At 39.3% G+C, this 288358-nt stretch overlaps 1 protein-coding gene, 1 long non-coding RNA gene and 2 pseudogenes across 3 annotated transcripts; 2 read left to right on the forward strand and 2 right to left on the reverse strand.

The window, feature by feature from the left end:
• Positions 1-9647: 9647 nt before the first annotated feature.
• NKD1 (NKD inhibitor of WNT signaling pathway 1) lies at positions 9648-131117 on the reverse strand. Its single transcript, XM_074211354.1, has 10 exons — positions 130866-131117; positions 130634-130666; positions 129788-129921; positions 54341-54398; positions 30100-30206; positions 25339-25434; positions 17578-17725; positions 16570-16654; positions 15218-15345; positions 9648-14282 (listed from the first exon to the last, which is right to left on the reverse strand). The coding sequence occupies exons 1-10, from the start codon at positions 130888-130890 to the stop codon at positions 13714-13716; spliced, it is 1383 nt and encodes a 460-aa protein (XP_074067455.1). The 5' UTR covers positions 130891-131117; the 3' UTR covers positions 9648-13713.
• On the forward strand, positions 40627-48374 carry LOC141505635 (small ribosomal subunit protein RACK1-like; annotated as a pseudogene).
• Positions 131118-138261: 7144 nt separating the features above from the next.
• On the reverse strand, positions 138262-157303 carry LOC141505486 (uncharacterized). Of its 2 annotated transcripts, none has more exons than XR_012473617.1 (3): positions 157145-157303; positions 143528-143631; positions 138262-138611 (listed from the first exon to the last, which is right to left on the reverse strand). It is a non-coding gene; the product is annotated as an uncharacterized LOC141505486 (long non-coding RNA). The 2 variants fall into 2 exon arrangements; XR_012473616.1 differs by having other exon boundaries at positions 138262-138614.
• Positions 157304-263729: 106426 nt separating this feature from the next.
• Positions 263730-264190, forward strand: LOC141517053 (large ribosomal subunit protein eL32 pseudogene; annotated as a pseudogene).
• Positions 264191-288358: the final 24168 nt, after the last annotated feature.

Raw genomic sequence — 288358 nt, forward strand, 5'->3', positions numbered from 1 at the left:
GGGCTTGCTTTTTTCATCTCTGAACCTCAGTTTCTTTATCTGTCACATAAGGATAATCATATCTGGTCTGCCAACTTCACAGGCTGTTGGGAGGATCAAATGAAAAAATGCTTAGGGAAGTAAAAAGCTCTTATGCAAATGTCAGGGATTATGATGATTATTATGAGATGGCACCAGCTGGTTGTGGTGCCGCTGGCAGCCTGGGGCCAGCTCCCCTCCCCCCAACCTCTTCTTCCTCCACCCCCTGAGGAGAGTTCCAGGGCACCACCTGACTGTCACCACCAGCCAGGGGCCGGCAAACCAGCCTTGGCCCTTGATAATTCCAGTCGGAAGAATAACAGGCCCCCCCTGGGCTGAGGCCTTTGATCTGCCCAGCCTCAGACTGGACCGATTTACCAACAGAGAATGGATGAGCAATCACAGTGCTGCACCCTCCCTCTGCCTGCAGCCAGGCCCAGAGCATCCACCTAGGAAGGACTCTCCTTAAAGGGACACTGTGGAAGCCAAGCTATGGGACTGAGGTCAAGTTCCAGATGGTCAAGTGCTATGAGGTTGTCTGGACCAGCCTAGGGGCTCTTGGAGACCCTCTTCCTTGCTCTAGCAAGCAAAAATCATGGAAAGTTTTGAGTTAGAAAAGTATTTGGAAATCATCTAATCAAGTGGTTCTGAAACTATTTTTGTTCATGACATAGCATTCTCCATCATAACTAAGAGAATTGAAAGATTTATGTGTATGAAGTCTCCTTTCAACTGGCAAAGCCATTTTTGTTGAGTTTAAGGTCCAATGTCTTCAAAAGTGTGTGTGTGTGTGTGTGTGTGTGTGTGTGTGTGTGTCTGAGAGAGTACCATGCTTATATATATGTATATGCATATATATATATGTATATATATATATATATATACTGGAAAAGTAAATTTCTAATATATTAAGCAAAATTATTTAGAAATTTTCTTTAATCTTCAGTATTGTGATAAACTGTTATGACACACCTAGAAAAACTCTTGGACCATCACATGCTTTTTGAAAATCACTGATCCATTTCCCTCATTCCACAAAGGGAAGTGACTTCCCAGGGACCTACAATTGTCAGGTGATCAAAGATGCATTACAAGGTCAAATGAAGCATCAGAGTTCATTGAAAAGGTTGATGGATTTGGAGTTAGAGGCTCTGTTTCCTGGGTTAAAAGGTTCTGACTACTGGTTGTGTGGTTTCCAACATGATAAAGTTGGGCAAGTCATTCAACCCTAGTAAGCCTCAGTTTCCTCATCTGTAAAATTAAAGGTTTTTGACTAAATGTCCTCTAATAATCTACAGCTATGATCTATTCCAGACTTTTCCCATATTTACATCTTTTGTTATAATTATTCTTATTTTTGTGGCTTTGTGATTTTGGAAACATCATATTTTAATTGACCTATAATGTTCAAGATGTACATTTTCACGGAATAAATAGTATGACAGATCTGGACAAAGAAGTGTGAAAAAGATAATAGTCTCAGAGGAATAGTCATCCCACTCAGCACAATTTGTTCCAGCTCCCTCAAAACCTCTTAGGGCAGTTGTGTTTTCATAGGACTTAGAGAACTCTCATTCCTTTATCCCCTCACCTACTTATCAGTAAAAATTAGGTTACATGCATGGTCTAGGAGAGGTGATAAAGGCTGCCTTCAGTAACCATAATTCATGGGACAACCTGCACATAGATCATTGTATCTGGGCCAATATCCCCCAAGAACATTGGTGAGAGCCTGCCTTGGAGCCAGCTGAACATCACTCTACAATGATCCTATGCTTGACCTTGATGGGGACTATAGCACGAGAGTGGGAAAGGAAAAGTGTAAAAACAACCAAGTTCATGCATTATATAATCACTAAATCTTCTCCTTTTCTAAAGAACATAAAAACAAAAGGACAGGAATTTTAAGGGCAAAAGATGATATTTAGGTTAGACCAAAGTAAGAGCTACCTATTAAGGGATGGGGGAAGGAGATAAATGACCTGAAGAGTAGCTTAAGATATTTGACTGTGAGTTAGCAGGCTTTAAGTCTAGACTGATAATTGAAATAAATTAAATCATTGACCCCTCTTTCCTCAATAACTCACCTGCTCTCCCTCTTCATGCCCGTCTTTAGAAGAGATGGTAATAAGGGATGGTATTGTGGACAGATTTTCCTCAGAGGACAATAATATTTTTTTTAGTTTTTTTTTTTTGTAAGGCAATGGGGTTAAGTAGCTTGCCCAAGGCCACACGGCTAGGTAATATTAAGTGTCTGAGACCAGATTTGAACCCAGGTACTCCTGACCCTGAACTCTGACTCCTGACCGCACTCCAGGGTCAGTGCTTTATCCACTGCACTACCTAGCCACCCTCCTCAGAGGACAATAGAATATTTGGTCAAGATCTTTTCCTAGGGAAGGAAAGGAACAATATTTGCCAGAGTTCCACTTAGACCCTCTGATGAGTGGCCTGAGTTCTAGTCTAGGGGTGTAGAGATACATTTAGGAAGTATAATGCACTCTACTTTCCCTGATCTTTTCATTTCTGCTTAGTTACTTTGTTAGCTTCCACATAAAGTCCATACTGACCAACTGAGGATGCAAAACTCTTTCCACAAACTGATTCCAACCTATCTATTTAGTCTCATAACCCACTTTTCCCCTGTACATATCATTCACAATATCAATCTCATTACTCATTATTCTTTAATAGAATCACAGTATTTCTCAACCAGAAGATAGCTCAGAAGGCATCTAGTCTAACCTAGTACTAAAAAAAGAATTCCCTCTAGAATGTTCCCAACTCATAGTCATCTAGCCTTTCTGTGAAAACTTTCTATGTGAGGAAAAACTATTACTTGCAGAGGGCAATAGTCTATTTCATTTTTGAATTGTTCTAATTAGATTATAACTCCTTGAAAGCAGGCCCTGTCTTTTGCCTCTTTTTTTTAACTCCAGTCCTTAGAATGGGCATATTCTAGAATAGGTGCTTAATAAATGTTGATTGATTAAATGTTTAATGATTAATGATGATAATTGGGCAGTTGGATGACATAGTAGATTGATTCTAGCATTAGAGTCAGAAAAACTTGAATTTAAATCCTAACTCAGATACTTAACTAGCTGTGTGACCCTGGGCAAGTCATTAACCTCTGTTTGACTCAGTTTCTTCATCTGTAAAACGAGGGTAATAATAGTACCTGTTTTCCAGGGTAGATGTGAGGATCAAATGAAATTTTATATGTATATATATATATATATATATATATATATATATACACACACACAAAACTTTGTAAGTTCTAAATATATAAATGTATATATTTTAGCTATCATTATGAAATTGACTATGCTTTGCCTGTATTCCCCTTGCCCTAAAATGTCATTTCTCCTTCCTCTTCTTCCATCTAATTCTGTCCATAGTTCAAGGGCTGTCTGAAAATTCCAACTCTTCCAGGAAATCTTATCACTAATCAGACACTTAGCATAAACCAAATTATGTTATTCAAACTCCCATAGGTACATATCCTGATTTACCATCTAGATAGCAAGATCCCTTCGGGAAAGGAATCATGTATTCCTAGTGCAGGCCTAACAAGGGCACCATGGTCCTTACCTAAGTGTTTGGTGGTCCTCTTCCCTTCTCCCCACTGTTACCCTAAAGAACCACATCTAATCTAAGGTCCATCTATTTGCAGCCAAGGGACAGGTTCATGTCAGATGTCTGACATGCTCTTCATCAATTCCTTATTTCATAAAAATCAATTTCTGTTACATTTTTGCACTGTACATAAAAAGACTGTGGCATCAATTAGCCTTCATTCTTTCTTGCCTCTCTTTCTCTCTCTCTTTTTTTTTCTTCATTGTCGTCTTTTTTGGAAACCTCTTTGTAGGGAAAAATCTCATATTTCAGCAATTTGCATTATCCACACAATCTGCTTTGAAGTTCTAAGTTATGGTAAGAAAAGGATCCACTTATCTGCCCATAAAAAATGTTCAAAGCTTATAAATTCCCTGAAACAGATGTACATTATCATTGGATTTGCCTTTCTTTTTGCTGGTGCATGGCTAATAGAGTTTCGGCTGCTCCTTCACACCCCCCTGGTTAGCATCTTTTCTCTCCAGAAGCCTGCGCCCCACCGGGCGTGTGCACACTTCAAAGATCCCGGCCTGTCTATTAGAAACAAAGCACAAACTGGGAACATAGGGGCCCTTTTAAATTCCCCACATTTAAGTCAATATCGTTTCTCTCTCTTTTTTCTCCTCCTTTGGCTGGGGGACATAAGAAGTTTTATTCCCTCCCTGCTTTGAGCTGCCAGCTTCCTTCACTGGCTTGTGCCAATTCAGCAGTGGCCCCACTCCATCAGACAGAGAAACAAAATTACTACCCCAGCCTCCTCCTACCCCCATTTGGTTTGTATTTCTTTCATATTTTCATTTTAATTCCTCAGCTTAGGAAGTAGTAAAGGGGTAAACTAACCTTGAATAGAGGCAGGTAAGTGGATTTCCAGGGCCCTGAAGAAAAGAATGAAGCTCAAATAATTGCCAATGCAATATATCCATTTATATGATAACAAACGTTTCCTGCAGGACTTTAGGCATTTACAAAGTTCTTTTCTCTCATTAGCTCTTTGAAGTAGATAATAAAATTGTTATTATACCCATTTTATAGAAGAGAAAACTGGGGCTGAGGGTTAAATGATTTGTCTCTGTTAGTAGGTATGTTGGCAGCCTAGATCAAAACCCAGGGTTCTAAGGGGACAGGAGACTTAGAGGAGGAGAGAGTGACAGGAATTCTGGGCAGTCAGCTTACTAAATGAGGCACTAAACATTTATGACAAGAGGCCAGGGGAAGGGTCATGATAAAGGAAGAAAAAAGAAGGACAATGGGGTGGGAAAAAATTGGCAGGGAACACTGAAGGCAAAATGGGAACTACTGGAATGGGTTAGGTAAGGAGGGAACTCAGTCCTCCAGACCTCTCATCAGAATCATAGAATTTCAGGGTAGGAGGGACAACTCTAGAGGGCATCTGAACCAATTTCTTAGAGCATCAATCCCACTTACAATGGTCCTGACAAAGCAGCAGCTTGGTACCCTAGAATGAAGCAAAGATTTGCAATCAAATGGCCTCAGTTCCAGTCCTTCTCTAATTATTTTACTCATTCCTATCATCCTTACTAACCTGTGTGACTTGGGGCAAGTTACAATCTCTGTGGGCTCCATTGGGCTCCTTTACCTGGAAAATGAAGGTATTAGGTTAATTGACCTTGGAATGTTCCTTCCAAATCTAAATGTGAACTGAACACTTCCTATCTACCCTATCCTCACCTTAGGGCAATCTACTCAATTTTGGTATTGTTCCTTTAGGAAATTAGAATATACTATTGTTTCTTTCCATTTCTGTGCCATATTTTAAGTCTCATTTTGGAATCAAATGTGAAAGGACTAGATTGAGAAGAAAGTAACCACCTCAAATGAGATATTAAACTTTCTTGTTTTTTTAGATTTTTTTTTTGCAAGGCAAATGGGGTTAAGTGGCTTGCCCAAGGCCACACAGCTAGGTAATTATTAAGTGTCTGAGGCCAGATTTGAACTCAGGTCCTCCTGACTCCAGGGCTGGTGCTCTATCCACTGTGCCACCTAGCCACTGGATAATAAACTTTCAATAATGTTCATTGGGTCTATAATTAGTATACTTCTATATAGCTTTCATTATAGAAATGGCATAGTGAATAAAGTTTTGGTCTTCGACCCAGGAAGATCAGAGTTCAAATACCACACTAACAAGCTGAAACCATGGCTAAATTTTTTAATCTCAAACTGTTCTCTGGGATTTATCTAATAAAGGGGTATTATTAGCATGCTTTGAGGAAGGGAGTGGCCACACTGGGAGTTCCTCATAATGACAAAAATCACAGATCATTTCTGAATTCACTTCCTACTATTTCACAGAGAAAGTTCCAAACCAGATCCCTGCATCAGATGACTTGGAATTCCACTGGAACTTGAGGGGCAAGAATGTGACTAGGTTCCTAAACCCTCTCTGTTCCTGCATGGATTCCATGAGCTTCACAATGACCCAGCTCTTCTGGGGTGTTCTGGGGTTACCATATGAATAAGCACCTAGAAAATTCCTAATGAATAGAATCAATCAATACATTCAGGGTTTTTTTTTTTAGGTTTTTGCAAGGCAAATGGGGTTAAGTGGCTTGCCCAAGGCCACACAGCTAGGTAATTATTAAGTGTCTGAGATCGGATTTGAACCCAGGTAGTACTGACTCCAGGGCCGGTGCTTTATCCACTGCACCACCTAGCCGCCCCCAATACATGCAGTTTTGCAGTAGAATGGAAACTCTTCCAGCTCGGGGACCCTTTTATTTTTTGTCTTTCTACCCTGAAGCCTCGCACAATGTCTCATATGCATTTTTAAAATCAGATCTGTGGTTTCATCAAAGTAGGGAGCTCCTCAGTGAAAAAACTCCTACACCAATATGTACCAGCAACTGCCTTGAAATGTAAAGTCTTAGGAAGTTGTCTAGTATACTGAGAGGTTAAGTGATTCGCCCAGGATCACATGTGTGAGAGAAGGTGATCCAGTTCATTTGGTGTCTGATGCCAGCTCTCAAGTCATGACGCCATTCTGCTTCTCCCAAGTGCCTGGGCATAAAGAGGACAATTAATAAATGTTTGTGAAATAAAATCATGTTCAAGACAGAGGTTCTGTTATGAGGACAATCTACATTATGGGTACTGTTTCCAGTAACTAGACTACTTCCCAAGTAAGAATGAATAGTTTCTCTGCATCCAATGAGGCATTTAAGGAGTTGGTATCTGCTTTCTGGAGTCTTCAGCTAACTCTCAAGGACTGAGTCGACATAGTTGGCATATTAACAAGTTGAAGTTGTTCTGAATTTGTCAATCAGCAGCTTGGCCCTTCCAACAAGGGAGCAGTGTTCACAGAACATCATGAGACCCTTGGCTGGAGACCAACACCTCATGTCCCTTGCCTGGTCCCAGAGACTGGGAATAGACCTCTCACAGAGGTCACAGAAACTAGTCCCAAGTCATTTTCCCCCATAAAATGTGGTATTTTTTTTAATGAAAATTACACTAGATCCTTTGGAAAGTGCTGGACTGAGAGTCAGGAGATGTGGGTTAAAAGCTTAGCTTTGCCAGTAATTCACTGGGTGATTTTCAGAAAATCATTCCTTAGTTGCTTCCTCAGGAAAATGAGGCCATAGACTGAAAGAGATGGCCTCCAAGGAGCCTTCCAGCTCTAAATTCCATGATCTTATGGAAATAGAATGTTAAGTCTTTAAATGGACTTTAGAACCTAATAAGTCAAAATTGGAAAGGGACTTTTATAGAAAAGACTTCACATGCCAAGTGGGCATCTTTGTGACTTTGGGCAAATTGTTTTCCCTCTATGGATTTCAGTTTCCTCATCTATATCACTCAATAATCTCCAATGTGCCTTCTAGCTATCATGTTCTCTAAATCTTTGGTTTGTTCCGATTTGGGGTTCATTGTTAAGTTTGTCTGATTTGTTCAGGACTGAGGCTCAGGTTGCTATGGCTCTCTCCTTGTCCAGCAAAGAGTTAATATAGTACAAGACACACTCCTCCCCACGAATCCAAATACTGTCCAGCCCCTCAGCTACAGTGTCAATTCCTTGGGGAAGACTTTTGTCTTCTGGTCTTTCTGCTCTACCTCCCATCCCTAGAATAAGGCCTGGTGATTAGCATTCATTTGTTGATAGATTGGTTGTTTTCTAAGAGGCTTCTTAATCTTTGTTTTGTTCAGTGGCACCCTTAAATTATTCAAATTCCCATGGCATCCTCAGAAACCAGATGATTGGAGGCAGAGCTATCCAGTTTGAGAGGAAAGGGGAAGTAGATCTTTGAAAAGAGTGCAATTAGGTGGATGAGGGAAATAAAAGTCATGTATATCCATAAATATTACCGGGAGAGCTCAGCTATGACGTGATGTGATGGTATCTATGAGTTTGGTAGAAGACTGATTTCCACCTTTCTTTTTTCTTCTTGTAAAATGACAATGTAATTTCCAAGGTTCTTCATATTTAAAATAGTTCATTGTTCTCCTCTTCTGGACTCAGTTTACTCATCCATAAAATAAAAATAATAATCATTCTACCTGCTGCCAAAGACTGGTCACAATTATAGAAATGGGAACTATTATTATTAATATTTTTATTATAATCACAAACTAGAGGCAAGCTATTCTACTTGACTTGAAAGGACAGAAATTAACAATAATTGGAATAATAGCTTTTATATAGCTCTTTAAGATTTATGAAGCACTTTATATTATCTCATTTTATCATCACATCAGCCCTGGGAGGTAGATGTTACTATTTTCCTCATTTCACAGTTGAGGAAAGTGAGGCAGCCAGTAGTTAAGTGACTTGCCCAGGGTCCATACAATCAGTAAGTGTCTAAGGGAGGATTTGAATTCAGGGCTTTCTGGTTTCAAGCCCAACATTATTCACTATGCCATTATTTTTCACATGTAATACCTAAGTGGAAGAGGAATTGGAGGTCAATTCATGTAAGTCTCTTTAAGTCTTAGTTCCTTGAAGAAAATTTCCTTCACAAAGTTGGAGGAAGAGAAGGTTGTCTTTCCTCCCCACTAACCTGTTTCTCTTGCTCTTGGTCAGGAGGTCTGTGGCTTGTGTTTACATGTTCCCTGATATTCCTTGTATCATTTCTCAATAGATGGTGTAAAGTTGTCTATGAGTTTCCATGGCTTTTCCCTTCTCTTTTAATAATGGCATCCTTTGATGTACTTCTTCTCAGGAAGGGGAATGCTACCAGCAGTTCATCCTTTTCCAATTTTTTTCCCCAGCTCATAATAATCCTAGATGGAAAGATAGATGCCATCTAGTGCAATATCAACATTTGACCAATGATGTCACTGAAGTCTAGAGACATGATTCATCTCAATGACTTGTCAAAAGTCATATAGCTGTTATTTAAGTTAACACTCCTTTCATCATATAATGATATAAACTCCATTTGAATTGACTTGGAGGTAATTGAGATAAATTTAGAGAACATACAGCACCTTCTGGTCAAGATTCACTCTTTCCATGTGCAACTTCAAGAGATTAGCCCTATGGGATATTCCCATTATTTATTGATATATATATATATATATATATATATATACATATATGTGTATATACATATATGTATATATATATATATATATATATATATATATGTAGGGCAGATTCTCAAGTCTCAGTTGTCTGAAAAAGAGAAGGCAATGGAGTTTCATTCTATTGTTTGAGAAATTTCTTTGGCTCCAAATTGCTTCTAGGATAAGAGACAATCTTCTCTGTTTTTTAAAGTCCTTTACAATCTGGTTCTAACCTATCTTTCCTTCATATGTACTCTTTGCTAGTTTTGCATAAATTTGCTTGCATGTTGTTCCTGCCATTGGACTGTAATCTAATGACCCTTGAGGGCAGGTTCCGTCTTTTGCTTCATTTTGTTTACTTAGCAGAGTGCCTGGCACATAGGAAACCATAAATAAATATTTATTGACTATTTCATTCTAACATTCCTAGAAGCATTCTATTGCCCTTTTCCCTGACCTGTGGAAAGGGAAGAATGTCAGGGATACAAATGAGCTAAATTCTGATCATACATGGACAAGGCCAGGAATCAGAAGTTCTGAGTTCTTTTTCCAACTCCATCAGGCTTCAGGCAGGTCATTTTATCTTCTCTTCCTCAATTTCCCCATTCATTCAATTGGAAGAATACCACCATCTGGTCACAGATAAAAAGATGTCATCACTGCAAATCAGGTTTGGGACTTTCCCACTTGACAGTTGCACCTATGGCGGGGTACGTAGGTTAGAAGTCCTGGAAATCAAAGGTCAATTTGTTCAGTCCTTTAGTCATGTCTGATACTTCATGACCTCTGGACTTAGACCACAATCCATGGTCTGGTTTGGGTTTGTTTTGTTTTGTTTTTGGTAAAGTTGCTAGAATGGGTTGCCATTAACTTCTCCATTGGATTAAGGTAAACAGAGGCTAATCGACTTGCTTAGGGTTCACATTGAATTACCTAACCCCAAGAGTCAGTGGGTGAGCTCTTTTGTCCTCTCAGGAGGGATTCCCTTGAGCCAGAGGACTGTGTCACAAAATAGGGGTGAAGAGGTCAAACTCAAGACTTGGGATTTATTCTGTGTGTATCCCATGGCTGACAGTGTCATATCATATCAGTAGGTGATTAAATAAATACTTACTGATTAACTGATTAGGCATTTCAAAATTCAAAGAAGAAAGTGGGAGAAACCAAGGCATCCAAAGGATGGATTTAACTGAATATTTTTAACAAAGTCTGTGGGGGAGGGACCCCAAAACCCCCACCACAACCAAGGAAGGAGCAAGACTTTCTGAACTAGTAAAACTTTAATTAAGGAGAATTCCTCTCAGCACATTTTTTTTGGCTATTAAATAAATAAAGCATTTAGTCAAAACCATCTCTAGTTACTATACAAAATACTGAAAAGCAAACATCAGGAAACAGATTGGTGGGAGGGGGCGATTAGGAAGGGGGTGGTGGCGTGGATAGAAAGTTCCAAACTAAAGCCCCCTGCCACAGGAGCTAAACCCCGTCCGTCTCGGCAAGCGGGGCTGTGACAGTATTAATATTCATGGGACCTTTCACATGATCGCCCCATGACAGAGCTTGTCTTTTGGATCTGGGGCTGGGGTGGGGGGCGAGGAGGCGAGGCAGGCAAATGAATTTCAAAGATGGGATGAAGCGAGAGCGCATCTTCCCGGAGTCCACTTTCATTAGCGGGAGCGCTGACAGGGGAGCGGGAGCCGGGAGGAGATGCGGGCGCCGCGGCGCGGGCGGGGAGCGGCTCTGACAGGCTGCTCTTCGGGGGGACTTCAAGCGGCGCCCCCGCCCCGGCTCCCCTCCCCGAAACACAGTCAAGGGAGGTTCTTGGCATTTTAAAAATTCCCCTCTCCCTTTGGCCCTGTAATGATTTGTGATTTAAAAAGGATATTTGAAAAGAAAGAAACAAGGAAGAAAGTAACAGCGGCAGCTCCTGTCTGCTCCCCTTTGCCAAAAACCCTAATTGGCAATCGTCTGTAGCTGGGGGAGCTCCCCGCGCCTCTCCGAGAACAATGGCATGACGCCGCTGACAGCTGGAATGTACATTCTGGTGTTTGCATGCTTCACAACACGAGTCACTTGAACACACCAGACTTCATTAACACGAGAATATAAATAAGCTTATTCCTTCTGCTCCACATGGAAACGCCTTTTCTCTTTCCAGTCCGTAATTATATATGTGTGTGTATGTGAGTGTGTGTACATATATAATAGGCATATTATGGATGCATTTGTGTGTAGGCACACAGCCACACACACAGAGAAAAGACAATATCAAGAGGGGTCTGAGGCTCTTCCTAGAACAATTCTGGGGGCAACAAACCGAACCACCATGTACGGATAATTCTGCCTTCTGGATAATTATGTGAGTTGGGGTATGTGTGTGGTGGGGTGGTGAGGGGAGATAGTTGTTTGGAAACTAGAAAATCCATCTAAACATCTGTAGACGAAGATGAGAAATCCCTAAATAAAATAGAATAGAGAACTGACAAGTTTGTAGATTTTTCACCCTCTTTTAAAACCTCCAATTATGGGGGGACAGTGAAGATCTTGACAGACATGCAGATTCAAGAGAAGGGACAAGAAAGGTAAGGAAGGGAGGCTGTATGATGTACACTTTTGGAGGTCTCCCTGGTTAGTCCCCAAAGCTGCCATTCTGATCCAAAATGAGTATGTGGAGAAAAGGTCACATGCAACTCCTCCAAAATAGATGAGAAAGAAAGGAGGGGATGCAAAAAGGAAATGCTCTCTAACTAACAAATCTCTGAAAATGTTCCTTTGGAAAAACCATTCCCATTCTCCAGGGATCCAGGAGAGTCACATATCCATATTCCATTCTCATAGTTGTAGGATGCTGGGGACTCACATGAAAAAGAAAAGCATTCCAAAACTAATCCTAGCATCCTCTAAAATATTCCACAGACCCCTCCCCATGACAACCTGAAGTCAAAAGCACTCTCGCTGGAGACAATATGAACAGGTAGGTGAAAAATCACAAATACACACATACACACGTGAAAGGTTTCTTTCTGCCCATGTCCCAGCCCTTATTATGCAGCCAGACTGCAATTCTTCCTTTGGAATGGCCAACCCGGCCCAACATTCAACTTTGCCCAATGCGACAGTGCTCTCTGAACCTATTTTCCTTATTCTGGCCTTCAGGTCTGCCTGATTCTATCCCTCTTAAAGAGAGAAACCAGGAAAGGAGAAAAACATGATAATCTTGGATGGAGGAGGAATCTCCTCATTTGCTTTAAAGAATAGAAACAGAGGCAGACCCCACCAGGGGGTAAAATTAAACCACATATCCCCAACCACAGCCACTTACACATGAAAACCCATCTCCTGGGACAATAATTATATTTCAGAGAATCAAATCACAGATTTCTACAACACAAAATAATGTTCCTGAGTGTGTATATTTATATAAATATATATAGAGACAAACCAGTATCTGTCTCTATAAATAGCTATATTTATATAATTATGTAGGTATGTACAATATATTTGCCAGCACTATAAGGGGAAAGGATTTTTTTTTAACATTCTCAGTCACAACAACAATTTCAGAAGGAAAAGCCAACACACAACAGTTGGGAACAGCCCCAATTTTGTTGAAGGCAGGACTTAAAAAAACAAAACAAAACACAACCCTGCACTCGTGTTCCTGTGGTCACTCCCTTTTCCAGTGGTTTTCCATAACAAGTGTGGTTTCAGAGACAGACTTTAGCTACATGTATGAACATATACTTCCCTTAAGAGCAAACAGGAGAAGAGAGAAGGGTGTTTCCTGATTTTTCCATCATGGAACAGTCAGGACAGCTTCAAAAATGAATCTGGGATTCAAATGAATAGATAGGTGTTAAGGGTAACTCCTTTGACAAATACAGCTAGCATTCCCAGGGATAGGAAAATATGACACCAAACAGGCCACATAACCAGAGTCCATCAAAATCCGCCCCCCCAACCCTACCACACACACACACACACACACACACACACACACACACACACAGTACATTACAATCAATTAAGGGACAAATAAAATCTATGTAATACTAAGAGGTAGCAACAGTTTGTTGTCTCAGCAATTCTAAAGGTCTCTGGAAGCAGGACCAGGTAGTAATGTTTCCCCGGGAAAGGCTAGAACTCAGGAGAGGAGGTGGAAACCAAGGATCCACTGGATCATGGTGATGGCCATCCACCCTCTCCAACCCTATGCTGGTCCCCAGAAGAGTATTGATGACCATCTGCAGGGAGAACCCAGTTCTGAAAGCCAGGGACTGCCTCTGCAATCCTCACAAGCCGCTACAAAAATTCACAAGTTGTTAATTAAGTAAGTTATACAGTTTCCACAATATATAAATTAAGTTTCTGTGTTTCCATATAATTTCTAAAATGGAGACTAGTTGAATATTAGTGAAGTAACAACAACAATAATAATAATTATGAATAAGAATAATAATGCCTTGGGAGTTGGACATCTTAGGAGAGGGTTTCCTTCATATTGTGGTGGGGTTGGGGGTTCTTTAATGTGAGAGTGGGGGGCGGGATACTCTATGTTTGATAGAAGTGGTGGTAATGGTGGTGATGTTCATGGTGATGGTGGTGTTCATGTCTCTGGACCATTTGCCCCACCTGGCCCTCATATAATACAACTGAGGGCAGGTCTCGCACATGTTCCTTCTCCACCACTGTGCTCCCAGGGGGCTGGAGGCTTTTGCACATCTGCTGACTTTCCTTGGCTCTCTGCTTGTGTTTCTTGTGCATTGATGGGGCTGGGCCAAGGAAGTAGGGCGGGACTGGGCGGGTCGTTGGGGAAGCCAAGGGGATGGCAGGTCCCAGAATCGATTTGCTTCTTGCTCCCCTCCCCAGGTGGGCTGACCCCACATTTTTGCTCTGGGATTTGGGGGACTTTACAAAGTGCTTGCTCAAATCCTGACCACCCCGGAGGCGTTGCTGGACTTCGGCAATCTTGGCATATGGAATGTCCATGAAGTGAAAGGGGCCAGGTTCTGCCCCCTGGGACTTCCTGTGGTGCACATGAATGGTTTCAGGTTCATGGGAACGAGATCTAGTCTGGATGGGCACTCTTGTAGGCAGCTCAGGCTTCTGTGAAGGAGAGCCTAGGAAAGCAACGAGCAAAGTCAGTTTCACTGAAATCTCTGGGCACAAATTCCCAGCCCTGGATAGGAACAGACTTGATGGAAAAAGAAGTTTTTCATTTCTTCAAGACTTCTCATAACCTGGAGCAATCCTAGAGCTGGAAGACCCTGCCTGTAATTGATCACATGACTGGCTTTCTCCCACCTCACAGGGTCATCTTTCTGGGACTCTCAGACATGAAGAGATGACTTCCCTGGCCCTTATACTAACAGTGGTTCTCTTTCTCATTCTCAAACTCAACTCCCTCACTCCCTTGTTGCCTACCAGCTCCAAAACAAATACATGTATCACTGATATCCACAAGGTAGGAGGCCACTCAAACCACTCTCCCAGTCTTATTTAATACTGTTCCTTCTGTATATTCTATGCATTAGCCAAACTGGACAATTCCTCTTTGTGAACATGCTCAACACTAACAGCCTTGGCTTGCACTGTCCTCTAAGCCTAGAATGCCTTTTCTTACTCCCTTACCCACCCAACATCTTTACCTACTATAAATGCTACTTTCTCCCTGAAGCCTTCTCCTTTGATTCCCCAGGTTAGTAAGAATCTTACCCTGAGACTCCCTTGTACTTTCCTTGGTAGCTTTTTGAAAGTGCTTCTCATGTAATATTGAGTGTTATAGCTCTCTATTTCAGTGTTACATCACTGACTAAACTCTGTCCATGAGGGCAGGACTTCATTATATCAAAACTTTGCTTTTCCCCTTTTACCTAGAACAATCCACTAAACACAGGAGGCAGGAGAGAAATGCCTGTTGAAATGGGTTTTAAATGATACCAGAGGCCAACACAAAGAAATCAGGTGGACTCCTTCAATCAGCACAGACATGCTCATTTGGATGAATTCATTAGGCATCCATCAAACTTGCCCCACCCTCAGGGGATTGTTTTACCTGGTCCAAACTTGGATGTGTAGTTTTCTATCCCTGCAAGATCTAAATAGTGGTTTCTTCTTTCAATGTTCTCATCAACACAATGGTGATAGCGCCCAGATTGCTCCAAGTGGGCATCTCCATGGTACCTGGAAAGAAATAGAGAACAACTATACAAATAGATAGACAGTAGGGGGTGGGGTGGGGTAACAGGAAATATCAAGGTGGAGTGCAATGGAAAGAACCTAGTATCAAGAATCAGGATATCTGCACTGTCCTGGCATAGACACTCTTGAGCTGTATAACTTTAGAAAGGTTACTTTATCTAACTGAGGATCAGTTTCTTTATTTGTAAAATGGGATTAATGGCACCTCCTCTGCTAATTCATAGAATTATTGTGAAGATTAAATTGTGCCTAGAGATGTACCAAAGAGAGATTGTCATTAAATTCCTTAAAGTGCAGTTTCAAAAACAATGCATCCTAGCCTCAGCATCAATCAAGGTGATCAAGGCAGAAAGATGGGTAAGTTTTCTCCACAGTGTGTGTAAATTCCTCTGGCTGACATTTTCAGTCCTCTTCAATCTAACTCCACTCTATCCAACCTCATTTTAGAGGAGGTAGAGTTGAAAGGAACCTAGAGATTATCTGGTGAACCATTTTATTTTACAGATTAAAGGAAACCAAGCCAAAAAGAGATAAAGTCAACTTGTCCAAGATCATACAAGTTACTAACAGAACTAGGATTTGAACCCAAGCTAAGTCTCCAATTTAGTCAGGCCAGGCTTCTTGTTGTTCCCCCAAAATACTATTCATATTCGCTACCTGCACCTTTGCTCATGCTCTCTGACTTGCTCCCTTATTCCCAGAATTCCCTCTCCCCATTCAAATCCCACTCCATCCTCACAGGTACTGCTTGTCCTGCCTTTTGCCTCATCAGGCCAGATTGTATCTATCTCTTCCTTCTCAGCTCCTATAACATATGCTTATGCAGTCTACTAATATTCTAAACTCTTTGTCTATGCACAGTTAGAGACTAATGAACAATTGCACAATTGCTGACTTTACCTTCCTAGGTCTCAGATTCTTTATCAAGGTTAAAAAAAAAAGAGGTAACTATTCTAAAAGATTTCTCCATCTACCTCCAGATGCTATGATCCCCTAGCTATTTCATGTGTTTTAGTTTGTTTCCATAAATAGATTGCAGACTCCTCAGTCAGGGACCAATTTTATTCCTTTACGAGTCTCCCCCCAGAATCAGGCATTCTCCAAATTCTTGACAATCAGCTGAAGTCTTTAGGGGTCCTTCCCCCATGAGGTCCTCTCAAAAGGGCAACCACTGTCTTTGCTAGTCCCCAGTGAGGATTTCCCTACCTGAGGGGAGCACGTTGCTTCTTCTCCAAGCTCCTCAGTTCTTCATTGGCCTTGCTCTCTGTTCTGCGCCTCAAGCTTGGTAGATCTGTCCCCCATGCCCGGGGAAAAACAGAAAACATTTCCCAATGAATGTCTTATTTTCATCTGACTTCATTTGATGTCATAGCACTTTGTTCTCTATTTGTGCCCTCACTGTATTTTATTTTCTATTACATTCATCTGTTTGTATATATCTTATCATTGTTTCCTAAAGCTAAGTCCCTGAAGAGCAGAGGGACATACTTAGCTTTGTTTTTCTCTCAATACCATTCTTTATACTCTGCAGATGTTTTTTAAGTGTTTATGTAATCTAAAGTCAGTCATCTATATTTTGGATCAGGGTTTTTTGCCCTAAGAGTCATTTTTAAATTTGTGAATCACTACTCCCCAAGAATAAGACTATGAAAAACAAATAAGATAGTATCTTAGAGGTGGGGTAAAATTATTGTGGTAAAAAAGGACTCTGGGAACTTCTCATCCTACATAATCTAAACACAAAATATTTGTGGTTTCTCTTATTTCCCCTCATTGATTCTTCCTCCTCCTCTTTGACTCCCCAGCCCAATATTCTAAAATCTAGTCCCAGAATATATCTCTTCTCTCCTTCCTGAGATAGACCCTATATTTCTTTCAGTACCAAAAAGTCTTATCCTTTCCTGCCTTTGTTATTGTCATTCTGCAATAAAAGTCTTCCTTTTTTCCACTCCATTGATCCAACTTCATCAGGGTCTAGTTTAATATCCTCAGGAAATCTTTGCCATTTAAACCTGAGGGTCAAGAATTTTTTTTCCCTTTCACATATAGCAATTGATTTCTGCAGTTCCCTATGAAGATATTCACCTGACATTCCTGCATCCAACCCTCTCTGCAGGGGTGAATCTCTCAAAAGAAAAAAGGGTTTAAATTATTTGTACTCTTGTTCTCTACCCTTCCACAGGTTACCACTGATTTGCCCTAAACAATTCTTACCGGCATGATTGAGCAAAATACTCTTCCTCTTCTGACTCCCATCTGGGGCCACTGTGAGTTTCACCCGCAGAGTCTTGCTAGATGTAGGGGAATGGTTGACGGAGGAATCAACTACCTCATAAATGGTATGGAGCAAGCTAGTGATGTCCTAGATGGGAAATACAAGAAAAAATTCCACACTTAGCCAAGGATTTTCATATAGACTAAGAAAGAAGTAGAGGCAAAATGAATAGCCTAGTACTGATTTAAGCAAAATGGAATCAGAAAGATTCAAATCTGTCCTCAGACACATACTAGCTATCTGACCCTGGGCAAGTCACTTAACCCTCTTTGCTTTCAGTTTCCTCATCTATAAAATGAGCTGGAGAAGGAAATGGCAAACTACTTCAGTATCTTTGCCAAGAAAATCTCAATGGGTCATAAAGAGTCATATACAACTGAAAAATGACTGAACCGTAACAATTAATCAATAGATTTCTAGAGGGCTTAGGTTCAAATCCTGATTTTTTTATACTTCCTAGCTCTGTGCTTTGGGCAAGTCATTTTTCCTCGCTGGTTTCTTCATCTGGAAATTACAAAGGTTGGACTAAATGACCTATAAGATTCCTTCTCCAGTTCCAGATCTATGATTCTGCGACCAATGGTCAGATTCTTGAACCTATCTCCAAAGTTACTGCCAAGCACTTTGGGGACATAATTAACAAAGTGGTAAGCCTCTTCTCTTGCCTCTTCTCCCATTTCCACTCTCCCTTCACCTCAGAATCAGGGTGAGTTCTTTTTTCATTTCTTTCACACCTGTTCCTGGGTCACTGAGGCTGGACCAGCTGCTCCAAAATATACACATTCTCAGGGATGTTCATGAGAGACAGCTTGTTTTGGGATGGGCTGCTTCTCTCTCCTAAAATTAGCCCTGCCAGTCAACTTGTCAAGATGAGATTTGGGAGTCGACTGGGCAACAAATGTTCCTCTTGCAGAAATAAATGGAAGGTCTTAGCTCAAGTGAAAAAAAAGAGAAGAGGCTATTTAATGCTGAACATCATCAACCAATTTCTGTAGGTATCTTGCTGTGCTGTATGGTTTACACTGTACCTCACATCTAGAATAGACTCCCTGATCCTATCTTTATGCTTCATAGAATCTCAAAATTAATAAGTACCTTTGGGTACTTAGTGGGTCCATTTAGTCCAATCTTACTTTTCAAAAAAGATGCTGTTGAGGCATTTTTCAGTCATGTATGATTCTTTGTGACCACATTTGGGGTTTTCTTGGCAAAGATATTGGAGTGGTTTGCAATTTCCTTCTTCAGATAAAAAGAAACTGAGACAAACAGCATTGAGGGACTTGTCCAGTTAGTAAATAGGAAAGGAGTCAAAAATATATCCCTTACAATATACACAATGGTCATAGCCTTTAGAGAACTCAAGTGAGGAGGAACCTACCATCTCTTAAGGCAATCTAGTAATCTTTAAGATTACTCTAATTGCTTAACATTTTCCCCTACACAAGGATTAATTTGTCTCTATCTTCCAAGACCAAGCAAAATAAATTTAATTTCTCTTATATAAAACAACCTTTTAAATACTAACAGACAAGTATCATAATCCTCATCTAAGAATTCTGGTTCCTTTCACCAATATTCACTTCCATGAATTTACAGTCCTTTATCATCCTAGCTACTCTCTTCTGAACCCACTCCTGATTATCACTTGTCTTTTCTAAACAGGATGACCTAAAATGTTCAGGTCCCTTTTAATCTTTCTTCAAAGTCCAGGTGTTACTACCTTCATGAAGCTTTCATTACTCTATCCAGAACAAAGTGATCTTTCACTTAAAACTTTTTCTTAGTGATATAGAAGTTAAAATAAATATATTTCTTTCCCTCTCCCATTAAACTCTAAACATTTTGACAGCAGAGGCTGTATAATATACATCTTTTTACTCCTAAGGCCCTTACCAAAAGCCTTGTACATAGTCGGTATTTATTGAAATTTACTGAATTTAATATCCCTAATGACTCCATCCATTGTGTGGATTGTATGGAATTCATGAAATTTTCAAAATGCTTTCACTTTGGCTATATCGCTTATCTCACATTTATTATATTTATGTTTCTTAAAATTATAAACTATATTAATATAGTACATGTGATTCTATTTCCACAATTTAATGAACAAAAATTGTCTACTTCTTAATTGCAGATAAATTCCTTAATTAATTATAACAATTCAACATTGCTGTATATTCACTTTCACTATCTCCTTTTGTTTCTCACTCTGCCTTTTCCTTAATGGAACTTTACCTTTTCAGTCTGTTCTTCTCTTCTCTTTTCTTTTTATGTATTTCAGTATTTCTCTCTTTTCTTTTTAATAAGTTCCTCTAAACTTTCCTTTGAGGACAAAGCTTACTTTCCCACAATTGAGGAATAAATTGAATACTCTTGGGAAGCAAATATTATTACTTGATTTAACAGATGAGGAAAATTAGCTACAATTAAGTAACTTTTTCAAGATTACACAGCACAGGAAGGGATGGTTAAAGTTTGAACTTAGTACCTAGACAATTTGTCTTGGGCCTTTTTCAAGAGAGAAGGCCACTGTTCATGAAAAGATCAGTATATCTGAAGTCTGAGAACCTGGACTCAAATGAAGGAGCTCTCTAGTTACTATCTGTGTGACCTTAGGCAAATCATTCCCCCCTTTTCCTAAAACCCATGTTCCTCATCTATAAAATAAGGTGGTCGACTAGAGTTAGAAACCTTCATTTCTAATTTTTTCCTCTAATACCATTTGTGTAATCTTGGATAAGTCAACTAATTCTCTGGACCTCAGTTTCCTTCATCTGTGAAATGAAGGGATGGGAGTAGAAGGCCTCTAAAGTCCCTTAAAGATCTAAATTCTATGATCACCACCTTGTTGGTGGGGAGAACTATTAAAGTCATATTTTGCACTACTGAATCAAACGCTTATTATATTTAACAAATAATGAGCCCATATAAAACTGTACATACCCTTTGATCTAGCAAAATCATTACTACATCTGTATCTAAAAGATATTAAGAAAGAAAAAAGGACTGTTTTGCATCAAAAAAGTTCTTTTTTTGTGGGGCAGAGAATTGGAAATTGAGAGGATTCCCACTGAAAATATCTTAAAGAGGGGCGGCTAGGTAGCGCAGTGGATAAAGCACTGGCCCTGGAGTCAGGAGTACCTGGGTTCAAATCCAGTCTCCGACACTTAATAATTACCTAGCTGTGTGGCCTTGGGCAAGCCACTTAACCCCATTTGCCTTGAAAAAAAAAAGAAAATGTCTTAAAGAGAGACATCAATTGGGGGGACTGGCTGAACAAGTTGTAGTATATATGACTGTAATGGAATACAATTTGCTGTAAGAAATGATGAGAGTAGGATGATTTCTGAAAAATCTGGAAAGTGTTATATAAACTGATGCAAGATGAAGTGAGCAGAACCAGAACTGTGAACATTGTTCAATGTAACATTGTACATCAATGTAACATCAATGATCTAAGACAATTATGAGACTGATGATGAAAAAATGTTCTTTACCTCCAGAGAAAGAAGTGATGGCATCTGAATTCAATTCCAAATATACTATTTTTCACTGTTTCTTTTTTTTGGTTTATGTCTTCTTTCATAACATTTCTAATATGAAAATATGTTTTGCAGGATCATTTAACTATCTCAGGGAGGGGAAAAGGAGCTAATTTGGAACTCAAAATTTTTAAAAATGAATGTTAAAATTATTTTACATGCAATGGGGGAAACAAAATATTATTACAAGAAAAAATAATAAATCCAGTAGAATATTTGATATTATTTATGCCAGGTGTCAGCAAACTATGACCTGCAGTTAGAGCCTACTTTTACATGATCTACAAGCTACCATTTTTAGCTTGCAGGCTGCCAGATTTGCCAGTGGGCAATAGTTTGCTATTCTACTATTTTATAATTTTCCATCAATTGAATGATTAGAAAAATGTGATCTCCTGTAGAATGTCATTTGCAAAAGCCTACCAATTCCCTTATGAAATTCATTGAAGATGGTCTTAATGCATAGATGTAGATTAGAGATGTCAAACACGACCTAATGCTGTCAGCTATGTTTCCAAATCAGATTAAAATGGGAAATATTTAACAAATTAAATAAAAATACAATAGGAAAAAAAGATAATGTTAATTTGTAGTATTCTAAGTCAACATTCCAAATCAATTCTAAGTCCCCAAGTATCCTTTATATGTAGTTTAGTAACTCCCATTTCCATTTGAGTATGAAACCCCTGGCTTAGACTATTCTCATTTTTAAAAATTTTATAGATTAAAAAGACTGATTTTATGTGAGTGAGAGTGACAAATTCAGTAATCCCAATTAGAGAAGGAAGTCTACATGATGGACCAAGAGGAAGAAGAGTCAGCCCTGACCAGAAGAAGGCTTGATTTGAGATTTGACCAAAGAAGAAAAGTGTGAGCCTTTCTCTTCCCGCTTAGAGGAATGCATGTGGGGACAGCCAAAAAGCATAGAGGGAAACTGTATATTTATAACCAGATTTGAGGAGTGGATTTTGGACTAAAAATAGATGAAGGGAAACGCCAGCCCCAGTTCTCCCCTGACACTAATCCTCCACCCTCTTTCTCTTCAGTAGAAAAAGGAAACAATCTTTCTCCAAGTCCACTCTGAAGGATGCTCCTTTTTTTAACCCTTTCTTTTTTTTGTATATCACTTAGAATATTTTAAAAACTTATAGTTAGAACTGGAAAGCAACATCAGTTGATAGGTTTCCCTAGGGTTTGCTCATAAAAGGAATAAAAAGAAAAATCTTCCAGTGCTGAAATGTTGAAAAGTGGGACTCTTCATTGTGGTTCTAAACCAGCAACAGAGAGAAAGATGAAGAAGAGAACGATAATCTTTGAGACAAAATGGACAGTGAGTGGGGGCTTGGGGTGGGGAGGAGGTATAAAATGCTCTTTAAGAAGCAGGGTCATTTTCTAAAACTTTGGCACAAACACTCAAGACACATCAGCTCAATTATCTGGAATTTAAAGTCCAACTACAAACTCCCTGTGAAGATAATTATGGCACAGCTGTCAGTTTTCAAAACAGGCTGTCAGAGAAAGTGGGTCCCTCTTTCTGTGAAATAATAATCCTTTATATTAGTAGTGTTTTATATTTTCAAAGTGTATTTACATCTATCATCCCATTTGCTTCTCATGACAACCCTCTGGGTAGGCAGGCAGGACAAGAACTATCATTCTTATTTTAAAGAAGAGAGAGGTTAAGTGACTTGTCAAGGTCATTTGCACCAAGATTTACAGGATCTTTGACTTCCTTGGCATGGGAACTCTACCTCCTCCAGGTCAAAATCTGTTCCTGACTTAGTAGATAGCCTTTATGAGTTACTATGGCTGAGAAGGAAAGTCCTAAGCTCTTCTTCCTATCTTAGTAGACAGACTTCACGAGTTGCTGCTGATGAATAAATTCATTGATCCTGTGGTGAACCTGGTGATGACCTTCTCTGAACCTAGCTAAGGGAGCACTTGGATGAATATTCTAAAAATTCATTGGATTAGGGATTTCATCAGATACCACTTTCAATAACAAAGATTGCAATTACATTTATGTCTGCTCTTGAGGATCATATCACTAGCAAATGGTGCAAATGAAACTAGTATCCAGATCTTTCTGCTTCCTAATCATTCTGCCTGTCTCTCTCTCTCTCTCTCTCTCTCTCTCTCTCTCTCTCTCTCTCTCTCTCTCTCTCCCTCTTTCCCTCTCATTAAATTGTGAACTTCTAAAGATCAAAAACTGGCTTTTGTCCTTCTAAGTATCCCTAGCAGAGTATTAGGCACAGAGTAGGCACTTGAAAAATGATAGCTGATTGATTGATTTAAGCACAAACCATTTATTCAGGTAGATAAGACAAAGGAAAATAATGAGACTATAAAGGCATTTTTAGACATTCTGAGTACTTTGTTTCAGGACAAATGAGCCCCATCCTCCAAAATGCCATGACAAAGCTAACTATTAAATTGTGAGTGGATAATCAACAAATCAAAATGGACTCAAAAAACTGGAAACAATATTAAATTTGGATGGCATTTGGAGTAACTTTGAAGATCTCAATTCTTCAATAAGTATGAGTTCCCAAGGTTACAAAACAAATTACTGTCTAAGATTGCACTCAAGCCAGTCTACAGACTCTGAAACCTGGATTTGCTCATCTCACTGAAGTGTGGAGTTTTCCTAAGAGGGTGTGGCTATTATGTAGCTATAAATATAGTCAAATTAAACACTTGGTAACCCACAAAGCCTCAAGTTGTACACTTATAATAGTCCATATATAGCTTTGTGTGTGTGTTTGTGCATATATAAATGGATACAGAGACCATATGGTTTCCGTGGTGCCTCAGGGGAAGCTCTCAGGGTTAAGAAGGGACTGGTTTCAGTCTATACTCAGAACAGCTTGGAAAAGGGCCCAGGGCTTTCTCTTCATGGCACTTCCAAGACTTGAGCTCTTGGATTTTGGCTATCATTCAAACACCTCCAAAGGACAAAGATGAGAACATACATGGAAAAAACACTGGGTCTAGAGTCAGAAGACTAGAGTTGAGATAAGCAGCTCTACTATTTACTTAGCACCTATATCACCTGGGGAAAATCACTAAAGCTCTTTGGACCTCAATTTCACTCTCTGAAAATTGAAGTGATTGGATTAGATGAACTTGAAGGTCCTTTCTAGCTCCAAATCTTATGATCTTTTGTGGAATAAGTTTGAAGTCATAGTAGTTTCTCTATATCCAGGTACATTAGAGATAGAAACAGACAACCAGTCAGAAATTCAGATATAATCATCACTACTTGACTCTAATCAGTATCTTATGTAATCTGGTATAATGGGAAAGGTTTTGGACTTGAATCAGGAGACTACTGTCTATGCAAGCACGTGTCCCTTTTTAAGTATGCAGAGAAGTCACAGAACTTCTCTTGGCTTTAGTTTTCCTCAACTGATAAACAATTACTGAACATTCACTATGAACTGCATTCATTCAAAAATGGTGAATTCTTGACTCTTGAATTCTTCTGGGTAGTAGGGTCAAGTTCCAAGCTTTTTGTAAGGATATTTGTGGGCTATATACTGCCCGAGTTTTAAACATTCATATTATCCATGTTTTGTTGTATTTTTCTTTTTTAAAAAATATTCTCATTTTAATCTATTTCAGGAAGCACATGAGTGTTGGGTACCACGTGTGGACTACAAGCTGCATGCTTGATACCTCTGCTCAAGAACATTAAGGTTGGGTTCTAACTGTAGTTAAATTCAGGGAGCCTTATTGCCAAAAGGTTGGCTGCCAAGAGACAAATATTTTGGCCACAACTCATAAAAATTGTCTGCTAAGGTAAAGAAAGGGCTGACATATGCATTAATGCAATATGAACCTGTAGTTTTTCTAGATCCTTAAAATATTAAAGAAACTAAGATTAACAGTTTTGACTCATGAGTAGTCTGGAAGGGTCACTGCTTCCAAGCCTTCCTAAGGTCCTATGAAAGCCCCTTTCTTCCACATACCCCTCCCTCTTCCTGTCAAAAGAATTGGAAATTCAGAACTTCTGGGAACAGAGACAAGCTATAGGAAGGACTAGCTCCATAGAAAGCATTGCTTTGATTCAAAGAGCAAGAGGCTATAGTTGTCTTGAGAGACAGAGGTGACATGGAAGATTTAGGAGAAGACAGTGTGTGAATTCCCTCTTACCTCTCGAGTGACTTTGCCATTATTATCAAAGTCATATAGTGTGAAGGTCCATTCTTGCCGGTTGTCTTCCTCTACTGAAACATCACACTGTAACTCCTAAGAGAAAGATAGAAAGTTGTTAGACAACCCTGTACCATCTAGGCTCCAAGGATAGAAGCTAGGATGTCAGGGACAGCAACATTAATTAGAACTTTGCCCATCGTCTCTGATACCACCAAACCCTTGGTTTCAACTTGCAAAAATCATTTTCAAAAGAAAAAAACAGAGTAACTTGACCAGAAACTGTGGATGATCAGTCTGGGTAATATTAATAATAAATAGCTTACATTTAAATGGTTGCTTTAAGGTTTACAAAGCAGTTGCATGCCTCAAGGTGAGATAGGACATAATGGGTACAGGCAACTAGTTTGAAAATGAAGAAGACCTAACACATTTTGACTGTATCACTCTGGGCATGTTACTTACTCTCTTGGGGCTCTAGGCAATTCATTAAACTATAAATTACAGAGAAAATGCTGATCTATCTGCATTGGTAAGAAAGTGTTTCCTCTCTCAGAACTTCTCTATTGCAAGAAATTACAAGTCCAATCCTTTTAAAATACCTAATCTCACTCAATTCTTACAACAATACTGTGAATTAGACCCATTTTACAGAGAGGAAATTGGAGTCAGAGAAGTTCAGTAATTTGTCATGGTCATCCAGCTCTTAAATGCCTGAGTTGGGATTTGAATCTAGATCTCCTCAAAAACAAGGACCATAAGATAATAGGAATCTGAGAGACAGTTGGGGGTATGGGGGAGGAGAGTAATAGGGGACAATAGAAATGGTGTCCCAAAAGTCATAGTGCACAGCAAGAGTTTTGAAATATCCTGTATCTAGAGCACATTCATCATTTTTAAAATGAAGAAACCATGATCTGTTTCTTCAAATTTCTGAGAAGTTACCATGTGGAAAAGAGATCCAACTTGTCCTGTTCAGCATCAGGGCAGAGCTAAAACCAGTGGGCTAAAGTTACAGAGAGAAAGATTTGGGCTCTGTAAGTAGAATGAAGAAATGTCTAAAAATGTAATGGATTATCTTGTCTTATGATGAGTTCCTCATTACTAGATGTTTTCATGTAGAAACTGAATCCTGCTAGGGATTTGTAGGAGGAGATCTCTATACTAGATGGGATGTTAGGCTAGATAATTCCAGAGGTCTCTTCTAGTTTTTTATCTTATAAAAATGAAAAATAAAAATAAAAAACAAAAAAAGCCCTGTGAGGACATGGATCATTCATTATTCATTTTTGTATATTCATAATACTAATGACAAGGTATGTTGAATGAATGAGTGAAATCATGAATGAAGGGCGACAGTTATATGAATGGAAACCTCTCTATGGATATCATCTGCTTTTTCCCATTGGCTTCCCTCCTCCACCCAAATGAAACCCCAAACCTTTGTCACCCCAGCTCTCTCCAAGCACAGCAGAGTCAACAGGCAATACCACCCAACAGAGGGTAAAATAAACAGCTTCAAACAGCTTCTGAGAGAATGAGCAAAAGAAAGCAGACTCTCCATTACCTGGCTTTTCCTGCTGACTTGAAACCAATTCCCTACAGCAGTTAGCGGTCCCCCCCATCCCATGCTGAGTTCAAAGGCAGCTTTCCCTCAGTTATAACAAGCCCATCTGATAACTGCCAAGTGTCCCAGCTCTGCTCCCAGATGCATCGTTTCATGTTACACAACACGCTCCATGCATACACACACCTCTAAAAGGGAACCCCACCCATTTCTCTCCCCCGCCCTCGCCTGCCCCAAACATACACACTTGCCATTTGCTTCTTCCTTTATACCTCATCATAAAGTGAATCCGTTTACCTGTTTTCCCAGCCCCTCTGAGCTTATGTGTTGAGGATGCTTTGATGTGAGGGAGCAGAAAGAAGGGATATGGGAGCAGAATATCTATTTATCTGTGCTTGATATCTCACCACATATAAAGAGCCAGCATGCCCCAGCCAGCTGAACAAGCCTTCCCTCTCTCAGTGACCTCGTGCTGTGCTTGCTGAATAATGTGGAGGTCTGCAATGGCTGGTCGGCTAATTTTGGGGTGAGTTACTGACTGCTTCTTGATAATAGACATAGTCCAATAAGCTCCAAAATAGACTGAGTCAAACGGGGTAGGGAAAGTAAGAGACTAAGCATTTATGTGGCTCCTACTCTGTAACAGACTCAATGAAATCCCTCTTTCCTATATCCCAATTAGCAACTCCTAAAATCTTTGTTCAAAGCACAATTGATTGGGGGTGGGAAAAGGGAAGGCAGTGAGGAAGACAGAGGAAGGGAGGATGTTGGGGATATAGGAAAGCTTAGAAGACACATCTAGTTCCTATGACACTTAGCCCCATCATCCTCACCCTCACTATCCAAACCAGAACTCAGGGCTCAAGGAGTAGCGTGGTGCAATAGAGTGTTAGATTTTCAGTCTGAGAGTTCAAATCTCGACTCTCTCACTTATTACCTATGGAAACTTGAACAAGTAATTTAATTGTTCAGTTTCCTCAATGAGAAATGAGAGGGTTGAACCAAATGACCTTGAAGTTTCCTTGTATCTCTATGAAGTTGTCACCTGGACAGCTACTAAAAAAATAAAGTGGGGTAATTTACTCTGGCATCCAGGGGAGATAAAGCACCAAGAATCCTACTTATAGTTGCCCTCCATTAAGTCTCACATTGTCCACAAACTCAAGGGAATTAGGTAATATTTATATCAGAGGAGTCATAAGAAGTGGAATTTGCATCAGTATCAAATTAACTGATGACAATGGAAAGGAAATAGTGTCCATTTTACTGGCAATAACCTATTTTCTTTTTCTTGCTGGAGTCAATCTGCCAAAATGATGAAAATTCATCTCCTCTTAAAATAAAATTAGTATAAAAATAAATAATTGATCTGTTTGAAAAGTCATGCTTTCCCCAAGAACTGTTTATCTCATTTCAAATATTTGCAGAATTTCTAAACTTAAAGAGATCTCAAAGATCATAAAATTCCATCCCCTCCTTTCTCAAATGAGAACAAAATGAAAGTTGGAAAGGGGCATTGATTTGCCCAATTTAACAGAACAGCACAACCTAATTTGAAGTCAAGTCCTTGGACTACAAATTAAGTATTCTTCCCATGGCATCATATGACTAGTAAATCTTTGTGATTTGCTGTGGACAAAAAACCTGATCACTTGTGACTACCCTCATAAAGAATCTGTCCAGGGGCGGCTAGGTGGCACAGAGCACCAGCTCTGGAGTCAGGAGGATCTGAGTTCAAATCTGACCTCAGACACTTAATAATTACCTAGCTGTGTGGCCTTGGGCAAGCCACAACCCCATTGCCTTGCAAAAACCTAAAAAAAAATAAAATAAAGAATCTGTCCAACCTCAGTCAGGCTGCTCATGGATCCAAACAAGAAAGCTTTCCAACTAAACCAAATTTGCAGTTACTGGGTTGTCAAAGCTCTTGAGAAATTAAGATGGTTTCTATGAGGTGATGAAGCATTGGAAAGCAAGAATGACCACCCCATTTTTGTGGAAGAGGAAACTGAGAACCAAAGAGATTACAGTGAACCAACAGAACAAATAAAGATTAGAACCTAGACCTCTTCAGTTGTTACCCTATCTTTTACTCACTATACCAAATAAATTAGTACCTCTATTTTGAGTTGGTCAGTAAAGAGGTTGTATTTTTTCCCTAGAAGAACTGGGAAGCTACTGAAGGTTCCTGAAAAGAGGAATGATACCATTAGACCTGTGCTTTAGGGAAGATGAATTTAGCAGCAGTACAGAAGATAGACTGGAAAGGAGGGAGTCATGGAACAGGGAGACCAATTATGAAACTAAAGAAAGAGACATGGTAAGAGTCTGAATGAAAAGAATGACCTTATAGGTAGAGAGAAAGAGAGAGATTAAAGAAATATGAAGGCAAAATAAACAAGAGTTGGCAACTGTTTGGATATGAGGGATTGGAATGAAGGGGAGGGAGGAACTGAAGATTATTTCAAGGTTCAAATCTTGGATAACTAGAAGAATAGTGGAACCCTCAACAGAAATATAATTTGGAGAAGTTAGAAAGTAGAATTCTGTTTTAGCAAGTTGAGTTCAAGATGTCTAAGACATATGGAGGTGGAGCTGTCCAGCACACAACTGACCATGTAGGAATGCAGTTCAGGAAAGGGATTTGGATTATTCTTAGAAATTTAGGAGTCACTTGTAAAAACACAAAAATAGTTACTGGTCCCCCATGTTCAGCAAAGGCTGGGTAACCATTTGTGGATGGATTGTAGAGATTCTTGTTCAGGTATAGGCTGGACCAAATGGATTCTGAGGTCCTTTCCAATGTTATGATTTTGTGTCTTCTGCATAATAGGATCCCCTCTAGTATTTATCTAAACAGGAAACACCTTAGGCAAAAATAGGTCCAATGGTGACTAGAGCCAAGAGTATGCAGTGTAAGAAGTTGGATTGTTTTTTTATTTGGATGATTTAAACCATATTAGAAAGCTGTCCCAAACTAAAGGCCTCTAGTAAATTGGCAGAGAAGAGAACTTTGAGGAACCAATTTAAAGGGATAATAAAAAAAGTAAAAACCTGGTTTCTTTAAAAACTTGGATTGGCAAGAGTTCCCCTCTTTCAAAAGCTTGTCAAAATATGAATAAGGATGGTTGTTTTTCCCTTGCTGGGGTCAGAACTTAAGCCTCAGTGCAATCCCCAAGGAAGAAGAAACTTACTTCAAATTTCAGTTGTTTCTTGGAGCTGGGGTAAGATTCACTGTCTTTCTCAGCCTTCTTTTCATCTCCACTCCCTGGCCCATCTGTCTTCTCAGGAGGCAAAGACACTGTAAAGGTATTGGTAAGAGAGAAAAGTTGACAAGGAGTCCCTCCAAAGATTTGTGTATACTTCAATAACCATACACTGACTGGTGACTAAGAGGGAAGCTGGATTCTGCAAATTCACAGTCCAGATACTGTATGCTGCTTCCTACCTAAATGGTGGGATCTTCTAGCTCTCTCATTTTCCTCCAAATTCATAAGATCACAGTATTTCTAGGTGAAAAGGACCTTAAAAATTCAGTTATTCCAACACTCTCATTTTACAAAAGAAAATGAAATAACTGGTGTAAGGCTACAGATCCAGGAACCCTGGCCTCCTTGCAGTTCTTCAAACAAGACACTCCATCTTCCAACTCTACATCTTGGGCTGTCCCCCAAGAGACTAGAGTGCTGGAATTTTCTCCCTCCTTATCTCCACCTCCTGAATTCCCTGGCTTTCTTCAAATCCCAGTTAAAATCACACCTTCTACAGGAAGCCTTTCCTGATCCCCCTTAATTCCAATGTTTTCCCTCTGTTAATTATTTCCAATTTATTCTATAAATAGTGTTTACAGAATTATTTGCATATTCTTTCCTCCATTTGATTATAAATTCCTCAAGGGATTGTCTTTTACCATTCTTTGTATCCCAGGACTTAGCATAGTGTTTTAATAAATGCTTATAGGTTTATTGACAGCTTCTAAGATGCAGAGCCAAATTCATAGCTTTTTATACTATGTCTTTGCATCTAAGCTTCAGGAAGCTCACCTCTACCTTAGTGAAGGTGAATTTATAAAAATGCTTCTGTCATTCCCATTTTGCTTAGAAAACTGATATCTCCCAGCATCCCTTCCAAAATAACAGCTTTTTCATAGCCTCATTCCTCATATTATTCCCAACTACCCTCTGGAGTTTCTTGACAGATATTTCTTAAGAGTTACCAGAAAACCTAGAATAGGAATGGACTTCTTAAATACAATAAGATTGCTGTTGTCCTTGGAGGACCATGGACATCAGGATGGTGATGTCTTGATTTCCAAGTAAATTGGATTTAAGTGAGGCAGGGCTCTGAGAAATCATCTGCCATGCTCTCTCCTCCAGAGTCATTGAAGTCCAGTGGTAAGACAAAAGTCAAAATGACTTGAGATGGTCCCAGATGCAGTGGGAAACCTTGGCCTTTTTTTAAGCTAAGGTCTTTACTAGGTCTCAGTTTATCTGAGCTAACACCCATTCAGGAAGAGTGGGAAATCAAAGGAGGGAGGAAAGGGACAGAGGGAGAGTAACCTTCATAGCCTAAGGCAACAGGAAATAGCCCACTTAAAACTGCCTAAAGTCTGCAAAAAGGAAGGGCTTTACAAAATACACTGTCTCTTCATGCAACTATGTATAATTCATGGCCATGGGAGAGGGCAGGGACTCAAAGAGTTCAACAGTGTTAGGGGAAAGTGTGGGTGTATATGAACACAGACACACACAACACACAATAGACGTCTTCAGTGAGCTGGAGGACTCCATGCCAGAAGAGCCTTCACCCAGGGCACTTTCTGTCCTTTCTACTAAAGACCATCCTTTTTCTCCATGCGTAGATAGTTCCTTTTAAGACCAAATGGGAGAAGGGCCAGATGACCTCATATTGATGTCACTATACATATGACCAGTCTAAATGAGGTCCCAGGAGGGCACCAAAGCTTTCTCTCACAATCACGTGGCTCAGACATCACACCATTCTTTTATCCTCTTTATACCAAAATCACAGCAATCCTATCAAGTTTTACTTTCTAACACATTTAAAATATTGCCCATTATAGCACAATGTGCCAAATATTTTTATTCCTGCTATCTGATTTCCCTTAATCTTTATGCTTTCCCTCTCAGACAAGTCTTAGAATATTTATTTTCATATTACCTTTCTCACTAGACTTTAAAAGCAAAAACTGTCTTTTGCCTTTTTTATCATCCCCAGCACTTAGCAAAATGTCTGGGTCATGGGAGAGAGACCCTTAATAATTGTTTGCTATGATATAATAATATTATTTATATTATAATACTATAACTCACTATCTGTCTTATTTAAAAACAGTAATGCTACATTACATTTGAAAAATACTTAATTTTTTTTCCAAAATGCCATTTAATTTTATCTTCACAATCTCAACCAAATTAAATCTCAAAGCATCATTATCCCCATTTTACAAATAAGGAAACTGAGTGCAGAGAAGTAGCAAGTGAACTATCATACAACAAGCTTGAAGCCACACCAGTATTAAAACTCAAGTCTTTTGATCCCGAGTCCTAGATCCCATGACATCCTTTTGTCTTTCTTGGTCAAGTTGATTCCTCTCATTGGGAGAAAGTTTGGGGTACTATAAAGAGTAATTTTGATGATGGTGATAGATGACAATGTCAGCTAACACATGAGAAGACATCCAAGACCCTCAGGAAATGAGGCAGTCTGACAAAAGGAAATCTAATAGCTTTACATTGGCTTTACTTCCACCTGAGTACTATAAACAAGGCTGAAAGCAGAGACCTTCAGAACACTGAACAATCAACTCAAACTTTCCTAAGATTGGGAGGCAGGGGTTTATCACCCCCATCAATGGGCACTACTCCTGAGTCTGAAGATGGATTCTTCAGCATGGAATGACACAGGTAGAAAAGAACATAGTTAAAATTTACAAAATCATTCCTAAAATAGAGTGAAGGCAGGCTTGCTCAACAAATCCAGAATCATTAGGAATGGGGGGGGGGCACTTTCTTGAGTTAATTTTGGGGCAAGTCAAATTAAGCAGAGAAATGACACAGATATCAAGAAACAAAAAAGTTTAAGAAAGATTTTGGTGAATTTTGAATCATGGGAATATAGTTTAGAGCTAGAAGGGACATTAGAGATAAATTAATGAAGAGATAAACTCTTCATGTATCAGATAGGGAAACTGAGGCTTTAAGTGTTGAGGTTCCTTTAAAAAGCCACATGGGATTGATCATATTCTAGTGATTTGCCAAAGATCACAAATGCATAACCCATCTCACAGGGAAGCTCAGTGAGTCTGGGGAACTAATCAGACTGTGTAGATTAGCCCCATAGGCATAATTTTTTCATGATGATGATGGTGGTGATAATTCATATCTTTTTCTTTTATTTTTAGTTTTTTGTAAGGTAAATGGAGTTAAGTGGCTTGCCCAAGGCCACACAGCTAGGTAATTATTAAGTGTCTGAGACTGGATTTGAACCCAAGTACTCCTGACTCCAAGGCCGTTGCTTTATCCACTACACCACCTAGCCGCCCCGACAACTCATATCTTGATAGAGCTTTTAGGTTAAAATTTGTTTTCCTCACAACATCCCCATGAGAAATAGAGAAGATACAGACACAGAAGGTAAAGTAACTCTCAAGGTCACAAAATTATGAAAATAAAACAGAATTTTAGACTCTGAAGGGATTTTATGTATCAGCTAATTCACCCCCTCATTTTATAGATTGGGAATTGAAGCCTAAGGAAGGGATATAACTTGCCCAAGATCACAGCAGGAGTCAGGGGCCAAACTTGCTGACTCTGTTCAGTGTCCTCTTTTTTATACCACTCTGCCCTCTTGGAACTTAATTGGTTTTTCTTCTATCCTGGTTTCCTCTCTCCCAAGACTAGTTCTCTTTTTATTATATACTTGAAGAATCTATAAAGACTGGGGCCAAACTGTTACCTCACAAGGCTACCCACAATGAATGGCATATTCACCTGGTTTTTCTTGACAAAATAGGAAAAGTGATATTTTCTATCAATGCTTGGTACACCAAGCATTCTTTAATCATACTTTGTACTACTTGATACTATGTAACAGGGACTGTGCTAAGTACTAAAAATACAAAGAAAGACCAACATAGTCCTTGCCCTCAAGTTGTTCAAACTCTAATGGGAGAGATATCATGCACAAAACTATGTACATGTAAGATTTTATATCTATCTATACATATATATAGAGGGGGAGAGAGTGAGAGAGAGAGAGAGAGAGAGAGAGAGAGAGAGAGGCATAAAGATAAGTGGAGAAAGAGAGAGAAAGTAAACTGAATTAACTAAGAGGAAAAGTGCTATCTGTGCAATGGAAAGAATGATGTCAACTCCTTTCATGGATTTCCATGCCAAATAGGGAACACTTTCTGTAGAAGGTATAGAGGATTTTAGAGGCACTATATCATTCAGAGATATTGAACAAGTCATATCATGAGAATGGTAGTAAATACATAGAATATCTCATTAATAGACTAGGGACATGATTGGAATACCCCATTTAGCTTTGGACTCAGGACAAAAACAGATCTAGATAGCTGATGTTAGTGTTCCATGTATCTGAGGCCAACTCAAAATAAGTAATGACATGAGAATGTGAAATGTAATGAATATGTATTGTCTGGAAATAAATCCTTAATTTTAGAGGTTGTGGGAAGAAACCATTTTCAGAGTACTTGGAATCAGAAGACCTAGGTTCAAATTCATTCTCAGACTCTTACTAGCTGTATGACCTAGGGCAAGTTACTTAACCTTTCTCTGCTTCAGTTTCCTAATCTATAGAATGAGAATATTATGTAATAGCACTTAAACTTCTCAGGGTGTTATGAGATTAAAATGAAATAATATTTGTAAAATGATAGTAGACACTTAAATCTTCTTTCCTTTCTTTTTGATGGAAAAAATATTGTCAGTTTTTCTGACAATTCAGTTTCTGAACATGGAGGAGAGTGCTATACAGAGAAACTAGCATAGATGCTCTTCCTTTCTTCTGGAAATTTAGAATCAATAGCAGATACTACCATAGACAAATAAGTAAAATGCTACAAATGAGAAAAATAAAAGTCATAGACCAATATAAAGGCACTTAAAATGTAAAATGTACAATAGCTACATTTCTTAAAAGCTACATGGAAAACAAATACTACTTAGGATGAAGAATCTTCAGCCTTTAACATAATTTAGTTTGTCCCACAAGACAAGTGTGAAGAGATGATTTCCCTGAATGGGCCAGTATAACTTCGTATTTTCATGGCAATAGCCTAAAAGACCACAAAAAGGGAATGTCCTCCATGGAAGTTTGTTCTTTGGGTCTGTTTCTGGCCATTTCTATGTATGCTATTCTATCTCCTTTCTTATTGCATAAGTGAAAGGAAAGTACTAATGTATCTTGTTTTCCTTCTGAATACCAATCTGCATGACTTTCTATATCTTTCATTATCTGTCTTTCTGTGTCTGATTCTCTCTCTCCTGTTCTCTTAACATTGGCATTCTTTCTCCATCTTAACAAAATACAAAGCTGAAGTATGTTTTCTGTGTAATAAAATGTTTTCTTTATTGGAAAATTTAAAAGTAGGTGAAAGGAAGTTTGCTTCTTTTCTTTCTTTTTGCTTCTTTTCTTAAAAAGCAAAGCTAAATCAAGTTACTTAGGTGACCAAGTAATTTTTTTTTTCTGTAAGTCAGTATTTTTTCATAGAAAAGAGAATTCCTCCTGTGGTTTAGAGAAATCCTTCAGTAAATCCACATTTTAATCCTATAATTAGTATGAATCTTGGGTTTGAGATTAGATTAATTTAAAGCTGAGTATACCTAAAGTAAGGAAGAGGTTGAATAACAGAAGGATGTCAGAGATGGTAGACAGACATTAGTCTACATACAAGTTCAGAAAGGTTGGGGACAGATCTGGTACCTTGATTCTTGACTGTTTTGGGCAACATGCAGGCACACAGGTACATTTAAAGTAGAGACATAATATTGTTAAATTGAATTGAAATATTTCAGTTCATCCAAAAGTAATATTATAATGGAGTAGAAGAGAAGGGGAAAAACAGGAGGAAGGCAGGTGTGACATAAAGCATCCTCTTCACCCTGGGGGAAGAGGCAGTTGGGAGTCTTATTTCTTTAGTGTTCAAAAGCAATAAATCCTTAAGACAGACCAAAGCAAGGCCCCAGCTGGAGATCATAATCCCAACTGCAAACCCAATTCTCCTTAAAAGCTTAATAGAAATTTATTGATTAAAATGACAAGTCTAAAAATGACTGGGGGAAGAAACTGTCACACTCTACCCACTAAATTTGAACCAGTTAGGCTTCATCATATTGAAGATGCAAGATACTTTAAGATGCAATGGGTAGGTTGTTGAGCTTATATATCAGTGCTCAACATTCATCTAATACTAATTACCTATCAGTAGGTAGAAAAACAGAATAAATAAGATCCAGTCCTTGCCTTCAGTAAAATTACATTCTGATAGATGAAAATGGCTAACTAATAGCTACAATGCTATACACATGCTAAAAACAGGGAGAGGCAGCATGGTATAATATAGAGAGCTGGCAGAGGAGTTAGAACAACATAGATTCAGATGGGTTCAAATAAGTTCAAAATGGGTTCAAAATGATGAGACTACCCCGAACAAAATTATAATCCCCAGGGAACTTCTTTTTGTTTTTTAGGGGTTTTTTTGCAAGGCAATGGGGCTAAGTGGCTTGCCCAAGACCACATAGCTAGGTAATTATTAAGTGTTTGAGGCTGGATTTGAACTCAGGTACTCCTGACTCTAGGGCCCGTGCTCTGTCCACTGTGCCACCTAGCTGCCCCCCCCCGGGAATTTCTAAGAAAATAAATTGCAGAGTAAGTCAACATACATTGGTAGAGAGAATTTCTTCATTAAGAATTTCCTATTTCCATTAAAGTCCAGACATCAAAAATGTGCCTAAGAAAAATGGTGAGTAAAGATTCATATGTATTTAAAAAAGGGAGGGAAGGGGTTGAGGAAGAACTACACTAATCACTGAGGAAAGAGAAGAATAGAATCAGAGATAACTTAATGAAGAAAATGATATAAAATGTTAACAATTCCATGAATTTCTATGTTATCTGAATCTTTTCAGAGGACCTGTCTCTTAATTGGATTCCCTAAACTGTAAAAGTATACCTTTCCCAGCCCTCACCCAATTAGCTTCATCTACTCCTCCATACAACACCCTACTCAGGAGTAAATATTTTCAGCAAAGCTGGACACCTGGGGAGGGATAGGTGTCATTTTTTTAAAAGAGGGCTGAGTAATTTAGTTATGACCTGGAACCAGTCAACATGATCTGTCTGAATAAGACTGCTTACTCTCTATATCATCTTGACTCCACCTTCCATATAGATAGAACTATAGAGATGCAGCCATCAAGAATTTGTCAGGGATGTGAGCTCAGACCTGACTGAAATCATAATTATCTCCCTAGGGTTCACTTCTAGTCATGGACTGAAGCACAAGCCACCCCCTAGAAAACCAGATTTTCTAAACTTGGGGTGAGTTCTGACAAACCTCACTGTTCACTAGCCACCCTTCAAATGTTCAAAAATGCTTATGTGTGCCCATTCCAGAAGCTGGCTGATCTCATAGTAAACTTTTAGTTTGCCTTCTGAATGCAAGGGAGGGAGGGAAAGGAAGTTTCTACATTTTTTAAAAAATGCCCTTAACTGAATATCACAAAGGGACACTGGCTTCATCTTGACAAGTAGCAAGTTTAAATGCAAACAAATTTTTTAGCTTCAAAGTTCCCTCCCTCAACAATTCCCATCCCTTAAAAAAAAAAAAAAAAAAAAAAAAAAAAAAAAAAGATGAGAGCTCAGTCTTCAAAGCACTCCGCTTAGCTTAACTCAGAAGAGGTCCTGGCTAGAGATGCAAGCCTCCCATGCTTATCTAAACCAAACCCAAAGTTCAAAAGAAAGTTATCAGCAAACTACCTTCAGGTTCAATATCTCCTTTCAACTTGTCTTTGATAAAGCCCAAAGAAAGAAACCCCTATCATTGCTCTTTCCTTACTCCCACTCTCCTCCTCTTCTCTTACGAGAGAGAGAGAGAGAGAGAGAGAGAGAGAGAGAGAGAGGAGACAAGATAATCCTGGTTCTCTTGGTTTCTTTCTTTTCACTTGGAGATGTGAAAAGTCCCTTCTGTCTGTTTCCATGCCTTAATTGATGACTAACCTGACCTGAATGGAATCCATTGAAGCAAACTGTTCACTTCCCCTAGGATACCATGGCAATCCCTATTGGGATGAGCGGTCTTGAGTTGGTACTAGCCAACAGAATACTCTTCACAACTCGGCCACCTGCTAGCTCACCAGTCTTCTTACTCCCCTCCAACATGATGTTGTTTGTCCCAGGGAGGTGATGTCATGACAAGCACATGAATTGGATTTGAGTGAGGGGGTGCTATGCTAAGTTACCAGCCCCACTTTCTCCTCTGGAATCAGCTGGGTCCAGGGGCCAGATATAAATCAGGATGACTGGAGATGGCCCTGGATATGAGGTAATCAAGGTTACGTGACTTGCCCAAGGTCTCACAGCTATTAAGTGGCAAATGTCTGAGGCTGGATTCGAAACTCTTGTCCTCCTGACTCCAAGGCCAGTACTCTATCCACTGATTTACCTACACTGACCTATGTAATCATCCTTATATACATTGACTATGCCCTCCTCTTCTCCCACCTCACCCTCACCTTGGTTTCCCATTGAGAAGACAGGTCAATGCTCTGGTCTAAAGGAGAAGCTGCTTGGTTGTTAGAGCCTTCCTCCTGAAGGCTACCTTCCATCTACTCTATGCTTAGCTGGCATATGCTTATTTAATTACACATTTATCTCCTCCACTGGATGCTAAACTCCTTGAGGGCAGGGGCTATTTTTGTCTCTCTTTGTATTCCAAACTCTCATTTCAGTGCTGGGAACTTACATAGTAAGACTTACATAGTAAGGCTAAATAAATGCTTGTTGATTGACTGAAAATGAAGAAACTGGTCCAATGACTCCCATTGACTAATGGAGACCAACTTGCTCCCCTTCCCACAGGGACCCCAACCCTGTCAGGGTCAAGAAGAGATGTCACCCTCTCACCCTGTCCTTTGGTAAGTTACATTGCTTAATTGTTACAGCTAACAGAAATGACACAAAAAACATCCTGAAACCATACCAGTCATTTATTTTGGTCCCTCTCAGGAAATGCTTATTAATTAAGATAACATTGTGATCTGGTTCAAAGTGGGCAGAGGTTTCAAAAAATATAGAAAAGATGTTTCCATGCTCCCACCTCCCCCTTACCCCCAAAAAATCCCAAACAAAAACAAAAGAAAAAATCCTTTACCAACACCACCCTCCTCACCCCCCCAAACCCCAACCTCTCCTGAAACAGAATTAATCTTGCTCCATCAGTCATAAGACAGCAATGCTGAGTGACAAGTCATCCATTAGACTGTTGGAAATTGCTAATTGGAGCTCACTGTGGTGCCAACAAGGTCAAATTATTTCCAAGGAACAATAACATTCAGATCCACAGTTTGGTGCCAGAGGAAGATCCAATTATCTGCCTGTTCCTTTCGTCCCCTGCCACATGTTCCCCTTCCCATGTCCCAGCCCCAGGAGGTCACATTTTGATGCAGCTATTTGGGATTTACTATAAACAGTGGATGTCATGGCAGTGTTTATTTATTTAATTCTTTAAAACACAGAGAGAGAGAGAGAGAGAGAGAGAGAGAGAGAGAGAGAGTGAAGGGTAGAATAATCAAGTTGGTTTGTTTGTTAAACCAAATGATAGGTATAAAAGGTGTTCTAGGAGAGAGGGAAGCTTCTCGCTATCTGTAAAGCTCTCTACCCCCACCCAAGCTCCATCTCTGAGCCTGCCCTTTGTCATTTTTCACACTCAAGTCATGAAGCAGGCAGGTCCCTGAGCACTGACTGGCCAGATTATGGGCTCTCTTTCCCATTAGCTCCCAATCTGGCTCCATTCCACTCCCAGCAACTGCCAGATTAAACGCATTACTTGACCATCTTCACCCAGAACACTTTGATGTTCCGTTCTCATGCTTCAGAATACCTTTTGGATGAAGATCAGACGGCATTAAACAGAATTACTAATTAATTAAGCAAAGTTAAATTTTAAACACTGTTTGTTGTGTTAGCCAAAAGCCTGAACAGAACAGACTTTTTTTTTCTTCAACAAGATCAAAGACAGTCTCTTCCCTCTCCCCTCCCCCAGTTCTTTCTTTAAAGGAAAAAGGAAGGAAGGAAAGAAAAAGGGGGAAAGGAAAAGTATAAGCTTCAGCTATGGAGAGTTAAAAGCAAATACCTGTAGTGGTGGGCTGTGACTCTGATCATCAGACATAACAGAAGGCACATTATAGGGATGCAATATGCTATCTGAGACATTATCACTTAATTCTGAAGAGAGTCCAATTTGAGTGTAAATTGTCACCTTCACATGGACCATTCACCCTGTCTAATAGCATTATCTGCCCTGGGAGTTTGAGACTAGGATGGCACAAAGCCCACCCAGGCCTCAAGCTGTTGACAGCTGGCGCCACCCAAACAGCACCAGAAGAAAAAGAGGTGAGTTGAAATAAAACAGACTCCTACACCCCTACCTCCTCCCCCTGCTCCAGATGGCTACCATGATCAACAGGGAACACTGCTACTCAAACACCCTCAATAGCCTTCCCCTCCACCGTGCTCCAGGAATACCCTTGGGAAAAGTAAATCCCATGGGGAAAATTACCTCCATGAACACCCACTACACATTTTGGGGGGGGGGTTCAGGTCTAGCTGGACCCTGATTCCTCAGGGATCCTGAAGGACATGGACCTCTCTATTTCTTAACTTCTAATAACACTTAAAATCTATACCACAAATTCTGGTTTTATTAGGTTCTCTTATAGTTCTTGATTATCACATCTTCCCAACTAGATTGTAAAGGGCTTCTCTTGAATATTTCCCACAGCAGGGTGCAGGGTACATTATAGATGGCCAATAAATTTATGGTTCTCTGAGAATGAAGAGGAATTTGGTACATTTTAAAATCAACTTGTTAATACTTGAATTTATTTGAACTTATTTCAACTTGATATACTTAAGTGTAAAGTCCCCAAACTGGCTAATATCAATATTAGTAAGCTAGCTAATCTCAATATTGTTAAATGGAGACTAGAAATTGATATCATTTTAGGAAGAATAGTCTACATTTTGATTTATTGCTAAATTAGCACTACTTATACACCACAAGAACTATATCTCAACTGCATCAGTCAATATTTACTTAGCACTTTTAACGTGCCAGACACTATGCTTTAAAGAGGTAAAATACAATCCCTGCCCACAGGGAATTTACAATCTATTGGGGAAGATAATATATAGACAAATATATACCAAACAATTTACATACAAGATAAATAGTAAATTACTAATAAAAGGAAGGCACTGGAATTAAGAGGAGCTGGGTAAGGACTGAAGGTAGGATTTTAGTTGGGACTTGAAGCCAGGACAGTCAGAGGATAGGCAATTCCTCTTCTCTGCTTAGATAATTAGCTAGCAAGTCCTTTGTAAGATTTAATATGGGTTAGGTTTTTTGGTCCAGTGTCTGGATGCCAGCCATCATATGCATAGAGCTTGTAGCTTATTATCATCTAAAAATGGTTTTAGTCCTAGGCTGACATGCCCCTTATATTCAGAACACTTCTGGATAACCACCTTCCATTATCGGCTGGCATAGTAAATAAAGACTAATTTTAACATTTGTCTGAGCCAAACATAATTAGGAAGGTAAGCCTCTTGCCAACAATGACTAAAAGCCTACTACACATGCCAAGCAGAACAGAATGGACTCTTGGATCATTCGCTACTCTGGACTGTTTCATCTTTGCTTTAACCTACTTTTCTAGATAATAAAGAGTTCACTATACTCAAAGTGAATCATAGAAGGTCAGAGCTGGGAGGGACTTGAAAGGTCATATATCAAAACGCATTTATTGTTAAAATGAGGAAACTGAGGCCTAAAGTAAGTAGTGATCTGAAACCTATCTGAAACCCCCCAAAGCAAGAAATTTTGCAGATGAACTGCCATATAACCCTGATGCATTATCTGTTACTAGCCAATTAACAAATGTAATCAAGTCAGGATATTCAGAATGGACAAGGCAGAAAAGGACATCACCCCTCACTCCCTCAGCTTCAATTTTGAACATAGTCTCAAGTAAAAGTAATTCCCAATGGGTTCAACATATTGAGGAGTCCATCTTCTGTTTGTTAACAGTAGGAACCCTTTCAAAATTGTGTTACCCTAGGGTGGCTAGGTGGCATAGTGGATAAAGCACAGGCCCTGGAGTCAGGAGTACCTGGGTTCAAATCTGGTCTCAGACATTTAATAATTACCTAGCTGTGTGGCCTTTGGCAAGCCACTTAACCCCATTTCCTTGTAAAAAAAAAATTGTGTTACCCAACAAGTTATATTATTTGCATGGTGCAGTCAGCTTTGTTTATTAATGAGGCATGGCCCTTTCTTTCAAAACTCTTTCAAAACAAAGAAAGAAATATCCTTGATTAGTATTCAGGGATGACAGAACTTGGTAGGGAAGAGATGAGACGCTGCCTCATACCTGGATTCCAGGAAGAAAAGATATGATTGCATCATGTGATTTCATTTATCCCCTAATTTAATTAAACAGGACTTCAAGACAAAGAGCTCTTGCCCTTGGCATGCTCTTTGATCCCCATGGAGTTGTACAGAAGAACAGATTTTCAGTCTCTCTCATTTGCTCACTACCCCTCTTTTCTTCCAAAGAATGCTAGAGAAGGTACTAAAATATTCCCTATACTAATATACCTGAACTTTTAGACAATAGACAAAAAAGTTATTTTTTTTTTGCTCTGGATGACCTTGCTAACACTAATACTATCCTCCAGATAAAGCCCCACCCAGAACTTGAATTCAGAATACCCCCCCCATGCTAATTGAGAATTAAGGTACTCAGCAGGCATGGCAGCTTATATACATACATACATACATACATACATATACATATATATGTATATGTAATCCTTGATCCTGGGAAGGCTAAGGCCAGTAAATGACTCAGTGTAGTTCTGAGCTGCGGTGGAGATAGATTGCCTTCTGTATTAATTCTAACACTAATATGGTGAGCCTCTACATTTGATGGACTACCAAACTATTTAAGGATGGGTCAACTGGCCAAGATCAAAAATCAGCAAGTCAAAGCTTCCCTGCTCTGTGAACCACAGATGAACACTGTTCTTCTAGCTTGGTTAAAGAAAAGGGTTGGGGGAGGGGGGAGAAAAAGAGAAAATGAAGAAGAGGAAGAGGAAGTAGGAGAAAAAGAAAAAGAGAAGTAACAGAGAGAAAAAGAGACAGCAGACACAGAGAGATACCTAGAGAAAAAGAATACAGGAGGCACTCCTAAGCATCATTTACCTCCCACAGAAAAATTAAAGTTTCCTACATCTTTTTTTTTTAGATTTTTTTGCAAGGCAAACGGGGTTAAGTGGCTTGCCCAAGGCCACACAGCTAGGTAATTATTAAGTGTCTGAGATCGGATTTGAATCCAGGTACTCCTGACTCCAGGGCCCGTGCTTTATCCACTACGCCACCTAGCCGCCCCCCCTACATCTTCTAAAACCAAAACAACCCAAAATTCTTCCTCTGTTTGGGAGCAAGATGCCCAGCTCTGGGCTCTCACTAAATAAAACTGCATTTCAAATTCTATTTCTTCCCTACCCAATTGTAATTTTCTCTCAACAGCTTTTTCTCAAAGACCAGGTGTGTGTGTGTGGGGGGGGAGGTGTAAAGTAAGGGGGAAAATATTCTTTAGACAAATAATTTTCAATCCTTTTTTTTCCTTCTTGAAAATACAGGGTTGATGACCATTCTCTGCTATGAGGCTTGGATAGGATTGAGATAAAACATCTGTTTGGGGAAGGGGAGTGGAAGGAAAGGAAGCAAAAGGGAAAAAAAAAATTGGAAAGAGAACCAAAAAAAAAAAAAAAAAGCTTTTTTTGGCTAAAAATATCATGTCTTTCCCCCCCCCAAAACTTAAAACATGTGATGAAATTCAACTTTTAAAATATAACCCCCGAGCTACTTGAAACTATAAAAGTCTCCTTAGTATCTGAGACAAGTCAGAATTTCCAATGTTCAAGCTGCGCTTTTATGAACAGCCGACTTTAGAGAAAAGGGCACTTGTTCTCTCTTCATTGCAGTAAAACTTTGGTTTTCTGTAGCTACTGTAACCACAGTGGAGTCAAAGCTGACAAAAGCTCTCTGAATGGAGGATAGCAAGCTGCCCAGAACAATGCCAACTTGGCTTGGCCTGTCCACCCCCCTACAGCACTCATGGCTGGCACCACAGAATCTCTCCTTCCACTAACTGATCCAAAGACAAAACTCATTTTCCTGCTAGTTGGGGAACCTTATAATATTGACCAAAGGCAGAAATCTAGTTAATGAATACTCAGGAAGTACCTCCTAAGGGTCTGGCTGAGGTATTGAATATTGGACTGGAAATCAAGAACTCAAAGTTTAATTTAACCAGCTCTAAACTGTGTGACCTTGGGTAAGTTACTTCATATTTATGAAAAAGTTTTTTCTTTGGGAAATTATAGGGGTCTAAACATGGTAACTATGTGTGTGCAGTGGAGAGAGCACTGGACTGGCCTTGGAGTCAGGAGGACCTTATATATTTAATTACCTACTATGTGACCTTGGGCAAGTCACTTAACCCCAGTGCCTTGCAAAAACAAAACAAAAAAAAAGAGTCTAACTAGATATTTTTAAGGTCTCCTTCTAGCAGTGTCTATGTTTTTTGAGTTCTATGTTTTGAGTCTATGTTTTGGGTTCTCCTAGCCAAGTACCTACTGAGGGAAAACTACCTTCAGTCATGGAAGTGAAAAAGTGGGGAAAGGAGGAAAAAAAGGGGGGGTTGACTTTATTTTCAGGTGGATTCTGCTTTAAGAAAAGTTGATACATGAGGCAGCTAGGTGGCATAGTAGAGAGAACAATGGCCCTAGAGTCAGGAGGATGAGTTCAAATTCAGCCTCACACACTTAATAATTACTTTCCTGTATAACCTTGGGCAAGTCACTTAACCCCATTGCCTTGCAAAAATAAAAAAAAAAGTTGATACATGAAAAGCAAATCTTTTTTAAAAAAACCTATTTGGCAAGAAAAGGATAATATTCCCATTTTGCTTTATTAAAGAGGAAACTCTCTTATTTACTGATAGACCACCTGACTGATTAAGAGAAGAGGAAAAGGAGTTAAGGAAGAGGAAGAGGAGAAGAGAAACCTAAAACTTGAAGAATTCAGAAACCTAGGCCACTGAAGATCGATCTGAATGGTAGATTAGTATTTGTGAAGTAACTAAGTAACAACAGGATTGAACTGACACAGACTTTCTCAGGACCACTTCTATTGCCTAAAGAATGGTCACACTTTTACTAAAATCCCGAGACTAGGGAAAGGAGGAAAAGGAAAAGGCTAGAAGCTCTAAGGCTAGAAGACTAATATAGAAAACAAAAAGCTAATAAAAATCTCCCAGATAATCCTGCTGGGCATTTTACAAACCAAATTTAGATCTTCCTGATCTCTGTATAGAAAATAATAATGAAATAATGTTATAAGCAGGGAAGAAGTGCATATAGGTCACGAAGTTCCATTTCCAGAAAGCTTTGCAAAAGCCTTCATAAATTCCAATATCTTCCTTCTATTAATGAATGCCCATTTGTCCTGTCTTTGTGTGTCCAAGGGTGTCCAGCCTTTTAGCTTTTCTAAGTCACATGACCCAAAAAACTTGTCAAGGGTTGCATACAAAATTTAATATTTATTCATGCCTGCAATATAACCCATATTACCTTTGAGTATAATAATAAATGTAATGATTTAGTAAAGTATAACAATAAAAATGAGTATAATAATAAAAAATCTACTTTTTTAACAAAAAAGTAAGAACATGCCATTTTTAATGTGAACACTGAGCCTAGTTTTTCCAGTACCAGTGTATTGATATCTGGTTCATCTGAGGTTGTAATAATGTGAAAAATATTTTCAAGATGATCAACTGAAATTTTCATTCCATTTTTACTTTTTGTATGCTTCATACAGGGATTTCCCATCAACTGGGAAATGACTGAACAAATTGTGGGAAATGAATGTGATGGAACATTATTGTTCTATAAGAAATCATAAGGGATGGGACTTCAGAATAGCCTGGAAAGCCTTGCATGAGCTGATGCTAAGTGAAGTGAACAGAACCAGAAAAATATTGTACACACTAATAGCAACATTGGGTAATGATCAACTATGATGGACGTGTTCATTTCAGTAGTACAATAATCAAAGACAATTCTAAAACATTTGTAGTGGAAAATAGCATCCATATCAAGAGAAGGAACCATGGACTAAGACTAAAACTAAGATGAAAACTTACTAGCTTCAATTTTTAAAAGTTAATCTTAGGTATTATGGTTTTTTTCTCTCTAATTTTTTTGTTCCCATTTCAATTTGATTCATCTTTCACAACATAATTAATAGGTATTTTGTTTAGTATGATTATATATGTATAGCTTATATAAGATTACTTACTGTCAGAGAGAGTGGAGAGGAAAGGGAGAGAGGGAGAAAAATGTTACACTCAAAATTTTGCAAAAAAAAAAAAAGGTACTTACAAATATTCATAGTCCCCAAAAAGAGACATGAGCAAATTTGTGAAATGTCAGATATTTTTCTTTTGGCAGGTAACTTACAAAAATCCAATAAAGATCATTGAATAAATTTTATTTTAAAATTACATATCTGATTTCAACTTTATACATTCTATTTGCAGGTTTGCAAGCAATATGTTGACATCAACAGAGAAGGGAGTAGCAATGATACTGAAATGCAGTTGATGTTTTCTAAAATCTTGAAATCTATTCTCAAAGTCAGTAACAAAATGGTAATTGATGCTACAAATAATAAAGGTGTCTGTTGCAACTGCAATGAGTCATATGAAAAATTTAAAATAAAGATCTTAATTCTTATAAGCGTATCTTTTATATTAAAAAAAAATTCCAGCAGTCTGTAAGACCAAACAATGTTAGTTATATGAAAAAGTCAAGCTATGTTGGTTAAGGGTTAAGCTGGTCTGTGATTTTGCAACATTAGTGAATGCATTCACCTATTCCTTCATTTTCCAGGTACCAGACTCAGGATGCATGCATGAGCTTTGAGGACTAAGGGTTGGACATACCTGCTATATATAGTTTGCTTTGTTATCTCCTCCATTAGATTGTAAGCTCCCTGAGGGCAAGGACTATCTTTGGCTTCTTTTTATATCCCCAGTGCTTAGCACAGTGTCTAGCACAAAATAGGTGATTAATAAATGTTGGCTGTTTAATTGATTGAGTCCGAACACCAAAGAAAGACTTGAATTACCTCAGAAATAACCCTAGCATATAGAAGTAGTGTCTATGCATCTCAGGGAAAGAACCCTAGGCTACTGGTGTGAAGAAGAGCTGGCTGGTCTCTCTCCAAGCAATCTAGATGCAACCTTTCCCCTGGAGCCCTAAGGTGACACCCCCAGATCACCCCAGTTCCTTAGTTTCCAGACATGATCTTGTCAGTCTCTCAGAGATAACATTATCATGGGGAAGTTCACCAGAGATGAAATAAACTACAGGATTCTCCAGCATGTTCTCATATTTTATTAGTGACGTGGTCATTTCCTCTGATGGCTAGTTGGCACTCTCAAGGCTCCTTGGATGACACACTATTGTGAGATTTCAAAATTCGCACTACCACCAGGTGATTTGTGGGTCACACCAAAGATGTGCTGAGTTTTGCCTTCTCTTCAGACCACCGAATTGTCTCTGGTTTCTGGGATAAAACTATCTGTAAAGACACTGTGCAACATGAGAGCCACTCAAGAGTGAGTGTCCTATGTCCTTTTTTCACCCTTCATTATTTTCTGTGTCTGGGACAAGCTGGTCAAGGTCTGAAATGTGGCCAACTGCAAACTAAAGACAAACCCCACTGACCACCTAAATACAGCAACAGTTTCTCCTGAAGATTTTGTCTGTGTCTATGGAGGTATGGATGGTCATGCTGTGGAACGTCAATGAGGGTTAAATGTCTCCATACTCTGGATGGTGGTGACATCATCAATGCCCTTTGCTTCAGGTCCAATTGCTACTGGCTTTGAACTGCCACTGGACCCAGCACCAAGATCTGGGACCTAGAGGTCAAAATCCTTGTGGATGAACTTAACCAAGATGTGATCAACACCAAAAGAAGGTTCAGCTTCCCCAGTGTACTTCTTTAGCCTGGTCTGCTGATGGCCAGACTCTGTTGGCTAGATACACAGACAATTTGGTATAGGTGATGCAAATGACCATTGGCTCTCAGTAAAGGGATCAACTATACTCAGATTTTGAAATAAAGATCTTAATTTCTTTTGATTAAAAAATAAACAAAAATTTAAGATTTGGGTTTGAATCTAACCTCTGTTACTACCTGAATATCTTAGGGCAAGTTACTTCCCCTCTCTGCTTAAATGTCTTCCTCTATATAATGAGGGAGTTACAATAGATCTAAAGTCCCTTCTGATCCTAAAATCCTGTGATGCTAAGATAGACATAAGGACAAGAAGTGATTTCATCGGCATGACGAATACCAAGGACACTACAAAACAAATTGGGACCTTCCCAACAACTTTAATCTTAAAAAACTTCGAAGCCTAGATCACTGAGAAGTGGATCAGATAGTAAATAGGTGTGAGATTCAGGATTGGAACCCAGGTCTTCCTGTTTCCAAGGCTAGCTCTCCTCCACCATGAAGGAAAGTTGAATATTTATTATAAGACCATAGAGCTTGAGCTGGAAGATATCCCTGAGACCTCCTAGACCATCAGCCCTCATTTTACAGATGAAGAAACTGAGGCTTAGGGAGATGAAGTGACTTGCTCTAGGTTCTACAGGCAAGCAGCAGCCAAGTTCCCTCACTCTAGAACCAGTTCTCTTTCCTCTTTACCATGATGCCCTCCTAAAACATTCAAATATACATTAAGACACTTTGACTAAGGGTTATGATCACTCTAAGTTTTGAAAATTTACACAAAGCAATGGGCAACATGAATTGTCCTCTGACCAGCACCAGTTTCAGTGTCTGAAGCTACTATCTTTTCTGTACCCTTGCCAAATACTTTTCAATGGCTAAATTGCATTAATTCATAGTTTGATGAAAGACAAGCCTCTGATTGGGAAGGCACTGGCATGGGGATTCTCTGTCCTTGAAGTATCCCCACCATATACATCACAACAGTCTGACAAAGTCAAGTCCTCCATTGATGAGGCCAGGACCTCCTACAAACCTGGAGGTGAGAGAAAGAGAGAATGAGAGAACCCAGATGGTCCTTCCAGAGCAGGCAGGTAGAATTAGTCATTTGATCAAAGAGGAATTTGCTTTTAAACTTGACTTCAGTGGACTGATGTGACTGTCAGACTTGAAAAGGGGAGTGTCAAAGACATAGCACTATATTAAAGACTCCCAAAGTTTCAGATACAGATACACAGGGAAAGCCAAAGCATGACAAAGTCAGACTCAGGAAGAGAAGAACACACAGACCTTAAAAGGGGAGACCAGGAGACAGCCAGACATAGACAATGAGAAAAAACATGGTAGAGTGGATGGAGAGCTGGCCCAGAAGAAGACATGGGCTTTTACTCTTTGCAAGAGTAAATAATGCGGGGGCAGCTAGGTGTCTTAGTAGATAAAGCACCGACCCTGGAGTCAGGAGTACCTGGGTTCAAATCCAGCCTCAGACACTTAATATTTACCTAGCTGGGTGGCCTTGGGCAAGCCACTTAACCCTGTTTGCCTTGCAAAAAAAACCTTTAAAAAAAGGGTAAATAATGCTTAATAATGACATTGGAAATTGTTTCTCTAGGTTCCAGTTTCTTCATCTGTAAAATGATGGGAGTGAGCTTAATGACCTCTAAAATCCCTTCCAACTCTAAATCTGTGGCCCTAAGATTTGCAAAGAACAGAGATTTTTACAAACAGGTTCTGTCCCTGTTTACAAACAGGGAATATACCAAGTTTCTGATTCCTTTCCTTTTGGTATCTGAAGGAAAGAGAGATGGGAAGACTCTCAAATGAAGTCTTAGCCAGAAATGGACCACATTGAACATTGGGTTTCCAGCCCATTTGGGGGGAAGGGTAACTGTCCATCGGGTTGCAGTGATGAAAGATCTCTCTAAAAACACAAATTGCTCTACAAATACAAATTATTATTGTTTTGATTGCTATGGTTGAAGGTATATGCCAATAAAAGCATCTAACTGCCTATTACAGATTGCTAGCTGCTGACTAGAAGGTAAAAAGTTGAAGGAAAGTCAATAGCTTTGAGAAAGGATTCCACATCTTTTCTTCACCCACTTTGCTTTCTGTGAACCCCAGGAGACCATGTAAGGAAGGCAGGTAGTCATAGAAAATTCAGGATATTTGAAGAAGCTCAGGCAGGTGACAAAAGTTCAGGTAAAGTTCTCTTCTCTTCTCTCTTCTCCTGTGGACAGGCCTGGCCAGGTCAGGATGCTGAGTAAATAAGAGTGGCTACTCTCCAAGCCTAACCTTTCATGAAGCAGGAACACTAAGTCAACAATCCGGCTCTCACGGCTCTAATGCTTTTGATGTTTACTTTGTTCTTTCTATAGTTCAAAAGGAAGCACTAATGCTCTAGCCCTCTTACCAAATACAATCTTAATCTTAGGATTTTGAGCTTTTGCAGTGGGCTAGTTAAGTCTGTTAAGAGGAGGGGATTTGATCCAGCTTTCCATAACAACACAGGAGTTAAATCCCACTTCTTTATGGATGGCTAGGAGACTTCTTTTTATCTTTACGCCTCAGATGGCCTTTTTTCCCCTTTAAACACCCCTCAAGCCCTCCAAAAGGCAATGAACTTGGCTAGGAGAAAAACCCAAAATGAAGAGTCAATTATTTCTTCCCCTAGCCCTTGTTGGCCAGTTCTTGTGTGGCTAAAAGCTTACTTGGTCCTTCCAAGGGAAACAACAGCAACAGCATGTTGGTCTCAAAGGAACTTCCTAAATGGTAATTTCCCATTGCTTTTTGCTGGCCATTCTAATCTAACTTAGGGTCTTTTTAGGCAGTAAAGTTTTATATTCTTGGAAGGACTAACTACATTGTAGCAAATAGAATTCTCATTATTAGCAGCATTGTTACTGTATGTGCAATTTCCTCTACTAGGAACAAAGCAGTCATGAAGATGAAGGAAATATCCCTTATAATGAAATAGAATTTAACTTTCCCTCAACTTACAATCATTTTGTCGTGAATAAGATGCATTTAAGATCAAATGACCTATTTTTGTTAAAAGTTCAATAGCAATGAAGACATTATATTTGTGACCCAAGGACTTCTTCTTTAGATCATGAATTTCTTGAGGATTCATCATTTCATTTATTTTTGTACCTTAGTATAGTGCCTGGTATATGATTGGTGCTTAACGTCTGTTGATTGATTGATACGAAGTATTTATTTTGACTGACTAACTGGCCTTCCTTTTTAATAAGGGTGTAATCCTAGAAGGTCTTAGATTGTAGATGTACTCTCAGAGGACAAGCAGAGTTAAGTTCTGAGTTCTTCACCAGGTTGACTCAAGATGAAGAATTTTTCTACCCTGGTCCTCTGTAACATCATCATCAATCTAGAAAATTGTAGAGGCACTAATAGAACGTATACCAACATCAACAAAAATCAGTGCTCCATAAAGTATAAATTAAGAAAAGCACTAGATTCAGAAACTGAAATGCCTGATCCTGGCACTGACATTTATTAGCTCTGTGACCTTGGGCAAGTCACTTCCCCATTGGGAGTCTTAGATTCTCTATATGCAAAACATTCATAACATGTTCCAATTCCTAATTCATAGGATTATTAATAGGAAAGTACTTTAGAAATCTTAAAGCATTATGTTAAGGTGAGCTATTATCATTGCTAATTATTAATAGCATTGAAATTTATGAAAAGTTTCCTATGTGAATGTGGATTCTTCACTCATGCCTGGTTTCCCCCTGATTTTCTGTCTACAAAACTTCAAGTGGGAAAAATCAAGTGAAAAAGGTGAATTTTACTGGTTGCCCCAAAACACTGCAAACAAGATGATTCCATTTGGTTTCAGTCCCTGCTCACTCTCCAAAGGCAGGATCTCCTAATGGAAAAGCCCACTTCATATCCAGAAATGCTGCAACTAATTGACATTGACAGGAGAGAGTTTGACAGGCTGAACAGAGTGATTCACAGTATTGTCATTCCTCATTCCGGACAGTCAGACTCAGCTCATCAGGCTTTCTCTGGGTACACGCTACATTGCCTCCATTCAGAAAGGAAACAGCAGTGGACTAAAAGTAGGGAAAGGTCCCAGGAAATAACATGGCCATCAGAGCCCCTGTTCATCCAGGCACAGCTTCCAACTCTTTGTATAAATACAGACAGTGGAGAAGAGGCAAAAGCAATTTTCATCCCTGAGTACATGATTTACTCTCACTAAGTATCTAGACCATGCCAGAAGCACAACAGAGTAATAAATACATGGGGGAAACAGTCAATAGAACACTGAGTCTCATCCACCATCTTTACTATAGGCTCACTATGTTCTTGAGTAAGTTAATTTATCACTCTGCCTCAGTTTTCTTATTTAACAAATAGAGGGACTCACCACATGCCAGGAATGACCTGCTTATAGTCAATCAATCCCTGGACAGAGAGAATATCCAGGGACTGAGGTCCCTGCTGCTCTCTTCTTGTCTCATCCCCTCCCACTAAGAAGAAAAGATTATCATCCAATTCACCTCCCTCTGGTCTCTAGTTATAGACCTACTTAATAGTTCTGTCCCCTCTTCACCCTGCCTTCTTCCAACAGTTATTTTTTCCAGTTAAAGTAGAATATTATTGTCCATTCACAAGATTATGATTTCTAGATTTCAGACACCATCTATTCCCAGAACATAAGCTCTGTTCAGATCCCAGAAAATGGTATCTCCAGAACATAAGCTCTGTTCAGATCCCAGAAAATGGTATCTCCATTCACCAAGTGAAGTGTCATCACCCCCAGTCTACCAATATGGCTCCTTTAATTCTAGAAGATTCAGTCTTAAAGTCTAGACTCTAAGAGATCAGAGCTGCTCCAGTTGACACATGACCCTTAAGTCCTCTCAAGATAAAAGATAAAATGGAATGACAGAAGGGCTGTGTCTCCAGTATACTTAATATGACTTTGGTCAATTTATTTAACTTCCCTGGGTCTAAAGTTTCTTCATCTATAAAATTGTGGAGAGGCAAGAAAGAGTAGAAGATAAATTGATTATAAGACTGCTAAGGTCCCTTCTAGCACTAAATCTTATGAACCTTTCAGGGATCAAAACAAGTTTTATTCTCCAAAAGATTCATCAAAGTTAGAACTTTCTTCATTCTCTTTCTCCTTTCTCCCTAAAATCACCATTCTCTCCATGACCATGGAAATAAAGTTGTATACTAGAGGTTTAAAAAAAAAGAGGTTTTTTTCCTAACAAGTTCAAGATCTTTCTCAACCAATGGATTGTGATGAGGATGATTGCATCCTAGGTTTCCTCAAGCCAATTCCCCAATTTTGTCATCAAAGCACAAAAGCTTTTGAAATTAGAATCAGGAAGTCCTAGGTTCAAATTCTGATTTAGATACTTAGTTATTTGGGCATGAGCAAGTCTTTTAAGCTCCCTGTGTTTTGGTTTCCTCATCTGTAATATGAGTAGGTAGGATTCAGAATTCCTAATTCCCAAGGAGGAACCAGGGGACTGGGTGTGGTTACAATTGGTTAGTGTGAATGGATAGAAGACAAGACTGATGGGTGCAAAGTCTCTAGAAATATATGAAGAAGCTGATGCTTAATGCAATGGAGTTACTTGACAAAAGTCACAGAGCTAGTAACAAAGTAGAACTAAAACTCAAGGTCATACAACTTGTAGGTCTCTGGGCTAGGATTCAAATTTAGATCTTCCTTACTCCATATCTAAGTTCTCTGCCAGCAAATTCCCTTTATCCCTCCTCCTCTTGCCCACCTCCCCCCGCCCTGCCTGCCACCATTCCCATGCCATCTCAGTGTCAACAGCCAGTTCCCAGGTGTGTCATGGACAAGCCAATCAGCAAACATGCTTCTAAATCACTATGTGTTAAGACTTTCTGAGAATCCTGCAGGGCTGACCCACCAGAGCTTCCCCTTCCCAGTCTTTGATTAAGGAAGCATTATTGTCCCCTCCCAGTCTCTGATTAAGGAAGAATTCTAGTTCAAGTACCTTCTAGACGAAAATGTTCCTCGCTGATTGTTTCTCTGTAAACTTCACCAGCTGGATCCTGCAGAGAGACAAAGCACAAACATGTCCACCTTAACCACTGTTCTTGCAGTAATTACAGAATATTGAAATGTTAATGAGACACATATTGAGCTGCCAAAGTTAATTATGAAAAGAGCTTTGGAAGGTTAAAGGTGTCCCAGAAAGTACTTAATCACTTTTGTTCCTAGATCCTCAGTCTGGTTAGTCACTTGAGGAGTGGGAGAAGGAAGGGGAGGCCAGAGGGAGGGAAGAACAGGGATCCCAACTCTTTTTGCCTTCAATTCCATGGAGACACAGGCACTTGTAAAGTTAACATGCAAATTCCTTTTGGGGAGTGCTTAACATTCATCCCTACCAAGAGGCCAATCCACCAAGAAAACTGCAGTCAGAGCAGACTTTTTCCTAGAAAAATCCCACTCCCTTCACATCATCATCTCACCATAGGCTCTGGAATTGAATGATAAAAAAAAATATTTCATAATACCTTCCCAATCTTATTTCCTCCTACTCCCCTTCACCTAACTCTGCTTCAGTTAAATAGCACTGCTCTCCGCTGTCTTCTCCTCCTCCTCTTCATCTGTTGAACACCCCTGCCCCCCAAAATTCTTCAAAACTTAAGAGAAAACCTATGCAAAGATTAAAGACCATGATTGGAACTAGAAAGACTTGGGTTGCCTTTCACATACACTGATTGTGTGACCCTGTCACTTAACTTCAAGCTCCTGGTAATTCTATAAGCTGCAGAGGTTCCCACCTGCATTGGCTGATCCCACCTCCATAAAATCTTCTCTGACACCTTCTACTAAAGATCACTCCCCTCATGGACTTCATCTAGCACTAGATTGTTTCTCTCTGATATACATATTATAACATATCACTGTATCTTAAATCCCTACTTTGTGTCATTGTATTTCAGATTTATAGTTGATTCAACATGCAGCCCACAACACTCCCCAGGGCTTCTCAAACCAGATTAAGATGGAATTGGGAAATTTCTAACAAAATAAATAAAAATACAATAGCATTATACTTTAAAACTGAATCCACATGCAATCTTCAGAGCTTATATGATCCAGTGGACCCCATTTCTATTTAATGTTGACCCCATTCTCATTTCAAAAATGAGGAAACTGAGTCCCATCCACAAAGTGAATTGTCCAAGATTACATGGATAGAAAGCATGAGATGTGGGAATATAAATTCAGATCTTCTCATTCAGGAAAAAAAGTGTTCATTCCATTGAATAAATACATAAACTTTACTCAGTCATTTCTTTGAATTCTATCAGGATACCTCAAACAGTAGAAACCTCAGTACTAATACTTCTCCTAAATATATTTTGGGATATGCCTGAGCTGAAAATTAACTTACAAATACACTATCCCTCCCCCCACTCATCTCCCCTTCCCCATTTGAGCAGCTAAATGGTATAATGGATAGAGTTCTGAATCTAAAGTCAGGAAAAAGTCAGAGAGGTAGATAAGTGGCAAAACAAGGATTCAAACTCAGGTCTCCTACTACAAGTTCACCATCCTTCCCACTATATCACTTGCCTCCTTTCCCCCTACCTTTTTGACTTCCATCCAGTCTTCAGTGAGGCCTAGCTTAGGCCTCCATATCCTCCCTATAGAATCTCCCAACCCTCAGCAATCTCACATTCTTTGGAACTTCTCTACCACAGACTAGCTCTACCCTATTCCCCTATGTCCTTGTTAATTGGCTAGTGTATGTGTTGTCTATTTATTATTCTGCATACTTTTTTTTTGCTTTTGTAAAGCAATAGGATTAAGTGACTTGCCCAAGGTCACACATCCAGGTAATTATTAAGTGTCTGAGACCACATTTGAATTCAGGTCTTCATGAGTCCAGGGCCAGTGATCTATCCACTGTGCCACCTAAATGCCCCCATTTTGTGTACTTTTGAGATTGGGAGCCATCTTACACCCTTCCTGTTGCTCAACAGGACATTTTCATGTTTGTTTCCTGATTAGCAAAGACTCAAGATGTCTATGATGTTTCTTGCTGTGTCTCATCCAACATTGCCCTTTTCTCTCAGTTTAGTAGGATGGATGACAGTTCCTTTGTTTGACTGAAGCAACAGATAAAGGATGTTCTTACACAATGGTCAAGTGTAAAAATATAAACTCATATAATGTCATCTTTGACACAGCCACACCTGACCACCAGAATCCAATGAACCTGATCTCAATTCCAGATGTGGTGATGCTAGGCATGATTTGTGTAAAGGTTTTTTCAGGAGGATGACTTCAGTGTTGTAATGACTCACTTGAGCCCCAGAACAGCTCTAGAGTCTGAATTTCTCAAACTAAATTGCTGTATTTCACGTTCAATGCATTAAGCGTCAGGCTGTTTCAAGTTGAAATGTTTTTCTTGAAAAGAAAAAAATTCACCCCCACAACCAAAGAAAAATCCAGAGCTAATATTGATTTTAAAAAACTATTGCTTTGTACCATTAACATTAACAATAGGATGGAACTAGGAAAAACCTTTTCTTTTCTTTTGAAGATAGTGAACATTTTATGAATTAAGTTCTCATTTTTTTTTAGGTTTTTGCAAGGTAAATGGGGTTAAGTGGCTTACCCAAGGCCACACAGCTAGGTAATTATTAAGTGTCTGAGACCGTATTTGAACCCAGGTACTCCTGACTTCAAGGCCGGTGCTTTATCCACTACACCACCTAGCCGCCCCCACTATGCCACCTAGCTGCCCCAGTTCTCATTTTTCTTTGTGATTTTTCTTTCTTTTTCTGAATCACTAAAGCAGTCATTATAAGTGTTTTCTTAAAGACTTTTGCAAGGTTTGATGCTTTGCCTTTTTTGTTTCCAATTACTTTAATATGATGATTGATTTTCAACTTGATTTCTTGTCAATAATGATTTTCATCCCTATCACTATCAATTATTATAATTCCCAATCACTTACTAGGAGTATTTGTTGCTAGCTCAAGGGTTGGTTATTTGTCTTTTTAAGTTATGAATAAGCATCAGATCTGGAGAGCCAATGACAGTGAATCTTCCTATACTGGTGACATAGTGAGACAGCTCGGATTCGTTAACTGACAATTAATGTCACTCTTTCATGCAGACATTTCTGAAAGAAATTCAATTCTTTCCTACAGGTATAGGCAACCTGAATAAATGAGAATAAATGTGCAGTGAATAGAACAATGGAATTGAAACCATAGGACTTAGTTTCAAATCCCAGGGCAGCTATTAACTAATTTTTATGACCTTGATCAAGGTATGTCCCACTCTGTGCCTCAAGTTTGCTAATACATGAAATGAGAGAATTGGACTACATGATCTCATTAAATTATGCAAGAAAAATTAGAGATAACCATTATTGAGACTCTATCCCAAGGAGATTACTGACAATAAAGAAAGAATCAAACCTTTCTGGAGAGCAATTTAGAATTACATCCAAAGGTCAACAAAAATGTGCATACCCTTTGATCCAGCAATATCATTACTGGGTCTATACCCTGAAGAGATTATGAAAAAGGGTAAAAACATCACTTGTACAAAAATATTCCAGCAGCCCTGTTTGTGGTAACAAAGAATTGGAAATTAAGTGAATGTCCTTCAATTGAGGAATGCCTTAACAAACTGTGGTATATGTATGTCATGTCATTGTTCTATTAGAAACCAGGAGGGATGGGAATTCAGAGAAGCATGGAAAGACTTGCATGAACTGATGCTGAGCGAGATGAGCAGAACCAGAAAAACATTGTACACCCTAACAGAAACATAGGGGTGATGGTCAACCTTGATGGACTCTCTCATTCCATCAGTGCAACAATCAGGAACAATTTTGGGCTGTCTGCAATGGAAAATACCATCTGTATCCAGAGAACGAACTGTGAAGTTGGAACCGACCAAAGACTATTACCTTCAATTTAGGGGAAAAAAATCTTATTATGTAATTTTTCTATCTCTTATACTATATTTTTCTTCCTTAAGGATATGATTTCTCTCTTATCACATTCATTTAGATCAATGTTTACCATGGAAACAATGTAAAGACTAACAGACTGCTTTCTGTGGGGGGTGGGGGGAGGGAAGCAAGAATAGGAAAAAATTGTAAAACAAAATAAATAAAATCTTTCTTTAAAAAAAGTAAAGGATAAAAAAATAATTAATTAATTAAATAACATTTCTCGTTTTAAAAAAAGAGAATCAAGTGCACAAAGATGTTCATAGCATTATTCATAACAGCAAAAAAGGTAGAAATGGGGCGGCTAGGTGGCACAGTGGATAAAGCACCGGCCCTGGAGTCAGGAGTACCTGGGTTCAAATCAGGTCTCAGACACTTAATAATTACCTAGCTGTATGGCCTTGGGCAAGCTACTCAACCCCATATGCCTTGCAAAACCCCCCAAAAAAAGGTAGAAATAAAATGTGTAGCCAACTGTAGAACAAATTATGGCACAGGAATGTAATTTAATATTGCCATGTCAAAGGAATAAAAATTTTAGAGAAGCATGGGAAGGCCATATGAGGGGATTCAGAGTGACAAAGGGAAACCACAAGAACAATATATGACAACAATGTAAATAAAAGTCAAAATGGCGGGCAGCTAGGTGGCACAGTGGATAGAGCACCAGCCTTGGAGTCAGGAGTACCTGGGTTCAAATCCAACCTCAGACACTTAATAATTACCTACTGTGTGGCCTTGGGCAAGCCACATAACCCCATTGCCTTGAACAATCTAGAAAAAAAGTCAAAATGAATTGCAACAGTTAGTGTTAATATCACTAACAACTTTTTCTCTGTTAACAATCAATGAATAATCCATTTCTTTTGACGAATGTCCTTTATAACGATATTTGTTGGAAGTCTCTGAAAGGTATCTGCTATGTCAAAACAAATTGAATACATTTTTTTAAGAAAACATATGAAAGGGGAGGCTAGGTGGAACAGTAGATACAGCACCAGCCCTGGAGTCAGGAGGACCTGAGTTCAAATCTGACCTCGGACACTTAATAATTACCTAGCTGTGTGGACTTGGGCAAGCCACTTAACCCCATTGCCTTGCAAAAAAAAAAAAAAGCAACCCACAAACATATTCAAGAAATCTACAATATTCCAAGATCTTCCTGTAGAGATAAAAATTAGGACTGTCCTACTGCTTGGCATCATTGCCTTACCCACTACTCTCAAATCGGTCATAGATGGTCCCACTACAATTAGGCAGAGAATAAGTATTCAAAAAATATACCAATATCCCCCTTGGACTAACTGGAAATATGTAAATGAGTTTCTCTAGAGCCCTTTCAGAAGGACTAGTGCAATGAAATGGGCAGAACTATTGCCAACAGATGTGAATATATGTGAATAAGACGTTATCACTTTGCTAAATTGGGGGGGGGGGGTCAGTTTTCCTTAATTCCATACAGGATCAAGAGCTGGAAGGAGCCTTAGAGATAATCCATTCTGATTCTTTCATTTTATAGATAAGAAAAAAAATGAATTTCCCAAAGTTATACAGGTATTAAGAAACAGCTGAAATTTTAATCTGACTCCATATGTAGTATTCTGTTTAATACATCATGCTGTGCTATCCTTAAAACATCTTTTCCCCTCTAGGCCATGTTTTCACTATAACTTGGCTTAAATAGAGAGAACACATTGGAGAAAAAGATTGAATGCCCTTCTCTCACCAGAACAGGAAAGTGACTTGCTCAATGTCACACAGATAGGAAGTATTGATGGGTAAAGCTAAAAAATTCTTAAATTCCAAATTTAAATTGGTTAAATTAGGATGTACTGGGTTGCATCTAAGTGGTGCAAATGGATAGAGCACTGTACCTGTAGTAAGAAAGGTCTAAATTCAAATCTACCTTCACTTACTAGCAGTGTGATACCAGGCAAATCACTTAACCTCTGTGTGCCTCACTTTCCTCATCTGTTAAATTGACTTTGACTTAGTTGCTTCCTTAGTAGTAGAGTTACTTGTAGTTTTCTTCCACTCTGCCCCCAGTAGGTTGCCATAGTGGACACCTTTAGACCCAAGGGGCTCATCTTCCAATCCTTCTGACATTTTAGTACTGTCCATGAGATTTTCTTGGCTAAAATGCTGGAGTGGTTTGGAATTTTCTTCTTTAGTGGATCACCTTCTTGTCAGAACTCTCCACAATGACCTGTCCATCTTGGATAATCCTGCACAGGATAACTGATAATTCCACTGAGCTAAGTAAGCCCTTCTGCTACAACAAGGCAGTGACCCAGAGAGGCAAATAGAAAATAAGGATAAGAATAGCACCTATTTCCTAGAGTTGTTGCAAGGATCAAATGAGATAATAATTGTACAACATTGGCCATAGTACCTGACATATATAAGTGCTTCTTGTTAGATATTACTATTATCATCTATTATTATCATGGTATTTAAAAAGCTCAAAGACATAATTTCTGAGTGATTTAATAATTTTATTAATAATATGTATATGTATATTATGAAACACTATTGTTCTATTAGAAACCAGGAGGGATGGGAATTCAGAGAAGCCTGGAATGATTTGAATGAACTGATGCTGAGTGAGGTGAGCAGAACCAGAAGAACATTGAACACCCTAACAGCAGCATGGGGGTGATGATCAACTTTAATGGACTTGCTAATTTCATCAGTGCAACAATCAGGGACAATTTTTGAGGGTATCTGCAATGGAGAATACTATCTGTATCCAAAGAAAGACTTGTGGAGTTTAACAAAGACCAAAGAATATTACCTTTGATTTTTTAAAAGTATTTTATTATGTAATTTTGCTCTTATATTTTATTTTTTCCTTAAGGATATGATTTCTCTCCCAACACATTCAATTTTGATCAATGTATAGCATGGAAACAATGCAAAGGCTATCAGACTGCCTTCTGTGAGGGGTGGGGGAGGGAAGCAAGATTGGGGGAAAATTGTACAATTCAAAAAATAAAAAATTGGTGGAAACTACTATTATATACAATTGGAAAACAAACAAAATATTTATATTTAAAAAATAATGTCAACATTTTTGTAAAAGGATGGTCATCTTTCTCTCTTAGACCAAAGACTATCATGGCATCAGACTCACAGCTTATATGCCCATAGGAATAAGGCTGTTCCTAAGAGTAGCAATAAATTCTGATTGGTTAACAAGAAAGTGAATATTACAATGAGGAGTTAAATCGATTCAAATGAACTTTGAGTATGTCATTTACTTCTAAGCTACCTCCAGTCTTGAGTAATCTATTCAAAATTTACTCCCTTCCAAACCTGAGTAGAGAACATTGGCTTCCTCATCCGGAGGAGTTTGAACAAGTTTGTTAAGAAAATTATTCCAATCTCATTATCAGCAATAACCTTCCAGAGATGGAATTTTTGGACATTAGCAAAAGGGGGAAACTCTGGATTTCCTCAAATCATTTGGTTATTAAAAATCATTTCTCTCACTGATTTATTATCATCATCATCAATATTACTATTATCATTATTAGTGATAATAGTAGTAGGAGTAGGAGTAATAGTAGTGATAGCAGTGGTAGTAGTAGTAGTTGCAACAGCAGAAGTACATAAATCATGCCAACTTGGTTCAAGTTAGATTTCTAGCATTAACTTGCTCTGAGACCCAAGATAAGTCTCAACTTCTTTGGATCTGTTTCCTCAGCTGCAGAATGAACTTATGATCTAAGGTCATGCCCAGTCCTAATCTTCTGATCCCAGTCTAATCTTATGAAGTTATGAGAAGTTAAAAAGGTTGCCTAGATCAACAGACATATATACAAGAGAACTGAAGTTCAAACTCAGATTTCTCTGATTCTGTGATACTGACATTTTAATGGAGCATCCTGGGGATGGAGATTTTGAGGTTTTTAAGAGGGAAAGACATTGTGGAGAAGGAAAGAGCAGAGGCCCTTTCATGAAGAAACCTTAAATCCTAAAAGAAAGCTTAGCTCCAGACTATTTAAGCAGCAAGGCAGGGCCAAGACAAGTTTGGTACCTGTGGTAAGGAGAAGACCCAGTTAACAAAGCAGAAAAGAGCAGAAGGAAAATGTCCCCCCCAGACAAACCACCTTATATGGTCTCCCAGGCCCACATCAAAGCACAGGAATTTGGGAGAGGGTTTGGAGAAAGGATGGTTGGTTTGGATTTTTTTTCCTTCTGTCTTTGAGACTTCATCCTCCCGAATTTAATATCTTTCCCTAGCCCTCCCCACCCGCTCTTTGTCAATCGTTTTGTTCTCTAAAAGCTAACAGATGTCAGTGCCATGGGGTTTCAGAGAAAACTTGTGGTGCCCACATAACTCATTAGAGTTAATGGATTCTAAGAATGCTCATAGCTCAGGACAGGCCAGGGTGAAAAACCAGAGGGGAGTAGAGAGGAGGGAGCCAGTGGCTGCTCTGTGTGTAACCTTTAGACAGAAACCAAATACTTCTTTTCAGGGCTGCCTGGGGAAAATTCTTCACTGCGTTCTTTCTTCCCAGAATACTGGGCAAAGTCAGCTAGGCCAAGCATTCCCAGAGGAAACAAGACAATTGTTGACAAGACCCATGAAGCAGGAGCCCCCGCTTCCTCAAGCACCCAATGGATTGAAAAGAACTCAGGATGTGGAGGCTGAAGATCTAGCCTGGTATTTGCTATGGAGCACTGCTACAGACCTCTTGTGTGGCCTTAGCAAATTTCCTTCCTTTCTCTGGGTTCAGTCACCATTGGTAAATGATGGCATTTGACTAGATTTCTCCCCCACACTGCACCTCCACTCTTTCTCCTCAGCTAACATCCTAGGATTCATCATGTGATGGCTCCCAAGTCTAAAGGATTCCAGAGTTTGAACCCTGACTCTGCCACTTAATACTTGAGTAACCCTAGACAAATTATGTGGCTTCTCTGGGTTTGATTCCTCATCTGTTAAATAAAGAGGTTGGAATTTACAGCCTCCTAGGTCCCTTTGCCTTCAGAGTTCACACTCCAGAAGAGAAAGAGCCCCCTTAGATTTGGAAGCAGAGGGCCTCAGTTAGAATCCCAACTTTGTGTGACCTTGGACAATGCACCCTGTCTCTAGAACCTCAGTTTCTTCATCTGGAGAACAAGTGAGTTGTAGTATGGCATCTGTAAATCCTACAATCCAATAAATGTTTGAAAAATGCATCCAAAAGAAATCTCTTGACTCAGGACTCCCAAATTGAATTGGGTCCATCAAGGACCTTTGAATTTCTTTCAGGGGCAGCTGATAGATATAATACTGGATCCTCTGGTCAGGAAGACCTGAGTTCAAATCTAACTTTAGACACTTATAAGCTGTTTGACTTTGAGGAAGTCACTTAACCTTCTTTGCCTGTTTCCACTACCATAAAATGGAGACAATAACAGCACCTACCTTGTAAGGTCATTTTGAGTATCAAACAAGATGGTATTTGTAAAACATGCTTAGCATCTTTTTCAAAATTTATTGCCTTCCCCTCTTCTCTGAGAAAATAAGCACTATGGGATTCTCTACACCCAGCAAGACAGCCTTGTTCACTTCTCCCTCACTTTTAGACAATAATGCCATTCCCTGGGGTCAGGGTTACTGGAAACATCCCATAGGTTGCCCGTAGACTTCACATCTAACAGTGGATGCTGTATTTTAGTAACTAAAAAGTTCTGGTCTTTGAGCTTGTTTTTTCCTTCAGAAAAAATCTTCCCCCAGAAGAGCTTATATTTAACATTCCCTGCTCTTTTCTACCCAATTCTTAATGTTCAGCCGTCAGACTTCCCATTTGAAACATTTTCCAGATTCAAGTCAAGTCAACAAATCTTTACTAAAGCACCTTCTATGTACTCAGTCTCATACTGTGGGGGTTATGAAAGAAGACAGCGAGGCCTCTTCCTGCAAGACACTTACAGAATGCTGGTGTGTGCACAAATTCACACAGACACATATACTTTCTCCTTTCTTCTCTTTCTCTTTCTCTCTCTCTCTCTCTCTCTCTCTCTCTCTCTCTCTCTCTCTCTCTCTCTCTCTCTCTCTCCCCCCCTCTATTTCTCCCCTCTTTCTACACTGTCTGTCTGTGTCTTTCTATCTCTCTTTCTCCTCTCTGTCTCTCTCTCCTCTCTTTCTCTGTGTCTCTTTCTACTCTCTGTCTTTCTTTTTCTTTTTTTTTTTTTAGTTTTTTTTCCTTGCAAGGTAAATGGAGTTAAGTGGCTTGCCCAAGGCCACACAGCTAGGTAATTATTAAGTGCCGGAGGCTGGTTTTGAACTCAGGTTCTCCTGACTGTGTACACTGTCTGTCTCTCTTCCTTTTTCCTGTAAAATTGGGGAGACAGTCTAGATGGTATCTAAGATCTCTAGAAGTATGATACTATAAAACTTTTTCCTTAAAAAATAAAGAAAAACATTTTGTACTGTTTGATAGATTTATGTGAATGAATCTGAGTATATATCTTCATTTATACTAAAGGGATGAAAGATACTGATTAGATCTATGAGTTTTTCCCCCTTCTGGTCATTAAAGCTATATATTCATGCATTCAAAAATACTAGTTTCTGGAACAAAAACATTATCTGACAAAAATTGCTGGGAAGACTGGAAAAGAGTATGGAAACTAAGGACAGACCAACATCTTATACTGTATACCAGGTAAGGTCAAAATGGGTACATGATTTAGACCTAAGGGATGATACAATAAGCAAATTAGGACAGCAAAAAATAGCTTACTTATCATAGCTATGACCAAACAAGCGATAACTCTATAACTGTTAAATGCATAATTTTAATTAAATTAAAAAGGGTTTACACAAATAAAGTCAATGCAACCAAGAATAGAAGGAAGGCAGAAAGCTGAGAAACATTTACAGCAAATATCTCTGATAAAGGTCTCATTTCTCAAATAACTGAGAGATGAGTCAAGTTTATAAGGATATGTCATTCCCCAATTGATAATTGATAAATTCCAAAGGATATGAACAAGCAGTTTTCAGATGAAGAAATAAAAGCTAGGCATTACCATAAAAATACTCTAAATCACTATTGATTACAGAACTGCAAATTAAAGCAACTCTGATATACCACCTCATTTCCATCAGATTGGCTAATATGACAGAAAAGGAAAATAATAAATTGTGGGAGAAGATTAGGAAAATTGGGACACTAATAGCACTGTTGGTGGAGTTGTGAGTTGATTCAACCATTCTGGGGAGTAATTTATAACTCACCCAAAGGGCTATAAAACTGTGCAACCTTTTTAATCCAGCATAGCAGCAGCAGCAGCAGCAGCAATAGCAATCAGTACTAGAGCTGTATCCCAAAGAGATCAAAAAAGAAGGGGGGCGGAGGGAAGGATCTATTTATACAAAAATATTTACAGCAGCTCTTCTTGTGGTGGCAAAGAACTGAAAATTATGGGGAATTGGGGAGTGGTTTAACAAGTTGTGGTATATGAAGTAATGGAATATTATCATGCTACAAGGAATGTTGAGTAGGATGCTTTCAGAAAAACCTGAACTTACACGAACTAAAGCTAAGTGAAGTGAGACGAACCAGGAGAACATTGTACATAGAACAACAAAATTATATGATGATCAACTACAAATGACTTAGTTATTCTCAGCAATATAATGAGCCAAGACATTTCCATAGATTTCATGTTGAATAATGCTATCTACTTCCAGAGAAAGAACTGATAGAGTCATATGCAGATTGAAAAATATAATTTTTTTACTTTTTTCACTTTTACGGTCTTTTTTTCTTTTGGTCTGTTTCTATATGGCTAATATGGAAATATGTTTTACATGATGGCACTCAATGAGTAAGGTGAAGCTCAAAACTTTTGAAAATTGAATGTTAAAATTGTCTTTACATGTTATTGGGAAAAAATAAAATAATATATATGTATAATATAAATATATATATATATACAAAACTTTTTCCTTAAGAAATAAACAAAAACATTTTGTACTGTTTCTTGGATTTATGCAAAATGAATCTGAGTATGCCTTCATTTCCACTAAAGGGATGAAAGATTCAGATTAGATCTATGAGCTTTGCTCCCTTCTAGTCATATTTTCTATCATATTATCCAATAATATATATGTATAAAAACATAGTTTTTAAAATCTATTCATTTTAATTACTCAGTTTATGGGTATTTTAATATTTTAACAACAGGCTGATGATGATGTTTGTCCTTCGTTCTCAAAGAAGACCACAAAATTAGGGAGGTAATGCCATGACAAGCAAGTGAATTGGATTTGAGTGAGGAGGTGCTGTGCTAAGTCACTTTCTCCTCTGGAGTCATCTGGATCCAGTGGCCAGGTAGGTTGGTGTCATTGAGCTCTGCACTATATCCTACCTAATAAAATGTATTATTAGTAATAATAATAGTCAACGTTTATATAATGCTTTAAGATTTGCAAAGCTCTGGATGTGTATTATGTTATCTCTTTAGATGATCTCATTTGATTTAGAGCTAAAGAGGAACTTAATAGACACATAATTCAGCTAGAAATTGAGAGTAAATGATACTAAAAGTCACCTAGGATTTCCTTAGCATTCAAATTGAATTCCAAACTTCTTTCTACCACATCTTGCTAGTGATGGTTCTTAAGTCTAACACTATGCCTAAGATGTGTGTCTTTGGGGCAAGTCACATGCCCTCTCTTCCATTATCTATAAAACATGAGATTTGTCTGAATCAAAGGTTCTTAATCTGAGGTCCATGGATGGTTTTCATGGGGTCTGTTAACTTGGATCGAAAAAAATTATGTCTTCATTTGAATATATTTGATTTCCTATGAAATTTATTTTTTGAATTTTAAAATCATTGTTTTAAGAAAGAGTCTATAGGATTTCTCAGACTGCCAAAGAGGTACAGGACACATAAAAGGTAAAGAGTCCTTGGTCTAGGTGATTCCAAAGATTCCCAAAGATTCTGTGATGATACAGCTCCAATAGATGGAATAACTGCAGAACAGCATCAGTACTCTACCACCCCTCTGCCATAAAACAGAAATGGAGAGGGGGGGGGAAAAACAGGGATGATGCAGAACAAATTTCTAAGCAAAATCTCCATTTCCCCCACCTGTCACTGTGTGGCCTACCATTTAATTATACTGCTGTTCTTATCATTACAGTGGAAGGAAGGTTCCCAAATTTGTAGCACTTGACAAAAGCAGGAATCAGTACTTTGACACTACATACGATGACTGGATTAGTACCTTGACCTCCCTGTACTGAGCCCAGTTTTCATCAAAGGCCAGGGATTCTGCAGTTAGGCACATAGGGAAAGGCAGATTTTTTGCTACCTGGAAATGCACTTAAAATGTGATTTGAAAGGTATTACTAAAGAGTTTCTTAAAGATACTTCTTTCCACCAAAAGGGCTTAAAAAATAAAGGGGATGGTTAATGATTGTGATGGAACACTTTTGTACTACATGAAATAAAGAGCAAGATGATTTCAGAAAAACCTGGATAGACTTATGTGAACTGAAGCAGAGTTAAGCGAGCAGAAACAGGGGATTATTGTGTACAATAAAGGCAATATTATAAGGATAATTAACTGTGAAAGACTTAGTTACTTTGATCAATGGACTGATCCAAGACCATTCCTAAGTCCTCATGATAAAAAATACTATCCACATCCAGAGAGAGAGAGAGAGAGATAATGAACTCTGAATGCAAATTGAAGTGTAATTCTTTCACTTTCTTCATTTTGATTGGGGTTTTTTGTGTAAAATGGCTAATAAGAGAATGTTTTGCATGATTTCACATGAATAATTGATATCATATAGCTTACCTTCTCAATGGGTGAAGAAGGGATGAAAGGAAGAAGAATTTGAAATTCAAAATTCTAAAAAAGGATGCTAAGAATAAATAGATTTTTGGAAAAATATTTGGTTATACATAAAAAAAGAAGAATAAATGGGGCATGGAAAGGAGACCTTCAGCAGTTCCTCAAGTTGGGGGGTGGGGAGAGACAGGGTATAAAATTCTACCCATAGCTAAGTTTTACCTCAAACCATCAACCAAAACAAACTCTAAATCTGGGATTACATTTGAACTACACGGCCTGAAAAGAAGATTATGTCCAGGGCTCTGTATGAGGCCGTCTCCACTGGGTCTGACGCTTCACAAGTCTCCTCCCAGCTCAGACTCCAGTTAGTTACCACTGAGATTTGTATAGAATAAAAGGGGAAGGAAAAGCAAGACACAAAGCCATTCAGTCTTGACTATTCCTCCTCCATGCTCTGCCCACAAGGGCCTCCTCGCTGCAGGCCCTCAGTGGCCAGCCTCTTTCAAGCTTCTAAAGACATTTTAGCGGCAATTAAAATTCCTCAGATTTCTCCTCTACTATTTTTATCTGCCAGAGATATAATCAACATGTTCCTAACTGCACATCCTCGGCCATCTCTGCTTCCAGTGTCTCTGAGACTTCAGCCTAGCTAACCTTCTGGTTCTCAAGTATTTGTTAATTAGGTAGGCAGATGGGGATCTTGGGGAGGGGAAAGGGAGAGGGACCTCTGATGATGGAAACTTCTCTCAAAGGCTTCAAAGTCAGCCCTCAGGAACAGAAGACCCCCCCCCCAATCAGCCTCCTCCCCACCCATCAAACAATCCACCCCCACCAGGCCTTGGGTCTCAGGCCTCAGACCCCACAGAGTCTAAACCCCAAAGCTGGGTTCTATCTGATAGCCACAGGCTAATATTCCACTAATATAGATCCCTCTCTACATTCCTCTGCTGTCTTTTTACATTTCCTGGAAAGGCATCTAGTCACCTCAAAGTCTACAGGAGAACAGAGCCTGTTTTCAAAGGGAAGAAGTCCTAGATGAACCAATCTGTTTTCTGGGATAGTCCTCAGGAAAGCCAGTCAAAGTAATGGGGTACAAATAAGGCCGAGAGATGAAAGCATCATCTGCCCAGTCGTCAAGAGCCCGGGGACTATGAAAGTAAATTCAAAGAGGGAGGAAGAGTCTGGGAGTGATTGGGAAAGATATGGAAATAAAACAAATTATAAATAGGATACAGCCTACAAGAAAAATCCTTCAAGTCTCCAAAGACAAGAGTCCATCAGTCAATAAAGATTTAAGAACCTACAATGTGCCAGGCTCTGGGGATACAAAGCAAGGCAAACACAGTCTTTGCTTCTTTCAAGGAGTTCCCTGTCTAAAGAGAAGACTACTTACAAACAGCCATGTTCATATGAGAGATAGACATGATAAATTGGAGATAATCAACAATAGACACTATAGGCACTAGAATTAAGGGAGGGATAGAGAAAGGATTCTTGTTGAAGGGAAGATTTGCTGGCACTTGAAAGGAGCCAAGAAAACTAAGAGACAAAAATGAAGGGGGGCATATTCCAGTCTTGGGGACAGCCAGAGCAAAGGCACAGAAATGAGAGGAGGGCCATTAAGAAAAACAAAGAGAAGACCAATGAATAGCTGGAATGTAAGCCAAAAAGGAGTTTACATTTTGTCCTAGAAGTAAAGAGGAACTATTTGGGTTGACTGAGTACAGAAATGCTATAATTGGAAGGTATTGTTGCTGAGCCATGTTTTTAGTTGTGTACAATTCTTCACAAACTCATTTAGGGTTTTCTTGACAAAGATACTTGAGTGATTTGCCTTTTCCTTATCATGTGACATACAGGAAAACTGAGTCAAACAGAATTCAGTAACTTATTCAGGGGCCCATACACTTATAAATGTCTGAGACCATAGTTGAACTCATTAAGATGAGCCAGTCTTTCTGACTTCAGGTCCAGTACTCTATCTACTTTACCATGTAGCTGCCCCTTTTGATCTGAAGTACACTAAAGAAAAATCACTCTGACAACTGTAAAGAAAATATACTAGATCATCATCAAAAAACCACATATGGTGTGTCAAGAATTTCCTTATTAATGCAAATACTTAGTCCTAAGCATTAACCAAAGCAAGGAATCTAATAATATTTCTCTCTGCCATAAAGGCATCAACATAAAAATATATATTACTGAGAGTACATAATGGAATTATATATATATATATATATATATAATATATATATATATATATATATAATATATATATATATATATATACTGAACAAATACCAATAAAGCTTCAATGAAAACAACTTGGGTTCAAATTATGGCTCTGATGCTTACTAACTGTGTCACCCTGAAGAATTCCCCTCTATGAATCTCACTTTCCTAATTTGATTTATCATGTTACTGTAGAAAAAGCAATGATCCCAGAGTCAAAGAAAGTGGGTTCAAACTCCACTTCTGCCATTAACTGCCTTGTGTGGCCTTTGACAAACCTTTTCCTCCTCTGACACTCATTTTCCTCACTGGTAAAATATTAGAGTTGTACTAAGTGGCCTTTAGCTCCTGTGGCCCTATCTCCTCAGGGAATATTACAATCCAAAAGGAAGATAAAATTTATATCTAATATATACCTATAATACAAAATGGAGGATGATTGGTATCATAAGAGAGCCAGTTCTCATCAGCCCTGTTCCCTTTCCCTTAAAATGATAGCTCCTGAGACAGAGCTCAGAGCCACTGTCTTCTGTCATACTTTATCTAGAGAACTGTCTAGTTCTGACTGCAGCCACCTTGAATAGTTTCTATATTTCCAGAGAAGGGCAATCAAAAGAGCCAAAGGACTAGAGACCATTCAACACAAGGGTCAGTTGAAAGAACACTGAATATTTATCCTAGAAAAGACTTGGAATAGAGATGGTATCTGTCTTCCAATATTTGAAAGGTTATCCTGTGGAACACTATTAGATTTGTTCTATTTCTCCCCATCACCCCAGAAGGCAACACTCCAAGCCAGGGGAAGAGAAAAGGGGGAAGATAAAGACTTAATATAAGGAAAATATTCTTACAAATTCAAGTGTTCCCTGAAAGGAAGGGACTTGCTGCTTCAAGGAAGCAACAGGTTCCATATTATAGGTGTTTTTAAAGGGAAAAACTGGATGGCCATCTGGTAGCCAGAATAAAGAAGGGATACTTTTTTGAGCTCTGGATTAGACAAGATGTCCTCTGTGGTCTCCTCCAATTCTAAGATCATTAGGTTCTACCCAATAACCTCCAGCATTTCCAAACATCCTCAGTGATCCAATATAACCTCTTCTCTTGGTATTGAAAGTTCTTCACAACCTGAATTCTTCCTGCTTTTCTAGTCATCTTACATTTTGCTCCCCTCCTCTCACTGTATGTCCAGACAGATTGGCTTATTCACTGTTCCTCACAAAGAATGTCTTTCTCCTCTTTCCAAATCTTTATAGTGTCTATGTCTGTCTCCCCTCCCCAACCTCCACCCCTTAGAACACCCCTTCTCCCTCAAGATTCAACTGAAGAGTCATCTTTGGCATGAGGTTTTCTCTCCTCTCAACTCCCCATTTCTTCTAATTCCCACAAATCTATCTGTCTTATATGGATTTTATATTTGCATTTATATGTGCATGCTATCTCCCCCAGTAAAATAGAAGGGAATGATAGGCTATTATCACTGAATTCCCAACACCTAGTCCAGGACCTAGCCTCCAGTAGAACTTTAATAAATGTGATGTCTCCCCTCTCCTCACATTCTCCTCTTCTCTGATATTCTCTCCTTCTTGTCTCTATTCTCTCTCAGATACTCACCTTCCTTTCTCCTTTTCCTCTCATATCTTTCATCTTTTCCTACATAGTCTCTTTCTCTTCTTCTACAATCTCTCCTTCCTATCCCCCCCTCTTTCACACTGTCCTTCCTCTTTCTCCTTTTTTGCATTCATCCTCTCCTTCCTTATCTCCCCCACACACATATTCTCTCCAGCCTTTATCCCCCTCCTTTTACATTTTCTCCTCTTTTTCTACATTCATTCTCTCCTTTCTTACATTCAGCCTCTCCTTCCTATCTCCCCATTTCTCACATTCTTGCCATCTTTTATCCCTCTCCTTTTACATGCTCTCCTCTTTTTCTACATTTATTCTCTCCTTTCTTTCTCCCTCTCCTCTCTTGTATTCTCTTCTTATTCTCCCTTTACTCTCTCACATTTTTTTTCTCCTCACACACCACTCCCACCCCTCATCTGAGATGAGCATCTGTGTTTCTCATCAGCCCGGCAGTCACAGCAAACACCCGTTACTGATGAAAGGAAGCAGGAGATGACTCCTCTCCAAAGACAAGGCTCTGGCCAGGACCACTTCACTGATCAAAGGCCAGGGGCACTGCTGTTTGCACTATATTAGCCTAACCAACCCGATTAAGTGTTCGAGTGAGCCGATCAACAACCAGCTGCCTGCACAGGGCACCCCCTGGAGTTTCTCCCCCCTCAACAAAAAAATAGTATTCTCCTGGGGGGCTATTTCCCCTTGTGCCAGAAACAAGGCCCTAGAGAGGGAATTCCTGATAACACAAGGAGACAGAAGTGCTTTTTATGTGACTTTGATCACCGAGGCAAGTAAAGCTTCTATCAGCTGTCCCTGTCACTGAGGAGGCTGCCTCAGGACAGGTCCCCAAACTGCCATTAGAATAACAGGATGTGCATCTGTCCCCCCTCTGGTGATATTAAATGCCTGTACGTGGTGATATATTGTCTCTGTACTTCAAAAGGGCTGGTATGAGCATAAAGAGGCCAAAGAAGGAAGCCTGAATTCCCACAAAAATTAACACACAAAGCTTGGATTTTAGAGCTGGATGAAAATCATATGATTCCAGGATCCCCAGACTTAGATTTGGAAAGACCCTTAGAAATCAGAATGATAGACTTGGACCTGGAAGGAACCTTAGACTTTATCTAGACCACCATTGAGCTTGGAGTCAGGAAGAGCTGACTTTTTTTAACTAAAATCTTCCTGATTCTAAGTCAGGTACTCTATACATAATGTACCACCTGTCTGCTTATTTTATACATGAGAGAATGAGACCTAGGGAGGTGAGACAATTTGCTCAGGGTAAGACATGAGAAGTTGCTAGATGGCCTCCGAGGTCACTAGCTCTATGAATTAAACCCAGACCCTATAGATCTGAATGCTCTGTTCTTTCCACCAAGATACCCTTTCTAATTCCCTCATTTTGCAAAGGAGAAAACAGTCCCAGAGGGAAGTGACATGCCCCCTGTATACTCTCAGGTAGAGAACACAGTTCAAGGAATAATTAATCTAGGAAAAATGGAAAATATTTCCTCTCCTCTATCCTGAATCTCCTGGTTCAAACCAATAGCCTCTACAAGCCAATTCAAGTCTGAGTTGAGGAAAGAGTGCTTCAGTCCTGCCTAGATGCAAAGGGATGGCTTCACTGGCTGCCTCCCACAAGACTGATATACTTGACTTAAGCTCTGTTTTTCCATCCATTTATAAATCTCAAACTTCAAAAGTTTGGGGTTTGGGCTCCTTTCTCTAACTTAAATAAATTGATGTAATAGGAAACTTTAGTCAACTATTTTGGAGTTCTCACTTTCTGAGGGAAATACTGGGATGGTAGACAATGTTAACAAAGACAATATGTACCAGACTGAAAAGTTCTGGCCCTGCGTCATCAAGGATTGCTCCCTTTGCTCCCTCTGCTCCCAGCCACCTTTCACAGATACCTAGGCTCTCATCAGGATTGTGGTTGCTTACCAGCTTGCCATAAGGAATAGTAGAACAGACCTCTATTTAACTGCTGCTCTTATCACAGTCTCCTCCCACCTTCCAGGACATTTCTCCCCACTCATCATCCCCATAGCACTCTGTGAGTTAGGAACAAAAATAGGAGACAACATGGTGATCTAGAGAAGATACACTACTTGGAGTCAGAAGTCCTGAGTCAAATTCTACTGCTGCCATTTATGTCTTATGTGACCTTGGGCAAGTCCCTGAAACTCCTAGGATTTGTTTCCATCTATAACATGAAAAAAATAAGACTAGATCGATAAAATTGAATTCAAATAGAAAAGAATTCCTGTTTGCCACCTATTGACTTAGAAAGACACAAATTAACATTATCTGTGATGTATCATGATTTTATTTATTTTGTTTATATTTCCCAATGATATTTTAAATCTGATTCAGATTGTACTCCTAATACTCATGGCTAGAATTTGACATCTCTAGACTAGATGACTCACAGGTCCCTTGTGGCTTTAAATCTATAATCATATGAGAGGAAATTTTTAAAAAGTGGAGCAAGTTAGAAAGCTGGGGCAGTGGTCAAGTATAAGAAGCCTGGGACTAGAAATCAAGATTACCCATTTCCCCCATTTTACAAATAAAGAACCTGAGGTAGTTAAGAGATTAAATAACTCATCTAAAGTTCCATGGTGAGAGAACTAGCTTTTGAACTTAGATCCACAGTTTTTCCATTGTTTCAAGTAGCCTTCCTTACTACTTGAGTGATTCGGGGAATTTGCTTCTCCAAAACTATAGTTCCTCTTTAAAATGGACATAATAATATTTAGACTACTTCACATGGGTGTTGTGAAGAAACCCACCCTCACAATGTTCTCCAAATAGTTCCCCTAGCAGCCTGTTCTAGTCCCTGAAAATCTACCATTAGAGATGTATTTCTCCTGAGTGAACATTGTACCCATAAGCTCCTCTTTTAAAACAAATCCTCAGGGTAAAATATTATATTACTAACACCTTGGTGTGAATGAGATGAGCAGGACTGTTTTCTGGGTAAGCAAAAGAACATCAGGGAATGGGGCAGGAGAGGCCATGAAAAGGGAGTTCAAGAAACATTCCTTGAAAACTTCACAGTGACCCAAATGCACCCTGACTAAACAAAATGAAATTTTATCAGGACTAAGAAAATAAACAGTTTATATGTATAAAGAGCTTTAGTGTTTACAAAGTTCTTTTTTAAAAAACATTGAGGAAAATCGAGGGCCAGGACAGAAGTAGCATGATACAGGTTTTGGGGTTTTTTTTTATTTGAATTATGAATCAGAAATACTAAGACTGTAATTGTAATACTAGAACTATGGTCTATCTCTTAACTTTGGGGAAGTTATCCCTTTCCTGGGACTCAGTTTTGTCATCTGTAACATGGAAACAATAATATTTGTCCCCACCTATCTCAAAGGGGTATGCAGAGGAACAAATGACATCAACTTTTTTATTTTATTTAGCTTTGTAAATGTAATTTGAAAAGGTAAAAAAAAAATACCATTTGCACCAGGAGTTAGGTGGTACCACATAGTGAATCAATATTTATTTGGCATGAGAGAAGGGGGACTGGTGACCAGTTCTTGTTGAGTCAAGTAATCTGCTTCTGACATATGTGATGTAGACCATGTTCTTCCAAATCATGCAAATATAAAGAATTGTTTTTATTGTTCTCTGATCCTGGAACTAAGTGGTCAAAAGTTCCCAATGTCATTGCATACTCAAACTGCTTCCTTTACCAAACCCTCAGCAATGGCCAGGAAAGGGGGTAGAAACAATCCTTGTCTTGCTCCTGGCTGCTGCCAAAAGTTAGGTCTGCTTCTCATTTCTTTGAGTTGTAAACACACAGGAAGCCTGAGAGTTGGCGGGACCCTTTTTTGTGGTCATGTAACTCAGACATGGCTTTGATTCCAGAAATCGCATCTGGCAAGCATGGGGCTCCAAACCAAGAAAGTCACTTAGGGCACCCCAGGGGAGGCATACAGCTCCAAAATGCATGCCACCTCCCCCCCCAAAAAGAAGTCCACTTCAGGGAAATGGATCATCAGTTGGGGAGAGGAAGAGAGTCCTAAATATGTACTAGTCACACAATCAGGCCACACACACCCCCTCCTCTCTTTCCAAATAGTAGAGCACTGGCTGGGAATTTGTACACGAGATTAAAAAAAGGCTCCATAGAGGCTGTTAGGGGCCTTTGGAGCCAGCTGTCTACTCCCCACTGAGCCTGTCTCAGTCCTGGTCCTTAGCTCACCATCCTCATGCGCCAACTAGTCTTTAGAGAAATCTAATACACTGCACGTGTGAAAGTCACCCTGCCCAGCTGAAGGAAGCTGGCATTACTGCTACCCCCACAACTGCTACCCCCACCTAACCTTCTCCCTAGGTTTTAGTGGGCATAATGGGAAGATCAAAGAATTTTCTGAGGTCAGTGGGAATAAACCAAGTTGCTGAGTGTAGCATGGAACAGAGTCAGTTGGAGTTTGAAGAAGATTGACCAATAGGAACACAGAGAGAGCTGATGGATGGTGAATAGTCCAAAAACCTGCCTCAAGGCTCTTGCCCACAAACAAGGAGCAAATGACTCAATGCCTTCCCATCCCAAAGAAAACACAATTCAGTAGATTGATGATTTCATCCATATGAGCACTCCTTCCATCAATACAGATAGCAAACCTGTCCACACCTCCTTATCCTGTGTAATTCTCAGTCATGTTCTTTCACAAATCCTTGTAGGGCAGTGGGGAAAGCCCTCGATTTGGAGTCAAAAGATCTGTTTCTATCACTCTGGCAGCTTAATCACTTAATAGCTATGTGATCTTGAGCAAAGCAATTAGCTTCTCTGGCTTCAGTTTCCTCAGTTAAAAAATGAAGGAGTTTGACTAGCTCAGGGTTTCTTAATCCTTTGGCAGGTCATGGATCATTCTGCCAATCTGGTGAAGGCTTCCTCAGCATGTTTTTAAATGCATAAAATAATGTACATAAGATTACTAAGAAAATCAATTATCCTGAAACAGAACTATGAAAATCGTAAGAAAACAAGTTCACTGGCCCCTCATTAAGAACCCTTGGGCTAAGTAATTTCTAAGGACCATGCCAACTCCAGATCTAAAACACTGAGGATCTACTCAAGGTCTTTTACTATTTCAGTACAATATTCACACTCTCCATCTGCTATCCCTTGATCTTATTATATGACTGGTCACAGACGACCTACTTTGATACCTCTTAGAGGAATGGAAGTGAGACTCAAGACTCTTAAAGGCTGAGTATTAGAAGATAGCCTCCGTCAGGTTCAAGCAAGCTTTAAAGCATCAGATGTAGTCTCAATAACACAGGCTGAGAGGCATCCTCACTAAGAATGGAGGAACTCAGCAACAGAAGTAACCCATTATCCACCAAAGCATGAATTCCTTGTCTGTGATGACTCAACGAAAATAAGAAAAAAATGCAATGCCACTGCTATTATTATTAATAGTATATCTATACTTATATAGTGCTTTACTATGAACCAGATGCTCTACTACACAATTATTACCTCATTTGATTCTCACAACAATCCTGGGAGGTAGATGTCATTACTATTTCCATTTTATAGCTGAGGAAACTGAGACAAACAAAGGTTAAATGACTTTCCCAGGGTCACAAAGTTAGTATTGTCTTTGACCAGATTTAAACTCAGGACTTCCTAACTCCAGGCCCAGAGCCTTATCCATTGAGTTTCAAAAGACAGAGCAATATTAACTTGGTAACAGAATAAAAATTTTCATGTTGGAACTGATCCTTGAAAATATATTTTTTTAGTTTTTTTAGTTTTTGCAAGGCAAATGGGGTTAAGTGGCTTGCTCAAGGCCACACAGCTAGGTAATTATTAAGTGTCTGAGGCCAGATTTGAACCCAGGTACTCCTGACTCCACAGCTGGTGCTCTATCCACTGAGCAACCTAGCCACCCCTGATCCTTGAAAATATAGAGTAAAAGATTATCCTCTTTACTTCCTAGTCATCTACACATCATCCTGCCAGAAGAGAAAGGACTTATGTTCTCAATCTGGACATGGTGTCTCTCTTAATACAGCTTTGAATAGCATTACTTTTTTTTAATGACTACCATGTATCCCTCCATCTGAACTGTCCTGTCTCTGACAGGTGAGTTTTCACTTTTGTCTTAGAGCCAGATTCCCACTCATCTCCACTGTATGCCATGCTGTCCCCTCTCTACCACCTCCAACTCCCTTTTATATTTTGTTTAATTCCATTCAAACCCCATTAAGAACAAGGGCTGTATTGATTATTTGTATTTCTACTTATCCTGGGTACTTTGCACAGATCCTGATACATAATAAATGCTCATTAAATACTTTATTAAATAAACAAATCTTTTTATCTTTCTATCCAGATGCCAGATAAGTCATATCTGGCAGGAAGACAGGAACTGAAATGTTTCCCTTTAATCATTTTTTCAACAACTTAGTCAGCTACTTTCCAACCTGAGTTGCTATGCTCCTTATAGTCTACCAATCCAAACACTGCACCTCTCAAGGACCAATTAAAATCTCATTTCTCAAAAGAAGCCATCTCCAAGGAACTTAATCCATTTTGATCTTCTCTTCTCTCTTATTTATATAGATTCATTTTGGTATTTTACTGGAAAAGCCAAACAAATCATAGACTCTTGAACTTAGAATATTCCACTTTACAAGAATTCCCTTTACAATACACCTTACAATCATCTGCCCTCAGTTTGAAGACTTCTAGGAATGAAGAATCTCTTACCTATAGAGGCAGCACCTTCTACTTTTGGACAGCTCCATGGGATCCCACACCTTCAGAGATAGAGGACCCTCCAGAGGCAATCTATTCCAGCCTGTTCCTAAACAAGATCCCCCTCAACAGTATCTCTTCAACCTTTGTTTGAAGACTTTCCAGTATGGAGAAACTCATTACCCCCCACTCTGTTTTTGGACAGCTTTAATTGCAAGTCTTTCTTGACAAGACTAGATCTGCCTTCTCAGCAGCTTCCATCTAACCTTTGGAGCCAAGCAGTCCAAGGCTAATCCTTCCATATAGAAGCCTTTTCAGACAGTTAGAGATGGTTTTCATGCTTCCTTTCCTTAAGTCATCTCTTTTCCAGGTTAAACCACCCTAATTCCTTCCAAAGATCCTTGTATGGCAAGGCCGCCACTGTTCTAAATATCCTTGTTGCCCCCCTACATGCACTCCCATTGGTTAACATCCTCAAAACTTTGTACCCAAAATTGAACATGGTATTCCAGGTCTGCTCTGACAAAGCCAAGTAATAAAGCTACCTATGATATCATTCTGAACATGGTGTCTCTCTTAATGAAGCTTATAACAGCATTACCTTTTTTTATGACTATTACATAAGTTGACCTAGACTGAATCTGCAGTACACAGAAACTAACCAAATATTTTTCATACAAAAATGTTTTCATTTATATCAATTTAGTCTACTTTAAAAGGCATGGACTATGTGTAACTTGTTTGGAATAAGGTCACATAGACAATACCTCTTCAACCAATACTCATGTAACAGTCTCTTGCCCAATCCTATTTTTTTCCACACATATTCCATTTCCTTAGTATCCTCCCTAAAATGTGAAGGTCTGACAGTCAAACACTTATTTATTTAACTATGTCATAATTATTTGTTTTCTCTTCCACAAACATACTATGAGCTCTTCTCTGCCTTCCTCACAGTGCCTAGCACAGAGTTGGGCATAGAAAGCAAGATGAATAATGAGAAATTTTGAATTAAATAACATAGCAAAAACCAAAACCCCACAAAAATTCTTTCTGTTCTGTCTCACATATCTGATCTGAGGGAAACTTAAGAGGATAGCTAAGAATCTATAAGGGGAGAAGTGAGGAGAAAGGAGAAGAGAAAAGGGAGAAAGTCATTTTAAAGTCTGCTACCAGCAGACTTGATGACATGTTGATAATTTTCTCCTCCCTGAGTCATAGTGACACCAGGACAATAAAAAGAACTAAGCCCACATACCACTGATTTACTGGATGGAGGACAGTTTTCATTGATCCGAGGCCAACAATGACTGGATGGGAGCCTACTGTCTATTTCAGTATTGAGCTCTGGCTTGACCTCAAAACACTGGTCCCTGCCAACCCTGCCCAAGGGACTTATGCCAAGCCACTGCCCGATATGCAAATACAGCAGGTGGAAGGGGACATACCAGTGGCTAAGATACTGGGGGGGGGGGGAAGATACTATCCCAGAGCCATATTACAACATAGGACTCATCCCACTAAGGATCAGTGGTCAAACTGCTTCCAGTTCCTTCCTATTTTAACTCATACTATATCGATAGCCTGAATGATCTCCACCACCCCCCAACCCTGAACTGTGTTTTTTTTTACTCTTGCTCAAGAATCCACATTGGTTCCCTAATACCAATCAAATAAAGCACAAACTTCTAAGACAAACATTCATGCCTCCAAAATTCCTTCCTGCTCCTGAGAAACATTAAAGTTTAAGATTACTATTCTTCACAATAACCCTATGAGAAAAGTAATGAAAATATTATTATCTTCATTTTATAGATGAGGACATGGGGGCTCAGGAAGGCTGGAATTTGTCCATGGTCACACAGTTAGTAATACCATATCAGAGACAGCAGATCTCTATAATTACTGCATTAGCTGCACCTTTAAACAAGATCTCATTCCTTTCCTCATTTATCATTTATTAGGTACCTATTCTGTGCAGAGCAAGATTGAATGGCAAAGAGAGAATAAGCCTGGACATGGAGATGCCCCAGGTTCAAATCCTTTCTCAGATTCACTCTGGTTGTATGACCCTAGGCAAGTCACTTATCTTCCTCAACTCTTTAGGCAATTCTCTAAGAGTAAATTGCAGAGTACTTGCTGATTAGTATTAGCAATGGGATTTTCTTCACCAGAATGATTTCTTCATGATAAAAATCACAAGTCAGGACTTCCCAAAAATGTGCAGGGCACTATAACCAACATGAAGTAGATGTTTATTAGGTAAATAGTGTAAGAATTCTTCAGGCTCTTGCATAAGTTAGTCTTTCACTCCTTACCAATCTCCAATATTCTGTTCTATCTAGAATGCCTTCCCCACCACTCATCACTGATTCAAATTGAACACTTCCTGCAAATACTCAAAAGTCCATTCATATGAATATCACCCTGGGAATTACAGACACACATCTAAAGCAGGAATAGAACTCAAGGGCTACTAGACCAACCTTAGCATTTTGTCAGTGAGGAAACTGGGGTCTGGGTAAGTCACATGGCATCTCTGTTTGCACACTGCCATAACAACCTCCCTGCCCCCCATTCCATGGCATCTTCCACATAGCTGCCAAATTAATATTCTTAAAACATAGGACCAGGCCAGTCCACTCCTCTGATTCAAGGAGTTGAGTGGTTTCCTACTGTTGCTAAGATAAAAAAAAAAAAAAACAAATTCTCCTTCACAGTCTGGCTCCAAACTAGCTTTCAAGGTTGACTTCTTATTACTCCCTCCATGCCCTTTACATTCCAGCCAAACTGATCTACTTCCTGATTCTATACACAACATTTCAGCTCCTGCTTCATGCCAAGACACAGGTTCTGAATGGTCTCCCATTTTGCCTCTACCCTCCAGTATCCCTAGTTTCCATCAAAGCTTTGGTCATATATTACTTCCTTTAAGATGCCTTCCTGCTTCTTTCAGTCTTCCCACTTTTGTATTCATAAATTTTAAAGTATTAAACAAATGTTAGTTATCATCTTCATCATCATTATCATCATTATCTTCCACTGAGTGCTCTGGGGTAGATTAGGCTCAGTAAATAGTTGATAAACCAATCAGAAGAAAAATGGAGGTGAATTTCTCAAGTTTGCCAGCCCCAAACTCTGGGTCAGATTCTAGAGAAGTCAGAAATTACCTATTTGTTTTTATAAATTTTGTCATTACTTACCTGTGAATATGTTGTGTCTCCTCCCCAACCCCACTCCCACAGTTGGATTAGAGCAGGAATTGCTTTGTTTAGCGATCTTCATCTGTCATCACAGTTTTCTGCACATTGCTTAATAAATGCTTGCTAGATTGAATCTTCTCCTTCTTAAATATCTCCCTTTTTAATAGATCTGTAGCTCTTATAGTTGGGGTCATGCATTTAACCCTCAATTCTTTTCTTTCTTGTACTGTATTCTGGTTGGTTCCTATGTATAAATATCAACTCAACATGTCCCAAACTAAATTCATCCTTTTTCTTCCTAATCCCCTTCCTTTCTCAAATTCTCTGTATCTTCAGAGTGCCACCAGTCACCCTTTCTTGAAGCCCACAACATTAGAGGTATATTTGATTGCTGCCTTTCTTTCTTCTCTACCATCAGGTCCTATCATTTCTAGTTTCACAAAATCTCTGGTATCTCTTCCCCTTTTTTTACACTCATTTGCTATACTAGTTTAGGCCCTCATCACTTCTTACCTGGTCTATTCATAACTGATCTCCCTGCATCTTTCCTCTCTATTCAATCATCTAAACAACAGTCAAGGTAATCTTAAGGCAAAAGTCTGGTTAAAAAAAAAGTTCAATGAAGGACTGTGGGGGAAAAGATTATAAATTACTTGGAAACTAAATAATGTAACCCAAAAGAATGAATGGATCAATGAACAAATCACAGAAACAATCAATAATTTTTCAATAAGGAGAATGATAACAATAAGAAAACAGACCAAAATTTAAGGGATGCAGTCAAAACAAAACTTATAAGAAATTTTCTCTCTTAATACTTATATCAATAAAACAGAGAAAGAGCAGATCAATGAATTGGGCATGCAACTAAAAGACTAGAAAAAGAACAAATTAAAATTTTTCAATTATGCACCAAATTGGAAATCCTGAAAAATCAAAGGAGAAATTGCTAAAATTTAAAGTAAGAAAACCATTGAACTAATAAGTAAAACTAAAAGCTGATTTTATGAAAAAATAATAAAATAGATAAACCATTAGCTAATTTGATTTTTAAAAAAAAGAAAAAACAAAATCACCAGTACCAAAAATGAAAAAAGGTGTTTCCCCATCAAAGAAGAGAAAATTAAAGCAATTTTAGGAGTTATTTTACTCATTTATATGCCAATAAACCTAACAATCTAATGGATAAATATTTACAAAAATATAAATTACTCAATTTAACAGGGAAGGAAATAGAATACTTAAATAACTCCATCTTAGAAAAAAGAAATTGAACATGCCATCAATGAACTCCCTAAGGAAAAAATCTCCATGGTCAGATGGATTCACAAGCAAATTCTACCAAACATTTAAAGAACAATTAATTCCAATACTATGTAAACTATTTAGAGAATCTAAGACTCAACTCAGGAATCATCTCTTCCATGTTTCTTCTGTAATTCCTTTTCCCTGCTGGCTGAAATTGTTTTTCCTTCTCAAATTTCCCTAGAGTATTTTATTTCTTTTGTGTCTATTACTTCCTACTATGTATTATATTTACCTGGATTCACTGTTTTATTTCACCACAGAATATAAACTTTAAAAATTCTGTACATTTTCATCATCTAGTACATAGTACCTTACATATAACAGGCACATATAACATATAATTTAGCAAAATGCTTTAAATAAACTCCTCAACTAGATTGGGAACTTCTCTGGGTAAATAAAAAAAAAAATGGTGCTCACTTTTATATACCAAGGCATTCTGTTGTGGAGTAGTGGATTGCACAATATACTTGAAGTCAAAATGAAACACACCCCCTACCCCCAGATACTTACTAGCTTTTTGACTCTGAGTTTACCCTCATCCTTTCTGGGCTTTAGTTTTCTTGTTTGTAAAATGGAGATGATAGCATCATCTACCTCTCAGGATGATTGTGAGAATCAAATGAGATAATATTTGTAAAATATTTCATAAATTTTAGAGCACTAAATTGATATTCACAATCAACATCATCATTATCATCTCCCACTCAGTACCTTGGGGTTGTTGTGTTTGTCTTGTACTCAAAGAGGACCATGACATTAAGAAAGAGATACTATGAACCTGCAAATGAATTGAATTCAAGTAAGGGAGAGCTGTGCAAAGTCTTGCTTTCTCCTCCAGAGCCATCTGGGTCCAGAGATGTCTTGGCGTAGATTAGATGGAAAGGACTAGGTAAATAGCTGTTAATCTGATCAGTCGAAAGAAAAATGTAAGTGAATTTCTCAAGATTGTCAGAAATAGGCTCTGCATCAGATTCTGATGAGGGCAGTTTGGGGAACAAAGATGAGGACAGTCTTACTTTTGGATAGCCAATGAAATAGTATTGAGTATCCCCTTTAGGCAAAACCAAATTCCCATCAGACCCCAAAGCAAACTTCCCCTGGGAAGCTTCTAAGCGTGGAGCCTGGATCATTTTAGCTGCCTTCTGACTTTCCTCCTGGACTGTATCCACTCTGGGCAGCTGGCATCCACCTTCAGAGCCTGCCAAAGAGACCTGGGGGATTTTCCATGGTCTCCATATTTCCAAAGATAAGAATATTTCAGAGAAAGGTAATGAATTTATGGGGCATGTGAATGACTCCTCCCCAACCAGAACATCTGTGGCTAACATTCCCTTCCAAGGCTTCATTCTTGCTCTGAAGAGGTGGCTAAAAGCCCACAGACTGGGGCAATGTCAACATAGAACCCCAGACAGAGAGTAAGGTTGGGCAATAGAACCCACCAGACAGACTCCCACAGCATCACATCTGGATGTGGAGACAGGGCACTAAATCTTAACAAATTAGAGTTGCTTCTCCAAATGCACTTTTTGAAACTCATCATATGATATTTCTAAAGCCTCTAGTCTTTAAGACCCTTCTGCTTTTCCCAAGAGACTTCCCAGAAGACCAAGATCCTTTCCTCCCCATTCCCCAAGTGTTCAGTTTGCTTCTATCCACCCTGCCACCATTCAACTGATCCACTAACATTTGCCAAGCCCCTGCCTAATGAGCACTATCATGATGCTTCACCATGGTGTGAAAGAGTCCCTGGGACTCCTGAAAACTATGTCACAAGCTCCGACGGCTCCAAGTGATCTAGAAAATGAGAAGTGGACGATGGGCTGTGTGCCCATTATCCACCTAGTCTCTCTAAAGACTTGTCAGAAACATGACCAAAATGCAGTGAAATACTTTTCTCATGACAATTCATGAAGATTGTCTCTGCATACAGGCTACCAGATTTAGAACTGGATGGGACCTCCAGAGTTCATCTAATCCAATATCTTCATCTAATAAAATCTCAGAGAAATAAACCATCTTGCCCAATGTCAATAGCAGAACTGGGTCACAAACCCATCACTGAAGGTCTTGAAGCAGAGGCTGCCCATCTGAAGTTTGGATTAAACAATCCCAGCAGTTCCTTCCCCTTTCTAAGAGTCCAGGAAATCCTTCCTCTCCTTACCCTCTTTGCTCTCCTCCTAACTTTCTGGATACTGTCACAATACCTCACCCTGGAACCTCCCTAACCTCCCTTTCACTTCAGGCTTCTCACCCTGGACCATTCCTCTGACAATCCAATCTCCTTCTCTCATTGGCAAATTCTTCTCAAAGCCTTCATTTTAGAGAGCTGAGCAAGCCAGCCAATCTTCATTCCTCTCCCAGTTCTCCTTCTGATTTTTTTCAGTCTTTACTGAAATTTTATTTTTTACTTTACTTTATGCCCTAGCATTCTTCTTCCTACTACCCACCCATGCTTTCCAACTCACTTTTGTATATCTTTCCCCATTAAAATATAAGTTCCTTGAAGGCAGGGATTATATGTCTTTTTTGTTTATATTTGTAACTTCATTTAACATAATCCCTTGTACATAGTAAGTGTTTAATAGCTGTTTCACCTTAATCACATTTTCATTTTGGCAGTACCTGACTGTAAAGGTGAGGGCAACTTTATTCTCTGTCTCTCTCCCAAGATCCTTCTCATCCTTTTAATAAGCTTGTTAAAGGAAGAGAGATTTCCCCCTTTTCTGTCCTCATCCTCCTCTCTTACTACTGCCTCCTCCATTCCTATACTAAGGACTGTCTGGCTCCTGCCCCTCTCCTCTAACCCACACTCTTGGGGAAAGGAAGGATCACTGTGGGAAGACAACCAGCTCTGGCTATATATAGCCAACATGAGGCCAAAAAGTTTCATGTTGTCTTCAAAGGGGCAGATCAGATGGTGGGGGCCTATTTTTAACAGCCTTCCCTAAGCTTCCCCCAGTCTGATGACCCAAGCACATGGCATTCTGTGGTTATCCACCATTCTAATTAACAGCATGGCTGAGGTGAGGGGGTGGGGTACACCTTCTAAAAGGGAAGGAGAAAGGCAACTGTAAATCCCAAAAGCAAGAAATACAGCAGAGAGGCTGAGGTGGACAATCATGCCCTCTCTAGAAGTCCCAACTTGTAAATTATTATTTCTGTGACACCAAGGAAGAGGAAGAAATAAAAATTTGTATATATTATTTTACAATTGTTATCTCATTTAATCCTCACAACAACCCTTAGAGAAGCAGGTGCTATTATTATTATTATTATTATTATTATTATTATTATCCCTTTACAATTAAGGAAATTGAGGTAAACAGAGCTTAAGGGTCACACCACTAATAAGTGTCTGAGACCAAATGAGAACTTAGGTCTTCCTGACTCCAGGTTCAGGGCTCTACTGTATCATCAGCTGTCTCACAAGGAGACTCACCAAGAATCCTAGACTGTCACAATAAGAAAGGACCTAGACATCTGCTAGTCCAAAGCCTAGTAGGAGGAACTGAGTCCCAAAGAAGTGACATAGCTTAATCAGGGTCATAAGGCATAAGAAAAAATGGAGATTGAGCCTAATCTAGAACTAGATCTGCAGTGACCATGGCTTGTCCCTCCAAAAGAAGTCACATTCCTCATTTGTAAGATGAGAAGGCTGGATGTCAAAAAGCCCTTCCAGCTTGAATACTCTAAACTTCTAAAAGGTTTCCCTGGGGGTTGAAGTCATAGGATTCTATGATTCTGAATGCTAGAGATGACCTAATCCAGCTTTTTCAATTAAAGAGCAGGAGTGAAGGGCAGAGGCAGCTTGGCAGAGGGGCAGTCAGGTTCCTAGCCAGCACAATCTGGCTTCACGTGCCTTCTCTGACACACTGGTTAGGTGGCCCTGACCAGGTCACTCTACTCTCAGTGCTCTGGACAACTCTCTAAGACTAGAAATTGCAGAGAAAGTGCCAACTTGCGTAGGAAGAGGGTGTTTCTCCATCAGGGTTTTCCCTGAAGTCAGTGAAATTGTTACTCCAGTCCCTATCCTTAACAAAGGCCTGGGAAGATAAGAGACAAATCCAAAGTAAAAAGCAGAGGACTTAAAATCAAATCCCTGCAAACTACCCATACCCAAGCTTTTTACACCCTCCTATAAGCTTGTCACTGGGGCTCCTTCCATTATGCTGGGAGCATTCTCCACTTTCTCCTTACACCACAAGGATACTTGAAAACACAAAAAAATCTTCCCAGTAAGTACACAACACTCAAAATACCATGATCGATATGGTAAGACCCATATGAACTGATTCAAAATGAAGTGAGAAGAAATGGGAGACCACTGTGCATGGTAACAGTAATGTGGTAATGATGATCAACTGTGATCATAGTTGGCTACTCTGATCACAGCAATCTTCCAAGACAGTTCCAAAGGACTCATGATGAAAAAATGTTGTCCACCTCCAGAAAGAAAACTAATGAATTCTAAGAGTAAACTGAATTAAAATTTTCTCACTTTATTTTTCTTGCTTTTTTAAAAAATAGGGCTAATATGGAAATGTTTGACATGATTTCACATGTATAATTATTATCATATTCTCAATGGGTAGGAGAGTAGCTGGGAATGAGGGAGAGAATTTAGCACTCAAAATTTAAAAAGATGTAATATATATATATATATATATATATATATTAATAATGTTTTAATATATATATATATATATATTTAAATGTCACAATCCCCTGACTTGCCCATTAACACATTCCTAACGAATGGTTGTGCCCTTAAAACCTAATTTATGCTTAGTAGAGCTTCAGGAGTGCTCCTGATCCTAGGGACCCCAGATCTTTTTTACCATAAGTTTTAGATGAGGATGGAGAGTCAAAGGAATCTGAATTTGACTTCTCACTTCCCTGGGTCACTACTCCTCCAGATCTAAAGTCCAGAACAGTCTGGCCTGGAGCCAGAATGCCAGGGTTAGAGAAGGAAACCTGTATCCTGACTTACTTCCTAGGTACAAATCCCTGTCCAAGGACCTGGGGGAAGACTCTTTGGTCTTGAAGATTTTAGAGTATAGTTGGAGAGACAAAAGATAAATAAAAACAGAATAATACAGCAATAAATGCCAAATAACAATAGTATTGGTAAATGCCACAAGAGTATAAGATCCTCAGATCACAGGATTTATAATTAGGTGAGACCCTCAAAAACAACTAGTCTAATTCTTCACTTTACAGATGTGTAAGGTGCAACACTGAGATAGGATTTGTCCCAGAGCACAAAGGCAGTTAAATGGCAGAGCTAAAATTCAAACAAATCCTAAGACCATGTTGCCTGCTCCAGGACCTGAATCCAGGCTCTCAGACTCCAAATCCAACATTTTTTCCCCATTGTAAAAATCCAAAAAGACTTCACACAAGAGGTAAACAAAACAATCAAAATCTTCAGATCAAGGCAGGTCATCCTAAGACCAGAAGGTCCTCAGAAGGCCTTGCCAACCTCCACCCCAAAAGAGGAAAATGATACAGGGGTATGCCTAGAATGAGTGGTTCACTTCCTATGACTCAATCCAGTCTAACAACATCTCCTAAAATGATTCTAAACTTTCCTCTTCTCTCTCCATGTACCCTGGACCAATCAGCTAACCTGAAAGTCCAATTCTTTTCTTCATCCTAATAATAAATCTAACTGGACCAAAATATGTAAGCAGCCCCTTCAATTTCTCCCTTGCTTCCTCTGGTCCAACCACACAATCTCATATGGAGTTTGGGCAGATCTGGACAGAGTAAATTAAACTTCAAAAGAGAAAAAGCAGTCCCTATTTATAAGAAGAAGAATTGGCACTTTAAATAGCTTGTTTATAAATGGTTCCTTGAGTTGAAAAGATGAAAGGCCACACCTTCCTTGGGAGAATCTAAAATGTTCAGAACCCATATCTTGGTCCTTTGCCATCAGTGTTTCCCAACCACCAGTTTCCTAGATAGGTCAGCACTGATTCACTGACCCAGCAGCATACCACTAACCTTTTCCTACCCAAAGTCTTAAAGAGTAAGAGAAGACCTGCATTCAAATCATAGTTTTGCCCATTTATTACCTGTGTGATCTGAACAAGTCACAATACTTCTCTCTTAACTTCTCTGTAAAATAAAGGTATTTGAATTCAAGAGAGTTTTCCAGGTCTAAATTTCAGTGATCTACTAGTCTACTTACTTCTTAAAGGTGAATAAACTAAGGGCAGCTAGATAGAGCAGTGTATAGAACATTGGTCCTGGATTGAGGAGGACCTGAATTCAAATCCACTCTGAGACATTAACAAACTATATGACCATGGGCAAGTTATTTAACCTCATTACCTCAAAAAAAAAAAAAAAAAGAGAGAGAGAAAATACCTACAAAAACACTATCTCCTGCTCCTTCCAACCTGTAAACCCTCTTCTCTGTGTCCTTCCCTGTCCCTTGACTTTCTCCTCATTAAACATATACACACTCCTGTAAATAGTTAAACCCACCAAAATTAATTAATAATTATCATTATTCACATTTTCCTTACAACTTTGAAATTTAAACTATGATGGAAATCATGGCTTTGTCACTAACTTGCTATGTTATCTTAGGCAAATTATTTAACCTCTCAAGTTCAATTTGCTCCTTTATAAAGTAAAAGACTTTTGGCCAGATGATCTTGAAAGTGTTTTCCAGATCTGGTTTTTTTTTTGTGTTCTTTCAACATCATAAGGTCCCTTTCAGCTCTGACATTCTATATACTGAAAAATACAACTGAATCCTTTATCTTGCAGTCTGCACTCTTGAAGATTAAGCAAGACCCTCCTTGGGAAGTCAAAGAGTGAAGACTGGAGTCAGAATAACTTTCTTTTTTCTTTTTTTTTTAAAGGATAACTTTTGGGGCAGCTAGGTGGCACAGTAGATAGAGCACCGGCCCTGAAGTCAGGAGTACCTAGCTGTGTGGCCTTGGGCAAGCCACTTAACCCCATTGCCCTGCAAAAAAACCATACAAACAAAAAAGAAAGGATAACTTCCAAGTCCTCTTCTTACAGGCTCACTGTGGACCCCAAACCAACATTCAAGAGTATTTTTAAGAGCATCCCCCCAAGTTCTCTGAGAGCCTGAAGCAATTTACCCTATTCTTCTAAAGTACTCCTTCCATCCTGACTGAGCAAACACCTCAAACATGAATAAATTGGCCCTCCTTGGGATGAACTTCATTTTCAAAACTTCTTCCTCATCCCTTCCCTCCTTTGTAACCATTTTCCTTGCTACCTTCATTATGCTTAGGTCACCTATTTAGGTCACATAAACTAGAAGATCAGTACATGTTTAAAGGAAAAATATGTGGACAAACTTTAAAGAACTAGAAAGGTTAAGTTTTTTCCCAACTTTTTTAACATTTTCATTTAAAATTTTGAATTCCAAATTCTGTACTGCCTTCCTTTACTCCTTCCCTGAGACATTAAGCAATCAGATACAGATAATACAGACACATATTTATGTAAAACATTTCCATATTAACTATTTTGCATAAGAATAAAATAAAAGAAAAAGTAAAAAATAGCACGCTTCAGTCTGAATTCAGTCACTTCTTTCTATGAAGGTGATAGTACAGGAATAAAATTTAGAAAACAAGATTGCTGTCAAAACACAGATTTTTAAAATTTATTTATTACAACCTTCTTCCTGAAGCATATTCTTTGAGCTACCTTTGAGGCACATTTTAGGTGTCTGGGTAGAGAACAGGACCTGGAGTTCAAATCTGACTTCAGATACTTAGTAGCTGTGGGTTCCTGAGCAAATTAATCTTTGCCTGCCTCAGTTTCCTCTATTGTAAAATGGGAATAATAAGAACACCTACCTCCTAAGATTGCTGTGAGAATCAAATGAGTGTTAAAGATCTAGCTTGTTCCTTTCCATATTAATAAAAGATCATCTAGATGGGTACATCTAGAAGGATAGGAATCATGAAAAGTTGGATGTATAATTTTATAGTACAAAATAAACTGTACTTTAGGAATAATTGATTTTTTAAATCCTGGTAGGCATGTTTTATAAAATAGAACAAGATATGATTCCTGTATTCAAATATAGAAGCAAGTTTACTCTGTATAAACAACCCCCCCCAGGAGACAGAACCAGGATCAATGAATAAGCAAGAACAATAATAACATTTATATATAGTGCTTCTTATACCAGGCCTTATCACAAATACTTTACAAATATTTGAAAATATTATTTCATTTGATTCCCCATAACAATCCACAAGAGATGGGTGCCAATATGATTCCCATTTTACAACTGAGAATACTGAGGCAAAAGGGGTTAAATGACTTGCTAAGGTTCACAGCTAGTAAGTGTCTGAGATCAGATATGAACTCAGGTCTTCATGACTCCAGGCCCAGCCCTCTATCCACTGCATCACCTAGCTGTCCCTAAGTAGCTAACATTAAGACCAGTTTTGACTCATATAAGGAAAAAAATTGCTATGTAGAACTGCCACCAAGTAAACGGATTGTCTCATGAGCTAGTAGGCCATATCATTGGAGCAATCACCCTGATGTTGGATAGCTACTCTAAGAAGGCTTAATATCATCAAGGGGAAATCAACATTGAAGGGAGGCTATACTAGATGGGATATTAAAAATTTTTTCAAAACTATAGAAGTGTTTAATGCTTATTGATTAAGCAATCATCTTCCTCTGATTTTTTTTTTGTTTTCTAAATTCATCTTTTTTGTAAATAACCTTTATCTTAAAGCTAAACACATCTGTAACTCAGTTCTGCTTATATGATCATTCCTATATGAAGGAAAAAAACCTGTTTTGACCTCCCTTTCTTTCTCAGTAGAGCAGCTAAGTGGTTCAGTGGCTAGAATGTTGGCCTTGAAGTCAGGAGGACTCATCTTCCTGAGTCCACATCTTGCCTCAAACACTTACTAGCTGTGTGACCCTGTGATAGTCACTTAACCCTGTTTGCTTCAGTTTCCTCATCTGTTAAATGATCTGGAGAAGAAACTGGCAAACCAGTATTGATGCCAACAAAAACCCAAATGGAATCATGAAGAGTTGAACAAGACTGAAGTGACTGAATAACAATAAATCTACCTTAATAAAACAAAGAAGGAAATGAGAATTTATTAAGTCTACTATGTGATTGCCATTGTACAAGGTGCTTTATAAATAAATATTATCTCATTAAATCCTCACAATACTGTTATTATCCCTATTTTACATTTGAGGAACTTGAGGCAGAGAGGTTAATGATTTGCCCAGGGCCACACCTAGTGTCAGAGTTTCCTGAGTCCAGGTCCAAAGCTCTACCCTCTGCAACACCTGACTAAAGAAAGGGCAGGTGGAATAATAGATGCCCCTTCTAACTCCACAGGCATCATTGGATATGCAGCTTTTCTCACTATAACCTAAGGTAGAAAACCTGAGTGGAGGGGATCAGCTATAAGAGAGTAGCATAACAAGAAAAGGAGTAATAGATAGGTTGGGAGCAAGATTACCAATCAATAATGTACAGAAGAAGGAAAAGGAGTTGAGGGGGGGTAGCACAAGACTCCCACCCTTATCATCTTTTGACTTTGGGGTCAAGATCTTTCTGTTCACCAGCTGTAACTGAACAGGAGTTGGGAATGCTTCCCCATGTCTGTGGTATCTCTCAGAATGTGAGGAAAATGCCCATGTCTCATGTTGGCAAACCCTCCACTGTGGATAGCCACTAGGATGCAATGTGGGTAACCACTCTGAGCATGTCCCATCTACCATTTCTAAACCTCTAATTCCATGTGGACTTGGCTGATATGCAGGGGAAGGACACAGTTAACAAGGACTTTATTTGCCAATTACTCTCAGTGGGCATGAAATAAGAAACCATAAAAAATGCACTTCCAAACCAACAAGGATATAGAGCCCTCCTTTGAAAGACCTAGTACCAGGCTGTAACCTTAACAATAGATATCTTATACCCAGGCCATTCTGTCTGCCATCTTCTGCTCCTAAGGAGAGAAAGTTATTTAGTCTGTAGAAATGCCTACTCCTCCTCAACCTAAAAATATAAGCCAGTCTTCTATCTTTCCAGCATTTCATTGCCTTGCCCAAATGTATACTGGAGGTCCTGAAGAAGCTTCCCAAATAGTGCTTAACCTTTTTTGAATCATGGGCCACCCTTCTAGTTGTCTGGTGATGCCTACAGATCCTTACTAAGGACAATGTTTTAAATTAATTAAATAATATTCATAGCATCACAAATGAAACCATAAATACTGACATAGTCATTAAAATATTAAGAAAACAAGATCACAATTCCCAAAGAATTTCTGATATAAGGCAATGACACAATATAGCATAAAAATATTTCATTTCACTATGATTCACTTTGCTGTATATTGCTGAAATTGTGGGGATATTTTACAAATTGAAAAATTTGTGACAACCCTGAAGTCCATAGGCACCATTTTTCCAACAGCATGTGCTTACACTGAATCTCTGGGTCACATTTTAGTAATTCTGATAATACTTCAAATTTTTTTATTATTATAATATGTTATGTAATCTGTGATTAGTGATTTTTGATCTCACTATTTTAACTGTTTTGAGGCTTCACAAATCACATTCATACAAGACAGTGAACTCATTTTCCTCCCTTCCTCAGCCTCCCTATTCCCTGAGATACAGCAATATTGAAATTGGGCCAGTTTATAACCTTACAAAGGCCTCTAAATGTTCAAGTGAAAGGAAGAGTCAACTGATATAGCAAACTTCATTGTTGCCTTATTTCAAGAAATTGTCATAGCCACCCTGATATTCAGCAACTACCACCCTGAATGGTCAACAGCCATCAACATCAAGGCAAAACCTACCATCAGCAAAATAAATTGGGTCTCATTGAAGCCTCAGATGATGGTTTGGATTTTTTTTAGCAGTAAAGCAGTTTTTAATTTTTTAAACATAATACTAATGGATATTTAATAGACTACTGTATAGTATAAACATAACTTTTATATGTACTGGGAAACCAAAAGTGACTTATTTTATTGCAATATTTGCTTTATTGCAGTGGTCTGGAACTGAACCTGCAATATCTCCAAGGGTGTTGAATCGTCAAGAAGTCTAGGTTCTAATCCTGACCAGGTTTCTAATCTACACCCTGCCCTCTCAAAATGAATGTGTAAAAGAACAGTACCCATATTTATATTCCCCAATGTCCAGGCTAGTGCACTGCACTAAACACTCAAACATTTGCTGGATTAATGTTTTTCTCATGAATTCTCTTTAAGAGGAGGCTCTGGGTCACTGCAGTCAGATATGAAATTTCTTCTCTCCCAACAAATCTAATCTTTATTAAACAGGAGTTCTCAATATAGATTTTCTGCTCATGAACAACCTAAGTAGCTGAATTAGAGAATAATGACACCACCACCAACAAAGTACAGACACCATCATGTTATAAGCCCAAGCATCTAAGAGGCCATTGTTTGGGAAGTCTGAAAGACACTTGCAGACCACCAGCAGACCTGGACCCTGCCGTAAGAAATGTCAAGATATCTACATCCACATTTGAGCCCCAAATTATAACTTCCAAGGTTCAACCTTACCTGTTGTTCACAATTCCCCATTCTTAACCCACCCTCAGGCCAGAAATTCAACCATCCCCCAGGACTGAGACCAATTTTTTTTCTTGGCTGAAATTGCCCACAAGAGCCTGGGGGATCAGTATAACAAGGACAGCCCTGGGACAAAGCCTTAATAGTTTAACTAAAATCACATTCAAGACTTAATTAGCAGATGGCTCTGAATTCACAATCTGCAGCCCATAAGCTCTAATAGACTAATTAGCTAAGACATCCTTCAACACAGAGGCAGCTTAGGTCTTCTCTGAGGGATCCAATAGAACTCCTCAGATCAAAGCCATCATCTGGTCAATGTGCAGTATTATGTCACAGTAATGAGACTGGGCATAAAAGTTACTCAGTGTCTAATTATGTTGTGCAATAAATAAACTTTACTGTAAACACAGCTTATAGTGATCAACAAAGCCAGCTCAAAGTGAGCTTCTAACAACTTATTCAAATGTGTGTCCACACATTAAGGCAATTAGAACACAGTAATAGCCCTCAGAGGACCTCAGCATTCACTTAGCTCCTTGGATCCCGGTGTACTTTACACACTAAGGATAATATTTATAAAGACCACATTGACACCCAGAATGCAAGGCTGCCCGCACTTGATTCCCAAAGGCCCATACGTAGATTATTGACCACATCTGTTCCACCATATCAGGATAGCCATTTTGGTCAGAAAAGAAATTCTCAGCTCTGCGGAAACCCACAAAGTACATATGATCACAACCCCGGTTGATAGCAACCGATTACACTGGTTAACCAACTGCTTCATTTCAAGCATCCCTGTAACGGTCCACAGGAGCCCACAGTGTCAAGGGAAATGCTAACTGGGAGCTTCCAGAAACTTGAACTCCCACAGGTTTCAAAAGCTCCTCTCTTGTTCATCCTGGTGTCCTCATGGAAGCTAGCACAGGGTAAAGCAATAAATACACAAAAAGAGGCAGAGACCAAGAGGAAGAGGGAGAAACACACACACACACACAGAGAGAGAGAGAGAGAGAGAGAGAGAGAGAGAGAGAGAGAGAGAGAGAGAGAGAGAAGTCGGTAGAAGGCAACTACCCCCTGGGAGAAGAAAAGAATTCACTGAGGCAGCCCTGGATACTAGTTCTAACATTAACAATTCAGTGTTTTTCCCTCTCTGGGTCTCAGTTTCCTCATCTGTGAGATCAGAGGATGAGACTGGAAAAAACTCCAGACTTTGAACTAATATGAAGGAATACAATTCAATGCAAGGAAATAGGAGATTGAGAGACCATGGAGTCTGAACAAACAATAATTCCTGATTTTAAACATTTCCAAAATGGTTTCCATTCATAGGCATTCCCTTTATTAGAGAAGAAGTCTGTGAGCAAGGGAAGTAGGAAAAGAATTAACCTCAATTTACAAACATAGCTAATTAGGGCTGAGTTGAAATTAGGAATATCTAGGTGTTCTGACATACTCCAAAATACCCATAATACACACATACATACATATAACTAGATAGATAGATAGACACACATAGAACACTGTTTCCATTATCCCATCTGCATTCCAATCTGGGATCATATATCCTTTATTTTGCTTATCTCTTCCTTGGACCTACCATGAAGCTATCCTACTTTAAATGGGTAGTGCATAAAGAGCACATTGTTCAGGGGAGAGCTCTTGAACCAAGGTCTGTTTTTATCCTGTCAGCCTGGAAATACACATTTATCTACCATCCCCAAAGCTCGCTTGGTTCGAAAGCTATCCTCGAAGACTAGAGGCCTGCAGGAGGCTTTACAGGCATTTTCAAACTCATGAAAGGGATCAATACATCCATTTGATGCAAGGTTTCTAGAATCCAGAGGGCAGAGTTATTATTCCATTAGAACACATGCTCAGTTCTGCCCTGGGACAGAGAGAGTTCTCAACAAAGTAGGAAACAATCACATGAATTTTCCCCTTCTCCCCAGAGGACCCTGCCCATTCCTCAAAATGGAAAAATAGAACTCACTCTTTTATAGACCCTCTAGGGAATCTGGAGATGGCAAAAGTAAAGGGAAGCTATAATTTGTTGCTGTTCAGTCATGTCTGACTCTTCATGGTTTCATTTGGGATTTTCTTGGCATTGATACTGGAGTGATTTGCCATTTCTGTCTCCAGTTCATTTAACAGATAAGGAAACTGAGTTAAGTGACTTGCCCAGGGTCACACGGCTAATAAGTATCTGAGGTCAGACTTGAACTCAGGAAGATGAATCTTCCTGACCTCAGACCCAGGACCCTATCCACTGCACCACCTAGCGGCCTGAAGCTAATAGCCCACATTTATATGGTGCTTTCAGGTTTTGACAGCTTTCCTCTTGCCTATGAGGTAAATGGAGCAAGTATTATGGTCCTCATTTTATAGATGGGAAGACTATGGACCAGAAAGGTCATGAGTTGCTAGAGGCCATATGGCTAGTAAGCAGCATAGGCCGCTAGACCAGCCTCCCACCCCCATGTAGGAGCAGAATAAAACTCCCTTACTCTAGGGAAGGAATACATGAATCCAGATTTGGAGCTTGAAAGGACCTTATAAACAGAGAGATGTCATTTCCTCCTTTAACAAATGAGAAAATTGAGGCAAGTTAAGTGACTTGCCCAGGGTCACACAGCTAGGAAATGTCTGAAATGAGATTCAGAACATGGACCTCCTAACTCAAAACCCTGCACTCTAACCATTATTCCACATTATGTCTAACAAATTATCATAGGAAATAATAAATCCTCCAAAGGGCAATAAGAATCCATTCCCTACTCCCATTCCACCACCCTCAGAAAAGCAATTATAGAAGGGAGGCAGTACAGTCAAAATGAGCCTTCAAGAAACCAATCACTTAAATCAGAGATCACCCACAATACAGAAGCTCCCTAATAAAATAAGTCCCATAGTGAGTGACACATAAATGAATATCTTTTTTATAAGGTCCAGCTCCAAATCTAGTTCTCTTTATACAGACTAGGTTTCCCCCTCCTTAAATCAAACTATTTACTCATGGCTAAAAGCCTCTGAACATGGGAAAATACTCCTAGAGAAACCAAATTTTGTTTCTGACCTCTTTCTTAGTCATAAATCGTCAAAATCAAAAACAGATATTGTTATTTCTGTTTTAGGTCTTTTTTGGTGAGGTGGAGAAAGCAGAATGAGGTTTCATGTCTCAATATGTATTTTCTATAAAATTGTTAATTGTTGCTCTTATTAATGGGTTCTGTTTCATAGAGGTTGTTAAAAAATGAAAACAAGAGGGCAGCTAGGTGGCGTAATAAATAGAGTACTGGCCCTGGTGTCAGGAGAACCTTAGTTCAAATCTGACCTCAGACACTTGTGTGACCTTAGGCAGGTCACTCTCAACCCCACTGCCTTAAATAAAAATTTTAAAAAATGAAAACAAAACTGCTAATCATACCTTGCAGGGGATGGTTACCTTACTACCCCTGAAAAGTGGTAAGAGTCACAATCTAGACATATGTCTGGTCCCAACTTTTGATAAAGGTGGCTGGAAAATCTATATGAAATGATCCTAAGCAACATAATAACCACCAATGACTTCTAAGGTTCTGAATGCTCCTGAGTCCAATTCTGGTCCCATAGTCCTTCTTGAGGGCCTATGATGTGACTCACATCATTAGGTTTCAGATCTAAAGTGGAAAAGAACCATAGCAATTATGTAGCATGGGACCTAGGACACAGGCACAATGTTCCTTGACTGATTGATTAGTCCAACTGTTTCATTTTACAGATGAGGAAACTGGGTCCCAAAGACAATAAATGTTTTCTTAAGATCACACAGGAACACTCAGCTTCCTGAGTTCAAGTCTGAGTTTGGATTATTTAACTAGCTATATGGACCTGGGTAAGTCATTTAACTCTGTTTGCCTCAGTTTCCTCTTCTTTCAAAATTAGCTGAAGAATGAAAAGGCAAACCACTCCAGTATATCTAACAACCCCAAATGAGGTCATAGTCAGACAGGACTGAAATACCTGAATAAGGAGATCACATAAGCAGTAAATTTCAGAGGTGTGCTTTGAACCCAGGTCTTCTGACTCCAGAACCAATGTCTTTAGGTCAGGAGGACCTAAGTTCAAATCTGTCCACAGACACTTGACGTACTAGCTGTGTGACCTTGGACAAGTCACTTAACCTTAACTGCCTCAAATCCAGGGCTATCTCCAGTCCTCATGATTCATATCTGGCCACTGGACCCAGATGGCTCTGGAGAAGAAAGTGAGGCTGGTGACTTATCACAGTCCTCCCTCACTCAAATCTAGTTCATGTGCTTGTCATGGCATCACTTCCCTGATATCATGGCAGAGAGTATTGCTAAGGCATCTTTAGGAAAATGGTTTTTCAAATTTAATACTTCTAGGTAAGTAGTGCAGAGATGCCAAATGAAGAGAAATCACCATCATTGTTAACAGAAAAGCATTTACCAAAAGCAGTCCGCATGAAAGGTGTTGTGAGAGACACCAGGAACAAAATAGTTTAAAAAAAATGGTCAACAATTCCCTGCCCCCAGGTAGCTTACTGTCTCCTGGAGGATACAACATGGAAACTGAAGGAAATGCTGGTTATATTGGAGAGGGCCAGAGCACAAACAAGGGGGATTAGTAAAGGTTAGTTGGAGGAAGTGGAACCTAGACCTGACCTAGAAGGAAGCCAAGAACTGTAAAGAAGAAAAGAGGAAAAGAGAGAACATTCCTAGTGTTCAGAACAGCTTGAGCAAATGTACAAAGGCAGGAGGAAAACCAAGGTTGAGTTTGGCCAGTTTGGCTGGAATTGAAAGGGGAGTAGGGGAAAAGGTTCCTCTTGCAGGAAATCTAAGTTTATTTCCCATTCCCATGAACCCCCTGAAAAATACAATTAACTTACCACATGGTTCATTTTTAAATTCTCCAGAAACTCAAGCCTGAAGCATGTTCCAAATCTATGAAACAAATACTTAAGACATGCCTGCTCAAAAAAAAAAAAAGAAAGAAAGGAAAAGAAAAAGAAAAAATGTAGGTTTCCCCTAGGGCTTGTGAATATCCTTGTCCCAATATTCCCCTAGAGGATGTTTTTTCTTTGTATCTGCCTGACCCCTAGTTAAAGAGCATTTTCTGAACCAGCTTCCTTTACTTCCAGCTAAAATCTGGGTTATTGGGGGGAGGGCAGCAGAGAATGTAATAAATCTTACAATATACTTCTCAGCAAAAAAAAATCAACTCACTGGTGTCGTGAAGAAACAACTTTACTGCTCTCTGAAGAAATATTGGTTTCAGAAGTTACTATTGTATTCAAGACACATGGAAGCTGCATTAAATCAAGCTGTGAAAAGCATCAGGGTTATGCTTTTAAAGAATGCCCTGAACACATTCTGATATATAAAGGAAAAGGGAAAAAAGTTTCTGAAGCACCCATAAATTCTGAGGAGAGGAAGTTTAAAACTTGGGTGTTCTTAAATTGCATTTCATGTTCAACACGTGGAAACAACTTGGTTTTATGTATATATGCTCTTACTGTTCAAACTTTGGTGCTTTTTAACTTTTTTAAAAATTATTATTATTTTCACAGGGTTGAGAAGAAAAGGTGGCAAAAAAAAAAAAGCCATTTGCTCAGTAAGTGCCAAAAAAAACCTAACCATGGAGGGCTCTGCATGGAGGACAGGCTGGGAGGGAGGAGGCCCTCACTGCTGGCCCACGCCACCACTGCCGGTTCCAGTCTGCTCTCTTCCAAAGGAGGCCTGCAAACACATCAGTTAATTAACTCAGACAAGATCAATTAAGGCCAGGGCTGCAGAGCGGCCTCTAAACTGGACTGTCAGTTGACTATGTGTCTGGGATTCCTGCCATCAACTGTGGGGAAGAGAAGAAACCAAGACCTTTTTTTTTTCCCCTCCCTTCCCTTCTCTCCAACCTGCCCACCCCCACAAAGAGACAACCCCCACAACCAAAGAGCACAGGAAAAATAAATTCTGTTCCTGGGGAAAGATGAACAAGCTTTGCTTAGCCACTGAATCAAGCACAGCCAAGTTTTCACCTCCCCAGGCTTTTACTGAGAAATTCAACAAAAATTCAACAAGTTTTTACAAAGCATGTGCCTACGCTAAATATGCTGTGGAGAATGCAAAGAAGTCCCTGCCCATTCTGTGCTTACAATCTAACTGAAGGCATGGATACTGCAAAAGATAGGTGATTTCATAAATGTTAGTTAATCTCTCCAGAGATGGGGAGTGTAACCATTTATACCTTGGTAAATGGTTTTAAGAGTTGACCCCAATATCCAACATTTTTGTGAGGAGTTTTTCCAAACTTGGCTGGTCTTCAGTCAAAAGAAAAGTCTATCGCTGGGCTCTTACTTAATCTTTCTTGCAGAGCATGCACACAACTGACAACTTTCAAGAGCCTAGAGGGTTAGCTAGGAGCACAATGAATAGAGCACTGGCCCTGGAATGCAGGAGGATCTGAGTTCAAATTTGACCTCAGACAATTATTAATTGCCTAGATGAGTGACCTAACCCCATTGCCTTGGAAAAAACAAAACAAAAGAGCCCAGGGGTCCCTTCCAAGCCATTTTGACACATCAGAATAAGGTTCTATTATGAAAGATTCAGGTCAATTTATTATCACCTTCCACAGTCCAGCAAACTTTCCTTTTAAAAAACATGTTTACCCAGGATCACATTTTATGCTCAAAACAAACCAATGATGTTGTTAGAGCAAGTGTTATGATGCCACTATTTTAGAAATGGGAAAAACAAAGCCCAAAAGTTAGGGTACTTGCTTAGGGTCTTGCTAAAATAAGTTAAGGGCAGTTAGCCTATTCCTACCTTTCCAGGCTTCTTATACTTTGGGACCCTTAATAGACTCTAGCATCCATCAACAATGGTCTTCTCTCTGTTCCTTGAACATCTCCTGCCTCAGGGTCTTTTTCTGGCAGCTCTCTACCCTATCCTAACCCCATCCCTGGGTTATTATATCACTCCACACCTCTGCCTCCTGGCTTAACTTCAAGTCTCAAATCAAATTCTCATTTTCTGCAAAAAAGCCTTTCTTGCATTCCCTCTTTGACTACCTCCAATTCATTCTGTGTATATCTTTTATGTAAATAGTAAATTGCTTATTGGTTCTACCATTAGAAAGTAAGCTCTTAAGAACAAACTGTTTTTGACTTTCCTGTTTTTGCCTTTTCTTGTATCTCTAACCCTTAGCACAGTAAGTGATTAATACATGTTTGTTGATTTGGCTTTTTGACCAGAACACAGAGCTATTATTAAAGTAGCAAGGTCTATTGGATAGAGAACTTAGAGTCAAGAAGATCCAAGGAAGAAGGTTTGAATCCTGCCTCTGACACTTATTACCTGAGAAATCATAGATAAGTCTCAGAGTTCCTCATTCACAAATCAGGAGTGGAATTAGACGAACTCTAAGGTCCCTTCCAGGTTTAAATAAATTATTCTTTGATCCTACAAAGATAAAGACAAAACACCATGTGACTCAGGTTAAAACATGTCCTATAGATGGCGATGCAAAAGGAATCCACAGGAAGAGAAAACTCAACAGAGCCTAGAGGTCAGGGAAGACTTCAAGACAAAAACAGGACTTTAAAAATACCAGATGGTTTGGGCACAAAAGGATCTTACAAAATATCTAACCTGACCCAATCACTTTACAAAATAGGAAACTAAGACCACTGAAAATTAAGAGATTTGCCCAGTGTCCCTTAGCAAAGACCAGAAGTTCTGAAGAATGAACAGAATCTGAATATTAAGAAAGGAAAAATAAAACTGGAACACTATAACAAAAGAAAGCAAGGAGACCAATCTAGTTGGATCAGAGGATGACCTTCAGGATGTAGTGGAAGAAAAATCAGATAGGGAGGAAGCCTTCAATGCCAAATAGAAGGAATTTATGGGTCATCCTGTGGTGATGTGGAGCCACTCAAATTTTTTGAGATGAGCGCCACAACAAAAGAGTGTCTTTGTTCTAGAACATTCATATCTTAGTGTGTGTGTGTGTGTGTGTGTGTGTGTGTATAATGACTAACAAAGTTCAATATCAGAATCTTAAGTTCATTTGTAATCCTCATTTCCCAGTGCTGTAAGAAGACACAAATCACCCATCTCTCCCTGATGCTACATATGAAGCTAAAAAGGGAGAAGTCACTGATTTCATTAAATGGTAAGCTGACTTGGGGCTGCAAACCTGAGGTCAGTAAAAGTGAGGATCAAGACTGGAATGGGGAGGGAGAACTCAATCTGAAGAGTATCCTGAGGAGAGGGCCCTCCATGGTCTCAGACCTGTATATGTTGGAGAAAAGAAGTCACTCACTTAATCTTCTTAGTGGAAGTGAAGGTTTTAATCAACCACCTCTTTTGTTTATCACCTGTCATTGCTTTTCTTCTTGTCTCAGTTTTCTATAGCTAGAAAGGATTTTGACTATAGACTATTTCCAAGATCTTTCTGGTTCTAAGTCACATGATTAAATGATAAATATTAGCCAGTCTGGAGTTTTAAGGTATATAAAAGAAATAAGTTGGGTGAGGCTGTGGAAGGCTTCTTTTAAACTGGAATTTAGATTGAATCTGTTAATAATAGTATAGCTAGGAAGATTATATATATATATATATATTATATATAAAATCAAGGACATTCAGTGTTAGAAGACCCAAGTTTGAATCTTGGCTGGATTACTTACTTTCTGTGAACTACAGGCAAGTAGTTTCCTCATCTACAGAATAACAGACTTAAACTGATGATCTCTAAGGTTCCTCCCAGTTCTTAACTCCATATTGAAATGCTTTTGAAGGAAAATTTGTACTTTTTTCCATTTGGAGAACCATACCACTGAGGGGAAAAGAATAGGGGCCAGTGACCACTTAGCAATCCCCTGAATATTTTGACCTTTGAAAAACTTCAGACAAAGAAAATGAACAACACCAGGTCCCAGGAAGGAAGAAGGGGCATAGGGAGAAGTCAGTTGTGGGCCTTGGAGCTCTCTCTTCATAAACAAAGCCAAGGCACATCAAATTCAAGTATAATAGTCTGGGCATCCGGTATTTATGTCTTTTGCAAGAACAAGAGATAAGTATTAGAAGCAAACCAACAAACTTAGAAAGACAGGCAGATCAAAGAGACCAGGAAGAAGAAAATAACAACAAACTACAAACTACCCTCCTTCAGTATTTTAAAGGCTCAGTTCATCTGGATTTTAATGATAAAGAGTCTAGGTCAAGTTAGCCCATATTAGGTCATCAATCACAATGCCTTAGATTGATTCAGCCCCACCCAGAAGTACACTAGCACATTAATTCAGAAGAATTAGTGTAAGCAGGTCTCCTTGTAACCCACTCAGTTTGGAGTAAACCAAAAAAGCTACCTAGAAATAGGGGAAGACCAGAGGAGGAAGGCCATGGTGGCAATAGGCATCATGGGGCATGGTAAATCCCAACATTTCTGGATATTTTAAAAAATAGGCACTCAGGGCTAGGCATTTCTCTGGTGATCAAAATGGCAAAGGTTTCTCCAGAGGCACTCTAGATCCAAGTCATGTGGCAAGAAAGCTTAGGTTTTGAAGAGGGTTGGCATTCCAGGACAACCAGGAATTTTTAAGTATTCCCTGAATGGGGCTTTCCATATCTATAATATCTTTGCAATCTTTTTTTCTCATAACTTCCAAGGAAGGATAGGAATAGAATTTCCATCTCTTATGATTGATAGTTTCAAGCCCACATGTGAGAAAACTGAATTGCAGAGTTTCTTTTCCATTTCATACAACTTACTGGAGAAGCAGGGAGCTAAAGGCCCAGCCCAGTACTCTTCCCATCTAACTACACAAAACCATCTGCCTAAGATAGATAAACACTATATGGGAGACTTTTTTTTGAGGATGTTAGAATGAACCAAGGAAGATAAGAAAGAAAACTCATTTACTCTAGTCACAGATGCTAAAAGGAAAAGTGTGATTCCAAAGACCAGAAGAAAAGGGAAGGAAATTCAAAAAAAAAAACACTTATCATCATTATAATAGCATATAATATAATAATGACATAGGATCTGAGAGGTGCTAAATAGACCTTAAAGAATAAGAGAAAAAAATGAACTATTATCACTATAATCATCATTATCACCATCATCATCTTCATCTCCATGCTCCTTCCCATCTAAAACTTTTTATTCTATTCTTTTGGCTAACCCCGGAATACTTCAGCTCCCTGCCTCCTCCCTCTTTTTCCTTTCCCCCCACCAAAGAAGTCTTAATTTCTTAGTCTTCCTGGCCAAGATTTCCAAACAGGAAATTTTCTTCTTATTATTATTAGAAGGCTGTGGTCAGAAGTCCCTAGGCTGAGTTGATGACTTTGAAAACTTCAAAGGGGCAGAAAGATATCATGAATACAATTGTCTCAGTCTGGCCAAGTCACAATAAATAGGAAGTTTCCAGAGTTTACCCCAACACAAAACTTGGTTCCCTCTGATAGTAGCAAAGAAGAGGAGAGGATCAATGTAACAGTGGAAGATTTGGGGCTAAACTTGAGCCATAAAAATCAGATTGCCCCTAGGAACAGAAGTTATCCTTAATATCCAACAGAATTTACTGGGAGTAGAGCAAGAACCCTCTGAAAAAAAAGAGGTTAACAGATGAACTCAGCTTCCAGGGTTATCAGCAATCATGTGATGCTGAGTGCATAGTAGATGCCTATTAAGCAACACTGATGAAGTTAAGAAGTTGCATTTTAAGTCAAGTCATACATTCAGAGCACAAAAATAATTCTCTATTGGAAAGTGAAGAAAAGTTCTGCTATATGAGCAATGACCTCCTAATTTATTTGTGGCAGTTCCATCCAGTTTTTGTATACTAGGTCGTTTTAAAATAAGGTCCATCTGCACTTGTCTTCTTGGAAGAGTCCAATCTATCTTCATTATTAAAAGCATTTGATGCCAAACCCACCAACCGTAACACTAAAGGAATCCAGCTTTGCAAAGTGTTTACCAGAAGGGTCTGAGCTCTAGACTGTTCTATAAACTTGGATGACAGTCCAAAGCTAATGCTATAGATCTCAAAAGAACAAGATAAACTCTTAGTCACATTCTAAATAATGGAGGAAAAAAAGAACCAAATAAATCAACTGTCTCCAACTGCCCAACTTGAAAGGGTTTATGGTCAAAAGCAAAAAAGACAGCAATAATGACTTACCCTTATCAGACGGATTTCTGCTAACAGACACAAACAAAACTTTTGGCAAGCATTCTCCATCCCAGGCAGGAGAGAGGGGAACAGAGAACAGTCTTAATCAGAAAGGGGTCAAAGCAATCTTCCTTGCATATGAACAAGATCTCCCCCCCCACTCCCACCCTACTAATTTCCAGAAAAACAAAAGCCTTCAGTTCATCTCCTCTAGATAGTATCTCTAGTTTCTAACCCTCTGGATATCAAAGTTCAAAGAACAATTAAAAAGGAAGATGACAAACCATCTGAGGCATAGAAGTTTATAAGGGGGAAGAGAGAAAGATTCTTTAAAAAAAATTGCCTCTAAACTGATCTAAGGATTTGTCAGAAATTCCATGACAGGCTAACTAGTTACCTGGCCCTGTATCCTCTCCCACTTACTTTACACACTTATGTTTCAGTCAAACCGGTGTATTAGTCATTTTCTGAACATAAAACTCAACTTCCCACCTCTTTGCCTTTGAACTTTCCATTCTAACCCACTGCACCCTCCAGTCACACAACCCCCTACAAAGTCCAGAAGTGGTGGATCTCCTCCAAGAAGCTTTTTCTGATTGCTGCCCCCCCAGGTGTTAACACTGTTTCCCTTTTCAAATTATCTTTTTTACTTGTCTGAGTGCAGCCATAACCTCCTAACAGAATGTGGCAGTATTGGGTTGAAGCCAGCTCATACCAGCTGAGCCAATATGGAATTTTCAGAGTAAGCATTTTCACTTTGGAACTCAGTAAAAACTACCTGCACATCGGGGCTTGATTTATCGTTTTGTTGATTGTCTAGACATAAGAAAGTGATGGAGAAAATGTTAATAATTCAGGTAAATTTAAAAGTATGTCCTACCAACTTTTGGGGGGAGTGGGTGGGGATGGCGGGGTGGGGGGGGGGGACTTCTAGTTGTTAAACATTTACTAGCCCACCTCTGAATGTGAGCCAATGTGAGTCCAGGGAATTGTTAGCTAGGAAACAAACTAAAGCTAACTGGTGGGACCCAATTCATGGAAGGATGGGGGTGGGGGGAGTAAAATGGTCCAGCTCCTTAGAACCTTGAAATAATAATAACAATATTAGAATTTCCATTTATTGAGCACTTTACATTTTTAAAAGTATATTTATAAAGTAGAGTGCACTCATTTCTACTACCCAGCACACAATACAGTACCTTAAATATAGTATTTGCTCAGTGTTTATTGAATTAGAATTGCAAACTAGGGGCAGCTAGGTGGCGCAGTGGATAGAGCACTGGCCCTGGAGTCAGGAATACCTGAGTTCAAATCCAGCCTCAGACACTTAATAATTACCTAGCCGTGTGGCCTTGGGCAAGCCACTTAACCCTATTGCCTTGCAAAAAATAAAACCAAATAAACAAAACTAAACTAAAAAAAAAAAAAATTACAAACTGCATCACTGTATCTGGTGTTAAATTCAAAATACCCACTGGAGTAGACAGTGAAAGCAACCTTTCCTCTGACACCTTAGGGGCCATTCTATTACCTTTCTAACACTGAGGAATGTGGAGAGAAATAAAGATAATCCACAGGCTAACGAAAGTTGAATCTTAATTGGATATGAATTCTAATCCTGATTCTATCTCTTACTATCTTACTATCATTAATACCCTGGATAAAGTCATTTAAACTCTCCCAATATCAGTTTTTACACTCTGATATGCCACTTTCCTTGTACTGAGGGTCAAAAGTGACATAACAGGTATAAAAAGCACATTGTAAACTCCAAAGCACCATGAAAATATAAGAGATTATTATTATTGCTGTTCCTAATTTTCTTAAGAAAATAGTATGGAGCCAGAGGGTACCCAATCACCCATTCCAGAGCAGACTCAAATTGGGGTTAACCTATACCTCCAGTTTCAGAAAAATGGACATAACTTCCAAAACTATTCAATAAGAAGTAAATACCATAAAATAATATTTTTATACCACAAAAAATGAGACTAAATAACTCTTTGCTCTTCTCTAAAAGTTACTGGTTCTCCTAGCTTCACCATAAAGCTACCTTCTGCCCAGTAAAAATATTTCTCTAAAACTTAATAACTCTATCTGCGGTCCCCTTTTTTCAAAGTCGAAAACCTTAGAGAGTGAAATATGGCTGGCTCAGACTTTATGACAAGCTCATGAAGTCATGTCTACCCCAGACATTCCCCTTCTTACTGCCATGATTAATTTACTGTTACCCACTGTGGGGCTAACATTTGTAATAAGCTTAAAATAAGCCACTGCTTCCCGCTTACACTAAAACAATACTTACCACCCCAGACTTGGTATCTGGCCACTTGGGGAGTCAAGTCACCTCTAGCCTGGGCACCCAAGTGTCATAGCCAAAAAAGAATGAAGCTAAGACAACTTTGTTCTGTGTCTGTTAGGCTCAAGTTCTGGCCACTGCCCTGGTCAGAATGAACCACATCACCACCCTTTGTCCAGATCAAAAAAAGTCTATGAAATGTGGTCCTAGTGTCATGATATTAAAGCTGGAACTGATAGGATTCCAGAGGGGCCTGACCCCACAGTTAAAAAACTGTGCCACGTTGGACTTAAGTCCACTCAACATCTATTAAGCAATTACTATTTTTCAGAAGCAGTTTGGGTATAGCAAAGAGCTAGCCTTGAAAGAAATGACCTGGGTATAAGTCTTAGCTCTGCCTCAAATACTAGCTCTATAATCATGAGGAATCACATAATCTCTGATTGTTCTAACAAGTCTCCAAGACTTCAAGCTGTAGCTGCTCTGCTTTGGAAGTGACTGAAACCACACATTGAGTCCCTATCACTAGTGCCAGTTATTGTGTTGGTCCCTGAGGATACAAAGAAAAAAATTAGAATAAACCCTATGCTCAAGGAGCTCATGGTCTATTAAATATCCCCTAGGTATCAATTTCCCCATCTATAAAATGGGAAAAATTAGTCCCATCTTATTTATTTCTTTTAGGTTTTTTTTTTTTTTGCAAGGTAATTATTAAGGGTCTGAGGCCGGATTTGAACTCAGGCACTCCTGACTCCAGGGTTGGTGCTCTATCTACTGCATCTACTGCACCGCCTAGCCGCCCCCCATCTTACTTATGAAATCCAAAGAAATGCTTTAATTATTCTATCTGGTCAACCAAACTCCGAAGACATACACTAAGCCTTGGATTATATGGATGATAGGAAGTATAGCTCAAATGATTAACAGGGGAGGTCTTTTGTTTTGTCTGTGTATTATCAGCAAAATGCCTTGTATAGAAACAGGTGTTTAACTAAATATTACATGGATTGATGCAGGATGTCCCCATCTTCAATGAGTATAATTATAGTTGGAGATACACAAACATAAATGGAGATATAATTGAGATACACAAACATAAATATCTAAAAAAAAAAAACCTAACACACAAGTTAAATGTCAAAACAAGATGAATTGGGAGCAGCTAGGTGGTGTAGTGGATAAAGCACCGGCCCTAGAGTCAGGAGTACCTGGGTTCAAATCCGGTCTCAGACCCTTAATAATTACCTAGCTGTGTGGCCTTGGTCAAGCCACTTAACCCTGTTTGCCTTGCAAAAACCTAAAAACAAAACAAAACAAAAAAAAAGATGAATTGGACACACCCCTAAATAAATTGAATGATAAACACAATGAGAGTTATGAGTTCAAAGAAGGGAGAGCACATGAGGGCTTGGTAAAAATATGCCATGACCATATCCAGAGAAGGAACTATGGAGTTTAAATGCAGATCAAAGCTTATTATATTCAACTTTTAAAAGTTATCTTATGCATTATGTTATTTTTTCTAATATCCTTTTCTTCTGTTTGAATATGATTCTTCTTTCACAGCATGATTAATATGGATCTCTGTTTAACATGGTTATAACATGTAGAGTCTATTAGATTGTGTTCTGACAGAAAGGGGGAGGGAAGAGAGGGAGGGATGAAAAATGTAAAACTCAAAACCTTGAAAAAAAGCATTGTTGAAAACTACCATTGAATGTAATTGGAAAAATAAATAGAATGTTAAATTTTTTTTAAAAAAAAGAATAGTGCCATGAGGTATTATTATTTTAGAGAATGCAATTTGAAACTAGCCCAATATTTAAGAATAGTGGTCCTTTAAATCTAACTCACCTGTCAAGCTGATCCTCCTTCACCTGCCCCATTCTACCTGTTCTTCTTCATTGTGAGAACTTGAGGATCTCAGATGGGAAAGAAATAGGAGCTTAGATTCACCTGTTCATTTATCCTACCATTCTCTTGGAAGGGTTTCCTTCAAGGACCAACTGGATATGGAAAGTAGAAGGGACTCACCCCTTCCTAGAACTGACCAGGCAGATCCTGTTCTGAGCACCATCCTCAATGTATAGATTGCTCAGGAAAGATATTTAGCAAAAGATAAAGTCAAAAAAAGCTAAAAGAGGAAAATGTCCCAGTGCTCTGCTTTAAAAATAATATGCCACAAACATATGCAGGACTGGATTTTTCATTGGGCATGCAGATTCTAGGTTATATAATTGGGAAGAACTCTGTGAGGATGGTGAGTTGACCAAGGGAAGTGTTTACACATGGTGTAACCCGGGACGAATTTCTTCCCTTTCAAAATATACACCTGCTTTTATACCAGGTAATGGTGTTGTTTGTCCATCATTTCTCGAAGAGGGCCACGACCTGTCTCTTAAGGATTAGCATTTACCAAACACTCTTGCTGAGCCTGGGATTTCAAGGACAAAGTAGTAAATAAAAAAGCTGAAAGTTTCCAGGATGTTCTGGAATCTCTCTCATCAGACAAACCCTCTGATCTGACCCCACTTAGGAGAAATTCCATCTTATCCTCAAGTTAGACAGCAATGGCTATATAGTCATCCAGGTTGTTTGCAAAAACCACATAGTGCTTAGAACAAACCCATACCTAAAATCCCATTTTCTTCAAAGAAGTGAGTTTCAATAAAGGCAGCTAAAATCTTGCATTCTACAGGAACCCCTGAATTCTATTGCCTTTCCTCATTTGATTATTTCAAATTTATCAAGTATACAGCTTATTTAGAAATTGTTTGCATGTTATCTCCTCCATTAGACTGTGAGTTCTAAGAGAGGGACAGTCTTTTACCTTTCTCAGGAACTCCAACATTGAGCATAAGGCCTGGCCCATTATAATGAATATTTCTTGCCTGACTAAAATACAGAAATGGTGCTTAACCATTCAGGAGTCTACTGGAGTCTCACTTTTTCCTTAATACTAACTTGCCCAACCAACAACTTTTTATATGTGTGTATATTACTAGGATCAAAAACTCATAATTGCTGAAAAAACCCCAATGAACATTAAAGTCTAATTATATCAGTCCAAATTCTCTTTTGATCTTTGTCAATGATTAGCAGAAAACATACGTATGTACATACCAATTTCTAAAACTACCAATTTCTGAGACCTAAAAACCCAGACTTCAAGGTACTAATGAGGGAAAAGTAGCTAAGTATCTCTAATGCTTAGCATAGTATCTTGTAAGAAATAAGCACTTAAGAAGTTTTAATTGGATTTAGATTAGATTAAGCAGTCAACAAGTTAAGTCAATCCAACAAACATTTATTAAGGGACTCATTATGTGCCAGGATGGTACCATGTTAGACAGAGGCAGTTCCTGCCCTCAAGAAGCTTACATTCCATCATTCTATAGTGGAAGTAAAACACACACACACACACACACACATGGTAAAGAGTGACAGTGGCAAGAGAGATCAAAGTGTAAAATATGAAGAGGTTGGGGGAGGGGGCAAGGGGGACAAAAGAGAAAGTTTAATAAAGAAAGCAACACCTGAGCTGAGCTTTGAACAACACAAGTGTTCAAAACAGCAGACATGAGGAAGGAGTGCTTTAACATGTATAGAAGGGGGTGGGGGGGATTGATGGGATGCCAAGTCTAGGGAATAACTACTGGTCTTGTCTAGCTAGACTATATTGTTTGATAACAGAAGCAATCTGAAATAAGATGTGGAAGGCCTTAAATGCCACGTTGAGGAATATGAGGTTTATTGTGGAGGTCAAAGGCAGTTATTAAAGATTTATAAGGGTATGTACCATGGGGGCAAAAATTAACATGAATCGATAACTGATTGAATATGGAGAATGAGTGACATGTATCATGTAACTGGTCATCTTGATCACTTTTTTTTTTAGGTTTTTGCAAGGCAAATGGGGTTAAGTGGCTTGCCCAAGGCCACATAGCTAGGTAATTATTAAGTGTCTAAGACCGAATTTGAACCCAAGTACTCCTGATTCCAGGGCCGGTGCTCTATCCACTGCTCCTCCTAGCCGCCCCTTTGATCACTTTCTTTGGCTGCTTCCACTGTGAAAAGTTTAAGCTTTGAAGTGACCAAGGTTCCTAAATGTCCTTCTCTCAAGATAATAATAGTTAATATCAGATAACAGTCTAAGATTCACCAAGTGTGGAACTCAAGAAGGTAGTGCAAGGGTTATTATTCCCCATTTTACAGACTAGGAAATGGGAGTCTCAAAAGGTTAATTGACTTGACCTTTTATTAAAGTGACTGCCAAACTTTGAACTCCAGTATCTCCTAGGTCTAATGTTGTTTTCTCAAGATGCAGCTGCTCCTGGGCTCTAGCAGATGTTGCTTCTCAAGGAATGAAAAACAACAACAAGTTCCAGAGTCTTTCTCTGTCCCCTTCTTGCTTTCCTCCATCTCTCTCCCTCTCTCTCCCTCTCTCTCATTTTCCTCTAGGAACCATAGCAAGGCAGGAAAATTCACTTTGCATGTGATGAATCCTGTACCTACATGGATGTGTAAGAACAACCAATAATCAAGAGACTTTTCTCTACAACCAGGAAAATGTAAATTGATTCTCTACAAATATAAATTTATTCTTCAAGGAAAAAAAAATCCAAAGAAAAGTCTTGTAGTCCCTAAGTTATAAGCAGCTTCTGACAAAAGATTTACAAGATGGGGGGGGGGGGGGGGGGGGGGGGAGCAGCTCTGAGTTTTTCCAAAATTGAGAAGGTTCGTCTCCAAAAATCTTCAAATTCTCTTCCAGTTCTGGCATTCTATGGTTGACTATGGATGACTCCAAACAAATGATTCATTTAACAAACATCTGTTAAGCATGTGCTTTGGGTTCAGAACTAGCCCAAGCTCTGTCTAAGGGACATAAGATTAGTATGAGAACCATCTCCAATCTCAAGGAACCTACAGCCTAACTGGGAAGACAAGATATACATACATGAAATAGCTACATTGGAAAATAGGCATTATGTACCAAATGGGTTGATATGCCTTCCCATAAAAGGTAAGACCACAGCATTGGTCTAAGAAAGAGTCACAGAGAAGGTAAGACTTTAGCTGAGCTTCAAAGATGGTTTTAAAGATAATTTGGATAAGTAGAAAGGAAAGGAAAAGTCATTCTAAGCAAAAGCTAAAACAGAGGCAGAAAAATGAGGTCAGTCTTGGTGTGATGGATGAGGAAAGCAGCAACAAAGGATTGGCCACATACATTAAGCCATGGGACAAGATTATAAAGCATCTTGAGTATCAGGCTCAAGAGTTTGACCTTCATCCTATGGTCTATAGGAAGTCTCCAAAGGCTTAGAGCAGAAATGACATAATGATGGCAATGTTTCAAGAAGATTAAACTGGCAGAATGTCTAAGCAAAAGAATGAAGGTAAAGAGACTTGCTGGAAAAATATTGAATTGACCCAGGAAGAAGGTGATGAGGGTCTAGACTAGAACAGCTATGAAATTTCCCTTAGAAATGGAAAGATAGGGGCAGCTAGGTGGCACAGTGGATAGAGCACCAGCCCTGGAGCCAGGAGTACCTGAGTTCAAATTCGGCCTCAGACATTTGATAATTACCCAGCTGTGTGGGCTTGGGCAAGCCACTTAACCCCATTTGCCTTGTAAAATACTAAAAAAAATAAGGAAAAAAGAAATGGAAAGATAATATGAAAGAAGAAAATCAGACCATTGATGCTAAATTCAATAGAAATTAGGGCTACTAATCTATACATAAGGATCTCTATGAGCTGCAAATTGTAATGTAATATTATCTATGTCTATTATATTTTAATTTATTTTGTTAAATATTTCCTCATTACATTTTAATCTGGTTCTGGCCACACTCAGGAGTGTTGTTGGATATGGTCATGTAAGTGGTCATCTGTTTGACACTTCTGGTGTAGACCACTTCAAGAAATTTGGTGATTTATAAAAACAGAAGAAAAGGACAATAGCTTGAGACAACAGCAGGATTAAGCAAAGGACCTCACAGGATAAGTAATCTGTGCTTTGTTTGAAGTTAAAGAGAAAGGAACCTGAAGAGAAAAAAAAACTAAAGATGCTAAATGAGAAAGAAGGAATGATTAAGAAGGCAAATTCCCAGAGGAGGCAGGACGAGAATGGATCAGAAGCACAGGTGCAGGGATTAGCAAATACCTTAGTTTAAACTTAGTTTAAAACTAAGTCAATCTTTTCCAAGAAGACAAAGATGAATGCTTTCAACAACTCCTCTAAAGCAATTAATCTTATTGGCTGTGTCCACATGGACCAAATATGCCATGTTATTTGACTAGCAGCTACATGGCAACACAGCTGTTTCACATCTGTTGCTGGTTTCAATACAGCAGATTCATTCACTTCCTGTAACATGGCAAGAAAAAAAAATTTCATAGACATACCCTCCATTCCAGTGGCTCAAGCTAAAAACTCAGACAATCAGACCAATAAGGAAACTTTGTCATTTCTTTTTCACATTTCTTTTCCATCATCTTTGTGAAGTGTGAATTCACCCTAATTTCTAGGAATTAGGTATAGCTAATTTGGTAAGCCCCACAAAACAATTTAAAAGTAGCATGATCAAGGAGGCCTCCCAACCCAAGTCCTCCAAAATAGTAAAAATATTTCTTTCATTTGACTGAGCTCACAGGGGCAAGTAAAATTATGTCTCATCTTTCCTTGAGATCACCCCCCCAAAAGTGATCTCTTGTATAGCTCCCTTCAGCACCTAGTCAAGGATATTAACCACCTGATGTATTTATTCATTCATTCGACATAGAGATAAAAAGTTCAGATAAACACTGTCCTTCACCTCATCAATGACAGAATCTAGTAAGTTCAGAGAATATAGTTCCTCTAGTTATGACTGAACCACTCTCCTCTTAGAGGTAATTGGTGTTGATCTGAAAAGAGAGACTTGGAAAAAAAAGACTTCAGGAGCCAGCAAAGGTCCAAGACTGGAGAAGAAATACCCTCAACTGAGTCATTTCCTTACAGATAAAGTGAATTTCTCAGTGCATCTTATCTATGAAGCAGGTGCCTTTTTGGGACCTCAGCTGATAGAGACTCCAGAGGAGCACCCATCTCTGCAAAGGAAGAGAGAATCATGGGTATTGATTTCCTCTCCTATAAAATGAGCCAAATGATTAATAGATTTTTACTCCTTGACTTTCTAACAAAATTTCAGAGAAGAAAAGCACCTCAGTAGCTTTATACTTATATCTCAACAGGGACCCTTTTATAGGATTTCAGAAAAACAGACACACTAGTACCTTGTTGGTGAAGTTGTGAATTGGCTCAACCATTTTGGAAGCAATTTGAAATTATGCTAAGACAGTGACTAATACCATATCATAAATATATATACATCAAGGAAGTCAAAGATAAGATGAAAGGCCCCATGTAAACCAAAATATCAATAGCAATACTTTTTACAGAAGTAAAGAACTGAAGGCAGGGGGAGAGGCAGGGGGAGAGGATAGATAATGACTGAATGGAGAGCAGAGAAATAAGTGATGGCTTGTGACTAGAGTGAAATGTTATTAACTATAAGACAGGATGAATACAAAGAAGCACAGGAGGAATTATATGAACTGATACGAACTGAAGTAAGCAGAACCAAGAAAACAATACACAATTATAAGTGGAAATAATGATGTAAGAATAGAAATGCTTTGAAATTACTAAGTCTCTGGCCCCTGGAGACCAAGGCTAAATATTTCCAGATCCTTCCATCCTATCTTCATGATATAAATTCAAAGAATTTCATCATCCTAGCTGCCCAACCTAGATATCACTGTTTTTCCTACAGCTTATCAATCTTTCCTAAAAATGTGGTGCCCCAAGCTGTTTCTATTTAATACATACAAAGCACTCAACTCACAGCAACCCTCTGATGAATGGTACATAAGTAATATTGTCTATGTTTTACAGGTGGGGAAACTAAGTTTAAGAGGTAAAATAATTTGCCCAGAGTCATACAGTTAGTTAAGTATTGGAGTAAAAATTTAAACCCAATTTCCTTGACTAGTCTCACTGTAAATTCAACAACCACCCTTTCCACTATAAGACAACATGGTTCAATGTATTCAGCATATTATATTGCTGAATGGAAATAATTCCTTGCTACCTGCCTGGATTCATAGTCAAAGGTCTACAACTGGAATATTAGTAAGACTAAATCCCTATTCCTTATTTCATGTATATATATATATATATATATATATGGAAGCTCAATTATTCATACTAATAATAAATGGCTCCTAAATAGCCACTGAGATACAAACTAGGAAAGAGAAAGAGAAAGAACTGATGACTTCCTATGTATTAGGATCTTGGTGGTCAGGCATTAGACTAACCTATGTTACAACAGGAAAGTTAAGACTGAAGCTGTCCACTGAGAAACTCAAAATTCTCTCACTTACCCCAGCTTGACTTTATTAAAATAGCAGATGTTAATATCTGGTTGCTTAAGACTTTGAAGGGTTAGTAGACTTATTAAAAACATAAGAAACAGTGAGGCCCAGGAGAGAGAGGGCAGGCACTAGAGTTAGGAATACCTGGGTTCAAGTCACTTAACTTCTCAACATAACAAGCAACTCTCTAAAATAATAAATTACAGATAAGTTTCGATAAGCAATAAAGTGAGGAAATGTCCACATTGGGAGTTCCTCATATCAGTTAAATCATACAAACGGGTCTCCCCAAAATTTACTTACTACATCCTATCCAAATTCCTGCAACCAGACTTGGTTGGACACAAAAGATCCAGGTCTGATATTTATTAGCTAGGCAAACACATGAAAATCACCATACCTTGCTACATACACCTCATTTTCTCATATAATAAGAAATGAATACAACCTTAGGTCCTTGACTGAACCTCTCTCCTCCCCCACTGTTAATGTTCTTCCTCACAAAAAATTACTTTGCATTTGCTTATCTACAAATAGACTGTAGGGGCAGCTAGGTGGAGCAATGGATAGAACACTGGCTCTGGAGTCAGAAAGATCTGGAGTTCAAATCTGACTTCAGATACTTAATAGGTGATCTTGGGCAAGTCACTTTAACCCCATTGTCTTGTAAAAACTAAAAAAAAAAACCCAAATAGATTGTCATTTCCATCTTCATCCCTGTTCTATTCAGTCTCAAGTCATGCATTCAGGATATAAGCCCCTTAACATAATGGTTGCTTAATAAATGCTTGTCAAATTCCTATGTAAACTTGAAACCCTAATACATATGTGATTTACTATTAAATAAATATTGCTTTATTATTAAATAAATTACCAAAGGAGAGGTTATTTTTGTTTTTCCTTTTTAAAAATATTAACAGACTCTACTACTCCTGAGAGGGGGGGAATAATGATCAGGAATTAACATGGGCTCATAATTGATAAAAAGTTTATTCACAATTCTATAGAACTACCTACAAAAAAGTAATGTAATTCACATTTGGGCATATTTCCCTCTATATATCCTTGGAATATGCTTAATTCAAATAATCCCTTAGATACCATAAACTACTTAACTACTATGAGTATCTTAGGAAGTCAGCAAAATGAGTCAAATCATAGTCAGTTCAAGTTGCTATAAAATATCCTAGTGATCACTTTGTCCAACTTTTCATTTTGAAGATGATTAAACTAAGACTCAGAGAGGTTAGGTGATTACCTGAATAATGCCACAGTATCAATAATGAGAAACTGGGCAGAGTCAACTTTGACACGGGCAGGAGTAGCAGCACACACCTGTGATCTCATTTTTCAGGAGAACTAAGGCTGGCAGATGTCTTGAGTTTCAGAGTTCTCAGCTGCAGTGGGCTCTGCTGATCAGCTCTCATTGTTTGGCATTGCTATGGAAAGCCCCCAGGGATCAGTGGGCTGCTATGTTGCCTAAGGAAAGGTGAACCAGCCCAGGTAAGAAATAGAAAAGTGAACGTTCCCATGGGAATCAGTGCAAGGACCAGGCCCATTAATCATCACCCCTGAATTTCTAGCCCAGAAGAGATGAGGAGACTCAGTCTTTAAAATATGTAAAAATAGAATAGAATAATATAACATAAAAAGAACAATGATAATCTAAGTGAAATCATCACCAAAATTTCTCTTTCAGCTTAAGCTTTAAAAGGAGGGGTCAAAGGAGGAAGAAAGCATCAGAGAATGTGAATCTAAGAGGCTGCTTGTTGTGTGTTTGCTGCAGATTGTAGTTTCTTTAAATCATCCATTGCTTTTGATGTCTCTTCTAGATCATTTTGAGAAAAAGAGGGAACCAGGCCTCTTCAGAGTCAAATGAAAACTGACTGCCCATATAAAAAGATGTGGTGCTTACCAACCAAAGTTCCAGTTCCTGTTTGAAACCAGGCCTGTATTGTCTTAGGAAAATGTCACATACCCCCAAATCATGGTTTGAACACACCATGAGCTGAGAGGCATCAGGGCTCCTGAGCTTAGCCTGCAAGGCACCTTGCCAGACCTCACAGCCCTTTGAAGTTACAAAAACATCCTCTGGTCTGAGCTCATTTGTGAGGTTGTGGGATGAGATGCTTTCTGGACCACTCCCTCTGCACTCACCTGTGGTAGGCTGGTGGATGGGGGCCCACTGGAACAGCTAACAAGGTGAGCCTTTATATTCTCTCTTTCCATCCCAGTAAGGGAGTTCAGTGAAAAAGGAACAGAGGGGTTCCCCCATGCACAGCTCCTAGCCAAATGGAGCCAGAGGAACTGCTTACTTAACACTTTTCTCATGTTTGGGGTAGTTTCTTTGCCACAAAAGTACAGAAGCTGGAGTCATCCTACTTCAATGAAATGTCCGAGAAAGAATCGCCCTGTGTGAATGAGGTTTCAACGTTCCATGAATCCGTGTAGACAAGCTGACTCTGTGATACTTTGCTCTCCTGTAAATGCTCAGAAACTAGAACCTCAGAAGTTAAAACTGACAAGGCCTCATGGAGTGTAGAAAGAACACTGTTTTTGGAACTGGGAGACCTGGCCTCAAATCCCAGCTGGGCTGTTTACTGTGTGACCATCAGCAAGTCACTCTCCCTGGGCCCCAGTTTCCTCAACTATAAAATGAGGAGATTGAACTTGATGACTTCCAAAATCCTTTCGAGCTCTAAATTCTCTGATCTTTCAGGTGGGTACAGTTTCCTTTTTTTTTTTTAAAGACTCTGAAGGGTTTGGTTAACTCCAGAATAAATAACAACACTGAATTTCTTTTTTTCTCCTATATAAGGCAGTATTTATGACTCTAGAATTTAATGAGTAACTTGGGTAACAGGCAACTTAGCAGGCTCACAAATGTCACCATGGTAGCTCATAGGACCACAGAGGTAAAGCTGAAAAGGAATTTAAAAACCATCTAAGTTAATCCTTTCATTTTACAGATAAATAAACCGAGGCAGAAGGAAATTAAATCACTTGCCCAAAGGAATATGGTAGTAAGTGTCACAGGTGATACTTGAACTTAAGTCCTCAGAGAGCAGTTAATGTTCTTTCCACTACACTAGACAACTTCCCCGTACTTAAAAAAAAAGCCATCTCCAAGTTCATGGCCAACTCAGGAAGGTAGGACCTGATTAAATTCTAAGCTGTTCTTTTGTGTGGTCTTTCATGAACTTTTGCTGGAATGGATGAAAATGACCCTCAAGAAACTTCATTTCATTGCAAAACACCAAAAGTGCAATGGAAAGAATGTTGGATGTGACGTCTGAGGCTGCTGCTCCAAATCCTGGCTTTGGCACTCTCATACATCCTATACTCACAGACATCCTGTCTAACTACAGCAAATCGCAACCTCTCAGATCTCCACTTATGAAATGAAGATGATATTTAAGGTCTAAATCTAGTATCCTGTGAAAGATCCCCAACTGGTCCCTTGGTCCTCCTCAGAACTGAGCGTCAGTACTCCTGAGCAACCAGCAGGGGGAGCTGACCCCATCTGTGTTAGTGCCATGGTAGGAATGAAATCATTCCTAGAATCCTATAACTTGAGCCCTGGAATACATCTCAGAGATCACCCAGTGCCACCCCATCATATCACAGATGAAGGAATTGGAGCCTAGAGAGGGGGGTGACTTGCCCTAAGACACACAGACAGTATCATTCTCTGTTAATAAGGTCACTGTGGACAAGCAGGCATTGTAGTCTTCATTCATTATTGAACCAGTGTCTTTTTCTTCTTCCAAAGTATTTTCATGTCTAATATTTCATTCCCTAAATCTTTATGGAGAATTTCGAGGGAAATATGGACATGAACAACACACAGTGAAAAGTCTTTAGAGACCTAAAGTTTCTCATCCCAATACTAGCCTGAGCTTGGTTTTATCATCCCCATTTTACAGATGGAATAATTGAGGTCCATTAAAAGGAAAGGCTTGGCTTTAAGATGATTAAGCTAGGACTTTATCCATTTCCCAATCCACAGAGTTTCAGGTCTCAGAAGGCAGTGTCTTAGGAAAGCACCACCCTTGCAGTGCCCCTCTCACACTCCCCAGCCCACATGGCTAAACTTGTAGGAAAAGACTGTGAGTTTTGACTCTCTTCCAATTACGCAAATGAAACCCAGGCCAATCCCCCAAAGTTCTCTTAATAACAAACAACGACCAAAGCAGCTTAGCCAAAGCACCACTGGCCAGGCTTCACCCCCACCCAGCCCATCCAGAGTTGAGGAGTTTTTGTAAGCTATCCTTCTGAGAATAAAGATGACTTAAGTAGAAACAACCTTCTGAGTTTACTAGCAAAGAAAATTAAAGGAGCTGTGAATAAACAGCCCCCTCCACTTTTCCCAGGAAGTTATCAAAGAATTATTTATGTTTCTAGAAGGGCTTGTTTTGAGAAGGCTCTCCACCCCACCTAAGCTTGGATGAGAAGCCACAGCCCCCAGGCAGGCATTTTGGGGAGTGATCAGACTTTTTCCTCAAACATCTGAAATGACTTGATCCACTTTTCATACAGAAAGTCAGAAGCTAATCATAAAGAAACAGGCCAGGTCCCAGCATAAACTTGACAGGATGACATCAAAGAACTTCCTCTAGATTAAACGACTGAATTCTTCAGTGCTTTTTAGAATTTCTTCCAGGATATTTTGGGTTATTGCCTCAGTTCTCCTTTGGTTGGAATGATATTCTGTTTGCGAGATTCTGAATTTTTCCCCTCTTAAGAGAGAGATGGATGAAGAGAGGAGAAAGGAAGGAGGAGTCAGAGAGGGGGAGGAAGAGGAAAGAGGAGATGAAGTCCATGTTGGAAAAGAGGCAAAAGTGTAGCAAATTCCAAGCAACTTGCAAAGTTCAAAAACAAAAGCACTGTCTAAAACAACAAATAAATTCTGAATGAGAATAGAAATGCTTAAGCTAAGACCATGTTCTGATCCTGATAATTTTCTTTTGCGATCACAGACTTCCTATATATTATCGGTATTCTTTATACTGTTACATTGATACTATTGAATATGGGACCTTTTTCTTTTTATCCTCTCCCACATATGGGCAAAGAATATAAATCTAAAAGCCAGATAGACCACGGTGAATTTTGGCATTGAGTACAGACCTGCCCTTGGTAGTAATCAGCCAAAGCATCATGATCCATTCCATCCCCAGGATCTGTAACTCCTTAGAGGACAAACTTGTCATTCCCATACTTTTCAACATTCAGGAGATCAAAAGTAGCTCTCCAGAAAGCAATAGGATACCCAGAACATCATTGAGAAGTCTTTCTACTCTCACCACACTGCCCAGTGTGGGCAATGGGTACCTTTGCTCATACCAGGGAGAGTAAAGTGACATCAACCAGAATTATATCATGGTTGATCCTTATGAAACCATCTGGTTTTAAATCCTAGAAAATTTGCCCCAAAAGTTATTGAATTGTGCATATTCATTAGCCCAGTAATATCACTACCAAGCCCATGCTTCAAAAAGATTAAGCAAAGAGGAAAAGGATCTGTGTGTATAAAAATATTTATAGCAACACTTTTTATAGTAGCCCAAAATTGGGCACTAACAGGCTGCCCTCCTATTGAGGAATGGCTAAATAAATTGTGGTATCCAAAATGATGATGTGGCCAGTTCAGAGGAAACTGGGAATCTATTAACTGATGTAAAATAAAGTGAATGAAACCAGAAAAGTAATTTATACAATGACAAAAATGTTGCAGAGAAAAATAATTTTGAAAGACTTTGGAACTCTAATCAGTACAATGAACAAGCTCAAATCCAGAAAACTAAAGAAAAAACATGCCTCCCACCTCATGTCAAAAGTGACATACTTAAAATACAGAGAAAAATGTAAATTTTGGGAGGATGACCATGTAGAAATTTGCTTTATTAGACTATGCATGTTGTGATGAGGGATTTTTTTATTAATGTTTTGTTTAATGGGAGAGGACATGGGGAAGGTCAGATTATAAATATAAAAATGAATAAATTTCTTTCAAAAGTAATGGTCTGGTTAATACAAATACAGGGCACTGCATCATAATCAGCCACCAGAGAGGTTCACTAATAGAAAATCAGAGTATTTTTCAGAATACTCATTGTTCTTGTCATCCCCTTACTCCCCTACAAACTCACCCAAGTCCCATACTCATCACTAATTTCTCTTTCTCTTCTAAAAAGTAGCAACCCCTGTATTATCCATCATTCTCCAGGAACAGGAAATATAACCCATGTCTTACACTATTCTGGAAGAATAAATGTCTGATGAATAATTAAATAGATCTTAAGAAATACTTAACTTGGGGTGGCGTAATGGCATAGTCGATAAAGCACTGGCCTTGGAGTCAGGAGTACCTGGGTTCAAATTTGGTCTCAGACACTTAATAATTACCTAGCTGTGTGGCCTTGGACAAGCCACTTAACCCCATTTGCCTTGAAAAAAAAAAACCTAAAACAAAAAAGAAATACTTAACTCACAGAGTAAGAAGAAATGTAAGAGAAGCATAGCAGAGGAGCAAGAGGTTGTATGAAAAGAAGAGATCTGGGCAGTATGGTCCAATGGAGAAGAGCTCCGGGTTTGAAGAGAAAGGATCTGGATTCAAATCCTAACTCTTAGATTTACTCCCTGTAAGAACTTAGTCAAGTCCTTTAAATTCTCTAACCTTTGAGGACTGGATTAGATGATTTCTAACAAAGGTCTCAGAATCTGGGAGATGGTCCAAGTAATCTCTACCTCATACCCTAGTTACAAAAACTGACTTTGACAGGAAGAGAAGACTTCACTGACCATCTTCCTAACCACTTCTGGCTCAGCAAGAGCTTCGAAATTCTTCTAAGCATGAGGTAAAAAGATAACTATTCTTCAGTTATAAATAGCTATTTTAAAAGAAAATCAGAAAAAAAAAAAAACAGTCAGAACCCCTATCAGATCTGGTATATACTATTAAGTTCCCTTCCTTAGCCATGTCTTTACTACCTCTAGCCTCAAGTAGACATCATCCCACACTTTACAGCCTGGATAATAGATTTCATGTTCCATCTTTTAAAGCTCCCAATGTGAAAATGCTCATTCTTCTTTGTCCCCTAAATATTTCTTTTAAAAACTAAAACTTGATAAATTATATATTTTTACAATGTCTCAGGACATTATTTCTTTTTACCACTTTACCAACCTCAGTCAGGCAAACCAAAAATCACCCAAGTCATTTCCAGAGGTAGTCAGAGGCTGGTGTCTGAAGTCTTTTTCTGAAAAATACTTACTTGCTTGGTTTCTCCTCAGTCTTAATATAGGCCTCACTTTAAAAAAAAATTACAGAGGAAAGTACTGTTTTTGAAGTCTGGTGAAAGGAATATTCCATATGTCTGAATCTACCAGCAACTAGTCTCCCATCTTGGAGAAGGAAAAGTTTCAAAGACCAGAAGAGATATTCTCTCTCAGACTGAATCAGAAATCACCAGATAGCATGTGGCCAGACCATCTCAAAAGGGAAACAGAAAAACATTTGGCATCTGTCTTCTCCTTCCTCTGCTCCTCCCCCTACTGTAAAAGGAAATCACCTATGCAGAGTGACTTTTACCTTCTTAAGAAAACAAGCAGCTGTAGAACATACCTGTCCCCTAGCCCCTACCCTTACCCTCACTCTCAACTCAATCTGTTTTAGAATCTCATCTTTCCACCTCACCTTTATTCTGACCAAGGAAATATTAAGTCTTGAAAGGGCTCAACAGCTCATCTACTCCAATCCCTTCATTTTATAGGTCAAGAAACTGAGGCTTATAGAGGGGAAATCACTCACCAAGCACTGTATTGTATACAGTTAACAATAACCAGCATCAATATTTGAACCTAGACCCTCTAACTCTCAATCCAGTTTTTTTCCTCCACTATTCCAAAATGCCTCTTTAGACTGTTTCCAGAGATAGAATGAGTTACTGAGCTTGGTCAGAAGACAGACTTTAGGCCCCTTGGGAACAGGAGGAAACACACCTAAGTGAAAGACAACCATGTATCTGTATTCCATTCACTCCTGAATCTTCCATCAGCACCAAACAAATCAACTTTTTGTTTCATAACATCAAATAGTCAATTTATGCTTTTCTTCAAATGTCAAGTCCACCTTCCAGCACACTGCTTTGAAACCACAATCAGGACACCTAACACTTTCCATATGGCAACTACATTGTAGCTTTTAATTGTACCAACTGGTATCAGTCAAGCATAATTCCCCAGGAATTCAGCTCTCAGCAGTAGTCCCAGCCAACTCTCTAATCTCATCACTATGGCACTAATACTTCCATAGACACTCTGATTGGGAATGAGCACACTATAATCTCCCCAAACCAGAACTGTCAAAATGTGCTAGGTACACCACTAATTAAATTACCCTGCCTTCCTGGCATCAAAGTTTGAACTCCCTGCTTTGCTTCATCTATACCTTCAGCCAGTGTATACCCTCCCTTGTCAGGACACCATAACCAAATGACAGCAAAAAGTAACACCATCAAAATGATGCAGTTTATGGGATGGCTAGGTGGTCCAGTGGATAGAGCACCAGCCCTGGAATCAGGAGTACCCAAGTTCAAATCCAGCCTCAGATACATAATAATTACCTAGCTGTGTGACCTTGGGCAAGCCACTTAACCCCATTGCCTTGCAAAAAAAAAAAAAAACTAAAAAAAAAGAAAAATGATGCAGTTTAAGATGCATAAAGGTACATACACAGAAAGTCCTCTCCAACTTTGCTGAAATTTTATGAAAAAAATTATTAATTTTACACATAATAAAAAAAATGATCATGCCTTAGATAGCACCTTATATTTTTGTATTTGTCATCTTTCAAAGATCAAAATAGAGGCAGCAGGTGAAAACACTAGCCTGGGAGGTCCAAAAACTTGATTTCTAGACTTGGCTCTACCACTTAATATTCATGTGACCTGAGTATCTTGCAATACTATATCTGTAAAATAGAGGTAATAACTGCCCTGGCTAATCCATGGGATTGTAGCAAGGAGCAAATTAGACATAAAAGTCCAATGTAATGACTAATTGTTATATAAACATAAAGAATTTCTTTTTAAATTATCTTCATGGTCCTACCAAGTAGGCAAAACAGGTTATTCTCATTCTTCATTTGAGAAAAAAACTCAGGTTCATTCTTTCAAACATTTACTGAGTAACTACTAAGAATAAATCAGGATACAGTGGTGGATTTCTGTCCTCAAGGAACACAATTGCATAGGACAAGTCATTTCATAGAAGATAAGTGACTCATCCAAGGTCACTGACTTAGACACATTTTCTGACTCTGGTCCAGTTGTTTCTTTCACTATATATTACATTTACTCACCTTTTCCTTTAGTTGCAGGCTATTAAAGCATTTCTCTGGGATCCAATATATTTACTGCATGCTCAGTGGCCTACTTGAGGAGGCTATGTTTGAGAACCTGTCTTACTTTTGTTAATCAATCTGAATTCTGTTTCCTTCTCCATTGATTATTTCTAATTTGTCCTGTACAGAGCTGGTTTACTTATAGGTATTCACATATAGACTCTTCCATTAGATTACTAATTCCTTGAACATAGGGAGTATCCTTTACCTGTCCTTATATATTCAGCACTTTGTACAGTTCCTAGCTTAATAAAGTTTATTGACTAACTAGCTACCATATGTGCTGCTGGGCCATGCTGTGGCTTACTGCATCAAAGTAATGTCCCTGCCCAAGAAAGGGCAGAAAGACTCCCCTCCATTGTATCCAAAGAAGCATGACAATGGGGAAAAGACCAGTGAATGAGTTTAACACATTGTCCCTTATACCTCCCACCATCATCCTCACCACAAAGACAATTTGAATTATAAAGTGTAAGGACATCTCTCTGGCCCAGGACCACAGATAAAATAATCAGCTAAGCCATCACTCTTTGAACCATACATCTATTTGTATCCCAATAATTAAATGAATGACATCCTAAAGTGCAGTGTTATCAGGACAGTAGGAAATTCTAAGTAAATTCTGGTTTAGAACAATATCGAAAATCTATATTGCCAGAGGATGTGCACATTTTCTATTCTCTTATTTGATCCTCTAGACAACCCTATAAGTGAAGAAGGCATTATTAAGTCCATTTTACAGATGAGAGAACTGAGACTCCCAGAGATTAAAGTGGATTCACTCAAACTCAGTAAAAGAGTAACAAAATCTAGATTAGAATTCAATTCTGACTCTCTCTCTCCACTAAGTGGTATCCTTAGAAGAGGCAAAATACCCCTTAGGAAAGACTCCTGCTCCCTTCCCATCATATCTCTTTGATGATAGGAGCCCTCATCTTGGAATCAAGGGCAGCCTGCTTCATAACATTTGCTACTGGTATCTTAGTGCTTTTCATCTTCAAAAGTGCTTTGAACAAACATTAATTACTCCTCACAATGCTCCCAAGAGAGGGAGGTAAGTACCATCCTTCCCCATTCTTCATCTGGGAGGGATAAAAAGGCAAAAAGGTTAAGTGAACTTGCCAAAAGCCACAAGCAGAGTTGGAGTTAAGCAGAGGCCTCCAGCAGACTCTTCTCCACTTTTCCAAATGGCGTTTAAAAAAAAAAGGCTCACAATACCTTTGTGGAGAATTCAATTATTTAATTCATAATACTAGATGTTTTTCCTTTGTCTCACTCTCTAGCTATCCCATCAGCCTCAATTTGGAAAACAAGGAGACCCAGACATTTTAAAGTAGGGGAGGAGGGGAAATATTTATTATGGCTTTAAAGATAAATGTCAAATGAATTAAGCTACTACTACATTTAAAATTTCCTCTCTAGAAGAATGTAGTCTGCTTTCATTTTTTAATTTTAGTCTGCTTTTCATTTTTCCATATGACATTAGTTAGTAATACTTTTTTAAAAGTAAACAACAGATTAAATTTTTAAAAACTCAATGACAATATACTTATTTGATAAGTATATTTCTTTGTCTTGAATTACAAAATGAATTCATTCATAAAAATTCATCAAATCATTTTAATTTGGGGGGGATTCAATGACTTAAAAAGCAGGGTAGGGAGGATTTTGAATGGTACATATGACTTTGTTAATATCTCTAATGCCCACATGAACTACAAGCTAATAAAACATCTAAGATCAGGATGGTTCCCTAGTGGGCAGATGGGTGTCAGTAGTTTAATGAAAAGGCAGCAGCCCCTCTTGGAGACCTGAAGGTCAAGGTACAAATCTCTTCCCCTGTTAAGCTTCCTCCCCTTGAAGTTCTACTTGTCCATCATAGCCACATCTGACCAACCCTTCTTCACCACCAGCACGCGTGCGCTCGCGCACACACACACACACACACACACACATACATCTACTACTTCCAATGAATAACTCTTTCACTTTCCCTCCCCAAACCACCTGGACATGCCTGCCTACCAGCTGGTAAGGATGGCAAATCCAACCTGCCAGTTTGATTGTTCCCCCTTTAAGAAAGAGGGAAAAAAATTAAATGTCACATCAAAAACTTCATTCATCTTTTGATCCTCTGGGCTGCCTGAGTTGCACGCAGATCATTTGAAACCCACATGTGGAGTCATATAACTTGCAGGACATCCATGAACTCCAGTCACTGCCAGACCCCGAACTCTACTGTCTCTCCCTAGCAGACAACTCCACAGAACCACTTACTTAGCTGGGAAGGACCTCTACCAAGAAATCTCAGAACTTCATCCACAAGGTAAAAGAGGGACTTAACCAGCAATACTCATAGAAGGTGTCCTAAGTCCCCAGGGCCTGGAAGAAGAACAAGACTAATCCCAAAGACAGTGATTTTCTAGTAATTAGAGGAGTGACCTGACACCCGCACTATTAATCTTAAAGAAGAAACTGGCAAACCCTCCTGTAGGCTTTGCCCACTAGAAATCTCCCTGAAAAGGAGGGGAGGAGGGAGCTCTGTAAAATGCTACTCAAAATGATCAAAAACTCACTGCTCAAGTCTCTAAGCAGTTCCCAATGGCAGGTTTAATCCAAGACCCCCAAAGAAAACGGAAAACCAGAGAACTCAAATTTGATTCCACTCTGCTTTATGAAACAGAAAAGTCTAGGAGAGTCAGTTCCCCCAGGAGCACTGATGCAGCTTTCTTCTTTAGCCTTCTCCCACTACAGCAAGCAGTTCCGCAGTCCTTTCTTCACCAGGAGCCCCAGAGTCCACCAGCCCAGCCTTGACCTCTGCACCAACAGCTGTTGCCACTGGGAAACTGCCCCAACTCCTCTCCAATCCTATTTCTGAACTCTTCCCCCTCCTGCATGCATACATATTAGAGCAGGTGAAACAGACAGCCACCACCCCCATCCCTCTTCATGCAGACCATGCATAAAAGCAGAGGCCAAAGTGGCCCCCTGACTCTTGACCTGGACTCCTTCAGGAATGGCCCCCTGGCTCTACTCTATTTCTTCTGTCTAGGGTCTCTAGCCCATGACTCAAGTTGAGATTCCTTGGCTTTGTCAAAGAGGGAAGAATGGCTCTGAGATCCCTCCAGAAGAGAAGTACAAGTCATTTCTGTCCCCATATAACTTTAATCTTGAAAAATATGTCATATCCTCCCTGGCTTTCCAAGGTCTCCTCCCTATGCCACCTCAAGACAAGAGACATAGTGCCAACTCAACTCTCCAGGGGAGTTTGAGGGTTGGGGCTAGTTGTCATCTCTACTTTCCAATAGCTTCCCATAGTAAGGGAAGGGAGGGAGGGGGGGGGGAGAGAGAGAGAGAGAGAGAGAGAGAGAGAGAATATGAAAATATCTTGGTGGGAGGTGGGGGTGGCCAGAAAGAGGAGAAAGACCCTGGGCGCATTTGGGAAGCCAGAGTCCCCTCTTGGAGGAGAAGGGAAGGGTCAGAGAAAGGGGATGGGCTAGGAACCGGCATCACACTCCCTTCACTAGATAGAAGGAAGAAACGGGAAAAAAAAAAAAGAAAGAAAAGATGCAGCAGAGCAGCAGGAATTCTAGGGCACGGAGGGGAGGGTGGGGGAAGGGTCCGTACCCGGGTGCCGCTGGAGAAGCCGCCCACCACCCGGGGCTGCCGGGATCCTGGGCCACTGCTGGGGTAGCGCTGCTTCCCGATCCAGTCCTCGATCCCCTTCCTAGCCCAGGAGGCGTTCACTGCGAAGCTGTCACCTAGGACACAGCACAGTCCGTTTGAGAGCCTAACCCCAGCATCCACCCCCTCCCTCTCCCGACCCCTCACGCAGTACATCACCCGTAAAGTTATACAGGGAAGCAGGGAACAGGAGTCAGGGAGAGGAGAAAGGTAAAGACGAAGAGAGTCAGAGGAGAACAAGGAGGAAGGATGGGGAGAAAGAAAGAAGTAAAAAATGAGAAACGAAAACAAGGAGGGAAAGGAGAAAGGACAGAAGAAAGGCAGAGCGGGAGGGAAGAAAGTAAGGAGAACAAGGAGAAAAGGAAGAAGGAGGAATAAAGGGATTCAGAAAGAAACTGCTAAGAAGAGAAGAGAAGAGAGTAGGTTAGCGGAGAGAGGAGTGCAGACGAGGACGAACAGAGGGATGACCAGGAGGAACGAGGGAAAGATGGAGAGCTCAGAGTTGACAAGCAGGATCAAGGAGGGACTCGAAGTCAGGGAAGGACCAGCCCGCGGGAGAGCAGGGTCCGGGGACAGAGCTAGGACAGGTTGGAGGCCAGCGCGGAGAGGGGCTGAGGCCGGAGCCGACCCCGGGGGCCGAGAGCCGAAGGCGGCGGAGCGGGAGAGGAGGAGGAGGAGGAGGGGAGGCGGGGGGCTGAGAGGAGAGTGGGGCGGGGGCGGGAGGGGAAAGACCCCGAGAAAGAGCAGGGTCAGAAAGTTTGCCCCGGGGCGGGGAGCCATCATCCCTACCTTCGGGGCTCTCCCTGCGCTTACACACGGCGGCTGGGCAGATCCGAGGCGGCGGCGGCGGGAGCAGGAAAGAAAGGGAGAGGAGAGTTAGATCGCGGCTCGGCGGGCTGGGCTGGGCAGGGCTGGGCAGGGCAGGGAGGAGAGGAAGAGGAGGAAGAGGGGGAGAGAGGAGGAGGAGGAGGGGAGGAGGGGGAGCCCGGGCCCGGGGCCGGGGATTGCGGGAGACACTGACCGTGCTTGGAGTGAAGTTTGCCCATGGTGCGGCTGGGCGGACACCGGCCCGAGAGGGCGCCTGCTTAATCCATGTGTCCCGGCCCTTGGCCCAGGCTCCCCGCCCAGCCTCTCCTCTCCTCTCCTCTCCTCTCCTCTCCTCTCCTGCCCTCTCCTCTCCTCCTCTCCTCTCCTCTCCTCCTCTCCTCTGCCTCTGCCTCTCTCCCTCTTTCTCCCAAAGACAGAGGCGGTACCAGGACGAGCTCCCTCCAGCCCCGCGGCTGCCTGATTGACGCCTCCTTGCGCTGAGCCCCCAGCCCGACGCCTCCTCCGCGCGCCCATTGGGCCGCGGCGGCGCATCAAAGAGGAGCCCGGAATGGGGAGGGGGCGGAGACTGGCGGGGGCCGGACTCCCCGCGGGGCGGAGGGAGCCGAGCTGTGGCCGGCCGGCCCCGGGGTGGGGGTGGGGGGGAGGTGGGGGAGCGCGATGCTACCCTCATCCCCAGCCCTCCACCCCACCCCAGTCCTTCCCGGTCCCGACAGCTGGTCCCCGCTAACGCTTCACCAGCAGACCCCCTGCTCCGGGAGACTTGAGCCAGGTCCCACCTAGCCTCTCCTGCTGGGGCGCCGTCCTACAAAGAGAAGTCACCACTTGCCCCCTCCTCCATCCATTCAGGGACACACAGACACACACACAGACACACACACCCTTACTGGTTGGGATGGGGACGTAGACTCACAGGTCAGACACGTCCCTTCTTGGGCCAAAAAGAAGAGAAAGGAGGAAAGACGGTATGTTGATCTTATAAATCATTACCTTACATTTGTATAGTACTTTTTTTAAGTTTCCGAAGCACTTACACAATCAGTATCTCACTGATCCTCACCACCTCCAAGATAGACCATTTTCCCCATTTGTAGGAGGAGAGACTGTCCAAGGTGACAAGATGAATCGGTGAGAAAAATCAGAGCAGACCCCAGATTTAAGTCCTAATCCAGGGTTCTTTCCAGTGCAACACTACTGACCTGAGGGAGCAGGATATGTCATCTTGGTTACTAAAATTGACTGTTTCTAGAACATTATTAGTATATTAATTTGCTATTGCCCATCTGCATTGGTGAAGGGAGTTTCCATACTGTGAGTTCCCTAACACTGATGAAATCACAAATTCCAACCAAAAAAGAAATCAAAACCACATAATCTCTCTGGTGCCAGGATAGGAACTATAGACTGAGTATATTACAATAGTCCATGCCTTGGCTAGAAGTCTCTGGGTGACATGGCAGATGTCTAGAAGTCTTGCCTTCCCCCTGCTATTAAAAGAGATTCCCTTGTCCATCAGAAGTCCACTAATGTACAGTTAGTAAGCTAGTCACAAAGGCAATGTCTGTTTTTTCTTTGATCTTCCTCAGTTTCTAGAGCCACACAACTATTTATTTTGTCTGAATGAAATTTTGTGATGTTTCCTCTGACTTAGGCAGCTTCAGCAATAACTGCTGCATTTTTTTTTTATCAAAGGGGAAAAAAATGTCTGTTCTGCTGGACAGGCTAGAATCTAAGAGTTGGAAGGGACCTCAGAGGTCATTCAGTACCACCCCTATCTGAAGCTGAAATTCCTAAAAAGTGGAGCATCTAGCCTCTAGTTGTGGTAACACAGGGAACTCACTACCTCAAAAGGGAGTTCATTCCATTTTTAGACAACTCTAATTAGAATTGCTTCCTTATATTGAGCTAAAATCTGCCTCCAGCTTCTAAACATTGTTTCCATTTCTACTAACTCAGATCAAACAAAATCAGTCTACTTGATGGGAATCTATCCCAATACATCTTATAGCACTTATTTTCCAGTATATTCTTAAATTCATGCTTCTAATTACCTACTAATTTAATCTTCCCTCAGTTGTGGACATTCTCAGTCCTAGGGAAGCTTTTGGACTGTTGAAGAGGAAAAAAAAAGAAACAATTACATATCTAACTATAAGTTGGAATATGTCAGGGGGAAACTATGAAATCCTAGAAAGAACAGTGGACTCCAAGAGTAGAATGGAAAACAAAGTTTTGATTCTGATATTTTTCACATTCTGTACCTATTTCCTCATCTGTAAAATGGGCATAACAGTGCCTCACCAGATTGTTATGAGAAAAGTACTTTATAAATTCAAAATTCCCATAGAAATAGGTTTTTATGATAAAGACAGAAAGATTCAAACCAAAGTTCCATCCTTATCCTTTTTAACCCTTTTATAGCTTTTGATACTGGGGACCACTTTCTCCCTTGATCATCTCTCCTCCTTTAGTTTCTGTGGACACTGCTCTACTTTGATTCTCCTCCTACCTGCCCAATTTCTTCTTCTCAGTTTCCTTTGCTAGATTATTCCTCCCACCAAGTATGTGCATAAAGCCCCCCCCAGTCTCTGTCATTTGCCTCTCTTGTCTCACCACATTCTCTTCATCAGCTCCCATGGATTCAATTATGATCTCTATGAATGTCTCCCAAATCCCCCATGTAACAAGTTCTAATCTTTGTCATGAATTCCAGCCCTTTGGTGCTTACTTCCTGGAGGACCTCTCCATTTGGATCAAGTCCTTGCAGTGTCTCAAATTTAGTATGTCCAAAACAGAACTCATATTTCTCCTATTGTTCATCTCTCCTCCAAACTCCTTTATTCTATCATAGGCACTATCATCCCTCTAGTCACTAAGGTTAGCAACACTGGCATCACCTCCAACACATTGCTCTCCCTCTGAAAGGCCCTGGAACTCATTCCTTATATGCAATCAGTTGCCAGGTCTTATTGATCCTATTCCCACAATATTTCTCACATCAGTCTCTTTCTCTCCACTTAAAAAGTTGAATTTTATTGTAATGTCTTTTGTCTGTTTTGGACTCCTTATTTCTAGTCTCCCTTTTCTCCAATACATCCAAATGGACATACCTGTAACACAAATCAGACCATCTCGCTCCCTACTCAAAAATCTTCAGTGGTACTCTATTACTTCTAGGATAATATTGAACCCTCATACTGGTATTTGGAGCCCTTCTCAATCTGAATTCCCAACTGTGTTTCCAATCATATTTCACATTCTTTGTCTCAGTAGAATTAACTCACTAGCTATTTCCTGGACATGATGTTATGACTATCTCTTGTGTGTCTTTGTTTAGGCTATTAGTTTTGGAAGGCTCACCCCTCAGCACCTTCATCCAGCTTCCTTCAAATTGCAGCTCAGGTGCCACCTCATGCATGAGGTCTTTCTTGATTCCCACATTCATCAGTGAAATTACTTGATATATTATTTTAGTTTACTTTTAGTTTACTATCTTTCTTATATGTTATAGCTTCTTTATCTTATATCTCTATTTTATATTAAATCTTATATCCATATTCTGTTCTACCCAAAGAAACTATAAGCTCCTGAAAACAGTGACTATTTATTCAAGCTTATCCAAAAAGAGGGTTTTGCCTATCATAGAGTTATGAAATGATTTTTAAACTGAATTAAATTGGGAGTTCAGAGTAGGAAAAGACCGTATGATATTTTAGGGATCTGGGAGAACATCATGGACATGGTAACATTTCTGCTGGGCCCTGAAGGATAGGTAGAACTTTGATAGGTCAACCTGCAGAGGGAGGTATTGCAGGGAACAGTAGGAGAAGGAGGAAAGAGTCAAGTGTATTTCCTCCTAGAAACATAATTGTATCTGTAGAAATAATTCACAGCTTCTAAGGCAGTATATCAAGTGATGACATGTAATGGTTTTGTTAGTCACCATCTGTCTTCTGCATCCATCAATCAAGGTTTCCTTGATTACATGCTTGGGATCATTATAAGAGGCAATCACCCTTCACCCTACCCTGAATCACCTGGATTCATTTATTCATTCATTTGACATATATTTATTAAGCACGTAGTACTATATGCGATGTGGGGAGGGGACATAGCAGGAAGAAAGGAGTTGAAGTTAATGGCAATAACAAAAACTTCTATTTATTTATGGCTATACCTGTCACTATTGATTTTGGTGCTATCCTTGTGGGAAGAAACCTTCAGAAGAGAGACTAAGTGTATTAGAAAGTTAGTGAGCAAGGGACTAAGAGATACAATTACAATTTGGTGAACTTATAAATAGGGAATATGTCCCAGTTTGGCCACAGATGAGAACAAGGGACAATCAACAACAGCAGCAGCAGCAAAGTACTGATTTTAATGATGGGCATTTCAGATGTTTTGGTAGGTCAGAACTAAGATGAGGAAAATATGGTAGTCTGAGTGCTTAGGAACTCAAATGACTTTGTCCTTTCTTTATATACACTATAATTTCTGGGTAAAGGGAAAAGGAAAGAGAAGGAATGTGCTTAATAAGTTTTTGCTGAATTAAGCTAAGGTCTCATGGAGGCTACCACTGAAAGCTACCTACCATTAAAATGCAAAAATGTTACCTTAGAAAAGGGACCTTGGCAAATCAAAAAATCAATTCATACTTGAGCACAGAGAATAGAATCAGAAATCATTCTCTGCCTTTATAAAGCTTTCAAAATCATCTTTCTTATTCATAAATTCAGTCAAGTCACTCCTCTGCTCAATAGACTTCAATAGCTCCCTGCTATTACTCAGCCAAGTTCATATTCTACCTGACATTCAAAGCTGTCCACAATCTATCACCACCCTACCTTTCCAATCTTATTTCATTTTCCTTTCCTCCATATATTCTATGTACTAGTCAAACTCAATGCCTTCTTTAACTAGCACATATACAGAACTCTGATACTTCCTTGCTTTTTTTTCCCTCTGAATCTCCCCTCTATCCAGCATTCCTTTCCTTCTTCCTTCTCTTCCTCCTTGGAATTCTTAAGGAGGTTGCATGCCTCCCCTAGGAGGCTTTCTCTGATCTCCACAGATGGTAATGACATTCCCCCCTCAGATTTTACTCATGAATCTCTAAGACAATGACTGTAGATTTACAGCTCTGTGTGTACATCATCTTCCTATTAGACTGTAAGTTGCTTGAGGCACAGACTCTGTCTTATCAAAACCATGTATCTCCCTCAGGTGCTAACACAGTAATCACAGAGAAATGTTTATTGTATTTTTTTTTTATATCTAGTAGGAATGATCCGGTTCAAACCTTTCATTTTACAGATGGGGAAAAAGAGCTACAGATTGGATTTAAAATGCACAGAAGAGAACAAAAGAAAAAGAACAAATCGAAGGCAAGCAGGACAGCTTTGAAAGTTACATGTTGAATTTATTTTGTATTTTAAAAGAACGAGAAGGTGAATATAATAGTTTCAGTTTCATGTTGTTTCTGCTCTACTTTATATATGGCAATGTTCATTTTATTTGGTGTTTATGTTCAGATTTTTTTATGAGGAAAAAAGCAGATCCAGAAGTGACTTCCCCAATGTCACAAAGAAAATTAATGGCAGAAGCAAGTCTAGCTAGAACTCTAATTTCTTAAGCCAGTCCAGTCTTCTTTCCATGTTGAAAATTCTGATTTATCAAAATATTGTATCTGGCAAAGTTCAATGGGAATGAGAGAAAGAACAAATACATTTTTGGGAGAGGCAATAAGGGCTTAGTGACTTGCCCAGGTAGTGACTTACAGCTAAGTGTGTGCGGTCAAGTTTGAACTCAGGTTTTCCTGACTCCAAGAATAGGGAAAGGGCATTCAAGAAGAAAGGAAAATTTGTGTTTCACAATTTTGCCAACATACAAATGCCATAAAGCTTTGACATTGCTACCATTTTCCTACTAAATCATGGACCCTTTTGTTCATACCCCTTTTCTTAGGTCATTTCTAAATCTGTATCACAGTATCACAGAATTTGGAGGGAGATGAGACTTCAGGAGCCTCTATTTAACAACATTTTACAGAGGAAAAAATTCAGATGCAGAAAAAGGCCATATAGACATTAAACAACAGAATCAGGAGTTAACTCAGGTTCTCTGACTTCAAATGCAGTGCACTGCCTACCACTTCCTTGTTCATTTTAAAACTTTGAAAAAAAATTCCTTTCCCCAAAATATACAACCAGGGCCAACTTCACATGCAAGCAGGACCTTAAATCCCACCATTTTTCTTTATTCCTTTGAAATAATCATTGCCCTCTTCCCATGAGCATCTCTTTGAAAAAGCAAAAATACTTACGAAGAAAAACATAGTAAATACTAAGGCTTTGATGTTAATGACCTTTTCGGATTCTAAGCAGGAGAAGGTGAGTCAAAGTTGGGCAGGGAGTAACTGATGCAAATATAAAACAATGTCATTGGGAAAAGGCCTAGATTTGAGATAAATGATTGGCCCTATTCCTTTTTTGCTATATGACCTTAGATAACTCATTGTATCTCTGGGACAGCTTCCTCAACTATGAACTGCAGTGCTTGGTGTAAGTGAACTTTCTACTCTAAATCCCATCTATTATCTAAAAATTATCATCTGCCACATGGTCTCTCCAGTTTGAAAGATTTTGTTTTCAAAATTATCCTTAGACAAAACTAGCCCTCAGGGCAGTTAGTTATTGCAGTGCACAAAGTGTTGGGCCTGGAGTCAGAAAGACTTATCTTCTTGGGTTCAAATGTGGCCTGACATTTACTAGCTGTGTGACCCCAGGCAAGTCACTTAATCTTGTTTGCCTCAGTTTCCTTATCTGTCAAATGAGCTAGAGAAGCCAATGGCAAACCACTCCAACATCTTTGCCAAGAAAACCCCAAATGGGATCCACCAAGAGTCAGTCATGACTGAAAATGACTGAACAAAGACCAGTCCTTGGTCAGGTTGTAAAGTAGATATTTGTCATTCTTCTACATGATCCTTACTTTCATTGACCAACAATCTATTGTGGTCACTTCCCTTAAAGTACCCCTTTTGTGGTCTGTGGCTCAGGTGGGGGTAGAAGGGAGACTTCGTTGTTCAAACTCCCTACCTCATCCTGGGAAGATGTCCTTATGCCATTCTGTTCTTGCCCTGCAAATCCTCAACCTCTCTGGTGAGGGATCCAAGTTGACTTAGGGTTAAGGTACCATATCTAACTCAAAGAAGGTGATGAAAGAGTTCTCCCTCCCCCAATTCCTATGCAACAATTGCTTCAAACAAAAATAAAGTGCACTTAGAGGGATTTTTTTTCTTTTTTCCCTTATTAATAGCTTTCTTTTTATCCTCCAAAGGGAGTAAGCTATTTTTCTTTCATAAGTGAGGTACCTCAAAATAGAACTGGAAATTCCAAGGATTCTCATAGTCCTTAGAAAGTTGTTTACTCCCTTGGACTGGTCATTACTGTCTTCTTTTTCCCTTGGGAATTTTTTTTTCAGTTCAGATAGAGATAAAAGAGAGAAGTAATGCTTAATACTTATTTGTCTGAGTCCCAAAAAACATGCAAACACAAACAAAAAAAAAAGCAGACACAGGGGGATTGTCTCTAAATTTTTTTTTAATTGGGTTTGAACATTATTAGCCATGAAGAGCTTTTCTCCTCAATTCTGTTAGTGAGACTGGGCCACTTTTGAAAACATGGCAGCCACCCACCAAGGAGGTAATTAGCCAGAGTAGTGTCGACTCTTAATAAAGTATCAGCTGTTACCACTTCTACCAAAGTAGAAAGTCAAGTCTCTCTCCAATGAGTCTAGCAGCCCAGCCCCAGCCTCAGTGGCTGCCCAGATAACCAGAAATCCGACGCTCTCCCCATGAATTTCTTCTTTTATGTAGTTTAATAATTTATCTGGCCCATTTTGTGTGTATTTAAAGTGACATATTTTTTTCCTTTGAAGATTTCTTCTTGTTTTAGGGAGGGCAAAGGGAGAAGAAAGGAAGAAAAAAAAAGAGAGATTTATCAGAGAAGCTAAATTTCCTAGGGCTTGAGACTTAACAGGACTATTACTGGTGAAATTTGACAGGTGGAGTTAGGCTACTTTAATATTATTATTCCCTACCTGCTGCAACCATACACTCTCACTGTCCACTGAGTCGAGCTTTCCCTCCTTCCCTACTTATCTACATAGGAGTTTTCTTTAAGCTAGTTGATCACTCTTGTGCAAGTATTAAGTTTCATGGAGAACTCCCACAACAATAACCCTTTTGCAAAAGAGTAGAGAGAAAGGAATAGAGGGGTGGTGATATGCCCAAGATAATGCAACTGATATATAACACAACTCCCTTACTTTTACTGCTGAGGAAATTAAGGTCCAAAGTAGTTAAATGACTTATCCAAGGTCACATGGCTCTTGTATTATTAAATCTAGAATTTGAGCCAGGTGCTCTGACTCTAAACCTAGCCTCCTTTCCCATATACCATGTAAAGAAATTCATAATGTTATCATTCTCATTCTCATGATCTCAATTATCATAATGTCGTGAATCTCATCATTTGATCTTGTGTTAAAGTGAGAGTCAAAACTTCCAGGAACAAGGAGGTTATAATCTCTTATCAGGTCATATGTGGAGGATTGTATTAAGTTTTGAGTGCCATAGTTGAAGAAGGAAATTGAAAAGCTGGAGAGAATTAAAAGGAGTACAACCAAGGTGACAAAGAACATCCTGTCTTGCTCATTCTATATGAGATCAGTTGAAGAAATTGGGGATGTTTAGACTAAAAGGACATAGTAGCTGTGTTCAAGAGTTTGAAAGGCTGTTATATAAATGAGGGATTGGGGGAGGCTAGATGGTACAGTGGATAGAGCACTAGCCCTGGATTCAGGAAGACCTGAGTTCAAATCTAGCCTGACACATAATAATTACCTGTTTGATCTCAGGCAAGTTATTTAACCCCATTGTCTTGCAAAATAAGTAAATAAATAAATAAATGATGGGTTATACTTAGTCAGAGCCAGTAGGGAAAAGTTTCAAAGAAGAAAATTTAGACTTGACATCAATAAACAACTTTATAATAATTAGAAATGTTCAGAGTTGGGGGAGGCTAGGTGGTACAGTGGATAGAGCACTGGCCTTGGAGCCAGGAGTACCTGAGTTCAAATCCAGCCTCAGACACTTAATAATTACCTAGCCGTGTGGCCTTGGGCAAGCCACTTAACCCCCTTGCCTTGCAAAAACTAAAAACAAACAAAAAAAAAAGAAATGTTCTGAGTTGTAATGAGTTCCCTATGCCCCACTTCCACCCCCCAACTCCAATGAAATTTATTAGACAGAGGAAGAATGATCATTTGTCAGATATATTCTAGCAAAGATTAATTCAAGGACTGGGAGGAACTAAATGGCATTGGACCCTCCACCTGACAATTCTCCCATAGTAAGACTCCAAATCCAATGTCCTTGTCCCATAGCATGATGACCAGAGACTGAAGGATGCTTTTGAGTTGGAAGAGGTCTTAAACATCACTTAACCAGAAGTAAGTTTTTCTTAGAATTGAAGGATGGATTTAACAACATTCATTACAATTCAATTCAGCAAACATTTGTTGGACAAGTGTATCTGGCTAATAGCACAGTACACAAGGCTGGGGGCTAGGATCTATTGGGGATGGAAATGACAGCCCCTCCTACACTTGCTGTTCAATCAAGGCTCTGCTCCCAGGGATCCTCTCCAAGGGTCCCTCAGACCCAGACCTCCACCATCTCTGCTTTAGCAAAGAAAAATCTGTTTAATTGTTAGACTCCCTTTCTTATAGAAACACATAGATCAAGGCTTCCTCAGCCCCACTTCTACTTTTGGAGGCTTTGCTTTAAAAAAGCTTCCATAATGCCAGTGGCTACCATACTTCCAGTGACTACTCTTCTCCATGAAGCTTTGCATGGTGGGTCTGCTTATCTCTGGTCACTTCAGCATTCCCCAAAATTTTGTCTGCCTGTCTTTCTGTCTCTGACTTTCTCTCTCTATCTCTCTCTCACCAGATGACAGCTATGTATGTCCAAGTATAGGTTAGGCACTATGTAGGATACAAGAGAATATACATTTCCTGTTCTTGGGCCACCCACAGTCTAGTTGGAAAAACAAGATTGACCATATGTAACATAATCAAAGAACAATAAAATTATACATTTGAGGAAACTGGAAAGTCCCTGCTATGAAAGAGCTTGGTGCATTTAACCTAGAAATGAAAAAAAACTTAGGGGGACAGCTAGCACTGACCAACTATCTTGGCAGTTGTCATGGAACAAGGGGATTAGACCTTTATTCTACTTGACTTGAAAAGAGAGAATGAGGTATGCTGAAAAGGCAGGTTTCAATTCAATGTAAGATAAAAGTTCCTAATGATCAGATAAGAGCTGTCCAAAAGTAGACTAGGTTGCTTCAGGAAAGAGGTGGGTTCCCCCATTGCTAACAGTCTTCAGATCAGAGTCTGGAGGAGCCCTTATCAGGCTCTGAGTTTCCTTCCAATTCTGAGATTTTATGATCTCATGAGTTCAAGTACAAATTATCACATAATAATAATAATAATAATAATAATAATAATAACAACAGCAGGCAGGGTGGCACAATGAATGGAATACTAGGCCTGGGGTCAGGAAGATGAAGCTTCTTGACTTCAAATTTGATCTTAGACCGTTACTAGCTGTGTGACTGTAGATAAATCACTTAACCCATTTGCCTCAGGGACAAAAACAAGAAAGTGAAGAGAAAGGAAAGAAAGGAGGGAGGGAGGGAGGAAGGTAGAAAGGAAGGAAGGAAGAAAAGGAGAAAATAAAAGGATAAATTCAGGGAAGCAAGGAGACAAAGAAATTTTAGAAGAGGGGAAAGTTTCTTCATTTTTTCCTAGAAGTCCTTTTTCCCTTGCTTTTGAGACAGTTGACTGACACTGTCCCCAATGTCCCTGAGTTTGGGGATCCACTCTACCCATTCTTATCTCTATCCCCTATACATACACCCTATATGCCAATAAGAATGAGTCTTCTTTGGTCCATACATTCCCCCTCCTCATTCTAATCCACAATTTTCCTCATACTGTTCCCCTTATCCTAGAATACCTGCCCCCTCCCACTCCTCTTTGTCTAAATCATATCCCTTCACCAAGGCTTAAGTCCCACCACCTCTGGCTTATCTTCCTATCTATTCTCTCATTGATTAGATTGATATAGTTATTGTAGTATGAACCATAAAGTCTAGTATTAAATTATGTGTTTTCTTGGAATCTTTTCCACTTATTCAGTATTTGAATCTGGACACCATAGCTAGTCTGTGAAGATCTCTAAGACAGAGATAGTAACATGTCCTGTGTTCCCCACAGGTAGGTCCCATAGTATCTAGGTCAGGAAGAGACACCTATTAGGACCTTATCATACCCTCATATCCTTGTCTCTTACTTAATATCTAACTCTAAAGTAGCAGTAAAAGTGGAAAAGCTAAATAAGATATGAAACAGAATAGGAAGGGAAAAAGCATTGTAGCTATGACCAGAAGTCCTGGGTTAGAATTTAGCTATGTAACCCCAAGCAAATCCTGTCTAGACCTCACTTTCCTCATCTTTAAAGCATAGGAATTCTCTGTCTGGAATTCACACACTTGTTTCTTATTTTAAAAAAATATATTTTTATCACTGAATCTCAAAATAATTGATCCTTTTGTAGTCTTGTTATTTTTTTTTATTTTTTTCATTTGAAAACATTCCCTACTCTTCATCTGCTACCAAAAGGGTTCATGACACAAAAGTCTAAAAACTTCTGACCTAGGTGATTTTCAAGGTCCTTATAAAAAAAATTATGAATAAATGGTTAAAAGATATGAACCGGCAGTTTTCAGATGAAAAAATTTAAATCTATCCATAGTCATATGAAAAAAATCTCTAAATCATCATTGGTTAGAGAAATGAACATTGAAAAGAGAACTTTGAAGGATGAAGTGGAGAACTGGTGAGAACTGGTTCCATGTGAATTGAACATGTGTCAGTCCATCTTGAGAGATAGGCAAGTGTGGATTGGAATGGACAGGAAATGACCTCTGTTGTCCTCAGATTATCAAAAGGGAATCAGGTTCAGATCCCAGTATCCAGAGTGGCAGATGTGAGCCAAGGAGGCATCGTGAGACCAATCCCAGAGAAGCCAGTGGGAACCCTGGGAAGAGTTCTCTTTTCTTTGTAAAGGACAGGGCTACCCTGGAATGGGTTCACCGAAGAGAGAGAGAGAGAGAGAGAGAGAGAGAGAGAGAGAGAGAGAGAGAGAGAGAGAGAGAGAGAGAGAGAGAGACAGAGAGAGACAGAGACAGAGAGACAGAGAGAGACAGAGACAGAGACAGAGACAGAGAGAGACAGAGAGATTCACACCTTGGAAAGTGTGGTTCCAGCAGCATCTGGTGAAATGAAGTTCTAGGAAGTGTTCTAAGCAGAGCTATATAGTTCTATGAATGGCAAGCTGACATTGTCCTAATCTTAAAGCTGTTGTCAATTGCATGATATTTTTGAGTAGCGCAAAATTCAAAGAAGGAAGCTTTGAGAGGAAACACTGTACTGATGACCAACCCATGAAGACTCAGGTTAAGATGTCCTGATTGTCCCATTCTGTCACCAAATAGCACAAAATAGTGCTTGCCTGGCATTGATGATATACTATGGTATCTTGCTGATATGGGAGGAAACGAAACCATTTAAGGCCAAGAAACTCCCATAACAGCCAGATCATCTCCAATAGTCTGGTTTCCTATAAATCAAGCTCTGGGATGGAACAATTTTGGTAAAGGCAAATGAGAGGGATGCTTTGCACAGCAAACTCCTCACTATAATAAACATAATTGTGCAACTCACCCCTCCAATCTTTTGGTTGGTTGGTGTGGTCCTCTTCAATACTCAAGGACTAGTAGCTGCAAATTAAAACAACTCCAAGAACCACCTCACATTGATAAGACTGGCTAAAATGACAAAAAAAGGAAAATGATCAATGTTGGAGGGAATGTGGGAAAACTGAGGCACTAATGCATTGTTGGTAGAGTTGTAAACTGATCCAACCTTTCTGGAGAGCAATTTGGAACTAAAATAAAACTGGTCATAACCTTTGAACCAGCAATACCACTAGTAGATCTCTATCCCAAAGAGATCATAGAACAGGGAAAAAGAATCACATGTACAAAAATATTTATAGTGGCTCTTTTTGTAATGGCAAAGAATTGAAAAATGAGGGGATGCCCACCAAATGAGGAATTACTGAACAAATTATGGTATATGAATATGATGGAACACTATTGTTCTATAAGAAATTATGAATGGGGGGGTTACTCCAGAAAAGCCTGGAAAGCATGTACTGATACTTAGTGAAGTGTACAGGACTAGGAGAACATTGTACATATTAACAGAAACATTGTGATGATCAACTATGATGGACTTAGCTCCTTTCAGCACTTCAGTGATCAAAGACAATTCTAAAAGATTTGTGATGGAAAACGCCATCCACATCCAGAGGAAAAAAAAACTATGAAGTCTGAATATAGACCAAAGTATACTATTTTCACTTTTTAAAACTTTTTTCTTTTTTCTCATGTTTTTCCCCCCCTTTAGTTCTGATTCTTCTTTCACAACATGACTAAGAAGGAAATATGATAAATATGCTTATACTTGTGTAAATCTATATCAGATTATTTGCTCTCATGGGAAGGGAGGAGGGAAAGAAATGAGGTAGAAAAATGTGGAACTCAAAGCTTACAAAAATATGAATGTTGCAAACTGTCTTTGCATGTTATTGAAAAACTTCCATAACTTTTAATTTTTTGAATGTGAACAACATTCAAAAAATTAAAGTTATGGAATCTCCTTGGAAAAAAAATCCTATGTTCCTGAAGGTGTATGTAGACAAGATTGTTTTGAGTCAACTCAGAGAGGGAAAATAAGAACAAGAAAAAGAGGTAGAGGGAAGAGAAAAAGAAAGAAACTTTAACAGAGTCCTGAGTCAACAGTGAACCTCTCCCTTCCCTGAGGCTAGCTGTCTGATCATTGACAAGTTGCCCCCCCCCCCCCCCCCCGTTGACAACCTGACCATCTCAGCTGCCAATCTTTGTTGGCAAAACTGGACTGGCAAAATTGCCTCTAAGGGCAACAGGGCAGGTGGTAGATCCTGGGAGGTACTAGAGGGAGAGCCAGCCTTTTCCTTAGGGGAATGTAAAGCAAGAGTGCTTTAAGTCCAGGCTTCCTATTTACTGTGGGCCTGCCTCCTGGAGAGAGAGGCCCACCTGCTGCAAGGAAAAGAATAAACCTGACCCTAGATCAGGAGGTTGCAGCTGTTCTGAAGGAAGGAAAAAAATGATTTTTTTCCCTCTGAGCCTATCTCTGAAAAGAGATTGACTCACCCACCCTCCAACACACCAATCTGCTGAAAGGGTAGAAACCAAACTTTCACTAACATCACACACTACCTGTGCAAGGAAGCCAAGAGAAAGAAGAAAGCTCTTTCCAGGCTACAGCCATCATTGCTGCTTTCCTTTTGCTCTCAGAAATGACAAGTTAGGAAAGTTTCAATACAGCGGAGAATTTTTTATTTGCATTTCTTAACAATAAGGTAGTTTCTATCCTCCACCTGGTGTCTCCCCTCACATCATCTTTTACGGACTTTTCTCAGTGACAAGGATCTTTGTACAAAGGGTCCCCCCCCTTCCTCTTTCCTCCAGTTCTAACTCTCTAACAGGCTTCAGCACACACACAATGTGAGCATTGAAAGGGAGACAGTGGGACACCTCCTTTGATCTCAGGTTCTAATAACTTGTGTATATTTGTGTCCAAAAACAGTGCTCCCAGACTCCTCCCTGGCACGCTGGGGGAGGAGGCTGAGATGACAAAGACAGAATGAGTTATCCAAGATGCAGACCCTGAGGACCATCTCAGAGAGCTCCATAAGGAGAGTTTGCACTGAGAGCTGAAAAGGGGACACTGCCAGTGGATGGCAAGCACAGCTCTGTCTCCAAACAGAACCAGGAGGAGTCAAAGTGAAGCAGCCAGTTTCCCTGCTGCTCAGATCCAGGCCAGAGAACCCACTTGCCCCATAATAAATGGCTTGCTGTTAGAAAGGGTTTCTTCCTTAGTCTTCTCTCCCCACCCCAGCCCCAACAATTCCTGTTGCTAATGGAGAAGCAAACTCTAGAATACTTCAGGGTTCTCTATCCTGATAAAAGAATTCGAGAGAGTCATAGACCCTGAGAAACATAAAAGTCTCATCATTCTCAGCATTTTCAAAAATGTTCAGAGAACTTGGAATTTGAAGCAGTCTTGGAGATCATCTAGTCCAAGGGTTCTTCACCTTTTTTATGTACTGGTACCCTTTAGCCTTCTGGGGAAGCCTAGGGACCCCTTCCTGGAACAATGTTTTTAAATAAATAAAATAAAATATAAAAAATTTACAAAGCAAACCAATTATATTGGAATATGGTTATCCTGATATAAAAAAATCATATCTTCATGGACCCTAGTTTAAGAATTTTCATTTTCAGTTCAGTCATTGCCTTTTGCAAATAAGAAAACTGATGTTGGAGAAGTAAAGTAAAGCCTGAGGTCACACAAGTGGAAAAGAATGGGGGGGGGGAAAGAAGTTCATTCTAGGAACTATCAGGCTGCCAGCTTTCAAAATACTCTATCCAGGAAGAACAAGGACACAGTAGGGTCATTCCCCAGATTAGATCAAAGAAACTAGCAAATTTCCCATTGGATGTTCCAGATTCATGAAGCAAGACTTGGGAAGCACCAAGATGTCCTGAGGGAAGAACCAGATCCTAGATAGCCTCTGATCATTGATCCCTCTGTGCTTTCCTCTCTCCTTCTGGCTCTTCCTTAGACAATCCCGGCCCCCCACACACACACTCCCAACAGTGCTCCCTTTTACCTCCAGGACACAATATAAAATCCTCAGTTTGGCTTTTAGAAGTCTTTATAAACTGGCTCCTTTCTAGCCTATCTTTATTCTTCTCCAGGCTGCACTCTTAAATCATCTAAACTTTCTCTGCAATGCTCTGTAAACCTCTTTTTTTGTTTTGTTTTGCTTTTGGTTTTTACAAGGCAATAGGGTTAAGCCACTTGTCCAAGGTCACACAGCTAAGTAATTATTAAGTGTCTGAGGTCAGATTTGAACTCAGTTCCTTCTGGCTCCAGGGCCAGTGCTTTAACCACTGTACCATCTAGCTTCCCCCCTCCCAACCTCTTTGCCTTGGAAGGTCACTCTATCCTGGACTTCACACATTGGAAGCTCCTTCTTTCCAAGGACTCTCTCTCTCTGATCGACTGGTTCCTTCCAAAATTTCCATTTTAAGGAAGGGACCAGGCCAGCCATGTAGTCATTCTTCTCCAGGCTTCACTCAGGACTCTCCTCAACTTTCTCTATAATGCCCCCATGCTAGGTAATGATGATGATGATGATGATGATGATGATGATGACAACAATTAACATTTTAATTAGAGCTCACTATGTTCCAGTCACTCCATAATAATTATCTCTTTTGGTTCTCACAATAACCCTTATTTTACAGATAAGGAAAGTGAGGCAAATTTAGGCTAAGTGAATAGCCACACAGTTTGTGTCTGAGGCTAAATTTGAACTCAGGTATTCCTGACTTCTGGTTGAAAGTTCTATCCAATCCACCACCTACCTTTTCAGCACCCTTTAATGAGTTGTCTTAATTTATGAGAATATAAGTTTCTGGAAGCAAGGACTGCTTTTCTTTCTACTTGCATTTGTATTCCCAGAGCTTAGCATCATGCTTGCCAGACACACAGCAAGCACTTAATAATTGCTTGTTGATCAAAGTCACTCAAATCTTTTGTAGGGATCTGGGTTGCCCAAATCCACCCTACCTTGAAAAGGAAATGGCCATTAGACCCTGAGCCATTTCCTAAATGTTTGAAAGCTGGGGAGAATTTGGATAAACTTACCATTGAGGGATTTTAGGCCTCCATGGAAGAGCTCAGCAAACAGTGCTATAACCCTATCCTTTAGTTAATGAATTTGTCTCCAATTTTGCCTATACTGGTGCTTGCCAACTTTCCAGAGAATGAGTATTTTTTTAATGTTTAAGAAGAAAACTTCACGATAGTAATTGTACTGTTAGTAACTTTGATTAAGAAAACAAGATGACCTAAAGGTGTTATGGATTCACAGAGTCTTAAAATAAATTGGTTTTATTCATCAAAATAAATAAATGCTTGCTAGCTTGCCTTGCCTTTTAGATCTTCCTCCACCTTCCTCCTTCACAGACTCTGAAGTACAGTGACCCTGGTCTTCCAGCTGTCTCCAACAGAAGATATTCTATTCCAGACTAACCACACACCTGGGTGTTTCTGCCTCCTCATCACTGCCTCCAGGCCTCTTTCAGGTCCAAGGTAAAATTCTAAGCCTTTCCTGATCTGCCCCTTTATCCCAGAGCCTTCCTCCTGAAACTACACTAGACTTTCATGGCTCAGGAAGAGAGAGTGAGGCTGATGACTTGGTGCAACTCCACCTAACAATCCAATTCATGTACAAGTCAAGACATCAATCATCTTTTGATGTCACCAGTTCTCTTAAAATGAAGGATGAACAGCACTCCTACTTTATCCCTGTATACTTCATTTCACACAGCTGTTTGCACATTTCTCTCCTATTGGATAATGAATACCTTGAGAGCTCTCAAGGTCTGAAAGAAATCATGGAAATTGGGAGGCAGGGATGAAGAAGAGAATTCCAGGCAAGAGGGACAGCAAGTCAAAACTCCCAGAGTCTGGAGATGGAGTGCATTGTTCAAGGAACAGTCAAAAAGCCAATGTCATTAGATTCTAGCAGTTTTGAAAAACCACAAAAACTCCTGAGTTTTAAGTCTGAATAATGTGACAGAAATTTTAAATGGATACAGATAAAGGCGGATAGGGGAAAGACATTAGCTGATAAAGATGGTACATTCTCATGTAGATCCAGCTTCAAGCCATAATGAAGGATTGGGAGGGGGCAAAGGCAACTTTAGGGTTCATTCACAAGAACGTAAGTGCACTGTGATAACTGGTTTCTAGGTTCAGCAGTTACCTAATCATCAAAATGATGAGAATGATAATAGTACCATTTCTATGGTGTTTTTAGGCTTCCAAAGTGTTTTACTCACAGAAGTCCCCAGAGGGAGGGAGTGAAGAGGAAACCAAGTTGGTTAGAAATTAGATGACTCACCCAAGATCACATGGATTCAAACCCATCTCCACTCTGTAGCCACTTCTAAAACATCTATGACCCTTATTGCTCTGGGATGCTCCCACATCTAATTCCTACTACAAAGGGGAGGAGGGTGGGGGTGGGAGCGGAGACCGTGAGATTCTCGCCTCCCCAGCTCTGCCTCTACAGGCGAGGTGCCAAAGAGCTGTCATTTTCCAGGCCCAGCCCCAGCCCCAGCTGAGAGCAGAAATACTTCACCACAACTATGTTCTCAAACAGGTGTGAGGTTTGGGACGAAGCCCCTTTTTTTTCAGTCACAATCATTACATCCTCCTTTTCCTGTCCCACAGGCACAGGGAATCATTTTTACTTTTTTCTGTAAACTACATTACTCCAGGCCTGAATTTTGGCTTCAATTCCTGTCTAGAGGATTCACCAAAAGGAAGAAGGAAACCTTGAGGTTTGGGGAAAGCAAGAAGAAGGCTCATGGGACCAAAACTGAGAAGCCACCTCCATCTGATTAAAGAACCACAGCCCAGAATTGGTCCAAGGTCCTCTGAGGATGCTGGGGATCGGGTGCAGGTTGGCCCAGACTGATCACAAGGTCCTTTCTGATCCTTGAATTCAATAATTCTGATATCAAAGCCACCAGCAGGTTTGATAATAATCTCTTTGCCCATGAGTCATGTTTTTCACTTCTAAAAGGGACTTCATATGTTTATCATTGGAAAACAATAGCAGCTGTGATGGATTGTAGCTTTATTATCTAAAACCCAAACTAGTTAAGTGCAAAGACTGGCTGCAGGATGATGGAATGTTCAGACACAGTGATTCTGGAAGATCAAACTATCCCTTAGCAGAATATAACATACTCTGACTATACATATATATATATAGATAGATAGATAGATAGATAGATAGATAGATATAGATATGTATATAGCATATTCTGCTATACTTGACTTTCCTATACCATATCATGCCAAGGCATACCACATAATACAATACCATACCAAACTATACTATTCCATATCATTCCATATCATCCTATACTACAGGGATGTATAAGGTCTTCAGGGAGGACTTCTACCTCTAATGCAAGAGCTTGCCAAACCCTTTTCAGGGCTGTTTCTCCACCTTTGATGTCCACTTTGCCCTTCTCTCACCTGTGGATCTAAGAAACTAAGCGGGGCAGCTAGGTGGTATAGAAGGGGAGGCTAGGTGGCACAGTAGATAGAGCACCAGCCCCGGAGTCAGGAGAACCTGAGTTCAAATATGGCCTCAGACACTTAATAGTTACCTAGCTGTGTGACCTTGGGCAAGTAACTTAACCCCATTGCCTGGCAAAAAAAAAAAAAAGAAAGAAAAAAGAAACTGTAGCATTTACAGCAGCCACACCTGAGTAAAACCATCTTTACAAGGGATTCAAGTTGAAGGTAACCAATGGATCTCAAATCCATTGGTGAGTTAGGGGGATGTCTATCCCAAGCACTTAAAGACCTTCCCAAGTGGAATGGGCAGATAGGAACAATTCATTACAACAGCCATGAAGGCAACTGAAGCAGACTCTGTGGAGACCTTAGAGTTTAGTTGCATCCCAGGCTGTTGACGGTCATCTTGATTCTTGTCTTATCACTGGACTCTGAAAGAGAGACTGAGACTGAAGACCATACTATGTATATTATGTATAGAATTGAAAACTGTATGTGTAGCAGAATTCTATAACCTCTTACATCTTCTGAAGTTCTTTCTTTGAAACAGTATAAAGTAGGTAGTATGAATATTTTCCCCTCATTTTAAAGATAAGGCTCAATTTAGCAAATCAATTATTAGTGGCTAAAGAAGTAAAAAGTGAACTCTGAAACAGAGTGTTATGGTGCACTGAGAGATAAACCCAGAGTCAGGAAGACATGGGTTCAAGTCTTATCAGGCTCTGACAACCCAACCCAAAGTAATAAGTAATTTAACTGCTCTTTGCCTCCAGGAAACTCTTTAAAAGCAGGTGCCAATGAAATTACAGATGTAGACTAAATAAAAATATATTAAACACTGAGAACATATGAGGTAGCTAGCTGACAACATGGATGGACTGATGGATTTGAAGTCAATTTAAATTGATTTAATCAAATTTAAATCTTGCCTCAGTCATCTAGGTGACTATGTGACCTTTGGCAGGTAATTTCTCTAGCCTCAGTTTCCTCAACTGTAAATGGGAGTGTTGTAGTGGACCAAATGAAATTTTATATATATATATATATATATATATATATATATATATATCAGGGACTATAGAAACTTCTAAATGATCTACAAATGCTAATTGTTGTTAAGATCATCATTATTATTATTCTACAAAGAAAAAAGTGAAAAACAGTCTCTGACCTAAAAGAAAGTTCAGTTTACTTGAGCGATTGGGATATCAAGAGGTGGATGGGAGAAAGAGGGCAAAATACTGCAGAAAGGTTAAAGAGATCATTGGATATAGAAGTTAAGAGAAATTTAGTAGAGATGGGGATGGAGAGAAGATTGTAGACGGAATGCCTTTTCTAGAATTCCTCCAACTTGCTAGTTGTACTAATACTCCCCCAGAGGTTGCTTCCTCATATTCTTGAGCCCTCACCATTATGTACTCCATTATCAATCAGTCAACCAGACATAATTTACTTTTAAAGGGCATTTATTATAAAGGTATACCAAGAATAGTTGCTATGAAACATTTTCCCCAAAGTCTAGGATACAACACTCTTGCAAATTCACACTGTATGGGAAGGATAGGAAGAGTAGCTTAAACTTAGAATATGGTAGTGAGACAAATATCTAGAGAGCACATGGCAAAGGGATCTTCCCTAACTCTTAACCTTAGAAGAATTTTTCTTTGTGTGATGACTCAGAAAGTACCTTTCTAGGGTCTATCAGAATCATTTCCTCCACCAAAACTCAGTTATATGGTCTTTTTTTGATGACTATGGTTCCACATCCATTTGTGTTCTTTTTCCTGATGCTTTGTCCTGACTCAAGTCAGTGTCTTTTTTGTATCTTTCCACTACTATCAGTCACTATCACTCAAAGGACAATATAGATACTGCTGCCAATTGGTTCTTTTTTTAGTTATTATTTTTATTTTATTTTTCCAATTACATGCTATGGTAGTTTTTCAACATTCATCCATTTACAAATTTATAACCTAGACATTTTTCTACCTTCCTCCCTTTCCTCCTTCCCTCCATCTGGAAAAAGTTGGGTACAATTGTGTTTAACATATTTACCTATCAGTCATTTTGTGTAAGAGGAATTAGGATTAAGGGAAAAGAAAGAAACTATGAGATAGGAAAGGAAAACATAAGAGAAATTTTTTAAAAGTGAATATAGTGTACATTCAGATTCTGCGGGTATTTTCCTCTCTGAATGTAGGTGGCATTGTCCATAACAGTGTCATTTGGTTCTGATAGTACCTCCAGATTGCTATGAACTCATCTTGGAATACTCATTCATCTAAGATCAGGAAAAAACAAATACAAAGAGACAGAAAAGAGCATGTACTCACTGTCACCATGACTGGTTGGGAAACAAGGTGGTCACAGAGGGGCAGGTTGCCCTTTTATCTGTCCACTGAGTTCTGGTTCAGCCACACCTAAGTCATCATTCCTTCTGGCTTCAGGACCAAACTAGATCATCATATGGTAAAATCCTTGAGCTTTCATGACTGGAAGTAGGTTCACCCTAATCTACTATATAGTTGCTTGGAGCAGAATCAGGTAGAAAACATTTCCAAATACTGCAAGGACTGATCCTTATAAGTCTGCTCACCTTAATCATACAAGTAGTTGAGTAGTGCTAGAAAAGGCATTCCGTCTACAAGTAGTTGAGTCCAAATCCGGCCTCAGACACTTCATAATTACCTAGCTGTGTGGCCTCGGGCAAGCCACTTAACCCCAATTCCTTACAAAAAAAAAAAAAGGAAACAGAGAGTGGAGACTACTTTCTAGAAGTTTAGCAATGAAGTTTAGCAAGGTCTTATGATGAGTCAATGAGAAAATTTCTATTCAAATGTTCTTGAAATAGAATAAAAATTCAGTCAATTTTTTTCATTTTGTCTATATCCCCAGTGCATTATGTAGGACAGTCCTTTAATAAATGTATGTTGAATGAAATATCTTCTGATTCCAAATCCAGGTTTGTTTGTTTTATCATGTTGTGCTGTTTATTTTATTTTTATATGTAGGCATCTCTGTGGAATGGTGGATAGAGCCTTAGTCCTAGACTCAGAAATATCTAAGTTCAAATTCAGCCTCTTCATTTACTAGCCATGCAAACCTGAGTAAGTCACTTAACCTCTGTATGCCTCACTTTCCTCAACTGTAAAATAAGGATAATAATTGCACTTACATGCAAGGGTGGTTGTTAGGATTAAATGAGATAACAACTGTAAAGTATTTAACACCAATACCTGGTCTCTCAGTGTAAGTACTATATAAATGTAAGCTATGATGATGATAAAGAAGAACTTTAAGGTATATTTAATAATAGTAATAATCAGTGGTATGCTGGTAAATGTTTAACAACCAGCTCTCCAAACCATGAGACACTTTAAAATTTATTAACATTTTTTCCATCACTTTCTTAAGTCTAGACAATGGGCAAAAACAATAAATCAAGGCCCAACTTGTAGATCGCCAATGTTAGCAATGGACTCTTAAGAGCTTGTTCCAGTACCCATTTTATAGAAACTCTATGTTTACAAAACCATTTCCCCACGATAATACTATGAGGGAGGGAGTGCAAACAGTATTACTGAGATGATTGACTGGGAAATCTTGATAGGAGCTTGGCCCAACTGGAACAACCCAAGGTATTTTCAGTATCTATCCTAGCTGAATAACTTTCTCTTTTACAAGCTAATGGAAGGGGTATCAAAATTCATCTAAGAAACAATTTGGTCCTACTGGTTTTTTAAATATGGTTATTTGTTGAAACAAAGAGATGGTGAAGTTCTCCACAGAATGTTCATGTTTGTGTATAACAATATGCAAATTGCATCTAGATCTGAAACTTCCTTAATGGCAACCATAACCCATCATACTAACTAGTCATTCATGAAAAAACAAGTAGATGCAAAATTCCTATTGTTCAGATCATGCTATTTCCCACCCAGCCGTTCTGCTGACTTTCTGAACTTCAATGCTAGGTCTCAGCTACCGAATCACCCTCAAACCTCCCTCAGTAACATGGGTCTCCTCATTCCAGAAGGTTCTTCCCTGCTCTCACTTTAATACATCCCTCTGCCATGCAAGCCTCCTTCACTCTTTGGTAAAGCTCTCCTAGTGCCTCCATTTGGGGGAGCGTTCTAGGTCAACCAAACTTCATACCCCTCAAAGCTTCAGTTTCTTGGGTTGTAACATCATACCCCCAATCTATGTGGGTACTTTCATTTCTACCCCACTCCCATTTAAGCCTCCTTTTGTTTGGTGTTTTCACATTAGAATATAAGGTCCTTGAGTGCCTGCCTCCCTCATCTTACAGACCATCAGACTTAGACTCAGAACAAAGATAGAGGCCCAATATTAAGTGATTATTCAGCCTTCAGGATTCAAACTCAAATCTCCTGACACCATAACCAGCTCTTTTTTTCTATACCAGTCAAAACAGGAATGGATTTTTTATTGTCTGCACTAGCCAGATGAGGAATTTAAGGCACAGAAATAAATACTATAACTTGCCTAAGGCCAGAAGACTAGTTAGTATCAATCAATTCATCAATCAAGAAGCATTTGGGGATCCAAAGGAAAAAATTAAAGAGTTCCTGGGGTCAAAGAGTTTATTGGGTTAGAAAACAATACACACATTAAGAATAAACTAAATTAATATAAGTTCATATGAGGGAGGGAGGCACCAGCAGTTGGAAGATCAGATAAGGTTGCATGCAGAAGGTGGCACTTAAACTGACCTCTGATGGAAGCTAGAGTTTCTAAGAGGTGGAGAAGAGGCAAGCCTAGCTAGTGTACCAGGGGTCATACAGAAACCAGGTTTCTTGGATCTTAGGCCCAGGTTTTTTGCTGTGGTCCAGGCCCTTTCCCAATCATACAGACCCCAGGCAAAAGAATGACAAATTCCATCTGTCTGAATGGCTTTTAAATGCAGACCTTTCATAGAGAGATCCACAGTATGTCATGACATGCTTTTTAAACTGCTTCTGAACTCAAAGCTATTATAACTCTGTGAGAAAGAGACCAATTCAGGGACCTTTTCAGGTACCTGCAGAACTTCTCTTCTGGGCAGGGCTGATGCTAACTACATCTAGAGGTCATGCAATTAATTTGCACACTTATCCCAGTTGAGAAGTTGGGGTTGTCTTTTTTGACTCTCACCTGCAAAACTAAGGTGCATCTTTTTGAAAGGAAAATTCTTCATTTGTCCTTTTACCCTGAAAAGGAAGAGTTTTCCTTTCACCACCTTCTTCTTCCTTTCCTCTACTACTCCAAAGAACCAGAGGCCAGAGAAAAGGAGAGAATCTCAAACTCTCTCTTTCTCACTGTCTCTCTGTCTCTGACTAGCTCTCTCTCTCTCTCTCTCTCTCTCTCTCTCTCTCTCTCTCTCTCTCCTCTCTGTTTCAGAAGTAGGATCTCTACGGATGGAATTCACTGTAACCAGAATGACCAACAGTCATTCAGTTTTCTCAATGAGTATGAGTTTTCTGACTCTTCCTTTGGGGACACAAGGGCCCACATGCTCCTGGATTAAACTTCTTATAATGTTTCTAATTCTACATGGTCAAACCTCAGTAACTCCGGATGGCAGAGTAGGATGGGAAGAGGCAGCTAGGTAGTACAATGGGGAGAGTGTTGAGCCTGAAGGAAGACCCATCTTCTTGAGTTCAACTCAGACATTTACTAGCCATGTGACTCTGGGCAAGCCATTTAAACCTTTTTGCCTCAGTTTTCTCATCTGTAAAAGAGCTGGTGAATTAAATGGCAAATCACTCTAGTATCCTTGTCAAAGAAACCACAAATGGGGCCAAGAAGAATTGGACATGACTAAAATGACTGACCAACAAAAGGAATGGGAAGAAAATTGGCTTTAGAATCATAGTAACCTTGGTTTAAGTCCCTCCCCCAACATCTACTCACTGTCTCTACCCACAAAGTCCTGCCCTCTTCAATAGAAGCCAGCCTTCACTACTGACTCCATCAAAACTTATTCCTTTGAGGTTCCATCTCCTCAAAACCCTGCAATTATCATCATAGATGAAGATGGTTTAATGTGACATCCTCCCAGGTAATACATTTGTGTTCTTCTAGGAGTTTCTAGTGCTTTAATCAAAGAAGAGTCCCCAATGCTTAGAATTTCAGGAAAGAGATTTGATGTAGTAGACTGGAACTAGAAGACCTGAATTCTAGGTCTAGTTTGTATGTTTATTTGTCTTTTAATCCTGGGCAAGTCAATTAACCTCTTGAACTTTTGGGATGACTGGTAGACTAAATGAAATTATATTATTTTAAATTGATATTTTCATTCATTGCAGACTACATCATGAAGAAAGATGCTAAGCACCTCAAGATAGGCATTCTGGCAGCAACTAAAAACTCCCTGAGTTGGTCTCTTTTTCAAATAGTATAAGAACTATGAGTTTAGAAGCAATAAATACTGGAAATGTTTTTAGATGCCATCCAGCCAGCCAGGAATCACTCATTCTCTACTGGGCTTTGAAATAAGTACCCCAAACTCCAGAAAGCTTCAATTTCTAGGAAGGATCTTTGGAAGCAATTAGTAAACTAGTGGCGGAGAAAGGTATTGGGGGGGAGCAGGGTAAGGGAAAGAGTGGAAAAGCTCAGACTTAGAAAACAGTGTTGTAGAGCCCATACTATCTTATAGTCCTATAATGATCGCGAGATTCTCAATTTAAAAAGAACTGTTTAATGCCCTTGTGTGAGGAAGGGATTCAGAGCGTCACATTTGGAGAAAAATTCATAGAGAATAATAGTCAGAGAATCACTGAAAGCCTGGAGACAGACTCACAAAATAGAGATACTCAAATAGAGATTCCAATCCCCCAAATTGGTAAAGAAATAGAGCTTATTTCCAAAGAATCATAGATTTTAGTGATTACTTTGGAGGTATAATCTATTGTCTGTAAATGTGCCCAAAGGTTAATAACAGATGTCTGTATAAAGTAAATATAATCAATCAATTAAACGAGGATGAATAATTAAGCAAATTAAAGTTAGACCAGAGAAGAGAGCTTACAAGGCAATTGAAGTGGGATGGAGAAGAATATTTACCTAGAATGCCTTCCTTAAGCAATTTTTAGTTCTTCCTTTAAAAAAATAAGAAAAAAATATGTCCTTGCTTGGTTTCTTTCTGGCTTAAAGTATTTCAGTGTTTTTGGAAGATAAGACAGTTTGAGGTCAGGTGATCCAACAGTTCTAATCCCCCGAAGCATTGGCCAAGTTAGGGGGAGGGGCTGTTGTGTCATTTTCAGTTTATGGGCAGTGACAGAAATGAGGTTCTGACAGACCTCGGGGTTCATTTATGCAGCCCTTGACGACTCTGAGACCAGGATACACACAGAAGCAGAAGCAGCCAGAGTCTCCATCCAATAGCCCTGAGCAGATATGAGTAAGCAGACCACAAAGAGAAACAGAGAAATATTTGGGGAGTAGGGACAAGGAGAGACAAAGGCAAGGAAGCAAAGATAGAGAGAGACAAGGAGAGGTAGAAACAGAGCAGAAAGAAAAAGAGCAGAAATAGGGAGATGCAAAGTCAGGGAGACAGAGACAGAAAGCTCAGAGATGGCAAGGCAGAGAATGGACAAGGAAGACAGGAGGGCAATGCAATGAAATATAATCTGATGAAGATGCAATTCAATGTCATGCTATACAACACAACACATCACAAAATAAATTTCTAGGTATCTATTATGGAATAATCAGTGTGGAAGGTATTCCAAGTATCTGACATATCACTTAAAATAATCACTTAATAAATACTTGTTCATCATTTGATAGATTATTTGAAAAAATATTGTTTAGTGAAACATAGTCTCTTGCCCTCCTAGAGCTTACAGTCTAGTGAGAAGATGAAACATAGATAACTATGGTTCATGGGACCCAGAAGACAGAAGTCTGGAACAGAAGAAACAAAGAACACTGCCCCTTCTTCCATCCTGGCTCTGTATGGGGTGTGTTTCTCTGAAACTATCCCCATTACCATTTTGCAGGTTTTAGAATTCCATTTCCTTTATTCCATTCCTCCTCCACACAGATTTCAGATCTCAGAAACATTTCCAGCCATGGATGGATGAATGAACAGCTGACCTTCAGGAAGAAAAATAATTCAAGCTCAAAAGAAGAAATTTATTATTTAAGATGGATTACTTAACCAGTATGAATTGTGTTCCAGAGAGATTAGAGGGAGTTTGGGTGGGGGGAGATACCCTGCATGTTTCAGAAACTAGGCCCTGTGCAGAATGAGTAACACTTTGCAGACCCTTACCTTTTTTTTTTTTTGAGGCAGTTGGGTTCCTTGTTCAGGGTCATATGTCTAGTATGTGTATGAGTCTGAATTTGAACTCAAGTCCTCTTGACTCCAGGGTCAGTTCTTTATTCACCTAACTGCCTTTGTAAGACTTTTTTGTTTTGTTTTTGCAAGGCAATAGGGCTAAGTATAACCAAGGTTACACAGCTAAGTAAGTATTAAATGTCTGAGGTCGGATTTGAACTCAGGTCCTCCTGACTCCAGGGCTCATGCTCTATCCACTGGACCACCTAGCTGCTACTTTTTTTTTTAAGAAAGAGAAGACAGAAAGACAGCGATCAAGCAGAATAAATGACTTAGACTGTTTCAATGGAAGTAATAAGAATTAACAAGAAATAAATATTTTAAAGTTTTAAAAAGCTATATGAAAATCATAAAATCAAAAGTCATTGAGTTCACCCCCCCTGCTCTTGGGGTAGGACAATGGCTACTATAAAGAAAGACAAGCACTTTTTTTTTTTATTTTTCACTGTCTCTAAGGCAGGAGTGTATAAGAATTCTCTTGGCTCCCCCCTCTATTCTTTGCATTACAAATTATTTCCTAATATCTCACCTCAAACTCCATGTTCAAATTTTTAAAGGTCTTTTGGTCTTTATTGAAGTCAAAATGGAGAAAATTTTCTCACCACTACCAAGAAAGGACAATATGACTCAATGGAAAGAATACCAAACTTGGTAGTTGAAAAATCCCAGTTTAAGCCTCAGTTCTATTTACTATCTGGGGGATCCTAAGCAGAATAATTCCCTTCTTTGGCCCTGTTTGCTTATCTATAAAATGAGCATCTATAAAATTTGTTCTAAATCTTATGAAGACTACTATGGACTATAATCTGCTTAAATACTATTATTAAAATACTCCTAACTTTCTCTTTTTCCAGGTTAAACAATCTTTGATTAGGTTGTAGAATGAGGAAGTGTATTAACCACTCTCCACCAAGAGATTTTTTTCTCTCTGTGGCATTAGCCTCCATGAAACATGTCCAAGGGATCCAATGCATATATTCCACATCTATTTCCCCAGGGCCCTAAATTGCAGGTTCCCTTTCTGTTGTGTACATTCCAGAAGTGGTATGAGAAGGGGGAGGGAGTGAGTAACTTTTTTTTCCCCCAAAAGTCCAGGTAAGACCCAGTTCACCATCCACTCCTCTAATTCTACAAGACCCCAATCATTTTTACCTGGTTTGGTGTGAGTGACCAAATTACCCTGGAAGTCAAGGGAGGTATGATAGAAAGCCATAGAAACCACAGAATTAAAGATTAAAACTGTAAAGAGTCTAATGATCAGCTGTTATAGTATCCTCAGTCAGAAGTGCCCCAAGCAGAGGAGACCGCATGCCAGTGGTGTGATGATAAAATGTTTAACAACCAGCTTTTTGAAAAAAACTGCATCCATGATACACTTTTAAAGCATTATTAACATTTTCTCAAGTATAAACAGTCAGTGTAATATTAAATCAAACTTCACATTGAAAATTAAACTGTCGGGGCGGCTAGGGGGCACAGTGGATAAAGCACCGACCCTGGAGTCAGGAGTACCTGGGTTCAAATCCGGTCTCAGACACTTGATAATTACCTAGCTGTGTGGCCTTGGGCAAGCCACTTAACCCCGTTTGCCTTGCAAAAACCTAAAAAAAAAAAATTAAACTGTCTACTGGTGGGCTCTGGGACCCCTCTGCATATGACCTTGGGTCAGTAATCTTCCCATATCTTAGTTTCCTCACTAGTAAATGGGGGGGGTAGACTAGATGAACTTTAAGGTTCCTTTCAGCTGTAAGTCCTGTGGGGTCCCCAGCCCCTTGCCCTCATCACACCCGGCCCACACATGTGCCCACACGCACACATCACGCACACACCACGCACCCCCCCCGCACGAGCCGGGTATGCTGGCCTGGGGCCGGGGCGCAGGGCCGCCCGGCTGCCCCCCACATCCCCCCCAGCTTCCGCCTGGGCCCGGCTCCAGCGCCTCTCTGCTCCGGCTCTGCGGAGCGCAAACACAATTAGAGCATTCAGGCTAAGACAGTTGGAGATCCCCTTTGATGTTGGGATGAAATGAAAATGTGCAAGGTTTTGTCCAAAATGACAACCGTCCTCGGTTTACTAATGGGGATCTAATAGAAAAAGAGAATTTTATGATGCTCATTAATTACCAAACTGTCATGTGCTCCTGGCAGAAAGAAAGTAATCCTCTTCTCCAGATTAGACAAGTCCCACAAAGGACTTCAAAGGGTTTCCCGGCCCCTCCCCGGAGCGCCGCCCGCCCCGAACCTCCCAGCACTAACCCCGCAAATTAAAGGGAGGGAGGCTTGACAAACCTTCCTGCTCTTCCAGCAGTGCCTTTCTCTACTCATCTTTCTTCAGCAGGCACACACACACACACACACAAACACACATCCCACAACACACATACACACAACACGCACGCACACCACATACTCTCCACTCCCAGAAACTCTGCGGGCTTCTCCCCGCGGTTATTTCAAAACAGGGTTTAGCCTAGATATGGGCAATGAAAGACCGAAGAAACAGGAAGGTCACAAAACCCGGCTCTGCTACTAACACTTTGAGATCTTGGACAACTCACTTTTCCCTTCCTAGGGTCTCAGTAACCATTACAAAAAGAAGGGATGAGCCTGAGGCACCCTCTGGGTCTGGCGTAATCTGAGTCTACGATCCTCAGTAGAGATGGGGGGGGGGGGGGAATTCAGGGGGAGGGGAGAGGGGGAGAAATGTGGCTAACAGTCTTCCGAAATTTCCTCAAGGTCACCTGGAGATTTAGAAGCCCCCGGAACATCTGCCTCTATTTAACAAAGCAAGCAGAACAAAACAGTGTCATCCAGGCTAAATACAGGTCTTTCTTCACAACTTCATAATTAAAAAGCTATTCCTGTTACCCAACTGTTCATTTCCCTATGTTCTTTTCTCTTGAGGGAGGTGGGTGGGAATAGATTAGGAAAACATTTCCCCATAGTGCATTTAGAAATTTACCCAGAGGAAGAACATTGGATTTAGAATCTCAAGCTGTTGTTCAGTCATTTCAGTCAGGTTTGATTCTTCCCGACCCCACTTAGAATCTCAAGATCCTAGTTCAAATCCCTCTTCTCCCCTTAGTACCTCTGTGATAGTGAGCATATTTTGCTGCCCCATCTGTAATATGAAGTAAAATGGATCTGAAAATCTTTAGTTGTTTTTTTTCTTTTGCAAGGCAAACAGGGTTAAGTGGCTTGCCCAAGGCCACACAGCTAGGTAATTATTAAGGGTCTGAGACCGGATTTGAACCCAGGTAACTCCGGTCTCCAGGGTCGGTGCTTTTATCCACTGCGCCACCTAGCCTCCCCGATCTGAAAATCTTTAAGCCTACCTTATAGGTCACAATTCTAGGATCTGGTCTGGAGAGTTGGAAGAAGAGACCATCTGCTACAAAGATCACAGAACATCAAGACTGGAAGGGACCTAAGAGATCAACCCAGTCCAACTGCCTCATTTGGCTGGGAGTTGATAGAGTGTCAGACCTGAAGTAAGGAAGACTCATCTTCCTGAGTTCAAATCTGATCTCAGATTCTTAGTAGCTGTGACTCTGGGCAAGTTACCTCAGTTTTTTCAACTTTAAAATGAGCTAAAGAAGGAAATAACTCCAGTATTTTTGCCAAGAAAATCCCAAATAGGGTCAAGGCATAACTGCCTCATTTTACAGAACAAACCCCAGGAAGGTAATGATTGCTGAGGTCAGATAGCCAGTTCTGAAACCCAGATCTTCTGACTCCCAAGTCCAGAACTTTTGATATTATACCCTGTCTGCAATTTTCTTAAGTGGTCAAGGGGGAGAGAAAGTAGAGAGGAAAGGAGGAGGTAGCAAAGTCTGTTTTGTTTGTCTGGCCTCTTGAGGAGGGACCTGACTAGCAAGGAGAGAAGAGAATGAATATCTTCACCCTCCAAAGGGAGCAGAACCTTAAAGGAGAAAGGTCATCACTCATCTTGACCTATGGATTATAAAGTTCAGCTTCCAGCCCACCTCCTCCTGGAAGCTTTGCTGGAACTCATTTGTCCTATGCACACCTAATAGCATATTTAACTTTCATTTATCTAAGTGCATATTATAATTATTTTTGCAGCTTCGTTCCCCAAGGGACTATAAATACCTAGAGGGCAAGGGGGGTATGTATGTCTTGTGTAAACTTTTCTATTCCCCAGTATCTAGTAGAAAATGAGAGCAAATGCCTTAATAAATGTGTGGAAAGGAAAGGGATCAAATCCAATCAGTAGTCAGCTGGATAATCCAAACTACACACAAATGGGTCAGAAGTGTTACCGATGCCCTAGAGGTGATAAGCAAAGATTACAAAGCACCCTATAACAAAAACTTAGAGGCAGTCATCAAAGAACGAGGAAAGCATTCTGCAACTGGAGACAGAGGACCTGGATTTGAATTTGACTCTGCCACCTGCTACAACATCTCTATGACCTTGGAGAAGTCACCTGATGGCAGGGCTTCTGTTTTCTTTTCTGTAAAATGAGGAAGTTGGGCTAGATGCCCATGAAGGTCCCTGTGATCCAGTGACCCAGTCTCTTTGGTCACTCTGCTCCTTCTTTGAACAATGAATCAACCAATCAACAAACACTAGTAGGTGCTAGGCATCAAACTAAACATTGAGGTTATAATCTCAGATTCTATAGAGAGATATATTAGTACCTTCCTCCAGGACTGTTAGAAGGATCAAATGAGATAGTATTTATGAAGTCTTATGATGATGTTTGAGCTTCATTCTGGAAGAAGACCCAACATTGGGGAGGTGATGCCATGACATGCATGTGAATTGGATTTGAATGAGAGGGGCTGTGCTAAATCACCAGTCTCATTTTCTCATCCAGAGTCAGCTGGGTTGAGTGGCCTGATATGGATCGGGATGACTAGAGATGGCCCAGGATGGAAGGCAATCAGGGATTTACCCAAGATCATACAGCTAGTTAATGACTGAGGCTGGATGTGAACTCAGGTCCTTCTGATTCCGGGGTTGGTACTCTACCCACTGTGCCATCCAGCCTTAGCATATTAACTATATAGTATATTGTAGATGCTTCATAAAAGCTGTTTCCTTCCTTCCATGAAGGATGCTGTTATCCTCAAAAGGAATAGAAAAGGTAGGGGAAGAGTAGGTTTGAGGAGAAAGATAATGATTTGGATTTTGGGCATGTTAGGTTTGAGAAGCCTAAGAGTATCCAATTTAAAATGTATAATAGGCAGCTCGTGAATGCGGGGTGAAATATTGGATCTGGAGTTCAGATAAGGAAACTAAGAATAGTCATCACAACATGACCAGCATTAACCTGTGCTGGAGGAAAATGCTGACGCTGGAGTCCAGGTTTCCAGTCACCTGGTCACCTTTGTTTCACACTTGAACTTTGCATGACCTGTTTTCAGATCCTTTCTTTCCACCAGTTCATTATAATTCAAAGGGAGTGTGTTACAATGAGTCCTGATTTTCCCTCAGGCCCATCTCTTCTCAGAGAAAATAAACTGAAGTCTCAAGAAGCTCCAAGTCTCCAAAGAAGCTCCACACTTAACTTCTATCATTCATTCACTCCTCCACCTATGTATACACTAATTGACTCATTCATTTTTTCCATCTGTTCATTATTCACTTCACACATATTTATTAAGACTCATTGACCAGTATGACCAGGAAGGATAATGATCTTTGTTGGAAGGGTTGTGGGAAATCTGGGACACTATTACACTGTTGGTGGAGCTGTGAACTCATCCAACCTTTCTAGAGAGCTATTTGGAACTATACCCAAAGGGCAACAAAAATGTGCATACCCTTTGACCCAGCAATACCTCTACTGGGTCTATACCCTGAAGAGATGAGGAAAAAGGGTAAAAACATTACTTGTACAAAAATATTTATAGCAGCCCTGTTTGTGGTGGCAAAGAATTGGAAATCCAGTAAATGTCCTTCAACTGGGGAATGGCTTAGCAAACTGTGGTATATGTATGTCATGGAACACTATTGTTCTATTAGAAACCAGGAGGGATGGGATTTCAGGGAAACCTGGAGGGATTTGCATGAACTGATGCTGAGTGAGATGAGCAGAACCAGAAAAACACTGTACACTCTAACAGCAACATGGGAGTGATGTTCAACCTTGAAGGACTTGCTCATTCCATCAGTGCAACAATCGGGAACAATTTTGGGCTGTCTGCAAAGGAGAGTACCAGCTGTATCCAGATAAGGAGCTGTGGAGTTTGAACAAAGTACAAGGACTATTCCCTTTAATTTGGGAAAAAAAACAGATATCTTATTGTCTGATCTTGTTACTTCTGAGAATTCTGTTCTCTTTAAGGATGATTTCTCTCTCATCACACCCAATTTGGATCAAGGTACAACATGGAAACAAAGTAAAGACTGGAGGAGTACTATCTGTGGGGTGGGGGTGGGGGGAGGGAAGCAAGATTGGAGGAAATTGTAAAACTCAAATAATATCTTTAATAAAAATAAAAAAAAGACTCATTGACAAGGAGTACCAGAGTTCAAATCTAGCCTCAGACATTTAATAATTACCTAGCTGTGTGGTCTTGGGCAAGTCACTTAACCCCACTGCCTTGCAACAACAACAACAACAAAAAAAAAAAGACTCATTGACAGCATAGGAAGTTAGAAAGGGAGAAGGGGTCCCTCTCCCTTGCCTATCAGAAGTTTACAATCTAGTAGGAGAAACACAACAGTTGGGGAATAATTCCAAGTCAGCATCATTCCTGTAGCCACTCGTTCACTCACCCTTTGGTAAGAGTCTATTGTGTACAAAGGGTTAAGGTGATGGAGAGGTGCATTGTGGGCTTGAGAACAAGCTATAATGCATTACAAATAGGGAAACAAAGAAGAAGAAGAAGAAGTATTAAGGGTAACTTCAAAGATCGTGTATGATTGAAGAAGATGAGCTAGTCACCTATTGAGGTTGAGGCATAACTGATGGTTGCCTCTTGTTTTCCACTGACATAAATCAGAAAATTGGAGAGTTGTGATTTGGTGATCTGAGGTCTCATGAACGTAGGTATTCCTTTCTACAATGCAAATCATGTCTACCTTTCCTTCCTTTGTGACTCAGTTCCATTGTTCTTCCATAAGTTTGCCACAGGGTGTCAGCTCAAACTGCTGAAGGGTCTTCCTCTTGACCTCTCAACATTTCAGTCATGGAGCACCAGAGCTTTGCCTTGCTTTTCTCTTTGAGTATCTGAGCTAAGATAGATGATAGGTGAGATGCAAAGACAATTAAGACAAAGTCTGTAACCTCACAGTTCTTCTATGGTGCTTCCATGGTAATTGTTAAGAACATATACTAACTATGATTTATATAAGCATAAAAAAACTTCTGAGAAGGAGGGTTGGAATGCAAAGGAAAGATCCTCTTGGTGAATGGGAGTTAATATTAGAATTATCCATCTTGAACAAGTCTCTGATAGATGGGTAGAAACTGAGTTTATAATGAAAGAGAGGGAAGAAACTTCCAGACATCAGAGAAGACAGTATGAGCAAGTTTAGAGATATTGAAAAATAGTTCAGAGTAGACAAAGTGATATACTGGAAAGAGCTTTGAATTTGGAATTGTAGGACTGGATGCATGTTTCTGCTCTCCTTTATTATCTAAATCTCAAACACGTTATGTCAACCTTTGGTCTCACTTTCAATGGTTGATTTGGACTATTGTTAAGGTCCTATCTGCCTCTAAATCCCATATGATCCTAAGGAAAAGTGGAATGGGGAGACTGTTTGGACTAGAATGAAGAAATAAACTGGTAAATATTAAGCCTCTGTAGTAAAGGGGGAAAAGAGTTGCATGTGGAATATGCAGAACTGCAAATGGAAAGAAGCTCCTATTAGTCTAACTTTTTATAAACCAACTTACTTCCCTTTACCTCAGTTTCTCTATCTCTAACTAAAAATAATGCTACTTTGTCCAGAGGGTTGTTGTGATGAAAATGAAATAGGAGAAAGGCAGTTTTCTCTTTCTGTGAGTGGACCATTCTGCAGCCTTTTTTGTAAAGCAATTTTTATTAAAGGTGAATTTTCTGTAGGATGTGGGAAAGGGAAGGAGACAGAAAGGACTGGTTTGTGGACTGGTAGAGGGAAGGGCCCAGCACAAGTTTCAAGGACACCTTGGGGCTGGGAACAGTGAAGTAAAAACTAGAGAAAGAACAAGTTGGTCAAAGGCGAGACACATGGGGACCTGGGGAAGACAAGTAGTGGGAGGTCCTAAATGAAGCCTCTGATCTGGTGGTGTGACTACTGAGGAGGTAGTCTCTCCAACAACCTTCTATTCTTCTGATTTTGGAGGCATTTTTGTTTGTTTGTTTTGTTTTATGGTGGGGGAGGGGTGGCCATGAAGCATAGAGCAGAGGAGCAGTTGGAGAGAGAGAGACACAGAGACACAGAGAGAGAGAGACACAGAGACAGAGAGAGAGAGAGAGAGAGAGAGAGAGAGAAAGAGAGCATAGTACTAACATATAAAGTTGAAATAGGATTTTTGTGGGGAATTGGTATTTCTTTCAGAATTCTTTACATAAAGTCAAATTTGTGTAATGTGAATTTAAGTATTAACCCTAAAGACTGTCTGAACACAAAAGATGAATTTGGCTAGATAAGGGGAAACAGGATGATGAAGAGTTTTGAAAGTCTGACTGAGAATTTGGGATTTGGTTAGAGGGAGTGGCTATAAATCCCTAAAATGGAAAGGGAGATATATCATTAACTAGATGTTGGAATATGTGCTAGGGATTTACCTTCTCTGGGCTTCAATTTCCTTGTCTGAAAATGAGCTGAGGGGTGATTATATCATTAATTCTCAAATTGCATTCCATGGACCCCTAGAGTTCTATACAATGTGAATAGATCTGCCAGAAAATTTTGATACTAACAGCATTTTTCCCTCTGAACATATTAAATAGAAATCATGCATGCATCAAAACCTAAATGACAATTTGGAGGGATGAAAATAGACTTATTTAATTCTTCCATTTTACTCCAATATTTCCCTAACCTCTGTTTATCTTGTATGTTTCCCTTATCACCTCCCCTGCAGGCTCACAGATAAATGTATTGCTGGATTATGTCAATATGCTTCAAGCTCAGAGGTATTCCCCATCACAGGGAGGAAGTGTGCTACTGTGGAAAAAGGTATTGGAGTGGAAGTCAGAGATGCTCCTTGGTTCAAATCTCAGCCCTACCACTGGGTGACCTTGAACAAATCTTTCTTGACCTCAGTTTTCTCCTTTATAAAATGAGGGAGTTGAACTAGGTAGCCCTCAGGTCCCTTCCAACTCTAAATCAATGCTCCTCTGAGTAGAGAGGCAGTGTGGAAAGTGCTATATTTTGGAAGATTTGGGGTCAAATCTAACCTGTAATACTTTTTTGCATGGATGATCTTGGATAAATCACTTAATTTCTCAGGGTCTCAATTCCCTCATTTGTAAAATGAAGGAGATTTAATAAATTCTTTCTACGGTTTCTCCCAATTCCAAGACTCTACAATTTGAGTCTATAAGGACCTGAGGAGCAGGAGGCGGGATGGAGACAGAAAAAACACTTACTGGTAGGGATGTTTTAGAAAAGAAACCAGCACCCTATCCCCCACATCCTCCTCAGAAAAATAAATACACAATCTCATCTCTGACCTGGAAGATGCCAATGCTCTTTCTGTCTGGGATAAGATACTGGAGCTACTGAGGGCTCATACCTTTGATGTGTCCAGAAAACCACCTTCCTCTCCTCTCTCTAAAGAATCCATTGCTGACCCAACCCTTGAATCCCCTTGTGTTTTCTTCTCTGGGAAGGGATGCCTTCTTCAGACAGTTAATCCACTTCAAATGAAACAGCAATCTAAAAGCATACCCAATGACACAATTTTTCTATTACCCTTCATTACAGCCCCTTAGATCTTTTATTTTATTACAAACATTCTTTCAGCTCAGTTCCAGGGTAATCTCCTAATTGAAGCTGCTGTCTTTGCTTCCTTCCAGATCAAAGCCATCTTGTTTGTTTGTTTGTTTATGACTGAGGATGAGCCTTCTGTGTGGCTTTTGAACAGAAGTCCTGTTTGTTAGGGCTGAAGTCATCCTTGGCACAGGATGGGGAAGAGGGCTTCCGTCTGGCAGTTTTCATTTTCATAAGCCCTGGCTGTATCTCTGGGCACCATGAGTTCCTAAGGGAAGATGCTTCAATGCTTCAAATAAAAGATGGCCTCAGAGAGTACACAGAAACAAAAACCTCCAAATAGCTCCCATCCTCAAGGGCTTACATTCTACCTCAGGGTGGAGGATGGGGTGGGAGGAGAGGAGAGGAAGAAACAGGGAGAGGGGAGTAGGAGGAGGGCAAAATCACATGTATAAAGATATGTAAAATCCTTGCTTGAAATTCCTAGCTTCCTTCAAGGTCTTCTTACATAAGTCTCTTCCCCCCATTCCATTAGTTGGTGATAGCCAAACTCCTCAATCAAAATTACTTGGTATTCATTTTGTATGTTTGTTTTTACTTATCTCTTTAAATACTATTTCTTCCAATAGAAAGTAAACTCCTTGAGGCCAGGGATTTTTTCCGATTTTGTTTTAGTATTCCCAATCTAGTAAATCTATTACAATGCCTAGCAAAAAACCCTTAATAAAAGATTGTTGAATTGAACCTGCCTAAGTGATAAAATTAATAATATCTTGCATTTTAAATAATATTATACCTTTTTTAAAGTATTTTCACATTCTCATTTTACAAAGAAAGACATTACCCAGAAAGTGGGAATTGACCTAATCTTGCTCAAAAACTGAATTAAAAGCATCTCCTCTCACCCTTAACCTTGTCTTCCATTACTGATCAAATGACCAATCAAAAAGCATCATAAATGACTTGCTATGTGCTTGAGATACCTTGGACCCAAAGACCAGAATTGGAGTTCCACTTGAGACACATATTGTCTATGGGCTCTAGTCAAATCATTTTGAGATAAGTTGCAGAGAAGATGCAAATCTGAACCAGGAGAGAGCTTTTCCTCTTCCTGGATTTCCTTATCCCCCACATTCTCTGTGATTCAGTGACAATAGCTTTCTTCTTGTATAAGACACTTCATCTCTAGACTCTGGGTACTTTCACTGGCTATTTCATCACCTAGAATTTTCTCCCTCCTCATCTCCACCTCCTAACTTCTCTGGTTTTCTTCAAGAACCAGGTAAAATCTCAATATCTACAGGTAGAGTTATTTTATTGTCCCTTAGTCTCCCTTAATGCCTTCCCTCAGTTATATTCAATTTATCTTGTATATATATATATATATATATATATATATATATATATATATATATCTTATTTATAGCTCATTACTTGAATGTTGCCTCAGCCATTAGAACTTTGGTGTCAGTTGTGATTCAAGGGAGACACTGCCACAGGACTATTCAGCATGGTGGGACTGAATCAAAAAAGAATGTGCTTTCTCTATGAGCAAAGAAGAATTTCAGTAACTTAAAAGAAACATGAGATTTGCACCTTTAAAGACTTCTCCATCCCAAATGTTCAAATGAGTTATTTGTACCCTACCTATAGGAACTTTCTGAGCTCATATTGGTCTGATCGATCATTGACCCCAACATCACAATGCAATTTTTTTGTCATTTTGGTCTCCTACAAGTTCAAAGGACAACTTTATGAATAAATGAACTTAAATATTGACTCCCCCATTAATCTATGAGCCCTGTGAGAACTAAGACTGCCTTTTGCCTTTTCTTATATTCCCATCTCCTTAGCAGGTGCCTGGAACAAGTAGATTCTTAATAAATATTTATTAACTGACTAACTGTTAGTGCAATCACATATCTAGTTCCTAATTTTAATATGTGCTAGGTGGTGAGAATACAAAATAAAAAATAAAACAACCCCTGCCCTCAAAGAGTTTATACTCTAGCTAGGAGTGAGACAACATGTACCTAAGGATATAATTAATACAAGGTTATTTTTTTAGAAGTCATTAATACAACAGTTTAGAAATAATTCTTTAAAAAAGGAAAATAAGGGCATCAACATCAGTTTCCCCATTTATAAAATGGGGATAATATAATACCTATTGCCCAGGGTTGTTGTTAGGAAAAAATAAGAATATTTGTAATGTGCTTCACAAAACTTTAAATTACTATATGAATGTCAACCATTTTTAGCACTATGAGAAAGGGGACACATGAAAGTAGCAAAAAGGCAGAATCAATAGGATTTGGCATCCAATTGGGCAGATATGGAATTGTAAAGAGAAAGGAATTAAGGATTCTAAGATTTCTATGTGAATTATCAATCATAACTGACAGTTACATAGTGTTTTAATGTCTAAAAAAAAGATGAGTTATAGATATCATCTTATTTGAGCCTAATAGGCACATCTTGTGCATTATTATCTTCATTTCATTGAGTTTCAGAAAGGTTTAATGACTTGCCCATAAAATTAACTAGGAATTCCAAAGGGCTGGACTCAAATATTGGTCAGTCCCTCTTCAAAGTAGGGTCTGGCTTTTGCTTTTCATTTTCATCTTATCCCTTAGCACACACTTTTATTGTGTCTTCAGTCATTTCAATCATGTCTGACTCTTTGTGACTCCATTTGGGGTTTTCTTAGCAAAGGTATTGGAACGATTTGTCATTTCTTTCTCCAACTTAGGTGACAGATAAAGAAATTGAGGCAAACATGGTTAAGTGACTTGCCCAAGATCACACAGCTACTAGTAAGTATCCAAGAATATATTTGAACTCAGAAAGAATAGTCTTCTTTACTTCAGATTTGGTCTTCTATCCACTGTGCCACAAATAAGGTAGTTAAACCTAAGATAGTTTTGGAAAAAGGGAATTAAGCAGCTGGGGGAATCAGGAAAGACCTCAGGAAGACTTGTGAAACCTTCAGAAGAAGGTGCTAGAGAAGCAACTTTACAGAAAAAGGGACCTCCATGAGGTGGAAGAAAAGAGGGAGTATGACTAATGCAAAGTCAAAGACAGGAGATGGAGTGCCATATCTGAAAACAGACAGAAGGCCATTTGGGCTAGATGGAAGTAGGTAGGAAGTGGGGGGAGAGGAGCAAGGGAAGGGCAAGGAAAGGAGGGGTTGTTTATAAATGAGGTTGAAAACACAGGCTGAGGCCAGGTTGTAAAGAATTTTGTTTGTTTTTGATTTGTCTTGCTTTATTTTTTAAAAGAGTTTTAAGAGTTTAAAAAGGGAAACAAATATTTTGTCCTAGAGGCAATAGAGATTCACTAGAATTTAAGGGAATTGGCATGGTAAAATTTGCATTTAAGGAAAATCACTTTGATAGCTGAGTGAAGCATGGACCAGAGTGGAAAGAGTTTCCTCCATTAGAGTAGAAAGACCAAATCAGAAGCCAGTGTAATTAATAATCATAGACTCTAAACTTATAGTGGAAGGGACTTTAGAAGTCATCAAATTCAACCTGTTCAATTCACTAAGACCCAGAAAGCTTAAGTGGTTTGCCTAAGATCACACAACTTGTACCCGACTGAAGTGAGAGTCAGGTTTTTCCTATAACAAGTTCAGTTCTCTGTCCACTAGCAGGTGGCTCTTTGAATTAGAGAGAAAAAGTCAAATGAGAAGGAGTTTGTGGAGGCCAAAGAGGCAAGATTTGAAAATTGATTTTATATGTGAGATGAAGTACAGAGAAGGGAGGCAGACAGCAACTCAGAATGAAACTCAAAGAATGGTGCTTCCCTCAACAAAAATAAGGAAGTGTGGATTTTGGGGGGGAAAGATAAGCTCTGTTTTAGACATGTTGAGTTTGGAATGTCCAACAGGCACTGGTGATGTGCAACTGAATCTCAAGGAATTACCTAAAGAGAGATGATAAACCCAAGAGAGTTAAAGAGGTCATCAAGAAAAATAGTGTGGGGCAGCTAGTTGGCACAGTGGATAGAGCACCAGCCCTGGAGTCAGGAGAACCAAAGTTCAAATGCAGCCTCAGATACTTAATAATTACCTAGCTGTATGACCTTGGGCAAGTGACTTAGCCCCATTGCCTTAAATTAAAAATTAAAAAAAAAAGAAAAATAGTGTAGTAACCTTGGAGCACACCCACCATTTGGGGTATGATATGGATAATGAATCAGTAAAGGAGACTTAGAAGGTGCAGCCAAACAGGGAGAGAACAGGAAAAAACAGTGCCATGAAAACTAAGAGAAGAAAGAGGTTGCAGGGGGAGGTGGGGAGTCCATAGTATGAAATGCAACAGAGAGGTCAAGAAGGATGCTGATTGAGAAAAGATTGCTCCTTGAACACTTTTGACAAATAAGTGTTTTTTTGAATCTTTTATTATCTATTAATTTATGAATCCCTTTTATTAGTCCAAATAAATATGATTTTTTTCTGTTTTTTCCTCTAAATGCCCATAATGAAAACTTTCACTTACATGTGCTCCCTAGGCTAAAAGAAAAAGATCAGCTCATTATCCCATCTCTTCTCCTTTTCTTCTCTAAGAAATCACTGTTGATCAAGCAAAAGACCTGGGGCCATGGTCCCAATAGAGCAAAACCCTTAGGAAAATAAACCATTGATGTGGGGTGATACCCTTAGTGACTGTGTGAATAAACATGTCTTTTGTTATCTACACATCTTTGGAAAGCTGATGGAAAGGGTTCATTTTAATCCTGGGTGACTGAAAAATGTATGGTTAGTCTTTTCTCCCCCCAAGTAAGAACTATCATACGATCTGAGGGCCTCCTTTAAGATCATCTCTTCATTTTACAGATAAAGAAATTTTTGTGATGAGAAGAACAAAGATCATTATATTCTTTTTCCAGGTAAAGAAAATAAGTTTAAAAGAAGTAATTCAACCAAGGTTCACATGACTAGAACATTAGCAGAGAACAGCACCAGAACCCATCTTTTGATTCAGTTCAATCAAGCAATGTAAGTTTAGTAAATTCTGATTGTGACAAACTCTGTTCTAGGCCCTGAGGATACAAAAACAAAGGCAAAAGACAGTCACTGCCCTCAAAGAACTTACAATCTATTTGTGCAGACCACATGCAAACAAATATAGACAAAGCAAGTCATATTCAGGATAAATAGGAAATGATTAACAGATGGAAGTTAGAATTAAGAGAGGTTAGGGAAGGCTTTCAGGAAAATTTTGGATTTTAATTGGGACTTAGGGAAGTCAGTAGATGAAAATCAAAGTATGCAGTGAGGAGTAAGGTGAAAGAACACTTTGATTGCTAAGCAGAATATTTTGTATTTAATCCTGAAGGTGATAGGGAGTCTCTGACGTTTATTGAATAGAGGAGTGACATGGTTGGACCTGTGCTCTTAGGAAAAATGACTTTAGGTGGCTGAGTGGAGGTTGTACTGGAGGGGGGAGAGCCAAGCAGACCCCTACAGAAGGCTATGGGTAATGAAGGTCTCCACTACAGTAAGTGGCAGTGTCAGAGGAGCAAAAGTCTATTTGAGAGATGTTACAAAGAGATGTTACAAATTAACAGACCTTGGCAAGACATTAGATATAAGGTGGTGGGAGATAGTGAGCAATCTAGGATGATTCCCTAGGTGTGAGAGACTGGGGGACTTGGAGGATGATGTTGCCCTTTAAGTAATAAGGGAGGGAGGGGAGTTATGGAGAAAAAGATAATGAATTCCATTTGAGACATATTGAGTTTAAGTTATTTCCTCAACTGAAAGGTAGTTGGAGATGGAAGATTGGAGGTCAGCAAAGAGTCTGGGGATGAAAAGGTAGATTTGAGGATCGTAGTAGTAGAGATGGTAATCAAATCAAAGTTGTTTCTCTCATTCTTTTTTTTGCTTCTTTCCTGCCTTTCCCCTCATTATTCTTGGTGGGATGAAGAGGGAATTTTATGTTTGGCAAAAAGGTTTGGGAAGGAGCTGATTCCCCTGGCTTTCTTGCTGCTCAGCCATCTTGACCGGAAGTTTTCCAGGCTTCTTTCCACTACATCCCTGCAGCCTTTGCTTCCTTATGTGTAAGAGAACAACTAGGCTCTAAGGAGTGCTCTGGCCAGGCAGTTGGAAATACAAACCCCTTCCCACCTCCCTGAGCTTTGCAGGATTACAAAGGTGACAGCCCAGAATGGAAACCAGAGGAGGTGCCTTTCCCCTCCCAGTCCTCTCCAGGGCCCACATTGAGCAACCCCTAATACAGTCAGCAAACACTACAGAATCCAACTTTGGCTTCCCCTTCCAAGAGTTCTTGAGAACCTCGAGCTGAATGTCGTGGAGAAGCAATTTGCTAAGGCAAGGAAGGCGTTTCAAACAAGAAGCCAGCCTCTGGCCTTGGCTGTAACCCTAGGAAATCCAATTCAATGCTAGCTTTCCCAAACAAGTCTTTCCTAAGAGCCTCTGAGGTGCCTAGCCTCACTGTGCATGTTGAGGACATGATGGTGGGGATGGAGTGGGAGGGGGGAGCCATCCCAAAAGAGCATAGCGAAGTAACACTGCACAGGCATGAATTTAGATGCACATGGATGTCCAGCATCCTCTCCTTCACCCCTGTTTCTCACTGGCAGTCACCCTAGACTCATCTCACCCATCAAAGCTGAAGAAATGAACAATGTGCATACTGAACCCTGAATCAGAAAACCTAAAAATTCAGGTTTGAAGACCAGCTTTCTTCCTGGCCACCTGTGTGACCTTATAAAAGTCACTTCACCTCTCTATTCCTTAGTGTCCTCATTTGAAAGTGCTAATAACAGTGCTCCCTTCTGAGCCTTCTAAATCATCTCTGCCTCCTAGCTTTCTTCCAGTCCCAGTTAAAATCCATCTTCAATGATCCCCCTTAATTATTATGCTTTCCCTCTGTTGATTACCTCCAAGTTATCCTGAATATAGCTTGTTTGGAACTGTTTGAAATGTTGTCCTTCCCATTAGTCAATGAACTTCTTGAAAGCAGTTTCTATCCTTTGCCTTTCATTATCTCAGTACTCAAGCATATAGTAGGTTCTTAATAAATGTCTATTACTTAACAGACAGAGTTGAAGTGAGAAAAGTGTGATATTAAATGTTCTGGTAAGGTCTAAAAACCCCCTTCTCAGAAAAATATGTTTAAATGTATAAAAATATATAGGATTTTGAAGGTAGCCTTTTGTATTTATAAATATTTATATAGTTTTATATATTTATCAATATATAAATATATATTTTTAAAAGTCACTCCTAGTTCAGAGATTCCCAGTTAAGAACTCCTATGCCACATAAGCTATAAAATGTTATAGACATTCAAGTTATTTTTCTTAAATGATTGATGGTGGGAGAAATAGCCTCTGGGTTTGATTGCATCAACTAGGTTTAGGAAATCCTGAAAATACCAGGGCTCTGCCTTCATTGTACATTTGCACAGTATACTTGACTCCCTATCCCCTCCCACATACATACACCCTGAGGACCACATCAGCATTTGCTGGCAAGACAACACAGTTCTCAAGGGAGCTTTAACAATGGAAAGAGCAGGCCATAGAGTAATTCCTGCCAACATCCAACGATGTACAGAAACAAGTGGTTGTTCTGCTTCCACTGCTGAACCTGGGGAGTGCAGAGCAGGAAGACTTTGTCAAGGCATGGGTGACATCAGCAAGAAGGACCCAGGACGAATCCCTGCCAAGAGAGTAGCCATCCAAAGCAAACATTTTGGAGAGGGAGGAGCAAGTGTTACACCATCTGGACAAGAGAACCAGTAGGAAATGACCCTCTGGGGAGTCTATTTCTTTGGGCTCCTTGGCCTAGGCCAGGAGTCTGTCAGGAAGCAAACCTAAATATGTATTTAAATAGCTTGTTAGGAAATTTGAGTCTCTCTCTCTCTCTCTCTCTCTCTCTCTCTCTCTCTCTCTCTCTCTCATATGCATGAGGAGGATGTAAGCACCATGACTTGGTTGGGGGTAGGGAGTGGTAAAACCCCCCTTTATACTCTGAGTAAGTGTGGCATACTAGGCTGTCAAACTCAGAAAGAAGACAGAGAGAGGTACAGAGTCAGGCAGCCAGACAGAGAGATGCAGGGAGGAAGGAGAGAAGCAAGGAACAAGACAAAAAGCAACCCATAAAGGCAGAATGGGATCTGTTGAGGAAACAACCCAGGGAAGCTCACTGAGACAGATGAGACAGAAGAGAGAAGCAGAGAGATAGACAGGAAGACAGGCAGGGAGGCAGAAAAAAAGGAAAAGACAAGAGGGAAAAAGGGAGAAACACACATACACGGAGGTGGGGAGAGAGGGGCAGAGAGAGACAGGCAAGCAGGCATGTGGACAAGAAAAAACCAGAGTCTTCATGAAGAATAGAGAGAATATAGAGATAAAGCAACAAGGGAAGAGACAGAAGGAGTGAGAGGTGAATGGAGGAGAAGAAATAGACAGAGATATAGAAACAAAAACAGAGATAGAAAAAGAAATAGAAAAAAAGAAAAATATTGAGGAAGAGAGAGAAAAGATTGAGATAGTGAAAAGAAACAGGATTGAAAGAAACAAGGAGAGAGAAATAGCAGTAGCCAAACATGTACAGAAAAAAGATGATTAGGAGGAAAAGAAGAGAAAAAGATTAGCCAGCTTCACCTTGTCTAGCTTCCTCACCTTCCACCAGAACACTAATAGAATTTACAACATTTAAAACTGGGAGGTGCAGCACTCTGTGCCAAAGAGGGTCAGAGGGTAGAGAGTATACTATCCCTTGGGCTGGGCAGACATCTTGCCAACTTTCTAAGGCCACCAGCTAGCAGGAACCCCTAGATCAGTGCGAGAGGAGGTGACGTACCAGGGCTCAGCAGCTATCAAGAAATAAGAACTCAGGTGATCTCAGTGGGACTATTAATCATTCCCCTATTACCTCAAGCAGTTCCAAAGATCAGAGACAAGCCAACCCACAAGATGAACCCTAGCCCAGCACAGAATCTCCAAGAAACCAGCTGGAAGAGCCCAGTCAGTAAACTGGCTCTACATCCCCACCACAAATACCCCATCACTAACACCTTCCCATAAGGTTATAGGTGAGGAGGGAAGACTAGCAGTATTATTTATTCAATCCTACCAGGGTTCAAGAGGGAAGTTGATGGCCACTGATCAGAGAAGGCATTTTGGCAGAACCATTAAGAGAAATGTTTCTTAATAACAATTATAAAATATATCTTTAATGACTTTCTTCTCAACAATCCCATTAAGTAACTTAAGTATTGTTTTCTTGATTTGGAAAATCACATGATTTCAAGGATCCTAAACTGGTCGTCTTTTTAATACCAAAATTCTTCTGTTGATGTGCTATGGTTGTGAATCTGCAGTCTTCAAAGGATCCAAATTGTAGGTGATAACCCAAGGAAAGTGGAGAAATATATGATAAGCATAAAACTGCAGCACATTATCAACAATCAATTATGCACAAAAAAGGGTATATATGACCAGAAATGGCGGTCAGTCAGTCATATAAATAGGAGGGAAAAGGGCGGCTAGGTGGTGCTGGCCACCTAGATAGAGCACCAGCCCTGGAGTCAGGAGTACCTGAGTTCAATTCCAGCCTCAGACACTTAATAATTAGCTAGCTGTGTGGCCTTGGACAAGTCACTTAACCCCATTGCCTTGCAAAAACTAAAACAAAAAAAATAAACAAACAAACAAATAGGATGAAAAGTCAGCAGAGCAAGAGGCGGTGTGGAGCAATGGATAGAACACCAGTGTCTGGAAGGTCTCTGATAGAATCCCCAAAGACACTAGCTGAATAATCCAGTCATTTAGCATCTCTAAACCTCAGTTTTCTCCTCTGTAAAATGGTGATAATAAATGGTGATGAAAATGGTGAATTACTACATGAAGTTGTGAGACTCAGATGAAATAATGTACAAAAATCATTTTACAAACATTAAGTGTAATGTTGATGTCAACTGTTATAACAAATGTATCCCTGAGTGCCACATTTTTACCCATGGAATATTAGAAGGGATAGGCTTAGAACAGGAATTCTAAACCTAGAATCTGTGAATGTTTATTATGATAACTATATTTCAATATACTCATTTTCCTTTGTAATCCTACATATTTTATTTTATGCATTTAAAAATATTTTTCTGAAAAGGGTCCATGAGATTCACCAAATTGTCAAAGGACATACAAAAAGTTTAAAAGTCCTAACTTAGGACAGAGGTATCAGAAACAAAGTCCCTCATTTCTATTTTGTTTGCCACCACTGAGCTTCTAAACAGAGCCATTGAAAGAGAGACATAATAAGGGAATAAAGGCTCATCTACTCTCAGAGAATCATAAATCATAAGATTATAGAGCCTTAGTTCTTCTTGGTAACTCTGCCATCTACTTAGTAGTCTAAGGGGTCTGCTTGGTTTGCATTTGCCCCACCATAATTAGCTTTTCTTGAATCTTCTATTCCTCACTGAACCTTCACATAATAAGGCCTTGAGATAACTAAGTTGATCTTTAGATGAATAGTCATCCATGGATATTATATTTACTGTGTTACTCTTCTATATGTAACTAATAAAATAAATAAATAATACGTAATATAAAAAAAGAAAATTAAGTTTCTAGATTGGTAGAGCTTCTTTGGAGGATTCTTGGAAGGACAGGGGACATGGAGGGACTATCCATACAGATGAGATAAAGGAATCATTGAAGCCCTGAAGGTTACCCAGTCTATAGATCAGATTTCTTAGGTGACATGTCCAAGAATACACAGCTAGTAAATGTTCCTAGGATCCAAACCCAGGACTTAGACCATCACTCTTTGTACTATACCATGTTTCCTGAGGTTAAACTAAAAGACCCCTAAATTCTTTTCCAATACTAAAATGGTATGACTCAACTTTTAAATCTAGTTTTGCTCTCTTTATTTTATCCATTCACCAGATCCTTGACAAAACTGTAAAGTAGGTCAAGTTTGTAGAGAAGATGTAATATTAGACTTAACATCATGAGACTTGGGTTCAAATTCGAGATTTAATACTTACCAAGTCCTGGAGCATTGCAGAACTTCTTAAATGAAATCCACAGTCACAGGAGTGGTCACACAAGAGAAACTTAACAGATCACCAATGTCTATTATCCAGACTACAACATATAATTCAATGGACTACTTAAAGAGTTATTCAAATATGAATGTATAATTCAAACATCTGCTTATATAATTTGAATAGATATTGTAATGGACAATGGATCCAAAATTAAAGAGGAGGAGAGTGGACTGGATTACCTTTGAGAAATTGCAAAATGCTCTTTTTTTTAAGGGGTTTTTTTTTGGCAAGGCAATGGGTTAAGTGGCTTGCCCAAGGCCACACAACCAGGCAATTATTAAGTGTCTGAGGCTGGATTTGAACTCAGGTCCTCCTGACTCCAGAACCAGTGCTCTATCCACTGCACCACCTAGCCACCCTGCAAAATGCTCTTAATGACCTCAAGGTTCTCTTTGAAATGAAGGTTCATTTTTTTTAAACAAAAATATTCTTCTGTTGATTTTGTGTAGCTTCCAGTCATGGAAGACCACAACTTCCAAAGGATTGAAGTTGAGGATTACATAAAGAGCAATGGAGAGGTCTTAGTGGTCTTAAGCAGACCTCAATATATTACAAACATGGAATTATATGGGGAAAGTGATGTAAAGGATGTCAATAAGGAAACAAATGATTAAAAAAGATTAAAAGAAAAAGAAGTCCATGGTATCTGTAATGCTAAGAGAAAAAAGATTCATTGAAATATTGGAGCCTCCATTTTCTTACCTATCAAATGGAGATAATAATCCTCCTTTGTTATACTTACCTCACAAGACTATTATGAGGAAAAGGGCAGCCAGGTGGTACAGTGGATGGAGTCAGAAGAATGGGAGTTTGAATCCAACCTCAGACGATTGACACTTACTAGCTGTGTGACCTTAGGCAAGTCACTTAACTCTGATTGCCTTGCATCAAGAGCCATCTTCAGTTGTCCTGATCTATGTCAGGCCACTGGACTCAGATTGTTTTGGAGGAGAAAGTGAGACTGGTGATTATGCATAACACTCCCCTAACTCAAATCCAATTCATGTGCTTATCATGGCAACACTTCCCTGATGGTCTTCTTTAAGAAAGAAGGACAAACATCATCATTATAAGGAAAGCAAACCTCAGAGAAAAGAATTATAATTACTAGCTGCTTTCCTGCTTCCTCTTACCAACCAGCTTCCTACCATCATGACTTCTGCAATTCCCTCCCTTTCAGTGCTGTATTTATCCATTTTATCCAACCTGTATTTTTCTTCCATAGAGTGCCCAGTGTTCCTTGTCCTAACGTTTCTATCTTCCTCTCTGCAGAGGTACCAATCATCTCTTAATTCCCAATTGAATATTCTCTCCACAATTCTCATCCTTCTTGTAACCTTTGACATTATTGATCTTCTTCTTCATTCTCTTTTCTCTGTGTTCTATATGACTCTGATCTCTCCTGATTCTCTTCCTATCTGAGGACCATATAATTTCTTTTTCTGGATTTTCATCCAGGTCACATTCATTAACTGTACATGTCCCCCAAGATTCTGTCCTGAGCTCTTTGTTGTTTTCTCCCTGTACTATTTCTCTTGGTGATCTCATCAATACCTTGTGGGGTAACGATTCAATCATCATTTCTTTGCAGATGAATTTCAGATTTATCCAGTAATAACCTCTCTCCTGACATATACAACTAACAAATATCTCCAATTAGATTTCCCATAGACATCTATGTCCAAAAGAGCACTCTTTATCTTTTCTCTCAAAACCTTTTCCTCCAACTTTTATATTATTCTTGAGAGTATGAGATCCTCCTAGTCACTCTGACTTGCAATCTTGGTTTCTCATTCTCTCACTATTGATTCTTCCTTCATAATATCTTTCCTATATGTCTCCTTCTTGCCTATCTTTGTAAGGCTCTCATCATCTCATGCTTTGATTATTACAATGGCTTTCTGGTTAGTCTCCCTTCCTCAAGATTTATACCATTCCAAGCCATCCCTCAGTCAGTTAACAAAGTAAAACTCACTTGCCCCCACCTCTGTTCAATAAATTCCAAGGACTCCCTATTATCTCCAAATGTAAAACCTTTTTTAACCTTTAAAGTCCTTCAAAATGGCCTAATCTTTCATTTCTAGTCTTCTTAAACTTTATTCCTCTCTGTATAAATACTCTGTGATTTAGTGACATTTGCCTCCATGTAGAAGATCTACTATCTCCCTATTACATGTATTTTCTTTTAGGTTTTTGCAAGGCAAATGGAGTTAAGTGGCTTGCCCAAGGCCACACAGCTAGGTAATTAAGTGTCTGAAGTCAAATTTGAACTCAGGTCCTCCTGACTCCAGGACCAGTGCTCTATCTACTGCACCACCTAGTCGCCCCTATTAAATGCATTTTTACAAGTTGTCCTCTATGCTTGGAATTCTCTCCTTCCTCATCTCTATCTCTTGGTTTCCCTGACTTCTTTCAGGTCCCAGCTAAAAATTCTCACTTCTACAAGAAGCTTTTGTTCATTCCTTTTTTTTTTAAGGTTTTTGCAAGGCAAACAGGGTTAAGTGGCTTGCCCAAGGCCACACAGCTAGGTAATTATTAAGTGTCTGAGACTGGCTTTGAACCCAGGTACTCCTGACTCCAGGGCCGGTGCTTTATCCACTACACCACCTAGCCGCCCCTGTTCATTCCTTTTAATGCTAGTACCTTCCCTGTGTAGATTACATATGTCTGGAATATGATCACATTATTGTAAACAAAATTCTACATGTGTATAATTACATATATATGTAATATATACTTTTTGTTACATAGTTGATATATGTTGCCTCCCCCATTAGACTAGGAGCTATATTTCTTGCCTTTCTTTGAATCTCTAGCACAAGTCCTGGTACAAAGTAGAAGTTTAATAAATGCATGGTGACTTGACTTATATTAAAACTTACACTAAGACCCTGCTAAAAGACTAGTTATACAAGCTAAGGTATTCATGGCTAATAACAGGTGTATGTGTTTCCTCTCCCAGTTGGATTTCCATTTTAAGAGGGACCTTGACTTCCTTCACCTAAGGGGCTGAAAAATGTGAGAGTTTCAGGATTGTCTCAGATTAAAAGGAGAGAGATTTGGTGGCAGTAGCAAAACCCCTCAAATAATTTCACATAGACCACTATCTACTTCTGCCACAGGAACATCCATCCATAAGAATTCACATCAGTAATAACAGAGTGACAGATCTCTCATCTCAGTAAGACGGTGTTTAAATAGATTCTTAAGGACTATGGAAAGAATCTCTGAATTTGTTTGAAACCTGCTTTGGCACTTATGAGTTCTATGACTTTGGACCAATCACTTAACCCTTTGAAATTCAATTTCTGCATGTGTAAAATAAAACAGTAATACTTGTACCATCTCCCTCACAGGTCAGGAAAAGACAACAAAACTTCATCTTGAATGGTTTTCAGTGAGTGAAAGTATTTTTTTCTCCTTGAGAACACATTCATGTTAGCAAAGGCCTTCAATTGTCTTCATTCAAAAGAATGAACCATGTAGGAAAGTCAAACCTGCCTCACATCAGTGAAGAAGACTGGTTTGGGTGAGGTGTGGAGTTAGGCTTATTAGAGCAGTTTTCTGCCTAATCAACTGGGAAAAGCAGAGCTTTATGTTACCCTGCTAGTGAAACTGGGAGGATACTATGTCTACTTAGAAAAAGAAAACAGATGAATCTTATCTTTGCCTTGGGATAAAGAAAAGATTTTTAGGGTAAAAGATCACTTCTGAATCCAACTCTATCATAAACTATTGTGATCCAGGCAAGTCATTTCCCCTCCGTAGATAGTCCTCAATATCTTCATCTGTAAAAATAGAGAAGTGGACTAGACTGTCTCCATGAATTGTGGTTTTGACTCTATAAAATCCAACCACTTAGCCCTTTACTCAGTCCCTGTAATTTGAAAATCTCAGATTAGACAAGCAGAATGATAGACTTTTGTATCTCTCCCCTCACATCCTCCCATCTCTCTTCCCCCAAGCAAATGAATAAGAGATAATAACCAAAGTTTTTCAACTTCTCACTAATCTTTCCCACTCTGGTGAAGTGAAAAATCAAATGATAATTGTCTAAATGATCTCGCTAATTTGTCAACAAAATCGAAGCCTTGAAATCTGTACCCACTGAAATATTTATATGTTAAATAAAAAGGAAATAGATTGTCCATGGTGCTCCATACATAAACAAGAATCTGGTTGTTGGCATTCACTGGGCCATGGGAGGACCTGGACTTTTCAGAATGATCCACACCAACCAACTAATTGGAGTTCTCTTGCAATTAGAAACCAACATTAGGCTCTCTCCATATCTGAAAAGCATGGAATACTTTGGTCATGCAAGGCTAACTTGGGATCCCAGAATATGAAACTGGAAAGGACCTTAGCGGTCATCATGACCAATCCCCCCTTTTTAAAAACATATTTTATTTTTCCCTCAAGTACATGTCAAAACAATTTCATTACATTTTTTAAAAGTTTTGAATTCCAAATTCTATCACTCCCTCTTCCCTGAAACAGTGAGTAGAAAAAGATTATACATGTCCAATAATGTAAAACATTTCCATATTAGTTATTTTGTATAAGACTCAAATAAAAGAAAAAGAATGAAAGAAAGAAAATGAAAAATAGTATGCTTCAGTTTGAATTCAATTCAACTATCAATTCTTCTTCTGGATGTGGGATAGTATACTTCATCATTAGTCCTTTGGAATTTTCTTGGATCATGTTTTGCTGAGAACAGCTAACTTATTCACAATTCTTCATTGAATAGTATTGCTGTTACCGAGTACAACATTCTCCTGGTTCTTTGTTCACTTCACTTTGTTTCAGTTCATGCAAACCTTTCCAGATTTTTCTGAAATCATCCTGCTAATGCACAACTTCTTTATTATAAGGTGGAACTCATAGCTAGTAATCACTAAGATTTAAAACCAGACCTTCTAACTCCAATTCCATTGTTCTTTCCACTAAATCATGCTGCTTACATAATGGAGCTAAAAAGCTTGGATATTTTAAAAATTGTTATTCAAAGCTAAGGAAATTTTTTTCTTATGAATCCTATGAATCCAGTTTCTTGCTCTACTCCCACTCTTCCCTCCCCCAACAGGGGGCATGAACATCAGGGTGGGGGAAGTGATCCTTTGAAGACATTCATTTAGCTTGAAAGCTATCACCCATCCTGTTCTAAGCTCCAGATTGTGTCAAGATAGGTGAGTCACAGTCAGTGGACCATCTGGTGTCTGAAAATGCCAGGCTTGAATGCCCCAAGGCTGAAGACATACTTAGGGAAAATGTCACTTGAACACCAGATTACTGTACTATTAGGAAGCACACATTAGCTATTAATTCCCAGATTCCCCTGACAACAACTAAAGTGTCTATATCATGAACAGTTTTTTCCAAATCACACCATGGAAACTTCCCTCCCTTTTCTACTTCCTCCCCTTCCTCTCCCTCTGTAACCTTTGCTATGGTTTGGGAATATATTTGCTTTGGAACAGTTGGATTAGAGCAACAAAAATACCAAACCTGAGATACTAAAATATTCTACCATGTAGACCACAAAAGTCACTACCAAAAACTAGGGAGGCAGTTTGGTAAAGTGTTGGGAGCCAGGGTCTCTAAGCTGTTTGACACAGTCACAGCAAGAAGACTCAGGGCAGTCACACTGCCTGATGGAACAACATTTCCTTCTTCGATATATATAGGAATTCCATGTATACCCATATTTATAGGTCTATTATTGATTGTAAAACTTACTCATCCTAATAGTGGAATGACTATAAAGGAAGGATTTCAGAGAAATTCCTTGAATAAATCAGATTTTGAACTCTGTCCAAATTTAACAGGACTGCCTCTCCATGAGACATACAAAGGGCTTCAGCATTATGAAATCTTTGGAAGATACAGCACTGGGAGTTCCAGGGAGATGTCAGAATATATACAGGGAAACCAGATACAAGATGGGTCAGACAGAATTCCAGGGAAATTAACAGTTTTTCCCCCCTTATCATACACAGGAATATATGATAAAGGTGGTGAGAGAATAGTTAGTATAGGTAACCAATATGTGAACTCTAACAGTCTTAGTTTATTGGCAAAGAATAAAAAGTCATAGAAACCGTAGCATCTACCAACAAGGGCTGAGAGGAAAATTAGTTATTGAAGGAGTCAACAGACAGGTGGACAAACATAACTACCCTCACTATAGGTTGTCAAGGGAGCGTATCAAAAACATTACATATGCAATACAAAAACATAGAAGCATTCCATTATATCAAAGATCATTATAAGGAAAGTTCTGTTTAATCAATAACTTTACTATGCAGCAACAAACCAGGCAACAGGCAGGTTGAGGTCATCACGGTCTGAGCAGGGACAAGAAAATTAACTACATGATTGATAATCACACTTGTAACCACTACATGATCAAACTTGTAACCATATGAACTATATGATTAATGATGAAAATTGTATACTTTTGTATTTAGTTTGCTTGTTTCATATGATTCTAAGACTATAAAAATAAATCTAAGCAGCTGACAGTCAGTCAACCTGCTCCTGCCTTTACCCACTTGTTGACTCAACTCATTTCGCCGAACCTGTCCCTCCTGTCAAGTTCCAAGGACCCCGCGGAGGCTGGACCCCCGCAGTAAAGTAGTTGAGTACTCTACTGGAACAAAAGACCCTGGGTTCAAATCCCTGCTATTAACTAGTTGGGTGACTTTGGGCAAATTATTTAATCTCTTTGGGCTTCAGTTTCTTCAAGGGTAAAATGAATGGATTGATCTAGGGAGCTCTAAGGTCTTTTCCAACTCTCACTATTTAGTCATTTTCAATTATGTCTGGCTGTTTGGGGTCAAGATACTTGCATTTCCTTCTTCAGGTCATGCCTCAGGAAACTAAGACAAACCAGATGAAGTGACATACCAGGGTAACACAGCTAGGAAGTGTCTGAGGCCAGATTTGCATTCAAGAAGATGAGTCTTCCTGATTCCAAGCCTGGCATTCTATTCTTTGTACCACCTAATTGCCCTGATAATAATTATACTAATAATCATTATTAATTATTAGTATTCATAATAAAATGATATTTTAATAATTTATAATTCTTCAGTCAAAGAATACAACCTCAACCAGCAATGACTGCCATATTTCCACAACTTAGTAGACAGTTGTATGTTTTACTATAGCCAAATCACTTTGAGGTCAATCTTCTGATAGAGGTCCTGAAGTATTCCTCAGAGGAGAGACAACTCTTCTAATTTCATAAGACTTGCCAGAGTTTGTGCTTGACTGGATAACATGTAAGAAACCAAGCTACCACCATACTTTATAAAATTAACCAGGAAGACTTGAATGGAGGACTAATAATAATGTATAGAGGTATTTTGTAGGAGATAAGAGTTGAGGAAAATAAACTTTTTAAGTTTCCTCTTCACTCTGAAATCCCGAGTTTCTACTGGGCAAATATTATTGTCCCTACTCTATACTGAGGAAATTGTAAAGTTCTGATGATCCAGCCTAGGTCCTAGTCTGGCAGAGACAGGGTCCAGGAGCCCACTGGTCTCCTTTCTCTTTGAGTTCCCACAACCTTTGGTTCTGGTATGACATTCTTTGGAGGCTAGGATAGTTTTATCTCTTCTTCTATATTCTTTAATATCTAACAGTGTGCTGAAGTGTTTTTATAAATTTGTGCTTGAGGGGTGGCTAGGTGGCACAGTGGATAAAGCACTGACCCTGGAGTCAGGAGTACCTGGGTTCAAATCTGGTCTCAGACATTTAATAATTACCTAGTTGTGTGGCCTTGGGCAAGCCACTTAACCCCATTTGCCTTGCAAAAGCCTTAAAAAATGCTGTATAAATTTGTGATTGAATTATATAGAATAACATTTTTTCAGAGTCTAGGAAAACAAAGATAGTAGATTAAAAAAACTGAATCAAGGAGCTACAAAAAAGTAGGAACTGGAAGGGACTTTAGTCATTATTATGTTCAAACATGAGGAAACAGACTCCCAAAGGGAGATCACACTTATAGGATAGGAGGAATTGTTAACACTATTGGCCTAACCTCCTATCCCAGAGCAGGCCTTGCTGCTAGTGGTTTCTCTTGGAGTAAAATCTTGACAATGTTCTTCTGTGCATTATGAAACTATGAACAAATCTCATTTGCCTTTTCCCCTTCCAAGTATCTACTTGTCCAGTGCTTCCACTTCTTAACTTCTATTACACCCCTTTAGACTAAAACTTTGACTATCCTTTGACCAATCATCTTTGGGACCAAGGTATCCTCCTAGTCAACACTTATCTCCCTAATTCAATTCAGTTCTACACAACAAACATTTTTGCCTACTGAGTATTGGGAATACAAGTTCTCTTTTGGAGAGCTGTCCAAACCTCAAAATAATCCCTGTCCTCAAGAAGCTTATGCTTTAGTAAGGGCAGATATAATATGTATAAATATAGATAAATATAAAGTGACAGAAAGCAATTTCAAGAGGGGGAGAACCACTGACAAATAGGGAGATCAGGAAAGATCTCCTTTAGGACGTGGTTCCTAAGTTGTATTTTGAGGGATTCTAGAGAAGAATCTAGATATTCAAATAGGTGAGGAAGTGAGGAAGATATTCATTACAGACATGGAGCAAAAAAGCAAGCAAATGTTGTATGCAGTTTGACTGGAATAGGGAATATGATAAATTGATTTCATCACTCTATTCTCCCCCCACCACCACAAACTCTACCCCCCCCCCCCATTCCTGTCCACTTGATTAAATCATAGATGTTAAAGGGCAATTGATAGAGATAGGTGTTAAGGGTTTTAATGAAGTACAAAAATAGTCTATATCCTATTACCCTTTTGTAAGATGTGAAGTACACTAGAAGATGGAACTAGTGGTCAGTCAGTCATAACTTAGCTAAAGGCCCAGCTGATTTTGACCTAACAACAAGAAAACACAGGTGCTCCATCAGTCAGCACCATACCATCCATATGTGAAACTATTGGTTACAGCAAATGGAGAATATTTGAATACTGTGGACAGGTTCACTTACCTTGGCAGTGAATAATGAGGTTCACACACATTTCCAGAGCTAGCTATTTGATAGGTTCTGAAAGAACCATAGGAGAGAGGAGGTATTGGATTGACTACCAAACTGAAGGTCTTCAGAACCATTGTGCTGATTTGATAGTTGTGTGCCTATGAAACCTGGACAATCTTGTTCTTCTTCAATAACAAAGGACAAGAGTCAACCAAAGGCCCAGACAAACCTTTAAAAAGAGATATACTCTCTAAGGAGTTAGTGAAGACAGGAGAAGGTTCTGAGGAACCCTAGCATCTGAGAAGAGACACAGCTATTAAAGAAGAATCCAGTCATTGGAAGGGAATAGTTCTTCACATCTTCGAGGAATGAAAGGGATTTTTCTCTCTTCCTCTCCCCCTATTGCCAATGGCATCTTGAGGTGCGATTACTACTCACTCACAAAGAAACTTTTCACTCACCAAGGAGTAGGCCAAGTCATCCATAGGTGTTGAGGCAAGATCTACTTCTGTAAGTCAAGAACAGAGCTCATCTCAATGATTTGAGCTGAGTAGAACAAACCAAGCCCATCTATAAATCTTCCCAGCAGAAACCTGTGTGTGAGAGAAGCACAAGGAAAAGGAAGAACACCAAGGCCCTGAAGTGCAAGAGTTGTGGTTTGCCTTGGCTTTATGTGTTGCCACCATGATGAATTCATGGTACTTGAAATATCGAAATAAGTATACTCAGATGTAAATATCCCCTTGTTCTTGTTGTTCAGTTGTAGCCAACTCTTCATGAATCATTTGGGGTTTTCTTGTCAGAAATACTGAAGTGGTTTGCCATTCCTTTTCTAGTTGATTTTACAGATGAGGAAACTGAAGCAAGCAAGGTTAAGTGACTTGTCCAGAGTCACACAACTTGCAAGTATCTAAGACAGGGGCAAAGGCCTTATGATGCCCAAGAAATGATTTGGTCTGGTGCTACCATGGCAATCACATCTGGGACCCAAAATTCAATAAATCCAGAAGCTTTTAAGGGGTGAATTAATTAAATATTTGACCAACTATATCATTAATTTTTTTTAGGTTTTTGAAAGGCAATGGGGTTAAGGGGCTTGCCCAAGGCTTACCACAACTAGGTAATTATTAAGTGTCTGACCAGATTTGAACTCAGTTACTTCTGACTCCAGGGCCAGTGTTCTATCCACTGCTCCATCTAGCTGCCCCCAGGTTAATTTTTAAGTTGATAATTTTGTACGGTTGACAAATGATGATATAAATATTATAAACATGGACCTTTACAGAAAAGAAGTTCCCCAATTGTGGTCTAAGGTGACATTTGAACTCAGGAAGATTCCTGATTCCAAACCCAGTGCTCCAGTCACTCACTGTACCACCATATCCTCTATTAAATTGTAAATTCCATAATGGCAGAGCAGGTCGTCCTTAAGCTCGGTACCTCCCCCAGTGCCTAGCACAATGCTCCCTAAATAGCAGATGCTTAATAGATACTATTTATTAGTATCTATTAGTACCACAAGTTAAGTGTAGGCAAGGTCTTACATAAGGGCCTTTGGCAAATAATTTGTAATCTTCAAAATTCAAGCTTCTAGCTTCTATACAAATATGTTCCCAGCTAAAAGTATCTGTCTCTGTATAGTTGAAGCAAATAACCCCAAGGGGGAAAAAATGAGCTCCAGGGCTGTGAGATTTCTCAGATCAGTTGAAATTCCCAAAGAATGGGGGTTTGCTGGCACAGCCATGTTTATACTTGCTTCATATTCGCTCCCCAGATCCTTGAGGAACCCATTTCCTTATTTGGAATGGAAAAGGAAAAAAAGGTCCTGGCTGGAATTTGAAAACATCAGAGGAATTTTGCAAGGGCAGGACAGCCCCTTCCCAGGCCAGCCTTCCAAGAAGGGGGGGGGGGGGTCCCCTTGGTATTTCAGTGTCCCTAACACTCAGCACCTCTGTACTTAAAAGTCTTGGTGAAGGCAGAAAAGCCCCTGTTTTCCCCAACTGTGCCCAGAAGACCTGCTGTTTATTAGATGGGCAAACAGAGTCAGAGACAGAGATTAGAAAGAGAAACGAGGAAGAGAGAGATTTAAAGGGACCCAAAATAATATTCAATGTAAGGTTGTAATGAACAAACTGCAAAGGGGAAAAGTCATAACTTTTATTTCTAGTTTCACTCAAAGGCAGATTTGTATTTCAAACTTCAAAAAATGACAATTTCCATGTCTGCTAGGAGAGCTGTATAAATGAAAGATTGGTCTGATAGATGCAGGAAAAACCTCTCCAGCCGTGGCCACCATAGAAAATTTTCCCCTGTAGGATTTCCATCTGACAGAAATCAGACTTGGAAATTCCAGGGAATTTCTTTCTGCCCCTCCCTGTCTAACTCTTAAATGTCCACTGAGAGCCCTACAAGGGTAACTAATGAGGTTCAGGTGGGTGCTTGTTATGAACCTAAGATCAATGAGTCAGTCAAGAAGGATTTATTGAGCAAAACTTGCCTGGGATGGGCTTCATTCAGTCATCAGACTAAACACTAGAACCTGACCAAAAGGGCAGAGGACAAGCATGAGCAGGTCAGCTAATGATGAAGCTGGGGTGTAGGTGTTGGGTTAACTAGGTAACATGTGGCTTTGGCAAGGATGTCTCTGAGCCAAGGGCTACCCCAGAAGTATCAGCAATGGACTTCAGTTCAGGGTTATGAGACTCATTGGATATCCAGCATGTTACACAGCAAAAGAAAATATATTATTTGCCTACAAAGAGACCATAGTGTGTTTGGGGAAATGAAACTAAAGCACATGGAAAAATGAGGAAACAATATAAAACACTTAAAAAATTAAAAACTAAATTATGTGGTAGAGCTTTAAATATACTCAGAGAAGGAAGAGGGCTACTGATCATGGAGGAGGTATTCTTGAATTTGAGCCTTGATACAATTTGGACAGGCAAAGAATTGTAAGTGGGGAGAGTATTCTTTCTACAGCTTCTTGTCACTCTTCTTTGATTAGAATTTTGATATAGACTATGGGAATGATGTAAAGACTAACAAACTACCTTCTGTGGGGGGGAGGGAAGTAAGATGGGGGGGAAAATTGTAAAACTCAAAATAAATAAAACCTTTCTAAAATTAAAAAAAAGAATTTTTGATATAGAACTTATCCTCTGATAGGTGGTAAGTCAATAGAGCAAGGGCCTTAAGTCAGTAAGGCCTGAGTTCAAATCTTACTCAAACACTTAGTAAATGTATGGCACTTAACCAGTCATTTAACTTCTACCTCTAATTCTTGAATCGCAAAATAGGATTAACTTACCTGGCCAGGGTTGTTGTGAGGAGTAATGGTCATATTATTTGTAAAGTATTTAGCATAATTTTTGATAAATGTTTTAAGAAAAATTCCTCATACTGGCATAGAAATGGTCCTTAGCTTTTGAAGGTTATGGCAAAAAAAGGATGAACTGCAACATGATGCAGTAGAAACAATATTAAATTTGTAGTGCTAAAATTGAGTTTGAATGCTCACTCCAACCATTGCTCTTAGACTGGATGATCTCTCAAGTCCTTCTTAGCTCTATCTATGATCCTTTTATGGGCTCTGAGGTTTTACCAAGCTGGAAAGATTTTAAGTACTCACCATTGATGCATGCTTGTTGCATGAGGATCAGGAATTTAACCTACCTAAATTCAGAGGTTGCTCATCACCAAGTTGATGAATATTTTGGTCATAGGAAAACTCAAAGGCAGTTCCCTATGTTATAGAGGAGATAGTAGAACCATAGATCAAGAATTAGAAGGGACTTCAGTCTTGTCATCAGAAAGGAGGAAACTAAGAGACAAATAGATTAAGGGCTGTGCTCAGGGTTACATGGCAAGTTTAATGCTATGAACAAGTTTCTCCTATTGGATATTTCTCTCTGGGTTTTTGGGACCCTGTTCTCTCTTGATTCTTCTTTATTGGATCATTCATGTCCAACACCCCCCACTGTTCTTCCTGTATTGCATGATGTTTACTTTTTAAATAACTGCTATCTTCAATAGATAGATATATAATATACAAAACTAGTGCACTCAACTTCTAATTTAACTCTTCCTAGTGTCAGAAGTAGGATACAAGCTGAGGTGTGGCAGGGGAACACACAATGAAAATATCATGAATCCACTGAGGGATTGAACAAATTGTGGTATATGAATAAAATGGAAAACATTTGTGCCGTAAGAAATGAGGAAATAGATAATGTAAAATAGAAATGGAAAGAATATGAACTAGGGTGGCTAGGTGGCATGGTGGATGGAGCACTAGCCCTGGCTGGAGTCAGAAGGACCTGAGGTCAAATCCAGCCTCAGACACTTAATAATTACCTAGCTGTGTGGCCTTGAGCAAGCCACTCAACCCCATTGCCTTGCAAAATTTTTTTTAAAGATAAATAAAAACCCTAATAAAAAAAAATTTTTAAAGAATTTTTAAAAAAGAATATGAACTGATGCAGAATGAAGTGAACTGAAACAGAATCATTTCTACTAGAGCATCAATATTATAATAATGAATCATTGTGAAGATACATAAAAAACTGATGAATGAAATGATCAGAACCAGAGGAACAATTCTTATAATTCTAATAATTTTTATAATAACAACAATCAATGCAAATACTATCTATGCTTCCAGAAGGCTAATAATGGGGAATCATAGCAATCTCCTGACAGAGAAATGATGGATTCTAAGGATAGAATGAAACATAAATTTTTTGAAAATGACCAATGAGAGAAAATTGGTTTTGTTTGACTTTTGCATATTTGTATCAAGGAATTTGTGGTTGTTGGGGTTTTTTTTCTGGGGGGAGGAAATTGTTCCCCAATCACCCCACCATAGGGTAGGAGAAAGAATGGGTATTTCTATTCATTAAAAATTTTAATTTAATTAAAAAGTGAGAAATCTATACATAGTTCCTAGGTAGGAAGTCTACAACCCATGCTCATTATGTCCATTCAGTGTATACTACCTGCTTCTATCTACCTAGAAAATTCAAGACATAATGACTGAAGATATCTCTTTCACCTAATCCTTATATACCAGAGTCCAGGAGGCAAGGAAATCTCAGAATATGCCAGGTATGCTCTAGCATTCCCTAATGTCTCTAAAAAATTAGTATTTTGTGTCTCATTTGTTAAAGTTTATTAATTTTTTAAAATTGAGTTTTGTTGAATTTTAGTTTCTTGAGGCTGATGAATAAAAATAAGATCTTTAATAACTAAGTATTTTACAAATATTTGTCAAAAAATAAATAGATAAAATTTTCCAGGTGAGTGTATACACCTTAATGGAATGTACTACACAGGCCTCTGCATAGGATAATAGGATCTAGAGCTAGAAAAGAACTTTGAGACCCTCCAATTTAATCCTCTTGTTTGACTGATGGGGAAACTGAGGTCAAGATAGATGTAGGGAGCTTATTGAAGTCACATAGCTAATAATTCACATAGCATAGTATTGTTCTGAACTACAGATCCAGTGCACTTTCTATATTACCCTCCACAGTCCTTCCCATGTTCCTTGAAGGCCTATGCACATACCATCCCAATTTACTTGATATCAGAGATAGAAATTTCCACAGTTGTTTTCAGTCACCTCATTCAGCTGCTAACAACTCAGACAGTCAGGAAATACTTCAGGTCAAATCTAAATCCCTCTTTCTGCAAATCCTCCTGTTCTGTCCTTTTCCCTCAGCAACACACTCCCTGAATTACCAGTATCCTGGCCCATTTTTCTCAGAAATTCTTTTGGAATCACTCCTGAGTTCATTTCTTGACACTGTTGACTACGTTGGACAGATATTGCTCAGCCCCAGCTGTTCTCTAAGGCAGACAGCCAGTCTCAGCTGTCTTTGCAGCATAATGATTCAACATTGGGGGACTGAATTGGTCATTTCTAGTCATGGTGGTTGACCCTGGAACCACAGATCTAATGAATAAACAGTTAACTAGAGTCTGTGCCTAAAGCAACCAAAAATAACAATAGTGGTATTTAGGAACTGACCCTAAACACAGAATCAAAGCATTTCAGGATTAGGAAGGCCTTCAAAACAGGACCAGAGGCCATCTGGTCCATCCCATACCTGAAAAAGAATTCCTTCAACATCATCCCAAGAAGTGACTGTCCAGCTTTGGTTGAACACCTCAAATGAGAAGGAGCCCACTACTTCCAAAGGCAGCTTATTCTTTTTTAGAAAAAAAAAAGTTAAATTATTGAGGTTTTTGTCATAATGAACTAAAATCTGCCTCTGTAATTTCCATCCATTTCTTGTACCTAGTATTTCCTTTGGGGCTAAGTAGAATAAATTGAATCCTTCTTTCCACATGACAGCTCTCTAGGTATTTACAAAGAGCTATCATGGCCCCACTGAGACTTCTTTTCTATAGAACAGACATCCCCAATTCTTTAACTAATCCTTCTGTATAATAACCCTAAGGCCTTATATCATCCTGGCTTCCTTCCTTGGATACTCTGTAGCACTTACTGATGTCCTTTCAGAAATATGGTTTGACCAAGGCAGAGAATAATGGGACTATCCCTTCTTCTGCCTTACTCAATGCAGTAAAAGATCTCCTTGGGTCTTTTTTGGCTGCCACATCACACTGTTAATTCATATTGAGTTACAGTCCATTAAAATGCCTCAATCTTTCTTTTCAGACAAACTGGTCAATTGCTCAGCAAGCTCATTCTCTTGGGCCACAATTCATTAAGATTGCACATGGTACAAATATACTAACAGCCTTCAATACTTGACAAAGTCATATGGAAGAGGAATTAGTTTTGCTCTGTTTGTTCCCAGGTGACAGAACTAGAGCCAATGAATGGAAGGATCAAAAGGTAAATTTGGCTTTAATATTAGGGGAAAATGTTCTTAAAATTAAAGCCATTCAAAAGGGGAATGACCTCTTGGCAGCACTGAGTTACTGTTCATTGGAGGTCTTCAAGCAAGGGAAGGACACAATAAATACTTGAGTATATAATATTAATTGAGTATATAATTATTGAGTATATGATAGATAATATAATATATTGAGGACATAATATTAAGGATTCCTTAAAGTAAAGACTGGAATAGGTGGCAGCTAAAGTCCTTCCAATGATAAAAATCCCTCAAATCCTCTCATATACTTTTTGTACATTATTTCTTTTTTTAAATAATTGGCCTTTTTAAATATCATCATAATTTCTTCTTGTGTCCTTTTTCTCCCTTCCTAAGATCCATCCAATATAACAGGTAGCATTTTTAAAGCTAAAAATGGTTAAAATCATTTATAAATGATCAATACATAGGGAAGAAGTTTGAAAATATGTGAAATGAGCAACACTTATTAACCTCCACTTTTTCAAAGTGGTAGGTTGAAAGTATCTTCTCATATTTCTTCTCCTGAACCACTGTAGTTCATTATCATTTTGAAACCTTCTCTTTTGATGTATAGATGGATGTAGGGGGTGGGGGAAGCAGGACAGATTGTTTTCTCCATTTATATTACTACAGTCACTATGTAAACTATTTTCCTGGTTCTGCTTACTTTACTTTGCATAATTTCATATAAAACTTTCCATGCTTTCCTACATTTTATACTCATCATTCCTTGCAATTTCATCATACTCCATTACATTCATGTACCACAATTTCTTTTTTATTTTGTTTTAGCAAGACAATGAGGTTAAGTGATTTGCCCAAGGTCACACAGCTAGGTAATTATTAAGTGTCTGAGGTCTGATTTGAACTCAGGTCCTCCTGAGTGCTTTATTCACTGAACTACCTAGCTGCCCCATGTAACACAATTTTTAAAGCTATTTTCCAATCAGGAGGCATCTACTTTCTTCACAGTTTTTTGCTATCACAAAAAGTTGGACTATAAATATTTAAGGTTCATTATTTCTAGTGTATGAGTCAAGGTAGAGCTGAAGAAATACTACTGATTGTGTTCTGCTCATTACTATCATTATTCCCACTTTGGGAAACTAGGTCCAAGAACATATCAGCAAATAGCTGATCATGATCCAATTCAATTCAATTTGGTCCAAGAAGTCATTATCTTAGATGCTAGTAATAAAGGGAAAAAATGTTTTAAGCAAAGGGAAAAAAAACAGCTCCTATCCTCAGAAAGAACTAACATTTAGTATTTCAAAAAATGTCATGAGCCAAGCCCTTAAGAAAATCAACGATTCTAAGAGGAGGTAGAGTGAAAAAGAAATGAATCCTAGCCATGAAACACAGCCTACACATAGGTTCAAAAGAGATCAGAGCAAAGAAAGTAGACCATTTTGGCTGAGATACAGAGGAGTGACATGAAATGATCCTGAAAAGATAAAATATAGAAATGTTATAAAGGGCTTTAAATACCAAACTAAGGAATTTGTTTCTTAACCTAGAGGCATTGGGATTTTCTTACCTCTTTTGAGTAGAGAGCAGAAAATATTATTTAGGCAATTATATAGAGGACAGATTATAGGAGAGATATTGAAAACCAGAAGTCTAATTGAGAGCCATTTGCAATAATTCAGGTAAAATATGATAAAGTGAAGGAAAAAAAGATAAAAGCAAGATATATTGTGGAGTTAGAAATAACAAGACTTGGTAACTGATTGGATATGATTAGTGAAGGAGAGGGAAGAGTTAAATATGGTTCCAAGGATGTTAATCTGATTGAAAAGAAGAAAATTAGTGTCCTCAACAGAAATAGTGAATTTTGGAAGAGAAATGAAGTTAAAGGGAGAGATAATGAATCCTATTTTAGATAAGTTGCCTTTTCAATTGCATATGAGATTTCCAAGTGAATATGTCAATCAGGCAATTAATGATGCAAAGTGATTAAGACTGGTGATAGTTTTGGGATTAATCTACGTAGAGAAGATACTTGAATCAGTGGGAGCCAATGAGATCACTAAGAGAAAAAAGAGCTGAGGACAGAACCTTAGGGAGCATGCTTTAAGGGTGGGACACAGATGATGATTCAGCAAAGGAGACTATGGAAGGATCAAATAGGTACTAAAAAAAACTAGAAAAGAGCAGTACCATGAAAACTCAGTAAGGTGGGAATATATAGGATGAAGGCTGATCAATACTATCAAGTTCTTCATAGAAGTTAAGAAGGATGAGAACTGAGAAAATATCATGTGATTTAGCAGTGAAGAGCTATGTGGTAACCTTAGAGATAGCAATTTCAGTTGAATAAAGAGATAGAAAACAAATGGTTGGTGATTGGGAAGCAGGAGGAAATACAGGGATTCATAATCTATGAGTATTTTGTAAATATTTACTATGTACCAAGTATCCCATAGTACTATGTACTAAGTATTGGACTAAAGTGAAATGATCTCTTCCTGCAAGGAGTCTGCATTCTAATGGAGAATACAATATGCAAATATGCATAAATACACATTTTTATGTTCAATATACACATATATACTATATAAATGTGCACATATAATACACACATACACACATAATATGTATATATTATATGTATATTATATATAATATATGTGTATATATATATATATATATATATATATATATATATATATCCACACACAAAAGAAATACTAGATGAATGCAAAGTACTTTGGAGGGCAGTGTTCAGGAAAGATTTCCAGATTTCCAATGTAAGGTAGCACTGATCTGAATCTTGATGAAAATTAAGGATTTCAAGAAGCAAAGGAAAGAAGGGAGTGAATTTCAGTCATAGTACATCCAGTACAAAGTCACAGAGGAACTAGATCACCATGGTCAGAGCAGTCATTGGGTCAATAAAGCTAGATGATGGACCATATAGAATGATATGTGGAGAAAAGGAATGCATAAGACTGATAAGATAGTAATAGACCACATTGTGAGAAGCTAAACAAATCAAGCAGAAGGGTTAATATTTGATTCTAGAAATAACAGAGGGTCAATGAAATATATTAATTGAGAAGGTGAATGACTGTGCTTTAGGAAAAATCACATTGACTGTCATGTGGAATAGGAAGAGAATTGAGGTGGAGAGACCATTTGATACGTTATTGGTGTAATCCAAGCAAAAGTTAATGAACATAGGTGGTGATTTAACCAATGGAGAAAAGTGAGAGACGGCATGGAAATAGAGGCAGCATGTTTTAATAATGAAATGGATATTGGGGTGTGGGGAGTGTGAGTAAAAGAGAAGAACCAAGGACAACATTGAGTTTACAAATCTGGGTAACTAGAGTGATAATTCTCTTGACAGTAATAGAGATTTTCAGGAGAGTGTGTTTTGGGGAGAGATGGCAAATTCAGTTTGGGACATGTTGAGTTGGATAACTTTGAGACATCTAGCTAGAAATGGAGTTGGCGATGTGGGATGAGAGTTCAGGACCAGATGTAGAGTCTTGGAATTAAAATGCATAGAGATGATCACTGAAGTCATGGAAGCTGACTCTTGTTCACTGAGAAGAGAGTATAAAGAGAAGAGAGTTTACAACAGAAGCTTTTGGTATATGTATAGTTGGCAGGAGTGATATGAATGATGAACCAACAAAAGAAACTGAAAGACAGCAATATCATGAAAATCCATAGAGGAGAGAGGATCCTGGAGAAGAGCATGGTCAATAAAGGCAAATGCTGCAGAGAGGACAAGAACAATGACAACCCAAATTCATCAATGAAGAGATTATTGATTAGAGATTGGAGGGACAATTGTTTCTATTAGGTGAGGTAAGAATCAAGATTATAGAGGGTATAGAAGAGAATGAGTTGGAAAGACATGGAAGCACTGCATCAAAGTAGCTTTTTCAAGGAGTTTGAGAAAAGGAGGGGAGATAGAGACTACTAACTAGCAAAAATGGTGGGAATCTCCTGAAGGTTTTTTAATAATGGAGAAGTCTTAAGTGTACTCATAGATAGCAAAGAGGGGACTAGTAGGTAAGGAGAAACTGAAGGTTAGGGTGAGAAGAAATGATAATGGGGACAATCTTCCAGAGAAGATAGGAGGAGATTATATCAACAGTACATATTGCCAATAGAAGGGCTGTCTCTTCATCAGAGACTAGAGGAAATAGAAGGGAATGCTGTCAAGGAATTGTGAGTTGAAAAAAAGGGCCTTGATTTTCTCAGTAAGGAATGAAGCAAGGCCTTCAGCTGAGTGAATCTGGGGAAGAGGTGCTGTGAGAAAATTTGAGGAGAAAAGAGTGTTGAAATACCCTTGTGAAGGTTCTGTTCTAGAATCAATTAAGGGGGCGGAGTAAAAATAAGAGGTTCATTTGAAATATATAAATTTGTAATGGACTCATCACCATCATTGGTTGATTTTTCCCAACTTCAATCTTCAGCAGATGAGTAGAAGTAGAGAAAGTGGATGGCAGCAATCAACCAAGACAGGGGTTAGGCAAGATGTGAGCAAGCAAGAGGATAAGGGAGCAAGTGACTTGAAAATCCAGGATGGTTTTGAGTTTAACTGATTAACTAGGAGGTTGAGATTGGGCTGGGAAGAAAGGATAGCCAGAGCGAAGGTGATAGCCTAGTAAAACACTGAGGGTCAGTAGGATGGGAGCTCAGAGTGAGAACAAAGAATGAGTTTAGGAAGAGTAAGACGTAGGGACAGATGAAATGAGAGGAGGCTAGGATCAATAAAGGCATTTCAGAACTTGTTCTAGGAGTTGGCCTGTGAAATGATGCTGGTGCCTGCATTGGCCTTTGACTGGCTAGGAATGGGTTCCTCATGCTGATCTATTTTTAGCCCGTCTCCAAAATAAATCCACCCAGTTCCCCCAACCCCCACCAGTCTCATTGTCTACTTCCCTTCCCTGTCATCCTCATTCTTTGATCTCAAGCTCCTTGCCTCAGAGACCCTCCAGACCAGAGGGTCCCAAGTTTCCTTTCCTTCCATCTGTACTGCACGTACACTCAGTTCTCATTTCCTCCCACCTTTCATGGACAGCAACCTTTAAAAAAAAAAACCAAACCATAAATTTCTCCAGTACAAGTTAAAGAAGCAGAAAGACAACACAGTCTCCCCACAGACATCTCCTGAGTTCAGCTCTTCCGTGCTGCCAGTAAATGGGCCAGGATAATAACCTCACTCGGGGTGGGAGCTGAAAGAGAAGCCAATAAACCCCCCTCCCATGACTTGCAAGGAAAGGAAAATAAAGCCAGCTGAAAGGAAAGTAAATTACTTACTACCACCCCACCCAGCACGACTCACACTCCTCCCTCCTCCAGTGACCTCCCAATATGTCTTCTTTATTGTCTCTTCAGGACTTCGGAGGTTTTTCTACAGGGTCAAGAGCAGTGTCAGACAGAATTGTGCTCCACATTAGCAGGTTATCCCTAAAAAAAAAGCAATCATCTTGTTATTGTTGTTCATTTGTTTTTCAATAGTATTCAACTTTTTGTAACCCTATTTGGGGTTTTCTTGGCAAAGATTCTGGAGTGGTTTGTCATTTCCTTCTCCAGCTCATTTGACAGATGGGGAAATTGAGGCAAACAGGGTTAAGTGACTTGCCAAGGGTCACCCAGCTAAGAAGTGTCTGAGGCTGGATTTAAACTCAGGAAGGAGTCTTTCTGACTCCAGGGCCAGCACTTTGGCCACTGTACCACCAAGCTGTACTTTGTTACTTTTTGGATGGAGGATAAGAATATCATTGGGAAATAAAATTCCCTTCATCCAAAGAAGTCACGTTGATAAAATATATAACAAAAAAAAAGGAAGGAAAGAAAGAAAGAAAAAAGAAAAGAAAGAAAAAGAAAGTGAGAGAAAAAAGAAAGGAAGGAAGAGAAAAAGAAAGGAAGAAAGAGAAAGATAAAGAAAGGTAGAAAAAAGAGAAAGAGAAAAAGGAAGGAAGAGAGAGAAAGAGAAAAAGAAAGATAGAAAAAAGGAAGAAAAAGGAATGGAGGAAGGAGAGAAGAAGAAAAAAAAGAAAAGAAAAAGAAGAAGGAAGGAAGGAAGCCACCTTCCTCACCAAAAATTCCAATATTATCCCCTTCAGCTTGCATACTATTCTAGTCACATGCTGTGCCCTCAATTAGTACAGATGATAGAATATTTGATTTCAATGGATCAGAGAATTTATAGCTGGAAGGGGCTTTAGAGATCATTTTGTTCAAGTCCCTTAGTTTATCTAGATTTGGTCTAGATTAGGGTAAGAACTTCCCCAGGATCAAAGAGTTAGAAAAACTGGGACTAGATCCTCTGAACCCACCAGTTCAATGCTCTTTTTCACTCTGTCTCGTGGTTTCATTAGGTGACAGCTCAGGTTATATATATGTGCCTCCCTATTCCACTGGCAAAATTCTGACCCATGACAAGACCTCACTCCCCACAGAACCCAGTTAGAGGACATAGACTCATAGATTTAGAGCTAGAAGGGTCTTCTAGCCCAATTCTCCTCTCCCCACCCCCACTTCTTTTGTAGATGAGGAAAATAAGGTATAGGGTAGGGAAATGAGTTGCCCAAGATCACACAGCCAGTAAATAGCAGCAGAACTGGAATTTTGCTCCAAATTGTATAGTCTTACCACTGTACCACACTGACTTTTGCTCATTTCTATAAATTCATACTTCTAGTCTCATGGTGAAAGGAAAATTCACTCCCTACTTCCAATATCATAGACCCAAGGATTCCATAATACTCCCAGGAGAAGACCAGGCCTATGAGTTTATATCTCTTTGAAGCTATAACTGTGGGGGAACTGGGGAGTGAAGCAGACCCAATGGCAGCTCTGAGCTTTAAAACAAACTTCCTCAAAATGAAAAACCTCGGAAATTCCCATTTTCCAATCTCAACCATAAATCCGGCCTGGAAACTTGGCTGTGGGTTCTTTCAGGAGCTTCTCAGATCTCTGGGCCTCATTTAGCAAAACCAGGTGGAGTTTTAGCTTCTCAACCTGATGCCAAGCCTTCCAGACTGATGTAATGGAAAGAAAACTAGATTTAGTCAGAGGACAAGACTTAACTCACCTCCTTGTATTTGTTTATTTAATAGCAGCAGATTGAGATAAAAATAAAAAAAATCTTCAGGTATCAAAGACCAAAAATATTACCAATAATGACATGTGCATGAAGTTGAATAAATGACATCATCAGGGAAATATAATTTTAATAACAAACATTTATATAGCACTTATTATGAGTCAAACACTGTGCTATATGTTTATAATTATTATCTTATTTGATCCTCACAACAACCTTGGGAGGAAGTTGATATTATTATTTCCATTTTACAGAGGAGTAAACTGAGGCAAACAGAGATTCATTGACTTACCCAGATTCACACAGCTAATAAGCGTCTGAGTTGAATTTAAATTCAGGTCTTCCTGACTCCAGATCTGGCATTCTATCTAGCTGCCTCATATGATCAGAAATGAATCTCAAGGATTGCACGAATACTCATGGAATGGTTTAAATTTTTTTAAATCCTAAATTTATGCGCCAAATATCATGAGCATTTCCACAAAGTAGAACCAAAAGAAAAAGAGAGGATTCCATATGAAATCGCAAATCAAAGCTTATTTTTCCTTTTAAAAATTAATAAATTCAACTTGTAACTTTCAAAACTGTTCCTCTTATCTTCTGGCTTTCTGTTCTCTTTTGTAATTTGTTTTTTTATTTTTATTCTGAACTTAACAAGCACTAAATAAAATGGATGTTTGCATATGGATACAATAAAAAAAAAAAGCCTGTGCATGAAATTGTAGGTTTCCTTTATGTACAGATTGCTTTTCTTTTTCAGATATATAACAAATTTAACCTGTAGTTTTCAATGCTGTCCTACTTGTCTATAATTCTGTCCTTCCTTCTGTTCTCTCCTTGCATTTTTTAAGTTGTTTTTTTTTTGCAAGGCGAATGGTGTCAAGTTGCCCAAGACCACACAGCCAGGTAATTATAAGTGTCTGAGGTCAGATTTGAACTCAAGTACTCCTGACTCTAGGGCCAGTGCTCTATCTACTGCGCCACCTAGCTGCCCCCTTCAATTTAAAAAAAAAATGCTTCAATGACCTTCTTTTCTTTCTTTTTTTCAGCTCTATCACACATTCTTTTTCTTCCACCATTAAAAGAAAAAAAAAAAAAGAAAGTCCATATAACAAATATGGAATCAAACAAAACCAATTCCCACAACAGCCATGTCAAAATTAATGTCTCCTATACTTAAGCCTTATTATCTCTCTGTTAGGAGATGAGCAGCATGCTTCATCATCAATCCTCTGGTCATTTCCTTGAACATAATCCTTAAGTCTTTCAATGTTCTTTTTCTTTACAATGGTATTGTATAAATTGTTCCCATGGTTCTGCTCAATTCATTTAAGCTCAACTCATACAAATCTTCACAGATATCCCTAAGACCATTCTCTTTGCCATTTTTAGAGCATAACTATATTTCATTACATTAATATATACTATAATTGACTCAGTCCATCACCAATCTATGGGCATCGCTTTTATTTCCAGTTCATTTGTACAATAACAACAAAACTTTAAAAAAAATTGTATAAATGGGTCCTTTTCTTCTTTCTTAAGTTCTTTTAGATACAGGACAAGTCAGTCAAAAGTATGTGGCACAGTGTGGAGATTTGGAGGATGCCTACATAATGCTAAAAGATCTAGAAGAAGGCTCCCAATAATCTAGTTATAATCTGGAGACAGTGTAGTCCAGAGTAAAGAACATGGCATTTGGAATCAGAGGATCTGGATTTGCCCTCAATCTGTGTCACCTCAAAAAAATTGTTTAATTTCTTTGAACTTTCAATTCCTCATTTTTTTGTTTTTGTTTTTGCAAGGCAATGAGGTTAAGTAACTTGACCAAGGTCACACAGCTGGCAATTATTAAGTGTCTGAGATTAGATTTGAACTCAGGTCCTCCTAACTCCAGAATCAGTACTCTATCTACATTTCCGCATTATTAAAAGGAGGGGACCAACCTAGCTGACCTCCAAGGTCCCTTCCAGCTCTGGGTTATGATCCCTTTCTGGAGGCTTTACAGAGGACTTTGACAAGAGCTGCCCAGGAGAATGTGATCTCCATGAGGGCTCAGGAACCATTGTCTTTTTTGTTTCTGTAATCTTCAGTGCCCAACATAGAGTAAACTCTTACATATTTGTGAAACTGGATTCTTTGAACAGGATGAGGTATTAGTTAGATGGGTTGTCAACTGAACCACTGGAGATTCTGCAATTATCAATAAGGCTAGAGATCCATCAAAGCAGCAAAGTTGCCTTCCTGATATCCTTTAGCTCAGGTGATTAATTTGAATCTGAATTCTACAAGACAAGTTAGGGAAGGGGCTGCTAGGTGGCACAGTGAATAGAGTACTGACCTTGGAGTCAGGAGTACCTGGGTTCAAATTTGACCTCAGACACTTAATAATTACTTAGCTGTGTGGCCTTGGGCAAGCCACTTAACTCCATTGTCTTGAAAAATCTTAAAAAAAAAAAAAGACAAGTTAGGGAGAAGGCAAGGAAGTATGGTGGGCAGGAGGGAATGCCAGGGCAGAAAACTTCACAGAAAAATAGGTAATCCAGTATTGTCTGTAGTTTAAAAGGTACCATCTTTCTACCACCATGACTTCCAACATTATCCAGTTTCCTGGAAAGCCCTGGAGCCAAAATATTTCTGACATTTCTCCATATGCAGTTTTCTGGACTGGGCCTTGGCATGGCCAGCCAACAACCTCCCAGTAGGTGGGTCCCAGTTGCCAAAGTCACTGCTTCTGACTCTGCCCTCCCCTGCCCCTTCTTCTCCCTCCCTTCTCATTTCTTTGCATACCCACCCCTAAGAGGAGGTGCTTCTGACACAGGCCCTATGTCATCACCTTGATCATCACCCAGCCCAGCAAATAACTTCTCTACCCGCCCCCCAGTCCCTAGACAGGGAAGCGTGGAGAAGATGTAATAAAGGAAGTCGAGAATAACAGAGAACAAATTTGACATCCAGTGGCATAAAAGAGTTGAGCTTTAAATCTTGGCATTGGATAGGGAGCTGCCTAATTAGGGTGGCGCCATGTGTAATGCTATAATTAACTGTATGTCTGCATTTCCATTATAAACTCCCATTTTCAGAGCTTTATGATCCAGCCTTTTAAGAGTTGCTCCGGCCAGAAAATTGGAGGCCTTGGCATGGAAGGAACACTGATTAGTTCTCCTTTTTTGTTACCCTTTCTTCCAGGCCCATAAGAGGTATTGGGAATGAAGTTGTGGAGGTTTGTGTTTTGTTAAAACACTAGTTTCAAGGTGCACACTAGGACCAGTCTAGTGTGACCCCTAGGAACTGTGTGTCCATTGGCAACAGACCAGGAGGTCCAGAGGGCAGACAAAAGTTGGTCACCAGTGTAGACCACAAATGGTTACCAGGAATTTTAAGGGTCACAATTCCAGGACTGTCCGTTTGAATCAATAGAGATGTATCCAATATCTACCGTGCTCCTAACACTGTGCTAGGCCTCTGTCCTTAAAAAACTTGGGGTCTGAGGGGAGGAGAGGAGATAAGATGAACATACAGGAAAACTTAAATAATAAAAGCATTTTGGGTTTTGTAAGGTAAGGGGGTTAAGTGACTTGCCCAAGATTGCACAGCTAGATAATTATTAAGTGTCTGAAGTTGGATTTGAACTCAGGTCCTTCTGCCTCCAGGGCCAGCACTCTATCCACTATGCCACCTAGCTGTCCCATGAAAGCATTTTTTTTAAAACAGTTCAGACAACTGTTAATACTTAAGAGGCAGCATGTTGCAATAGATAATGAGCTAGTTTCCAGACTAAAAAGACCTAGGGTCAAGGTTTTCCTCTGACAAAATCTGTGTGACTTTGATCAAATAATTTAACATTTCAGTGCCCCCAGGCAATTCTCTAAATTCCATAGCAGTTGCTGATTTGCATTGGTAGAGGGAGTTTGCTCAACAGGTGTTGCCTACACTCCAAAAAAAAATTTACAGGTCTGTAATATATACATGTATATGTATACATAATAATGTTTGTCCTTCATTTTTAAAGAAGACTATAACATCAGGGAGGTGATACTGTGACAAGCATGTGAATTGGATTTTAGTGGTTTGTGCTAAGTCACTTTCTCCCTCAGAGAGGGAGGGTAGCTAGATGGTACAGTGGATAGAATGCTGGCCTTGGAGTCAGGAGGACAGGAGTTCAAATCCAGTCTCATACATTTGATGCTTATAGCTGTATGATCTTAGGCAAGTCACTTAACCCAGGGCCATCTCCAGTCACCCTGATACATATCTGACCACTGGACCTAGATGACTTTGGAGGAGAAAGTGAGGCTTGTAACTTAGCACAGCAACCCCTCACTCAAATCTAATTCATGTGCTTGTCATGACATCACCTCCTTGATGCTGAGGTCCTCTTTGAAAATGAAGGACAAACATTATATGTATACATACACACTATATATATTTTCAATGTTAGGATCCTGAACTGAAGGGGCATCAGGTAATGAGGAATTTGGCATTTTGTCTGTATTCCAGTGAAGATATGGGTGGTCTCCTAAAGCAGTGCTGAGTAAAGGGCTGAGGGTTGAGTGTCACCAACGGTTTTCTTGGATAGAAGCTTAATACCTGAAGACCTTTTCCTACCTGTGACCAGTTATAAGAATGGAGAAAAAGAACCAAGTACTAGGAAAGTAGAGAATTCAATTCCATTAAACCTATTTATGAGGTTCCTACTCTGTCTGAGGCACTGCTTTGAGAACTGGAGGTACAAAGACAAATATGGAGATGCCCAAATTCAATGACCCTTTAAAGGAAGAACTACTTAAAGAGATCCAACATCCTACCAAGTTACCAGAAAATACTGGAAAGAGGGAGGGGAAAGCAAGATACTGGAGGTCATTTTTGGTAAGAAAAACCAAATTGGTGTCTGAAATCTGAAGGGGGAAAAACTTCCCTTTTGAGGAGAAATTGTATCTTTACATGTTATTAGAAAAAAATAAGAGAGAGAGAGAGAGAGAGAGAGAGAGAGGGAGAGAGAGAGAGAGAGAGAGAGAGAGAGAGAGAGAGAGGAGAGGAGAGGAGAGGAGAGGAGAGGAGAGGAGAGGAGAGGAGAGGAGAGGAGAGGAGAGGAGAGGAGAGGAGAGGAGAGGAGAGGAGAGGAGAGGAGAGGAGAGGAGAGGAGAGGAGAGGAGAGGAGAGGAGAGGAGAGGAGAGGAGAGACAGATAAACAAACTGGTCAGGGAGTTATTTCCCCCTTCTCTATCACCAAGACATGACAGAAACTTTTTTGGTTAGAAAATTTAAACCAGAAAGAGACAAACCCCTTATAAACTTTCTAAAATGAGGGGATTGGAAGTCTATGATTCTTTGATTTGCCTGGGATTTGACCTAGCAATAGGTACAGAGATGGTACTTACTGGGGAGTTGGCTGAATGAGGGGAGGGAGATTCTCTTTTTGAAAACAAATTTCCAAAATTCTAAGAAACTAGATATGCGGGGTTGGAAGAAAAGAAATGGACTTCCCAGAAGGAACATATCACTTCTCCAAAACCAATTCAAGGGAAATTTTGAAAGTTTAAGTGAGTCTTTAAAAAAAAAAAAAAGAAGAATTCGGGGAATTTCACCAAAAGTGATAAAGATGATTTTGCAGAATCATAAAGCAATCATAGAACATTAGATTTGAAAGGAACCAAAAAAGATCACCTCTAATTTATCCTGCTTCTGAACAGATAAGGAAAGTGAGGTCCAGAAAAATTAAATAATTTACTGCAGATCACACAGTGAAATAGAGTCAAACTCTAGTCTAAAATTCAGATCTCTTGATTCTTAGCTTATGTATGTCATGTTTTGATGGATAATTGATAAATAGAAGATAGATAGATACATAAGTAGACAGACAGAGAGATAGATTGATAGATGATAGATGATGGGTGGATAGAAAGATAGACAGACCGACACCAGATAGATAGGTAGATGTATGGACAGATGGACAGTCAGACAGATGGATAGATAGATAGATGAATAGATGAGAGACAAATGGATAGAAAGGTAAGGTAGGTAGGTAGTAATGGATAGAAAGAGGAAATAAAGATAAGGATATCCCTGTAATTTCTCATTACTCCTGCTCTTACTGACTATACTTTTAGTGTATTGTGTATGTGTGTAAGAACTCAAATTGCTTGCAGCATAGGCCACTACAGGGCATTCCCTAAGAACACACCCACCAGACAGGAAAACAGACAGTTAAGGGAAGCTAATCAAGTAACCAGATCCCTCCCCCACCTCAAGAGCCAGAAGGTCTCATTTGAATCTCTTGCTTTCCGTCTTTCCAACATGATTATTCTTACAATCACAATATAAAGACCAGTTTAGAGAACACCTGTCCAAAGACCAAGGTTCTAGGAGATATCATAGTGGAAGAGCTAATCTATTCTTCCCTCTGTTCTTCACATATAACTCCCCCACCCCCACATCCCCAAACCTTTATAAAGGAATTCCCTCCATACCACCATTTCATAGAATCCATTTCATCTTTCCAATGCAACTTTGGGTACCATCATCTGCCTAAGTGGAACTCCTGACGACAGATTCCATCTTCCTTCCCTTGTAACTCAGCTGCTCTGTCTCCCTGCCACCAGTGAAATACAAAGAAGAAGACATGACATTCTTCCTTAGTTCTATTGTACAGAGTCCAGTGGGGTAAATAAAAATAAAAAAGAGCTATGATACAAAGTAGAAAGTAAATAGGGTTGCTGCACATATGATGAGTTTTTTCCTTATTTTATATTTAAGTTTTAAAAAAAATAATTAAATAAATAGGGATAGAGTGTTCTGGGTATACTTAAAAGGAAAAATAGAATTTGCTACTGGGGGATGAGGAATTCTCTATGTCACCTCCAAGAAGCATTTGCATCTCAGGGTCGTGGAAGATAGATGATGAGCAGAGATGAGAGAGAAGACACTTCAGGTGTAGGACAAAAAGTATACAAAAAAAGGCTTCCCTGTCCTTTAAAACAGACAGACAGACAGACAGACAGACAGACAGACAGACACACACACACACACACACACACACACACACATCCTTCACTAGACTCCCCAAGTTATCATTCTATATCATTCCTCCCCTTCTCAGTCAGACTCCTTGAAAAAGTTGTGTTCAATATGTCAACTCCCTCTCCTCGTTTGTTCCTTTGTCTTTTGCAATCTGGCTTCTGAACCCATTACTCCACTGAAACTTCTCTCTCGAAAGTTGTCCATGATCTCTCAATTGACAGATCTAATAATCTTAGTCCTCAGTCATCTCAACATATCTGTTCCATTTTATATTGTTAGATCTCCTCTGAGATACTCTCTCTTCTCTGGGTTTTCAAAGAACTTCACTCTCCTGGTTTTTCTCCTAACTGTATGACCACTTTTCAGTATCCTTGCCTGGCTTATCATCCATATCATGCCCATATACTCTGGGTATTCCCCAAGGTTAGGTCCAATAACTTCTTTTCTCTCTCTCTCTCTCTCTCTCTCTCTCTCTCTCTCTCTCTCTCTCTCTCTCTCTTCTCTTGGTAATCTCAACAGCTCCCATGGGTTTAATCTCTGTGTATATGACGTCTGTGTGTGTGTGTGTGTGTGTGTGTGTGTGTGTGTGTGTGTGTGTGTGGTAAGATTTAATCCCATACCATAGCTGCCTATTGAGATTTCAGATAGGATATCCTGGAGACATTTTAAGCTTGACACATCCAAAATTGAACTCATTATCTTTTCCTTCAAAGCCTCTCCCCTTCCAAATTTCCCTATTTGTGTCAAAGGTACCATCATTCTTCAAGTTCCTTAGGTTGATAATTTCAACATTACTTCAATTCCTCATTATCCCTTACCCCAAAGAGCCAATCTGTTGCTATATCCTGCCATTTCTAGCTCTATAACCCTCTTCTCTGATCCCTTCTCTCTATTCACACAGCCACCACCTTAGTTCAGGCCCTTATCCCCTCTTGCCTAGACCATGGCAAACTTCCTGATTGGTCTCCCTGTGTAATGAAGTGTCATATCATGCCCATCTATCCTAAACACTGCTGTCAAAGAAATTTTTTTTAAGTTCAGATCTGACCATGTGACTTTCTGCTAATGACTTCCTATTGACTCTGGAATAAAATATTACCTCCTCTGTGTAGTTTTAAGAGTCCTACCCAACCTGGCTCCAACCTATCTTTCCAGTCTCACTGTATATGATTCCCTTTCTGTACTTGTTGGTTCTGCTAACTATTCTTCTCTCTGTTTTTCATACACAACTCCCCCTTGCCCCCATCCCTGTGCCTTTGTAAAGGCATTGCCTCCATACCTCCATTTCATATAATCCATCACATCTTCATGATGCAACTCGAGTACCATCTTCTGCCTAAAGTCTTTCCTGATCCCTTTACCACTAGTACTCCCAAATTATCCTATATTTAACTGCTTTGTATGTTTGTTATTTACCTTCTTATCTATGCTGAATCTATTATATATGTACTTGCCGTCCCTTAAGAGAATGTTTCTATTCATTAGCAATTGTTTCAAGTCTTTGTACTTTTATCTCCAAAACATAGCACAGTATCTGACATTTAATAGGCATGTAATAAATAGGGGAGGTAAAAAGATTCTTCCCCACCAAACACTGGCTTTAAAAGGGAGAATAAAGTGAGTCTGGGATCAGAAGAAACAAGGTGATCAGTTATGTTAAAGATAGACAATAGCCCAGGCCCTGGAATGCTGATGCCATATATAAAGGACAATAAGAAGACTGGCCGTCTTGAGTGAAGTCTGTATTTAGGGAGCAATGAGAGGTAAGGTGGAGGTGGAGACAGAGAGGAAGGGATCAGAGCAAAGAGTTATAGAGCTAGAAATGGCAGGATATAGCAACAGATTGGCTCTTTGGGGGTAAGGACAGAGGTGAGAGAGGACTTGAATGTTGGAATGAGGATCTTCAGGGCTTAAGAATATAGTTGTATTCCATTAGCTATCCCTACTATTTTCATAATCTACATCAGAGCTTTCCAAAATGCAGGGCTGCATGTAACCCACAGGATGATTTTATATGACCCACCAGAGGGTTTGAAAAGTTGAGCTACTTAAGAGCTTTCGCTAAAATGGCAAATCAAAATATATTCTCTATTGTTTCAATAAAAACTTTTAAAAGTAAGGTTGGACAATCCTGCTCAACACTGCCAGCTTGCCTTGAAGAAGTGTGGCATAGTAGAAAGAATATTGGACTTTGAATCTGAAGATCTGATTATAAGTTTTGACTCTGGTACCAACTCACTGGGGACAGGATGGGCAAATGATTCCTCTCTGTAACTTAGTTTCTTCATCCCTAAATGAGGTCAAGTTGCACTAGATTCTGAAGGTCCCTTCTGTGATTCTGTAATTCAGACATCAGCTCTGTCTGGTCAGGAGGCTTCAGATTACTTTTTCTACCCCCTTTGGCTCACCATGGCCAATGACCCCAATCATGGCCCAAGGTCAAGGCTATTGGTGTCACATTACATGAAGGGGCTTCTCTACACACACACACACACACACACACACACTCTCTCTCTCTCTCTCTCTCTTTCTCTCTCATACATTCATACACACACATATACAATGTACACTCGTGATTCATACACCCATACACACACATATATTCATACACTCATACTCATACACACACTCATACACATACATACACATAACACAGCTATACACTCATACATTCATACACATACACACAGACATACACTCATACACATACACATATACTCATACACTCATACACTCAAACACACAGATATACATACATTCATACACTCACACACAGATATACAGTCATACACAAACATATATATACACATACACACAAATATACACTCATACTTTCATACACTCATACACACAGTTATACACACATACCTTCATACACTCACACACATACATGCAGATATACACTCATACACTCGCACACATACACACACATATACACACACATTCATACACTCACACACATTCACATAATCACATGCAGATATACATTCATACACATATAGATATACACACATTCATACACTCACACACATACACACAGATATACACAAATTCATACACTCACACATATATAGTCATACATATATATATACACATACACACAGATATACACTCATACATTCATACACTCATACATACAGATATACACACATACCTTCATATACTCACACACATACACACATATACACACACATTCATACACTCACACAGAGATATACACTTATACACACATACTCAGATACACACACATTCATACACACACAGACAAACACTTATACACATACACACAGATATACACTCATACATTCAGATATTCACACACACACAGACATACACTCATACACACACACACACAAACATACATTCATACACACATATACACTCGGATATACACTCATACATTCATTTACTCATGAACACAGATATACCCACATACTTTCATATACTCACTTACACACAGACATACACTCATACACAAATATATATATATATATATGTATATACTCATACACTCATATACTCACACACATACACACATATACACATTCATACATACACATACACAATTTATACTCATAATTCATACACACAGATATACACTCATATATTCATACACTCATACACATAGATATACACATACCTTCATACACTCACACACATATATACACTCATACATTCATAAACTCACACACATACACACATATACACATGCACATTCATACACTCACACACAGAGATATACACTCATACACATACACACAGATATACAAACACATTCATACACTCACACACACAAACACTTATACACATACACACACATATACACTCATACATTCATATACTCACTCACATACACACAGACATACACTCATACATATACACACAGATATATACTCATACATTCACTCACTCATGCACACAGATATACCCACATACTTTCATACACTCACATACATACACAGATATACACTCATACATTTATGCACTCACACACAGACATACATTCATACACATACACACAGATATACACTCACAGAGAGATATACACTCATACACATACACACACATACACACACATACACACAGATATACACACATCCATACACTCACACACAGAGAGATATACACTCATGCACATACACACACATACAGATACAGACATTCATACACTCACACACAGACATACACTCATACACATACACACGGATATATACTCATACATTCATACACTTGCACATATACACACATACATACACTCATAAACACATATACACATACACACAGATATACACTCATACATTCATACACTCACACATATACACACATATTATATACTCATACATTCATACACCCATACACCCATATATTCATGCACTCACACTCATACACACAGATATACACTCATACACATACACATACACATATACACATAACACAGATATACACTCATACATTCATACACTCACACACAGACATGCACTCATACACATACACACATACACACAGATATACACTCATACATTCATACACTCATGCACACAGATATACACACATACTTTCATACATTCACACACATACACACAGATATACACACATCCATACACTCACACACAGATATACACTCATACACATACACATACACACATACTCACAGATACACACATTCATGCACTCACACACATACACTCGTACACATACACATACACACATACACACAGATATATACTCATACATTCATATACTCACACACATACACACATACATACACTCATAAACACATATACACATACACACAGATATACACTCATACATTCATACACCCATACACACATATATTCATGCACTCACACTCATACAGACAGATATACGCTCATATACATACACATACACACATAACATAGATATACACTCATACATTCCTACACTCATACACATACAGACATGCACACAGATATACCCACATACTTTCATATGCTCACACACATACACACAGATATACACTCATACTTTCATACACTCACACACATACACACAGATATACACATTCATACACTCACCCACAGATATACACTCATGCACATACAGATATACACTCCTACATTCATACACTCATGAACACAGATATACCCACATACTTTCATATACTCACACACATACACACACATACACACAGATATACACTCATACATTTGTATACTCACACACATACATACACTCTAACACATACACACATATACACAAGATATACACTCATACATTCATACACTTGTGCACACAGATATACACACATACTTTCATACAGTCACACACATACACACAGATATACACACATTCATACACTTACACACAGAGATATACACTCATACACATACACATACACACATACAGATACATTCATACACATACATATGCACACAGATATACACTCATGCATTCATACAATCACATGTATACACACATATTATATACTCATACATTCATAAACCCATACACACATATTCATGCACTCACACTCATACATACATACACACACAGATATACACTCATACACATACACCTACACACATAACACAGAAATATACTCATATATTCATACACTCATACACATACACACAGATATACACTCATACACATACACACACTCACAGATACACACACATTCATACACTCACACACACATTCATACACTCATACACATACATACACAGATATGCACTCATACATTCATACACTCATGCACACAGATATACCCACATATTTTCATACACTCACACACATACACACAGATATACACTCATACATTCATATACTAACACACAGACATACACTCATACACATATACACAAGATATACACTCATACATTCATACACTCATGCACACAGATATACACACACTTTCATACATTCACACACACATACACAGAGATATACACACATTCATACACTTACACACAGAGATATACACTCATACACATACACAACACATGCACACATACTCACAGATACATACATTCATACACTCACACAGACATGCACTCATACACATACACAGATATATACTCATACATTCATACACTCACACATATACACACAGACATATACTCAATACACACATATACACATACACACAGATATACACTCATATATTCATACAATCATATATATACACACATATTATACATTCATACACCCATATATACATATATTCATGCACTCACACTCATACACACACAGATATGCACTCATACACACACATAACACAGATATACACTCATACACATACACACAGACATACACTCAAACATATACACACATACACACAGATACACACTCATGCACATACTCACAGATACACACATTCATACACACACAGACATACACTCATACACATACACACACATACACAGATATATACTCATACATTCATACACTCACACACAAATACACAGACATGCACTCATACACATATACACACATACACACACAGATATACACTCATACATACAGATATAACCACATACTTTCATACACTCATACATTCATATACACATATACACAGATATACAATCATACATTCATACACTCACACATACACACAGATACACACACATTCATACACTCATATATACAGTTATACAGTCATACGCATACACATACACATACACACAGATATACACTCATGCACACAGATATACCCGCATACTTTCATACACTCACACACACACATACACACAGATATACACTCATACATTCATACACTCGTACACACAGATATACCCACATACTTTCATATACTCACACACATACACACAGATATACAATCATATATTCATACACTTACACATACACACAGATATGCATACATTCATACACTCACATATACATATATACAGTCATACACAGATATACATACACAGATATACACTCATACATGCATACACTCATACACACAGATATATACATACCTTCATACACTCATCCACATACACGCAGATATACACTTATACATTCATAGACTCACATGCACAAATATACACTCATACACATACACATGCACACCGTTATATACTCATACACACACTCACACATACATTCACATATACATACTCACAGAAATATACACATACACTCATGCACACATATACTCATACACTCATACACATACACACACTCATACATACAAACACACTCAAACACAGATACTCATACATTCATACACACTCATACACCAATACACATACTCATATACACACACTCATACACATATACACACTCATACATTCATACACACAGATACACTCATACATACACACTCATACACATACACTCATACATTCATACACATAGATATAAACATACACACTCATACACCCATCCACCTACTCATACACATACTCATACACATACACACATTCATACATTCATATATACACTCATACACATACACACACTCACACAACACACATACTCATACACACACTCATATACACACACATACACACAGATATACACTCATACACACACTCATACACATACACACTCATACATTCATACACACTCATACACAGAGATATACACTCATACATTCATACACACTCATATACAGAGATATACACTCATACACACTCATAAATGCACTCATACTCTCATGCATCCACACTCACACCTACACACATTCATATATTCATACATACACACACACACACACACACACACACACACACACACACATATGCAGGCAAGCACTCATCCACCCACAGAGACACATGCTTATCCTCCCGCAGACAGGGCCAGGCAGGCCCAGCACACCCAGCACCAGCACCACCAGTGAGGAACTGGTCTCAGGCCAGGCTCCCGGGATCAGACAACTGAGTGGGGAGACCACTTTCAAGCAGTCCCAGAGTGCAGGTCCCAAAGTCCCCAGGAGACAGGGGCCCCAGTTTAAAGGGGGAGGAAGAAAGGTCCCCCCTCAAACATTGGCTGTAGGGGGAGAACAAAGTGAGCGGGGATCAGAGGAAGCCAGGTGATCGGTTATGGCACAGAGACAATTAATCACTGCCAGATGTGGAGGGGCAGGCAGTGGTGCATGCTGGGAAGAGCAGCAGGGGGTCCTGGGATGAGGGAGAGAAGGGGAAAAAATATCCTGTCATGTCAGTGAGTGGGGAGGGGGCTCTGGGGCTCCTGCCACTTAGCGCCAGGACCTTCTTAATAATAAAGTGACAATGCACTTTTTTTCCTGGGGCAGAAGGTGCGACAGGGCAGGGGGGAGAGGGAATGACGGCTTAATAATCGCCGTCAGTCAAATGTACTAAAAATACCATCCCCTCGACTCTCCCCACTTTTGTGATGAGCACACCAGGGTTTCTCCCGGCTGAATAGCCGGCTTGATGACTGACAAGGACAAATGTCTGCCTGGTGTTGGACAGACATACATAATTCAGATGAGAGCATCTGGGGGACGGCCTTCTTGCCAAGCCCACCCCTACCCCCGGCCCTAGCCACCGAAGACCTTCCCTAGAGCCTCCCTTCCCGGCAGGCAGGCAGGGGTCCTTGAATGCCCAGACCAGGCCAGGCCAGGCCAGGTGTGGTCCCAAGAATGATCTCAATTGTGATTCCAGGGTTGACATGCCCCCAAACCCCTCACTGCTGTAACCCCCCTGGAACTGTGTCAGGAAGCAGGCCTTTCTGGTCATCCAGAGCTTTTCCTCTCTTGAGGGATAGCAGCACTGGGGACCCACTCCTCCCTCCTTAGCTCTCTCTCCAGGGTCTGGAATGCTCTGCTCTCCCTTCTAGGCCAGGTCAAAGTCCACCTTCTAAAGGAGGCCTTGCTGATCTCCTAGCTAGAAATCTCGCCATCAAAAAAAAAATTACATTTACTTCAAATATATGAGTGTATTTTGAATGCATGCGATATAGTAGACAGAAAGCAAGCATCCGAGTCAAGATGGGTTCTAGTCCTACCTCTGACTCACACTGCTTTTGTCATCCTCGTCAGGAAGCAAATTTCTTCAACCTTTCAGTGTCAAACAGCTCTGCAAGGCTATAAGTTACAAAATAGTTGCCAATCTGCATTGTCAGGAGATTTTTCTCACTAAGATTTCCCTATAAGCAAAAAAATCAAACAGAGATTTTTCCTAGATTGGGATATTCACTGCAACTTATGGTCTTGATGACATGATGTATATGCACGTATAGGTATATGTATATTTAATATATAAGTATATATTTAATATACATACACACATATATGCATATATATACAGCCACATGTACAAGTATATGTTTATATGTGTATACATACATATAATAATATAATAATGTCTGTCCTTCATTTTTGGAGAAAACCACAACATCAGGGAAGTGATGCAGTGACAAGTACATGAATTGGATTTGAATGAGAGGGAGCTGTGCTAAATCATCAACCTCACTTTCTCCCCTAGAGACATCTGGATCCAGAGGCCAACTGGAGATGGTCCTGGATTCAAGGCAATCAGGATTAAGTGACTTGTCCAAGGTCACACAGTAAGAGTCAAGTGTCTGTGGCCTAATTCAAACTCCTGTCCTCCTAACTCCAAGGTCAATGCTCTATCCACTTCATCACCTAGCTTTCTTACATATACACATATACCTATATACATTACACAAGCTGAGCCTCTGGCTTCTCAGTTTGGGCCCCAAAATCTATGTGTTATTAAAATGTACTTCTAGATAATAGGAGGTAGTCAGTTGACCACAGAGTTAGAAGACTGGGAGATCAACATCAATGACTGATCCTCAGTTATAGAAAGATTCCTATGAGGAAAAAGACATTAGTCCTCGAGGAACTTCCAGGCTTGAAATGAATTGGCTAGACCAGATGGTCTCAAAGGATCCCTTTCCAATTTTAACAATCCAGAATTCCACAAATGAAGAGATACCTTGGAGAAGGCCCCAAAGTGAAGGAGGGGAGATCTAGACTCTTACCTTCAAGGACTTGCAACTCTGGAAGGTAAAATACAGTTCCTGATCTGGAAGAACTGCTAGATTGATGGTGGAGATATGGTCCCTCAGACAAGATGAAGGAGAAGAATAGAACCTGGAGGTATACTATCCAAAAACTGGGCCAGTCAAGTCAATCTGTGACTAGATTGTAATTACCATGGGAATTAGCTTGCAATCTGACTTCTGAACCCATTGTCAGACTGAAACCACTCTCTCCAAGATTACCAATAACTTTTAAATAGCTAAAACCTAAAGGCCTTTTCACAGTCTTCATCCTCCTTGATCCTTGTTTTAGTTTTTTGATACTGGAAACTATCCTATCCTCTTGAACATTCATCTACATAATAACCTTTCCTGGCACTACCCCAGCCTGGTTCTCCTACCTGTCTGACTGTTCCTTGTTAGCTCCTCATCCATCTTCTCCATTCTCTCTCTCTCTCTCTCTCTCTCTCTCTCTCTCTCTCTCTCTCTCTCTCTCTCTTTCTTTCTCTCTCCCCCACTTAAGACCCCAGTCTCACATGTCCAGGTTAGAAATGGATATCATAATCTCAAATTCAAATTATACAAAAGAGAACTGATTATCTCTGCTCCCCATCCCAGGTCTGGCCCAACTCTGAACTTCCCTATTTCTGTTGGAAGCACCATCATTCTTCCAGTAACCCAGCTTTCAAACTCATTGTCACTGTTTATGTTTACTTTTACCTTACCCCCTAGATCAAATCAGTTACAAGCCTATCTCCCCTAATCCTCTCTCTACTGACACTGTCACTAAGCCCCAACCTCTCACCTTGATTATTCTGATAGCCTGAGAGTCACCCAAACTCTCGTTCCAATCTGCTTTTCCCAACTTATTTCAAGTGGCTACCTTTAAAATATTCAGTTTTTCTCTTCTATAAAATGGGAACAAAAATAGCAGGTAATTAAAATGACTGCAGCCACAATTAAAACTTCTAGTTGTTTAGAGATCTCAACATTTCACTTACTCCCTGCACAGAGTCCCACCAGTGAACCCTTGCCTAGAATGTCTTCTCTCCTCACCACTGCATCCTGCAATCCTTAGCCTCCTTCTTTGTCCCTTTAATGCAACACTTTTCCCAAGTCCCCAGTCCCCAATGTTCTCTTCTCTTCATATTTGCCTTAGTTTACATGGGGATCATAGGAGCAAAGAACTTAAAGGTCACATAGTCTAACCTCATTTCACTAATAAGGAGATTTAAAGTCACAGTGGTGAAGTGACTTGCCCAGGTCATATGGTTCATGAGTGGCAGAGTTGGGACTCTGACCTAGATCTTCTGACTATATTTCCAACCCTCTTCCCACTGAACCAGAAACTGCACCACCCAGTAGAATGTAAGTAGCCTGAGGACAGTGATTCCCTTTCCTTTGCCTTTATATAGCAACAGTTCTGAGCTGATAGTCCTCAATGTTTGTTGAATATAATTGAAAATTTTTTTAGTTTTTTTTGCAAGGCAAATGGGGTTAAGTGGCTTGCCCAAGACCACACAGCTAGGTAATTATTAAGTGTCTGAGACCGGATTTGAACCCAGGTACTCCTGACTCCAAGGCCAGTGCTTTATCCACTACGCCATCTAGCCGCCCCATAATTGAAATTTTTAAATTGAATTCTGAAAATGCTTAATATTTTATACTTTTAGACTTTCGCTTTCATCTTCCCACTTAATTTCCTAATATATGTTCTTATGGGAAAATTCCACATTTGTATCAGTTGAACTAAGAAGAAAAAGTATTCCTCACCAGTGGGCAAAGAGCTAGGAGGGTGAGAGCACCCCCTAGAGGCCAGGTGTGGTAGTGTCCTTGTGGCTGCACCCATTTTAATCACCTGGTAGACTTTGATAGAGCTAGGGTTGGGAAAAAGGTAAAAGCTCAGGATGGGGAGAAATTAGGCAAAAGTTTTAATTGTCAGTGCCTCAGAACCTCAGGTTTTATCTCAGGGTTACCCTCAAAGTAATTCCTGGTCTGATGGTGGCAACACATGTACAGTGAAATGTGCACTGGCTTTAGAAGGAAAGAAACAGGCTTATTACTATTTGCCTCCTATGTGGCAGGCTAAGGACTTTATTAATATCTCATGATAACACTGAGAAGTGAGTAATATTTTATTCTAATTTAATAGATGAGGAAACTGAGGTAGATATAGGTTAAGTGACTTGCCCATGGACATACAGTTAGTAATTATTTGAAGTCAAATTTGAACTCAGGTTTTCCTGACTTCAGGCTCAGAACTCTAACCACTGGACTACTTAGCTACCATGGAGTTAAAGGATCTGAGTTCAAGTCTACCTCTAACATTTAGTACCTTTGTGAAGTTGAGCAAGTACCTTAATCTTCCTGAACCTCAGTTTCTTTATCTATGAAATGAAGGAGTTAATTGGACTCAATGGCCTTGAAGGACTTTCCAACTCTAAATGTAGGATTTGTGTTCTTGGTCAGATGAGGAGACAGGGTCTCTAGCCACTGGGAACCCCAGATGAATGAAGGAAATGACAAGTTTCACCTCTTTGATTACTCTCAGACTAATAGGAGAGGATGATGACTTAGAGAGAGATACAATGGACCTTAGAAGTCTCTATGCCAGGTGGCCCTGTGGATAGAGTGAAAGGTCTGGAGTCAGGAAGACCTGCCTCAGATACATATTAACTATATGACCCTGAGGAAGTCATTTAACCTTGTTTACCTCAATTTCCTCATCTATAAAATGAGCTGGAGAAGGAAATGACAGACCACTTTTAATATTCAAGAAAACCCCAAATGGGGTCATGAAGAGTCAGGCACAACTGAACAATTCCATCCAATTCCTATTAGGGAGTAGAAACTGAGACTTAGAGACAGGGAATCATTTGTCTAATATGATCATCACACAGATAGTAAACATCTCAATCAAGGGTTAGAGACTCTATTATATACCTCCTAGTTTTAAATTCTATAATCTTATGGAATGGAGTTTTCTTCCCATTCTATATTTTCTTTGTGTTTAGTCTTGGGTTTTTTGTTTTGTCTTGCTTTGTTTTTAGTGAGACAATTGGGACTAAGTGATTTGCCTGGGGTCCCACAGCTAGTAAGTACAAATATCTGAGGTGGGATTTGACCTCAGATTCTCCTGACTCCAGGACCCATGCTCAATCCCCTGAGCCACCTAGCTGCCCCATATTTTCTAAAAATAGGTATGCTATGTGTAATGGACTGTTGTATATGGGAGTACTGCAAACCTTTATCACCTGGTATCCTCTAGCACCAGAGCGTTATTTTACTAAGTGCCACAGGAGTTGGGAGTGGACCAGGGACTGGGGAGGATATCTAAGTACTTGTATTTGGTAAATAAAGGGACATCTTGGAGAACTTGAAGAACTTTCCATCCTTGTCTCCCTTGTCTCCCACCCCTTCAACATTCACCTGGATAAGCTAGCCAGCAGGAACCTAACACATCCTGAGCAGCTAGTCTATCAGGAACTTAACAGCTGTGGATAGGGAAGAAGTAAAAGACCCAGGACCCTGCCTTCAAGGATTTTATCAGAAAGACAGGTAATACCTCAAAAGACCTCAATTAAAATGGACATCCAGTATCTAGATGTAGCTTTATAGCTTCTCCCAAGATCATAGTGACAGAAATTACACATTCAGGATCAAGAGGAATAAAATAGAGAAGTTCATTTAATGAAGAACTGTGTGATCTTGATTGAGTCACCTTGCCTCATCTACAAAATGAACAGTTCAAACCAAGGGGATTCATCTAAGAGACTTCAAAGGTCAGCTCTAAATCTTTAGCCTATCTTCCAAACAAAGCCTATCTCCTAACAACAGAGGAAAATATCTGAAAAGTGCTTAGCCTAGCACACACAGAGAGTTAGTTATACAGCTATTATTATTATTATTATTATTATTATTATTGTTATTGTTATTGTTATTGTTATTGTTATTATCATTATTAAATCCTGTGACTCACATCTCCCCTCTCAGAGTGACAGCAAGCAAAGAGGATAAGGCTTGAAATGGGTTTCATTAACACTGGGGACCCCAGGGGGCAGAGAATCTGTCTCCTTCATCAGAATAAAGGACAAGGAATGGGCTGCCCCCACCAGACCATGGCCCGCTTAAGGGTAAATATGGGGTAATCACCTCCTAACTGGTTCTTCTACTTCTATTCTCTCCCTCCATACACATCTGGAACTCAGTTTTCACATCTGTGGAATGAAAACAAACCTCATCCCTGAACATTCTAGGGCTCCCTCATGAAGAGACATTCCACTTGAATCCATAATATTAATTAATCATTCACTCCTTCAATTTATCCAAATTGCTGTACTCTATACTCCATTGTATATAAGTTGTAATAATCATAATTCACATAGACACAGAATAGTGGCATAGAAATTACAGAAACTCAGATCTAGACATGACCTCAGAATCCATTTAGGTCCAAATCATACCTGAAGAGGAAGAAGACCTATATAAATATACTTGACAAGTGGTCATCCAGACTTTGTTTGAAGACTTTTAAGAAAAAGGAACTCACTACCTCCCAAGGTATACCATTCCATTTTTGAATAGTTCTAGTTGTTAGGAAACATTTCCTTTCATAAATCGCAAAATCTGTCTACTTACAAGTAATTCCCACTTATTGTCAAGACCAAAGAGAAAAAAATCAAATAGCCTCTGGAATACTTGACAAAGCTCTATTGGTACATTTTATTTTTATTTATTTACATAGTTACTAAATACCTGAAACGTATATTTATTTTATTTTATACATAATTATTTCCTGATAAGCCCTTCAACATACACAAAGAACTCTTTCTTGTAACAAAAAAAAAAATAACAAAAACAAACAATACAGTCACTGTGTCTGAAAGGATATGCAACTTTCTATTTTTGTAGTTCCCTGCCTCTCTACCAAGATATGTTTCATCATCTGCCTTCCAGAACCAAAACTGATCATTGCTTTTATTTAATAATGATCAGCCGTTTTTTTAGTTCTTACATTATCATAGTTCTCCTGATTCTACTTTCTTCATTCTACATCAATTGATATCAGCATTTCCACCTTTCTCTGAATTGCCCATTTTTACAATTTCTTAGCAGACAATAGCATTCCATTTCATTCATATGCCTCAGTTTGGCCTGCCAACCCTGGGTTTCCAGGGTTTTTTTTGCTACCAAAGAAACTGCTGCTATGACTCTTTGGGCACAAATGGGACATTTCTTTCTGTCATTGACCTCTCAGTAGCACATGACCAGGGGTGGGATCCCTGGGTCAGAGGTTATGAGCAGTTTCCTTGCTTTACAATGTGGAGAGCCCTTTGATTTAAGGTCTATTAGGATTTAGGTCATAAGTGCCACAAAGCAGGGACCTATGTCACCACTTACCCCTGAATTAGATTTGAGAGAGAGGGTGCTGTGCTAAGTCACCAGCCTCACTTTCTCCTCCAGAGCCATCTGGGTCCAGTGACCAGATATGAATCAGTACAACTGGAGATGGCCCTGGATGCCAGGGTGTCAGGGTTGAGTGACTTGTACAAGGTCACAATTTGTATGTATGTATACATGATGTATATGTTTATGTGTACACATACATATATAATCTCATTAAAACTTTAAAGTTTGTGAAATACTAAGAATGTAAGTATGAATGTTACACACACACACACACACACACACACACATACACACACACACATACAAACACAATCTCATTCAAACTCAAAACACCCAGTAAGATAGACACTATTATTATTCCCATTTTTCAGGTGAGGATGAAGCCAGTAAAGTGACTTGCCAAGATCATAAAACTAACAAGCGACTGAGATAACATTCCAGATCTTCTGACTCTAAGCCCTTTGCTGCATGGACACCTTTGGAAGAAGTATCTGAGAGGAGCCTTGAAAGCTGGATAGGATTTTGCTAGGTAGAGATAAGGGAGCATATTTCAGGCTGAACAAAGACTTGGAAACTGGAATGAGGATGTGCAGTTTGGGGAGACAGTGAGGGGGACCAGTCTAGCAGAGGTAGAGGGAAGCTGAGGCTAGAGCATAAGGGACTTAGGATGGCAGGCAGAGAAGGTTGGTCTTTATTCAGTGGTTGAGAGGGAGGCTTTAGCCTGGCACTTTAATACTTTAAACTGGCCCCATCTCCCAACCACCCACTGGGGTAGGCTCACGGACGTGGCCACACCAGCTTAAGCAAGAGTTCATCTCCCTCCTCCCCCCCTCCCCTCTTCAAATGTTGACCCTTTCGTGTCAGCTTTAAGTCTCAAATCCTCTTTGAAGTCCCAGATGGGACATAATGGAAACAGGATCTGCCTCCCTCCCCCCCCCCCACCTGGATAAACAGGATTCCCTCCCCGGATGGACTCGCTCTCAGGAGGACACAGATAACTGAATTACCTTCATCGGACTCACTTCAAAGCTCCCTTTCAGAAGAGACCTGGAGACCTTAATCAGACTGGGATGCTTTATCCGGGGAGTCTCTCCCCCTCACCCACCCCAACCCATAGTTTTCCCAGTGCCTCTTCCCAGAGCCATAATCAGTGGCAGAGCTGCCATCTGCTCCCTGTTAAGGGTATTGATAACTTTCTAGAGGGAACCGGAACGGGCATACAAAGGGAGCCCACAGGGAAGACCAGGGTGTCAGGGAAGGGCTAGACGAGGGCTGGGGTGGGGTTAGAGAACAGAAAAGCATCTGGACAAGGGCTGGGACTGAGAAACCAGACGGTTCCCATCCTTGGGCTGTTGGACAGCAGCTGGCCCAGCAGGGAAAGTGAAGCAGTCCTTGAGATATTGGAGGGGCTGTTTCTTAAAACTTATACTTTGAGGGATAAGTTGGATACTCCCAAACTTCAACCCAGAAATTGGCTATCAGGCGGTCAAAGGCACAAACTCCAATATCTTCCGAGGGATAATGAAGCTAAAAGGGACTTAGAGATCACCTAGTGGAGGAGTTCACAACCTTTTTTTTTTCTTTTGGTCTTGGGCTCCTCTGGTAGTTTGGGGATGCCTGTGAACCTATTATCCAAATCATATTTATAAATACATAGGAACCCAAAGGAAATCAAGTATATTGAGATAAAGATTTTTTTCCCCACCCAAGTGCAAGGACCCTTGAAATCTAATTCACAGATCTCCTGCAGTTAAGAATCCCAGTGACCTAAAGTACTCCCTCATTTTACAAGTGGAAAAAAAAATACAAATATAACAAAAAGCCAGTTTTCCATGGAACTTTAGGACGTTAGAATTAGAAGAAGGCTTAACATGATTAATTCATCCTCTTTCCTCCTCCAAAGTCCATTACTTCTATTCAAAATAATAATAATAGTATTTACATAGCACTTTCCTCTTTCTCATTCCTGGTTCTCAATCAGTTGATACATCCTGTAGATTCTCTCTTCAAACCTCTAGAATCCAATCCTCCTCTCTCCTCTACCCTTCAGAGCTTAGGCCCTCCTCAAAAGTACTCTCATGGAATTATTGGAATAACCTCATAATTAGACCCTTTGTCTCCAGCCTCTGCCCTCTCCAGCTCCTGCTTCACAGAATTGCCAAAATCATCTTCCAAAGACACATGTCATTCATCTACCAAATCAAAACCAAAAAAGTGACTCCCTATTGTCTCTAGAATAAAAATCAAGCAACCTTGAAATTAAAGGGCTTCTCCTGTTTGGCTCCAATTTATCCCTTGAACTTGATGTTGCCTTCCTCAATCTTCACACTCCATATTCTGACCAAGCTGACCTGACTATACTAGCTAGTTTCCTGCCATCCCTATCCTGAAGACCACTTTGAGCTCTGGAAGTGCAGTCAAGACCCCAGCATGAAGCTCTTGATTCTATCCTATCTTGCATCATTCCTGATTACTTCCTATCTGTGAAGTCTCATTTCCAGCTCATGCTCTGTTTCTTTCATCTGCCCTACAGTGCAAATCATCATCAGTAGATAAACAATAAATATTTGCTCATTGGTTCTATCACGTCCCCTTCTCTATTCTTCCCCACCTCACCCCAGGAGGAAGATAGGCTCTGTATCCAGGGAAAGGAGGAAGCAGGGCTTATTTTTAAAAGAGCTAAGCTCGATGTATGGAAGAAAAAGGTAGTTCAGGAAAACCAGTTCTCAGGAGGAAAGAGGATTGGTTGGTGGGAAGCTAGATCTCCAGATTATATGAAAGTCATTCCTCTTTCCAAAGTACCACTGGGCACTGCCATGAAAAATAATTAAAAATCATTTTACTTTGAGAAGATCTTGATACAATATAATGTAACACATATGTATTAAGCATGGGGAAAATGCAGAGTTTAGAAATGACATGATCCTGGATTTCATGGAACTTATGGGTGGGTTATACATATAGTTCTACATAAACATCATGTATAATATAACAAGATGAGTGCATTAGAGAATTACAATAATAAAAAAATTGCATAGCACCTTTATTCCAAACCCTAGGAGATAGCTAATACACATATCGGTATGCCCATTTTATAAATGTTGAAACTGAGGTTCAGAGAGGGGAGTTGATTTGTTCATCCATGGTCACATAGATATTAATGGTCAGAACCAGAATTTGGTTCTCCTACTCTGGGTTCAGAATTCTTTCTCCTTTACCATAAAAATTGTGTGTTTTGTAAATTCTGAGAAGAATTATTACTAAATGAAGAGAACAAAAAAAGATTCCTGAAGGAAAGGGAATTACATTTAGCATTTAGAGAACTGTTAGCAATTCAGTGAACAAAGAGAAAGGTATATATTTCCAGGTATAATCTCAAGAGGAAAAGCACAAAGATAAATTTGGGGCATATTCTCTGAAGACAGCTAGGTGGCACAGTAGATAGAACATTGAACTTGGAGTCAGGAATATGTTGCTGTTCTGTTGTTTTTCAACTGTGTCTGACTCTTTGCGACTTCATTTGGGGTTTTCTTGGCAAAGAACTAAAGTGGTTTGCCACTTCCTTTTCCAGCACCTTTTACAGATGAGGACTCTGAGGCAGAGTTAAGTGACTTGCCCAGGGTCACACAACTAACTAGTAAATGTCTAAGGTCAGATTTGAACTCAGAAAGATGAGTTCTCCTGACTCCAAGTCTGGTACTCTGTCCACTGAACCACCTAGCTGCTCCAATATATATAAGTTCAACTTCAGCCTCAAATCTTTTATACTTGTGTAATCTTGTCATTTAACTTCTGTCTGCCTCAGTTGCATATCCATAAAATGGAGCAATAAGAGCTCCCAGGGCTATTGTGAGAATGAAACAAAATTTAATATTTGTAAAGTGTTCTGAAAACCTAAAAGCAGTGTATAAATATTCACCATCATTATCATTACCCAGGATGGAGAGCAGTCCAATTTGGCTGAAGTATGGACTACTTGGAGGGGAAGTAATGTAAGATAAGGGGTAGGGAGCTACTATGATTTTTTCAAGCAGGAGAGTGATATGACCATATCAAAGTGTAAGAAAAATTCTTTGGGCAGTAGTTTGAAGGACAAATTAGAAAAGGGAGAGAGCAAAGGCAGGAAATTGCTGTGAGGAGGCTATTATAAGAGTCAAGTAGATTGTCATGAACTGACAGAGCTTCAATGGGAATAAAGAGGAGGGGACAGATCCCAAACATGTTGTAGAGATAGAATCAATATGAGGAAGCAGAAAGGATGAAATATAATCCCAAAGTTCTAAAGATTTTTTTATGACAGTCAGCTTGGTAGTGTCATAGTGTTGGAGTCAGAACGAGCCGAGTTCAAATGTGTCCTCAGATGCTAACTGTGTGACCCTGAGCAAGACAGAGGTTAATTTCTATTTGCCTTAGTTTCCTCAACTATAAAATGAGAATAATAATGGTATCTACTTTAAAGAATTGTTGTTAAGGATCAAATGAGATAATATTTGTAAAAAGAATGTTACTTATTCCAATGATTATCATGACAGCTACCCTTGATTTGAGTAGACAACACAAGGTGTAACAGAACTAGGATTGTGACTCTATTCTAAGAGTTTGGTGGGTGCAAATGAGAGTGTGAAATTTTGTTCAGATCTCTAAGATATATATACATATATATCCCAATAATGGAAAATAATAACTTGTGTGTTTTCTATACAAGTATCTTATGAGGTAGGAACTGCAGATATCATTAGTCTTATTTTACATTGGAAGTAAGTGAGGTTAAGAGAGATGAGCAGGAGGCAGCTAGGTGGTGAAGTGGATAAAGCACAGGCTCTGGAAGTACCTGGGTTCAAATCCAGTCTCAGACACTTAATAATTACCTAGCTGTGTGGCCTTGGGCAAGCCACTTAACCCCGTTTGCCTTGTAAAAAGAGAAAGAGAGAGAGAGAGAGAGAGAGAGAGAGAGAGAGAGAGATGAACAGGGGGCAGCTAGGTGGTACAGTGAATAGAGCATCAGCCCTGAAGTCAGATCGATCTGAATTCAAACCCAGACTCAGATATTTAATGAATATCTAGCTGTGTGACCTTAGGCAAGTCACTTAACCCCATTGTCCTGCAAAAACGAGAGAGAGAGAGAGAGAGAGAGAGAGAGAGAGAGAGAGAGAGAGAGAAAGTAGCTGGACTGGACCAGAGTTCAAACCCAAGACCTCAGAGGCTCAGTTCCTTTGAGTCCTAGAGAGTAAATCTGGATCCTAGCCAGTTACTAGTTACAAGTTTTTAAATAAGTCACTTGAGGATCATCTGAGTCTCTTTCCTCATCTATAAAATGGGGATAATATTTCATATCCTGTTTCCTTTTGAGGGTAGTTTTGGGAACTGAGAAAGTCAATGCATAGGGAAAGACCTTGATAAAACTAGAAAACACCACATAGTTACAAAGCCTAAAGGTTTCCTTAATCTGGAATTCACCTAACCAGGAGGAGATGTCTGCCTCAGCTTCTTTCTCAAGGTGTTTGGAGGAGTAAGAGCCTTCCCAGATCCTAGGATCCTTCTTGTAGATAGAACTGGGCATTTTGGCCTCTCTGCCTCTCTGTCCTGATCTGCCTGGGCCTTCGCTATATTTCTCAGTCCACTTGAGATCCAAACCACCACCCAAGGAAAAAATCTTCATGGTTTATGTCCCATTTCCTCTCCAGCGCCAATATAGGCCGGAGTTCAAAGTAATTGCCGCTCATTGAATGGATGGTGTGATTTGTTTTTTTATCTGTTTAATTTTTTTTTAACAGATAGATCCCTGCAGTTTACTTTTTAGCAGCCTCTTATGGCATCTTTGGATCGGGCAACAAAGACAGCCTTTTTTGCCCTGGCAGGGGGTCCAATGAAGAGCCTGTTCAAAGTGCCGCAGAATTGGAATCAGGACTATTGGCCACCTCACCGCCATTGTCTTTCTCTGTGTCTCTGTTCCCCATTGTCGGGAGTCGCCATAACTGAATAGCACTGCTCACAAAGCAGACCGACATGTTCAAAGTAGGCAACAGATGCTTTATTAGAAGGCAAACCTTTCTCTCTGCTCTATTCATTTCATCCCTTCACACACAGGTTTCCAAGGGGAGGGGGAAATGGCCTTGAAGTGTTTTTTTCTGTTGTTTTTTAAAAAAATTAAGCCTATGACGGTATTTTTAAAACAGACCTTAATCTCCAACCTTTCCAGCCTCACTTCAGCTTTGGAGTTGATAGGAGCCAAGGGGAAACTCACACCCATGCAGTCTTCATATGTCTCTTCTTGGGGGTGAATTTTTTTTTTCTCTCTCTTTCTATCCCATGGATATTTGGATCATTTTCTACAGAATAGCATGATCAGAGAAATCCTGTCCTAGAAAAATATCATTCTTGATGGATCTCTATTTCCTAAAGAGATCTTTTCTTAGCTGGGGAGGGGGGAGAGGAGGTTATTTTTTGAAGAAAGTGTTCATCACTTTCCAAATGATGTAGTCAAAAGAACAATGCATCAGGAGAAAGGGGGTCAGCCACTGACTAGTTGAATGATCTTGGACAAGTCCCTTTATCTTCCTTAGATATGATTTCCTCATGTATAAAATAGTGGAGTGGGAGAATACAGTAGATGATCTCTAAAAACTCTTCCAGCTCTACCATTCTATGATTTTGTTTTTGTCTTGGGGTTTTGGGGTTTTTTTTGTTTTTTGCAAGGCCATGGCATTAAGAGATTTACCCAAGGTCACACAGCTAAGTAATTATTAAGTGTATGAGGTTACATTTGAACTCAGGTCCTCCTGACTCCAGGTCTAATGCTCTATCCATTGCACCATCTAGCTAACCCCCCCCCCCCCATTCTATGATTTTAGCTTACCTTTGGACTTTGAGGAAAATATTCTAATCTGGTCAGGGAGCAACCTGGTTAAGGACTTGTGCATTTATTGTCATCCTACTGGCAAATGCAAAATTTTGACAAGCCTTCCTCCTTTCATTAGTCTACCATGCTCCTGTACTATAAGTAAAGAAAGCCATCTTCATTTCTCAAAGGTGAAAATCTTGGGACCAGTGGAAAAACCCAGGTCAAATAATGGAAAAGCAAGAAGATCCTAAGTCTCTTGTTTTTCCCTGGCTAGAGTGTGGTGTGGTGTGGTGCAGGAGAAAGAACTGGAGAGAGGAATGACCTGCCACTGTGAAAAATGAGACAAGTCATTTGAAACCACTCATTGACAAAACAAGAGCTTGCTTGGTCTTCTTAGAAGAGGTGAGTCTTCTACTGGGCCTAGGATACAGATAAGGAGATAAGGAGAAGAGACCTGGAATGAGGAGAGCAAAAACTCATCACAGTGCCCAAAGAGACATTGTAGAAGTTAGAAAACCTGGGCCCCTGTCCACTAGAGGCTTATAGCTTAAAACAGACCCTCCCAGGAGAGGTCTATAGAATCACAGAACTTTAAACCTTAGAGAGATCATTTAGTTCTGTTCCCTCATTTTACAAAAGAGGAAACTTAAGCCCAAAAGGGTTAAGCAGATTAATCAAGGTCAAATAGCTAGATTCAAACCCAGGGATTCAAACCACTAATCCAGAAGGGAGACCTCCAAGTAAGAAAAGACTTTGAAATGCTAATCTCCATTTTTTTAGAGCTAGGTATATCCATTTTTGATCAGAGCCTAGAGACCCAGAAAGATAAGTGCTTTTGACATCTACAAAAGACCATATTCAATTCAAGACCTATGGATGCTTTGTGTTCATTCACTGGATAAAGGGCAAACTCCTGGCCATCACTAGAATGGACAAAGGAGACCAGGGCTCCCTTTCCCAGAGACATGCAGGGGCATACTCAGCATGTGCCAAGAGCCTAATGGATGGGCCCAAATTTATTTCCTGAAAGGTGAAGGGGAAGAAACCAGGACTTGGGGCAGGCCAGATTTGTTCAATTCCATTTTACAGGGAATGATTTGTTCACTCCCCCATTCCTAAAGGGAATTCCATTTCAGTGTTAAGACTAATGAGACTAGTTTAATCTCATCCCCACAAACAAATCAGCTTACGCCTAATGAAATCTCATTTTTCTGTAAATTAATGCACAGAGGAAACAGTCGAATGTAAACAAACTTGTAGCATCTACTGTTTAGAGACCATTGACTTTCAAATCAGCCTGCTTCTCAAACATGGCACGTCAGAAATATAGTCAAAATGCAAATGTAGCATAAACGACTCTATAATAAATGCTCATTCAACATTTATTCTTTCTCAAATCATCTTTTAAAGCTCTTTCATGCTAATGTCTAGAAGATGTGACATTAGAAAAATTGCTTTGACATGCTAAGGGGTTCCAAGATTAACAAAAAGAGAGAGAGCAAAATAAAGGGTTCAGAAGACCTATTTCAGAGGAATTATTACTCCCTTTGAAAGTCTTCCAAGGTTGCACTGCATTTCAGCTTGTTGGCATACATGTAAATGAAGCACTACAAAAGTATTCGGCTCAATTCGACTGGAATGAAAGCCCTGGGCCTACTGTAAAGCATGAGGAAAAAGGCCAAACTTCAGGAAACTTCAATAATGGCAGCGGGCTCTCAAGGGCTGCCTTTTCTTGAGGACATACATAGAGAAAAGAGCCCTACCTTCAAAAATAACAGAGAGGAAATGTCAACTGTGGGAATTATCCAGGTAATTCCTCTTAGTTGGGTAAAGAAACAGTAGGGTTTTTCTATGGAGAGGAGAATCACATTGGGGAAGTTGACCCCCTTCACTAGAGCAACCAGTTCCCCTAGAATCATATACATGATTTTCAGATCCAAAAACTCTTCAAGGATTGGAAAGCTCTTTGTTCTGGGTGAGATAAGTGGTACATGAACTACTATCCCCATTTTCTGCATGAGGAAATTAAGGTTGTGAGAAATTAAGTGACTTGTATCTGTTAGAAAATTAACAATTCCAGGACTGAAATAGCATGTCCTTTGATTCAAAATCCATGACCATACCACCTAGACCTTAGAGAACATTTGGTCCAGTGTTTACTTCTTATGTGGTAGACTAGACCAAGTCCATCAAGATGAAGTCACCTGTCCAAGGTAAAAGGAACTAGTAAAAGAGGTAAGACTAGTACCCAGCTGTACTTTTGACTCAAGATACTTTGAAATGTATATCATGCTCTTTAAATGGTGAATAATATTGTTATTGATGAGATGATGATGGCCGGAAATAAGTCAGACATATTATCAGAGGTTTGTTCTTAGATAGGGATTTACTATCCAGGGATTGAAGAACCTACTGCTCTCCTCTCCTCAATTCCAATAAATGTATAGTAGAAGGGCTCAGATATTGCATTTACCACCTAATATGACACGGAGAAGTCACTTACTCACTCAGCTTCAATTTCTTGATCTGTAAAATGAGGAAGATAGACTAGATAATTTCTAGATAATTTATTCTCTCTCTTTTTGGTTAATTTTGGAACACCTTAGCAAATAATTAGAAATTATGATCTTCTATAGTCCAAGTTACACAATGGGCCTTTGAAAAAGGATCTTCCTTCCCCACCACATATAGACTGAGAAATATCTAGGTTTAGTAACTACATCATCTTCTCCAATGGTGTCAAAGTCAAAATGGAAACAGAACTCCTAATATGTATATAAGAGGGGCAGCTAGGTGGCGCAGTGGATAGAGCACTGGCCCTGGAGTCAGGAGTACCTGGGTTCAAATCTGATCTCAGACACTTAATGATTGCCTAGCTGTGTGGCCTTGGGCAAGCCACTTAACCCTATTTACCTTGCAAAAACCTAAAAAAATATATATATGTATATATAAGGATTCTAATGGTCATATATTGACTGAGAAAACCATTTTTTCTATGTTCTGTGTTCCTTGAACATCACAAGAAGCTGCATTGTTTGACATCTCTACTCTATTGTTGTTCAATTATCTTCAGTCATGTTCAACTCTTTGTAACCCCTTTTGGGGTTTTCTTGGCAAAGATACTAGACTGATTTGACATTTCCTTTAGTTTATTTTACAGATAAGTAAACTGAGGCAAATAGCATTAAATGACTTATCCAGGGTCACACAGCTAAGACCAGATTTGAACTCATGAAAATGACTCCAACACCAAGCCTTGTACTCTAGCCACTGCACCACCTAGCTGTCCAACTCTTATCCTAAAAAAATTATTTTTCCCCCCCAAGTTGCTGTTAGCCCTCATCTATAGTTCACACACCCCTGTCTCAATATCACCTAAGGGGCCTCTTTTCTGGGATTGTAGGCACAGAGACATATTTTTCTGATTTAATTTCTATATAGTCTATTATAGAATTTTAAAGTGTAAAGGAACCTTAGAAATCACTTCATCTAAGCTTTAAGTAAATTTCATTGTTTTTCCCTCATCTCCCCCCCCCCACTCCACCCCGTTGACAAATGTAAAAGCTTCCCCACTCAGCCCACACTTTTATTTCCTGGATAACTCTCTTAATCGCTCCAATTCCATTTGTAAAGCTGGTCTCATTTACATTTAGCAAGGCTTACAGTATCTTTTATGCTATTACATCAAAGGTTTTGAATTTGATCACAAGTGCTTGTAATATTCATTGAGCTGCATTTTACAGCAAATTAAATGAGCTAATGGATGACATTCCCTATCACCTAAGTGTCTTAGAACTTACTAGGCTCCATTCTTCAAGCTTAGATTTTTAAAGTCATTCCCAAGACTGAAGACCTTCTCTAATCTCATCTGCCCCACTATATTACATTATCCTCCTCTGATCCCCCTCTCATTTTGACTTCTTTGATTTTTTTTTGGTTCCCTTCCTACCTTTGCCTAAGTAGCCAGGCACAGTAGGAAAAAGAACTGACCTCAGAGCCAGGAAAATCAGGGTCCAAGTCTCACTTCTGACCCATACAGTGTGACTGTGTGACCTTAGGCAAGATACTTGACCTCTCCAGTGTTCTAGTTAATTCTCTAAGCCTATAAACTAAGCTTGTAAACAGAGAGGGAGTTCTCCACACCAATAAAATCACAACTCCATTCCCTGTCCCTATTTCCCTACCTTTCTGATACCTTTTCCCTGAATCTCCTCTCTTCTCTGGGCACTCAAAATAATAATGCCTTCCTTTTGTAAAGCATTTTTCCAAGTGATTTCATTTCACTTATCTCATTTTGCTCTCACAATAGCCCTCTGAGATCACTATTATTATTTGACAGATGAGAAAATTGAGGTCAAAAGAGAGGTTAAGTGACTTGCCCACTGTCACAGAGCAATGGATAGAGCCAGACCTGGGAAGCAGATCTCCTGTGTCCCAAGCATCATTACTTTGAATGATAACTATGACAAAGATTTACTCAGTTCAGGCAAAGGGTTTGGGAACAAAGAAGACGACTTTCAGTCCCGTAAGGGAGATAAGGAATGACTAAGATGGCAAAGGACAGGATTTTGCATCAGGACTCCATTGTTTCCAATTGTGTGATCTTAGGAAAGTCATTAGACTGGAAGTTCCTTGAGAGCAGGAAGCCTGATACATTCCTAAATTATTAACAGCTTATTAAATCACCTCTTTGGATTTCTTTTCTCTTCTGTTAAACATGTTAGATTTGTTGTTCAGTCATTTCAGAATTTTCATGACCCTATTTGGGGTTTTCTTGGCAAAGACTGAAGTGGTTTGCCATTTCCTTCACCAGATCATTTGACAATAGAGGAAACTGAGACAAACAGGGTCAAGTGACTTGCCCAAGGTCACCCAGCTAGTAAGTGTTTGAGGCTGAAAAGGGAGTCTTCCTGACTCTAAGGTTCTGTGTTCTGTCCACTAAACCAGCCACAAGTTTTAAAACCTGGGCAGCACAGAGAAAACAATAAAAGGAGTGGAAAGTGAGTTGAATTGTCAATGGGTTGAGAAAAAGGGGAGGTTCAGAGAAGGCACCCTGTAACAGGGATCTCATTTGGTGATTATGGGTGTTCTAGAGAAGAAGAATGACATCAAGTAAGGAAATGCAAAAGATGAGACTAATAATGATTGCTGGCATCGATGGAGGAATTGAAGGCTTTCAGAACACACATAGCTATAGAGAGCTATACAGAGTAAGACTGAATATGGAGAAAGGAAGAAAGAAAAGAAAAAGAAGAAAGAGGAAGAGGGAAGAAGGGGGAGACAGAGTCAGAGAAAGGAAGGAAGAAAAGGAGAGAGACACAGAGAGACACACAAACAAAGAAAAGGGGGAGAGAGAGAAAAAGAGGGAAAAAGACAGAAATAAGGGAGAGGAGACAGAAGCGGGGGGGAGTGAGGAAAAGGGAGAGGGAAAGAAATCTTGTGATCTTCACAAAAGCCACAGCCCTGTGAGGTATATTAACCTTAAAAAACAAAATCTTAAAAATATAACAATGACAGAAAATAAAGTTTAGATATGAAGCTTTGTTCTCTGGGATTTAACACTAATCTATGTGGAGGCCATTCTAGTAATGACCACACCAAACTAAGGGAGATCAGAAAACTTATACTGCAGCAAGGGCAGAGGAATAGAATATACATAACAAGAGTAGTCAAAACCTTAAACCTACCAGGAGACCATTCTATCATTTGATATCAAAGAGAACCATCCTTCTACAATACTATCTTGCCATGAGGGAGGTAACATTTTTTATAAGTTTAAGTACCACAAAGTCCGGACAGTCTTCCTTTCCAAGTCTAAAAAGAAAGCACAATTCTTTTCTGTATTAAGGAGGGCAGGACAAGTCTTCTTTTCTAAGTTTAAAGGAGGACACATTCTATTCCTCACAATAGCTAAGAAAATCAACTTTTGACCAGGAATATAGTTGTAAAAACTTCTAACACTTTGACAGGTACCATGAGATCTTAGATTAAGAATTAGGGTATTAAAGAACAGCTAGTCTGATTTTCTCATTTTTCATACTTCTAAACTGAGTTTCAGAGAGGAAATTAAGTGACTTGCCAGTAAAGTTTTTCACTGGCTTTTTCCCCCCTCCACCTTGCCCAGTTCAACAATAAAAGTTGAGGGACTTGGTAGTTTTAGTTAATTTTACTTCTTTTCATTTAGTAAATTAATCCCCAATCTTTTCCTTCTCTCCATTTGCTCCAAAACTCTGTGTTGATTTTTGCTGATTCAATCTTCAGAAACTCCCAATTAGATGTATTTAGCCTTCAATTCAATCCCACCTTTGGGACCTGGAGGATATTTTCAAACTTAAAATCATGGTGGGTACTCATAATCCCTGAGTCTTGGAATAAGAAAAAACCAATAGACTTTTAGCCCCTTTCATACCCTGGTATTTTAACCAAACCTTCCCCTGGCATCTACTTTTCCTCTAAAATAAAAGCCAGAATTCTTAGTGATAAAGCCTGAAGTTCAGGTTACACACAAGAGGGAGAAAAACTGAAAGACACTGCTGCTTTCCAAGATATGTTTCTCTAGTACATAGTAGTTTGGAACCATCTGCCAAGCAAACAGGGTTAGCCTCGTGTGGTTCCATTCAGCAAAGTGCCTGAAAAGATGCCTTATCCAAGTTTCCTCTGAGCAATGAATCTGACCTTTCTCCAAAGGGGCTTTCTTTTGGCAAAGAAAAGTCAATGTCCACCCATATTAGCTTATTTTATGATGAAGATGCCACATAAATGTGAGTTATTAAAGAAATATGAATGGAGCCACTGAACAGCTCTAAAGAATCCTTGACTTTATCTCCAGTCAATGTCAGACCAATCAGTGTGACCTTTCTCTCCACAGTAGAGATCTCAGTTTCTAACTGGTTTTTTAGTTATTTGTTTATATAGTATGTGCTCCTATGGAGTGGCAGGGTAAAGACCATTGTCTCATTCCTCCTATATACCTGGGTGACTTTTTGTTGTTCATTTATTCAGTTATGTCCAACTCTTCATGAGCCCATGGACCATATTGTCTATGGGATTTTCTTGGCAAACTTATTGGAGTGGTTGCCATTTCCTTCTCCTATGAATCAAAGCAAACCATGGTTAAGTGACTTATCTAAAGTCAAAATAGCTAGTAAAGTGTCCAGGCTAGGTTTGAACTCAAGTCTTCCTATTCACTGAGTTACCTACCTGCTCTTATTTAGGGCATAATAATGATAATAATAATATTTATAAAGTACTTACTCTAACAATAATAATTATTATCTCATTTGATCCTCACAATAACCCTGGGAAGTAGGTGATATTATTATCCCTATTTTACAATTGAAGAAACTGGGGCAAACAGAGGCAACATGATTTGCCTGGGATCACATAGCTAGTAAGTATAGATTTGAACTCTGGTCTTCCAACACCAGATCCAGCATTCTACTCACTGTAACACCTAGCTGCCTAGTAAATGCTCCAAAAATACTTGATTGAATAAATAAATGAAATAGATAAATAAATGGAAAAATTAACTTTATTCAAGGAATAAAGACATGTGTGGAGTCAACTTATTTCCATATGAATGAAACTCTAGTATGGAATCTAGCAAATAGCCATTAGTTTTATATGAATGTTACTTATCTCTATAATTTGATTCATCCATGTCTATTTTCTTATTAATAGTACAGACGGTGATTCCATCATGCCTTCCTATTCTGTGTAGTTCTTGTCCATGTGTCTCCATAAAATTTCCAGAGGATCCACCTGACACTCAGATAACCTTCTGTTTCTTTTAATATGTAATAAATATCAGCATAGCACTCAAGTTTTACATTTGTAATATCTCATTCTCCCTAAGTGGCCAGCATCCCTCCTTTTCTGGTTATATGTGTCCTTAATTATATTTTTTACCTATTTCTATAAAAGTCATGGAACATGATATGTATGCATCAGCTCACCATTCATGACTCTTCTTCTTTACATTGCCCCTAAAGTTACCTGCAATTTTGATTATTCAGAGATTGTGCTGTTTTCTACTTCATGGGCCTATAGCCCCTCTACCAGATGAGAATAACTGATAAATCTCTCCTCAAATTTTCCATAGTACTTTGCTCAGAATCTTTCCTTTGCACTTATCTGGATCAATCAATCAATAAGGATTTATATAATAAAAAAAGAACAAAAATGAAATAGTTCCTGTCTTCAAAGAGCTTACATTCTGTTGGGTAAGACAACATACACATAAATAAGAAAAGACTAAAAGAGTACATTTGAATTTCTCTTTGTGTGTGTGTGTGTGTGTGTGTGTGTGTGTGTGTGTGTGTGTGTCTGTGTGTCTGTGTATCTGTGTGTCTGTGTGTGTCTATGTGTGTGATTTGTGGGAAAAGGACTACCAACTGAGAGGAACTAGAGGAACTTCAGGTAAGCAGGAGCATTGGAACTGAGATTTGAAGGAAATTAAGGAATTCCAGGAAGCTGAAGTAAGAAGGGAGAGCATTTTAAGCATGAAGGATGGCTTGTACAAAGGAATACACTTGGGAGAAGGGATGGTCTGTACTTTTTTTCTTCTAACTGCTTTGTAATCTCCTTTTTTTGTTTCCAACAGTAAGCATAATAATACCTTGTAAAGCATTAATGAATTAATTAATGAATTAATTGAATGAAATTAATGAATCTTAAAAACCAAAGAATCTCAGGGTAGGAAGAGAACTAAGAGGCTATCTGGTCTGCCATGTCCCTAAGCAAGAAGCCCCCAACAAGTAGTCATCTGCCCCTCCTTGAAGGAAAACCAACTAGCTCCTGAGGCTGCTCATTAATTTGTCGACTAGAAAGAGGTATAATGATCTTTGCAACTACTTTTTAAATCAAGGTCTATAAGTCACAGCAATGTGGTTCATATGGAATTCTGAAAGGCATAAACCAGAAACAAGGTTTTTCTATGCCCCATTTACCTAACACCCACAAGTAAGACGATATTACAAATTGGCCAATTTCCTGCCTACTCATACAATTCTCCCAGCTGCTTCTCACAAATAGTACTAGTTAGGTGCTGGGTTCATCTCAGGCTTTGCAACTGAACACATGAAATTGGAATTATTCAAACTACAGAATGAAGCACAGAATTGTATGTTTGAATTGTATTTTCATGCTTAAGTTGTCCCCCTTATGGCTTCCATCCTTTTGCTCCTCCACTACTAATACTGTCTGGGAACTAGCCAAACCAATCAAGCAAGGATATTCTTGCTAAACACTGGTGTGACAACCTTTCAGATATTTGAAGCTATCATATTCACCCTAAGCCTTCTCTTCTCCAAGAAAAAAAATATTTTCTTTTCCTTAAAATGATTCTTACATGACATGATCTTGAGGGACTTGCCCTTGCAGTTACCCTCCTCAAGCCAACCTCTGGTTTATCAATGTCCTTCTTAGAATTTGGTGCCTTCAGCTGAACACAATTATTCAGATAGGCTCTAAGCAGGTCAAAATACATACAGCAAAACTCTCATCTCCCTATTCCTAAATATTATATCTCTCTTAACATTATCTAAATATCATTTTAATTTTCTCTGCCACCATTTTACCCTACTGACATATATTGTATTTGAAGTCCACTAAAACCACCAGATATTCTTCAGAAGAATTGCCATTTACCAATACTTTATCTGACTTATACTTGTGAAAATTATCTTCTTTTTTTAACCCAAGTATAGGAGTTTATCCCCATTAAGTTTTATCTTATTAGACTTGACCCTGAGTTCTAGTCTGTCAAGAACTTTTTGAATCCTGTGTTTGTCACCCAGGATGTAAGACTTGTATTCCAGTTTCGTGTAATCCACAAATTAAAAGAGAATGCCAGGGCAGCTAGGTGGCACAGTGGATAGAGCACCAGCCCTGGAGTCAGGAGTACCTGAGCTCAAATTCAGCCTCAGACACTTAATAATTACCTAGCTGTGTGATCTTGGGCAAGTCACTTGATCCCATTGCCTTAAATTTTGAAAAAAGAATTACAAAAAAAAAAAAGAGGATGCCATCATTCTCTTTATCCAAGTTATTGATAAAAATGTTAGCATAGGGACAAGCATAGACCCCTAGGGACACTCCACTCTTACAAATGAATGTTGAGCCATTAATGACTCCTAATTAGGTTCATCTATTCAATCTCTTCCAAATGTACCTAATTATTTAGGTCATATCTCTCTGAACTTTTTACTCAAGAATAGCACAAAAGGTCATATGCCTTTAGCCAAGCAATGACAGATAGCTATCAGTAGCCCAATTGGTCTATCAATCACTATAGTTCCATGATCTACTACCCCCTACTCAAGAAATGTGCTCATTTGATTAGCTCTGCTTTGCAAACTACTTCCCCAGTCCAATCTTCATCCCAGCAGAGGATCCCTAAGACATTCCCAACCTCACCCCATATTCCTCCTCCTGTGGCCTACTTCCTTTTGTTTAAAGAAATCAAGGAAACCAGACAAAAAGGAGATTTCCAAAGGAAGTGATGATGTCATCTTCACCTCAAAATGGTAGAGTTCCATCATTTCACTCTTTTCTCAGATAATTGCCCCACATTACTTGACCTGATACTCTATGCTAAACTTTTTCCAGTTCTGTAATAAAGTAATGGGCATACATACTTCACTATTTTCCACAAGAAAAGGAGAATACATTATCACTCAAACAATCAATAATTATTTCACAAGCAGATACCATATGAAGGGTCTCAGGTGATGAAGATACAACTTCCTGCCATTATGGAATAAGTCATCTAGCAGAGGAGATAAAACATACATGCAAATAACTAAAAGAGGGCAAAAAGAGATCACCATCATAAGAAAGGTCAAAAAGGTCTCTGGAAATTTGAGTGTTCAGAGGAGGAAGAAAACATTTCTAACTCTAGAAATACCATAAGACTTCATGGAGGAGATAATATTTGAGCTGTCCTTAAAGGATCAGTAATAATTCAATAAGATGTCAGAATTAAGAAACAGTGTGAACAAAAGAACAATGGTAAGAAAATCATAGGATGTTTCAATAGTATAGGGTATATGAAGGATAATAGTGGCTCATTAGACTGGAAAGTGTTTTATTGGAAAGAACACTGGTGGTTTTAGTGGAAAGAAGTTCATGTAGTACTGTTTCCAGATCCTAATTCTACTAACCAGAGGGACCTCGAACAACATATTTCTCCTCTCTTGAACTCAGTTTTTTCAACTGTAAAGCAAAAAGGTTGGACTAGATGGTCCAACTCAACTCTACTAGAAGGTCCTTTCAACTCAGAAATTCCTATACTCTGTTAAGCAGGGGTTGTAGAGGGTTATTTAGACCATTCCTTCTTTGCAATTCCAGTATGAATATGGTCAGCATTAGGTGGGCTACATCAGCATATTGGTCCATTGTCTTTAGGGGATAGCAAGTCGATATCAGAGGAGTCCAGATTTTACTATGAAACCAGTGCATTCCTGACTAGAGACCTAAAGCATGAGCATGGGCAGAAGCCAAGCTTTATTTAGCTGGAGGAAACAGTTTCCGAAACTCTGTGGAGAGGATATGAGGCCAGTATCCCCAACATGTAGGATACTACCCATGTGCTGCTGCCATCCCAGAGTGCAGAGGCAGTCTACTTCCTCTATAACATCCCCAGACATGGAAAAAAGGCAGACCCAGAAAGGCATACTTTGATGCTCCCAAGCCAGAGGAAGCCAGGAAAAGGAAGAGTTGTCTCTGGACCCCCAGGGTGGCTTCCTATTGAGTCAGTGATGGGACCAGGCTAGGGCCTTAGGTTCCATCCCAAACCAGGAAGCAGAGTTCCCAAGCCTATACTTTGAACCAAAGAGTGCTCTGTGTTTCTGCTGATGTATTGATAAAATAATGAGGGCTCACATTTCAGTAGGACTTTGTTTTCAAGGCTTTTTTATAAGTGAGGTAGCATTAATATTGTTAATCCTGCACACACATTCTCTCTCTCTCTCTCTCTCTCTCTCTCTCTCTCTCTCTCTCTCTCTCTCTCTCTCTCTCCTCACTAAATTTCCTTTAATATGTTATTTTATCAGTACCCCCTGGATACTGGTGCCTTGGAGCCCTGGTTGCACTACCCTAGTTATAATTCTGTTTCAAGGTCAAGGATAGCAAACCTAAACCCCTCTTCACACTCTGATGGAATCACATTTCCCCTGAGTCTTCTTTTCTTCATACTACTAGACAACCCTATTTCTTGAAGAAGCAGACCTTCATGTGACATGATCTCCAATGCCCTCCCCATTCTTGTTGCCCTCCAGACATGTATTAACATCTTATTAAAGCTGAGTCCAAAGAATATAATACCCCAGATGTGGGGTCTGCCCAGGGTAGAGAACAGAGGGGCAATCACTCTGCATACCCTTTGTCTCCCAGGAAAGAGTATTAAGCGGTCTGACATAGTATTTGTTTTCTGACTGGCCAGGTCCCACTATTGAGCTTGCAAAATGATATATGGTACAAAATGAAGTGGTCTATTGTACAGAGAAAGCTGTTAATTAGAAGAATTTAGAGAAAAGAGAATAAGTGTATAATGGGGAAAGAGTATCAGCCAAGACAAACAACTTATTTTATGATTTTTCTATGACCAGCCCTATCTCTAGCCCCCCAAAATGAGAATACAATATACTGAGTTATCCCAGTGGTAGTAGCTTTCCATCTTACCCCTCCCCCTACCTTGATTTTAGAACCAGGACTCCCCAGAGGAAAAAAGAACAAGGGCAAGAATTGAACTCTCTTCTGTTTTATGCTCTTTTTGGATGGGCCTCAAGACAAGCCCCTCCAATGGGCTCCCACCCATCCTGCTACCATCCCTCCATGTATATAGAATGAAGCTGCTCTCCCTTCTTCTCAAACAGTGTCATTAATCTGCTCCCTGGCTGTGCAGAATAACATCCCTCAAGAGCAGGCAGCTTTTTGAATATTTTATCATTCCTCATTCTTCCTCCCCAAACTAATATATATTTACACATTCAACCTCCTGCAGCAGACGCTATATTGTTTTCTCTCTGTGCCTGAGAACTTAGACACAGACATTGCATATAAGTAGAAAAATCTATCTGCTGTTATTGATGTTGAAAGAGAGAACCAATCACATATCAAGCTGTGAGGAAAGACGAAGAGAAGATTTGCATACTGCCTCCCTCTCTCTCCCCCCACCAAAATCCACCACCCCACAGAGGGACCACATTAGAGCAGGGAGACATCTTTTATATTTCACTAATGGGAAATGCAGTGCTTCAGTCCCATCCTCTCTGCATTCACCAAGGCTGAGTCCCTGGGAGCAAAGAGGTGTTTTGTTAGCAAGGTCAACAACTACCTACTTGGAAATCCAAACCAAGTGAGCCAAAATTCTACCAAAGTTTCTTCTGAGTCATTTTGATCATCATTTAATATATTTATTGCAGCCTGCAGCCCACCAAGTGCCCCTTGAGTTGAGCAGACCCCCAAAAGAAAGAAGTTGGCAGAAGATGCAAAATGGAGAGAGATGGGAGGGTAGCTCCTAATTATTTGGCCTCTTCTGTTTGAGGATTCCCTCAAGTGCTTTCCATGACTGGAAGCTGACTTTGTATAATCCTGCCTCTCTTAAATCCAATTTACCTGCAAGTCAAAACATCACCTTCCTGGAGCCACTGGCCCTGTTCAAGAAGGAAGGATAAATAAACAGCAACAAAACAAGAGTTTTACTTCTCACAGTCCTTCTCAATTAGTTCACTGAGAACTGTTCCTGACAACAGCGGAAGGAAGAGAAACTCATGCTCTTACATTTTACCACCTGAACTTGGTGTTTCATTTGGAATAAGAAGACCTAGGTTCAAATCCAGACTCTGCCACTTACTTCCCATGTGCTTTCTTCTAAGCTTCCTCATCTGAAAAATGAAGAGATTGGACTAAATGATCTTTCATTCAAATTCTAAATCCCAAGATCCCATGAAATGTTGCAGGAAAAGGTTTCCTTAGAAAGAAGCTTGGAGGGGCAACTAAGTGGTGCAGTGGATAGAGCACAGGCCCTGGAGTCAGGAGGACCTGAGTTCAAATCCTACCTCAGACACTTAATAATTATCTTGGGCAAGTCACTTAAACCTGTTGCCTTGCAAAAAAAGGAAGAAAGGAGCCTGTAGCTCCAAGTTAAAAAAAAAAAACCAATGACATTTACTAGAGATAACCTTACCCAGAGAAACCAGCCTTGATCAGAGAACATTCCAATATAAAAAATATTTGTTCTTCATCATTTAACAGCATTTACTCCTTGCACAGAACTTCATAGTTTGGAGAACTCAAACAGGCAGAAATGTCATCCCTTCCCACAAGGGTTGAGTCCTCTCCAATTCAATTCAACAACTATTTATTAAAGTCCTAATAGGTGCATGAAAGTACCCAAGACACAAACCACCAAAAATGAACTAAGAGCCCATATTCTATTAAGGAAATACATAGATAAATAAATTCAAGATCATTTAGAGAGAGACAACTAGCAACTGGGAGACCCAAAAAGGGGTTATGCAAGAAAGGGAACCTGAAGGAAGTTCAGAAAACTGTCTCTAGCACAGAGTGTGTGAAAGGGGAATAACAAGGCTCTTCTGGAGGCTCTTAAATGCCAAAGTAAGAAGTCTCTTATTCTGGAGGCAATAGGCAACCACTGAGTCTTTTGAGCAAGGGAGTAATATAGCTGAACTTGGGAGTCAGGAAGATTATTTCGTAGAGAGAAGAGACTAGAATCAGAGAGAACAACTGGGTAAGAAAACACGTTCATGAAACAAGACGAAACACATAAAAACTAAAATATCAATTAAATCCATAGTTCAAGGCAGGTAGAGAATATAATAACTGCCCAATGAAACAACCACATAAATATTACTCTAGGAATTCAGAAGGAGAGATTCTTTCATGTTGCATAGTCAAGGGATGTTTCATGAAAGAAGTGGGATTTTTTAGCTTCATGGATGGGTAAGGATTCTGACAGAGGGAAATGATAGAGGATCCAGAGGTAGATCTCTATTTGATATGGCAGGGAGTGTTGATGATAAACCTGGAAATGCAATCTGGGGAAAATTGCAAATGGCCTTGAATGTCCTAACTATCCATCATCAACATAAACAGCAACCAAAGGCTGCTTTTTGTATTAAGAAAGTACCAAGATTCTCTCTCAACACTCTCTCATTGAGGAGCTCACTCCCAAGGATTTAACTAGTTTTTCTAGTCAGATGACTCCCAGAGACAGACAGACAGACAGACAGACAGATAGATGTAGCCTACTCTAGGTTCTTTCTCAACTAATCTCAACTTAACCAACTGCATATTGGACATTACAAAATGAATATCCTATAGTCATCTTAAACTCAAATTTCTGAAGCAAAATTCATTGACTTTGGCCTGAAGCCCACTCCTTTTCCTAACTTCCTTATTTTCTGCTGAGAGCACCACCATTCTTCCAGTCTTGACCTCTGTGTTATCCTAAACTCATTTCTCTCTCTCTCATGACACAAATTCAATTATGTCATCATGTTTTGTTATTTCTTCCTCCACAGTATTTCTGGGCTTTGTTCCCTCCTTTCTATTCATGTAGTCCCCAATTTGGTTCAGTCCTTCATTACTTCTTGCCTGGACTATTGCAATAGTTTCTTAATTATTTACCCTGACTTGAGTCTCTCCTCTTTCCAATCCTTTTTTCCCCCATGAAGTTGCCAAAATGATTTTACTAAATCTAACTCTCATTGTTTCACTCACCTATTCAACAAACTTCCATTGCTCCTAATCACCTCTGGAGTCAAATATAAAAAACCTCTTTTTAGGCATTGAAAGTCCTCTAATATGTACCCAAACAACCTTTCCAACTTTTATATATTATTCCCCTTCACACACCATAACCCAATAAAATTGTCACATACTGTTTTTCATGCAAGATAATTCATCTCCCCCATGCCTAGAAAATTTTCCCTCCTCATAGAATCCCCAGTTTCCTTAAAGACCAGCCCAAGGATCACCTTTTACATGAAATTTTCTGACCATTCATTGGCTAGCTGGCTCACCTCCAAATTTTCTTGTATCTATTCTGTACATACTCACATGGCTCCCTTCAATAGACTATGAAATGCTCAATGGCAAGAAATACTTCATTTTCATCTCTGTAGCATCTAGAGTGGTATTTGTTAAATATTTGTTGACTGATTGATCAAAATATTATGCTAGGCTCAATTCATAGAAGTGAACAAATATGACCCTTGGGGAGCACAGTATGGTATAGTGGGGAAAGCTTTGGATTTGGATCCAAAAAAACAATATTCTAATCTCAGTCTCTCAACTTAACTAAATTTATGTCCATGGGAAAGTCAGTTAACACTATGGTCCTTAGTTTCTCCATCTATAAAATGAGAGCATTGACCTAAATTATCTTTAAGGCCTCTTCCAGTTCCAAATCCTATGATTGCAATATGTCCTTGGAGCTTACTGTATGAGACCTTCAGTAAAGCTATGACCATACATAAAGGGTAGATAGGCATTGGAACAAGAATCAAACAAGGAATATTCGACAGCCTCACTTCTTCCTTTGAATCCTCTATCCTGCACACCCCGGATCACTTTCCATTCCTTTCTTCAGGAGACCTAATCCAGTCTCTCAGTAGCTAAGATCTTTCTGGCATTGCCTTGTTTATTCCACTAAAATGTAAGTTCCTTGAGGGCAGAACCTGTTTTTACTTTTTTGTTTGTATCTCTGTCTAAACACATACTAAGGTCAGCTAGGTGGCACCATGGATAGAGCCTCCCACCCTGGAGTCAGGAGGACCTCAGTTCAAATCTATCCTCAGACATTTAATAATTGCCTAGCTGTGTGGCCTTGGGCAAGCCACTTAACCCCATTTGCCTTGGAAAAAACCTAAAAATAAAACAAAAAACAAAAAAACAAATAATTGCCTAGCTATTGAGCAAGTCACTTAACCCCATTGCCTTAAATAAAAAATAAAGTTAAAAAAAGGAAAAAATAAACATATATACTAAAACTCTTTAGGGGCACAGACCAAAATCAGAATTCAATTCCAGAAACAATTATTAAGTGCCTACAAAATAGAAAGCACTGTGCTAAAGATACAAAGATTCAAAAAGAAAATAGTCACAGATCCAAAATTGGAAGGGACTCATTTTTACAGATGAGGGAAACTGAGGCCCAGGAAGGACCAATGGTTTAAGCAAGGTCATATGGAGAGTGCCAGAATTGAAATTTGAACCCTGGTCCTCCAATTTCACAGCTAAAGTGGATGAGTGAGGCAGAATGGTGCAGAGCCCTCCTCCCCATTCACCCAATGACTTGACTGCAAAGGAGCCCACTCATGTGTTCTTTGCCTCTTCAGTCATTAACTTTGCCCCAGAACACATAATACCGCGGCAGAGACATGAAACATACACTAAATAAGATGAATTCCAAAACGCCATTTATTTAATCAATTGCTTAAGCTCATTTGATCATAAAGGATGAGGAGCCCAAACCATTATAAAAAGCTCCATTTTCTATCAGCTGAACCAAATCCTCCTTTGATCTGTTAATCCCAAGTTTATAAGGTTAGAAGATAAGCAAGCAGAACTAAATTCCTTTCTCTTTTTGTCCACCTAATAGTCTATAAAGCAAAGCAAACATAATAAGCTTCTCTGTGGCTCTTCAGCCTTCTCTTTCGTTGAATAATTCAGAATGTGCATTAGGGTTTTAGGGCTACAACTGTACACATATAGCAGCAATAAACTACCATCTTCTCCTGACATTGAATCAAGCTTTCTCTCTCTCTCTCTCTCTCTCTCTCTCTCTCTCTCTCTCTCTCTCTCTCTCTCTCTCTCTCTCTCTCTCTCTCTCCCTTCCCCCCTCCACCTCCTCCTCCTCCCTCTCTCTCTGCCACTGTCTTAGATCTGCATACATTAAATTTCCTTTTTTGCATTTCTGACACTGAAGCTGCCTGCCTCCTCCTTTTGGGGACTTTTTATTTTGACTTTGATGCGGGAGTTGGAGGAGAAGGCCCCTTTTGTTTCTGATAACCCTCAGGCAAATCTAGGTTAGCTAGAAAGTCAAAGGTTCCAGGCTCAGGAAATGTCACTGGGATAGCTGGCTCTTTGCTATGGGAACACCAACTTCCTCCTCCAGAAGACTGGAGATGAATTAGTTGAGCAGGGCCAGACCCTTCACTTGTTAAGAGCTAGGCTCTCAGAAACTAGAGGAAGGCCCCAAAAGTCTCTCTCCCTGCTTCTGGTGGTTCTCCGATACTCTGGCTAGGGCACTGTGACTGATCCTGGCTATTGGGAAAGTAGTCAAAGGTCGGTTTTGTCCTAGTTCATGTACCCATTCAACATATTTGCTTTTTCTTTCTTTTTTCTATTCTTTTCTTTCTTTCCTCCTTTCTTTGTTCTTTTTCTCTTTCCCTCCCTCCTTATTCTTGTCCTCCTTCCCTCCATCTCCCTCCCTTTCTTTCTTTCTCTTCCATTTTCTTCCTTCCTTCTTCCCTCCTATATTTATTAAGCATCTGGTGAATACCTTGTTCTTCCTTAGGCACTAGGGATATACAAAGATTAAAGAAGACAAAGTCCCTGCCTGCCCTTATGAGCTTACAATCTAAGAAGAAGATAAGATTCAGCATAGTTCCTTATTCATTTGATGAGTATTTATTAAGTTTTTTGGCAGCTAGTTGATGCAATAAATAGAGCACTGACCTTGGAGTCAGAAGGAAAGGAGTTTGAATCCAACCTCTGCCACTTGCCACTTAGTATCTGTGTGACTTTGAGCAAGGCACCCTGATTATCTCACATCCAGGGCCATCTCCAGACTTACTGGTTCATTGCTGGCCACTGGACCCAGATGACTCTGGAGAAGACAGTGAGGCAGGTGACTTAGCACAGCACCCCCTCACTCAAATCCAATTCATGTTCTTATCATGATCTCACATCCCTGATGGCATGATCATCTTCAAGGATGAAGGATAAACATCATTTATTAAGCTTCTGTCTAGGTAGAACATTGAACTAGGCCCTGAGAGAGATAGAAAGCTAAGAGAAGACTTCTCGCTCATTCATTTTCTTTCTTCTTGAGGAAGAATCTGATATGCCCTTTGCAAAGGATCTCTTCTCAAGTAGCCTAGAGCCTAAAAAGGGAATAGTTCCAAACATAGCTAACCATAAGATGCAATATCACATGGTGGGTACATCAGAGATTTGTAAATTGCTATGTGAGGTCCAAAGGGATGTTTTGGTGTTTTATTTTGTTTTTTTGGGGAAGAGATGTGTATGCTATGGCAAGGGAGTAGAAAAAGAAGACTTCATAGAAGAAGTGGAAGCAGAATGTTTAGAATGAATACAAGATTAGAGGTCAGAGAACCCCATTAGAAAATTCCAAGCTATGCTACTCCCTATTCTGTCAGCTTGGACAAGTCACTTAACCTTAGGTTTCTTCATCTTAAAAAAAAAAACGTAGTGGAGCTAGATAATCTTTTTAGGTATTTCTGTGCTCTATGATCTTATGGCATTTGAACTGGCATTTAAAGAGTAGTTAGATATTGAAAGGCTAGTTGGCTAGTGGGCAGCTAGATAGCACAGACTAATAGACTAATCTTCCTGAGTTCAAATCTGGCCTCAGATACTTATTAGCTGTGTGACCCTGGGCAAGTTATTTATCCCTGTTTGCCTCGGTTTCCTTATCCATCTGGAGAAGGAAATGACAAATCACTCCAGTATCTCTGCCAAAAAAAATCCAAAAAGGAGTTATGGAGAATTGGATATGACTGAAAATAAGGAATTGAAAAGGGGAAGAAAAAGTGTTCCAAGCAGAAGAAACTGCTTGAACAACAAGCTATGAATCTTTTACCACTTATGCCCAACTCAAGACCTAACCCTGTGGGTAAGAGCAAAATGTAGAAAACACGGTGTTCTCCCTCAAGGTACTGATGGGCAAGGTAGGAACATACACTAAGAAACCTACCCTACCTTTCTGACCCTCCCTCAACACAGTCTGTGGTAAAGCAAGATGAGGAGGAATAAGAAAGCCTTCGACTTTTGTCTTTGCATTGTCAACCTGGAAAACTCTCACTCCTCTTATCTACCCCTAACTTTAGACCCTGACTTAATTCATGTTTCAGTTCAAATCTCATCTTCTGCAAGAGGATCGTGAAAGAGTCAGAAAGACTTGAGTGCCAATCTAATTTCAATTATTACTATGTAACCATGGACCAGTCACTCAATCTCTGTTTGCCTTAGTTTTTTCATCTCTAAAATGGAAATAATGGAAATAATCCCCCCAGGATTGTTGTGATAATCAAATAAGATATTTGTAAAGTACCCAGTATATAGAAGTACTATATAAATTTTAGTCATTATTAGTATTATTATTATCATTTTGCTAGACCTCCAAAGAGAGGACTTAGGAAATACATAAGTGCAAAGAAGCAATTTAGGCTTTCTGTAGAAGCATCTAAGATGACATCAAGATGAAATGAGTTCAAATCTGGCCTCAGAGGCATATTACTTTATGTGGACCTGGTTAAGTAGTTTAAACCCATTTAACTTAGTTTTATCATCTATAAAATGGAAATAATAGTGTAACCTGTCTTCCAGGATTGTTGTGAATATAATGAGATAATATTGGTAAAGAACTTTGCAGACCTTAAAGCACCTTTTTGTTCAATTATTTCAGTCATTTCTGACTCTTTATGACCCATTTGAGTTTTTCTTGGCAGAAATACTGAAATGGTTTGCCTTTTTATTCTCCAGTTCATTTGACAGTTAAGGAAACTGAGGCAAACAAGGTTAAGTAACTTGTTCAGGTCACATAGCTAGGAAGAATCTGAGACCAGATTTTTCCTGACTCTAGGAAGCTTTATCTGATATTCTATCCATTGTACCATCTCTCTGCCCCCTAGAAGCCCAGTACTCTATTGCCACCTTGCTGCCCCAAAGTACCATAAAAATGCTATCAATTGTTGTTTTGATTGTCAAGGAAAATTTTCTAACAATAATAGATATGCAAAAGTGGAATGGGTTCCCCTGAAACAATGGGATTCTTTTTCACTAAAGGTCTTCTAACAAAGGTTAGCTGGCCTGTCCCATATGTCATAGAAGGATTTCTTGTTCAGGAATGAATACAACTAGGAGAATCTGTGATTCTCTGGAATTTCCCACAAAAACCATGGGAGAACTCACCTTGGCACTAGAAAGAGGCAAAGTCTGGTGAGACTGGAGGCTCCATTCAGTTGATTGTCAGATTGGAGAATCATCAAAGTCCTGTTCTGATGCTTCATAGTGGCAGAGAGGCGACCCTGCATTAATTACTGAAGGTTATGTCAAATAGAACCCCAGCTCTGGCAGGTCCTATTTAAAAGTCTAAAAACTAGAAATGTTACAAGAATAGACTCAGTGCTGCCATCAGAGGAATGGATTAGTTAACTTCAGAGAGGATCATGACTTAGTGGAGAGCTGATACATGTTTTCAGCCAGAGTGAGTCTCAAGTTGATCAATCAATAAGCATTTAATTAAGAGCCAACAATGTGCCATGCAGTGTGTTGGGTACTGGACAAACAAGGATTACCCATAGAAGAAAATTAAAATGATATAAATTAATACAAGATAATTAGAAGTGGAAGGAAGCACTAGAAAATATAGGGAATCAATCATGGCCTCCTATAGTAAACTGTGTTTCAATTAAGCCTTGAAGGAAACTAGGAATTCTGTCAGGTATAGGAGAAGACAAAGTGAATAACAGGCATAAGGGACAGCCCAAAGACATGTCTCCTAAATTGTCAAGAAGTTTCTGTTTGTGTTAGTGATGAATATTCCCAGATGAAACAATGAATACTGGAAATAGACTAATTCTTGAGAGTTGGCAGGAGTATCTATAAGTGATCTTAGGGATCTGAGTGGAGTTTCTGGCCTGGGAGCAGGCAGAGCAGGAAAGTTTTGATTAATGTATGTTGACTCTTTGAAATTTTTTTTTCTACCTTTCTTTTTTGATTAAAACCAATGATAGGAAAGGCAGGCCTCCTGCCCTACAGCCTCCAACTCCCTCAAAAAAACTTAAATTGATAGAAGCTGTGTATTTATCAGAGCACCTTCACAACTGTTAATTATTTGATACTCAAAATAATCTCTTGGAATTGGTTAAACTAGTATTATCATCTCCATGTTATATATCTGAAAAAGAAAGACCTGGTTGATTAAGTACTTAAATTAATGGAGGAGCTGGGATTCAAATCCAGGACTCCTAACTCCTAGATTACTTTCAATTATACCAAGCTTTCTGCCCCCACTTATTCTACCTCAATTGCCTTTCTTTTCTCCTCAGGATCCCCAATGACATTCTTTGCTGAATGTAAGCTAAGCTACTCTGAATTCTTTTTACATTTGACTTTACAGTTTTAAACTAGCTTCTATCATACTTAGCTCTCTGTCCTTACCCTATTCCCACCCCACTGGAAGAATCACTTTTTCCATGGTATTGAAATCATCTATAACAATTATGTATCATTTTCTTATTGATCCTATATACAAGTAATGTATTTTCATCCTGTAACTACCCAAGTCATGATTCTTTGTCTCCAAATTTAGTTCAGAAATTCAGCTAATGGGTTAAATTTAAAAATCTAACTCTCCTGGTAATGATTGATCTGTTCTTGTCTCAATGAATTTAATTGATCTTAGGGGATGTGCATGAACCCAAGAGAAACAGTCTTAATATATTTACACCACCAAGCTATCCTTCAAATATGTCTGGTTTGGTGTCCAAAGGTCTGAGCCACCACCTCACACCTACACTCAAATAATGAGTACTTCTTAATCTCATGAGAGAAGAAAGGAGAGGGATGGGTCATTGTTGGCCCCATTGTCAAACTTCCAACAAACCATGCTGTCCCCAGTTCCATGATACCATTTAACCTGACCTATTCTTTGTCCAGTACTTCCTATAGCCTATAAAAAGGGAGCTGTCCATCTGTTCAAGGTCCTTGCCATAAATGAAAGCAAACAATTGACATTTATTGACAGGCAGCATACCCCTGCTAATGAATATTATCTTGCTCAATTTCCTCAGTTTACCCTTTTGTTAAATTTCACTTGTTACAGAATCCATATTCTGGGGGTGATATATGATAATATACAAAGTAAATACTCATACATTTATGGGTCAGACCAGTGACTTGGTTTAGAGAACTTCCCTGTGATGAAATTCCTTTAACCAGTGAAGATTGGCATATGTTCTGCAACTGATATTCTTGGAGAGTTCCCTGGGGCTCACCTGGAAGCACGGTGACTTGCTTAGGGTCATATAGTCAATATGTGTCAGTGACAGGTCTTCAGTCAACTTTCAGATTCTAAGATGAACTCAATCCGCTTTGCCAGGCAATTTCCCAACAAAAGTTATATTAAAGGGGAAAAAAGTAGAGGCCAAGATAGTTCCAAGTATGTACAAAGGTAAGAAGGGATATTAATGAATCCAAGAAACTGTAAATAGAATTTAGTGTTCAGTGAGTTCTCTTCTCCCCCCCTTGTAAAATTGTTTAAGTGCATCATTTTAAAGGGGGAAAAAATGGAAGTGGGGGGTGTGGGAAGTATCCTGGAAAGACTAGAGAATAGTAAAAATGAGCAGGCCTGAGGGCTCGAAGTCAAGAATGCATTTCACAGCAGCCCAGGATTTTTAAAAAGGAGAGGGAAAAGGTTACATCCTAAAACACACACACGTTTACAGGCAGTTTGGCTTCTCCACCCCCCCACCCAGTTCCCCTCCCCACCTCCATTTAGGTTTAGAATTACCCAGAGCAAATAAACAGGCCAAGCTGGCCTGAGGTCTGCAACCCAATTCACGCTGGAGATTCTCATCTGCATTGGTTGGAAGCACAACAAACAGCCCGCCAGCAACATGATCTTCCCTCCCCGTGCCCAGTCCGCCAGGCCAGTGGAAGAGAAGGCTGGCACTTGGCTGGTGCAGGCGGCTTGGGGCACAGGAACCATACCCAGGCGCCACTGAGGACAGTGTTCACAGGGCCATCAGCATCTCTGCCAAACTGCCCCAAGAGGCACAGGTGGGTGGGTGACGATGGTGCCCGATAATGAAGCATCTCCCCATCCCCAAGGCAGCTCTCCATCTCCATCTAAAAATAAAACTTACCGATTAGCGGCACATTGCTGGCATGGCTGGACCATGCATAAAACATTGGAGGATTGGGTTTCATTTTCTGAATGGCTTCATTCAGAGGAGTGCAGGGGTGAAGGGTTTAATCAGAGGGACTATTTGCTTTTCTGGAGCGGCTCCCAGCAAACGGGCCCTCTGTCCCCACAGGCCAGGGGCGCCTCCTCTGTGTCCCCTGGCCCTGGTACAAGCTTGCCCCTGAATGCTTGGCACAAGGGTAGACACTTGTGAGACATGAATGTTCAGCCCTACATGGCTGTGCCCTCTCTGTAGGAGCGTCAAACCTGCCACAGACTTGCTTCCTTCCTCCCAAGGCAGTAAGCAGAGAATCTGAGCGAAGCTCCAGAGTTAGAACTATTACAGTGGAAGGAAATTAGGAGGTCAGTAAGTCCAACCACACAACACACACACACACACACACACACACACAAACACCACCCCTTACAACATTCCTGACAAGAAATCATTCAACTTTCATTTGAAGACCATCAGTGATGGGGAACTCACTACCTATCCCAACACTACCACCAAGACAATCCATTATAATTTCAGTTAATTCTAATTATTAAGAAGTTTTGTTATTATTTTATTATTAGGTTTGTCATTTCTACCCAGCCATCTTAGTTTTTCCCTCTTCTATACCAAGTAATCAGCATTTGTTGTCCTTTCTATGTACTAGATATTGTATTTATTGTTGGGAGAGATATAGACAAAAGAGAAACAATTCCTGTCCTAGAGGAGCTTACACACCCTAGGAGTGTGTGGGGAAGACAGTGCATAGAAATGTATAAGTACTCATAGGAAGTGCAGAAAAAAGGTAATTTGGGAGGAAGGTGCCAGCTGTGTCTTGAATTAGGAAAGGCTTCACATAGATAATGAACTTTGAAAGAAGATGGAGATTCCAGGAGGTACAGTGAAGACAGACTGTGTTCCAGACTTTGGAGACAGCCAGCTAATGCAAAGACTCAGAGCTTAAGGATGAATCGATGAATGTGAGGAACAGTAAGGTCAGTTTGACTGAACTGTAATGAGTGTTAAAGAAGAATAAAGTTAATTAGATATAAAAAACTTTCAAATTTTTTAGACTTTATTGTTCCTACCCCCCCACACACAATGCTTTCGAGATGCAGTATCTCCCACCAATCTTCCTATGGAATTGTTTCAGATTCCTATCCCAACCTGCTTTCTTTTTTCAGACATAAATTAGAAATGGGAAAATTTTAGAGGTCATTTAGTCCTACCTTCTCAAATTACAAATGAGGAAACTGAGTCTCAGAGAGATTAAGTAACTTACTAATGGTCACACAGAATCAGGATTTGAACCCAAGTCTTTCTAACTCCAATCCCAACACTTAAACTACAACGTAGCACTATTATATGCTCTAGTTTGTAAATATCCTTCCTAAAGTACGGCACATATAAAATTAAATTTTATACCCCACATTGTGTCTGATGGTAGCAAAGAAGAGAGCATGTCTATCATTTCCCTCAGTTTGGACATGATGCACTTAAAACTCAAATTATATTTCTAGTGGAGTGTGCTAGGCTTTATTATTTCTGTATAGTTTACAAAGGACTTTTGGATTTAATTATCTCATTTTTGTCTTCATAATAATCCAGAGAGGTAGATAGAGATTAATATTATGTCAATTTGATACATTTAGGCAAAGAGAGGTCAAGTGACTTAGCCAAAGTCACATAGCAACTTGAGCTGTCACGAAAACTCACATCATCTAACTATACCTAGGCCTAAACTCTTCCCATTATAACATCCTACCTCTACCTGGTTGAATAACCAGTGGGAATGAAGGACTACCATGTGTATAAAAGAAAGGACCCAAGAAAAGCCTACTTGTTCTAATGGACCCATCATCATTCCTGCAGGTCCATTTTCACCCCCAAATGTCCAAAGGATAACTAAATCACTCAAAAGGAAGCAACCACTGGTCCCAGCCAGTGGTTCTCAAATTTTTTAGTCTCGAAACCTCTTTACAATCTTAAAAATTGTTGAAGATGCAAAGAGTTTTTGTTGATATTTTTTTTTCTGAAATTTGAATACCTTGAAGTTTTTTTTAAGGCAAATAGGGTTAAGTGGTTTGCCCAAGGCCACACAGCTAGGTAATTGTTAAGTGTCTGAGACTGGATTTGAACTCCTGACTCCAGGGCTGGTGCTTTATCCACTGCATCACCTAGCCACCCCTACCTTGGAGTTCTTATGAAAATGAATATGACTTCATGAAAGGGTCTCAGGGTCCCCATTTCACACTTTGAGAAACTCTGGTCCCAGTCACTATAGCAACTGGTAATGAGGAAATACCTTCCACCCCAAAACCCTCCTCCCCACCCTTAAATCTCTCCAAAAAGCTTCAGGGAGAAAGGGGATAATTCAAAACTCACTTTTGTACAGATCTTCAACTTGCACAAAATACTTTCTCCACAGCAAACTTGTAAGGTAGATAGCCCCATCTTACAGATGAGAAAGTAAAATCTGAAAGTAATTAGTATCAGAATTGGAGATCAAAACAGTTCAAAACAGAGGCCTACTGACCCCAAGTCCTGAGCTTTTCCCTCCAGATCATTCCCTTAACTTCCTTGAGTAGGGAAGGGGTAGAGATTTTAAGACTCCCTTAATTAACTGAGCCATAATCTTCCCAGGAAAGCCACAAGCTCTCCAGGGGGAACCTCCACCCCCCCTTTCCTCTTTCTGTTTTTACCAACACTTCAAAACCACTGAGAGAATAGAGGAAAGACTTTGTAAAATGGTCAGGAAACAATCCTACAATCTCAGAAAGTCTCTGAAAACCTCACTGTGCCTACTTTTTTTCCTTCTAATTGACCATATTGAGGTTTTAAATCACTTGGTTCATATAGTATCTACTAATCTAGTGCCCTGGTCACTTAAGGGATATTTGCTAAGGCCTCATTGCCATGGTACTCTTGATGGGAAGCAGCCCCTTGAGGACAAAGACCAGGAGGAAGAAATGAATCTTGTTATAAATTTGGGAACTCACTGGCCATTGGCATGTACTCTCAGGAGTTCCATTGCCTAAAAAGTTCCTGACTTCATGAATTCATGGACAAATTCAAACATAACTTCTGAGGGAACCCCACAAAAAGTGAGACCTGTGCTCTCTTTTGACCATGTCCAGGACAAGAATTCTATGTGGAGGTTTGGAGTCTCCCCATATACTACTTCCAATGCATCCTTCAAATACTAGAACTAATAATGATGATGATGATGATTTAAGGTTTCCAAAATGCTTTATTATCTCATTTTATCTTCCTAATAACTTGTGAAGTAGAGGCTATTATAATATCCCCATTCTACAGATAAGGTCACTGAGGCTGAGAGAAATGTAAATGGCTTGCCCTGGGTCACACAGTTAGGGTTTCAGGCAGGATTTGAATTCAGATCTTTTCAACTTGAAATCTAGGGCTCTATCTTTTATAGTCAACAAGTCAAAAAATGTTTAAGTGCCACACTGTGTTAAGTAGTAGAAATACAAAGAAAGGTAAAATGGTTCCTGCTCTCAAGGAGCTCACAGTCTAAGAGGAAAACCAAGAGAAACTATGTACAAATATGAGACAAGCAAGATAAAGTAGAAATAATCAACAGGGGGAAGGCAATAGAATTAAGGAGACTCAGGAAGGCTTCTTACAGACTTAACTGAGAACTATGGGAAGCTAGGAAAATTAGAATTGATCCTTGAGACAGTAGGGGGTCACTGTAGTTGATTGAATAGGAGGGGTGATGTGGTCAAATTTTCCAAGATCAGTTTAACCACTAAGTGTTGGATGCATTGGAGTGGGAAGAGGCTTAAAGCAGAGATACCAATTAGCAGACTATTGAATGATGAAGGTGATGAAGGTCTACTTTAGGGAGGTAAGAGGATCAAAGGAGAGCTCCTTCTCATTAGAAGAGAAAGAAATCCTAGGGAGAAAAATCCCAAGAAAGGAAGTAGGAATGACTATATCAGCATTGGAATATCAAAAATAGGGTTTTTTTATATAAACTTCATAGGTGAGAGCCATCTCACGAATGCCTCTTACCTGGAATCCAAATGTGGGGAAACACATATGTTAAGAGATGACTACTTGCATTAGAAAAAGGTTTTTGGCTTCTAACAGAGATCCTCTTCATAGCTGCTCCTTAATGCATAGACAGTTTTGTTTATAGAATGTTGACTTATTGACATAGAAGCCAAACCAATTCCATTTCAAATATTCACTAAAGGTCTGCAACTGAGAAGGCAGTATGGTGTCATAGAAAAAGAATTGGCCTCTGACCTTTACAGACTGTTATGACCTTCCTCAACCTGGGCCTCAATTTGTCCATTTATAAAAGAAAGGGTCTGTATTAAATGATAGAGCAGTGGACCTGAAGTCAGGAAAACTTGAATTCCAATCTGACCTCAAACAGACACTTATTTACTGTATGACCCTGTTTTGCTTCACTTTCTTTATCTGTAAAATGAGTATAATAGTAATACCTACCTCCCAGGATTGCTATGAGGATCAAATGAGAAAACATTTGCAAAGCACCATGCAAATTTTAAACTTTGGCTATTAGTGATGTTGTTCTTCAGTCATTTCAGTTATGTCCAACCCTTCATGACCCCATTTGGAGTTTTCTTGGCAACCTAGAGAGGTTTGCCATTTCCTTCTCCAGTAGATCCATTTTATTTGTCAATCAGAGGATAAGTGACTTATCCTGGTTCATATATTTAGGAAGTATCTGAAGCTGGATTTGAACTCTAGACCCAGTGTTCTATCTACTGCATCATCTTGCTTCACCCTTTTAGGATTAGGGGTATCATCCATATGTTCCCTTGGAATTATCTGCCAAGCCATCTCTGATACCAATCCATCTCTGTCCTTTGTGAGAACAGGAAGATAGGAAGGGGTTAAATGTAGGTTTATCAAACTTACTCAGCAGGTCCTCCCTCCACCACTTGGAAGAAACTTGGAAGTTCAAAGTATAGCTGGAGACCACAAATGTCAAGGTCAAGGCCAATGCCAAGCTGGGCCAAAGTTAACAGTAGGGGCAGCTGCTAGCTTTGATGAGATTCAACTATGGCTATCTAACAGCTTGCCATTATAATAATAATAATAATATTTATATAGCACTTATGTGCCAGACACTCACTGCTATGTGCCAGATCCTCACATCACCCCTGAGAGGTCGGTGCTATTTTGATTCCCATTTTTCAGATGAGAAAAGTGAGACAGACAGAGGTTAAGTGACTTGCACAAGGTTACCCAGCTGCTGTCTAGGGCTGGATATGAATTCAGATCTTCCTATTTTCACATCATCATCTAACTGCCCATGACTTTGAAAATCTGATCACAGTCACTATTACCCACCTTGAAAAACAGCAGCCCCCAAAGCAGGAGAATGCCTTATTTGCTTTATATCTGATTCTTGCTCTCTAGGGTTTACCAGGAACTGCCATACACTGCACTTTTTTTTATATCCACAGTTAAAATTCTTAAAAGATTTATTCATTGCTTTGGTTGGCAATGCAACAAAATGTACCTCCAGCTCTCAGGTAATGGGATATGGTATTAGTCCCAGCAATTTGCTGAACATGGGGTTTTTTGCACCAAAATATATTACAACATTTGGTGGTATCAATCAGAAATGCCTTAGCCCGGAGAACTTGCTGGCAGATAGAAGGTGTCCAAAAGTCTCCAAGTTTCACAGCGGGAGCCGGGTTAAAGCCCTTGGTGAAGGCTTCAGATTAAATCTTCTGGGAAAAAGTAAGCAAGAGTCCAGAGATTACAGATAAAGAGGTTTAATGCAGTAGCTCTACCAAACTTTCAGGGGCAAGGGCACCAATATGGAGAATGGACTTCTTAGAGTGGGGATCACACTTTCCCCCAGTCCAGAGAGTTCTTCCCTGGGCCAGGTAGAAGGGGACAGGTTTCCTCCTCTCCCAGTGTGACTGGACCCAATGAGATTGCCTCTTCTTCAAAGAAAGTACTCCTTGCTGCCCACAATTGTTTTTGCCCTAAGTGAAAAAAAATCCCAAAAACATCTCTCTCCAGAGGCTAGAACAGATTCACGGAAGGCTAGGGCTGCCCTCACCCAAGACAAGTTTCAAAGGGCGAACTGGAAGGGAAAGTTCTCCAGCCAGAGGGAAGGAAAGATGCAGTATCTGAGTCCCCTGAAACCTTACCACCCATCAGCAAGTTTTTCTTGCACTTTCTACTCTGCTAGGCAATGTGGGAGAGAGAAAAGACAGGGAGATCCTGCCCTCAAGAAACTTGTGGTCTAACTAGAGAGGTAAGACTTTCACTTGGAAAAACATTAGAAAAAATTGGTTCAGTAATTTCAGTCGTATCTGATTCTTCACAACCCCGTTTGGGTTGTGAAATACTAGAGTGGTTTACCATTTCTTTCTCTGGATTATTTGACAGATGAAGAAACTGAGACAAACAAGGTTAAGTGACTTGCCAATAGCCAAACTGCCAATACTGGTTTTGCCCATGTGTAAAATACTCCTATTTATAAGACACACCTTAATTTTGGGGCCTGAAATTTGAAAAAAAATGTATTATATAAAGTTATTGAACTCAAGTTTTACTCATCATAAAATTCATACAACTCCTCATCACTGTCAAAACTCCCATCCATTAGCTCAGCCTCATGTGTGTTTTATGACAAATCAGTGTCTTAGGAGAGGTTCTGACCACTCTCCTGCCTGGGCTCTGGTCTTTGGTTGACCAGCACTCCCTGGGCAAGTCTGGTGCATGGACACATGATTAGTCCATTCTGTTTCATGAATCTGAAGCACCAATGGTGTCCTCCTGTGAAATCAGTTGCTTCTTTTTCATCAGCAATCCTTGCCTCCTGCTAGACACAGGAATTCCACTGACCCTTTGCTCTTCAATCCATCTCTTCACTTCCCTCTCTAACTCAGCCCAGCCTCTCATGGCCTTTTTCTGCTGTGGCATTTTCAGTAGGGTTTTTTCTTCCTGTAGTCAGTCTCAGATTGTTTTCTTTGTTGGAGGAGGACCAAAGTGATGTTCAACAGCTCAGTTTCCATTCACTTTTGCAAATTGGATCACTTTGAACTTGAACTCAGCACCATGAAAAAATCTTTTCTGAGCCATTTCTGGACAGAATATGACAAAACATAACCTAATATACTGATAACAAATGCGAAACAATGATTGCAAAGAAAAAGACCCACAAAAACATAGGAAACACAAGTTAAAAAATCTATAACCACTGTATAAGATGCTCCCCATTTTTTTTTGGGGGGGAGGGTGCATTACATATATGGGGAATATGGTAAGTGACTGAGGCCAGATTTGAACTCAAGAAGATCAGACTTCCTGACTCCAGTCCTGGTATTCCACCCACTGTGTCACCTAGAAAAGAATGTAAGATGTTTATATAAGTAAGTAATCAGTTCTGGGGTACAGGATTGTGTGTTGTGGGAAATAAGAGATTTGTGTTGGCTGCTATGTCTCAGGAAAGCTTCCAGGTACCTAAATTATACCTCCAGATCTGGGCAGAATATGAAGAGATAAAGTATTGATTGAAGGATATTCCCAGTCTAGTGGCAGAGAATAAATCCTGGATCTTTTCCTTTTAGCATTATCAGAAAAATATTTTGTCCAATATCAAACCTTCACCAAGACTCTTTATATTAATCTTAGGGAGGAAAAAATAAGGGAGGAAGGAAGGAAAGAAGAAAGGGGGGGGGGAATAAGGGAGGAAGGAAGGAAAGAAGAAAGGGAGGAAAAAAATAAGGGAGAAAGGAAGGAAAGAAGAAAGGGAGGAAAAAAATAACAAAGGGAGGGAGAAAGGAAGTGAGGAATGAATTAAGAAAAATGAAGGATGGAAAAGAAATAGAGGAAGTGCTTCTCTCTCTCTTCCTCGGCACTTCCAGTGGAGGGGTCGTCATCTCTTCGCCGGTGCCATGCCTGCCCTCAGACCCCTGGTGAAGCCCAAAATCTTCAAGAAATGGACCAAGAAGTGCATCCAACCCCAGTCTGACAGATATGTGAAGATCAAGAGAAACTGGTGTAAACCAAGGGGCATTGATAACAGAGTGCCAAGACGATTCAAGGGCCAGATCTTGATGCCCAATATTGGTTATGGAAGCAATAAGAAGACAAAACATATGTTACCGAGTGGATTCAGGAAGTTTTTGGTGCACAATGTCAAAGAGCTTGAAGAACTACTGATGTGCAACAAATCTTATTGTGCTGAGATTGCTCACAATGTTTCCTCTAAGAATCGAAAAGTCATTGTGGAAAGAGCAGCTCAGCTAGCTATCAAGATCACCAATCCAAATGCTAGACTGAGGAGTGAAGAAAATGAGTAAAAAGCTTTGCACATTTTTATTTGTGTTAAATAAACCCTCAAACTTCAAAAAAAAAGAAATAGAGGAAGTATGGAGGCATGTATTAAGCATCTTCTACATGTCAGCCACTGTGATAAGCATTCTACAATTATTATCCTATTTGATCTTTGCATAACCCTTTAAGGTCAATGCTATTATTTTCTCCATTTTATAGTTGAGGAAACTGAGGCAGAGGGGGGTAAGTGACTTGTCCAGGATCATATAAAATATCTAAGGCTGGATTTGAATTTAGTTCTTCCTAACTCCAGGTCCAGTGCTTTATCTACTGTACCTCTTGACTGTTTCAGTCATCAATCAAGGAAGTAGTGATAATGCTTTATATTTATGCTTTTCATAATTTATAAAACTCACTCATGTTATTTCCTTCCATACTTATAGTAATATGGCAAAGTAGAGAAGGAAAAATTTATAATCCTCACTTTACAGATATACATATATAGCTCATATTTAGATAAGGTTTTATGGTGTTCATAGCACTTTCTTCACCTTATCCCATTCAGTGTAAGCTATATGTTATTATCTCCATTTTACAAATGATGAAACTGAGGAATAGAAAAAATGAAGTGGCTTTCCCAAAGCTATATTTAAAATAAGTTGAAGATCTTCCACTGAACTCAAGCCCTCTGGTTCCAAGAAAGTTGCTCTTTTCCCCACTTTTACCTCCTCCTCACAATATTCAAGCTGTTGCCAAGGTTTGTTGATTTTACATCTCTAGAATATGTCTCCATCTCTCCTCTGAAACTTCCAAATACTCTGGGACACACATCTTCATCCCCTCACACCTGGACTATCACAATAGCTTGCTGGTGGATCTGCCTGCCTCAAATGTCTCCCATTCCAGTTCATCCTCCATTCAGTCACCAAAGGAATTTTCCTAATCATGTCACTTATCTACTGAATACTGTTAAGTGACTCCCTGTTGCCTCCAGGAACAAATATGAAATTTTCTGTTTGTCATTCAAAGCCCTCCATAACCCAGCTCCCTCCTACCTTTCCGGTCTTCTTATAGCTTACTCCCAGATATTCAATCTTCCATCCAGTTTGGCTATTCTATGAACAAGACATTCCATCTCTTGGCTCTGGGACATTTTCTATGACTGCCCTCATGCTTGGAAGGTTTCCTCCTCATCTCCATCTACTGACTTCCCTGGCTTCCTTTAAGTCCAATCAAAAAATCAATCAATCAGTGCAGCTAGGTGGCACAGTGGATAGAGCACCAGCCCTGGAGTCAGGAGTACCTGAGTTCAAATGCGGCCTCAGACACTTAATAATTACCTAGTTGTGTGGCCTTAGGCAAGTCATTTAACCCCATCTGCCTTGCAAAAACCTAAAAAAAAGAATCAATCAATAAATAAATATTTATTAAGTGCCTACTATCTGCCAGGCACCAAAATCCTACCTTCAATCAAAGGCTTCTGCCTTTCCCAATCCCTCTTACTTCTAGAATTCCCCTCTCCTAATTACTTCCTATTTATCTATATATAGCTTGCTTGTGCATATTTGCTTGCCTGTTGTCTTCCCTTAATAGATTATTAGTTCCTTGAGGGCAGGTTCTATCTTTTACTGAGAATTCTTTTCCCTTGGATCACAGGTTAGTTACAAGGAACCTAGTCAAATTCCTTTCATTTCAGAAGAAGAAACTGCAGTTAGAGAGGTTAAGTGATTTGTCTGAGGTCACATAGTAAGTTTCAAAAATAGAATTTGAACCCAGGTCTTCTGACTGTATACCTCCAAGTAATCCCATTCTTGTCCTCATCTTTGAACAGACAGATAACCTGTTGATCAATGGGACTGAGCATGAGAAATGACAACAGAACCTCTGCATCTTTTTAACTGCTCTATCTCTAGAAAAATCCTTTGGAAAATAAATACATTGTGTTTTGGGAATGGTTGCCATGGTGCAGCCAAGAGCAGACATTTCTGGGTTTTTATTGAAGAGAAAGAATTGCAAACACCGTGGGTATAATCAGTATGTTTCCAGAAAATGTGTACAAATTGAGAAACCGTGTGTGTGTGTGTGTGTGTGTGTGTGTGTGTGTGTGTGTGTGTCTACAGGTATATATGTGTGTTTTTGTGTATGTGAGAAAAAGAGAGAGAGAGAGAGAGAGAGAGAGAGAGAGAGAGAGAGAGAGAGTATCAAAGCAGTCAAATATGTATTTTTCTGGCCATCCTTTAATTTCCTCAGCTTCCTTGTGGCTTGGAGCACTCCTGAAGGAAATGCCCAGATTCCGGAAGAGTTGATTAACTGAAGAGATAGTATGCTATGAGGGAGGCAGCATGACATAGAAAAAAAGAGTCCTGGAAAGTCTAGTTCAAAATTCACTCTGCTACTTCCTAATCACTTCACTTTTCTGGGCCTCAGTTTACCTTTCATGTATTATGAAGGGCTTAGACTAGATGGTCTCTTCCAACTCTAACCTATGATTCTATAATCCAATTATCCATCTTTAAATTCTAAGAGATTATGAGTTTTAGTTGTCCCTCAAAAGTCCTTGATACACTTAAAATCCTGCCCTATTCAATAGGTAATATCTCAAATTCTTTCTTCAGTTTCCCTTTAACCTGAAGGAGTCTAGGCATTACTGAGAACAAACTAAATCTATTCTAAAATTTTATCTAGAGAAAATGCTTCTCTACCTTCTTTTTTTGTCATGGATTTCTTCGGCATACTGGCAAATCCTATGGTCCCCCTCTCAGATTAAAGATTTTAAATACTTAAAGGAAATGCTAAATTTCAGTTAGGGGTCAGTACAAGCAAATATGTACTTTTTTTAATCATCCAATTTTATGAATACCCTGAAGTTTATGCATGGGTCTGTGGATTCCAGGTTCAGAACTCATACTCTAGAATCCATCTACCCTCCCCATACTACTGTGGTAGTGATAGAATCTGAACTCCCCATGAATTTCTTCTTATTCAAAGAAAGATGGGATGAGGTCAGAATGTGAAGGTTCTTAAGTTACTTTCCCAGATTGCAAGGACCAATTCAGCAGAAGAAAAACCAATTCAAAGGTCACTTCCTCCAGAAAGCCCCTCTGATCTCCCCAGTGACAATGACAAGCTTTGTTTGCACCTTTCTCCCACCATATTTTTTATTTTAGTCAGGTCCTGTGATTCTATCAGTGTAGGGAGCTGCTGGTGAGAAATCTGTAATCTATGAACTTCCCCATCAATACAAAATCAGCAACTGCTTCAAAATTTATAATCTTAATCTCTAATCATTTAATTATAAATTTAATGGAGAATTGTCTATTAGATTAGGTGATTTGCTCAAGGCCACATAAGTAGCATGTAAAAGCTCACAGGTATAGGGAAAGAGAGTGTTGGTACTGAAATCTAGAAGACCTATAGGTGAGGATCAATTGAATTAGCGTAAATAAGGTATTTTACAAGCTTTAAATTGCCATAAAGATACTCACCACTATTATTACAGGTATCAGAGACCAACCAGCTCTCTTGCACCATGCTGCCTCTCTTTGATTTTCTTACACATTTTTATACTTTTTTATACAATAATTGTGTGACAATGTGTCATATCATATTATTATACATGGGGACAAGGATCAGGTATTTCCTAAAATTTATATTTTCCCCAATGCCTAGCATTGTGCTTTGTATGCAGTAAGTATTTAATGTTTGTTGATTTGGATAAATTGGATTGAACTGGAAGGTGAAGACTAAAGTTTTCCCTTCTTGCCAATTTAGGGATACCCCAAAGAGTAACAGAAAATATCTCTGTTCAACAAACATTTATTGACTGTCTGCTAAGTACAGAACACTTTAATAGGTATTGGTGGGGGCAGCATGGGGGGGGGGTGTGGAGGGGGGTAGGAATAGAAAGATCAATAAGACTCTGCCTCTACCCTCACAAAGCTTATAATCAGCAGAAGGAGTAGAATCACCTTGAGCAGGGATAGGAAATCACAGATACCTTTAACAGACCTCTGAGGAATTGTATAACCCATGAACAAGTCATTGGGAAATAATCGGTCCCATGTCCTCTACTCCTACTTCACTGTGTGTTAGGACCAAAGAGCAAAGAGTTGCCCATTGAAGCAGAGAGTGAACCAGGGAAGGCAACACCCATCAGTTCATGTTCAGAGGCCAGCAGTCTCTTCTCCCGTACCATTCCCCTCTTCTGATCTAATGGATTCAGGGAGTTGTTTCCAGTGGTTCTGCCTCAGACCCTGGGGAGGAGGAAAGGGAGAGGGGGCATGTTGGAAACCAGAATGAAAGAGCAACAACAGTCAGGATTGTATTGAGGGAGATTTCCTGCCATTGTCAGGGGCAGGATGCAGGAAGTAGATGGGAGTCACTTGAAGGATAGAGGGGGCCCATTTTCTTTGGTCCTGAGACTCCCTTCACAGAGGCCAGAGGCACCCTGGAGCAGGCAGGAAGGGCCCATGAACCAATGACAAAGCCAAGGAACAAGTTGGTGGGTTTACAACCCACCAAGCCAGGCATGCTATTCTGATGCTCTAGGACCTGATTTTGGAGAACCAGATGGAATGCTTAGATATTGCCCCACCTTGGTGGTTTAGGCTTCCACATTCTCAGGATTCTGGAGAACAAAAGATTCAGCATTACATTCAACCACTCCCACTAATATATGTCTTCCTGTTTTCTAAGCCAATTTTCCTGAAAAAGGGTAGTTCTGAGACAAGTCAGGGTCCCAACAACTAGAGAAAACCAAGGGTACAAAATGGCAGCTGTTAAATAATTTCTCTGGCTAAGTGTGTCTGACTTCAACTAATAACTGGCTAGGTTTTTCTTGGGTTCTTTTTTCTTCCCTTTCAGCTATTTGTTCCCCGACTCCTAATATCCCCACCCCCAAACACACTCCAATTCTGTACTCCAACTTTGCATCAAGAGACTTTGCTAGTGGGAAGGAAGGAAGGAAGGAAGGAAGGAAGGAAGGAAGGAAGGAAGGAAGGAAGGAAGGAAGGAAGGAAGGATGGATGGATAAAAGTAATTACTTATAATAGTAGAATTTCAGACCCTAAAAAGTGAAAGGGGAGAAAAATTTGGGGAATAAGGAATTATGCTCAATATCCTTAAAATTTACTCCATTTAATTGATCTCCAATTCCATCCATTGTTGAGGGGTTAGGATGGTAGGATTTAAGCTCTAAAAATTATTCCTACTCTGAGTAGCCTGAAGGCTAATAGTCTCCCAGATTTTTCCTAGTAACTATCAGCACAATTCCTATGACCCATATTCTTAAAAACCAAGCTCAAATGATAAATAAACTCATATTAGCTTGAGAACATAAAAAAATCTTTTTTTCCTTTCTTTCTTCTTTCCTTTTTTCCTTCTCTCCCTCCCTTTCTTTCTTCCTTTCTTTTTTCTCTCTTCCTTCCTTCTTTCCTTCCTCCCTCCTTCCCTCTCTTTCTTTCTTGACTGAATTTTCCAATCTTACCCAGGTTGAAAGAATAATAGTCACTTTTAAGTCCAGTCCCAGCACAGGAGCTTTAACCTATTCCATTCTTCCAGGGGTCAGTTCACCCTCCTTAGATAGCATAATAGCCCTCTGCTCCAAGGGCTCACCATATTGGTGCCAGCCATGGTGAGAACACTTTATCAACTTTAGCCCAGTAGGGTTAGTCCAGAACTCTTGAATTCAAAAGATCATTTTTCCCAGCCAAAGGCATTTGTGCAACTAGTCATAAAATACATCATTGATAGCTATTGCAAAAGGAAGTGGGACCAGTCATGCAATAAAAACAAGGGATAATAGATGAGCAGCTCAAAGGCTTCCCTGGTAGCCTCAGAATTTGAAAATTCTTAGTGGACTTCTCCAACTTATTGAATAGATATTCTATAGAGCATTTATGGAATAAATATTTCATAGAGGATTTGGTGGTGGTAGTGATGTTGTTTGTCTTTTGTTCTCAAAGAAGACTATGACTTTAGGCAGGTAATGCCATGACATGTAAGCGAATTGGATTTAAGTGGGGAGATACAGGTAAGGGCTGTACAAAATTACCAACTTCACTTTTTCTTTCAGAGTCATCTGGATTCAGTGGTCAGTTAAGGATCAGGATGGCTGGAGATGGTCCTGGATGCAATGGGAGAGCGGCCTTTTAAAGCTAAGGTCTCTCCCAGGTCACAGTTTAACTGAGGCAATACCCATTTAGTGATTAAAGTTAGATAAGAGAGAGATGAAATAAAGAGACCAAGAATGACTAAAAAGAAAAAGAAAGAGAGAGGGAGAGGGAGAGGGAGAGGGAGAGGGAGAGGGAGAGGGAGAGGGAGAGGGAGAGGGAGAGAGAGAGAGAGAGAGAGAGAGAGAGAGAGAGAGAGAGAGAGAATAGAGGATTTATGGAATAACTCATCACCAGTGTTTTCTGAAACAGTTTTGACCCTCCTACCCACAACACAGGGATGCTTTACCTAAAAGAAGACAAAGCTAACCCTGGAATCTGATTGACCCTATGTGAGTCATCAACCCCTACCAAGCCAACTTTGGTTAGGCCCAAATAAAGTTGCCCCTGGAATGTAATTAGTCCCATTCTCTTTGATGTAGCTTCCTGATCATCTATAGGCATAAGAAGTCTCAGACACATGGAGAATGGTACCTGAGATTTGGCGGATTTCTGAAACCCTGCTAACCAGATACATCAAATAAAGGAGAGCCATTCACAGAAGCTAAGTACCACTGAATTCTTGTTGATTATCCTTGCTGCATTAAGGCAAAGTAAATGTCCTTATGCTAAATGTTCAGTGATTTGTGTGTGCCTCTTTTTATCCCAAAATCAAACCAGAACTAAGAGTTTTGACATTAGAGCTGACTATAGGGGCAATTAGTGTTACCATGGATAGAGCCCTAGAGACAGGAGGACCTGAGCTCAAATCTGGCCTCAGAAAATTGATACTTAGCTGTGTGATGTTGGGCAAGTCACCTTGCCTCACCAAAAGAAAAAGAAAACCTTGAAAAAAAGAACTGAGCATAAAGCTTTTCTTGATGTGCCCACCACCATCTCCCTCCACTCAAATCATTAACTTGTAGAAATTTCATATTTACTTTCATGTAAACATGTTGAATCCCTATAGATAGAATGTAAATTCTCTAAAGGTAATGGTTAAAAGCATAGGCAAAGAGAGAAGATCTTGAGTCTAATAAGAAAAAGAGAAGATTGTGAAGGTTTTTTGGAGGGGTATGAAATTATAAAGAAAGCCAAAGTTAGAATTTGAAGAGGAGAAACTTAGGAAATACTGATCAAGAATAATTTCCAAGTTAAGAGACTACTTCTGCTTTCTATAAGAGAAAAATGAAAGAGAAACAGGACTAACCTTAGAGAAGAGAACTTAAAAAGAAGAAGTTTTTGTCAAGGTAAAGTAAGAAAAGGTAAATGAAATAAACTGCTAAATAAAATAAATTTGTGAACAATGAAGAGATGAATGTTGAATGAGAATGAAGTACAGGGGGCCATCAAGTCATTGCTAAGACAAAGGAAAGGAAATTGAGTGTGGTCATCACTTTAAGTAATGATTTAATGAGGTGGTTAGGGGTTATAAATATAAGTAGTTTTTTTTTAAACAGGCAGAGATTCTCAATATGAAGAGAAAGGTGAATTTTGTAATGGCTTGCACTGAGCATGCCATGTTTATTTTTCTACTAAAACAAGGGATTGTTCTATATATTACAAATATGCCAGTCTTCTTTCTTGAAGAAGATGAAGAGATTTAAGAATCATCTTTGCATATTCCAAATTATCAGGGACAATGAAATGTTCCTTTAAAATAACAGAAATTGGGCATCAATTGGGGGAAGAATCTGAGGTGCAAAGGATCTGAGGTGCAATATTCCATAAAGGGATGTTGAAGAATGGAAGAATGTCACAGAGGAAAAAGGGAAGGGGGAAAAAAACTGTATATTTGAATCTTTAAAAAAATCCAACAACTTGGTGTTCTTCCTGATAAGAAGGGAATTGGATCCTTTGAGGAAGGATATTGCTATGCTGGGGAGCATCCAAAGGAAGATGAAGGGCTTTGAGTCCGTGTTACATAAGGATAAATGGAAAGAATGAGATATTTATTCTAAAGAAGAAAAGACTCATGGAGGACATGAGAGTTGTTTTCGATATTTTAAAGACTTTCAAGTGGAAGACACTTCTGTTTGACACCAGAAAGGCAGTTACTGGAGCAATGACTAGAAACTATAAGCAAATTTATTCTTTTTTTTTTTTTAGGTTTTTGCAAGGCAAATGGGGTTAAGTGGCTTGCCCAAGGCGACACAGCTAGGTAATTATTAAGTGTCTGAGCTGGATTTGAACTCAGGTACTCCTGACTCCAGGGCTGGTACTCTATCCACTATGCCACCTAGCCACCCCAAATTTATTCTTGATATCAGGAAAAAACTTCTTAACAATTAACCACCCCATGGAATGGACTGCTAACACAGTGCTTTGCACAAAGTAGGAGTTTAATAACAATTTGTTAAATTGAATTTCTTTTCACTAAAGCAGAGACTAGCCATACCAATGGGATCATGGATCCATTAAAGTGTAAGTGGGTACAGGCCAGTAAGTTCAGTCTTAATCAGCTTATACAGAATATTCAGTTGATGCAGTCCTCATATGGGTTTTGTAGCATGGCAGGATATTCTGTAATTTGTTCTGGTTTGCTATCTGGTAAAATAGAGGCTCTTTGACTGAGTGATCAATAGCAGGGCACACTCAAAGGCGCTAATGGAGCAGCACCCCTTCCTATTCTTTAGACTGACTCCTCCCTTCTTGATGCTATTTTTGAAAAGAGAAAAGGTCTAAGAGAAAAGGCCTTGGACTCTTCTTATCTTCAGACCAACCTGTGGCCTTAGCAAGTAAGTTTCCATTTTAAATGAAGGAGGTTAGAGACTATAAGTTTGTGAGTTTCAAAAGATCAGGAGAGCAAATCACCAGAAATCCAAAAGTAGAGTTCAGACTAGGGTTTGTAGCCCATTGGGCTTGAACAGCAACTTTGAGACCCAGTAATGTAGAAACTACATTAATTTCAAGTCCATTTTCCCTAAAGAAGGAAATGGTATTGAGAAGAGTGTGCTCCCACAGATGTTGAGGTGTACAGTGTATACTTCTCTTCTTGCTCTATCTTTATAGTCACTATTTCTTTTTTAAAATTACTTGCATTTAACTATTTAAATATAACTGATACATTAATCACTGGTGGCTAATGGGGGTTTAGGGGGTGTCCTATACTAGAATAAGAGAATAAAGAATTGAGCTAATAGTATTAGAGAAGATATATATATATATATATATATATATATATATATATATATATATATATTCTTATCCCTTGAACCTTGATGGGAGAGATGTAACTAGTCTCATTCAAAGACACTAAGTACAGAATAATCATCACAAAAGCATCAAAGTAAATAAAACCATAGTCATATTCTTTTTGTCTCTGGTATACATCTTTAGAAAAAAATAAATAACAGAATTAATCAATCAACTGTGTTAGAAACTTTTTTCATTAATATTATCAGGCTATACAATAAACCAAAGAGCAAAATCTATTTTAAACTAGACACATTCACATTGCTAAAGTTCAACAATGAGAAAGCCACATCCTACACTAGCAAATAGGGGCATAGTCCTAATTTTCTTCCCACTCTTTTTATTTAAAATAAATGTATTGTAGATATCCTTTTTTTATTTTTAAAACATTGTTATTGGGGTGGCTAGATGCCGCAGTGGATAGAGCACCGGCCCAGGAGTCAGGAGTACCTGAGTTCAAATCCAGCCTCAGACACTTAATAACTACCTAGCCTTGGGCAAGTCACTTAAACCCATTGCCTTGCAAAAAAAATTGTTATTTTCTAGTGACTCACACACACAAAATGAAGACTTCCTTTGTAACAAAAAAGTAGAATTAGGGAAAACAAATGAACACATTGGCCTTGTAGGACAACATGTACTTTTATTTTTTTAAATAATATTTGTGCTTGTTTCCCAATTACTTGTAAAGATAATTTTTAGCATTCATCTTTAAACTTGAATTCTAAAAACTCACTTTCAATAAAAACTGCTGGGAAAACTGGAAGATACTGTGGTAGAAACTAGGCATAGACCAATATCTCACATCCTATACCAAGATAAGCTTAAAATAGGTGCAGGATTTAGACATAAAAGGCAATATTGTAAGACAATTAGGAGAACAAGGAATAGTTTACCTGTCAGAACTATGAAAATGGGAGCATTTTATGACCAAAGAAGAGATAGAGAACATTATAAAGAACAAATGATAATTTTGATTATGTTAAATTAAAATAATTATTGCACAAACAAAACCACTGCAACCAAGATTAAAAAGAATGAAGTAAATTGGAAAATAATTTTTATAACTAGTATTTCTGACAAAGGACTCATTTCATTTCTAAAATATATAGGGAACTGAATCAAATTTATAAAAAAAACAGTCTTTCCCAATTAATAAATGGCCAAAGGGTATGGAAAGGCAATTTTCAGATGAATTCAAAGCCATCTAGAGTCATATGAAAAATTGTTCTGTCATTATTAATTAGAGAAATGCAAGTTGAAAGATCTCTGAGATACCCTCTCACAGCTCTCAGATTGTCCAAAATGTCTAGAAGGGAAAATGATGAATGTTGGAGGGGATGTGGAAAAACTGGGACACTAAAGCATTGTTGATGGAGTTGTGAACTGATTCAATCTTTCTGGAGAACAATTTGAAATTATGCCCAAAAGGCAATAAAAATATGTATACCCTTTGACTCAGCAATACCACTACTGGATCTATATTCTAAAAGGAACATGAAAAAAGGTAAAAATCCCACATGTGGGGCGGCTAGGTGGCATAGTTGACAGAGCACCAGCCCTGGAGTCAGGAGGACCTGGGTTCAAATTCAGCCTCAGACATTTAGCTGTGTGGCCTTGGGCAAGCCACTTAACACCATTGCCTTACAAAAAAAAAACCTAAAAAAAAATCCCACATGCACAAAAATATTTATAGCAGCTCTTTTTGTAGTGGCAAAGAATTGGAAATTGAGGTGATAACTCTCAATTGGGGAATGAAATTATAATATTTGTATGTGATGGAACACTATTGTTCTATAAGAAATCATGAGGGACAGAATTTCAGAAAAGTCTGGAAAGACTTGTATTAATTATTAATGTTGAATGAAATGAGCAGAATCAGAAGAACACTATACAGACTAACAACAACATAGGGTGATGATCAACTATGATGAACTTGTTCATTTCAGCAGTACAATAATCAAAGACAATTTTAAAAGACTTGTGATGAAAAATGCCATACATAACCAGAGAAAGAATTGTGAATTGTAAATGAAAACCAAATCTTATTATCTTCAATTTTTAAAAGTTGTCTTACATAGTATATCATTTTGTCCTCTGATGTTTTCTTTATTCCATTTGGATCTGATTCTTTTCTCACAATGTGATCAATATAGATCTATGTTTAGCATAGTTATAAATGTAGAGTCTATATCAGATTGCTTTCTGTCAGGGGAGAGGAGAGGGAAGGGAGGGAGGGAAAAAACTGTAACACTCAAAACCTTGCCAAAAAAAGATTGGCAAAAATTTGTTATATGTAGTTGAAAAATTGTTGTATGTTGTTGAAAAAATAAATAAATAAAATATTCATTTAAAAACAAAAAAAGAAAAGAAAAATTTTTGAATTTCAAATTTTCTCTTTCCTTCTCCCCCCCATGGTAAGAAGTTTGAACTGAGTTATGCATGTTCACTCATACAAAACATTTCCATATTAGTCATGTTATGGAAGAAGACGGATCAAAACAATTAAAATAAAAATTTAAAAACACAAAAAATTAAGAAAGTGAAAAACAGTATGCTTTAATCTGCATTCAGATTCCATCAGTTCTTTCTCTGAAGGAGGATAGCATTTTTTTTAATTATGAGTCCTTTGGAATTATCTTGGAAAGAAAAGATAAAGAGACTTCTGAGAACAGCTAAGTTACTCACAATTGATCTTCATATAATATTGCTGTGTACGGTGTTCTGGTTCTGCTCACATTACATTGCATCCATTTTTGTAAGTCTTTCCAGATTTTTCTCAAATCATCCTACTCATCATTTCTTATAGTGCATCTATATTCTACTATATAAATGTGTATGGAGAGGAGGAAAAAAGGCAGCATTGATCAGAGTGCTGTTGTCTTTCTGTTGCTTTTCTTTACATTATTGCAATCATTGAGTAACTTGTTCTCCTTCGTTCTCTTCAGAAGTTAAGTCAAACCAATGCAAGCTTTTATTAAGTGTTGGCATTGTGTTTCAAGCTAGAGATTCAAAGGAAAGGCAAAAAAAATTGCTTCTCTAAAGGAGCTCATTAAGAAGAGACAATATGCAAATCTCTATGTAGAAACAAGGCATATATAGGATAAATTGGAGTTAATTGCAGAGAGAAGATACTATCATTAAGGAAACTGAGAAAGGCATCTGGTGACAGGTGAGATTTTAGCTGGGATTTGAAGGAGGCCAGAGAAGTCAAAAGGACAGAGGAAATTCTAGGCTCTGAGTATAGCCAGAGAGAGAGAAGGTGGGGGGGGAGTATTCTGGGGAAGGAACAGTAAGGAGTCCAGTATCAATGGGTGGAAGGTGGAAGGCAGTGAGGACAGTGTAGGAACACTGGAAATGTAGGAGGGGACGTTTGACTGCTAAACAGGATTTTACATTTGATCCTGAAGGTAAGAGGGAGCCACTTAAAGTTTATTAAAATGGGGCAGCTAGGTGGCACATAGAGCACTGGCCCTGGAGTCAGGAGGTCCTGAGTTCAAATCTGATTCAGACACTTAACAATTGTCTAGCTGTGTGACCTTGGTCATTTAACTTCATTGCTTTACGAAAAAAAAAAAACCTAAAATTTATTAAAAGGGTGGTAGATGGTAGGTGATACCATTATCATACTCAGTAGTACAGAACTCTTTAAGGTTTACAAATTACTATACATAGTTTATCTGTATTTGATTCTTATAACAACATCTTTTTACAGTTGAGGAAACTGAGGCAGATGAATGATAAGTGTCTTGCCCAGGATCACACAACTGGAAAATGGGTAAGGCTGGTTTTGAACTCATGTCTTCCTGACTCCAGCCTGACACTCAACCCATTGCACCACCTAGCTTATGAGAAAGGTTTTATCCCCCACTTTACAAATAAAGAAACAGGTCTAGAAAGGAAAAGTTTATTTTAGTTGCACAGTTAGTCAATGACAGAACCAAAACAAGAAATTCAGTCTCCTGTGTCCCATTCTAGATTTCTTTCCACAGCTAGCTATGTTATAAACCCCAAGATTAGTACTCATAGTCCAAGTAATAAATATGAAAACTAAAACTTATCTGGAAGTCTGAGATTATTTAAATATATAGATATAACCTTGCCTAGAAGTAGGTGTTTGGACTAAATGACCTTTCATTCTAGTCTTAGGTGTTTTTGAGCTCATTTTTTTTTTGGCAGAGCAATAGGGTTGTGACTTACCTGAGGCCACATAGCTAGGTAAGTATTTTGTGTATGATGTCAAATTTGAACTCAGGTCCTTCTGACTCCAGGGCTGGTGCTCTATTCACTGTGTCACCTAGCCGCCCCATTCTGAGCTCATTTGAATGAGATGGACAACTGAGATGAACCATAGTCCTAGAAAATACTCATCTTGTACTAAGAACCAGCACAGGGGAGATGTTGTTCATTTCATTACTGCAATAGCATTGCTTTGCACACAGTTGGCACTCACTACATATTTATTGATAGACTTTGAAGGGAAATGGCTTCACAGTTCTTTCCCCATGACTGAAGTCAGAAAACTATCTAGAGAGCAGTAAGAGGGGACAGGAAGATTCTCTTGAAGCAAGATCTAAATTAACCAGGGGCAATATAAGGAACTGACAAAAGACAAATCTTCAAATACAAAAAGCGCCCCAGATGTCAACCATCAACATGATAAACATAAATGTAACTGAACTTACCAGTTGTGTGACTGTGAGCTCCATCTCATCCACAAAATGTAAATCATATATGCACTCTCTGTCTCACAGGGTTGTGAAGAGACAATCCCATTATACCTAGTATCTTTTTCTTTATTTGTTTTTAGGTTTTTGCAAGGCAAATGGAGTTAAGTGGCTTGCCCAAGGCCACACAGCTAGGCAATTATTAAGTGTCTGAGACAGGATTTGAACCCAGGTACTCCTGACTCCAAGACCGGTGCTTTATCCACTACACCACCTAGCTGCCCCTATACCTAATATCTTAATGGAGTCCTAGAATCATAGGATTTCCAGCTGGACAGAACTTTAGAGATCATTGAATCCAATCCCTCATTTTCCAAAAGAGGAACTAGATTTTGAGATGGGTTCAGTGACTTATCCAAAATCATACAGGTAGTAAGAAAGCCAGGATTTGAAGTATTTTTTTGTCTTCTATCTCCAATTCTAGTGCTCATTCCTCAAAACAATGCTGACAAACTTTGTAAATCTGAAAAAAATCATAAAAATTTAAGTGTAAGACCCATGGCTCAAGGTAAAAGAAACTACTTCTTCCCACCAAAGGAACGTAGTTATGGCTCCTGTGGACAAGGCTCATCCCTTGGAATGACCCCTAAAGATTTTTTCTTGTATTCTTTGTCTCAACCCCTCACCCTAAAGTAGAATTTTGTTTTCACCATTACATAAAAGATATTTAAAACATAAAAGATCTCATTAATGTGCACTAGCAACTATTTAAAATGTGAAACAATAATCCATAATGAAAACCTTTCAGGAGTCTATCAACAGATAACAGATAATATTCCTGGAAGGTTAAGATACCCAGAAGAACTTTGGGCCTGCTGAACAGATTTCATCTTGATCTCGGATTTGCATTGTCCTTGCAGCTCATTCAATGTCTGTGTCTTCTGGCCAGCCAGGAATGAGTGAACCATCCTTCTGTAATGGTAACCATCTCATCCAAGAAGGGATGTAGCTGCAGCTCCTAGTACTAGCATCTGGACCTCTTTATGAATAGGAACTTTTTGAACTCACAAGATATAGTTGCTGAGGCTGAAAACATCCATCTCAAGAGTGCTATTAGGTCACCTACAGTTAAGGGAAGGCATATAAAGCAGAAGAGGGAGCTAAAAACGTGTGTGTGTGTGTGTGTGTGTGTGTGTGTGTGTGTGTGTGTGTGTGAGAGAGAGAGAGAGAGAGAGAGAGAGAGAGAGAGAGAGAGAGAGAGAGAGAGAGGGAGAAAGAAAATCTACCTCCTATCCACCTCAGCTGAAGTTTAAGAAAAAAGCAGTCCTATGCTACACATTCAAAAGAGGGCAAAGAGAAAATGAAATCATGTTGTTTCTCTTTTAAAGCCTGGTAAATGGACAACTTCCTGCTCAGTTGCAGATCATCTTGAACACAGCTGCTAGTAACTGCGATTGTGGGGACTAACTAAGACCTGCTGGATATTCATGTACTTGAGCAAAGAACCCACTAGAAGTGACCAAGGCACAAGTCCAGTCCCATTGATGCTCCATGGTATGTGCTACAGGTAGGGTTCACTCCAACAGCTCAGAGTGGGGACTTATAGAATTATCCATACCCCCCCAAAAATTTATAAAAACATTTTTGTTGTTGTTGTCCAGTCATTTCAATAGTTTCTGACTCTTTATGAACCCATTTGGGGTTTTCTTTTTTTTTTTTTAATGCAAGGCAATGAGGTTAGGTGACTTGCCCAGGGTCACAGAGGTAATTATTAAGTGTCTGAGGTCAGATTTGAACTTAGGACCTCCTGCCCCAGCGCCAGTGCTCTATCCACTGTGCCACCTAGCTGCCCCTGGGGTTTTTTTGGACAAAGATACTAGAGTGGTTTGACAGATGAAACTGAGAGAAACAGGGTTAAGTGACTTGCCCAGAGTCACATAGCTAGAAAGGGTCAGAAGCCATATTTGAACCCAGGTCTTCCTAATTTCAGGTTCAGCACTCTATCCATCATACCACCTAGTTGTCCTGTTATGTAAACTATGATCACTGTTATCTGATTACTCTTTATCAATGGCTTATAATTGATTGGAGCCTTTCTCTGTCTTCCTGAGAGTCCTTTGAACATCTGAGGTTCAGTCCTGGTTTCCTTATCTCCTCACTGAGGTTGGCTCACTTTGGCAGAATTCCCAGAACCCTTAAAATCTGCTACCAGTGTCAAGACCAACCCACATAAAAAGTGAGCTTTCCTTTTTGGTGTGAGTCTGACGCCATCTAATCAGGCTCCTGATGCTCCATCCTGATGCTGGGCTGTGTGCCTCCGGAACAGGAGCCGTTTGTAGTCTGATAACTAAGACAAAGGAACTGAAAATCATCTCCTTTCCTTTCAAAGAGCCAAGCAGCCTTCTTTCTTCTGAAGAGTCTCATTACAATGCCAGTGGGCAGAGAGTCAGGAATTTTCTATTAAATATAAAAGGCCCAGACAAGGCAAACAATCTGGAAATAGTGGCCCCTTCATGAGAATGCCCCCACTAAAATAAAGGCAGCACCTGACTTTCAAATGATTCAGGGTGTTAAGAAAAAAAAAAAAAACACCAGCCCATTTAAACTCTGAACAAGAATTATGGATAAGTGTAGTAAAATACTCCTTCTTTAATCAAAAGACTCCAGGGGCTCCCCATTAGCTCCAGGATCAAATAAAAACTGCTCTGTTTGGCATTTATAAAAACCTTCTCAACCTGGCCCCAACATACCTTTCCAGCCTTATTATATAGTGCTTTCTTCACACATTCCAGAGACCAGTGAAAGTGACTTTCCTGCTATTCCTCTTGTGTGGTGTCCCATTTTCAATCCCTGTGTCATTGCACTGATAGTTCTCTAGCTTTCTTTAAGATGTTGTTCAGGGGTGAGGAACATTTTTTTCTGCCAACAGTCATTTATAACATCATTCATCTGCTATATTTGCTCAAATATTTAATGAATTTACCCCTTAAAACTCCTAGATTTATTGAATTTTGAGTCCTGCCTGCAGTTGCTGTGGCAGTGCCAGACCATGGTCCTTATAAATCTCAATCCCTCTTCTACATGAAGCCCTTCCTGATCCTCCAATTCTTGGTGCTTTCCCTAAAACTGTCTCGTACTTAATTTGAATAAAACATAAGATAGACTATGTGTTATTTCCCTTAATAGAACATAAGCTACTTGAGGGCAGAGCAATTGCACTTTTGCTTTTTGGGTCCAATACTTTAGTGTAGTGCCTGGCAGTAAGCATTGACTAAATACTAAATACTACTTAAATCACATTCTCTTTCTGCTACATTTATATTATGGACAATAAAATCTTACATTCATATAATGCTTTAAGGTTGCAGAACACTTTTTAGCAGCTTAGTATAGTAGAAAAAGAAGGACCTGATTTCAAATCCTGGATCTTTGAACTTGGGCAAGAAACTTCACTACCCTAAGCCTTGGTTTCCACATTGTAAAATGAATAGGTTGGACAAGATGGTCTCAGTTTCCTTTCAGTTTTAAGCCTACTATCCATCTATATTTTCTGTTTTGAACTTTATCACAACCCTATGAGGTAGACAGAACAAGGGCTTTCTTCACCCCACATCTGGTTCAATCATTTAACTAACACAAGGATCAGAAAGGTTAAGTAAAGTCACATAATTAAAAAATAACAGTTGGGATTAGAATCCAGATGACCTGAATCCCAGACCAGGGTTCATTCCATATTAGAAAGAGAAAAATCAAGGTGAGAGAGTAAAGACGAGAAAGTTGACCAAACATGAACCTGGGATTGGTTGATTAGTTGTTGTCCTTCATTTATGAAGAGGACCAAAATGACATCTCTATGTTGGAGTAAAGGTACCATGTGCCCAACTGTAGCTGATCAGACCACTACAAACTCAGAAGATCCTTAGCACAAGTTGGGTACAAATAATCCATGGAGTAGAGGAGCATCAGAAGAAAGACTTGTGAAAGATCTTCCAAGTATAGATTTAAAAGAACAGATTATTTAGGGGTTAGGCTACTCCAAGGAGAACAGTTTCTGCTGAAAAATAGATTCAAGTCCCAAAACTCTTCCTATCATATTATGTTGCCTTGCTTCTGTCAATTGTCCCCTTAGCATACTGTTTATACGACAGTCAAACACACAGTGATCCCATAAAAATTATGGATTTCTTAACTCACCCGAATTACTACTCAGGTAAGAAAGAACAAAATGTCACCAAGGAATAAGCAAGTTGAAAGGGATAAAACTAAAGAAGTCAAGTTTATGTATTCAGTAATGGCAAACTACATTCAATGGCTGAGCCAAACACCTATAATTTATCAAGCTGGGTATAATTTATAGCCCTGAAATTTTTCATATTTTAGTAAAGTAGATTTTAGACTCTGAAGGGCTGGCTGCACATGTAATATGATGATGACCCATTTCAAAGCAGTATGGGGCTAAGTCCCAAGACTGCTACATTCTAAGGGATTGAAATCTTTTATTGGATAGAAGGGATCACTGATGAAGTAAGGATACCTTCTCTTTGGGAGATCCCTGGATAGTCTCACCAACATAAACTATGGCAATGTGCCAGTTAACAAGATTGGTTTCAGTTTTCCGTTTAGTGGGAAAGAAGTTGAAAGACCTTGGTATCAGATTGAAACAGGTTGCACACAGAGAGAAATCCAGCTGTTTGCACTTCACAAACCAAGCAGGAGCCCTCTGAGAGTCAAGGAGCCTTTGGACTGTTCCTCATTCTATGCAGAGAAGGTCACTGCCTCTCCCCTCTGAAAATGCACCACCCCCCAGGTCAGTGCTGTAAACATCAGCCCATCAAGATAAGAAGGAGAAGGCAGATGATATTAATTACCTGGTCTTTTAAGTTCTCCACAGCCTCACATCTGGTTTAATCTCAGTAACATTCATCTCAGTCCAATAAAAGCAAAGTAAAATAAAGAAAGGACTAGGTCAGTGGCCTGGGTGATGACTGGGCTGTTGATGGTCCCGAGGGAATTCCCTTCCCACACCCACACACTCAAATACAGAAGAAGCCGATGGTCAGAGCACAGAAGCCATCTGCTTGGGTTTGTGTGAGGTCATGAGGGTGGAGTGACCCCTGTGCCTGAGAATTCCATCTTCCATGATACTTTAGGTGGTGGATAGCAGAAATTGGGAAGTGGGGAGTTCTAGGAATTGGAATTGATCTCTTGGGAAGTTGGAAGAAAATGGCCCCTAAGAGCAGAAATTTAGGTAGCAGGAATATTAAAGACCTTTGGGTCGAATCCCCTTCATTTTACTTATGAAGTAATAGAATCAGAAAGATTGAGACTTGCTCAGAGTTCAACATGTGTAAAGTAGGATTTGAATTCAGGTCCTTCTAATATCTAATCAGCATTCCATTACTTACCTCACCTTGCTGCTTGAAGGACAGACCTATAGGAAAGAGAAGAAAAGGTAATTGTTATAGAATTTTAGCCCTAAAGCCCAAAGGAACCTCAGAGGATTTCTAGTCCAATCCTCTCATTTGATAGCTAAGAAAACTGAAGTTTTCTCAAGGTGACTTGCCCAAGGTCAGATAGGTAGTAAGTGGTAAAGTTGAGATTTAAACTCAGGTTCCATGACTGAGTCCCAAATCTTTTCCCACTGTACTATGTTGCCTTGCTTCTGTCAACAATCCATAATAAATTATGAATTTCTTAAATTTGCAAAAGCCTAGAGGACATAATAATGCTCTCCTTACTAGCTAGGAATGGTTATTTGCTATCTAAATCTATGCTGCTTCTGAAGTTTTATACTTGAGTCATAATGCCCATGCCAAAATGGAACTTAGGTTAGCCTGTTTATTAAGTGATGGGAAAACTGAAGCCTAGGGAAGGGGAATGACTTGCCAGAGATCATTGAAGAGCATTGAGAGACCCTGAACTAGAACTTGTCATCTGTTTCCTAGTCCAGGGTCCTTTCCATTACATTCTGCTGTTTTTATTGATTTCACCAATGTGGAAACAGGAATATGACCTTTTGAGCAATCAGAAGGGGCCATGTACTCTAGCGGGCCAGTGTCATTGCTTATTAGTCTTCATCTCAAAAAAGGAGATGTGGATGGGAAAGCAATCTTATAATCCAGAGATTCTCATGGGTAAAATCCTCACCCAAGGTTAACCATAAGAAGCAGAATCAGCAATATTCTTCAGGATATATTTTGAGAGGTTCAAAAAAAAGTGTATTTCCCATCAGTTTCATCATATTGCCTGAAATTTCACCATGAAAAAATATCACTCTTTCAATGTGCTAGTCTCCAGGAGTCTCCTGGTAAAAGGCAAAAAACCCAAGATTTTAACCCTGGTTAAACCAACGTGACCTAACACTATGTAAGATAGTAATTGGTTAGTCGACAGGCCTCTGAGAGTAAGACTGTTAAATAGTGAGGGACAAAGGATAGGAATGGGGGGGGGGGGGGAGTGATGAAGATGTCAAGCAGAAAAACTAAGTGGAGAACTGAAGGAAATAAGAAAAAGTTAAAGGCAAACTTCTTTAAATTCCACAATTTTATCCAAAATCAGCCAAAGGACAGAGCCAGTGGCCTCAGAAACTGATTCTGAACCATCATTTGACTCTTGTCTTTAGCACCCTGAAACAGAAGTCATTGCCTACTCCAGTCTCAGCTAAAACACATTGATGAAATTGAGAGGGAAGTGATTTTAGGACTCTAAAAAAAAATTCAGTATAAGGCAAAGGTACAGAAATAAGCCCCATGCAGAAATAAGCCCCATGAATGGGATGTAGAGTTCTAGACCTGAAGAGAGAAAGACCCAAGTTCAAATCCCACCTTTTCCAGTTACTAAATGTTTGAGCACGAGTACTCACTTAACCTCCCTGAGCCTCAGTTTCCTCATCTTTATCTGTAAAATGGGAATAATAATCATCACAATGACTTCCTCATAAGTGGCAGTGTGGAATAATAGTGGATAGAATACTGACCTTGTAGTCACAAAGATCTGGACCTCTGACATGTACTAGTGATGTGATCACGAGGAAGACACTTAATCTCTCACTGGCCCAGGTCAGATAGATGAATTGTTGAGTTTTATTAATGAAAAGAATGAGGTCCAGAATGAAACATAAAACAAATCAAACCTATCTCAATGAGGGCTTAAGTGAGAAACTCGGTATAAAACACCTTACAAAACCTATAGAAATATCAGTTATGAGTGAATAGATGGATGAATGAATGAATAAAAAAATCATTTATTAAGTACCAGTTTGTGCCAGACACTTTGCTAAGTGTTGAGGCTACAAATACAAACAGCAAGACCATTCCTGCCTAATATCAATGAGCCTATATTCTATACAACCAATATAGCTATTATTATTATTATTATCTCTCACCACCCCCTCCCATTCTGGTATTGGGGTTTCCAAATCTCTGTATATTTCTGCATGGTCTGGCTTTCCATTTGGAAGTTCAGGATGAGATTATAGGGTTTTGAGCTAGAAGGGATATTAGATATCATAAATAAAACCCCCACAAGTTTCAGATGAGGAAACTGAGGTGCAGGAAACCTGTCCAAGTTTGTTCAAGTTAGTGGCATAATCAGGATTTGAACAAAGGTCTTTGCAAAGCCATAGGTCTTGCCAAAACACCATTGCTTTCAGCACTATTTGTCATAGAAAATGCTTTGAAGGTTATTATGTGGAATTATTAGGGCAAACACGAAAACCCAAAGGCAGCAGTCACTAATGCATTTTAGCAAATTCTAACAAATTAAAAAAATATGTGCAAGAAATTCAATTGAGAGTCAGGTCCAAGATTTCATGAAAGAGAGAGTGGGCCCCAAAGTTAAAGCGGCAGATTAATATTTAAGGAATATGTTTCTCTCTCTGGGACGCTGCTCACACAAGCTGGACTCCTCATGTTTATAATGATAGATGCAGGTTCGCCCTTTATCTACAGCAAATCAACCAGTCAAAGACAGCAGCACATCTGTAGTATGTCTTTAAATGGCTCGACAGCAAATGTCAAAACTATTTGATCTGGTTTTAGAAAATCACCTTTCAAGATGCCGGAAGATATTTTACACTTTGAAAAGAGATTAAAAACTTTTCAGTTGAATTAGAAAACGAGTATGGTCACATTGAGATTCCCTAGGAAACAGGAGGCTGACCCTGGCGGGCCAGGAACACAGAAGATCTGAAGCCAGCGGCTTCCCATTTAAATGTGTGTGAAGGGCTGATTCCTGACCCTGTCTTTCCCCACTGCCCCATGCCGAGCAAGACCGGTAGCTACTGTGCATACACTCGCTCCCACAGGACCCCGGCCAAGGATGGGCAAGGTTTGCATTCTACCTCTTGGGATGGGAAGGAGATGGATGGGATGACGTCGGTACCACTTTTCCAGGCTCACAGGATTTAGAGTTGGAAAGGTCATTTAAAATCATTTGATTCTCTCATTTCATAGAAAAAAAAGTAAACCACAAAGGTTAAGTGATTTTTCCAAGGTCACATAGATAGGAAAGGACAGAGCTGGATTTGAACTCAGGTTCTCTGACTTTGAATTCTCTGTTCTTTCCAGTATATAGCTCTTATGCTAAAGGGTTTCAGATACATTGACAATAAAAAACAGGAAGATATGTAGAAAAAGAAGAATAGGAATCACCCTGAATAAGAGGCATAAGTGGGTGGTAACCTGTATTAGAGGAGAGAAAGTCCATAGCATAAAGATCATAGATCTTTCAAAATAGCAGCATTCAAGGAAAGTTGGTGTTATTCCCCTAAATGATTATTTCAAAATGTCAACTTGTCCCTTCCTTTTCTTCCTCATTGCTTTCACCCTAGTTCAGGCTCTCTTTGATTCTCACATAGACTGGTATATATTCCTAGACTTCCAGAATTTAAAACTGAAGAAGTCTTTAGAGATCATCTAATTCAACCTTCCCCATTTACAGAGGAGGAAACTGAGTTTCATAGAGAATTGACTTGCTCAAGGTCATCCAGGGAAGTACAAGTAAAACCAGAATTTTAAAATAGGTGGGTCAATGGTAGCATACTTGCCTGCCAGGTAGGAGGTAGCCTAGGTCTGATTCTCATCTCCTGCAAACAATCCTTTGAAGCAGCTTCTGGAATAACGGAGAGAGAGAGCTGAGTCTGAAATCAGGAAGACCCAAGTTCAAATCCAGTGACTTACTAGTTATGTGATCCTGGGCAAATCACTTAACCTCTGTCTGCTTTACTTGCCTCAACTGTAAAATAGCAACTACCTTGCAGGGATGTTGTGAGAATCAAATAAGATAACATCTTTAAAAGTCCTTACTTTGTACAGTGACTAATGCTAAATAAATGTTTATCTCCCCCACCCCATTTCCCTTCCCAAACCTTGGTCTCTTCAATAAAACTTTATTATTTTTCTTGGTGCTTGTGCAGTTGTATCTCTGCTCAATATGGACTTTCTCTGACATAGCAATCCCAAAATTCAAGAGTTCTTTGCTCTATTACCCAGAGTCTTTTTCATTGTATCTGCTCTGAAAGGCAGTGTCATATGGTTTGGTAGGATCCAAACTTTATATTCACATACCTCTAGCACCAAAACATTTTTAAACATACATTCTAATATGTGTATTTATTTATAAACTACACACATGGACTCCTGTACTACTAATTATGTACCTAGAAAACATAGCAAAACAGAAATTAAAAGAAGAGGGGATAAAGATGAAATAATATTTGATCCTAGAGTCCACAGGAAGCAGCACTGTGGTTTGGAGTAGGTGACTATGTTGACACAGTCAGTTCTAAGCTTTAGCAAAGACTCTTTGGCAGCAGTTTCATGGAGACTGGATTAGAATGGGGAGAGACTTAAGACAGGAAGATAAATTAAGAGGTTATGGTAATAGTCCAGGTGAGAGGTGATAAGGTTCTGAAATAGGGTGGTGACTGAGTGATGAGAAAGGACCAAAGTTAGAAACAAGAAGATTTGGCCAATGAGTGGATATGTGGGGTACAGGACACAAGGAGTCAGAGATGACACAGAGCTTATGAATCTGGGTATCTAGAGAGATGGCAGAGCCTTTACGTGAAAGAAAGAAGTCTGGAGAAAGGTTAAGGAATTGTTATGTGTGGTGGGGAGTATTCTAATGAGATCTTTGATATACACCTAACCTAGCCTTTTCTGTGCAGGACCGGTTCTGGTTCTTGTCCTTCATTATCAAAGAAGACCTAAACATGCAGCCTATTTTTTGTACTAC

Source organism: Macrotis lagotis, chromosome 1 (assembly GCF_037893015.1).
Source record: "Macrotis lagotis isolate mMagLag1 chromosome 1, bilby.v1.9.chrom.fasta, whole genome shotgun sequence".
In the NCBI taxonomy this organism is placed as follows: Eukaryota; Metazoa; Chordata; class Mammalia; order Peramelemorphia; family Peramelidae; genus Macrotis; species Macrotis lagotis.

Coding starts and splice junctions, on each gene's coding strand:
- NKD1 (XM_074211354.1), bottom strand. CDS start 130,890: ATGGGCAAACTTCACTCCAAGCACG. Junction 25,435..30,099: donor AGAAACAACTGAAATTTGAA/GTAAGTTTCTTC, acceptor TCTTTCTCTTAG/GAGTTACAGTGTGATGTTTC. Junction 17,726..25,338: donor ATGGCAAAGTCACTCGAGAG/GTAAGAGGGAAT, acceptor TTTCCCATCTAG/GACATCACTAGCTTGCTCCA.